At 34.3% G+C, this 232,651-nt stretch overlaps 26 protein-coding genes, 1 long non-coding RNA gene and 3 pseudogenes across 36 annotated transcripts; 14 read left to right on the forward strand and 16 right to left on the reverse strand.

Moving 5' to 3' along the window:
* Positions 1-893: 893 nt before the first annotated feature.
* LOC18602642 (adenosylhomocysteinase) lies at positions 894-3,348 on the reverse strand. The gene is made up of 2 exons (XM_018119875.2): positions 2,527-3,348; positions 894-1,964 (listed from the first exon to the last, which is right to left on the reverse strand). Exons 1-2 carry the CDS (start codon positions 3,235-3,237, stop codon positions 1,218-1,220), a joined length of 1,458 nt encoding a protein of 485 aa, XP_017975364.1. The 5' UTR covers positions 3,238-3,348; the 3' UTR covers positions 894-1,217.
* A 6,099-nt stretch (positions 3,349-9,447) lies between these two features.
* SHM4 (serine hydroxymethyltransferase 4) lies at positions 9,448-12,553 on the forward strand. The gene is made up of 4 exons (XM_007034156.3): positions 9,448-10,210; positions 11,059-11,449; positions 11,535-11,636; positions 11,984-12,553. The coding sequence occupies exons 1-4, from the start codon at positions 9,533-9,535 to the stop codon at positions 12,226-12,228; spliced, it is 1,416 nt and encodes a 471-aa protein (XP_007034218.2). The 5' UTR covers positions 9,448-9,532; the 3' UTR covers positions 12,229-12,553.
* Positions 12,554-12,979: 426 nt separating this feature from the next.
* Positions 12,980-34,706, reverse strand: RAD50 (DNA repair-recombination protein (RAD50)). 2 transcript variants are annotated; one of them, XM_007034158.3, is made up of 27 exons: positions 34,309-34,704; positions 34,094-34,180; positions 33,568-33,735; positions 32,509-32,684; positions 31,050-31,164; positions 28,067-28,295; positions 27,738-27,916; positions 27,469-27,639; positions 27,154-27,258; positions 26,970-27,077; positions 26,661-26,872; positions 26,465-26,557; positions 24,919-25,046; positions 23,975-24,089; positions 23,760-23,889; positions 23,348-23,557; positions 22,131-22,339; positions 21,716-21,917; positions 20,257-20,426; positions 19,858-20,182; positions 15,503-15,628; positions 15,369-15,421; positions 14,097-14,247; positions 13,937-13,999; positions 13,687-13,820; positions 13,470-13,598; positions 12,980-13,374 (listed from the first exon to the last, which is right to left on the reverse strand). In XM_007034158.3, exons 1-27 carry the CDS (start codon positions 34,429-34,431, stop codon positions 13,335-13,337), a joined length of 3,951 nt encoding a protein of 1,316 aa, XP_007034220.2. In that variant the 5' UTR covers positions 34,432-34,704; the 3' UTR covers positions 12,980-13,334. The 2 variants fall into 2 exon arrangements, with proteins under 2 accessions (XP_007034220.2, XP_017974947.1); XM_018119458.2 differs by lacking the exons at positions 12,980-13,374; positions 13,470-13,598; positions 13,687-13,820; ... (2 more) ...; positions 15,369-15,421; positions 15,503-15,628 and adding an exon at positions 16,276-16,406 and having other exon boundaries at positions 34,309-34,706.
* A 1,071-nt stretch (positions 34,707-35,777) lies between these two features.
* Positions 35,778-37,336, reverse strand: LOC18602646 (ribosomal protein L6 family protein). Its single transcript, XM_007034161.3, has 2 exons — positions 37,209-37,336; positions 35,778-36,378 (listed from the first exon to the last, which is right to left on the reverse strand). The coding sequence occupies exon 2, from the start codon at positions 36,358-36,360 to the stop codon at positions 36,052-36,054; it is 309 nt and encodes a 102-aa protein (XP_007034223.1). The 5' UTR covers positions 36,361-36,378; positions 37,209-37,336; the 3' UTR covers positions 35,778-36,051.
* Positions 37,337-37,494: 158 nt separating this feature from the next.
* Positions 37,495-41,083, forward strand: WRNEXO (Werner syndrome-like exonuclease). The gene is made up of 6 exons (XM_007034162.3): positions 37,495-37,735; positions 37,840-38,019; positions 39,323-39,453; positions 39,566-39,727; positions 40,425-40,535; positions 40,730-41,083. Exons 1-6 carry the CDS (start codon positions 37,495-37,497, stop codon positions 40,799-40,801), a joined length of 897 nt encoding a protein of 298 aa, XP_007034224.2. The 3' UTR covers positions 40,802-41,083.
* A 14,835-nt stretch (positions 41,084-55,918) lies between these two features.
* Positions 55,919-57,936, forward strand: GAE6 (UDP-D-glucuronate 4-epimerase 6). The gene has a single exon (XM_007034163.3). It carries the CDS (start codon positions 56,159-56,161, stop codon positions 57,518-57,520), a length of 1,362 nt encoding a protein of 453 aa, XP_007034225.1. The 5' UTR covers positions 55,919-56,158; the 3' UTR covers positions 57,521-57,936.
* A 6,194-nt stretch (positions 57,937-64,130) lies between these two features.
* LOC18602649 (methylenetetrahydrofolate reductase (NADH) 2-like) lies at positions 64,131-71,377 on the reverse strand. Its single transcript, XM_007034164.3, has 12 exons — positions 71,236-71,377; positions 70,041-70,482; positions 69,893-69,953; positions 69,712-69,794; positions 69,428-69,601; positions 68,680-68,853; positions 67,886-67,986; positions 67,661-67,772; positions 66,371-66,451; positions 66,099-66,276; positions 64,506-64,852; positions 64,131-64,416 (listed from the first exon to the last, which is right to left on the reverse strand). Exons 2-12 carry the CDS (start codon positions 70,443-70,445, stop codon positions 64,333-64,335), a joined length of 1,800 nt encoding a protein of 599 aa, XP_007034226.1. The 5' UTR covers positions 70,446-70,482; positions 71,236-71,377; the 3' UTR covers positions 64,131-64,332.
* A 1,955-nt stretch (positions 71,378-73,332) lies between these two features.
* Positions 73,333-75,433, reverse strand: GRP4 (glycine-rich RNA-binding protein 4). The gene is made up of 5 exons (XM_007034168.3): positions 75,291-75,433; positions 74,487-74,616; positions 74,334-74,402; positions 73,677-73,783; positions 73,333-73,595 (listed from the first exon to the last, which is right to left on the reverse strand). The coding sequence occupies exons 2-5, from the start codon at positions 74,602-74,604 to the stop codon at positions 73,470-73,472; spliced, it is 420 nt and encodes a 139-aa protein (XP_007034230.1). The 5' UTR covers positions 74,605-74,616; positions 75,291-75,433; the 3' UTR covers positions 73,333-73,469.
* Positions 75,434-79,267: 3,834 nt separating this feature from the next.
* On the forward strand, positions 79,268-88,818 carry LOC18602652 (myb-like protein X). Its single transcript, XM_007034172.3, has 4 exons — positions 79,268-79,649; positions 79,963-80,894; positions 86,570-87,623; positions 87,844-88,818. The coding sequence occupies exons 2-4, from the start codon at positions 80,817-80,819 to the stop codon at positions 88,329-88,331; spliced, it is 1,620 nt and encodes a 539-aa protein (XP_007034234.2). The 5' UTR covers positions 79,268-79,649; positions 79,963-80,816; the 3' UTR covers positions 88,332-88,818.
* Positions 88,819-92,656: 3,838 nt separating this feature from the next.
* Positions 92,657-95,238, forward strand: LOC18602653 (HXXXD-type acyl-transferase family protein). Its single transcript, XM_007034174.3, has 2 exons — positions 92,657-93,162; positions 94,087-95,238. The coding sequence occupies exons 1-2, from the start codon at positions 92,734-92,736 to the stop codon at positions 94,978-94,980; spliced, it is 1,323 nt and encodes a 440-aa protein (XP_007034236.2). The 5' UTR covers positions 92,657-92,733; the 3' UTR covers positions 94,981-95,238.
* A 3,742-nt stretch (positions 95,239-98,980) lies between these two features.
* Positions 98,981-101,366, reverse strand: LOC18602656 (chaperone protein dnaJ 20, chloroplastic-like). The gene is made up of 2 exons (XM_007034177.3): positions 100,805-101,366; positions 98,981-99,396 (listed from the first exon to the last, which is right to left on the reverse strand). Exons 1-2 carry the CDS (start codon positions 101,222-101,224, stop codon positions 99,247-99,249), a joined length of 570 nt encoding a protein of 189 aa, XP_007034239.1. The 5' UTR covers positions 101,225-101,366; the 3' UTR covers positions 98,981-99,246.
* Positions 101,367-102,604: 1,238 nt separating this feature from the next.
* On the reverse strand, positions 102,605-104,745 carry LOC148763339 (uncharacterized; annotated as a pseudogene). The gene is made up of 7 exons (XR_016025942.1): positions 104,728-104,745; positions 104,470-104,671; positions 103,952-104,037; positions 103,584-103,710; positions 103,248-103,318; positions 103,068-103,094; positions 102,605-103,037 (listed from the first exon to the last, which is right to left on the reverse strand). The product of XR_016025942.1 is annotated as an uncharacterized LOC148763339 (transcript).
* Positions 104,575-109,408, reverse strand: LOC18602657 (RNA recognition motif (RRM)-containing protein). 3 transcript variants are annotated; one of them, XM_018119794.2, is made up of 7 exons: positions 109,313-109,408; positions 108,394-108,938; positions 107,617-108,057; positions 106,976-107,489; positions 105,310-106,487; positions 104,998-105,192; positions 104,575-104,906 (listed from the first exon to the last, which is right to left on the reverse strand). In XM_018119794.2, the coding sequence occupies exons 2-7, from the start codon at positions 108,923-108,925 to the stop codon at positions 104,869-104,871; spliced, it is 2,898 nt and encodes a 965-aa protein (XP_017975283.1). In that variant the 5' UTR covers positions 108,926-108,938; positions 109,313-109,408; the 3' UTR covers positions 104,575-104,868. The 3 variants fall into 3 exon arrangements, with proteins under 3 accessions (XP_017975283.1, XP_088661555.1, XP_088661554.1); XM_088805429.1 differs by having other exon boundaries at positions 104,998-106,487; XM_088805428.1 differs by lacking the exon at positions 109,313-109,408 and adding an exon at positions 109,084-109,238 and having other exon boundaries at positions 104,998-106,487.
* A 1,140-nt stretch (positions 109,409-110,548) lies between these two features.
* LOC18602658 (ARM repeat superfamily protein) lies at positions 110,549-130,462 on the forward strand. The gene is made up of 31 exons (XM_007034186.3): positions 110,549-110,799; positions 110,905-111,027; positions 111,398-111,555; positions 112,166-112,210; positions 113,397-113,475; positions 113,608-113,681; positions 114,292-114,398; positions 115,168-115,350; positions 115,852-116,055; positions 116,164-116,374; positions 116,460-116,534; positions 116,626-116,975; positions 117,160-117,352; positions 117,636-117,888; positions 117,975-118,314; positions 118,488-118,668; positions 118,778-118,918; positions 119,055-119,316; positions 119,470-119,931; positions 120,247-120,710; positions 121,815-121,951; positions 122,032-122,213; positions 122,304-122,696; positions 123,142-123,267; positions 123,579-123,644; positions 123,733-125,543; positions 125,634-125,913; positions 126,800-127,033; positions 128,907-129,491; positions 129,645-129,777; positions 129,895-130,462. Exons 1-31 carry the CDS (start codon positions 110,731-110,733, stop codon positions 130,149-130,151), a joined length of 8,178 nt encoding a protein of 2,725 aa, XP_007034248.2. The 5' UTR covers positions 110,549-110,730; the 3' UTR covers positions 130,152-130,462.
* Positions 130,463-130,657: 195 nt separating this feature from the next.
* LOC18602659 (magnesium transporter NIPA (DUF803)) lies at positions 130,658-134,314 on the forward strand. 3 transcript variants are annotated; one of them, XM_018119753.2, is made up of 9 exons: positions 130,658-131,025; positions 131,217-131,429; positions 131,548-131,604; positions 132,360-132,450; positions 132,654-132,814; positions 132,976-133,103; positions 133,202-133,339; positions 133,439-133,531; positions 133,723-134,312. In XM_018119753.2, exons 2-9 carry the CDS (start codon positions 131,303-131,305, stop codon positions 133,891-133,893), a joined length of 966 nt encoding a protein of 321 aa, XP_017975242.1. In that variant the 5' UTR covers positions 130,658-131,025; positions 131,217-131,302; the 3' UTR covers positions 133,894-134,312. The 3 variants fall into 3 exon arrangements, with proteins under 3 accessions (XP_017975242.1, XP_088662090.1, XP_088662091.1); XM_088805964.1 differs by having other exon boundaries at positions 130,658-130,989; XM_088805965.1 differs by lacking the exon at positions 133,439-133,531 and having other exon boundaries at positions 133,723-134,314.
* Positions 134,315-134,988: 674 nt separating this feature from the next.
* Positions 134,989-137,033, forward strand: LOC148763340 (uncharacterized). The gene is made up of 2 exons (XM_088805963.1): positions 134,989-135,240; positions 135,330-137,033. The coding sequence occupies exon 2, from the start codon at positions 135,411-135,413 to the stop codon at positions 136,758-136,760; it is 1,350 nt and encodes a 449-aa protein (XP_088662089.1). The 5' UTR covers positions 134,989-135,240; positions 135,330-135,410; the 3' UTR covers positions 136,761-137,033.
* A 4,271-nt stretch (positions 137,034-141,304) lies between these two features.
* Positions 141,305-146,322, forward strand: FRS10 (FAR1-related sequence 10). The gene is made up of 5 exons (XM_007034191.3): positions 141,305-141,473; positions 141,570-141,675; positions 143,626-144,714; positions 144,790-145,233; positions 145,323-146,322. The coding sequence occupies exons 3-5, from the start codon at positions 143,686-143,688 to the stop codon at positions 145,926-145,928; spliced, it is 2,079 nt and encodes a 692-aa protein (XP_007034253.1). The 5' UTR covers positions 141,305-141,473; positions 141,570-141,675; positions 143,626-143,685; the 3' UTR covers positions 145,929-146,322.
* Positions 146,323-149,022: 2,700 nt separating this feature from the next.
* On the forward strand, positions 149,023-151,177 carry LOC148763341 (receptor-like protein 7; annotated as a pseudogene).
* Positions 151,178-151,483: 306 nt separating this feature from the next.
* On the forward strand, positions 151,484-152,403 carry LOC18602663 (receptor-like protein 33 pseudogene; annotated as a pseudogene).
* A 1,202-nt stretch (positions 152,404-153,605) lies between these two features.
* Positions 153,606-154,976, forward strand: LOC148763342 (uncharacterized). The gene is made up of 5 exons (XR_016025741.1): positions 153,606-153,732; positions 153,928-153,994; positions 154,115-154,196; positions 154,308-154,460; positions 154,669-154,976. It is a non-coding gene; the product is annotated as an uncharacterized LOC148763342 (long non-coding RNA).
* A 1,041-nt stretch (positions 154,977-156,017) lies between these two features.
* Positions 156,018-158,591, reverse strand: LOC18602666 (Zinc finger (CCCH-type/C3HC4-type RING finger) family protein). The gene is made up of 4 exons (XM_018118672.2): positions 158,394-158,591; positions 157,644-157,809; positions 156,730-157,559; positions 156,018-156,404 (listed from the first exon to the last, which is right to left on the reverse strand). The coding sequence occupies exons 2-4, from the start codon at positions 157,720-157,722 to the stop codon at positions 156,297-156,299; spliced, it is 1,017 nt and encodes a 338-aa protein (XP_017974161.1). The 5' UTR covers positions 157,723-157,809; positions 158,394-158,591; the 3' UTR covers positions 156,018-156,296.
* A 3,787-nt stretch (positions 158,592-162,378) lies between these two features.
* LOC18602668 (phenylalanyl-tRNA synthetase class IIc family protein) lies at positions 162,379-168,525 on the reverse strand. 2 transcript variants are annotated; one of them, XM_018120192.2, is made up of 10 exons: positions 168,136-168,513; positions 167,390-167,580; positions 166,237-166,443; positions 165,845-165,962; positions 165,338-165,414; positions 164,764-164,943; positions 164,617-164,661; positions 164,405-164,509; positions 162,791-162,904; positions 162,379-162,671 (listed from the first exon to the last, which is right to left on the reverse strand). In XM_018120192.2, the coding sequence occupies exons 1-10, from the start codon at positions 168,332-168,334 to the stop codon at positions 162,621-162,623; spliced, it is 1,287 nt and encodes a 428-aa protein (XP_017975681.1). In that variant the 5' UTR covers positions 168,335-168,513; the 3' UTR covers positions 162,379-162,620. The 2 variants fall into 2 exon arrangements, with proteins under 2 accessions (XP_017975681.1, XP_088662022.1); XM_088805896.1 differs by lacking the exons at positions 162,379-162,671; positions 162,791-162,904 and adding an exon at positions 163,720-164,052 and having other exon boundaries at positions 168,136-168,525.
* A 1,575-nt stretch (positions 168,526-170,100) lies between these two features.
* LOC148763343 (F-box protein CPR1-like) lies at positions 170,101-171,620 on the reverse strand. Its single transcript, XM_088805250.1, has one exon. The coding sequence runs from the start codon at positions 171,586-171,588 to the stop codon at positions 170,458-170,460; it is 1,131 nt and encodes a 376-aa protein (XP_088661376.1). The 5' UTR covers positions 171,589-171,620; the 3' UTR covers positions 170,101-170,457.
* A 782-nt stretch (positions 171,621-172,402) lies between these two features.
* On the reverse strand, positions 172,403-173,715 carry LOC18507219 (F-box protein CPR1-like). Its single transcript, XM_007099604.3, has one exon. It carries the CDS (start codon positions 173,656-173,658, stop codon positions 172,540-172,542), a length of 1,119 nt encoding a protein of 372 aa, XP_007099666.3. The 5' UTR covers positions 173,659-173,715; the 3' UTR covers positions 172,403-172,539.
* Positions 173,716-185,949: 12,234 nt separating this feature from the next.
* Positions 185,950-187,469, reverse strand: LOC108661627 (F-box protein CPR1-like). Its single transcript, XM_018119093.2, has one exon. The coding sequence runs from the start codon at positions 187,435-187,437 to the stop codon at positions 186,307-186,309; it is 1,131 nt and encodes a 376-aa protein (XP_017974582.1). The 5' UTR covers positions 187,438-187,469; the 3' UTR covers positions 185,950-186,306.
* A 718-nt stretch (positions 187,470-188,187) lies between these two features.
* On the reverse strand, positions 188,188-189,564 carry LOC148763344 (F-box protein CPR1-like). The gene has a single exon (XM_088805162.1). It carries the CDS (start codon positions 189,505-189,507, stop codon positions 188,389-188,391), a length of 1,119 nt encoding a protein of 372 aa, XP_088661288.1. The 5' UTR covers positions 189,508-189,564; the 3' UTR covers positions 188,188-188,388.
* A 12,236-nt stretch (positions 189,565-201,800) lies between these two features.
* Positions 201,801-203,320, reverse strand: LOC108661628 (F-box protein CPR1-like). The gene has a single exon (XM_018119094.2). It carries the CDS (start codon positions 203,286-203,288, stop codon positions 202,158-202,160), a length of 1,131 nt encoding a protein of 376 aa, XP_017974583.1. The 5' UTR covers positions 203,289-203,320; the 3' UTR covers positions 201,801-202,157.
* Positions 203,321-204,038: 718 nt separating this feature from the next.
* On the reverse strand, positions 204,039-205,417 carry LOC108661505 (F-box protein CPR1-like). Its single transcript, XM_018118627.2, has one exon. It carries the CDS (start codon positions 205,356-205,358, stop codon positions 204,240-204,242), a length of 1,119 nt encoding a protein of 372 aa, XP_017974116.1. The 5' UTR covers positions 205,359-205,417; the 3' UTR covers positions 204,039-204,239.
* A 12,848-nt stretch (positions 205,418-218,265) lies between these two features.
* LOC18602672 (putative inorganic phosphate transporter 1-5) lies at positions 218,266-220,731 on the forward strand. 3 transcript variants are annotated; one of them, XM_018118799.2, is made up of 2 exons: positions 218,266-218,456; positions 218,929-220,731. In XM_018118799.2, exon 2 carries the CDS (start codon positions 218,981-218,983, stop codon positions 220,580-220,582), a length of 1,602 nt encoding a protein of 533 aa, XP_017974288.1. In that variant the 5' UTR covers positions 218,266-218,456; positions 218,929-218,980; the 3' UTR covers positions 220,583-220,731. The 3 variants fall into 3 exon arrangements, with proteins under 3 accessions (XP_017974288.1, XP_088661528.1, XP_017974286.1); XM_088805402.1 differs by having other exon boundaries at positions 218,933-220,731; XM_018118797.2 differs by having other exon boundaries at positions 218,266-218,429.
* A 1,589-nt stretch (positions 220,732-222,320) lies between these two features.
* Positions 222,321-222,848, forward strand: LOC18602673 (uncharacterized). The gene has a single exon (XM_007034202.3). The coding sequence runs from the start codon at positions 222,415-222,417 to the stop codon at positions 222,766-222,768; it is 354 nt and encodes a 117-aa protein (XP_007034264.2). The 5' UTR covers positions 222,321-222,414; the 3' UTR covers positions 222,769-222,848.
* Positions 222,849-232,651: the final 9,803 nt, after the last annotated feature.

A 232,651-nucleotide genomic window follows, 5' to 3' on the forward strand; every position in this document is an offset into this window, starting at 1 on the left:
CATTTATAATTTGCAGTCTGTGTGAGAAAGATTAGTTGGCTTTTTACTTTGGACATAGTATATAATTGCATTATTTGATGCATGTGACGGCGATGTTGGGTGTCAATGACAAGAAATAGAAAGTCAGCGGCGAGAGGATGCCCTGGACTAGCGGGAATTGGAGGGATATTGCGTGATGATAAAGGACAACCGATGATTCTCTTTGCAAAATTCATTGGCATTGCGGATTCAAATTTGGCAGAGGTTAGAGCAGTGAAGGAAGGAATGATGATATCCGCGGTTTCAAAGTGGAATGATAGTCACAAATTTGTTATTGAAAGTGATTCGAGTAACGTGGTCACATGGATTCGGTCACCGGAAGAAGCACCTTGGAGGATGATGCGTAAATGGTTGATACAGACTGAGAGAATAAAAGAGAAACTAGGAGATTAGGAGATTCATCACATCAAACATGCTGCCGGTTTTCAATTAAGTGTGCTGTTTGTTTCCCTTGCGGCACTTTGGTCAGAAATATCTGGATCTTCCTCTGGGTCCTTGTGAAATGTAGGACAATATGATGCTGTTAGTTTTGTTCTAAGGAATGGGATGCTCTGCATAGAGAGAAATGCTTTGCTTTTTGGATGTAACGTTTTTCGTTTGGGGTCAGTTTTTGTAAATAGGTAGGAATCACAGTTTCTTTTGGTCTTCTTTTCGTTTCTGTTCAGGATGAAATCCAAGGGCGAGATATTGGGAAGGTATACTGATCTGGATGTGAGTATACCAACCTATATTCGGTGTCATTGTTGATAAGGATGATTTTTGTCTTTGGGTAGAGGGAAATCATCTTCTTCCCACCGCGTTTTTAATGAAATCCCTTTTTAACTTTAATAAAAAAAATGACAAGAAATAGAAAGTGAAAGTGAAAGCAAATTGCTTCTCCTTTTCTCATTTTGATAATTAATTTGATAACCACATGCAGCAAAACTGCACTGCATCAGTGGTAATATTATCTCCCACACAGCCCTCAACACCTTATTCAAACCCGTCTGGTCTTCTTCATCGAGAGACCAATCCATTTCTTTTCCGCCAATAACTTTCCAACCACCCACACAAAACTCCTACAAAAATCAAAACCTAACAATCTAACCACAAATCATCAATAAAATTATAGTAAAAGAAACAATTTCAAACCATCCGGATGTATTTTTTTTATCGTCAAACTCTCTCCAACTCTCTCCTCAGTACCTGTAGTGAGCAGGCTTGTAGGGACCCTCAACGGGCACGCTAATGTAATCAGCTTGTTCCTTGCTGAGCTTGGTGAGCTTAGCTCCAAGCTTGGCAAGGTGAAGAGCAGCAACCTTCTCATCAAGGTGCTTGGGCAAAACATACACCTTTTTCTCATACTTGCCGGTTGCCTTCTCATTCCACAGCTCAAGCTGGGCAATCACCTGGTTTGTGAATGAGCAGGACATAACAAAACTGGGATGGCCAGTGGCACAGCCCAAGTTCATGAGACGCCCCTCAGCCAATACGATGATACCTGAGTTGGTATCAGGGAAGACCCACCTATCAGTTTGAGGCTTGATGGTGATGCGCTTGACACCAGGATAGTTCTCAAGACCACACATATCGATTTCATTGTCAAAGTGACCAATGTTGCAAACAATGGCATTGTTCTTCATCTTCCTCATGTGATCAACCATGATGATGTCTTTGTTACCAGTGGTGGTGACAAAGATATCAGCCTCGCAGACAACATCCTCAAGAGTCAGAACCTGAAGTCCTTCCATAAGAGCCTGAAGTGCACAGATGGGATCAATCTCAGTGACAATGACGCGAGCACCAGCTTGTTTCAAGGCTGCAGCGCAGCCCTTGCCAACATCACCATAACCACAGACAACAGCAACCTTGCCAGCAATCATGACATCAGTTGCTCTCATCAAACCATCAGGAAGAGAGTGACGGCACCCATACAAGTTATCAAACTGTTCCAAAAGATCAAATCATAGCAACAATTAAATTGAATCCAGAAATGATAATTAAAACCGCAAATTCAATTAATGAACAAGAGGCTGTTAGCATTTTGCAATTGAAATCTATTTAACAACTACCTAAGAAATCATAGAAAAAAAAAAAACAAAGATCAGGAAACTGAAGCAAAGTTAAAATATCCCTTATTTACATTTACCTACGTGAATACTAATGAAAGTTAATTTTGAAAAAACGACTTATAATTTAAATGAATGCGCATCAAATACAAACTCACTTGAACTGACTACTTCGCTTTTCCGGATAAACAAAATAAATTTTTGTATCAATGATTAAAATGAAGATCCAAGAACATGTTTACAAAAACCCAAGTTGCAAATCAGAACAGAACACTACTGACAGTAAAAACAGGGCCAGCAAACAACAGATCTGAAGCAATTTAAGAAAGATGACTGTCATTTCGAAATCATTTCATCAGATCTACATCAAAATAATCAGATCCATTATGTAAGATGCTGGAAACTAAAGCAGCAATAATAAATGAAAACATATATATACCTTGCTCTTGGTGACAGAGTCATTGACATTAATAGCGGGAAACAACAAGGATCCATTGGCCTGCATCTGATAAAGCCTCTTAACTCCAGTTGTAGTTTCCTCAGAAACACCAACTAATCTATTCTTCATCCTGGTATACTTCTTGCGATCTGTCTTCAACCCATCTCTGATTATCGTCAAAACAATTTGGAACTCAGCGTTATCTGTAGAAGCCGGATCCGGGAGCTGCCCAGTTTTCTCATAAACCTCCTCGGCTTTAACTCCTTCGTGGATCAACAAAGTAGCATCCCCACCATCATCCACGATTAGATCGGGTCCACCAGTGGGACCCCAGTCGAGGGCTCTCTCGGTACACCACCAGTACTCCTGGAGGGTCTCCCCTTTCCAGGCAAATACAGCAGCGGAGTCACGAGCGATGGCGGAGGCGGCGTGGTCTTGGGTTGAGAAAATGTTGCATGAGCACCAACGGACTTCGGCTCCGAGGGCGGTGAGCGTTTCGATGAGAACAGCGGTTTGGATGGTCATGTGGAGGGAACCGGTGATTTTAGCTCCTTTGAAAGGTTGGGAAGGGCCGAATTCGGTTCTGCAAGCCATGAGACCGGGCATTTCGACCTCGGCCAACTCAATCTCGAGACGACCGAAGTCGGCCTGAGACATGTCCTTGACCTTGTACTCACGGCCGCTTGAGGTTTTCTCGACCAAAAGAGACATGGCTACAAGAGAAAGAGTAAAGAGTAAGAGGAAGAAGGCACTCTCCCTTGGAAGAGGAAGGAAGTGTTGATAAAATGGAGAGAGTGGGAAGTGGCGAGGGATGCTCGGGGGAGTAGGGATGTTATAAATAGGTTAGAGAGGTGAAATGAACGGCCAAGATTGGGTGGGGGGTTTGGTGGATCTTGGTAAAAACCTAAATTATTTGGGTGTATATTGGTTAGGCGTAGGGAACGCAGCATGAAGCGGGGCCCCTTGGATGTCTTGCTTTTACAGAGTCGTCTTACATTTCTACTAACTCAGTTGCTTGATCCGTTTTATCACTTCAGCTAGTCCTTATCTCTTCCTGCTTTTCCTTCATTCACCACTAGCAGCATTGCCTAGTAAAACTTCCCTCGTTTCTTCCCCTCTCTCACCTACAACTCTCAAGTAAAATTGATTTGCTTTTGTTTTCATTTTTTGCACAATTAGTGAAACTATTAAACTCTATCTATCTCCAAGTAAAAAGATTTGAGTGAAACAAGTAATTTTTACCATTTGTATCCTGATTTAACAATTACAACATTCTGTATGTTCTGAATTTTGCAACTTCAATTGAAAGGTCCCCAAGATTTGATTGCAATTTCAAAGAGTTAAAAGATATATCTTCTTTTTCATTTGTCTCTAAAATTCAATAAACTTTCCAAAGTTAATGCCAGTTTCCACTTGGGCATGTTTGTGGTGATACTAAAATATAATGCAAAAGTATAGAGTAAGAGACTCAAAATAATACATGTATAATTATAAATATGTGCTATGTTTTTTATACGTAGGTCTTAACTTTGTTGGTTCATCCACCTCTTAATGGTGGGCACTCCTATAGGGCTCTAATTCTAATCTCAACTCCAGCAGGAATATATACATATATATAAAAGAAAGAGAGAGAGAATTATCTCTGATTTTTTCTATTAGGTCCCTCACTTGCTTTTTTATTTTTTATTTTTTATTTTTATTTTTATTTTTGTAATAAAAATAAGTTAATTATTGAACCCATTCTAATAAAAAATCGGTTGCAAGTTAGATGAAATGAAATGATTGATTAATTATGGAAAAAGAAAAAGAAAAATGAAATGATTATTTGTAATGTTTAATAATATTGATTACCATAAAGGATTATGATCTTGCCATGTATAATTGTGGTAGTAAATTCCTAATGAACAGATAGCAAGAATGCTCCATTTTCTGTTGTGGTACAAAAATGATATTGCTTTACATTTGAGCTTTTTTTCTTTTTGAAAGACGTATATATTCACCTTTTTATATGATGAATCCAAAGTTCATTTATTTATAAATTAACAGAAAATCATAATAATTTTTTGAAGGAACTAATATATATTTTTTATTTAGTGGTTAAGTTAGATAATCTCCTCCTTATTTATATATAACCATTTATATTTTCATCTTTATCCCACCACCCCACTATCTTTACCAAAATTTTATTACTATTAATTATTAAAAACAAAACTCACTTCTAGTTGTTTAAAACATACTTACATTCTTAAATTTTAATCATAATTTTACGTAAATTTATTAATTTTAAAATGAATATTTTGACAATAACATAAGTGAACAACTATAAGATATCTAAAATACTTTTATTCTTTTTCCACCTTTTTAAAAAACAAATCTCGTTACTTTAATTCGAGTGGCCAGCCACCCAATGTTCGGATTTGGTTGGGAAGTGCCAGATTCAACCATATCATGCTCTCTTGGTGCTCCTCAAGGGAAAAGAAGCATGGAGGCATGGGGTGGCCGATGACGAGGTGATCGAGTTGAGACTTAGAGAGTTTTTTTTTTTTTTGAAAAGAGAGAAAAAAATTTTAAAAATAAAAAATATAGTTCATATGATAATAATTTTTAAAATTAAGAAAAGGTAAAATTATATTAAAAAATTAACATATCGTCAAATTAAGAGAAACATCATAATTAACTAACAGTATGACTTATGTATTTAGTTAAAATATTTTTTTAAAAAAAAGATGATACATTTTAAAAATTAATAGATATTTGCAGAATTATGATAAAAAATTGATAACCTCAATATATTTTACCCAAAAACTATTCATTAACACAACCCAAACTTGTAATTAATTATTTATATTTCTTTAAATAGATCAAAATTTCAAATTGGAATCTTCCAATTCTTTCTAACTTTTTCTTATGTTCAAAGGAAAAAAATTTCTCATAATCAGGGTTTGAACTTTTAATATTAAACAATAACTTTAATAATCTGTTTATAGAAAATCAATACCTCTAAAAATCTTAGATAAGACAACATGATGTCCCGTGTTTCTAAAGAAAAGACGGCTAACATTTTATTGAGTGTTCATGTTACTTCTTCTATTTTCAAACATCAAAGAATTAAAAAAAAAAAGTCTAATTCTTAAAAATTCTAAATTATTGTTAATTTTATTTTTCTCTTTCCGGATTTTTTTTTTTAAAAATGGGAAAATTTTGGATCTAATTAGAGTACTGTAAGGTACTACTCCTACAGCAAATACCATTGAATCAAGCTAAGATCTTTGAGAATAGGATGATTTCGTGGGACCCTTTTAAACAAAACAGCATAGATCCTCCTTTAGTATAGAAAGGGAAAAGGCGAAGCTTGCGTCGGTGGCCGTTTGGTAAGGATAAAAAAATTGAAAATATCTAAGTAAGTAATAATGTTAAAAGCAGTGGACAAAATTTAGTTTTGTGGGGGCAGACGGTGGGCATGGGAAAATTTAGTTTTCCCACCAAAGACAGTAGCAGCAGGGGAATATTGCCATGTGCTTGTGGGTTTGCACCGTTGTGGATCTCACGTTTGCTGTAAAGACGAGACTTCTTACCATGAGGCCAGTTGTGTTGTTCAAAGCATGCGCTCATTTTCACGACAGTACGTTTACGTTCACAACTTTAGATTCACCTATTTTAAAAAATGAATTAAACTTAATCAATAAGATAACTTCTTGATTTTTTTTATTTTTACTTTTAAGAAAATCGGGAGACATGTAAATTTCTTCTGACTTTTAAATCAAAATAAATATATTAAAAATTATCTTCTTTATTAAATGATAATACATCAAAATAAAAAATTTATAAAACTCAGAATTTAATACCACTTGCATTGAAATGAATTATTTAAATAATTGAGCTAACTTCTCACTGTCTGCATCCCATACCAACAAATTATGTGACTTCAATTAAAAAAATCAAAGATGAAATTATTTGATTAATTTCATATATAACATGTAATTTTCTTTGTAGATCCGAATATTTGGTGAAGCCACCTAATTTTTTTTAATTAATCAAAGAAGGTGTACATAAATTGCTTGTCCTTTCTTTTCTTAATCTTTCTTCTACCTATATAATATTAAAAGTTAACCCAAACTACCCAACAAAACATAGCATACGTATAATTTTATTTTGCGTTTAAGAAATGTAGAGTGAGGGTTGGCCGCAGATCTAGATCACAGTTTGAGCCCCGAGAGGAGGAAACTGGACGAAACATAGATTCTATTTCCATATCTTTGTAGTAGGTGGAGTATGGATGACGACTTTTGCTTGTTTAAGTGTCTGACATTTTCATAAAGTCGACAGATGTTGAACCATTAATAATTTAGTATATGGGCCAATTAGAATCAAGGAAAATAAGGATATAAATATTTCATAATTATACATTCAAATATTTAGTTTATTAATTGTGTATAATTTTTCTACCTAAAAAGTAAAATTTGAATCTTATTTTTCTCAAATTAAAAAAAAACTTCTATAGATGTAATTTTTTTTCTTTCTATTTAAGAGCACATATTCATTCATGATCTTTAATCTTTCAAATTATTATTGGTTTAAATAAAATATTCTTACAATTCATCACTCATCTTAATTTTTGAGTTCTAAATATTTTTACAAGCTTAAAATATTTCAATGATTAAACTTAGATTATAATAATTTAAGAATTTTGATTTTAAATCTTAAAATAGAAGAAATAAAGATTATGAATACGACTTTTCATTCTGCATTAAGACAATCATTGAAAGAAAAAAAAAAAAGAGGAAGCTTTAATTTTGAAAATGGAAAACCGACATTTGTCAAGACAAATTGACAAGCTTTGGCAACTCCTCATTCCTGAAGCTAAAAGCAGTAAATTCTTGTATGATATCTTATTTTAATAACCAATACAGCGACAATCAAGCTTCAAAAGGAGGCATACTAGTCCAGACTGCAATATTCTATCTCTCTCCAAGGAATAAAAAAAAAAAAAACAAAACAAAAGGTACAACAACACATGGATTAAATAATGAGCCTTGATGACCAAAAATTCTAAAGTTAAATGCGCACGTAAAAAGGACTGGTCATCTTTTTGTGCGTTGTAATTAGCAGAAAATATGAATTTAATTTATTTTTACTACTACTTTGACAACAACATTGACAAACTAATTTATGTTTGAAGTCTAACTGGCAGCAACCAGCTGAATTCTCCAAAGAAAATGGACAATTTTCTACTTCTTCCCATCACATTCATGTAAAGTTGATATGAGTAATTTATACATTAGAATTTAAATAAAACGAAGCAGAGTTGGCACGGTTTTCTGCCTCCACTGGACTCGAACTCTAGTTGGGTTGGTGAGGGTTGGTAAGGCTTTGCTTGTCATCTTATTTCACATTAATAATAATAAACAAAACCCATTATTATTCTTGGCACATTTAAAATCTTGCTGTTATCTCTGATTATTTTTGTCATTATTAATCGGTTTACATTTAAAATCAAATGGGAACCGGTGAACTTTTGGGTGGGTTTGGAAACCAGGCCACAAAAATGGTTGAAATTAACCAGAAAGGTCCACCATGGTCACCAACCCCAGAAGGTCTGCTGACTGCTACGGCAGGGAAAAGGGACGAAGTGGAGGAAAGGAAAAGGGTCGATTTTCAGGCGGGGGTTGGTGGCGTTGAAATGACAGAGTTGCCACTCAACAACCCCATTAGCGACCAACCGACTTGAGACTGGGGAGTAATTTGAATGAAACTTGTCTTCATGGGGATTGCACTTGTTCCTAACATTTACCAACCCCTGGATGGCGACATCGAACGTCCATCATCCCCTCCTCATCCTGGTCAGCAGAAATGTGGAGCGATTCAGTCCATGACTTGCATGTCATGTTAGGTGTATGATTATGGTCACTTAACTAAGTGTTGCTTGATTGATTTGATCCTGTTATATCGAATCAAGTTTTTGACCTTGCTTGATTAGAAGCCTGATTAAGCGTTTTCAACCCCCTTTTTTAGGGCAGGTTTTTAGCTTCATTCTGGGAGCAAGTAGTTAAAATCAAAGCCTAACAAAGTACATATGGTATTGATAGCTCTTCTTAAGCCTATCTTTTAATTCACAAAATTGATCAATAATACGGTGAAATCAAGATGTGCATTAAATTATGGTTTCTATAGAGTTACATTCATAAGTTGCAATTACTTTATAATCAAACGGTTTTCAACCAGTATATTTTATTTAAATTATGGTTAGGAAAATGACGTGGGAACCCAATTCAATAGCCCTTTGCTTTGACGGGAAAAGAGTTGTGGTTGCAGCTTGTTATGCTTGTTCATCTTTCATAGTCATCAGTAGGTATGTTGCAAAGTACACCATACGAGGAGGATTCTTTTGCTCATAACCTACGGTTTATTGTACTGTTGTCCAAGTAACGCACCCAAATAAGCTACATCTATTTATATTACTAATAATTATTACTAAATCTACTATGACACTTAGTAGAATTTAATTTGGACTACTGTAATATGCTAATAATATCAATTGGTACATCTCAATGCATATGTTCATTCATATTTCAAAAAATCAACAAAATTTGTCAATAAGCATATTAAGAAGTTTTAGTTATAAATTTTCATTTTCTTTTAATATTACATGATAAGATTATGTAACATTAATTTAAATATTTGAAAAAATTAATTTAGGGTTTAAACTCAAGTTTGATCAAAATTTAATTGAATAAAAAAGTAAAATATGAAAAGATGAAAAATGCTTGGTTCTGGTAAGCAAGCAAAGGCCACCTACAGCAACCTAAAATGCATCCATTAAATTAAGGTAAATTAGTAAACAAAAAAAATAAAAAGACAAAAAAAGGGGGCCATAAAAGTACTTTCACCAACCTCATCAAAGTCTTCTATAAATTCCCAAAAACTTCCTCCTCCCCCCACCTGTCCTCACCATTTCCCCCATTTCCAACCTCCTCCTGCTCTCTCTTCTCTCCCTCTCTCGCTAAACATGGATCCAGTGAACGCTTGGGGCAACTCCTCCCTGGAATCCGTCGACCCTGAGATCCACGACCTCATCGAGAAAGAGAAGCGTCGTCAATGCCGCGGCATCGAGCTGATCGCTTCCGAGAACTTTACTTCCTTCGCTGTTATTGAAGCTCTCGGCAGTGCCCTCACCAACAAGTACTCCGAGGGCATGCCAGGGAACCGATACTACGGAGGCAACGAATTCATCGACGAGATCGAGAACCTCTGCAGAGCTCGCGCTCTGCAGGCTTTCCATCTCGACCCCACCAAGTGGGGTGTCAATGTACAGCCTTACTCGGGTTCACCGGCAAACTTTGCCGCTTACACGGCTATTCTCCAGCCCCATGATAGGATCATGGGTCTGGATTTACCCTCCGGTGGTCACTTGACTCACGGGTATTATACCTCCGGAGGAAAGAAGATTTCTGCAACCTCCATTTACTTTGAGAGTTTGCCTTACAAGGTGAACTCGAGTACTGGATACATTGACTACGATAAGTTGGAAGAGAAGGGCCTGGATTTCAGGCCCAAGCTTATTATTTGCGGTGGGAGTGCGTATCCTAGGGACTGGGATTACGCCAGGTTCAGGGCCGTCGCAGACAAGTGTGGTGCTCTGTTGTTGTGTGATATGGCTCACATTAGTGGACTCGTTGCCGCTCAGGTATTGTTTTAATAAGATCTTATTTTGTTCTTCCTTGGTCTTGCATGTTATTGGATGGTGGTGTTAGATCTGAGTTTTACTTGGGATTTCAATTGTTTGTATGATATTATAATTTTTATGGATTGGATCTGGGGTTTGTGGGATTTAGCATGACTTTTTCCTATTCTTGATTTGGGTTTTAAAGTTTTTTCTTATTAGATCATTTTGATGTGACATTGTATTGTTGCTAGCTTTGTTTTAATTTTTTGTGGGTCATTTGCATTATAGTCATAGTCTGTAAAATGATTTCTAGGTGCAAAATATGCACTCATTTTCTGTCTTTTAATGCATATACAGTACCATTTTTAGGTCTGAAATGGAGAAAATGAGTTCAACTTAATACTCTTCTCTTGTATTTGGCCGACACTTTTATGTTGTCTTGGAGATCAAATGTTGGAATGGATTTTATGAATGAAATGTGTTTTCATTAAATATGAATCAGATTTGGGGAGTCTAAGTGTAGCTAGGTCTCTATTGAATCTTTTGGCTAAAATAATGGGGATGGGGAATGAAAATGTGAGTGGATCTAAAGATGACTTCCCGATAGTTTATTTTATTAGGTACTTTTCCAAAGTTTTCTTTTAAAATGTAAAATATGTCTCTCAATCTTTGTTTCAATATGAAGTTGGTTAGATATGCAGAATTACAAAATTTCATGTTTAAAGTTTGTCCGATTGTATATTTCATTATTATTAAATTCCTTGATGTAGTAGCTCTGGAATGTAGGACTGTCTTTTTTCTTTTCTTCTCAAGGATTATTGAATTAAAATTTCATATCTTAATTCTTACTGGTTTTATTGTTGGAGTAGGAGGCAGCAAACCCCTTTGAGTTCTGTGACATAGTCACAACCACCACCCACAAGAGCTTGAGGGGTCCTAGGGCTGGTATGATCTTCTACCGCAAGGGACCAAAACCACCAAAGAAGGGCCAGCCAGAAGATGCCGTGTATGACTTTGAAGACAAGATCAACTTTGCAGTTTTCCCATCCCTTCAGGGTGGTCCCCACAATCACCAAATTGGTGCTCTTGCTGTTGCCCTAAAACAAGCCATGGCACCTGGGTTTAAGGCTTATGCTAAACAAGTTAAGGCCAATGCAGTTGCCCTTGGAAACTACCTGATGAGCAAGGGATACAAGCTTGTAACTGGGGGAACTGAGAACCACCTTGTTCTTTGGGATCTGCGACCTCTTGGATTGACTGGTAAGTCAGTGGAATTACTTGGTCTGAAGTTATGGATTGATATGTCTTTGATTTAATTCTGATCTTTTTGTCATTCTTCTTGCAGGCAACAAGGTTGAGAAGCTTTGTGACCTGTGCAACATCACTGTCAACAAGAATGCTGTATTTGGTGACAGCAGTGCCTTGGCCCCTGGAGGAGTGCGAATTGGTAAGAGCTGCTGCATAACTTTGGATCATATCTTCTAGAGGTTTATTTAAGTGAAATCAAGGCTGCCACAATGTTTGTTTGTTAAAAATGACTTTTACCAGAAAAATGGCTTGGAATTACTGACACCTAATTTATCTTGTCCATCAGTATTATTTAGAAACAGTTTATATTAGAAGTTGTTTTCTTTGGATTTTCTCTTGTATGTCTATTGGTTTTTGTGTATATCTGCACTGTAATCCTTTGGTAGTGAGAGATGACATAACTCTTACAAGTTTGGTCAAACTTTTATTAGAAATGGCCCTAGTTTTTTTGGTGCCAACAGTTGAATGCAAGTTGGTGTTTGACAGGTACCCCTGCCATGACTTCAAGAGGTTTGCTTGAGAAGGACTTTGAACAAATAGGAGAGTTCCTCCACCAAGCTGTGACCATCACCTTGAACATCCAAAAGCAGTATGGAAAGCTCTTGAAGGACTTCAACAAAGGTTTGGTGAACAACAAGGAGATTGAAGAGCTCAAGGCTGATGTTGAGAAGTTTGCATCCTCCTTTGACATGCCTGGCTTCAAGATGTCCGAAATGAAGTACAAGGATTAGGTCTGAATAGTAATCATTGGTATTGCTGTTATAATCAGCATCTGTCTTTGGGAAGGTGCCTCTGTTGATGTCTAATGAGTGGAAAAAAGAAGGAAAAAGACAAGGGAAAAGAAAATGAAGCCAAATGCTTCCATCCATGGTTTTCCTTGTCTGAGAGGTTAGTGGTCATTTTCATATGCTTTTTAAGTTTTCACCTAAACCCTATCTTATAAGGGTTTGCATAAAGTTATGTACCAATTTTATTATATTCTTTTTTGTTGCCGGAGTGTTTGGGGTTTTATTTACCAATAAACGTGAAATGCGAGTTTATAATTGGTAAACGAAATTCGTGGTCGTCGATTCTTGAAAAAAACAAAGAAAAGAAAAAGCTATATGGAATTTGCGGTTGCCTTTTCAGAGGTTGACAACATTCTATTCCTAGCATTAATAGAGTAAGATATTTCTTAAGTATAATGGTCTGGATATCTCAGCTTAATCCGACTGCACATTTCTTCATATCAGTAGTTTGAGTTTGGGTTATATAACATTCAGACTTCCCATATTGAGATTTTAGACATCTTGGTACAGCAGGTACCAACTGAAATTCAAGTCACCGTCTTCAAGGGTCTCTATCAAATTCAGAAACTAATGATGAAGAAAAAGGCTTCTTTCAACTTTTCTGTTGCGAGCGATACCGACTTCACAAAAATTAGATTTAAAGGCCTTACGTATCCCTAGAAAATGTTACATATAGCTATATAGACTCCTAATATTAAAGCATTCAATTTCATTTGTTGATTAATAATAACATATTATGAAAATAGCACAGCAACATTTTTACATCTTCACAATATCCCGTTGATAGCTCACAATTTTGTTACAATTCCCTCTCCTTTTGATCCTGCATTGTGCTACTGCTACTAAGTTCAAAGCATGCTTTTTTTTAAATCCATGGTGAGAACCAAAATTACAACCTATATGACCAGAAGGACAACAGATCACTGTTTTTATTTGCTGTACAAGCTTACATATAACAAACCAACCTCTAGCTTATATTTTAAGAGCAGCATTGGTCACATATATTGCTTCATCTCGATGAAAGGCACTTGAGTACGAAGTTCCAAAATTCAATCAAATATCTCCTGGGCTTCAATTATACTATGCTGACTGAGAAAAGAGGGCCAGAAAAGACTGTATAAATCAGACAAACTACATAAAAAAAAAAGAGTGGAAAACTTCAGAGAGAAAAAGATAAGCCTTACTGATCATCTTTTGTGACCCGATAATATCTCTCTGCATGTTGCCGTTGACCAATCAGTTGAGCAAATCGTTCATCATGAGTAATTACAATCAGCTGAAAATTCTCCTGGCCCTTTCTGTCCTCCATAATTCTGGACAAAGGGGGAGGGAATGATCAGTAACTATTAAAGCCACTATGTAACCGAAAAATATGAGAAGGAAAGATGAAGGTGCTCATACCTAAGGAGAGCTGCTGCGAGACTCTCAGCATTTGGGCCATCCAAATTTGTGGTTGGTTCATCTAGTGCCAAGATACCACAGTTTAGGCAAAATGTCTCAGCTAAAGCCAACCGTATGATAAGGGAAGCAAGGACCTGAAACAAACAATAACTACCATGTTGTTTCATTTCCTCAATGACGGTAGATAAGGTAGTAGTTCATGCATTACCACTTCCTCCAACTTATTTTCTCTCATCCAATGATCACTCACCTTCTGACCAGCACTACATCGTCCTCTCATTTCAAGCTCAGCATCACCAGTTTGCATGACAACCTATTTTGGATGCAAGGGGAAAAAGATAATGACATATTGCAGTTCAAAAAAGAAAATAAAAAAGCAAAAAGCAATAAATAATTAAAAGGTCCTCTACCTTGTAGCTATAAGAGCGAGTTCCAGCACCTTCAGAATCTGAATGAATACTAATATAATCTATATCCTGTCCTCTGTATGTTTGCTGCCACAACTCTCTTATAATTTTGTTTATTTCCTCCATTTTCATCGAATGGAAGCGCATGAGTGCTCTATAAACAAGAAAAAGAAAACACAATTAATTTATTGGTATCAATAACCAAGTTAATAGGCAACTGACTCCTATGTAGTAATCTTTTAAAAAAATCACTTAACTCTTAGAGAGAGGGAAAGATTCATGGTGATTCAAAATATAGTCGCTAAATCGACAATTCCAATGCAGTGCAAAATCATTAAATACAATGAAATATTAGTGACAGGTTTGACTTCCAATGTAGCCATGGGTGACTACCACCAACTTGCTATTTCTGATTGAAAGGGGATTAAAAAAATGATTTTGGTTGCCACAAGAGCTGAAGGACACGTCCCAGTAGGTTTAATTATATCAAAAGAAAGCCTTAAATATTTTGAGGGGGAAAATGAATAAGAAAGTATGAAACATAAACAAAAAAGGGACAAATATGAGGTGCCAAAACCCCCGGCAGATAACTCAGTAAATGCTGTTCAACTAAATACAATACCATGTATGTATGAGAGTGTGTGTGTGTGTTTTTCAAGTGATACCAATTTGAAGCAGTGGTCCATTAACTTTATTGCAAAAAGATCCAATTAGAAACATGCAATCATTCATACTAAAATCTGGTTAATGAAATTAGATAGAAAGAAGCCGAAAAGTAGATAAACTTGAAAGACACTAATACAAATATAATAGGAAATAACAACCAGTCTCAAGTGAAAGCAACAATTAATTAGAATATTCAGTAAAACAGACAATAAAACTCTTCACACCTAACATAAAACATTAGATTGTGGCTCACTCTTTAATACTGACTTTTTTTCATTATTTTATTTTATTTATTTTTAAGTTCGGACTTACCTCCTTGCATATGCTTTCTCAACTCGCTCTCCTCTTTTCTTCCTTTTTCCTTTTTTCTTTAAGTTTTTAGGGAAGTTATTACTTAGAGTAAAGTGTCTGTCTAAACAAACTCATGAAATTTACCTAAAATTTCACTCTTCTAATCAGAACAGCTTTTATAATCTACACTTATCAAATTATTACCAGCTAGCATATAAAGGAACCATTCTTGAACATATTGGGAAAGAATTCAAAATTTAAATTTTAACTTGGCCATGTAATTATAAAGACAACTTGAAAATTATGCAAATAGCATACTTGTCAAGTGCATTGTAATATCTGTCCAGGTCCTTGTTTGCCATCTCAGTTGTCTGTAACAAATCATTCAAGTTAACAACATAATATAACAAGTGATAAAGGTTAAATCTGCATTATATTAAAATAATTGCCACCTTAAGCTGGATTAGCTGATCAAAGTACCGCTTGTCAATGTCCTTGTATTGTGCTTGTTTAAGTTCAGCTTTATTCTTTGAAATATTACTCTGGTAAACAGACATTGTTCCTCGGCACCTGTTGATCTGTGGTGAAAGAGAAGCATCTGAAAACTCCCAGACAGATAAAGACGAACGCCTTTAAACAAAGGCTTAATGTGAAAAGGGCAAAGAATTGGAGAAGCTGAACATGTACAGTCAAAGTTTCTAAATTTAAAGAAGTGATGATTAAGCTTTTTAAAGTGTAAATTCTCCCATCTTGTTTACCAAGGAAAACTCCCCCCACAGCACTAGTACTCTTGCATTGCCAGAGGCAAAAAGGGTTCCAAAAGCACTCAACCAAGTGAAGTATGCATGTTTGCCAATGTGTATGGATGCACATACTACTAACAATTTTAGTTAACAAACTTTTAGAAGATGTGTTTAAGTTTTTATCCAATAAACTTAAAGATATATAATTTTGATTCATAAATTTAAAAGGTTCACTCCATGAGTCCATTCCATTGTCTAATTTATTTCATAGCTCAAGCCTTATCATAGAAAAGTTACAAATAGGCAACAGTAACCCTTTCTTAATTCTTTTAGAGACACATGGTTATTGTCTCTTTTCATCAAGTCAAGATACAACTCAAAAGAAAAAAAAGAAATTGCAATTGCAGAAAACAAAGAAACATTGAGTTAGGTACACCTCTTAGGTGCCTCTTACCATCAATAAAGATGCCTCACCAAATGGGGAGTGAGGTACTTTTACCATTTAGTGCCGTGGTGCTAATCTTGACCATACTAGGGCAAACATGTTTATACATCCCAATTATTGAACTTCATCTGTTCTTGATGGAAGTAGTAGACATTATTTAAGTCACGGCTGTAGAAGTAGAAAAGAAAACTAAAATGTCATCTCAATAATTAATTATTTATGGGATGAGATCATATCTAATTTCTCAATTGGACATCCTCTTTTGTTTCATTTATTTGTAGGTATGATATCTGAGTATGACCCTAGCAAGTGAGATAGGAAGCTCATAACTAGTATTTTTGAGGGCTACAAAGGTATTATTCTCCATAATAATCAACCTAGAACAACAGGGGTTTTAGGCTTCCCAAGGTTATGTTGGTGTATTTTTAACCTCAAAAGTTATGTCACATAATGAAAAACTACCTTAACTCAAAAGTTATGTCACATGAAGAAACATAGTATGACTATTGGATTATAGGTAGGTTTTTCATGTGAATTGTTATGTCTTTTAGTAAAATGACATCCAAAGGTTATCAGACAAATTGAAAAAACACCACAGCTAAAAAGTTTAATATGAAAAGTTATCATTCAAATTATAGCTCAAAGATTATGTTTTATACAATGAATGATTGCCTTTTCATAAGGTGATTATTGAAACAAGATCTTTATCCAAAAGTTATGTCTTGCAAAATGTAAATATGTCTTTTATACAAAGTGGTGCCTTAATTAAAGGGTTGTGTCCTTGAAAAAGGGATACTTGCAAGCCTTTGTAAAGGACTTGTTGCCAACTATTTTGACACATCAAAAACAAATACAAAATAAGAGTAAAAATCAAGAGCAAGAGAAGTGTAGTGTTTTGAAAATTAATATAAACACTTAAGTTCCATCAACTACAAAAACGTCCAAATTCCTTATAATTTACTTGCTGTAGAAAGTAAGCTCTAAAATCGAATAACTTGGCAAACACTCGGATGTATCTAGCGGTCTACTCTCATAAAGTGCAAGATGAAGTTAGACGTTGATTTCATTGTATCCCTAAGGCTATTCGCATTATTTCCTCTTGCATACCGAATGGCGGAGATGAAATAAGTCTTAAAGATAGCGTCTATTAAAAAAGCTCGTCTTGAAGTCAATTTTGCCAGTTCCTTGAATTCCATATAAACTCCATTTACACCAACAGGTTGTACTTTCAAAGGTTACTGGGAATGGGCAAAAAATTAGAAGGAAAAATTAGGAATTTAACCAATGATTTGGGTGCTATCTAGGTTCTCTGAACCGAACCCATGAACTGCGTTCAAAAATTTTGGGTTGACATTTGCAGGTGAACATATGTAGGTAGGATTGCAGTTTATTAAAGTAAGCAATTAGATGTTTTATTGCAATAGAATGAAATAACTTGAGTAATCTATAGTAGTATGAACTCTTAAAATTGCAAAAAGCAGAATAAAGAAGATGAATAAGGAAGGAGTATTGGCTCTTTTACAATATGCTTTTCAACTTGAGAGGTCCAATTTATGGATTGATGAACATGCCACATCATCAGACATAAGAGAACGAATATTTTCACACTGTTAAATGCTTTTCTTCCCCTGTTTCAAGCATCTTTGTTTTTTCTCTTTCTATTCTCTTTTTGTATTTGATGAAGCCAAATCCCTAACTTTGCAGATCAAGCTCTCAACCCCTCTCTTTTAATAGTTAAAGTTGTGGTCATGTAATTTTTAAAATCAAAGCAAGGGTTGATCACAACTCATAAGGTACAGCACCAAAGAAATTTGTAGATGGGATCTTGACTCATCAGCACCTATTGATCTCCGCCACAACTTTATGAACAACTACAAGCAAAATTTTTGGCTTGAACTTGAAAGCAGAAGCTGACAGTCACCTTCAAAGTTTGGTTGTGAAAGAGTGAGGGGAGACTGAGTCAAGGAGAGATAAGAAAATTGTGCTTACAGCATTTTTATTTCAATTTGCAGATGGGTAGAGACAATGAAAACTAAAACTACTGTTTCTAGATTTGTCCGTTTTTTGATTCATTTAATTTCATTTTTAGTTTTTGGCATAGTTAAAACATTAAGCAACACCTAAGCATGAATGGAGATTTCATAACAATTAAAAAAAAAACGAATTAATGAAAAGGCAGAAGTGAAAGAAAAAAAATGGAGAATAAGAAATTCCTATTAACTAATAGGAATGACTAAAGTTAAATTGCAAATGTAGTTTGACAATGTGGTATGTATGGAGCCATAAATCTCAACTTTAATAAAGGGGCACCTCATCAGTCCATAAACTTGACCTCCCCAGTTGAAAAACAAATTCGAGAGGAGTAGGATCCTAAGGAAAGTCCTTAGATTCACACCTAAGCTTCCATATCAGTCAAACCTAAGGTTGATTTGTTTTGCAAGAGGACAACTTGTTGCAATCCAACAATAGGTCTCTATTAACTAAAACAAGTTGCATGCTTATTTATAGAACTGTAGCAAAATCCTATTGCTGCAAGAACTGAGATCCGATGTAGGAAAGTGCCAAAATCAGCTCAAAGCAACTTGTAACTCATAAATATAAAGATGATAACATAAGGATAACTTAAAAACTGTTAGACCCGACATATGAAATTTTATGCAAATCTAGACATTATCAGAATATCCTTGATGCATAAAATTGAGAGCAAAAAAATAATAACAGTCTTAAAGAAACAAAATAATATGACCAATAATTTTTATTACAGCTAAAATATGATATTAAACCAGTCTAACATCAAATAAAGATCACAGGTCCAAATTTATTGGAATTTAATGCTAATTTTCCTTGACATCTTTGTTGTATGCACCAATCATCATAAGAATTTAGTTGGGGAATGTTTGGCAGGATGTCACTGTCCTTGCATGGACGTGAATCCCATATCGTCGAGATAATACTCCCAACTGGTAGAGCCACGGTCATTTATTCGAGAGAAACTTCCAGCGAGGAGTAAGCGAGGATGTCATGGTCCTAGAGAAGGGAGCCATGAACCCCACATCTGCTATGTACTAGAGTGATACTGGGGCATATAAGGATTTACACTTGTGAGGGACCTTTTGTGGGACAAAACCGTGAAGCCAATCGGCCAAAACGGATAATACCTCACAATGGTTGGTATGGACCGTGACACGGGCTAGAACAGCTCCACAATCACTTTCTCAACTATTGTACTCTCAGAATCTTCCAAGTTAGTTAAGCATAGTATGTCATAGTCTTTACAGTCAAACTTGGAAACATTATTTTCCTCATTATGCTACAAACTTATGATGGATTGACAGGTCAGAAAGCAAAAAGGAAAGCTATCAAAAAATCAAGTTGAAATAAAATTTAAAGTTATAAGAAGTTAAGAATGACAAGAAAAGACATGATAAATGAAACCCAGAATAGTAAATCCACTACCACTCTCCCACACTTATTGAATGAATACAATAAAGAACTGGAGGTACCTATCAATTCAACAAGACAAAATTGATGGCATGCTATCCTAAGATGAAAAGCTATCTCAGAATGCACTTAATTGAAAAGGTTAACACAGAAGAATGCTAGTAAGAATCATACATACCTCTGAAAGAAGTCTCTCCCTTTCTTCTGAGATTTTTCGCAATTCACCTTCAAATTTGGAAATACCACCAATCTCCAATGCTCTCTCTTGCAGTAAATCAATTTCACGGGTAAGTTTATCTACTTCAGCTTTTGTTTTCCTGTAATTCAAGTTATCCTCAATATTACGTCTTAATTGGTCTTGATTCCGCATCAAGTCTTTACTTTTGTTTAGCTCAGCTGAAATTTCCTGTTTTCTAGCATCACAGCTAAGAAGTTGAGATTCCATCACAGACTGCTGTTCTAGCAGTTCCTTTAACTTCTCCCCTTTATTTAAATTATAATACCTGGTGGAAGAAAACTCGATTCAAATTCAATGGCATGTAGGAGCAAGCTTTAAGTCCATGGTTAAGAAACATACCCTTTAATCTTATTATTAATTTGAGATAGTGCCTCAGCTTCGTGTTGGTATGCACTTCTACTTTTATCCTGCTGCTCATATTCCTGAGTGAGTTTTACTTTCAAACATTCATAGTCTTTCAGTAATCTTTCTTTCTCCTTGAATAAAGAGCTGAGAGCCTCTGCTAAATGCTGAAATTTCCAAGAAACATATGAGAGTTTAAAAGAAAATAGAAAGTTTGAACATAAATGCCATTAGCAACTTAATAGCACAAAGTCTTTGTTATCAAATACAGTTTTCCAAAGAAAAATACAGGTAAATTTTTAGGTCAAATTATTTCCAGAATCAATCCAGAGAAACATTTACTTGACAGAATTCATTGAAATGGAAAATAAAACTATAATGATGATTTACTAGAGAAACAAAATTTGCTGCCAGCCCACCCACTGCCAAGGAGAGAGAAGTCCCAAAAGTTCAAGGTAGTAACAGATGGATCAAACTACACATATTTTGCCATCACTGCTACCATATTTTTAAGTTCAGAATTGATACTTTACAGGACCAGTTATCACAGCAAGAAGTATTATAGCTACTAATTTGAGAGACAAAGCTTGAATCCACTCTATTTCTTACTCACCTACCTACCTTGTATTCATGCAGAATAACCAATACTTCACCTAAATGTAAGGCCAGAATGAAGCAAATGAAGATTAGCAAGTGGGATATAGAGAAGAAAGCTTGAAACTAAATAGAATTGCAATTTTTTATAAAATAATATTCACAAATTTCCTGTCCATGATGAAAATCTACTTTCAAGTAGTCAGAGACAAAACATGAGCACCCTTACTGAATCCAACCCTAAAGATTACCTACAGAAATAAGCTCACACAGCTCTCAAATACCTACATTAGCATGGCATCAGTGAAGATATAATCCGTTGGAACCTGATTGCAGAGGCTATGTGCACACACAGCAATATCAGCTTCTAAACCCCACAGAATGGTTTGATCTGAAGTTCCTAGACCTTCTGTTATGATGGCCAAGAGCTTCAACCAAAATCTCTACACTAATGGAATTTAAATGAAACTGATTCCAAATACAGTTGTCTTTATTTCCATCGATGGTATAATTTGAAACTGTCAGCATATTAAAAATTTGGAGGTTCTAACTGAAACTATAGATTCAAATATGTTCACTGGTAGAACAGGCGATTTAACATACTCAAGCTACATTATAACAGTAAGAAGAAATCCTAAGCACAATACACATAGGATTTTGAGTTTTGTAGGAAAAATGATCTCATCCAAGCTCAAAATAGTAAAATAGTAATCAGAGAGAAAGATTGATATACCTATGTGCCCTAATATATTATTGCAACACTAAGCAAATATCGACAGCAAGAAAAAACATATATATACTAGCACAAGATACTAATTCCAAGTTAAGTAACATCAGCTAAATGTCTTGAGAGATTATCAACCTTCTCCTCAAGATCAAGTTGACTTTTCTCCTCAGCCAAGTGCTCTAACTCTTCTTCCGCCTTTTTGAAATCACGCAATGTGTTAGCCACCTCAACCTTTTTCTCCCTTATATCATGCCACCGCAGTTGAATGCTTGACAAATCCTTTTCCATGAATATCTGCTCATCCCTTAACTTCTCCACTTCATTATGTAAAACATCCCTGGTTGCAAAAGAGAAGGATAAGACAAGAAAAAAGGGAAATGGAAGTGGGAAAAAGAATATAAACTGAAATAATCAGAATAAAAGAATGAGCTGATAAATGAGAATTGCTAAATACCGATAAGAAGTCAATAAAAATATATTGCCTATAGAATAAACTTTGAAACTAAAATACTTATCACAAGGTTAGGTTAGAAAAGACAATGGTTGTTACCTGGTGCTTTGCAAACCGTTTAGCTCCAATTGGATCTCTTCCATAGTTCTGGTGCCTTGCCCTCTAAAATCAAACTTATATTCCAAACCTTCAACTTGTGCTTGCAAACTTTGAATTTCTTGGAAGATCCTGTCAGCAGTTTCAATAGGCTCTACCAAGGTCTCAATTGAATCCTTATCGGTCTTTACTTGGGCTAAAACACCAAACACCTAATAGCAGCAATAACAAAAATAATGCATTGTCAAAACTAAATAATCATCATGAAACATTCTTTTCTCACTCTTTTTTTGTTAAAAATGTTATACTATAATACCTTATCAGAAATTATTTTTAAATGCAGAGTTAAGAAATCAAAATTCATTAATTGCTTCTTTGGCACTTTGTATTGACAAGTTATACACATAGACTGAAACTTAGGAAAGATAGAAAGGAAAAAACAGTGCCAAAGATGAAACAAGAATATTCTTCTATATTGAAAGGTCAATTTTCAAAGCCTCATCTGAACTACTTTTGGCAGGGATGAAATAAATATCTTCCCTTCTAGAGGCAATTGTGCCAACTTTTATTGTGTTGACTTACATCATCTCATCCCATCTTGTTCCCCTTAGGTTGTCGGTAAGTGAATTAGCAACTTCCAATAACAACAAAGACTAACATAAAATGATGTATAGTCTTCATTCCAAGATGGCAAGTTATTTTTAATAATTGAAAATAGATTTTCCAATCCTAAAAGAATAATTTTCCATTAATTTATTTTTCATGATGCACAAATACAGGAAAGTGAGGAAAATAGTCTCATGTAAGCCATTTTCTTGAATACATACAGACCTCAAAAAGACTTGAAGTTAAAGGCACTAGTATGACCACTGATCATATGCTCAAAGTAAGCATTTACTAATTAGTTTGCCACAACCATTTAAAATGGGCAATTAGTTACTAAGGAGTTTTTCTGTTTTCTGTTTCCTGCTTGAAACATGTTTTTGCATGCAACATGTAAGCAACAAAAAGAAAGTGGAAAACCCATAAGCCACATCAGCATTAATCACATACATAGGACTACTTCACCCTTCCATAAAATGCTGGCTAAACAGAGAATGTGATATAGAACCATGAGAGAAGTGATGCCACAAAATGTGATTTTCCTTTTTTTTATCTTTAACAATAAATCATAGCATTACTCACATAACTAAAGTCATATCTAGTGAACAGATACATACATCATAATGGGCCTGAGACTTTTGATCCAGCTCTTCAGTAAGCTTGTGCAAAGTTTTCTCAGCAAGAGGAATTGTCTCCTTTCCAATTTTAACATATTCCTCATAAACCATGCGAAGGTTGTCCAACTGCTGAAAATGAGACTCAGCATTTGACGATTCCATTGCCAACACTTTCATATGTTCAGCCGAACTTGCTGCCTTGACTCTTTGCTGTGATTTAGAAGAAAATACAACACAATTTAGAAAAAGTTAAAGGAACTTTATGCTGACTAATCTATAGACACCAAAGTTAAATATAAATATCAGGGAAAATCACATAAAGCATGCAGACAATTTTAAGTGGATCAATAAATATATTAAAGAAAAGATTAATGATAAGCTTTTGGGAAACCTATACAAAAAATATCACAACCTTCTTAACAAATTCATCTTCCTCTTCAGCAGAAAAAGGGCGCTCACAGCACGGGCAAATATGATGAGCACGGGCAACTCTTTCAAATGGATCAAACATTTGCCTCATGCCATCCGCAATGTTGAATTTGCTGCAGGCAATGATCCAGATAATTACTAGCATGTCACAAATTTGACAAATGACAAAATATTGTTTCCAAAGTCAAGAGCAAGAACCTTTTATGGATATCTTTTTTCTCCTTAGCAGTCTCCAAGAAGTTGGGATAGGAATCAATGGTAAAAGATTGTTGATCTAAAGAATTTAGTCTGGCTTCAAGAAATCTCTTCCTTGCTGAATTTAAATGACATAAAAGAACACACAAAAAAATGTAGTATGAGTAGACAACCTTGCGATCTCACATTGATAGGTAGTTATATAAATTGTGTGCTCTTTCAAAGTCAAAGGCTAAGGTCATGGACACTTCATCCGTAAAGAAGTCCTTCCGGTCTGGGGAAGGTGTCTTTGGTAGTTAGTAAGTCACTGGTATAGTATTTATCAAGATAATTAAATTTTATGTGTTCAAAGGTACTCTTTAATTTCTGTGTTGCAGGAATGGACCTCAGTCATTATCCCTTGGGTTTTATCGTGTTTGGTGAAGTTATTTGCCCTTTTGTATGGCCTTTAGCTTAACGAATTTAGGTGTTGTTCCTATGTATAAAGATTTTAAACATCCAAGTCCAAGTAGGACAAATTTGGTTTTGCTTATTATATTTCTTTCTATTGCCAAACTCAGTAGACTTGATTTTTTGCTAAGGATCTTAATTATTTGAGTATCATTGCAAACTTGTTATTGAGTGATTGAAATGTTTCCTCCTTCATTCTCCTCTCTAAACTGCTATAGCACATTATATGCTGATCATAGCATAGGAATGATACTCGTAAACTTGTTACATTGTATTTTGATGCTAACCAGCAATCGTTTCCCCTCAATTCCAGCTTTCTTTTGAAATCAAATCTCAATTTCTTGAAACTCTAAATTACGAATCAGATTTAACATGCTTTTACATGAATGCTAAATCTGCGCCGTAGTAACAACCTTACAGAACAAAATTAGAACAAGAAAATTGATATCATTAAACACTAGATAACTATGTAAATAAAAGCCATGAGTGCTACTTACAGTCCATATCCTTGTGATGTTTGGATAAGTTATTATTAATTTCTTCTATTTTCATCTGTAACATATTTACTTCCTTCTCAGCTTCACTGGATTTTGTGCTCAATTCATCAAACTCCATTTGAAGAGACCTGAAATAAGAATAGCTCAAATTGAATCACCTACAAATATATGAAAGTATGAAAAAGCAAAATTTACAGACACCCATGAATATGATGCGGAAGGATAAATCATATAAGGAGAACTTGAAGAATTAAAAACAGTTAGTGTCAAAAACAAACCAAAAGGAAAGAAACTAAATTAGAACGATTGCAGAACATATGGATGCCAAATTTCCCAAGGAACATCAACAATCACAAATATCACCACATATGTTTGCAAATTGTCACTATATGATGAATTAAATGTCTGGTATTCTACAGAAAATTAAATGTTAAAACAGATTTTGATTGGTATTTTTCCCTTTCTAAAGAGATGACGCAAATGAATTTTATGTTTAATCAGAGTTGAAAAGAAGAAGGCATAGAAGAAATTCTTCTAATTAAAACATAAGGGTAATGTAATCAAACAATTACAATTGTGAAACAATTTTGACCAAATATATAAGGTTGCTGGATATTTCAGCAGTTTTATTATGAAACCAAAATTGAAAAATGTTATATCATAGAATTTTTAATTGGTATTTTAATAATAAAAAATATTTAATACATTTTTAAACAACTTACACCATACTTCAAGTGTGCAATCACACTTCCAAGTTGTGATATAAATAATTAAATTTTCAAGGACAGAGTTACATCGAAGAAGCATTTAGTATCTATCACCCTCTATGATGGAGGATTATTCTTGATGTACAGTGATCTTACATCATCAATATAAGATCACTGGTGACTTTGTAGAACCTCATTTCGAACAAAATTTTAATATTAGAATATTACGGTAAAAAGAGTGCTTCACTTCTTTAATAACATAATCACCTATAATGTAAAGGATATCATGTGTGCATATATCTGTATATAACCTAGGAGCATATAATTATATATTTACATCAATACAAGTATTTCTATATTCAATATCCATGTTGACTTTGCATGAAATTTTAGAAAATTTTTTTACCCTAAGGTATTTTATACTAAATTAAGAATTTTTCATAATCCAATGTTCAATTGCTTTTAATGTCAAAATTTTACCCTATTCATTTATTTATAATAAAATATACAATATGTATATATATTAATATATCAGGGAAATTTGTCTAAAATTCACCATCAAATGGGCAATCCAACATCATTGAAATAATGGAAGTGGATGGAATCATCCCATTGAATGATGACACAACTGAGCTCGGTGATGTAAAATCACTACCATGTAGAGTTACCAAGGTGACACTAACTGATCCCATCACGAAAAGATCAATCATCATTACACTTATCACTCTCGATCATCACCCTTATCACTCTCAATCATCACCAATACCAACACCCTCAAAGATTTTCCTTCACGATAGTTTGGTACAGAATGAATTAAGAAGTGCTTTTGTTCAACCAACCTTAAAGCTTTGGTAATTTCCCTTTTCAAATCTTTGTCAGTAGGAACCCTCCCTTTTAGCACTCCTCTTATCCTGTCCTTGTACTCATCAATTCTGGAAAAAGTAAACAAAAATAAAGCCATTAGTTTCAACATGACAAAGGAATAGACCAAAAATCAACTTAGAATGAGGCTTATGAAAGGTAAAGCAGATTTACATCTTTTTGTGTTGTTTCTTCTTATTCTCCAATTCACTCTTCTTTATAGATAGTAGTGTTCTGTCCTCAGCATCGCCAGCAATGATGTCTCTCTCACGATTAAGAACCTTAATCTTTTGATCTATGTCATATACCTCATGCTGCTTTTGACGTATGTTTGCATCAAAGTTCCGTTCATCAAGTTGTTTTTTCTTTCTGTCAATCTCAATTTGCTGCCAACAGCAAAATTAAGAGAATCGTTACTTTTCATATGGCTGATAAATATTCACTACGATGAGGTTTTTGAATCCAAAGCAAGGCCATACTCACCATGTTCTTTTCTCTTTCATCAATGCGAGAAAGATTGACATCAGAAATTTGAAGTTCAAGTGAATCACGATCAATTTTCTTCTCTTCCAAACGTTTCAAAATAGAACTCTGAAGCTTATCACATGTTAAATATGAGAACCAGGGAAGTTGGAAAGTTACATAGCATGCATTCTCAGAGACAGACCTTGATTTCTAATTTAGCCTTCTTCTGAGCCTCAGTACTGTTCCAACGGTCATTTGCACCCATGTAGCAATCCCATGCACTCTTTAGTTTCATTTCATTTGATTTCTGAAATTACAGTAAGTAATACTTAGAAGTAAGACCATTTGAAATGAAGCCATTTTGGTATTGGTGAAAATAATCTCAATTTCCGAAGTACATCAATGAAAATTATATCATGTTATACATAATTTGATCTCCAGTAATTGGGTAACAATAACAACTGCACACATCTAGGCAGAGGGAAGATGCATTACTTCATAACAACACAAAAACTACCTTTTTCTCATCCAAATCTTTATCAAGCTCCATTAACCTCACTTCTATTTGATTTGTGAGATTCAAAGCAACTTCATCACTGAAGGGGCTATTTGGAATAGACCCTAAATTGAGCTTTACATATAATCCTCGAATCGCGGAATCCCTTTCGTCTTTCAACACCACAAGATTCTGAAAGAAAAAGTAAAAAAGTTAACCATAATCAAATTCACACAATGAACAGCTTATGATTATAATCTTTAAAAGATGTGCTGTTCCTTTTGCATCACCTCAGCATCCCTCTGAAGCTTGCCAATCTCCCCAATATATGTCTCTAATTTCCTCCGGTAAGCAGAACTCTCATTGTTCAAATCCTGCTGGTTGCTCTCCATTTTCTGAATTTTATTTTCCAATAACATGATCCTTTCATCAAACTTGGTTTTCCATTCCATCAATTCTTCATCAGTATCTAACAATACAACACAGGAAAATATCTGCTGCTTAAACATATAAATTTACAAGAGTGATTCCATAAATGCGGAATTTACATAACTCCCACACAGAAAAAAAAAAAAAAAGAAAAGTAAAGAATCCTGCTTCTGTTATTGAATTGACAAACCTTCATTTTCCTCAGCAAGAGCTGCATATTGTTTCTGCTGCTCCTTGAACAAAGTGCTCCTTTCAGCAGTCTTAGTTGATTTCTGGTCCTCTAGCTTTCGTAGATCTTTCAATGTTGCTTCAGCATTATGAATCTTAGCATCCAGGTTATCAATGTTTTTTTCCAAGTCCTGTATTTGGCTTTTCAAAGATTCTGTTTTTTCTTGATCTTGAGCAATGCTTTCTCGAAGCTGTATAACAAACCATATCAAGAAAAATCCTTTAAGTTAAGGTTCATAAGATGTTCAATGTTAGGGTAATTATAAACCCAAACCCTACTGTAAACAGATGGGTTAGATCCTTGTAAACATATCAAATATCAGATTAGCTTTCGCAGATCTTTCAATGTTGCTTCAGCATTATGAATCTTAGCATCGAGGTTATCAATTTTTTTTCCAAGTCCTGTATTTGGCTTTTCAAAGATTCAGTTTTTTCTTGATCTTGAGCAATGCTTTCTCAAAGCTGTATAAAGAACCATATCAAGAAAAATCCTTTAAGTTAAGGTTCATAAGATGTTCAATATTAGGGTAATTATAAACCCAAACCCTACTGTAAACAGATGGGTTAGATCCCTGTAAACATATCAAATATCAGATTAGCGCCATATTTCCAGTATCTACTTTTCCCCTTGACTTTGCTAACCTTACCAACTTCAGAAACACTCACCCACTTCCACGCATATTCTTTTTTTTTTTCACATTTACGGCACATTAAGAAGGAAAATCTAGGCCTTAGAAATACAATGGGAAAGTGTAATATGAATGTATGTTTCTGTGTCTCACAAGGACAGAAGTTTAGCTTCACCACATCTAAAACAAAGACAAAGAAACTAGAATGCTAAAACAATGAGCAAACATGCATGAAGTTCCAATGTCATCAAATTATCAAATAAGAAATCAACATGATTAAGGCAAAAACCAAGAAATTAAACCATCAGTTCATACACAGTAAAGCCAATGAAATGACTTCTTACTTTTGATTCATTATAGCCTTCAAGAGAATGGACACAATGCATGCATATCAACACCCACAGGACAAAGCAGCGGGGGACTCAGTTACAGAAACAGCAGAAAATAAGGCATCAATAGCAATATAAGTTGCCAAGAACTTCATGAGGTTAGCCTACAATATTTGCTAAGATATCAACACATAAAGCTCAAAGTCTGGAGTATCGGTACAGCCTATGGCTCTAATAAAGTACAAAAATAAAGCAAATATCATGCATCTCCTCCATATGGTTTATTTCAAGACAAAAATAAAAAGGACAGATTAGTCGAGTATATGTGAATAATATAGGCAAAGAGGCTTACATACAGATGAGATAAAAAAAAGGTCTCGAGAAATTATAACTGACAGATTGCCTAAAAGTTTTGTAACTATTAAAGTTATTCAACTGAAGATATAGATTGTATCCAAATGACCACCTGCAAATGTTCTAGAAAATATAACTGATGGCAAAGGATATTTTGGATTAGGGATGCTAAGTAGACTCATACTTTGCTTTTCTCAGTCATCCACAATATCCCAAAAAATATCGCAAAGACACTCACAGGATAATCTTCACAATACCTCATCAAATGGTACTTCCTTCTACAATAACATACCAAAATTGATTAGCAATGATTTTCTCATCACTCATGTTACCATCAGTCATGATAGCTAGAAGTCTCTCCACCCAAGGATAGAGCTAGTTATTCTGAACTCCAAAGGAACTGACAGTTTCCAGGATCAAACTTGCTCTCATACAAATTGATGTAACTACTGGAATAAGGTCAGATTATTAAAGGATGTAAACAAAAATTGGGAATAAGAATAAAGAAGCAAAGAAACAGAAATCTAAAAGAAGAAAATGGTAAAAACTTCAAACACTTCAACTAGAATTAAATGAAACAGGGAGAAACATGATTTAAACAGAGGAAATGATGCTTGAATGATTTGATACATTTAAAGTTTGTTTGATTTGATACATTTAAAGTTTGTTGTCCCTGCTACATCCCTAATTTAAAACCTTGTTTGGATTTATAAGTTATAACTTATAACAACAAATGCTCCAAAAAAAAAAAATACCCAATCAAGGTCAAATCCTTTATATAGGATTAGATGAAACCAGCAGAACGTGAGGATAAACAGACAAAATTACTCTTCAATGATTTTAATTCATTCAAAATGCTGCTTTGAAATCACTCTATCATCAAATCCCATGCTAGAATTAAAACGAACATAAAATTGCAAATATTACCTTTTAAAACAGATCTAAACCTTCAAAAAAATTTGAAACAAATTTCTAATGAAATGATACAAAGTGAATATCAGATATAATTTTCATATATACAAACATCAATCTTCTAGTTTCTAGAAGGGAAAAGAGTGAAGGAGAAGGAGAAGGAGAAGGAGAAAGATAACAGCTATGGAGAAAATCCTCTTTCAATTTCAATCAATCCAAAATCTGAATAATACCATGCAAACTAAAGTATTCATAAACTCAACCAATAAAACCCTAATCTAAACATGAAAAGGAGAGAACCTTAATTTTAAATCAAAGTCTAATAATGCACTGATAATTTCCTTATAATTTTTCATAAAAGATGATTTGTCATGGTGTGAATATGTAGATTATATCACTTAAGGACAAAGATCCTCTGTGTTTTTCACTAAAATAAAAACGAGTTCTTCCAACCCATACACTTTTGGTTAATAAAATTGACCAGCGTCATTAGACACTTGCAAAACACAATCAGTCGTTTGATCAATGATAGAAAACAGTATGAGTATGTTATATGGCTTACGCCATGATGTAGGCCTTGAGAACATATAATTTGCTATTTAAAATGAGAAATGAACTACACCGCCTGAACAGAAATTATAAACACATATGGGATGGAAGGAAGAAGAAGAAACTGAGTTAAAAATAATGTGAAAAAAAAAGAAACAAAAACTATATCCACCTTATATGCAGCATCTTTCAAGGTCTGCAAGTGCTCCAGTTTTAGCTTGTAAGCCTTTACCTCTTGAGCCTGATCCTTGTGAAGTTTTTTGATGACCTCCAAGGCTTTTGTATATCTGTTTCCAGGCAGCCATTAGAAGAAGTGTTAAAGAATATCCTAAAACAATCAAGACAAATCTATATTTTGTGGATAAGTAAGCAAATTAGAAATTGTTGTGAGGAACTGTAAATGTACTTCAGATAAATAAACAAAAACCATTCAAGGAAATCCACTATGCTTTATTAACTCAAGCAGGTGTAACAGACATTAAATGATATCCAGATTTCTAATATATAAACACTCTATCCTACAACACAAAAAATACCTAAATATCAAAATTCTGATTCAATCCTACCAAGACTGGTATTAAATGCCTCATCATGTTTGATGAAAATTCTGAACTTGCAAGAAAGAACTCAAGGAGAAAATTACTGTTTGTCACCATCTTAGTAAACATTTTTGCTCCTGGAACACTGTCACTCTTGCATTGCAAGATTTTCTCTGAACCATTCTGGAGATTGACTATATCATAAAATGAGCCCAATATCCATATAATTCAAGTCTAACCTTTCTTTGGTATGGCGAACATTATTTATAGATACTGTAACTTTCAACAAAATAAAATGAGAAGACTTATGAAATAAGTATATAACCAAAATAGAGACCATGCACAGAAGGATTTATCCGGAAAAAAAGAAGGTTCTGAAAATTTAAATGTGCCAAATAGCCAACAAATGTACTGCTGGTTGCACAACAAGTAGAATCTAAACAATACGATGAAATCTCAGAAATAATCTAATGTTCATGCTTTTCAAAAAGGAACTCCTGCTAAGAAGCACAAACAACTCCTACCTAGCCCAACCCTGCCCCCTCATCCCAGAAAAATAAAATAAAAGCACAAAAATCAAAGAATTTTGGCCCAAAATCGGTGCCTTCGTCATCAAAATGCTTCAAATCAAATAGAATGTTTTCAAAGATCTAGAATTGAAGTCTTAAATGGCAAGTTTCAGCAGAAAGCCAAACATAAAAGAAATGATTTTATGCAAACAAAGAACCCATATTGCTGCCAACTCAGCAATACAAACAAATCATAAAGCAGCAAAACACATGGTGACGAACATTATAAAGAGATGTGCATTACTCATAAAACTTTTACTTTCTAGGGGGCACAAGTATATTAAGAGAATTCAAGAGATGAGAGAAGCAAATCTTTGAATCCTGGCTTGTGACTTGGGATAAGAATTTGTCAATACAAGTACATAGGGACAGAAGGGTGTTTCTGTACAATAGACATGCTAAAAAATCCAAAAACAGTGATAAAAAGCATAGTTGCACAAACAACAGGTAGCAGGTAGTACACAACTGATCTCAATATTAAGGAGGAAATGCATTTTAAGGGAAAAAAAAAAAAACAGCATACCTGGTAGCAGAGAAGATATCATCAAACTTCTTTTTTAAAGTCGAAGGATCTTGTAAAGGCCAATTGGCCTCATCTTGGTGTACAAATATCACATTTTCCAGAATAGCTTTTGAGACACCCATTAAAGCTGGTATTTCTCGGTCCATGTCGGCACATCTATAGCTGAGGCAAACTTTCTGCAGTCCACAAACAAACAAGAAAGATTAAAAAGTGCAACCAGTGTTAGATTCATACAAAATCATGCAAGCTCCACATAAAGATTGATACTAATGTAGCAAATACAACCACACTACAATTCTTGCGGAGTGTATCTAAGCAACATGAATTCGCTCAAGACTCTGAATAAAGGCTAACTCACTCAAAAGAAAAACTTCATGCAGTAACCACCAAAATATTCCTTTGATGTTCCGACTAACCCAACCATGAAGATCTCCAGCTCAGAGCCAAAGTTATTTATTTTTCACTCAACCACATAACTCACTCAAGGTTAATGGAACCATGCACTCGCGAGTCCTTCATGATACACAACAATAATGTCCAAATAATGACAGAACTTTGCATTAAAAAAGGATGTATATATTAATGCGTTTTACCATTATTCATAATTATCAGGAGCCCATTTAAACTCATCCCAGATATTGATAATTAATCAAACAGGTTATTCTTTTGATCATGCATATTCTAATGACAAAAGAAATGTGCTTCTCATATAGCAATAAAAAATAAAATCTCCTCATTTAAAAATTAAAAAAAAATTAGGCTGGAACTCACATGTCAATTTCCCAAAGACAGAATAGTAATCTATAACAAAGAGCTCAAAGAGTCCATGTTCCAAAGCTCTTGTAGAACACATGAAGTTTCACTAGGATTACGATGATATTCATGACATTATGTTATTATGAGTCTGCAACAGTGCTCCTTATATTACATCAAAAACATAAGGGCATTTAGTTGTAAGAACTTAATATATATTAGAAATCTTTACTATAATAAGATAAGACAATAAAAATGAATTTATTTAAAACAAGTAAGATCACTCAAAAGAATGTTCTCTTTCACCTCTCCAGTGTGAGGATTTATTGTTTGAAGCACGCTCTCTATTGCTTTATACTCCATCTTAGACGCCTTCTGCGTCAATTGGAATGACCTTATACACACCACATCTTTTCCCGCTGCTGTCTTGAACCGCAGCTTAATTTGCCCCTTTGTCTCCGTCTCCCCTGCAACCTACGTAAAAGTAAATATGCCCTACTATAATCCCTTCAACTCTGGAAATTATAAAACAAAAACGAGTCTACCACATAGTTTACTTATACTTGGTTTGACTGTTACTTCTGCTACTCGCTTATTCACTTTTTACATTTTACTTCCTCAAAAGTTTCAAAAAAGCAAAATAATACTTAATTGAAGATGAGTAAATGGCTAGAGTTTAACACATAATGAAACACATTTGTTCCTATGGAAATTCAAATCATGCATTTTGCAATCATCAAAAGTTAAAAATTTTAATTCTTCAAAAATATTATTTGCTTTTATATCGAAATGACCCTTTGAAAAGAAAAAAAAAAAAAGTGGAGATGGGTACCTTGGGATCATGAATGAAACTATGACCAGACCTTGCATTTGGAGGCAACTCCCCAGTACAAGAAAGCTTCAAGCACTCGATAATTGTCTGCAAACCACCACCACCACACAAACCCCCCCCCCCCCCCCCCCCCCCCGCCAAGAAAAAAAAGGGAAAACCATTAAAAGAAAGCTATATAAAGAAGCAATAGATTAAAAAAGGGAGTGGGGAATTACGGTTTTGCCAGCGCCATTGGAGCCGACGATTAGGGTTAAGGGTTTAAAGAAGGTAATGACGTTTTTGTTCTCCGGGTCGAAACTCCGGATTCCTTTTATCAACATTTTATCCACCGTGCTCATCTTTTGTTTTTCCTTTTTGCTGTTTCTTCTTTAGTAAATTCTGGGCTGTGTGCTACTGAAGATGAAGCAAAACCATGAAAAATGACAAAAAAAAAAAAAAGGGGTTTCATACAGAATTGGTTTCTGATTCTAGTGGAGAGGTTTAAGCAGAAGAAGAGAGTGGAAATAGAGCTGGGTTGAAGAGGAAAGGAATTAGAGGGAAAAAAATGGGCATTTTGACTCTCTTCTTTGGAAGCTAGTCCAAAGAGCAGGCAGGCTATTTTTGGGTATCCACCATCAATTTTTTTTTACCTCATATTTTATACACTTATTTTTTCTCATTAGTTTATAAATAAGCTAAAAATTATGTTACATTATTATTTTTTTTTTGTCAATAAGCTATTTTGATTTTTTTATTGTATTCTTTTAACTATTTATTTGTTATCCAAAGTATTTGTTATAGTACAATGATATTATAGACATTTTCCATGTTAAGTGGAATAAATGGTATAAAAAGCTAATAATACTTAAGACTTTTAATGTTGCATAAGTTGTTGGGATACATTGTAATGTTAAATGATTAATAGTAAACTTACAAAGATTATTTATTCCCCTTGTTTGACAATGGGATTACTTATTACTGGGTAACTAATTCATGTAAATTACTATGTGTCAAATTTCAAAATTTTAAATAGTAAAGGCCAATCAAAATCATAACATTGTCAAACTTTATTCAAAAATATTTGTAATGTTATATATGCCAATTATAGTGAAGGTTTCTCCATATATTTGTGGAATATAAATTAATATTAGTGACATTCAATTTCTACACTTGCTAGTCAATGTTCTCTCATTTGTATTACCACCATTTAGTTGAATTTAAAAGGAGAATCAACACTATGTGTAATGAACTCAGGATGCACCATTTGATAATGATCCTATCAGTTCTATACCCAAAAAATAATCATTATATAGCATTCTAAAGAACTTTGTGATCTCTATTAAAATACACCATCAAAATCTTAGGCTCTATGATTTTGTTGATAGATATGTCATTATGATTACTATTATTTTAAGTCCTTAATATGTGTACTTAAATATTAGAATCAATGTCATACAAGGCTGGAATTGGGTTAAAAACCCATAATTCGTTAGATCCAATAAGCATTGTTTGTTTAAGCTTCTTCCGAAGCCTGGTTAAGGCTAGAGTAAATTGCTTTCAACTCTGCCTGGAAAAAACCAACCCCTATATTTGTGAAAAATCAGGATGGCCAAAGATCATTTGGATCTTTAATCATGCATCCTTCCACCAGCATCACCTAGTCCCAAGCTAACAATTGTGCAACTACAAGGCCGGAAAAATAAAGTTGATTAACACCAGCTTTAACATCACCGCATCCAATTGTGATTCTGAAGTTATTGATCCAACACATCAGAATAAAGTGTTCTATTGAAATTGAACAGCTGTTAAGAATCCCAAATTGCCTAATTGTTCGGGAAAAAAACAAAAGAGAAAGAAAAATCTCTACTGAAAATTTTGTTTAGAGATTCATCTCAGTTATATAAAACAAGACATTGCAATTCCAACCGCATAAGCTTGCCAACAAATTTTTGCAAAATAAGTACCATGCACCTCCGCCATTATTTTGATTTTTTCCCTTGTTTCTTCTTGATAACTTCATCAATGTACATTATACCCTTGCCTTTGTAAACTTCTGGAGGCTTGCAACTTCTAACAGTAGCAGCAAATTGGTGCACCCTTTGCTTGTCAAGTCCAGTGCAGCAAACTACATTGTTTTTGAAGCAGAATACACGAACAGCAGGAGGAACAGTTAGCTCAACCTCATGGCTGTATCCCAATTTGAGAAATAAGAGCCGTCCCTCAGCTTCAGCTCTGGCTTTGTATCCAACTCCCACAATTTTAAGAAAGCGGAAGAATTTAGCCTCCATGATGATTGAAACAACAACCTAATAAGTAATAGTCATTTCAAAATCCATGGAAGAAAGAAACAAATATGCATAGAAAGAAAATAAAAAGCCATGAAACTCCGATAAAAATCACTTAATATTTGCATTTTGGTGTCTCAAAGCTTGGTTGTGATCAATTATAAAATTAAAAAATCTCTGAAACACCAATGATTTACTTTGAACTCCAAGTGAGATAGTAATAAGTTAATAAGTGAAAACACATGCCACATCAGTTGCATTGCAATTCGCATTCATGGATAACAGAGAGCAGAAACCTTCTTCCTTCTAAACATTCTAAGTCTGCCATGACTAGTCTAAGGAGGAAAAACACTACAGCTCAATTTTGTTTTTGTTTTTGCTACTTTCTTTTTACTTCTTAAAAAGTTGTTATAATGTAAAAGCAAAATCACAATCCATTGAAAATGAACAGTGATTAGAATGCAACATTAAGTACAATACAAATTGCTGTAAAAAGAAGTACACTATCCATTTTAGCATTTCCAACAATTAGTTCTTCAAAGCCCAAAGCAAAGCCAAGTAAGCAACAATTAGCACATAACTAACAAGCAAAAATCAATAAATAATTTACATTCTCTAAACATTGATACAACAATGGTAACTCAGGTGAAACCTGGAAGCTTTCTAAACGAAGCTATTAATCCGTTAACAACCCATAAACAAGAGTTCCAGGAAAATCAAGCTTTAAATTAAGAGAGCTCATGGCCCAACAAATCATAGTATTGTTTATCAGTCTATCCTAATGGAGCTTTTATGAAAAAAAGAAAAAGAAAGAAAGAAAAAGCAAAGAAAGCGTAAGAAGTAAGGCTAACCTGGTTACGGGGAGGCTATCGTCGTTTTCCTCGCCTCGAATCAGAAAAGGAGAAAGGAAATGCTGGATTTCGACGAGGACAAAGGGTTAAGATCGGGTAACTTTCGACTTTCCAAGGGAAGATTTTGTTCTTAAGAAAAAGACGACAACCTTATATCACCTGGGCTAAGGTTAAGGTTGTAACTTGAAATAGATTTCGAGCATATTGGCCCATTCAAAGCCCAAACTGGTTCAACCCGTCCGAGTTCGCAGTTCCCTCCAACCTCATTTCCATTTCGAAGCTGGAAATGGAGTGTGAGGAGACCAACGGTACTGATTGGGACCAGAATTTCACTGAAGAAGTCATCCAAGCAATGGACGCAGTTGAAGCCACTCTTCATCCTTCCTCTTCTTCATCTCCATGTTCTCTCGTCAAGAAATGCAATTCCATCGGCCATCAAGAAAAGAACCCCGAAACCCGCCGCCAATTACCTCATTCCATTGTCTCCCCACCACCTTCTTTTCCATTTTCTTTATCACGTCGTCAAGGTATTACTATCCCTTATCTGACCCTTCTTTTTTTGTCTATAAATAGTTTTAACTTAAATAAAGAAATTAGTAAAGCCCCTTTTTTTAATGTTCGGATTTGGCAGCTTATTCAAAGAGTAGATATCCGGCATTGAGATTTGGAGGTCAAATTTTGTATAGCAGGACAAGATCTGAGGTGGAAAAAGCTGCAATGGAGCTCTTGAAAACTCTTAAAATCAAGAAAAAAGAGACGGGTCAAGTTACTGTAGGGTTTGATATTGAGTGGAAACCCTCTTTCCAAAGAGGTTTGCTTCCCTTACCCTCCTTGTCATGCTACACTCATTTTATAGTATCCTCTTGTTTTTTATGTCCTTGAAAAATGAATTTTGTGAAAGCCAATGAAACTGAAAATTTGTTATGTTACTGTGAGACCTCTCTAAGGTATCCTTTGGTTATTACTTTTTCTATTTTCTTTTTCCTTTTGGAAGTAAAAAGCAAGAAGTGTGTCTAGATACAAAAAACAAACAGCAATACTTTTGAAGAATTTAGAATAAAATATGTAACCTTTTTGGCGCAAAATGCATGTTCTTATTTATAGATGGAATGATCATGTACTTATGTTAGAATTGGATTGCATTTTAGTAATTTTTTAGTTTTTAATTTATGCTTTTTAGACGTTTGGGTATGCTGCTATGCTTTTTCAAACTAAATGTTTATCTGTTGTTGTCCTGTGACGTCCTTGCCTTTTAGGACGACCTTTCAGTTCATCCATCCAGCAGCATTGCTATAATTCATTTTGATCCAGAAGCTAAGGCTCTTTATCCCCTGTTTCATGAGTCAGTGTGGTCATTATCAATCATTTCCTCTTAATTAATAGTTGATAATTGTGAGAACCTAAATGGTTGTGTGCATGTTTATACTATGTTCTTGATTCTTTATTCTTCTTGTCTACCTTCTGGTGGAAGTGGCCTATTCGTATCATCATCAGATTGTGTTTAGGGGATAGCTTTGGAATATGAACACTTTGAATTGGCTTTACAGCCCAGGATTAATGGTCAAGTATCCGTTGGTTTTTGTGTCTAATGACTGATTTGGTTGACCACCTCCTAATTCATCCCTGATCACTTGTTTAGCTTGTTCCTGTTTTGGGCCCTTGACCTTTCATCAAGAGGGTATTTTTTTGGTACTATAGACATTGGGTCGATCCATTTTAGTGGTCAAGGGGGATGCAGATAGCATTATGGCACTTTGCAGAGTATGGGATTTGATAACAGGGGAAATAATTACTTGCTAATTTTTCAATTTAAATATATAAAGACACCTTTAGAACTTCTTCCTGAGTCTCATTGGATAGAGGGATTTTGGTTCCAATGCTGCCTAGTGGTTTTTTCTTTTTCTGCTCAATTGCTGTAGTGGCTTATGAACCAAAATTGTGGTTGCATCCTTGCATCCAATTCAATTATATATAAGAGTTTCATATTTTGAGTAAGAATCTTTATTCACATTTTTTAAGCTTTTGCAAAGGGGTTGTGGGAGTTTGTTAAGCCAAAATTGCATTAAATTATACTGTAAGGATAATCATTTATAATTGGAATTTTGACTCTGCAGGTATTTTGCCTGGTAGGGCTGCAGTCATGCAGATATGTTGTGACACTAGCTATTGTTATGTAATGCATATTATTCATTCTGGAATACCTCCAAGTCTGCGTTTTCTTCTTGAGGATTCCACAGTTATAAAAGTAATGTCTTTACTTCAATTTTCCTTTTGTTGGCTACCTAAATGCCTGAATTTCTGTATCTAGATTGTATGTTTAGTTTTTAGTATTTTGAATAATGCTGACAAATGAACAGGTTGGAGTTGCAATTGGTGGCGATGCTGTCAAGGTGTTCAATGATTATAATGTATCTGTTAAAGCTGTGGAAGATCTTTCATATGTAGCGAATCAAAAGCTCAATAGAGATTGCCAAAGTTGGGGTCTTGCATCTCTCACTGAGACGCTTGTTTGCAAAGAGGTATCTATCTAATTTAGCTATTTGAAAGCTTGGAGTTCATTAAAGCAGTCTTTCATCTCTTACTATTTTCTATGAGAATAGTTGTGCTTATTATCTAATTTTCCTACTTGTTTTTGGATGTTCATAGAGGCATTCTCAGAAAATAACTAAGTAATTGGTTTATCTGTTGTGTTTATCTGCTTTGTTAACTTTAATAGTTCCTGCCTTTCTGATGTGATAACCATGAGTAACAGCTTAGTTCCTACACGTTGGATTCAGTGATATCAGAAAATTACTAAGTAGTTGCTTTTTCTGTTGTGTTTATTTGCACTTTTAACTTCAACAGTTTATGGATTAAGAACCATGTTCAAAAGCTTTACCTCCTACTTGCCAGACTCTTTGCTCAGTAGGATTAGAACTCCATAGTCCATACCGCATTCCTCCATAGATGTTATTTCCTGTTTGCTATCTTCATCCTTTATACCTGGTTATCGTTGCTTATAAACATTAACAGACTGTTGCTTCCTAGTTGAAAAAAATATATGGTGATTAATGCACTAAATCATCTTATACACACCAAATATGATATCAATTCTCAACTGGAAAACAGTACTAACATTCAGGCCTTCCACCGAGTTATTTTATTTGGTTTCAACTTGCCTTGGGCAGTAAGGCTGAACATTTTGTTGGGAAATCTTACTAAAGTTGAGTATTGCAGCTTCCAAAGCCCAGGACAATTAGGCTGGGAAACTGGGAGTTATATCCTTTATCCAAGGAGCAACTACAGTATGCGGCAACAGATGCTTTTGCTTCATGGCACCTATACCAGGTAACATTACAATTACAATTTCATCTTCTATCATAGATGTAGAGAAGCTTGGATATTGTTGTTGCCTTCATTGTGAGTTTCTATTGTTATTATCACCGTTATTATTCTTTTCACTTGCAGCACTATCTTTTGCTTTGTTTTTTCTTCTTTTTGTTGTTCTTTTACTAATAAGTAGTTTGTTCATTGCATTGCAGGTATTAAAAATCCTTCCAGATGCAGTAAAGGATCCCCTAGATAAACGAAGTGAAGGCGTTCCAACATTGTAATATTTGTAGCTTAGTTAGACAGCATTTTTGTGCATGACGTCCTTATTAAGTAGAGGATTTGGGCGGGCTTTGCCACCATTCTATTCTTCATCAAGGCATAGTTCTCTTAGTATCTTAGAGGCCAAGAAACAAAGAGATTCAGTGTTTTGCCTATTGAGGAAATCCTTGATTTATTTAGGTGCAGCTGTTGTATATTGATTTAATTTATACAGCTTGAACTCGTGCTACGTTCCATGGATGATGAGCATCGTTCAGAATCTAAAATCTGCATATTCAGTGCAATCTAATTTATGTTTATTTAAAGTTTTTCATTGTTGTAAAATTTGTTTGTCCAATCCTTCCAGCCTGGTGCTTGTCATGAACAATAATTCTGCTGAATGAGGTTATCATGGGATTTAATCTAGTCAATGGATATTAGCCTTTGTAGTGTTCATGAGTTGGGGGTTTTAGCCTTGTCTTAACATTACCTACAGTTGTCCTCTTCAGATCTGATTTCATATTGATCACATGTTAAATTTTGGTCAAAAAAGAGCTGCTGTGTGTCCAGCTAAACGAATAACGTACACAATCTATACAGACACGCTAAATAATTAGAACAATCTTTTGAAAGTCCCATTATTTCAATTGTCGGTAGTCTTTTTTATTGCAAATAAAGAGAACACTCTCACCTGGAGCTTTCATCTTAACTGTTGTGCATTGCTTTGATCACCTATTCACCACAATCAATTACTTGCTTTGATCTTTACCTACCATGGGGAAGATCATTTCGGGAGGGTGGACCACCAGTGGCATTTGGGGGAAATATGCAGGCAAAACTCACTACAAAATTCAGCAAAGAAGAAGAGAAAATGAAAGATGGGGCAGGTGGAGGGTGACAATTTGCAAAGGAGAGAAATACAAGCGTCCGATCACTATGGGACAATCCCATTATTCATAAATAAATAAATAAATAAACAAAGTGCATGAATTTGAGTATAGGGACAAAATAGCATTCTCTGCCATAAAATGAATGTCTTGGTCAGGGGGCATGGGACAAGAGTAAATGTGTTTGATGGTGGTCAGACGATGACACCCCAAAACCAAAAGAGTCCAAAATTTGTGAAGATTGAAGAATAAAATCTTTGATCAAAGCTGAAATGTGAGAGTCGGGTGGTCCAAATGGACCTCCGTTTTCCCCGGTTGTAATTAACTCAAAATCCAACAAGCCACATGCCTAAGCACATGGCTAAGTGACAACCACATTGACCCACAAACCATAAAAAGAAAAGCCCCCTTTGTGTCGATTTCTCTTTGTTGGCTCCATGCAATAAAGCAGGGCAGGGCAGTTGTGACCGAAGGGTTCATTTTATGACCGTTTAAGCCGCAAAGGTGGTGTTGTCCCTTTTCCATTCCCATTCCAGCTTATGCTGTTGAGCCACTTGTTTTAGACCTCCCACTGTGGAGTGATCATTAGTCATATGGCATCCCCTTTTTTCTTGATTTCATTGTACTTTCTCTCTCTCTTGCCCCATTTCTATGGCCATCCTATCATATGTTAAAATTTTGGACACCAACTCCTTTTTTTTTTAAATTTAATGTTGGGTGTGGCCAAAATATCATTGGATTTTAGTTGCAGTGGTATACATTGAGCTTTGTCATTTTAATTAATGGTTTCAATTTTCATTTGATAAAATTCTTAACTAAGCACTGCATAAATCTCACTCCATTAATTAATAAATTTATCATGTTATAGTAATTACTTTTTCTTCCACTCTTCTACCTCATTTCTAACTATATCCACCCCATTTTTCTTTTAAAAAAAGTTCATTAATTTGTTAATTTAAATTGAAAACTTTCGTTTTATACCAAACCAAGGCCCGTAAGTTAATGGGCTTTGCGCCTTTGTCCAATCCTTAAAATAGCCTCATTTCTTTTATTAATTATGATTTTTGTTTTTCCATCTTATAAATTTCACTTCATCTTATTTCAAGATTCGAATAAAAACTCTCCAAAATAAAAATTTTAAATTTTAACCGTTGAGGTGTTCTGTCAATCAAGATCTTACCTCATACAAAAAAATGAATATTAAATTTTTTTTATGTACAAAAAAAAAGGTTTAAATTTATATCAGAAACAATGTCCCAAGACTGGTATACATACAGTGAATAGTGCAGGAGGAGCAGGACCACTTGAATCAGATTCAATGCTTTATGCGTAAGCGAAGGGGCTTGGGGATTTTCCTGCAAGCAGAGATGGCCTGAAAGAAATTGAAGCTGCAGATCTAAATAGATTACCTTCCTTCCTAGAAAACATCAAGGCATGTCCATCCTCTTCATGATATACTTGTTAAATTTATTAGTTTTAAACCCATGGGAGCAAAAACATTAATTGTTACTTACACTACTCAAGAGTATAAAACCAAAGCTTTTTTCTAATAAAATTCATGTTTAATTACTCTTTTCTGGAATTGCAACTCAACGATTCCTGGGTTCAAAGAAAGTGTCATCCCATCTGTTAAAGCTAAGGCTACCATATCTGCAACTAATTCCGAATTTTTTCCAATTATCCTCCACCCTTCTTAATTAAATGATAAATCATTATTAATTTTGGATACCAGTTTGTGTTATTAGGTATATGATGAAAACTTTTCACATTTTACAAACAAAAAGTCCAAATTTGTTATAGTGGGTCTTCGTATATCTACCAAATTACCCAAAATGTTGGGAGAAAAACCGAAATACAGAAGAAATGAAAGAGATTGAGTTTTATATGTACCAAAGTTGTCTTAATGAGAAACATTTACTTTTGGCTTTATGACAAGGACGAAAGTGTAGCATGAAGCTTAGACGTATACATGGGAGACCCATTGTTGAGGTGTTTTTGCCACATTTGGGTATAAACGTGAAGATGTAATTGGTGAGCACAACTACGCATGTGCGTGGGCCTTCCTTCATGGTAACGTCTCTTTCAATCTCCATCTCTGTGTCGTCCCTCTTAGTTGTCACCTATGTCCATGTGAAAACAGAGTGAGATCCCATTCTTCGACCAACACCCCCTAACCTTGAATCCATTATAAGTGCCCAACAGGCAAACCGAAACCTATATATTATAAATTCCATTATCTGACAGGTTAATTTACCCCCGCCCATGCTAACACTACTTTTAGTCTAAGTGAATTAATTCAACTTTGTGTTGAGATTTTGCGAGGGCAAACTTAGGTCAAAAATCAGAATTGTTTGCATTGCATGCATGGTAATTAGATTCAAGCACGTTGATACTGACTTGAATGGGAATTACAAATTTTTTGTTACCTCTAAAACCATATTTCAATAATTAGAAATAAACTTGCACATATTTCAATTGATCACCGATATTAGATATATATACGATTCTACTTTAATATACTCTTTCAGTGTTTCATACAATGAGGAAAAGCATAAGTTATGGGATGCATGTGATGGACTAGGATATGAATTAAAGTAGTGAAGAGAAAGAGATTGAGCAATATATCTTGATGAGGTTGTGGGCACAAATTTGTTACTCCAAAAACATGCCAGGAGGACAAACTTCTTTCACCCAACTGCACGTTTGGCACGTTTGTGTCTGATTTTTACCCGGTTGTATATGTTTGACTGCTTTTGTTACAACCCATTGTAAAGTAGTGGGCTCCTTCCAGCTTTTGCATGGTCCAGATGTACTCCCTCGCTAGCTTTGAAAAACGAAAACCCATCCCAAGAACAAGCCGACACTATTCCATTTTTGAAACACTAAATTAAAGGGTTTTTAACACAAACAATCAAACCAAAAAACAGCAATAACCTTAAAACTCTTTGGGTAAATTAATTAGACCTGTCACACGTCAAGAAGAAAGCTGAAGAGAACATTTCAACAAACATGCCAAGTTTTCCAAACTTTCGAGCAAAAAGACAGCCCATGCCACAGTGTTTGCAATCCTCCATACATTAGGAACCGACATCAAATCACAGCAAACTTTCCTTGACAATGCACCAATCATCTGACTATTGCTGCCTCCTGCTGCAGGCCCCACAGTCACTCCATTGATTGGTCCTTGGACTCAATAAAATCTAAGGAGCGACTCTTATGAAATCCGTATCAAGATTCCGTATGCATTAACCTTAGCTTTCATCTCCGTTTAAAATAATACATGTACAGTGACCCTTAATTTTCTTATAAAGTGATTTCTTTGATACTGACCTCTACTTCCAAGATAAATATAAAAAGACAGAAATATCCAAACTTTGTATTATTCAAATGATACGTCCATATTTGAGTTAATGATATGATCTATAAACAAAAGTTTGGTCCATGTTACACGTTATAAGGGTTGGAATCAATTTCTGTAACTTACTAGATATGTAATACATAGTCAGTCTGTTGTCAATACATGATTTAATTGGTAGTCTGCATATTAATTTCTCTGAGAAATTTGGTTGGAAGTTCAAACACTACTTAATTTCCCAAACTATTACGTGAAAAAGATGATTGTGGAGGTCCATGCCATCTCCATCTCTATTGCCTTGTTTGCATATAATTAATATCACCACCATTCCGTTTCCTCATAGACATTAACACTATACCAATTATGCAAAATTCCACAACCTACAATAAAAAAATTAATTTGTAATTGTCTGCAAAATTTTTGTGAGCAAACTTGCCAGGATTTTTGCCTTGTCTCAATTACTTCTCGGTTCATTATTTTGAATATTAATATGTATAGTTTACAAAAAAGAAATCCCTCAACAATTCATATAAATGTGACTCAATAATTTGATATTAACCCTACACATATGCGAACCATAATAATGAATGCATTCAAAAGAAATATTGAAAAAGTAATGGAGATACCTCAATGCTTGCATATTCTTGTAGAATCTCACCTAAAACCATGTATAACTTAATCAATGGGTTATTTATGTAAATATATACCAGATTTTTAGGTTTGGAGAAGGAAGTAATCAATCCAAGTATGGTTCTATATATGATCTCTCATTGACTTGGATCCACACAGGCAAATCAAATCTTAAAACAATTATACACATATAATATAAAAATTGAAACATGTGATATTTGGCGTGAGATGTGGAAGTCAATTGTCTAACATCCAATGGAGCAGTACCTAGCATGCATGTTGCTTCCTTTGTCTCAATAGTCAAATAAAAATGCGACCATACAAATATAAAACAATAGGAATTGTATAGCTTAATAAATCATTTGACTTCTAGAGGTTTGAAAACATGGCATCTTCCTAAAAAAAGAAATGAAAAATGCTTATTTGCTGATTTCTTTCCCCTCTTGGGAATGTGTGTTTTGCATTTGTTTTTTCTTTTAGTCGTTTTCTAACTTGTCTTGCAATTTTTATTTTAGCAATAAATTTGTTTTCGAATTGTGTAAAAGTAAAAAAAATGTACAAAGTACCTCATAATAGAATGTTAGAGCTTGAAATTAATTAATAGCTTTGTTCTAAATTAGTATATACATGATTTTCACTTACACAGGCATTTTATTTTTAATTGAAGAAAGTGAGAAATTCAATTTTATCTTTTCAAATAAAGAATATATATATACTTACTATTATGTTATATGATCGAATGTTACGTCTGTTTAATTATATATATAAAAAAAAGTAGTACTAAATTATTAAGTAATACTTTTTAAACACATATAAAATATAAATTAATTCATTTATAAGTTTTTAAGTTTTGCAATGGGTGTATTCGTAATCGCGTCATTACAATGCTCAATTTCAGAGAAACGTGGGCTACTTGGAATAAAATGAAGTTGAGATTAATGTCAAAGGAAACCGACATTCTAGTTCTTAGATGGCTAGACCAAGCCAAAGATCCCATAACAGCTTTTCCAATAAGGCCAGATAAGATAACATACAGATTCCATAAATAAATTAAAAAAAAAAGAATTAAAATGGGACAAAATTAAAAAAAAAAAAAAGAACAAGACAACAGCTAATGAAGAAGTTATTAACGAAATCACAAGTGGTTTCATGAATGTGTATTATGTGAAAATATAATATTTAATTTAATTAAGCTCTACCGTTTGGTTTGTATAATCGCGCCCGTGATGTATAAGTGTGCAACCTACTACCATTGTTCTTTCACCCTCAATTTTGGTCCTTATTTGACTTTTTAAGGTCAAAGCACTTCATTCATGATCTTCATGTCTCTTTATTTTTCTGCTATTTTATTGATTTTAAAAATTAATATATATATATATATATATATATATATATATATATTCAAATTATGAACTCAAAATAAATAATCTGAAGGAATAAAGACCAAAGGTGCACTTAAAAGTCAAGATAAGAATTGCTGCTGTGTTCACTTGAGAATAAAGAGTTTCTTTATAAAATTCATGCATCCTATTTTCCTCTTCCTCCTCTAATGATGATAAGAAACTCTCTCGCAAGTATTGTATTCCAAGGATCTGATAAGATGCACCAAGTCCAATTTGCCTTTGTACTCTACTTAAAAAAGAAACCAAATTCAAAACGAGTAAGTTTCAATCCCATCTCAAATTAATTCCTTTATTACAATAAATCATTTGTCAAATTATATATACTAGGTGTAACCAAATTACGATTGATTTATGTGCTTAAAATGTATAAATGTGTCAAATGAATACATAATGTGTGAATGTTTATTCTCTAACATGACTTCTTGTTATTGGACATGCAACTAAAGGCAGTGAGAGGAAATCTATAATAGTAATTAATATAATATATCCTACCTAACTCTAAAATATCTATACATAGTTCTATAAACATTAAAATAAAAACTTGATTTACGTGCTTAATACACCTCCAACTTGTTTCCCTGTTTCGCTCTTATCCCTACTTGAGTTGAGAATGCAAGATAAGCAAAGGTTCTGGATTACGATCTGCCGACAATTTGTATGGAGGGAGAGAGAGAGAGAGAGACGTCTCCTTCCGCTTTCCACAGTTTACTTAATTAGTCACTTTACCAATGGAAAAAGACTTCTCCCAAGTGTGGGATCACAATTTATTATGCTAAGAAATTTTGGTTGTCGGCCTAATGTTGGAAAATATCAATATATATATATATATGGAGGACTACAAGTTTACATATGATAATAATTCATCTTAATTTGTTAATTTAAAGATCATATATGGTGATATTGAGAAGACATTGAAAATATATTAGTGAGAGAGACTTACTATATGGATAAGGATAGTGGTTAGATTTATGTTCTTTCATTAAAGAAATAAAGAAGGAAATTTCTTGTTTTAGGATATAGATAAGAGAGTGGGCGAGCCCACTAAACACCACAGCCTCTAAAACTAATGTTTCTTTTCAAGACAGTGACTTGTTTTTACTACTAAAAGAAGTGTGACATGAACCATGTCCCTTTCTTCTTTTCAAAAATCCTTTTATGTAATTGAATTTGAGGCAAAGGTATCATGATTGGTTGGTAATAAACCGCTTTCCTCACATGTTCTCTTTTTTTTTTTTTATGTTTATTATTTTGATTAAAAGGAAAAATATCTTAAATATTTCTAGTGTTCCATACTAGGCCAGAGGGATCGATCAAGACCTGATCAAGATAGTGAAGTATAATACAGACAAGGATTATGCATGGGATGGTACCCAACTACCCATCCCATGCATGGCATTGGTTTTTAGAATTATTAACTTGTCAAAATTTAAATGAAAGTGATATATCTACTAATAACCTTTCCTCTTCCAGTATACTTTGCATAACTAAGACAGCTTATCCTCATTTTTCAATTTAAAACATCCTGCCTTATTTAGGTGGGATTGGGGTATAGGACCCGACAAGATGGGTTTCGATTTGATAGCCCTAGCTTTTAATTAGTTACCTAAGTCAATATAGATGCCTTGTTAAAGTTTGTTAGACTTGGCAACCCTGGCCTTCACATTCTATGTCACCTAATGCTAATGGTCATGGTTTCTTTTTTTTTTTTTAACTTATTTTAGCATTAATATAGAGAAATATTAGATATAAAGAGGAATGTGATGTGAATCTATCTTAATATTGATGATTGATATACATAGGCATGTTCTTACTTATAAAACAAAAATGGGAATTAGGTAGGTGATCTTGTCAATAGGAAAGAAAGGACAATATTAGTGTTTTGGTTTTTTTTTTTTTTTTATCATGGACTGATCCAAATGGAAATCAAGTAACTTTTTCTGGTTAATCAATCAACTCCTTCCATACTAAATCTGCCTCAAACTCCCACTTGAGTTCTTTAACTTTAAAAATATTATTATATTTGTATTTGTTTATTGTCAAAAGGACACTCTGGCAGTTAGATTTGATCAATATCACTTTCTCTTTCAATCATAAAAAGAAAGGGTTGGAAATTATGAATAAAAGAGATTTTATCTCTTTTTGCGTAAGGACAAGATCAATAGTCTCTATATGTACTCAAAAAATTGCTTGAAATTCTTTCGAGGTTGAACTTAATAGTGTGCAAGCAATACTCATTTCTGTTACATTTAACCTTCAAATATGAACAAAGCCCAATAATGAGATAAAAAATATATATTTCTTTCTTGATATATATTTAACGTAAAATAAAATAAAATAAAAACAGAATGTATTTTAGTCTATAGTTAACTACTCGTAAGGTTAATTTCATGCATTCACCACATAGAACTAGTGAAACCCATGAAAGCTAGCTCCTTATATAACGAAACTTTTTTGAGCGTGACACATGTAGCAGTTTTCTCAAAAAGAAAAAGGTATAAATGGGGAAAAGCATGACAGCAAGCTACCCAATTGCAAGTAGGAATTGGAATCACTTAATTTGAGGAGTCCCACCAGTTACTTTCATGCTACAGCAGATATGGCAAACTTGGTCAAAATGGTGAGGCTCCACCTATCATCCTCTTTATTTGCTTTTCTCAAAAGCATTATAAAATCATTAATGCGTCTATTCTCCAAATCTACCGTTACATAACGTACAATATATATATATATCCCATCTCTAATGAAACAAATAGCCCACACAGCAGTCTTATTGCATCACTTCTTTTTGGTATGCATGCGGTGTGTCTTTCTTTTGGAGAAGGACTACTCAACCCTCCAAGAACATAAATAAGTGCACTACTTAAGAGGAATTAAACAAAATTGATGTTGGGCAACCTAGCTACTAAAAATCTTAACAACATTACAAGTACTTGGTTTAGAATATTGTGAGTAAAAAATAGTATAGCTAGACAATGTATATCCACCTACCCTCCCTCCCTCCACAAATGATAAACAAGTACTTCCTAGTTTGTTTGTTCCGATTTCATTTCTTTTTTTTTTCTTTTTAAATGAATCTGTTTTTACCATTTTTTCAAAAAAAAATCCAATGTTAATTTAAAAATTAAAAAAATTGAAAGTTAAAGTCTAAAAATTGGACTAGTTTGGTAAAAAACAAAAATCAAACAAAATAATTAATGTATTGAGGCAAAGTGAGTATAATCGTAGTACTCACAAACAAACACTATATGCCAACAAGGGTTTAGCACTGATAACTCATACACCTCAACAGTCAATGCTCTTCGATTGGAGTCTTGTACTTGTATGAGATAGAATACACCATGCTCTGATTAGAGTCTAGAGTGATTGAACAACTTTTTTTATTTGTTTTAAAAAAGTAAAAAATAAAAAAATATGTAAATATTTGATTAATTGATTAATACATATTTTTTTATCTAAAACACAAAATTTGAATCTCCTTTTTAATTTAAAAAATAAAAAAATAAATTAATTTTCAAAATTTCAAAATCCAACCACTTTTAATGAACAATTAGAGCTATTCTTTTTTTTTTTTTTTCGAAGTTGGTACCATATATGATTTGTATAGTATCATCTCAATAGTTTCCATCCAATCAAGTAATGAAAAAATGACGTGGTTGCCACATATGCTACACATTAAATATAATCCATGTCATTTTTTTCCCGATTTCCTTCATTCCGTCTTCTTAATTTTTCCCATTTTTCTTTCTTGACATGGAGGTATAATGAATTGGATTTACAGATGAGTAAGGCCCTTAAATTCTAATGTTTTTTTATTTCGATTGATTTGACAAGAATGTAATACATTAGTAACTTAATTATACGATATTGCCGTCATATTTTCCATCACTTGGTTTTATGAAATCCATTATAACATGTTTGATTCACAAAATATATAGGATTGAAATAAAATAGATATTATATGGTAATATAATATAATAATTATTATGTAATTTGATATGATGAATAGAATAAGATAAAAATTATTATTATTATTATAATTTATTGCAGTGTTTGGTTGATAATAATAATTTTGAAATAAAAAAATAGAAAATAAAAAGACAAAAATACCTTTTATTATATATATGATTATTTTATTTTTTAAAATATTAATATTTTATTTATAATCTAATCATTAACATTATAAAAAACTAATAGTTTGTTTATAATTTAAATGTTATTATGATTATTTTATTTTTAAATATAAATATTTATAATTTATTTAAAATATTAAAAATTAATAGGTTAAATATTAATATTTTATTTATAATTTAATCATTAATATTAAAAATAATGATATTTGATTTATAATTTAAATGTTATTATGATTATTTATTTCTATTTTATTTTATTTTTAAATATTAATCATTCATATTTTATTTATAATATTAATAATTTATCTTTTAAATACTAATATTTTATTTATAATTTAAATTTTATTACTATTATTTATTTTTATTTATTTTTATCTTTTAAATATTAATAATTTATATTTTTATTTAAAATATTAATAATTGATCATTTAAATATTAATATGTTATTTATAATTTAATCATTAATATTATAAAATACTAATGTTTTATTTATAATTTAAATGTTATTATTACTATTTATTTTTATTTTATTTTATTTTTAAATGTTAATAATTTATAATTGGTTTAAAATATTAATAATTGGTAATTTAAATATTAATATTTTATTTATAATTTAATCATAAAAATTTTAAAATGTTAATATTTTATTTATAATTTAAATAATATTTTATAATATATAATTAAAAACTTAAACTTTTTATTATGATAAGATTTATTTTTCTCTATTTGCATTTTTTATTTTTTAATTTATATTTTCACTTAATAATTTAGAAATTAATAATTTATTTATAATTTAAATATATTATAATTAAAATATCAAAATATTAATCATTTTTAAATTTTTAATTTAAAATATTAATTTTATAAAGTTAAGTTTGTAATTTTTAAAAGTAAATAAGGATCTTTTAATTTAAAATATTTGGACTTTATTCCTATGAGTGTAGAATAGCTAATACTATGGAAGAAGATGATATTATCTATTCTAAACTTTTGCAAAGTTTTGAAGAATAGTCATTTTAAAGGTAAAGGAATGACTATTCCTTCTTCCAAAAACAAACAAAATGAAGGGAGAAAATTTTTTAGGAAATAAAAGAGAAACGGTTTAGGCATTTCTCCAATCAAACATAGCGTTAAAGTAATCAGATTTGATATAGTCGGTGAACTTCAATGATTTAGTTTGGATCAATTAAAATTGAATGTTCAAAATAAAAAATTTGTAAACATTTAGTGACCATGTATATAATTTACTCTATAATTTTAGTCAAAAGAAAAAAGAAAAGGTGAAACAAAGCGAGTTCAGCGGACAAATTCAATGATAACCCGATTTGGATATGATGTAACATGCTTATCCACTGAAGAGATCATTCCGAGTGCCAGACCCACACCGTCTGCATTCACTAATTTTTCAATGAGAATATCTTGTAGCTTGCTTAATGCCAATTTCAACTGTCATACTTGATTCAACCCTGTTTATAAAAGCCTATGCAGTGCCAACCAGCCGAAAACGCGTAGTAATTCCAATATTCTATGATCATATATATTTTGCATTCCAATTTCAACTACTACTAATTTTCATATGTTAGTACCACGAAAACGAAACTCATATTTTATATATATATATATATATATTGCTGACCTTAAATCCATTTCCCTCATTATCATCACTCAAAGTAGAGACAAAATGTGAATGCCTATTCAAAGTCAAATTAAGTACCGCATTGAAGTAGAAATTTTAGATGTACGTCTTACTCTATTTTATTGTAAGAATTGTGGGTTAATTTGGCATAATCCTATAGCTCAATATTCGTATCAAAAATATCTAATTACATTATATTATTTGATTACCTTCCTATCTTCCCATGTGATAAAGAGACCGACGTCTCACACGGAATGATCGGGAAGGCCCCGCCCCACCCACACCAAAACCCCGCCCCTCTCACACGGAATGATCGGGAAGGCCCCCCCACCCACACCGAAACCCCGCCGCCACCATACCACACCCCCCCACCCCCCAAAAAAAAAAAGAAAAAAGGGTGCCCTTTGGGGAGTTTGGAACCTTCCCATGCATTTCCCACCGGTAGGAAAAGGACACATTTGGGCCCCACTTGTAGGACCCATTTCCTACATCAGACCCGACCCTTGTGGGTTTTTACATTCAATACATCTTATTAAAGAATAAAACAATTTGATTTCTCCAAAACCTTGTTTATTTATTTTTCTCACTCGAAACAAAGGTAGGTAGATCTCTTCGGCCTTGGGAGAGGGTTGCCCCAACCCAAGGGAAAGATCTCTGGTTTTGTGCGGTGAAAAAAGTTTGCAATGACAACGACCTTTATGGAAACTGCCCTTGTGTTTTCTCTGGAATTACGATGACAACCTTATGAAAAGAAAATGAAAATTCAGGTGTTCTGTGGTTATTGAAAAAGAGATGCTAAAATCTCCATCAACACCACTATTAATAAGATACACTAAATGTCTATAAACTTATTACCTCAAAGTAATTTGTGAATAATGTAATATTTAGATAATCAAAATTACGAACCAAATCACTAATTATTATAAGAGATTAATTAAAGAAAGGGGATTTATTATCCATGATCATGTAAGCCTAGCCAACCCCAATATCATTTAAAATGAAAACAGAAAGAGAGATAGAGGGGCCTAGTGAGATCAGATTGTTATATCATTGTAAATTCTAAAGCAAATCTATATTGAGATAGCATTATCTGAAAATTTTCTAGGCAAGGAATATTTTTTTTTCTCTCACTTTGTATGAGTATATTTTCATTTATATTCCCCAAAAAGGGAACACTTAATTATTAAAGAGAACCCTGTGAATAATTTATTCAGTCTTAGATCTACAACATTCATTAATTGTTGCTGTCGATTTTATGCTAAGACTCTTTATTCAAATCAAAATCCAATTAATTTACTAAAATTACATTGAATCTAGGTCATGCATGATTCACGAAAAAAACAAATTCCAATGTCGCATTCCTTCTAGTTAATAGGAACATTTTTTTTCCCAAAAAATCATTTTCACAATGAATCCAGGAGGGGATTTCAATTTACAATACCTTAGTTTTCAAGTCGTTTTAAGTTATAAATGAAATAAACTAATATTAATGGGGCTCCAAATTAGCTTTCAAACAGAATGAAAATTTTCAAAAAAAATGCATTAAAAAATGACACTGCCAAACACGTTTTCACAGTCATTATAATTTGGTTCAGCTTTTTTCCACTTTCAAATAAAAAAGAAAAAGAAAAATAAGACTTTTAAAACCGAAAAAGAATAAATGGACGGAGCTCCAATTCCCAGCTCAGCAATAGGAGAAAAAAAAAAAGTCATGATTTAGACCACCGACGCGGCAAGCTTGTGTCTTGCAGCAACAAAATCTTTTTTCTATATTAGCTTAAACTAATTAATTAACTGTTCCTTAGATACGGTAAAAATAAGCGTAATTTTTTTTGAATTTGTTGCAAGAAAAGAACAAATACAGAAAATGAATCAAAAACTTAAACTCTTTGTCGGTAACAAGCAGTTTCACATTTAAAAAATAAAAACAACTACAAAAAGCACACAGGTTTATAAGTTTTTATTAGTCAGCGGTTGACCTCAGTAAAGAAGATATAATTCATGCCCATATGATTTTGCTCTAGTTTTTTTTTTTTTAATTTTAGTTTTAGCCTAACCTCCCCAGAAAATGCCTCCAAAAACATTGATTACCGTTCAAATCTGTGCTAGTTTAATTTTCAGTTCCTGTGTGAAATACGTGGACTGCCCACAAATTCACAAACGGTCGGTCCCTTTTATTTTTTTCCCTTAACGGGTAATAAAAATAATGTAAGAGGGCTACAAGCAGTTCACAATTCTCTGCTTAAGGTAGAACATAGAAAAGTAACAATAGGAGATCGAATAGATTTAGTGAAGTGAACGACACAATTGGGTTCAATAGGCTTAGTCTAAAATCAAATGATTTTATGACCCCAATCAAGATTATTCGACATGAGTGATGCTACCTGATCTAATTTTTTTTGTCCCACTTTCTAGTGCTATTACTTTGGCTTTTGGCATTTTGGCATCAAGATTATTACTTTGACATTTGGGCACATATGTATGAGCTATGGAGAAGCATTGAATGCTTAAGACGTGTTAAAACCGAGAGATCCAAAAGGCCCTTTTCTTTTTTAATTGTATATACCTACCATTTAGACTAACACGTTAAATGATAAAAAGGAATGTATTAATTTGTTCAAACCTGAAAGCGAAAATGAAAATGTATTGCAAACAATACAAAATTTTAAATTGGACAGTCTTTAATATTTTGGGTGGTGAAATTTAACCTGTTTACGATTTGATAGTTGTGTGTAGAGTAATTAAGGAGGAAGTAAGCAAACGAGATTGACATTAGCAATGCCATTGGCACGGGAAATGGGTTAACAGTTAAGGGACTTGGGGAGTCGTAGTCATCACATACCAACACGTGTGGAGCACATGGGGGAACGGGTTTTCTATACAGGAGAAAGATAGCTGGCAACTCCCATCTCCCATTGGCATAGCAATGCATTGATCAGACATTGTAATTACAGCGAAAACGAGGGGCATTATGTCATGCCATTTATTGCCCACTTTCCATCTGTAATGTAGTGAAGCTAGTTAAAGAACCAAAACAAAGAAAGTGGTCTCCAACCAACACCAACACCAACGCCAAGGCCTGCCCCCCCCCTCCCCCCCCCTTCTCTCTCTCTCTCTCTTTTTTTCATTCTTACACCGAATCAATCTCACTCTCACTCTCTCTCTCTCTCTTTATAATCTTCCATCTACACTCTTCACAACTTCAGGGCTCAATCTCAAAAATCAAGCTCTCTTCTTTATCGCATTGAGCCCGTTTTCTCTCCTCGCCTATTTCCTTCCTCTCGCTCGAAAGGAAAGAACACACCAAACGCGGAATACAATAGAAAACAAAACCAGAACATGCCTACACCTCCAGACACTAGCAAAACCGTGAAACTAGAGAGATACAACAGCTATCTCCGAAAACTACACAGCACAAAACTCCTAAATGCTTCTTCTAAACTTCTCTTCCGTGTAACCCTGCTCATAGCTTTAGTCTTAATCCTCTTCTTCACCATCAACTACCCTCCTCTTTCCGACAATCCCCACCATGTCCCTCCTCACCAGCACCACCACAGCTTCCTCTCCACCTCCCTTTTCTCCATCTCCCCCGGCGGCGCCGCCTGGGAGAAACAAGTCCGCCACTCTTCCACCCCACGTAGACCCAACGGGTTCTCTGTTTTAGTCACGGGCGCCGCCGGGTTCATAGGCTCCCACTGTTCCCTCGCTTTGAAAAAGCGAGGCGACGGGGTTCTTGGTTTAGACAACTTCAATAACTACTACGATCCTTCTTTGAAAAGAGCCAGGCAAAACCTTTTAAGCAAGCACCAAATTTTCATCGTCGAAGGTGACTTGAACGATGGACCCTTGTTAACCAAGCTCTTCGATGTTGTGCCTTTCACTCATGTACTTCACTTAGCAGCTCAGGCCGGAGTACGGTACGCCATGCAAAATCCACAATCTTACGTGAGCTCGAACATTGCAGGATTCGTTAACCTACTTGAGGTAGCCAAATCAGCCAACCCTCAGCCATCCATTGTTTGGGCCTCGTCAAGCTCCGTTTATGGCCTCAACACCGAAAACCCTTTCTCCGAAAGAGACAGGACGGACCAGCCAGCTAGTCTCTACGCTGCTACCAAGAAAGCTGGAGAAGAAATTGCCCACACTTACAACCATATTTACGGTCTTGCCCTTACTGGGCTAAGATTTTTCACGGTTTACGGTCCTTGGGGAAGACCCGACATGGCTTATTTCTTCTTTACTAAAGATATCCTACAAGGCAAATCCATTGACATTTACCAGACGCAGGATCAAAAAGAGGTGGCGCGTGACTTCACTTACATTGACGACGTCGTGAAAGGGTGTTTAGGGGCATTGGACACAGCTGGAAAGAGCACCGGAAGCGGCGGCAAGAAGAAAGGGCCGGCGCAATTGAGAGTTTACAATTTGGGGAATACATCTCCAGTTCCTGTGGGCAGATTGGTCTCAATCCTGGAAGGGTTGCTGAACACCAAGGCCAAAAAGCATGTGATTACGATGCCAAGAAATGGGGATGTGCCCTTCACACATGCCAATGTGACCTTAGCCTACAAGGATTTTGGGTACAAGCCCACCACAGATTTGGCCACGGGATTGAGGAAATTCGTCAAATGGTATGTTAGTTATTTTGGCATTCAACGGAGGGTTAAAAAGGAAACTCAACATGCCGATGAATCTGGCTGAGGGGATTGAGCTTCATCATCACGCACATGGTTGCCCCCTCTTTTTTTTTTTTTTTTCTTCCACCCCTTCAATTTCTTCTTATTTTTCTTTTTCTTTTTGTTCATTGAATTCTGTTCTTTCTCTTTTCTTCTTTAGAGTTATGGTTGTGGTCCTCAGATGTAAAAAGGATCAAATTGTTGCAGCTGTTGTTCATGTAGCATATAGATATAGATTTGATGATATAGAAAGTGATAAATGTGAAAAAAAAAATTGGAGAGAAAATTAAGAAAGGGAAAGGAGGGAGAAAGGTGTAGATCTGTGGAGGTGAGATGTAATAATGTGGTAGGGTCTGCTAGAAAGGATGCAGATCTTGGCCGTTCAAATTTCATATAAAATGAAAAAAAAAAATTGTGATTGAGCAACAATGATGACAACAAGATTCTTCTTCTATATGCATTTATTTTTATTTTACAAAGGTTTTGTTATTATAAATTGTTATTATTGGTATTTGCTTTGGTCATAATTAGTTTTGCTTTTAAGGAATGCAAGAGATGAGGTGTAAAATTTCATTTTTTGTATTTGTGAAGCTTTGATATGAATGAAGAATGGGGTAGGGATTGTCTGAAATAGTTTTACGGAAACCCAACTCCTCCAAACCTTTCTAGTCAAACTGGGTCCCGGTGAACGGAGAGAAAATGGTAATTCTTCCATTACTTCCTTAATAAGTGTATATATAGATATATACATATATATATATTTTTTTATTTATGAAACTTTATGTTATTTATAATTTCTGTAAAAAAATAAATTCTCCTCATAAACTCACCCAAACGACACCGTTAAGAAACAATAAGAAGCTAAAGCTTTTGACTCATCTCATCCGACAAGTGAGCCAAAAAGGGTGAAAAAGGGCAGAGGAGAATTTGTTAAAGTCGCCGCTTTAAGAAATGCCACCGTTTGATGCTCTTTTTTGTTCTTCTTAAATTATTGGATTACGCAATCAGTCAAACTTTTTAACTAAACCTTATCCCAACCAAGAAAAAGAAATGTTGATTTCTTTTCTTTTTTCTCTTTCTTTTTACATTTCTAATTTGGAATACTCATTTCGTTTCATTATATATAATTTGATCTTGATTTTGTATTAAATTTAAACAATTTTTAACTTTTTTATTTAATTTTTTTTACAAAAACACCCTTGACTTGAAAAGAAAATGAAACTGATCGTTATAGTGAAGGGTAATTAGGGAAAGAATTTTTTTTAACTTTTCTAAAAGAAATATTAATTTGAAATAACTAAAAATATGTAAAAAAGATAGTATTTGTGAGGAAGAAGAGGAAGCAAACTTATTGGATTATTGTGCCTAAAAACCTATCTTTCGTTAGACAAGATCTTATTTCAATGGTCGGTAGAGGAAGTCCTAGTCTCATTTAGGTCTCAAATTGACTTTTGAGTCCAATTATACGTTAATTGATTTAATTTTATACTAATTTATTAATCAATTTTTTATATTTAACTTAAAATTAATATTATATTTATTGAGAATTATTTGATTTTGATGTGATTTCAAGTTATGAACCTAAAAATCTAACCCAAGAGATAAAAAAAAAAAAAAAAGGTAAGGTCAAAGTTCAAACACCAATTGAGCTTTGGCTCGGTGACGTGAGAGGAGAGGCAAGGCAAGTAAAGGTTCTTAGAAGACATGATTACGATCCGATCATCTTCGTAATTAACCAAATAATCCGAATTACTCTGAATGTTGATATTCCTCCCATTGAATTGTTGTTCGTGCTATTTTATATCCTTATCTTGTACCAAATTTTCTTAAAAAATAATATTTAGAGTGGGGTGGGCAGCCTAGAGTCCTAGGACTAAATCCCTATAGGTCAACAATATTCTTATATATGGAGCAAGGATATGGTTGAAAAATCAATAAAATTCTTTTAAATAAGTCTATACTTTCTTATAGACAAACTAGTTAGCTCTCGACCACTTGGATATGTGCCCCTTTACTTTGTAAAAAATCATAATCAGTTAAACTTCCTGCTAAAGACGGGAAAATCTTACCCATAGGAAAACCTCATAGAAACTATATCTTTAACTATTAAACATATCTCGACCAGTCCTAGAAAAGCAGCATGCATAAGCACGGAGAGTGTGAACATAATGAATATGCCTACTATATAATTATGGCTAAGTAATAAGTATATGTAAGATTTAAAGATGCCTACCAATGACTAGTACGTATATTGCTGTAAAACCTAAAAACCAAAGAAGAAAAAAAAGTTTATTTTATTAAACATATAAAATAATATAAGAATAAAAATGAAAATAATTTGTAGTCAATGAAAGTTTTTCAATAAATAAGACCAAATTTACATCATTGGTTTTGATTTCAATTGATTTTTCCCATCATTTTAAGCTGAATTTTTCCAGTGTCTATGTGTGGCTCTTGTTCCCTACCAAGTTTCTTAGAAATCACGTTTTCTAAGATAATCAATGTGCTTTTGAAAATTAGCTTGATGCATTTTGTTTGGTTTCCATCAATAATGAATTTTTCTTTTATTTTTACTTTTAATTTTTTAAAAAAATTACATTTGTTTGTCTTTGATATAGTAATATTTTTACTTTGAAGGACTTGTTGGTAAAAAAGAAAAAGAAAATCACTTTCTAACTATAATTTCTAAGAGGCAAAGATATAAGACATTATCATTTGTTATTAATTTGCCTCTTAAAGTATTAAAAAGGAAAGACAAAAATAAATGGGAGTCATAATTATGATCTAACTTCAAAAACAACGAGTGGATTAATTCAATATTGAAGTTATTGAATTTTAAAATATTTCATTTATCACTAATTCATTAGATAGGGAGCTAACAAAAGAGTGGATTGCAACGTACTAGTAAGTGTCAAAATTAATGCCCAAGCACTTTTAATAGTACTATATATACATCAACTCGAAATTAAAGTCGTTAATTGAAAACCTTAATTATCTTCCTCAATCTCCTCTTATCTTTCCTAATAATTGTTGTTTAGGGTTGATGAACTATAGTGAATTATGGGCATTAGTAGAGCATTACGTAGGGTATATATATATATGTATATATAAATGTCCTTGCTACAGATTAAATTAAGTCACAGCTATAAGCCAAACAATTAATTAATTCAACCTAAGGTTAGCGGTTGTAACCTTTCCTCTACATTTACATTAAAGCTACCCGAGCATGTGGTAAATCTTCAAATAGCTAGCAATAAATCAAAGGTCTGACATGCCTTATATCTCAGGGCAATAACAGTAGTCCTCTTACCTTGAAATTTACTTGGATGAATCAAGAGTCTTTAATGCCGCCCGAACTAGCACGATTCGATTTGTTGGATTAAGTGCATGCAACCTATTGTCTATACACGAGGGTTAATTGAAGCTCAATTTTTTCAAACTCTTCATTAATGTCCAAAAAGAAAAAAACAAAAAATAGTTATTTTCCTTCATAATATTTCAAAGAATAATAACATTTAGTTCAGGAAAACGATGCTTTGTGCAAGTCAAAAAAACAGGGGAAAAAAAAAAGCAAGAATTCTGGAAAGAAAAGTTGACTGTTTGTTTGTATATGGCGTAGAGGCAGGGAATGTGTGGGCGTCAACACAAACAGGAGAACTTTCTGGGCATTGAACTTTAGTTATTCCCTGAGTTTTAGAAGAATCTATTTATCATACTTCAAGGAAATTTGAAGAACCCGTCTATACACGGGGGTTGATTGAAGCTCATTTTTTTTCAAACTCTTCATTAATGTCCAAAAAGAAAAAAAACAAAACATGAAAATAGTTATTTTCCTTCATAATATTTCAAAGAATAATAACATATAGTTCAGGAAAACGATGCTTTGTGCAAGTCAAAAAAACAGGGGAAGAAAAAAAAAGCAAGAATTCTGGAAAGAAAAGTTGACATTTGTTTGTAGATGGCGTAGAGGCAGGGAATGTGTGGGCGTCAACACAAACAGGAGAACTTTCTGGGCGTTGAACTTTAGTTATTCGCTGAGTTTTGGAAGAATCTATTTATCATACTTCAAGGAAATTTGAAGTACCCGTCTACATTTTGGGGTAAATTTAAAAAAATTTTAAAGTAGTGTTATAATTAAATTTATTTTAATTTAGAGTCCTTGATGCTAATTTCTATAAAATTACAGAAAAATTAATAGATTTATTAGTACCATTAATTATATAATCAAAAATTTTTTTTGACACTTCAGTGATATGATTTGTCACCACTCTGCTCTACGTCCTCCCCTGGCTACACTACGGTAAGAGATGCAGCTCCAGTTGTTCAAAAACAAAGTAACTAATTGACTGAACCATGCAAGTTTGGTCCAATCGTAAGAGGGTTCGAGTAAGATTAGAATGAAGTGCAGAGTCAGAGCCCTCACGTATCAAGATCTCAAAAGATGAATATGATTATAACGATGATGTATATATATATATATGTATGTACACGTTATTGAGAGACATACACTCCCATATTGCAAAAAGGCCGTTTTCTCCTATTATTTGTTTTAAAGGTTGTTGATAAACATGTCCGTCCATGCCAATAAAGAGTTTTTTTTTTATAATATTCGAAAGCATATGTTTAATAATTATGTGTTTAGCGTAACGCAGAAAAGCACGAATTAGGTGGTGTCCAAGCTTTCACATTATTGTAACAAAGCCTAGAAATTGCATTGCTTCCTCTACCTTATAGTTGTTATTAGCTAGGGTGGCTACTCTCCAGCTGCTCAATCCAGGACACTGTTTCTCGATCGGCAGATATTCATGGTTAAGCCGTTTTCTTTCTTCTTTACAAAAAGATATTTTGCAGTTTGACCTTCGTGTAAAGGAGAATAAAAAGAGGATCGAGGAAGGATTGAGGATTATGCTTGATTATTTCTGAAAGCCAATCGCAATTTTCGATAATTTAATTATTTGGTGTGTTTTTTTTTATTTATTTATTTTGTCCAAGGGTCTATATGATTTAGTTTACTACATATAGGATGAAAATTGTCGTTGCCATTTTTTTAACCCATCATCTCTTATCGAATTAAGTAGGATTATATATATTCCTGGATAGGGGCCAGACATGCCTAAGCAAATGTTAATTAATTTTTTTCTTTGCTTTAATTTAAACAAAAAGATTAAAGTATTGTTCAGTTGTTTTGAATATAGAATTGAACGTAAGTCCTCTCTTTCGAGAACAACAGCCTGATGGTTGGTTGATTGATGATTGTATAATTTCTTTTTTAAAAAGTTAGAACATGATTCCATACATTAAGCTGGCAACGATCATCCATGACATATTTTTTCATGTATATACAAGGATACGAGTCCCCAATCTACTAGTACAAATTCTTCCATGCTATCAATGTTATTATCTATTTTTATGGATTATATATCATCATTGTGATTGTTGATGGAATCAAAATCCCATTATTCATTACTTATGCAGCTAAAATTTGCAGGAGCTCACAAATACACATGTCAATAGACTGAAATTGTAAAGTATTGCAAAAAAATGGAATGCATGTGGGTGCAAATTAAATTATATAACCTCTAGTCTAATGGAAAATAGGTCACATTCTTGTCCACAACGCAACCAATCAAGGAACCCTGAAATTGAAAATGTCGAAGAAAGGACATGGAAGCAGGAAATAGGGCAAAGGAATGGAAACACACAAGTTAATGATGAAAGCAAAGAAGAAAAGTGAAGCATCGACCCTGCCTGGCTGGGGGGAGAAAAAGGAAATGAAGGGACTATGATAAAAGTGGAGCTTGAAGAATAAAATAGGGAAAAGGAATTAACGCCTCTAATGATCTAAGCAAAGAAGGAATTAAAGCGAGGAAGGATGATAATTAAAGTGTTTGAGTATATTTTTATTAATTGATTGGAAGCAAAAATAATAATCGGATGAAGTTTGGAGGAAGGAGACTTGGCAACCACGCATTTCATTGGCATTTAATTTTCTCTCCACGACTACATAAATAGGCAAAGACCCCACTTTCCTCTTTCTGCTTTGGCTTTTTATTCATTTGCACAAATTCTGGATGCTCACCGACAGACACTCCCTATTTCCCATTTCCTCAAATTTATTCATCTTTTTGTCTTTTATTTTGATTTTTGTAGAGTAAGATGATTTTGGATGCAATATTTCAGTAGCATTAACAGCCAACAACGGTTGATGGTAGAGAAGGAAAACCATGTGAAGCACATGTAAACAATGCCAGAATGAATGAATGAATCAATGAATTCAAGGCAAACATCATGTCACATTTCCGCTTTAAGAGACAATAATTAAACTTGAAGCAACCTTTTGTGGACCTCTCTCACACATGACTTGTTTGCAAGCCGACAAAGGCAAGGTGACATCCTTTAAATAACGTCAAAAAAGGATAAATTGTAATCAAGCCCTTTGAGATCATTTGATGGAAAGGATTACTTCCTACGAGAAAATACTAGTGACACAATCAGTAAATTAGATAACTCCAAAGCAAACCATTGATGAACGAATATCGAATATAGGGGTTGATTTGAGATCATTTCAGCGGCGATGGGCTTCTGGGACTAAGACAGGGAAAACTACGTTGCTAATTTGCATCACAAAGGGGAGGTGTCAAAATTCCAATTGAGTTATTATTGCAATTTTTTTTTTTTAATAAAGTCATTATGACAAATAAGATTATAATTCAATACACCACAAGGCAAAGGAAAACAACTGCAAATTATATATGGAGAATAGACAGCCTTAAATAGGGCTTGTGAGAGAGAGATTTAATCAGTTGAGCGCATGATAGAAGCAGGCAGCATCCCATCTTAAATATCTTCAAAAACAGCAAAAATGTTACCGCTGATGTAATCGTTGTCTACCAAGCTGACCAAATAGTACTTGCTCTGCACCTGCAAAATTGAAAGGAAACCAACCCATTATTGAGCTTAATCCTGATCAACTTGAAAATGCAAAAGTGAGCATCAAAGTGACCAATTACCTCTTCAAGCAGTTTTTTGGATTGAACACCCTCAGGGTCGGTGTCGGAGTACCAGGAGGCCCATGTTCTTGACCAAATTTCAAATGCTTCATCCTTCCACACCATGAAGCTGGCAGGATCCACCACAGTTGGCTGGATTGTTTCTTTAGCTGGGAACGCTCCCCACGTTACCGCATTAACATCTGCCACGCCTATGTTTGATATCAAATCCCCATTTTTGTTGACGGCCAAGTAGGTGATAAATGACAAGGCCTTGCACTTGGCAATAAGTGCATCTAATTTTTCCTTTGAGCAGAAAAACTCAAGATAAGCCTTCTGGTAAACATACCCTCCAGGGCCACCCCAACCTGCATGCAGTCATGTCAGATCAAGTTACAGCATACTTAACACCAGTTCTTACTACCACAAGTGCAAACTAAGGGAAGGGAGAGCACCAGGAGTTGTCCTGCCCAAAGCCCATTAAGCTTTGTGTGTTCCCTCCTATCCTCAAAACAACCGCAAACTCAGGCAAACTACCACCGTGAATATATATACATATATAAATCAACACTCGGTATAAATAAAAAAATACAGTTCAGAAATCAAAAGCCCTTAAAAGCACATTTGTTTCACAAAATGAAATATAAGAATAGAATATCTATTCAGTGAAAATAGAATCAGAAAAGAATAATTATTATGTAGTTTGGTTCATGAAATGAAATTGTTATTCTGACCTTATTTTAATATTTGGTCGACAAAAATTAACTTTAGAATAATGAAGGAATAGGTGAAAAAAATACCTTTTAATATAATTTATGATTTTTAATTTGAAATATTAATTTTTTTATAATTTATTTAAAATATTGATAATTTATAATTAAAATTTTAATAGGATTTTTATTTTGATTTCTCCTCTATTTTCTTTTTGTCTTCTCTTTTACTATTGTTCTTTCGTCTTTTGTCGCCTGACTACTGGAGATATGGCTGGCACTATGGAGCAACAGATCTGGCCACCAAAGCACCAAATCCAATGCATCCCACGGCAGATATAGCCGCTGAAGGCACCGGTTGGGCAATGCTAGAATGAGGAAGAGAGAGAAAGAAAACGAGGAAAAATGTTTCCATATGCTAGAATTAGGCTTTATGATATATAAGATAGTAATTTCATAAAATGATTAAGGACATCTTTATCCAAAAATTTTTTAGCCCATTCCGATCCATGCAGAATAGCTAGCACTAATAGGAGGATCGGCAATAACTATTCAGACTTCTCCTGGAGTGGCCATCCCTTGAAATAGCCATTCCATAACCAAGCAATAAAATAGAAGCGGAAAGAAGAATAGAATATCCATTCCCCCAACCAAACATGCTGTTAATTCTTAAACTCAACACAGCTGCCTATTTCTTCATATTATCTGCAGATTTTATGCTTAATTAATTCATAAATTAGTTCCTTTTGACTGCAAAACCCCCATTATCTAAATAAACCTATATCTAGTACAATTAACTCAAATATTAAGACAACCAGATACCAGTATTCAGGTGCAAAAAATCATTTGTTCAACCATTTTAGAGATACATAAAAGAAAACATACATCAGATACTTGTACTTACCAACAGATGTGGAATCAGATCGTTCCCCATTGACAGCTGGTTGACTATTGATGGTAAGGAAACCCTTCAAATTGATCTTTCCCAGCTGTTCATGTATGATCTTTGTTTCTGGCTGAAGCCCATCCAATTCTGACCAAGGACTACTTTTCAACTTGCCCAAACAATAACTCTTGAATTTCTGATAACACCAGTTCCAAACAAACCATATCATTATTGCAGATTTGACTTTAAAAAGAGAAAATACTACATAAATGCTAAACTACAAATTCTACCTCTTGAATATCATCAATGCTTTTCAATGGGGTAGCCCATTCTTCATGAAGTTTCTTGCCACGAGCACGGGGCCTCATGAACTGTTAAGAATTTAAATATCTTTGGTCATACACAGGTTATTAATCCAAAAACAGAAGTAACGAGGATTTTCCTCAACCAATTGACAGTTTCTAACATTTTGCCACTTAAGTATAAAGTGATATCATAAAATATAAAAAAGGTACTTAAATTAAAACAAATGGTCATGAATAGCAAGAATAAATAAATAGGAAAATCAAAAATTAACTATCTATTAACTTCATATGGATAATTGCCATTTACTATTCAAATGGAGGTTCCATTACAGTCTAGAGGTTCTCATTCCAAGTCCAGACAAAAAAGGAAAAACAAATTCCCACCATGAACTTGTTAATAGGTTTTCTTTAGTTGGCCAGATTCCCAAACATACTTGTTAACATGATAACCCATTTAGTTTCAAGTCATAATTGTATCAACCAACACAACCGGCTAATGTGTTACAAAGATCAAGCACTATGAAAATAAACTAAAAGTCATCATTCACCAAGCACCACCTCATATTTCCTTCCTTACATTTTCAAGAAAAAGCTGTGCATATGCTATATGACTTTTTTTTATTTTTGGTTCTTCATTATGGTGAGACTTGTAATACATCCTGTAATAGTAACATGTGAGATCCATAGGAGCCTACATGCCAGCCCATTCAGAATCCCAATCCAAAAAACAGTCTCTGAATTCCATTCAATGTTAATCTTTTCCATAGCCAGCCCATTAAACTCACCCCGAAATCTTACTTTTCTAAAGTGTTTATTGCTGAAAGAAGCTCCCATAAAATATCCATTAACTTATAATAAGATTTGGCATTTAGGTATAAGTCCACTATTATCATTTAAGCTTAAAGGAAAACCTTAATGCCAGAGTTCATTCCCATACAATCAACCATCAAATGAACGTGTCAATTATATGCACCCATAACAAATGAAATATTCAAAAAGGATGGAATGAGCAGGAAAACCACCTTAACAATAACATAATGATACAACACATGCAATCAGACACATCTAAACCAATATAAATACACTGTAATACATTTGTCAAAGATGCTGCTTTCTTTTCAATAAACAGGTACGTAACATCTAGGAGTTATTGCGCATGCCAAAATTGAATAAAAAGCAAATTGCAGCTATATTTCCTCCAAGAGATATTGAAAGCATTGAAGATATTGAATATCAGTAATACAAAACAACAAAAAGTTCAACCATCATCTTTACCTGATAGTCAGTTAGCGCACCATATGATGGGTTTTGAGAATCACCCCATCGCCCATGTGGGTACTGGTCCCAACCAATAGTCCTGGATATGTAACTCTTTGGACGGTTAGCCCTGTCATCATTTGTAAGAAAGATCAGATATCCAGGAATATTCAATCATTATAAGAAAATGCAATAAACTCCAGACATCTAGCCAAGAAGTGAAGTTCAATGTTTATCACATACCAAAATATTGGACGAACATCTTCTTTAACACGAAAAACATTTGCAGGGCGTCTCCAAGGTAAAAACCTGGAAATTTTGGACTCTTCTATCAATCCAAGATTCTGCCAACATAAGCCTATGATTAGTACGGGGCAATGAAGTAATAATTATACACTAGAGAATAGAGATGAATATAGCTTGACTCATAACTACTGCCAAAGTCATTTTCTCTTTTACTTTCAATTGAGTAGAAAAAGAGTTCCTAACAAATTATCTTAAATGATTGAACAACAATAAGTCACTTAAATGAAATATGCGGGTAATAAATCAATAAGGATTGGGATACAGTGAATTCTGTACTTGCATCTCTTTTCTTTCCTTCATTATTTCCACTGATCTTAATTTAATTATTTAAAAGTATTCTATGAGAAAGTATGATATTGAACCTACTAGATAATTCAAAGTTTTTTCTAGGACTCCATTTGGTTGGTGCTTTACTATTTGCCTTTTGTGTTCTATTCATTTTTTAACTTTTGTTTTTACTTCTATTTTTTTTTTTGCAGAAAAAAAAAGAAAAACAAAAAGGAAAAAGAAAAAAGAAAAAGAGTCAACCAAATGGAGCCTATATAATTGAAGAACAAAAACTTATCGTTCAAGGGCTTTGATTGACCCTGTAAATGCTCAATTCTTGAACTACATATTAATTTGAAGATTTTTCTCTTCAAATTTCAAAGTTTAGAAGTCAAAAGATATTCAGAAATAACATCTTCTAGATGCCAAAATAATAAATGAAATATAGGATAATAAGAACCAACCATTAGTATAGCTAGTGCAGATTTCTCCATGTTTAACGTATAAAGGTGCAATGTCTTAATTCCATGAGCTAAAATCTTGCGGCACATTTCTGTTCCAAGATGAATCCCATAGGATTTGACGGCTTCGTCATTGTCCTTGATAGGCTCTAAGGCATTAGTAATGTCAGCTGGGATCTACAAAGAGCCATTTGAAAAATATTAATGGCAATAACAACCAAAATAGCCTTTTATATCCATTCTTCTAAGCAATCATAACGAACACATTAAATCAATAGTTAAGGAAAAGCAGCCCCAACAGTGCACTGTTGTGATAATATGAAATACCCATTCAAATAACGGGCCTCCAAAATTTTAGAAGTTTTAGCCTTTGAGAAGAGTGACACTGCATTCTGTTCCTTTATGCAAGCAAGCACCATGAAATGCTTGCATTATTCTTCTATAAGCATGGGTTTACCTCAATGACATTTAGCCACTTTGATTCCTCTGCTTATGGAATTATTTGAAAAACTATCTAGTACATGCACCTTTTCCATAAAACAATTCTAGAAAGGAAAATATCCAACTAGTACATACACCTTTACAATAAAATTTTATCATTTGATACCTGTTGAAATGCTCAAAAATACCTCACCATAATTTTCTCAGACTAAGAGGAAAAGAGGGACAAATATATTTTCATTACATGTGTGATAAGAAATGCAATGCAATGTTTGTTACGAAAAAGTGAAATGGGCTATATACCACATACCTTGGTTTTGCAAAAGCCAGTCATACGCAAGAAACCCTTGTAATTATTAATGGGCATAATACCCGGCACGATAGGACATGTAATTCCAATTTGCCGACAGTCATTGACAAATTTGAGAAAGATATCAGTATCATAAAACAATTGAGTGACAATCAGATCAGCTCCCGCATCAACCTATTAAGTAAAGAGGCTTTAGCACAAAAAATAACTAATACATTGCAATGGAACTACAAACATTAAAAGATTAGAACACAATCAGCCAATTAATGAGTTCAGAGTAAAACCTTTCTCTTCAAGTATTCAAGATCATTCTGATAAGCTTCAGGTGTAGCTACACCGTCACTTCCTATGGCATCAGGATGTGCCTCTGAGCAACAAAGCAAACTGTTAACAATCACAAGCCACAACAACAGGCCCCTTATCAGTAGACAATCATTAATCAAAATATAAGACAATGAAAAGCACCTGGATAACCAGCAACCGTGATGCCAAAGTAGTCACCATACTTGCTTCTAATATGTTTCACCTAGAATTTAGAAAGAAAGGTTAGTAACATATTAATATAGAAAAAATGGGAAAGATTTAAAAAGGAAACAAAATGAGCAATCCTTACCAGATCAAGGGCACAGGCAAAGCCACCTTCGACCTGGACAAACTTGTCCTGGCCATGAGGAGGGTCACCTCGGAGGGCAAGAACATTCTGAATGCCATTGGACTTAATGGTCTGAAGGGCATGGTCGATCTTCTCCACAGGCATGTTGGTGCAAGTGAGGTGCATCATGGTCTCCACACAGATGATATTCTGCATCTTGTTAGCAATGTCCAGGGTGAGATCTGCGGTGGACCCACCTGCACCCCATGTAATGTCACAGAATGATGGATTATGAGCAACCATGCGATCCATCCTCTCAAACAGGTTGTCAACTCCATCCTCAGTCTTTGGGGGGAAGAACTCAAACGAAAACACAACTTTCCCTTGCTCCTCTTGCAAAGTCCGAATCTTCTCTATCACCTTCATTTTTAATTAGATCTGGGACTGTCAGTGCCACCAACAGCTGCAAGTGGAATCAAGAATTGAATACGAAACTCAGACTTTTGAAGAAATAAATAAAGAGGAACGACAGGCAGAGGCAACCAAAAAGGCAAGAGACCTGACTGCAAGGGAATGATAAGCTAATATTTAAAATAATACTTTCTTAGAATTTAACACACTAAATTGTCTCATGGACTAACCATTCTGGACTAAAACATGATTGCAGGCATTCATCATCATGATTAAGCTAAGTACCGAAAATGGAATCTAAAAGAAACATGGTACTCTGAAAGATCAACAATCAAACCATATTTTCGGAAAGTCATTTTCACAGCAATTAAAAACAGGACTCCCACACATGCACCGACACGACAGTATCACGCACACATACAAAATTTCTCAGCCTCAGAGCATTGAAGAATTTGTTAAAAAAACCATGATTACCCAGATCAATGAACCCAAACCAAATCTGAAACAAAAACTGATAATTCATAGCGAATACCCAATTTGAACTTTGAAGAAGAACACAAATGAAAATAAAAATGAACAATTTAAGTCAATCCTTTAGAAGCAAATCAGATCAGCTAAAACATAACGATACAGTACAAGTTATACATTGTCAAGAATCTAAATAGACACCAAATATCGACAGAGTACTCCAAATCTAATATCCGAGGCTTGTTCTAGTACATTGTTCCCTAATTCATATAACAAAACTACAAATTACATGTCGGAACAAAGCTCCCGGAAAACGTGAAAAAGAAAGGAAACTCACAAATGGGTTATCGATGAAAAGATAGAGGGAGGGGCGAGAATGGGTTGGGAACGCAGAAAGAGTATATGAGAGAGCGGGTGGGGGTTGGTGCGATTGAAATGACAAAGTTGCCACTCAACAACCCAATAGCCAGTACACTGCCACCAACCTGAGAGTGAAACTTTTCTACATACGATAGCCCTCTACTGCTATCATTTACCAACCATAAACAGCGACACGTTGGATGTGCATGATCATCGTCCATCCACTCATTCTAGTCAGCTTCACAGATTTGGTTTGCTTACCAAAACCAAAGATTAGTTGTCTCTTACATAAAATACTTAACAAGTTACTTTCGCTTGCTTTGATCCTGTTATACCGAATCAGGCTTTGACCTTGTTTGCATTTTTCACGGCTGTTTTTGGTACGGGTTAATAATTACAAGTTTTAATAATAACATTATTGATATTAGATAAAGATTTTTTTCTCATTTTGTTTTAATTATCATAAAAATAATAGTTATAAAGGAATGAAATGGATTTCATTAGTCTATTACTGTTTTTCATGGTCTCTTGTAGGCCAGGATGAAAGAAAACTAAGTCCCTCGAGGAGGATGGGAATATATCCCCACTATAACTTATAAAATATATGTATTAGAAATGGATTAATGGCTTTGATTTTGCTCTCATTTATGCCTTTTATTTTATAATATTTTTTATAGTCTTGGATTTGTTTTTTGTGTGTTGAAACTTTTGATAATACTTTGTTGTTATGTGAATTTTTATTTGAAATTATCTAAAAATTTAAAAAATTTATATTATTGAATTTAGCTTAAACTACTTATTTAATTATATTAATTAAACATGATATATTAACATATAATTTGGCATTTTAATTTCTTTTGTAAATAAAAGTAGCTACGCAAAATTCGTTGTCTAGCCAAAATTGCATATCCATTAAACTTTTAAGTTAATTTTTTTTTTCATTTAATAAACATGTCCTTTTGATTGACAAGTAATATTAAAACCTATTAAATTTTTCACTAATGTGAAATCTCACAAGAGATCAAAATCAAAATAATCTTAGATCATGATGCATTCTTCTTTTTTTATGAATTGCAAAATCCGTACAACTGGAACATAGCACAATTAAATAGAGTTGAATGTCACATATCTCATATCCTGAATATTTTTCTCTATCTAATAAACATATCTTTTAAATTAAAAATGTAAATCTGTAACAAATTCACGTCTGTAGCCTCCTACATGAAATTGATATCGTACCACTCTTGGACTGGGCTTGAATCTAAGATAGTAATCGGCAGACCCCAGTTTTTGGGTTGCTCAATATCAAATTCAAGGCCCACTTTGCCCCCTTGCTTCCCTCAAAGGTCTTCGACTACAATATCTATTAGGTAAATTACAATTTCCCAGAGATACTTAGTAAGTCAGAATCTTAAACTCCACCAAGTTTATACTTTTTTTGAAAAAATAATAATACAAAAAGACTAAAGTGTTAAGAACAAATGATTTAATATCAAAAGGTTATGGTAGACTAAGGGAAAAGGAAAGAAATGTGTAAATTACCACTGCCAGAAGGAACTACAAATCCATTAACTTAAAGAATGTGAAATACTTGGTAAAACAAGAAGTGCACATTTGCCTCCTTGGAAACAACTGACAAAAAATTGCGCTCCAAGAATTTGGAAAGCAAAGCTTTCTCTATTATTTCCATTCTCCTTGAATTATAAATAATTCTCTCGAGGAAAAGTATCCCACCTTTCGCTGCTTCTACTTTCCCCCACCCACTCAATTCCAACCCAGTGTAAAACTCAGCAAATGAGACAAATCTAAAAATACTTGTCTATAAAATGCATATTGAATCTCATGGAATATTACAATCATCGTATTGCACCCTCAAACTGGGCTGTAACCCTACCTGTAATTAAGTTGGCATAACCATATTGCAGGCAGATACCACGAAATTCCCCTGCAATAAACAAAGAGCCAAGATACTTTAACCACAATCCAAAACACATGCAATGACGAGTACAAGCAATGTCAAAACCTTACCTTGCCAATATAAATAATTAAATATTAGATAATAAAATGCAACAACTAACAAAAATTGACCCAATCGCATAAAGTAGTTGCATAAGTTCAGCACATCTAGAAAATATCTAAATACATCCTCAAATCTAAACAAGTAAACTACTAGCTACAGACAGGCCCATGGATAGAATTTGATGCAAGAGCTTAGTAACCAGAATCCCCTCCAAAACCTCTATCCCCGCGGAAACCACCGTTGTTGCCTCCAAAAGATCGAGGGCCACTAGGTCTTTCATTGGCATAACTTACTCGAATGTTTCTCCCATTGAGTTCCTGAAATTTCAGTGCAAAACAGTCAAATACATAATTATGCAGAAACATGTTCCACATATCAATAAATGTTTCTTTCCTCACCTGCCCATCCATGGCTGACAAGGCATTGCTGGCAGATTGATCATCAGCAAAGTTAACAAAACCGAAGCCCCTAGACCTCCCAGTGTCTCTATCAATGATAATCCTTGCTGATCAACATAAACACAGAGAATGAGAACATAAAACAGAATCAAGCACTATAATAAATACCTTCGATGTTTAACAACAATGCCATTAACAATTGTTCTTACATGTAAAAACACAAAGTTCACTGGCCCAAATCACCAATCAGGCAAACAAGGCGAACTTATTATGATTTCAATTATAACACCATGCAAAACACTCACTTGCACTCATCATTATTCAACTTCTTACAGGAGAAAGCTACAAGAAAGATAGAGACATAGAGCATAGATCCCAGACAAGCTTAAGCCTAACTCTGTGTTTTGTGTCCAAGATACCCAATAAACAAAGTACAGCAAACACCTAGCAAACACATTAACAATGCTAATCACTCTACAGAACAAAGACTACACATTTCTACTTGGTACTACTTAATGAGCTAGAATACAAAGGACAAGTAGTTTGTCTGCTTGACAAGAAATGCAAGCTACTATTTCATATACTTGACTAAAACATTCAACCTAATGACAATGTCAAAAACTTAACAGTATCATGAGCATCACCAACACAGCTCACCTTCAGTGACATCCCCAAATCCGGAAAATGCTTCCTTAAGAGTCTGATCATCAGTTCCGTACGAAAGACCTAAAAACCATAGATTCAAGTCAAATACAAAATAAATGATATCCACATCAAATCTTCGAACAACAATCCAATATGTATCAATACCTCCAATAAAAAGCTTTTTGGTTGATGTTGACATGCAGCGGATAGAATTAAGCATGGATGTAATTGGCATTTGCCCATTTTGCCTCAGAAGGCTTCCAAGTTTGCTAGAAAATGCCATTATAACGCTTAACTGTACCATTTTTTTCACAACAGCACCACCAAGCCACATAGACAAAAACAAAACAGCAAGTTAGTTCAAATCTTTAACCCAGTTAATAACCAAACCAAACCACAAAAAAAGTTCATATACAATATGAAACCATTTGCAAATCCCAGAAACCAATCAATTCAATTGTAGCTGAAAGGGTTTAAGATCTCATTAAAAATTTGACCTTTCATGTATATTACTATAAAAAATTGGTTTTCCCAGTTGTCTGCAATCATTTCTCCCCCTCTCCCTAACACTAAAGGACCATACTAAAACATGTTTCATATACCCCCTGAACAGGAGAAATTATTACAAAAGTGTAAGCCCATTCACAACAACATTACAATTTTTTATGGCATGTCGTTACATAATTTGCTGGATCTATTATAACTGTCGAGAGAGATATGATATATGTTAAATTTTTCCATGTCCAAAGAGACATGCAACATCAACATTAAAAAGAAACAGAAAAAAAAAACATAAATAAAATCAAATAATCAAGACAAATCATCTCAAAAAACTAACAGAACAGAAAATAGCAAAACCATAACCCCAAAAGAAAATATCATCATCATAACTTTAAAAACAAATAGTGAAAAATCAAATAAATGGATTCAAAGAAACAAACCCATACAAACAAAATCAATAATCTTTACCTTTAAGAAGAGAAAATCAAAGAAATTTGCGAGAGACAGAAATAAAAGCGGCTAGGGTTTAAGAGCTCCGGAAGAAGAGAAAATATCTGCTGCCTTTAATAGCGAAGAGGTTTAAGGGGTTTTGTTCAGCTGTGTTATAGGTGTACTGTAATCTTTGTTCAAGTTTTCTCTTCAATTGACGAACCGTAAAGAAAGATACCGTACATGAAGGAAGCCATCTGACGTGATTATCATTCAGCTGTAGATAATTAAAGTTGGGCGGGGTCCAGGTCAGCAAAAATACCTTTGGATTGGGTTGGGTTAACGGCTAACCAAGTTTCAAGAAAAATTAAATGGTTTATGTTGGGCCTTGGGTTTGAGGCTTTTTTGGGCTTAACTTAAATAAATTTTTTATTATAATTGATTGAACGAAAGGTAATGTCACGTGTCAAAATTTAAACTTAAACTTAATTTCGTGTAATTTTAAGCTTTTAAAATATAACTTAAATAACTCTCTTTGACTCTTTATCTGTAGAAAGAGTCGAGTTGTACTGGCTCTTTATCTGTAGAGGAGAGAGACTCTTATATTAATTTTGATCTATTTCGATCTTTGTATCTCTTATGAGGATTCCACATCGTTGAATATCTAAATTTACTTTGATACTAGTCTGAATCTACCTCAATCTTTATATTTTCATGAGAGTCCCACATCGATGAAAATCAAGAATTACTTTGATACCAAATCTAAAAATAAATTATCCACATTGATAAATATTTGAATTTACTCTTATATCAAATGTCATAAGTTGAAATTTAAACATAATCTTATGCAGCTTTAAACTTTAAAAATAAAAGGTTTTGCATTGATGAAGATATAGATTTACTCTAATATCAAATATCACAGGTTAGAATTTAAATACAATCTTATGTGACTTTAAACTCTGAAAATAAAGTTTAAATAAAACTATAAATCATGAACCTACATTCTTAACTAAAAAAACATACTTAATAGTTAGTGAAAAACTAATATTTATATATTTAATAAACATATTTGATAGCTAGTGGAAAACCAGAATTTATATATCTAAAACTTACCTTATTTTTTACTGATATGGGATTTGTGACTACTATCCCAAATATAAATTTTTTTTTAATTCCTATAGTCAAATGCTGAAAACCACTTAAAGGCATTTCTTAATTGTACTATTAACTATTGATATAATTATTTTTATAAAAAATTTCACAAATTTACTTTTAAAGAAACTTACTTGAATGATTAATGAAATTTTGTCTTCAAAGGCAAGAAAGAGATCTTAAAATCTTAAAGTCCTAAGTTTAAATCTGATAACTTCAATATATATTTTACTGAACTTGCCTAATTATATATTGATATATTTGTTAAGTTTGATTCGTTGGATTCTTATATAGAATTAATATTTGATTATTATTATAATTTATATATATTTTATTTTAATTTCATAAAAAAACATTACTTGAATTTATTATCATTAAATTAATTTTTATATGTGATTTACTTTGACGAAGATACATATATATGTATATATATAAGTAAATGAGGATATATATATTTGATGACGTGTAAAAGTGATCGAGACTTGAAAAAGGATTGACGATGAGTGACAATTAAAACGATAAGCATTCATTTTTACAATGACTTGTCAACAAACCATTTCATTTGACTCCATGCTTCCTTTTGGATATAGATTTACTCTACCTATTTAACAAGGCTTCTATGAGATTCATGCACTTTTTTTTTTTTTTTTTTACAATCCTTCATTGCTTGTTCAATCCAGCCTCCTTCAAATATTTCCCAATATAGTGCAAGTACTTAAAAGGAATAATGATAAATATTAGTAATAATAAAAAAGAAAACAATGCATTAAAGTAATGTGCCTAATGCAACTAAATCAAACAAAGATTGTCTGCTATTTGCCTTGAATAGCAGATGAAAATAGTAATAACTTCCCTGAAAAAAAAAATTATTAGAGTTTCGGATATACAATCTAAAAAAATATGAATCGTAACGTTTTGTATTTCAAGGTTCAAATCTGAAATATTTTAAAGTAAAAAATTAAATTTTAATTGTTAAAGTGCTATTTTTAGAAGATGTACGAAACCAAATTCCAAAAGAATCAGGTTTCAAATCTGGAAGAAGACCACATTATTGGTGTACAAGGCAATGTTTGGGTCATTGGAGGGGCAATTATTGTAGGGTTCATAAGAAAATGGGGATTTTTGGACTTCGCCCATCTTGGCTAAACATGGCAACAGTGTCGTCGGCGTGTGCTTCTGGAGAGACCCACCCTAGCGAACCTATGCAAAGGCCAAGACAAACAAAGAGAGAAGAGCCCCCCCCTTGTCCTCCCTCTTTGGGCCGTTGGGAGGCAATCTGAGGAATGCCTAAAGCCGCTTCACATGGGTAGCGTATTGAGTCAATCATGGTCGTCTTTTAAGGGACACGTGATGGGATTACACGTGTATGGACAGATAGATATCGATTGGCTGGGGTGGTGCCACGTGGTGATTCTTCACTAGCAGAGAAATTAGCCAACAGGCAAAAGGGATCCTACCCACATGTGCTTCCACAAATGGCTTCCTATTGTAACTTAGACTTCTTTCTCTGGAGCAGCTTCTTCTCTCACGCGCATCACTAGCGCGTGCATCTTCCTCTTCTGCTTCTTCTCCGGCATGCAACCCTTATCAACTTACATCAAAACACTTTAAACAAAACTACATGCTAGTACTTAAGTAAGTTTTGCATTCCTAAAGCAGCATCCATTGAAATACAAATTTTGGCTTTCCCTGTTGCTCATCCCATCCTTTAGGCTTAAGCAAAATAAATAGATAAAGAGAAAGATAGAGAGAGAGAGCACTCTAAAACCCTCTTGGAAAGGTGGAGTCTAATTTTAGTAATTAAGTTAAGTGCATTATTTAAAAATCAGATTTGAAATTTAAAATCTGAAGATCATATCTACTTAATCAAATTGGTGAGAGAGATGTGGAATTTGGTTAAAAATTAATCCTATCTGTACAACAAATTATTATTATTAGAAATAAAAAAAAAATTCAATTCACTTTAAGAATTTCACATTGATTGGTTTCAAATAAAATGTTTTTTTTTTACAAAAAACAATTACGATGTACGGTTGCTCCCTCTCGGCCAGCTTATATTATTATTTATTTTTTTATATCTTTATATGTATGTATTTAGAAATTAAATTTAAATATTTATGTTAAATTTTTTAAAAAAATTGAAATTTATTGTGGTTAGGATTTATTTTTTAAATCTTTTGAAAATTATAGTAAGTCTGGTGTACCAAATTTATATTAGATAGTTTACATAAATCAACATGTAGGATTAACACAAAAAAAAGTTTGTAGCTATCAATAATAAGATGAGAGTACATTAACTACATGATTTCTTTTGTTAACGATTTAATTAAAATAATATTTATAAAATATGATAATATTTGGTTCATTATTTAGTATATATTCTTATTCTTTAAAGAATATGAATTCAAATCTCATTTTTCTAAAAAAAACATTTATAAAAAAAATATAATTCTTAAAACGAAACATGACAATTATAGACATTAGAAAAAAATTCGTGGAGATAGAGATGAGGGTAGAAGAGGTAATCCTCGCCCTCGCCATCCTCCCTTGACCATTGTCATCCCTAATTATTATTATCAACGAAGAGTTTTAATTTTACAATTTAATTTTATAAAAGTTATTATGAAATGTTTATATGATTAAATCATAATCATAAATCTCAATCAATATTTTAATAAAATAAATGTGACTTTTACTTAATAAATCTGATTTTTATCGATATATGAATTCATACACGGTATGTTAGTAAGAAAAATCTATGTACTCGAGCTTAAGGCGCAGACGAAAATACACAACTCTCACACTGTCTTCCGCTTACTTGCTTGTCTATCTAATATCTAAAATGTTTATGCGTCGCACAATTGATTTGGGCCTTCTTCGGGCTCTCTCTCTTTTCTCCCTTTTTCTTTCTTTCTTTTTTTTTGTTAATGTTTTCCTCTCATTCTCGCGTGTGACTTCCGAACAAAAAAATAAGCCTTCTTCTAACAAAGAAGCGCTCTCTCCTTCTCTCTCTCAAATACCCAGACCCCTACAAAACAAAACCAAAAAAAGAAAATCTTACGGAAAAAACATAACTGAAAAAAGAAACTGAGATTGAAGTTTGCCGACTACTTCTTCTTCTTCTTCTACTTATCTCTTTAATTTTCATTTTATATCTAATTTTTTATTAATCTGAGAGCAAAAATAGAAAAAAGAAAGAAAGAAAGATCTTGTCCTTCCTACAATGCCCACTTTGTAGCGGGCAAGGTAATAATCTAACCCTCCCATCACCTTCGAAATTCATTTTTATTAAAAGCTGATTTTTATTTTTATTTTTATTTTTTTAACATTCACGCTTTGAATCAAAGCTTTCTTTTTGGCTTTTGATCGATACCCATTTACTCTTAGGTACTCAGAAAAGTGTTTCTTTAAAACTTTTCCTTTTTTTGGTCTATTTTTAGTTTTTTGATTTAATTGTTCTTAGATGAAATTTGGGCCTTCTTTATTTCATCTTTTTATTTAATGGGTACTTAATATTTGCTTAGTGAAAGTTTTTTGTTTGATGGTTTTTTTTTTCTAGGGTTTTCCATCTGGATCAACAAATTGGGGGAAACTTCCCAAATTGGGAACTGATTAGGGTTTTGATCAGAGTATAAATGGGCTCCAGCTCTCATTTTTGGAGCATCGGATTGAAGAGTTATTTGTCTCTAGCTTTAATCTTTAAAGAGATTGCTTAAGAAATGGTGATTTCAAAGCTTTTGGGCATGGAGGAGGATTGCTTTCATATTGAATTGTGTAGATACTGATAAAAAAGGTTCGAAGATTTAGTTGTTTTAGAGAAAAAGGGTATTTGGGTTTTAAGTGATTTTTTATGTGTTTGATCTCAATTGGGGGATGGTTTTGGTATTGGGTTATTATTGGAAGGAGGAGGTGATGATTCTTTATTGTCCCAGCAGGCAACGTAGACGGTCAGATTCTACTGGACCATTTTTGTTTCTTAGAAAACCGTTTGGTTTAACATAGTTTTCAGGTTAGAATTCTTCATCAAAAGAGCATTTCTTTAAGTTATCTTTCTTTGTGGGGCATTGCTGAAGTAGCTTAGTGTAAGATTACAGTAGGTTTAGTAAGTGATTTCAGACTTGCGGTGGTGATTTTTGCATCTGAAGTGAATTGTTTAAGTGAAAGATAGTTGACCTGGGTGACGGTTGTGGTTAGGGAGATTCAAGGGCTTGGTGGGTTTAGGAGTTTTGTGTGCTATTAAGTGACAGGAGTTCATGGAGGAACATTGAAGCTGGAAATGTATGTAGGGTTATGGTGCATGGACAGGAGCATAGTAACTTGTTGTTCCCTTCCCAGAACATCGCTACTGGAAGATAATTCAAGTGATTTGGCTTTTGGAAGGCATTCGTGTTTCGTGTTCTGAAATTCTGTGAAATGTCGCGTTGCTTTCCTTTCCCACCACCAGGATATGAAAAGAAGGCTAGAACCGATGACGTGGACATAATAAAAAAGGTTAACCCCATATTCTTATATTCTGTAACATTTAATGATAACCATTCATTTGTTAGTTTCATGAGATCTAGTTCCATAATAGTTGCATCGGATTTGAGTTATTGCTTATCAGTTTTTATTCTATGAAACATTAAATGCCTTATAAAGTTTATGCTGTCTTGTCTTAAAATGTATTTTATGTGATACATAATATTCTGTGAATGCTTTTACCGACGATTGAAAAATGCTATGTCTTGCTGAATGAAGCACATTTGTAAAAGTTCATTTATTAGGTTGATAGGCTGTATATTCTAAATAGATAAGATCTTAATTATATATGCATATGGTTGAACTGGAAGCTTAGTTGGAATGGTAGAGCAGTATTTTGGGTGCCTAATATATATACGTACATTAGGCACTATTGGTGACTGATGATTTATGGCTGAATGAATCTTTATTAAAGTTTTTTTTTTTTGGTTATTACTATGGTGTTAGAATCTGCATTGTTATTTTGGAGTTTATCTGTTATTATACAAGTGGTTTTGATAATCTTATATGCAAATATATCTCATGTTTTTCTATTAATCTATTCTCTAATGATACTTTTAGTTCATAGAAATAATGGATTGAGGAGCTTATAACTTGTAAAGATATCCGGCAAAAAAGCAGTGCCCACATTCTGTTGAATGAAAGATTAAGTCAGGTTAAATCCAGCTAGCTTCAATTTGTTATTTACAGATTAAAGTTCACTTTGGAACACTTCATTTGTCCCCTCTCATCAAAGAAAAGCTTCTACTAAATGATGTTGGACTTGGTCTAGGAATCACATGTGGAAGAGGATTCATGTTTTCCCCACAAGATTTATTGGATTTGTTAATTTTTTAATCAGTCTATTTTGTTAATTTGTTCCTTTTACCCTTCTGTTATCACAGAGGGTGATATTATGGTTTCCAGCCGGTGACAAGTGATGCAGTTTCGGGTTAACACTGGCTTGTCCTGTTGGTTGGAGTTTGAACATATTAATTAGTTAAGAATAGAAGCATCACCTTGGGTGTCTGCTTTTCCGATATCTTCGAGAATCAGTTTCTTTCCAAGTTTTTACGTGTTTAATATGTGTTAGAATAGTGGAATTAATCATGTAGACTTGTGTGTGAACTAAAATTTATTATTTTGCAAAAGAAGCTATGAGAACTGAATGAGGGTACTTTAAAGGAATTGGCAACGTTTTGGACTGTTCAGATCAAGTGATTTGACCTGGCAGAAATGGTTAGCTTTTGCAGTTTTGCCAGCCAGATTGAGAGTGAACTTAGAGGCTCTTTGAGGAGATGAGATGGGAGAAAATTCTTTAAATAGGTTAGAAGAAACAAGTTTGTGGTCGAAATTGATATTTAATTTAGTTTCGACACTTTGAAACATGATAAAGCTAGTTAGGCATTCTATCTAAGACACTCAGATGTTTGAAAGTCAATGACTTTGTAGTTTCAACAATTAACCTAAAATCTTTTCTGATTGGGTGTTGATATGCTATTTAAAGTTACAGCTTTATACTGAGTTTGACTAAATTCGAAAGTTAAAAGCAAGGAGGAATCGAAGGCTCTGAGTTTCTTTTAATTACAATCAGCGAGTCAGTTACAAATTTTTTTGTATCATTTATGCACGCTAGTTGGTGTCATGTTGGCATTAGCAATACTTGAAGGTAATTGTTTGAGAAAGTAGTAATGTTAATTGGTGTATGCATGATCCATGACTCGTTTTCCCTCTCCCATATTCTTTCAATGTTTATTATGAAGTTGTGGTTATTGCTCGGATAAGAATTTTAATTTAATAACCACATTCACAAGGAAAAAGTTTATTTTTGATTGATGAATGTAGGGTTGTCGATTTTTACGAGTAACTCAAGTAGTTTCCCCCCTAGTTTTAGCTGCATTTGGTAATTTTGCTATGAGAATCCTTATCTTCTGCTTTTCACCGTGATGCAATTTGAGGAATATATCCACTTGAGAGAGAGAGATAAGTAACTTTTTACATATCCGTATTTTCGTAAGAATTTTATTCTTCTGCAGTGTCCTGAATTTGAATTCCCTCACGTTTTTGTTTCAACCGCTTCCCTTGTGTTTTCTCATATCTGTTGGTAGGATATGTCAGAATGAATTTTTAGTGCAACTGTATTAGTAGTATTGCAGATCCAGAAGGAATAATCCAAATTAATCACGTGTATTAAATCATTTGTCTTTGCATGTCTCTTAGTGTAAATGAATATAAAAGTAGAGTGATAGCTTCATGATCTGGCCTGCGTAATTTTCTTGCTTTAAATAATTGAAGCTTCAAAAGCAAACATCCTATCATTTTGGCAATTCCTACTGCTGCTGCTAGACGGGCGCTCTCAATCTTGTGTGATTTCTTATCATCTTATCTGGCTTTGCATTCTGTTACACCCTGCCACCTTGTGTTTCTCTCTTTTGTATTGTTTTGTTTATGTTATTGTTTTCTTTTTTTATTTAAAAAAACTCAATATGCATTCAAAAGTTATTGTTGTTTATTAACTTTTAAAAGTGGTCAGTGTGTTTGGAATGGCTGAAACAGGATGTGACTTGAGTCTATGCTATGAGGGAATGCTGAGTGGTCTATATACTGGTAGTGCATCCTGGTTCTGATTAATATTAGAGATTGAATGGCTGTATGATCTCTCTGTCTCTGTCTCTTTATTTTGTTTGGATTCTTGAACCCCTTTCACGCTCATGTCACTAGGAGTTTATTCTGTATTCTTGGAGATTTCTTATTACCGCATTCCCATGCTCCCCTGCATGTTTGCATCCTCCTGCAGTTCCTTGAAATATTTATTACCCTCTTTTTTTTGTTTGCTGATCTTGGTGGCCTTATTTCTTCACCAGAAAGGTATTTTATAATGTTTTCTCCATTGAGGAGTAATTTGGGTGAGGGGGTTGGCTTGGGAAGCACGTTTGCATCTTCCTGCAGTTTTTTTCTTGATTTCCTTGTACCCTTTTTGGTGTTGGCAGCTTATCTTGGAGACCTTATTTCTTCACCATGAAGCTGTTTTATACAGTTTTCTTCATCAAGGAGTGTTTTCTTGTCGACTTTCCATGTCTTCCTGTTCCCAATCATATGTATTTTGACTTATAGTACTAATTCTTCTGGTGACATTTCGGCACCTAAGCTTAAATTTTCATATTAGTTTGTGACTCAGAGTAATATATTTGAAATTTATTCACTTAAAAGCATGTGGCAAACCTTCCATTAGTATTAGTTCTAGATGTAAAGTTGCTGGTTCGATGTATTCATTTTTAATTAATTGGTTAGTTGATATGTTGATTTGGGGAGATCAAGTAACTTGTGGATGGCTTTTGTGGGATGAGAGCATCATGAATAAGTTTCTCTTAATGGAAATCTGCTATTATGCTGCCATTAAGTTGATTACTAGAATAGAAAAGCTTTTGTATTGTTTGTTATAGAGAGATCATGAGGTTGATATGAAGAAATAGTTTGGGCTTTGCTGAAGGAATGGGCCAAACATTCATTACCATGGATGGAGGATATTTTTGGTGGGGTATGGTTTATCTTGCGAGTTACCAGGGATAGAATATGAGTTTTCATCATGATTTCTTGATGTTGGGATTGGTGCCTTGTCGTTTTTTTTGTTGCCCATGAAGTGAATTGTCTGTCATGGCATAAACTGAATATATGGTTTGAACTGGTTAATTTTCAACCGAGTATGACTGTCATCTTGGCCAAGATTTCCTCCAACTTGTGTTTGCTCTAATTGACTGTGTCACACCTTTAAAAATTCTATAAGTCAACTTGAAATCACTTTTGGCCATGAGTCGTGGTGCTTTGGGTAGGAAGACTACGAGGAACACAGATACTTTTATGATTGTAGCTCTTCAGAGAATTTGGCTGCCACACATGATGCTAGTATCTTCTTTCCAAATTCTTTATTCGAATGTGTACTAAAAATCCCAATTCAGTTTCGTAAGTATGTGATTTTAGAGAAACTGAGTGCTAAACTGGCATAGTGACCATTCTGGTTACCACGTGAAAGATTCCCTTCCTCCTTTCTTTCACAAAATGGCACCAAATTCTCTAAAGAAGATAAAGAGAGGAAGCGAGAAGGTGCCCAAATTACAGCATTGAGACTGAAACTTTTTGGTGAAGTGATTATTTAAGCAATGTTCATCGGGGTATTCAATAGTTCTTGTTCATTGGGATATTCAAAATTTCACAGGTCACTCTTTGCATGTCTAAAATGAGTGTTTGATACTTTACTGCATTATATTTGGTAGGAAAAGAGTGTTTTCACCTTTGGCACTAAGTACACCCATGAAAGGTATCTAGAAGTGCAAGTGAAATTGCAATAATGAAAATGAAGTTTGGTGTTGCTGGCGTTTATAATTTTTTCTCTTATTGATCTAGCTTGGGTTATTGTGAGTTGTTGTTGAGAGAATGGAGTTGATAGACTATATTTCCTTACACAATGGAGAATACGGAATGCATCAAGAAGCCTTTTCTGTAAGAACTTAAGGAAATTCTGTTCCTTTAAGCCTTCCTTATTCAAATACAATGCGATATGTATATCAGCTTTGTCAATGATGAGTGCATTGTGCCTCAAGAATTTCTTGTTTAAAGGATGAGATTTCATGTTAATAGATTTCTTTCCACTACTTTACTACCTTAATCTCAAATTTCTCGAAAGTCTCCAGGGATGGCGAAACAAATCTGTGTCTTCTTGTTCTCCACCACTTTGTTAGTAGGATGTTTTTCATGTCATTTAAATTCACCTTGCTTTGATCGGTAGTGGACCTTCTGGTGGCCTGCTTATCTCCTTTCTGTCATCTGCTTGCTGATGATGACATTAAGGTATGCCTAATTTAAGGTTGAGAAGTGCCTCATCTCCTATGCAGCTAAAATATAGAATAGATTTTCAGAACAATTTGGTGTAAAGGCTGTATTTGATGGATTTGAGTACCATTTTCTCTTTAATAGTAGAATTTGCTTGAGTTTTCCTGGTTCTTTTTGCATGGGTAAGGTCTTTAGCAAATATAATTGGAGATTTTGCTCATTAATTTGGTATGTAGCATGTTATCTCAAAATTTTTTTTGTCTGAGGTTTAAGGCTTGGTATTTTATGATTGCTATTGCAACAACATTTTATGGTAGAGATGTGTGGAATTCTGTTTTAGCTATCCAGGCATATTGCTATCTGTTTGCTGGGTGGTTATATTGGTGAATGATGGTGGTTCAGCCTTGTCTGCCATTTACTAGTTGTCGTTCTTTTTGTGTTTCGTGTTTGTGGTGTGTGTTGTTATTGTTGTGTTTTCTTTGATTCTCCCTTTTGCTTGGCTAATAAATGTTTATCAGATTTCCTTTAATTCCCTCTCTCATAACCTTTTCAAGACAGGATACAAAGGGAATTATTAGATTTATCTTCTGTCAAAACCTTAAGTAATCATTTGGAAATTTTCTTGATGGATGATTGGTGTGTAATTTGTTGACAGAGGTATTTACTTGGTTCATATGCTTAATATCTGCATTAATTGTAACTTTATGCAGAATGGATCTTTTAGCGTAACTTTCACATTTGAGGGTTAGTGAAGGTTTGTTTGATTGTTTCCTAGTTATTAGATATTCTTTTGCATTCGACTCATGAATCCGTGTTTTTCTAAGATCATTCTCAATTTTCAGGAGAAGCAAAAAGAGAAGAAGCATAAGAAGGATAAGAAGGAAAAGGAGAAGAGAGAAAATAAAGAAAAAAAGGAGAAAGATAGGAGTGATGGAAAGCATAAGGATAAGAAAGACAAAAAGGAAAAACACAAAGACAAAAAGAAGGAAAAGGATAGAGATAAAGAAAAAGATAGAAGTAATAACTCAGAAGAGAAGAAATTTCCTGGTCATCCTGAGGGTCAAAATGGGGAGAGAATCTCAGATGAGAAGAAGCTTCAAGGAAAGTTTGAAGGTCACAGTGGAGAGAAGTTTATTCAGAAAGAGAAGGGTAGGGATAAAGACCGAAGCAGTTTCTCAGGTGAGAAGAAACTTGCTGGGCAATTTTCAGGTTATAATGGGGAGAAGATCACCCAGAATAGCCATCTGGCTGAAGATTTCAGGGATTCTAAATTTGTGCAGGAGTTGGGAAGGAGGGTTAGAGATGAAGGTGCAGGAACTGGAAACCAATTGGCGGATAAGTTTATGGGTACCGACCAAAAAAGAGACGAGGGAATGGTCAGATTGGTGGCTAAGACCGCCAACATATTGGAAGAGAAGGAAAAGAGCAAGAGAAGTGATGATAGGAAGTTGGATGTGCAAGGAATCAGGGAAGAGACAAGATCTAGTGGAAATGCTATGGTTCAGAACCTTCCTGGAGCAGCTAAAGCTAGAGTTGAAGGGATTCCCAGACAAGTGGAGAAGGATACTGAGAGGCGGGTGGAGGGGAAAGAAAAAACCAAAGAAAAGCAAAGTGATGATAAAATCAGGGATAAACGCAAGGATAAAGACAGGGAGAAAAAAAGTCATGGGAAAGATAAGGACAGGGACAAAGAGAAGAAGAAGGAGGAGAAGGCTAAGGCAAAAAGTGAACGTAGGAATATCGAGCAGGATAACGTAAAAGGAAGCAACAAAGATGACCCTGTGGGTACCATTAATCTGAAAACATCACATCCTTCCAAGGAGGGCAACAAGGATGCTGTTGCTGAGGGAAATCTCCGCAAGCGGAAGGACTTGGAAAAAAATGGATTTTTTCATGGTGAGTTTATAACCATGATTGTGTGTATAAATCCTGCTGATCACTTGAAAATTAGGTTCCTTTTATTTGTTAGGAAACCTGCTGGTAAACCCATGCATAAAATCATGCAATTGCTTTCATGGCAATAAATTTATCCATTTTTCTTAGCAGGGGTTAAAGTTCTAAAGCTCTATAACCATCTTGGTAACGGGTTCTGCTTTCTTTTTGATTTTTGTTACAGTTAATGACAATAAACCCAATAAGTTTCCAAGAACTACTTCTTCCTCTCATCCATTGACTGACAATGGAAGGACGTTGGAATCTTGCCAAGCTCCCATACCACTTACTTCGGATAGCCAAGGGGCAGGAACCAGTCTTAAAGTGGATAATAAAGATTGCAAGGTGAATGGTATCATTGAAGCCCAGCTGTTATCTGTCTCCCCAACAAAGCCTTTAGCAGCAAATGCACAAGCTATTCAAATTGATGAAGTGTCTATGAAACCACCCCATCCAGATTCCAAGTATTTGAGCCAGGTACTTTCGGTGCCCAAAATGGAAGAATGGTCTGATTTTGATGACCAAGACTGGCTATTTCACAGCAATGAATCTCAATCAAAGAAGCCCAAGGTGGGATTTTCTGAGATTGATGAGGCACCACAAGTGTGGGCAGAGGCGCTGCAGATAGAGTCAGCTGATATTTGTGCTCTTCCATATGTTATTCCATACTGATTTGGTCTTTTATTAGTGGGCACACGGTCAACCCTCCTACAATGCAGCAGGATTTGGCCTTTTGGGCGGATTGTTTGATTTCTGTTGAGGATTCTTTTGTTGTCAAACACCGGTGTTGCAGTGAATGTTTTTGCATGACCGGCTGCCAAACTTTGTTGAAAGGAAGTGATCTGTCGCATCGACGAGCACATGCTCTATCATGTCTGGAGGGTGGGTATTTGCCCCTTGGTTCGAACCAACTAATTCATTCAAAACACACGAGGCCACAAAGGCAACCGAATGACGGTGCCTTGAAAGGGAGATGTGTAAGCTTGTGCAATTCTTATTTTAATTGCTTAAAGCTGAGAAGCTCTTTCTAATTGAGAATGTAAGAGAAACTAGCTGTGGTCTTTGCAACTCCACTGCAATTTTGATTTGTAACATAGAACTCTTATTTACAAGAAATGTAAGATAGAGGGAAAAGAAAGTAGTCGCATTCATTTATTCACCTCTCTTTGTAACTGTTGTTTATATTACCGTTTTGCTCCGTGTATAGACTTATCATCTCTGTTTTCCATTCTCAGTCGAGTCCCCATGTTCTTCTGTCCTTTGCTCCCCTGTTTCTCCTGTAAAGCTGTGTGCCTTGAAATTAACCACCTCCATCCTGCTGCCTCAAACCTTTCATTGATTTTAGAGATCGAGCTCTTGGCAAATTTGCTAGTAAAAAGAAAAGCGATGAGAGTTGTGCCTTACTATTGAAAATTCGCTAGTAAAGATTTTTTAAAAGTTTTGAAAGCTTGTTCAACATGAGATTGAAATATCTTATTTATTTTTTTAAAGTGTTTAATGTGATTTATTGTCTTATTTAATCTCACAACACTCTCGTCGTTATTAATCACGTTACCTGAGATTGAATTTGTTTTGAAATTATTTTTTTTTCATGGAACCATTATTAGCTTCTTTGGAAAACTATCTTGTTTAATTTGAGATTGAAACACTTTATCTAATTATTCTAAGGTGTTTGATGTGATATTAGTATTTACAGATGATATTACAACATTAATACATTATTGAAATCTGGGTAATCTTATATCTAAGAGTGTTATTGCAGCAGACATCATTTATTCGAAGACAGCAAGTCCCCAATCATTGTATATTGCTCCGTGAAAACACAGTAAGCGATCAAGAAAACTGAGATTGGTGTAGGAAAGAAGCTGATTACAAAAAGCTAAGCTAAGCCAATCTACCAAAGGAACAATCATATCCTCGATCTAGCCAAATGTTCTTCTAATGAAGGATTTTTAACTTGAAAATTCAATATACAACGTTAGGGTCAAAGAAGATTAATTTTTTTTTTATAATTAGAGAAGAGAAATTCGAATATTATTTTTAAGTAAAAATATCATGTACAAATCAGTAAACCAAATGCTCGGATACTGATAAAAGAAAATTAAGTTTTATTTTATAATTATTAAAAAAAAAGAAATAATTGGATAAAAATATCCGTAATGAGCAACATGTTTAATATTATTATTCCTTGGCATTTATGACAAAAAAAAGACTATAAGTAGTCAGTGAGTTGGGACTTTAGGAGTCACGTTTGCTCATTTATAACATATTGCAAACAATGATAACGATTATAAATACCGTTCGTAAAAAGGTTGAGTCTACATTATATGATAGCCATAATGTTAAGGGGATTAATTGTGCCGTCAAATGCATTTTACCTCAATTCACAACCTATTCAAGGTACACATTGCTAGTACAAGACATGACGTTTTTTAATATATACGATATGATATATAATTATATAAAAAAATTAAAATTAAAATTTTAATAAACTGCATATTATTCTAATTATTTATCTCATACCCTTTCTCTCTTTTCTTTTTAATTTTATATAAAATTAATTTTTCTGTTTAACAAATTTTCACAAACACAATATATTTACAAATTACAGCTGCAAAAGGGGAGGTGGCAATTTGAAGCCCCCTCCCAATTGTCCCGGACCCCTTTGAATTTAAGCTGAGTGAGCTGGCTAGATAAGCTTAGGTAAGTTAGATTGTCGCTTGTCACTGCCCTTATTACCCAATAATGGGACCATTATGTATTGTCTCATTTAGTTCAGTAATTCTCTCTCCCTTCTTCCCATTATTGGAGAAACACCTTTCTACGTGGAGAACTCATAGCTAGCATTTGCCGTCTCCCAACTCATTCAAATACAATGAAATTCCTTTTTACTATGGGGATCAAGAACTCAAACTTTAGTTGGCTGCAATTATTTTCGGTGTCAATGGAAAGATTAATCAGGCCATTCTACAAAACCTGCGATTGCTATCGTTCACTGATCTTTCTTCGTCCCATCTATGGTATACACCTTTCCAGGTCGACCAAGAAATGGAATGGATCCCACATAAGCCGAACGTATTGGAAATTAACCAGGAGAGTTTCATTGCCACAATTTCCAACTAAGTTTCGGCCTAACATGAGGGCCCGAAGTATTAATGGTAAGTCATTTAAGGCCCCAGATGATTAAAGCAGAGACAGCTAGGTATTTTCAATTGCGTTAATTAATTTAATATATACAATTAATATCTTTTATTAAAAATTTCAGCCCCTTAATTACCATTTCTTTTTATTTAAAGACTTTATGGAATGACTAAGTTAACCTTATGAAATGAAACTAGGTATCTTGAAGGTAACAATCAATTGCTATAAATGAGTTCTTAAACCATCTCCAACATGGTATCATTTCTGGGTCAAACCTTATCCTCCATCTTGTTCCCTCTTTAATGCTTTGAGAGTCGTTGTAAATACTTTTCAGAAATATATATAAAATTTTTGGGTACGAGAGAAGACTTTATATGAAGAATTTTATGGTAAAATTCAAAACTTTCCAAAACACCATACTCGAGTTGAGAGCAAAGACAGGAAAGCAAGGACAAAGCAAAAGTAGGGTGGCGCTAGTAGGAGGGGACCGTGTTCTCAATTCTTTAATTTTATTTAAAATTTCAATTTTTTTTAATTTTTTTATATTATTATCCTATACAGAAATTTATTTTGATAACAAAATTTTTAAACTTCACAAATAAATTTCCAACGATTGACATGTACTCAATCAAGTAATGTGAATGTAATTAATCATAAACCGTACTTTGTTTTTTTTGTTGAAAACGATGGAAAATTAATCATAATAATTGTAACAAAATAATTATACCAATGTGTTTTTGATTGATATAAAAAAGATAAATTAATATTTTAATCAGCTAAAATTTGAGTTCAATAATGTCTTAATTGAAAGATAAAGCTAATATATAATTGAATGTTAAGACTAATAATAAATCTTTGAAGAGGACATTATTAATTTATGTCCCTTTTATTTTTGTTGAGTTTCAATTATATTCCTTGGGCAATAGAAAATACATCACTCAAAAAATAAATTATAAAAATGGCATATATATATATACATACATGAAAAGCAACCCATGATGGAGCATTGGGTTGACAAAGGTAAAAATGTTTGATGAGGATAAGTGGACTGCGGAGATGCGTAATGGTTGATGTAAAAATGCATGTCTAATGTGTATGTATCATCCTCTTTGATGCGTAGCTATATATAGGTTCAATGTTTGATTCCTTTTATATTTATATATATACATACTTAATTTTAATTAAGATGAATATGTAATAATGACATTAATTACATATTGGACAGGGACCTTCATCAAATGCACGGGCTGACTAATTGTCCTTCAGATGAATTTTTATTTTGGTTTTTAACATTAAATTTAAATAATTTTTTTTAAGAATAAATATTTATTACCTAATTAATCGAGAGAAACAAATTCTGATTACATTATTTAGAAGTAAACTTCTAACTTTACAAGGAGACAAGTTAAGATTAGGGAATTTTCATTGATAGAGAACCACTTGTTAGTCGAAATTGTGAATGCTATGAATTAAATCTGAATTTGAGTAAAGGTGATTTAACTAAGAAGTTACCGTAGCAACTACTAATTTACTATCCGCCTGAACATCAATCTTCCTGAACTTTTGTTCTCATGCATATTTGTTCCTATGGATTATTTTAAGAGTTTTTTTTTTAATTATTTTGCAAAAAATGCACCTTATTTTGAGTAAGCATATATAATCATCCCAGTTTAAAATCTCTGGTTAGAAGGTGCTTCTCATCCATTTCAAACTAAGCGGTGAACTTTAAATGCAAAGCCAAAGTGGCCAACTGCTCCACGCCTAACGAACCAATGAATAGGAACCAAATAAATGTTTCCCATTAAATCCCCCACCGCTCTTGATTTGAGAACCCAATTTATAAGACCCCAAAGCCACGTTGGCCAGCGCGTCAGGCCTTCCACGCACTTTTACCTATTTCTCTCTCCACTCCACTTACTTCCCAATCAGCAGCATGGTTCCTCCAGAACAAGACCGCCTTGTCTATAACATTAGGCTCTCATCCGTCGGCCCAGGCCGCGTGACCGGTACGGATGTGGTTCATGAGCTTAGCGGCCTTGACTTAGCCATGAAGCTTCACTACCTCAAAGGGGTCTACTTCTTTAGCAGCCAGGTAGTGGAAGGGCTAACCATCGCACGCATGAAGGAAATCATGTTTTTTTCGCTCAACGACTATTATATCACCTCCGGCCGGATCAAGAGAAGCGAGTCAGGCCGACCCTATATAAAGTGTAACGATTGTGGGGTGAGGTTCGTGGAAGGATTATGTGATAAGACAATCGATGAATGGCTAGAGATGGGAGATGATTCCCTTCACAACCTGCTCGTTTACCATCGAGCCATCGGCCCAGAATTATCATTTTCTCCTTCAGTTTACTTACAGGTGATATATTCATTAATATTTTTAGCAACCTTTCCGGCTAAGGTAGTTTCTAGTAATACTTCTCCCTGATATAGTAACGTGCTAGTATCATATTACCTTATATAGTAATTGTTCATAACTTATAAACAGAAAGGCTCTTTTTAAGTCAACCTTTGACTTTACTTAATCATTTCCGCAGAGTCGTACTGCCTTTCTTCGGTCAACGAGATAGTAAAACCCAACAAAACTTTTATTAGGTTAACTTTCTTCAAAGGTTTAGCTTCAAGTTTTTAGGTTAAAACATTAAAAATAGAGAAGAATTTTTTTTTTCTTTCGCCCTTTGTTCACGTTATACTTTTCTTTTTGCACAACTTTTCTTCCCAACTGTACCAATCACCAATTAATGCGAAGGCCAATGCTCTCAGTATCACTATGGTTGTCATGGCACACCAATCATGAAATGCTACCAACGAACCTTTGCATGAGTTATGTTTCTTTCTTTTTTGATACATGTGAATGTGTTTTTGATGGTTTCTTGTAATCCCAACTAGGTATATGTAGAATTTTCACACAAGATAAAAATTTCGAATCATGAATAGTTTTATTTATTTATGCTAATCTAAAAAAAGTAACAAATGAGCATAGATCAAGTTAAGTTTATTATATTGCAATGACTTGATAAGCTTTTAAAAGAGGATGTAGATGGTGATAGCAACGAGTCAATAGTTAGACAGAGGTAGGAATGAGGAATATTACTCTTTCAACATGAAAATTAATAGTTCTAGTAGCCCATAGAAGAAAGAGAGGACAAGTATAGGGAGTGACTAACCATGTCTATGCAAGAATTGCCCTATCCCCTAGGTATGTAAGGACCTCGCTGGGTCTTGAACTCTAGTGGCTTCATTACTTTCCTTCCCTGATCTTTTACTGAGCTTTGCTGTGCAGGTTACTTGGTTCAAATGCGGAGGAATTTCAGTGGGGATGAGCTGGGCCCATATCCTTGGAGATGCATTTTCAGCCTCTGATTTCATCAATAGTTGGGGCCAATACATGGCTGGGCTTAAGCTCAATGGGCCACTCACCCTCTCAGAGTCAGTTGCCAAGATTGAAAAACCTGATGACCCAACCCAACTTGCCAAGGAACCACTTTCTGCAAAGCAGGTCAACCCTGTTGGAGACCTTTGGGTAACTGCCAATAACTGCAAAATGGAAACTTTTTCTTTCTTCTTGAGCAAACTACAGCTATTAACCTTACATGTAAAGATATGTGGTGAAGATGGAGGTAAAAAAATTTCGCCTTTCGAGTCCGTTTGCGCTGTTATTTGGCAATGCATAGCCAGAGTTAAAGAAGCATATGAACCACAAATTGTGACAGTTTGTAGAAAAGATCCCTACCATGACACTAATGTTCCTAGCAACAGTCAAATCATAAGTGCAGTCAAGGCAAATTTCTCTGTCACGGAAGCAGATTTGAACAAGTTAGCAATGTTGCTAGCTGAAGATCAGGGCCTGGATGAAAGAAACAAGATTGAGGCTGCTGTAGAGAAAGAGAATGGGGTGACAGATTACATCATGTATGGGACAAATTTAACATTTGTGAACCTGGAAGATGTCGGTTTATATGAATTGGAGTTAAAAGGACATAAACCAATGTTTGCATATTATTCTATCCAAGGTGTGGGAGACGAAGGAGCAGTTTTGTTTCTTCCAGGGCCCCCAAGTACTGAGAGTGATGGCAAAGAAAGATTGGTCACGATAACTTTGCCAGAGGATCAATTACTGAAGCTAAAGTCTGAGCTAAAAAGGAGTGGTTTACTTCTTGCAACTGAACTTGAATGATTGCAGCACTTTGCAATCGGCATGTGTTCTTGCCTGCGCGTGGGAGTTTTTTTTTGTGTGGAACTACCTTGGCTATTAGTAATTATTAGTACTTTTATTGTACTGATAAGAAACTGCATATGTTGCTGCACTATTTCAGGCTTTCAGCCTGGTTGATAACCAGCAGCAGTAGTTGGTTACATAATCATTGACGTAGTAATGTACTGAAGATAACATGAAATTGTAAAATAGAAAAATATATTCAACTCTTGATGAATAGTTGAACTCTAAATGCTACAAGCTTTTGGGAAATTTTATCACAGACATTGAATATTATAATTTGAAGTTAAAATGTGTGAATGGAAGAAGTTAATTCTCGATAGGGATATGCAACCAGCAGCAGTAGGCAGTAGCAGAGATCAGCCAGACTTGCATTAGTAGGCTTTGAGGGGCCAAGCTAAGATTGAAAGGAAAATAGAATTAAGTGATTGGAACGTCAATTTCTACAATAAACCATACCAAGATTCGAGCTAAAGAGTAGTTACACAATTGAATTGTTCATCTTTTTTTGTTTTCTTGGCAGTAAAAAGCTATGTATTTGACATTAATCCATCTCTTTCATCCATTCCAGAAGTTGAAAAACTATGGGGAAGGCTTTGGCAGATCGATTCCAGGGCAGTCTATATTGGTGTGCATGTCACGGGGGTTTTCTCTTGACCCGTGGACCTAGCCTTTGCCTCACTCAAGGTCGCTTAGAAAAGCTAGCAGCTTTCTCAAGTTAGTAAGTTAAGATCGATTTTGACAAGAACAAGAGAATTGAGAGAACAAAGAGAGATCTTTTATTGATAATAATTCTAATATAAGAGTCATTAGTCTTAAATGAGGGGGCTCAAGGGGTTTATATAGCCTAGGATCCCTTGGAGCCGTTATAAGACAGTTCCCAACGGCTAGGGGCTGTTTTGAACTCTTCTAAGCCCTCCTGACGTGCCCCTGGTCCTGTTGCCCACGGCAGACAACGGCTGCCCCGCAGGTCTCGGGTTGGCTAGTGTTTCTCGTGCACCAGGCAGACTGCCTGGGCAGTTCGCGCCCCCCAGCTGCACGCCAGTCTGCCTGCTCTGCTGCGCTCCATTTCCCTGCGCGCCTGCGAGCCCCGTCTGTGTGCTGGCCCGTGCGCTCATCCGCTCGCGGGTGCCGATACCTCCAAGTCCCTCGGCACCAAATTGGGGTTTCAGCCCTCGTTAATCGCCCATCCTCAAGCTGGCTCGCCTACTCTCGAGCCCCAAGCCCTTGCCATCGGACTGTCCCGGCCTTCTCCACAAAAGGGGCGTGACACGTATGCATAGTCATGGTATTCAACCGCAGATTTGACTGGCATCATTGCCCCAGAAAAGAACGAAGCTATCATGGCAATGAAAATATTCAGTGCTGCCATGATATTAATATCCTTTGATACCAATAGTCTCTCTACTCTTCCCTTCCTTAAATTTGGGTTGAAGAGAGATTTTTCCGCATCGTTCTCAATGTAATTGAACGCTTTACTTATAACATTAGACATTTTATCAAAACGTATGTGCAGTTTATGAAGTAATGGCTGGTTCAGTTACATTGATCCCTTTCATTATTTACGTTGTCTAAAGTAGATCTTTTTATTAAAGTCTTAGATTTCTAATTGCAAAACCTCCAAGACATGTGCAAATATGTTTGAGCAACGCAAAGGGTGCCAAATTAAGTTAGTTGGCAATGGCATTGAAGGTCGCTTAGGCTCAACGGATATGGCCATTTGGAATAAGGCTTGTGTACGCAAACAACTTTGGACTGTTTACTGTAAGTCTGGATCTACTTGGGTAACCTGGGTTCATGAATATGTAATTAGAGGCAGGAACTTTTGGCATGTACCTATCCCTCAACATTGTACCAGGTGTTGGAAGAAGATTTTAAGACTAAGCATGAAATTGGTGACGGGAGGAATACTTTCTTTTGGCTTGACAACTGGCACCCTCATGGCCCTCTCTTGAACCATTTCTCTGGACTCCATAAACAAGTCAAGGTTGCTGTTGTTGTTGAAGGTAATGGGTGGAATTGGTTTAAGACTAGATCAAGGGCCATATCGGTTATTATTGCAGCTGTTGATAGTATTATTACTCCTAATCCTCTGCAGGCAGACACTATTCTTTGGCTTCCTACAGGCTCTAGCAAGCCACGTGGCTGACACATGGGAGTTTCTTAGGCACAAACAATCTAAGGTGGGATGGCACAAGTTACTTTGGTTTCCTTTATATATCCCCAAGGATACTGGCTAGGTTGCATTGGACAAACTCCCCACTCTGTCAAGATTGAAGCATTGGGGAATTCCTTTGCAAAATATAAACTGTTTTCTCTGTGGAAGTGATGAAGATTGTAGGAATCATATCTTCTTTACTTGTAAGGAAATATGGAGTGCTATTTAATTGCAGAAATCACAAGTCTATAGAGCAGCCAGTGATTGGGACTTTGACTTCAATGGGCAATTTCAACACTCAAGGGGCAAGTCATTCGCAGTTCAGATTTTAAAAGTGTATTGATTTGCTCATATTTTTACTGTTTAGAAGGAACCCAATAGCAGAAAATACGGAGGATTAGTTCTGTCACTTGGCTGGTATCTCAACTTTCTGAAGTGATCAAGCAAAGATTATGTATGCAGCCAGATTAGACCTTGTTTCTTTTTCAGCAAATTCTTCTTTATGTCTTGAGTGGGGAATTAATTGGTTTCCTTTATGTAATGATTATGTTCATTTTCTTTTATCTTAGTTGTTGTTAAACAGCAAGATTATACCTTTATTATAACAGGATGTTCCTATTCTGAAAGAAGCAAATATTTGTAGATCAGTGCACAGATTTTGTGACTTTCTGCTGTGGATGTAGATGAAGTTCACAATGTGGGCACAAAGGCAAAGGAAGCAGCAAGTCAGCAACTAAAAACCACAGTGTTAGAGGACCAAAAATCCCCGAGGTTATAAAATTTTAATGGATTGGACCCTGGTCAGGATTGTCTTCCCTTCAAAATCAGCCTGAGCCGCCACCCCACCAAGCATCAACTTCCTGAAATTAACTCAAACATTCTTCCAACCCAACACATATTCAACATTTGTTTTTAGAACTCAAAAAGATTCTTTATACACATATACTTATAGAACATTCTTTATTTGTTTTAAATCTTGATTATGCAGCTGTACCTAATCAAACAACTAATCTTTGGCTTTGTAATGTTATTGACATGATATTTTATGTTCGAAAGGTCTTTTCTGCAGAACGATAGTTTGCTTTCTAAGCAACTTTTATTTAAAGAATTATTAGTGTCAAATCATCCTGGAGTCCAAAAGCAAGCAACAACACCAGATACAAAGTCAACAATTTAGTGCAATTCACAGCCAATGTCACAAAAAAACACCCACAAATGCAACCACCATCTTTTTAGCGAACCAATATCTCATGATTAACAGAGTTGGGAGTAGGAAAAGGAGTTTTTGGTGCATAATCAAACTATAGATTTGGACAAACTCCCCAACATATTGTCAGAAACTTGGTATCAAATGTCTGCCAAGTTAGAGTTCACATGAAATAATAGAGTGCTATAAAAGAACCAACTAGCATGAGTAAGAGGTTCTCAAATTGAACCAAGCAACCACAAACACACTTTGAGTGTTTCTTTTTTTAACACTTTTAAAGGCTGACATAAGGTTTCTCTGTTTTTCTACTTTTTGAGTGAATTTATGTCCTTGGCATGCACAACCTAGGACTCCTTTTCAGGCCCCCCTGCCCTACGGTGGGCTATATGCTCATTGAGCTCATGGTTGACAAAAAGGCTTTAACTGATACAAATTAAAATGTTAAACTCTTGATACAATCACAAGTCTAGGCACAAAATTGATATCCTTTTCCATCATATATAGCTTGCCGCCTAGAATGGAGCTTTTGAGATAAGGTTTACCCAAGTAACAACCCAACATAAAATGAAAATTGCAAACAAGCTTCAAGACCAGAATACATGAAAACAAAGCAAATAACTTGAGCAAGATAAATTCTACATAAAATTTATGTACAATCGTGTGTTAGTAACTTAGTATGATTAATATGGCTGAAAGACAGTTGGGCATTTGATTTTCGATAAAATGCTAAATTAGCATTGAAAGTACTCTCTTTTGAGCAATGCTAAACCAGTCGCCATCTATAATATAGACAAAGATAAAACCAAAAACCTAACCAAAAGGCTATTCATATTTGTATGCGTGGAGGAAATAGGGAAGTTATTTATTGTTCTCTGGAAGATTCATCCCTTTGCCTGCGCATTCGAGCTCCCCATGACATGTTTCCTCTGGCATCCCTATTCATGCTTCTTCTCTTCAGCTCTGATAGCTGAGATTGCCAACGATTTTTCCACTCACTCCGCTCTTCCAGTTCCTGGTAGCAAATGGAATGTATGAATTTTAGGTAAACCAAACTGTTTCTCTCAACACATCAGTAAATATTAACAAAAGCATGAATGTGTAAACAAAATATTCCTATTTGACAGCCCCAAAACAAACAATCATCCTCTTAGGTCAAACCTTTAGAGGCAAAAAACTAAAGCGACATGCAACTTTCATGAAAAAAAAAAGAAAACAGCCCAAAAGTAGAAGAAATATCATAATAAAAACTAAAATTGCTCCAACTCTAAAGATCAGTCAAATATTAGGGTGCAAAACAATTAAGGGATCGGACAAAATCGAATGATTTCGTTATTATCATTACTAAAAAAAAACCAGCCAAATCCTTTTTGCAAAGGAAAGCAATAAACAAGTTCTTTTTTTACCCTAATAAACAACCATAGGCAATTTGATGGATACGAGAGGTGACCAGGTTTGAGCCCAACAATTAAAGCCTACAAGGGTTGGTTACCATGGACTGCTAAGAAGTTGTATCGAAGTGAATGACATGTTTGAACATGATGAATCGAGAAACAATGAAGAAAATAACATACCAAAACTAAGAAGGATGACTAGTTAGACACTGTCATCCTTGCAAAAGAAAGAAGCATATCAAGAGCCAGTTTCACCGAATTAAATGGCATATGAAAATTCCAGATTAAAAGTTTTACCTATCAATGTAAAAAAGCTAAAGGAGAAGAGTTAATTGCTTATTCCCTATAAGCCTGGACACCATACAAAATATTAATCAATATGTATCCAACTCTAACCGACAGCATAGCTACTCCTACTTGTCTTAGATTCCAAGATGTAACATGAAAAGACTAAAGACCATAACAAATCACGGAAGATGAAATACTCTGTCTAGCCTTTCATATCCTTGAAGCTTAGCATATAGTACGGTTCTTTTTTTCTTCTTCTTTTATTATTATTTTAATAAGAACAACCTTTCCCTCATGTAAACCAAACCGCTAGCGATGGAAGCCAAGGAAGTTTATCTACTTCAATGAACTTAACCAACACAAAAAGGATGAGAACAGGAATAGATTTGACCTTCCGTATCAGTTTTTGACCCTAGCTTCTTCATCAATCAAAACAAACTAAACTTCCACCAAATCCCAACTGGTACAAAACTTAGAGAACTTTCCCAACACCAAAATCATCAATCCAAAAGGTTAACTTACCTCCTCTACGTAATCAAAGACTTACTGAATTTCCATATGTACAAAAAATTTCCCCGAGAACAAAAAATTCAAGCCCGCAACAATCAATAAGCTAATTTAATAACTTAAATAAAAGTAACCCAGATACCCAGTACTCCCAAAAACACCAACCAAACTTTCCCAAAAAAGGAAGCTAAAATCAATCGAAAGAATTAAACATTAAAAAGAAAGGCAGAATACCTCATCGTATTGGTAACGTCGTCTAGCAGAGAAAGCAAGATGAATCCCCAAAGCCAAGTCGCGATCATACGACGCCCTCCTCCTCGGATCCGACAAAGTCTCATAAGCCTCCTGGACTCGTATAAACCGCTGGGTGTACTCCTCCACCCGATCCGGCGGCGACACGTCCGGGTGGTACTTCCTCGCCAGCTGCTTATACGCCTGCTTTATCTCCGGTAAAGTACCCGTCTCGGGTATCCCCAGCAACTCATAGAAACTCACCTCCTTCCTCGCTTCATTGATCCTCGCCTTGATTTTCAACGACCCGAATTGGACCCGGGTGGGGTCGACAGGTCTCCGTAACCGGATGAAGGACGTGTCGGGGACAAAGAAGCGGGCGTCGGTTCCCGGAATCGCCGCTAATCCGCAACCGCAACGCATCTTAATAATTCTGAAAACGCTCTTTTCCGTTAATTACGACTAATTTTTATTCATCCCTTTTTTTGTACATAGTATATTGTTTTTGCTTGAGAAATGTTTGCAAAATGAAACAGCAACTTATAAGCAACACGGCGAGGGATCTTTGTTCTGTGGAGAGGGGAGGAAAGAAGGCTGGGATGGGAAAGATATTTGTGGAAGGGGAGAGGGGAAAACCATAGGACAAAGGTTTGGTGGGATTGAGGATAAGTGTCCATTCCAACTTTACTTTAGAAGGTTGTTTTGGGTTTTTTACTCATGGATTCGTATTTTGCCTTTTCTGTTTTTTTTTTTTTAAATGGAATGCACTACTTTAATAACCAGAAAAAAATGTTGAAAAATAGAAAACACTGGTAATAATTATGATTGCTAAATTTAGTATTGTTCTCATCATTTTTATTTTTCCTCGTCTTGTTCCAAAAAACGTATATACACATTTTGGGTGATAATTTATTATTTTTTGAAATATTTTTATCTTAATTATTTCTCTCACTTGATGTAATACTAATTTTTCGTAATTTATTGCATATTAAGTAAAGTAAGATGTACCATCAGAGTCAAATTCTCTCCATCATTTAAAAAAGAAAATATAAATCAGACTCAAAAAGTTGCACTTATAGTTGACAAACTTGTGGCCCGTGGGGTGTGGGATGAGCACCCAGATTTGCGGCCATGAATGCGCCTCTTCCACGAGAAAAACATAACAGGGACCGTATCATTCATAAATTTAACATAAAAGATAGAGATTATTCAAGTACATTTGTTGGGATACCCAGAATTATTTCCGAATCATGACAAAGAATCCAACGTATATTTTAACAAGTCCAGTACACGGTTTCGCTTCTGCATCGTTTTCAACACTGTTTAGTTTCTGACAACAGCTGGCTGAGCCCAGATGACAGCAGATATAATCTGGACTCTAGCCTAATCACGTTGTTTGCACTCTGCACGGTCTATCACGAGTTGTTGATTAATTTAAGTTTCGTACAATGTAGATCCTACCTAATACAGTGACTCAAATGCTTGACAATCATGGTTCATGCTCCTTCCGTGCAAAATGTAGACAAAAAGGGGTTGGATAGAGAGGACAGCCACCATCTCAATTTTTCAATTTAGTTAACAACAAAGTTATTGATTGATTTTGTCCTCATTTCATGATGATTTTAACAATTTCTTACCATTACCATCCTAAAAATGTGACAATTATATTTTATGAATATACTACGTGGTTGAAAGTAACTTCAATGGAGACACAATGACAAAGTCGATAATAAAAATAAAAATAAAATAAAATAAAATCCTCCTTTGATTTGTTTATAGTAAAATAAAAAATAAATAGGGTCATAGGCAGAGACTGAGGGTGATGTATTTCAAAAAAAAAAAATCGTGACTCGTGGTTCTATTTTGAATTAGATGGCGACAGGCAATATTTAGAACTACAGTTTGACATCAAAATGTAATCAATCAGCTCATCGCATATTTCCCTAACCAGTCAATCCTTGCTTGCACCCACCATCGTAAGATGACGCCCAAGATGGAGCAAAAAATAAGAGAAAAACAGAACAACTACAGATATGGGGGAAGCGAGTGAGAGATCGATGGGGTGGGATTGGTGTTGGTAGGGGATTTTAGTAAGTTCTGTAAAATGCAAGAACATTTTTACATCTGCTTCACGCCACTCAACATTTCCAGAGAGTTTGAGACCAGGGCTGAGCTCTTATACCACCATATCCATGCCTCGTCCTAAAAAGAAACTGAAAGAAAGAGAAAAAAAAAAAGGGGGAGGGGGGAGGGGGGAGGGGGGGGGGGGGGGGGGGCAGAAGTATTCAAAGACCTGGAAAAAGACGGGGAGAAGAAACAGAGGATGGGAGAGGGGGAAAAAAAGCGAGTGAGTTCTAGACGCCAACATCACAGTTCTACTTGAGTGCAAAAGCATATGCAAACAACAAGCAGCAACAAGTGCATCCACTGTTTAAACTATACATACTATGAACTGCCTATGAGGCTATGATTAATACAACAATTCACTCTCGACTCCAAGGCTCCAACTTTGCCCCTCTGAAAATAAAAAATAATGTTTCATCTTAATTCTAAAATAGGATACCGAAAAAATGGTTAGATGATGTTTTCCATGATCGAAACATGCAACAAACCAGAATGTAAAGGTTTCCAGTTGCTTCTATCAATCAACAGAATTTTTGGCAATCAAGCAGAATTAGAGTTAACACAGCCAAAGGATTAATATCTAGGACACAAATTCAAGCAAATCTAACTTGACTTACTATCATAAAGAACTCAGCCAATCAGTGTCATGGAAAATTACCTGTGAAAAACCATGAAACTAAGGTAAGTGATCAACCAATCTGCTATGAGGCTCAAATTGAGACGCTATTCATCCCAGCAGGATCTGATTACGCTGGACCTTAAAGTAGCTTTGGCCAACAACTTTCCTTGGAAAGGAGGAAAAACAAGCAGGAAAAAAAAAAAGAAAAAAAAATATGGGGCAGGTGAAAAAGATGGGATATGAGTAAAGAACAGGTTTGTAATAGAATGGAAAAAGATAAAAATATTGCAGACAGCAGCAGAGAAATGCATTCACTCCTTACTTTTATTAATCAACACTAAGGAAATTTCAAAAATGTTAATAGAAATTTTATAGCATAAGCTCTCTGTCACAAAGTGACTGCATACCTTCACATAGATCAAGTAAAAATCAACCCTGCAAACTGATCACTGACAGCTCCAACAGGAACACCATGTATATAACCTGCATGAGTTTGGGATATAACAGGCTGTCCAGACCATTAACGGCAAATAAAAATGGAACCTATGATCAAGCACATCAATCCAAGGCCAAGGGTTGTAGGCATCAAGATTGCTCGAAGACAAAGGTGACTGTGGAAGAAAAAAAAGGCCAGTAACAAAAATAGCAGATCACAGACCAACTCAGTAAAAGGTGCATTGGGAAACAGGCCAACAGTAAGTCCTAACTTCTCAATATTGAGCATTTTTATTTTCTAAATCAACTGTTTGCAGGACCTAAGACGTCACATAGATGCAAGCTTGCTAGTACATACACAAGCATAACTAATTTTATACAGAGGGAAAGAGAATAAAACTAAACAAGGATGCAAACTTTCAAATAAACACTTAATAAATTCACAATTCAGCAATAGAGATAATGGTCCAACATACATATATAGCAGTAAATGAAGCTTGCTACAAACATTGCATGGTTGATTGCAGATGAAAGCAGAACACTGCTTGAAATACTTTATCCATTGTAAATGTCAGCTCAGAGACTTCAATTCCAATTTGTTCCACATGCCTGCAAAAGATAAAAGAGCACAAAGGGCATACATTTATGAAGAACCAACAAATGGCTGAAAAATCCAAGCACCAAAAGAAACACTAAGCAATCTCCTAAGTGAACTGCCGATCCTTTAGGAGCCAAAAGCTCATTAAACTCTATATAAATTGTTCATATCTGAACAAGCTTGAATTGAACCAAGCCTAAATTGGAGAGTCAGAAGTCAGACAGCTTGAAGTAACTTTGACTGCAGAAATCACAGGCCCCAAGGTCCAGCTCCACAACTAAAGCCCACAGCTCAGTTCTGCTGAGGAGAAATGGAATGATTTTCAGATCCTGCAAAGGACAACATAAACAAGTTACTATTAGTCACCAACACTACAACTCCATTAGTGTTATTTCATTTTTGGTGAGTTCGTGACATTACCATTACTGTTGAGCTGATGCTTACTACTTGATCCTTCAAGTTTGCTTAGTTCATCTGCATCCAATCTGTTATTTGGTGAGAGTCCTTCATCACAGCTAAACTGTAGTAAATATTTGCCCTTCAATTCCTGATCATCATTCACTGAAACTTTAGAGTCATAATCCTCCTCCTTTGAAGCCAATATTCCATCATTCCCTGTAATTTTTAAATCATTCACAGTGGAAGTAAGCAGCCCATTATCATATCCAGTCTTGCCTAATTTTTTGCCAAAATGAGGTGAATTTTTATTCCCATCATCCAAATAATACCTACCTTCTACTGACTTTGACCTAGAGCGCCTTCTGCGTCTTGAATCATTGTCTTCAGAACTTCTCGGAGAAGATCTACTTCCTCTAGGATGCCTACATTCGGCAGATGATAAATGCTTTCTATCATGACGTTTTGATCTTTCATCTATTTTATCACTGGAACGATGCTTGACTTCAGTAGACTTTGATCTGGAGAGCCTTCGATGTTTTATTTTATTTCCACCCGAATTTCTGGGGAACAGCCTGCTTTCTCTGTGATGCTTGCCCTCAGCAGATCTTGACCTGGATCGCCTTCTATCCCTATGCTTAGACTTCTTATCTCTGCTTCTATCACTCCTCTCCTTGGTGTAATGCCTACCTTCAGCCGACCCTGACCGGGAACGCCTTCTATCACTATGTCTCGATTCATCTTTCTTCATTTCATCAATTTTACTGTTGGAGCGAACCTTGCGTTCAACAGAAACTGACCTGGACCGCCTTCTGTGTTTTAATTTGTTTTCATCTGAACTTGCAGAAGACCTGCTTCTTCCTCGATGCTCACCTTCTGAAGATAATGACCTGGAACGCCTTCTGCTGCGGTGCTTTGATTTTTCACCCTGGATTTGATCCCTTTTCTTATCAGAATCAACAGATTTTGACCTAGAGCGTTTTCTGTATTTCAATTTTCTTTCATCATCATTCTTTGGGGATGACCTACTTCTCCTATGATGCCTTGGTGACCTTGAATCAGGATGAGATGACTTCCTCGCCCTTGGTGAACTTTCTCTGCTATTTTTTGGGGAGTCTGAATCAACAGGAGGTGATTTTCTTGTTTGAGGACTAATACTCCTACTCCTATTTCTCCTTGAAACAGATGAACGACGATCACGTGATCTATCCAGATCTCGTCTCCTACTCCTGTCAATGTCATCCCTATCTCTATATGACCGCCGTTCACTATCATACCTTGAACGATGATGAGATCTCACAGGTGATTTGGACCTACGGTCTCGTTGGAAACGAAGAGAAGGTGAATAAGAGCGAGACCTCCTTCTTCGTCTATAACTGATCGGTGATCTTGACTTGGACCTTGACCTTCGCCGATAATTAATTGGTGATCTAGACTTTGATCTTGATCTTCTCTGATAACTAAGGGGTGATTTTGACTTGGACCTTGACCTTGCACGAGAAGTGGATGGTGACCTGTCAGCAGGAGTAATGAATTAGCAGAACTCTCGATTTTTTTATAAGGAAATTTGAAGTCTATGATACATAACGGAAAACTTTGATCTCCTTTGGTTCTCAATACGTAAAAATATCATCTGGAAAGACAAAATCATGATTTGACCACACGGGAGAACCATTACAAATACATACCAGATACAATGTTCAGCTCATAATTAAAGCGCACGTCATAAACATTATTCATTTAAAAGAAATGCTGCAGTCTATCCTATCCCCATAAACCTAAAAGACAAAACATAGATGTTCTGCATATCATACCAAATAGTGAAACTCTGCTTGCAAACCATATGTAGCTTAATAATAGCAGCTGTTAGGAGAAAATAGAGGAGAACACAAGTAACTCTTTTCATTAACAAGACAGAAGCAGAAGCCTCAATAAAAAATAAAGCCTTAAGAAACAATACACATATGAAAGAAAATAAACTTGTCCTGATGAGGAGACATACCTAGATTTACTTTTAGTTTCCTTCTCTTCAGTAACAAGTCCATCAGCTTTTAGCTTCTTACTTATCTCTGCAGCTCTTGCTGCGGCTAGCTCTGTTGCAGACTTCATGCTTGCAGCTCGGTTAGCTGCCTGCTGAGCAGTCAATGTCTGTTGCATAAGCAAAGCCTGTTGGAATTGCATCTGTTGCATGGCAACAGCTTGCTGCATCATCATAGGCAAAGATGATGAAGCCAATGATGAAACAGCTGGTTTCTGGGGAAGCGATTTAGCCATCTCCACATTTAATGGTCGACCTCCAATATCCATATTGTTCAATGCCAAAGCAGCTGTTGCTTCCTCAGGTTTTGAGTACTCTATGTAAGCAAAATGCTTTGAATCAGTGATTGTACACTCAACAACTGTACCACAGAAGCTAAAAAGCTGCTTCAATTGCTCTGCTGTGAGAAGTGGGCTAAGATTGCTAACTTGTAGGGTTTTTTTCAACGCATCAGCCTTCCCAGCTTTGTCAGGAGAATCTGACAGGAAGCAGACAACTATTAGCTTGTGCCCTTGACTAAAAAGGAAATTAAAACAAGATAAATAGAACTTTGAAAATAAATTAAAGAAAAAAAGACAAGGAAAACAAGATAGTTTAAAAAGTACCAGATGAATCTTTGGTTGACTGAGCTTGTGCTTGCACCTGAGCTGCATGAGCTTGAAGGGCCTGAGCAGCAACAATAGCCTGAGCTGCAGCCATTGCAGCTGCAGAAGGTGCCATAGGAACCTGACTGAGAGTTCCCATGCTGGTTGTTGCAGCCAAGGCAGTCATCAGCAAATTGTGGGGAGGGTGGTTCAATTTGCAATCAGTTTTAGCACAACGACCATTGAGGTATTCTCGACAAACTTCCCCAAGAGATGCCCCCATTCCCGGCAAAATAGCACCACCTGAAGCACCAGAAACAATGCCTGGGATCATTCCCAATAAGCCAGGGAAAGCTCCAGAAACAGAACCTGTGTAGTTTGGCATGTTGGGCATGGTTTGGTTGACTAGATTTGGATATGTGGATGCAGGAGCCACCCCTAGTAGTCCTCCAGTAGAAGTACCTGCATGACAAAAAATTCAATATCTATACCACAAGCCCTACAGCCTACAGCCAAGAACCATGCCTAAAAGTGAAGCCAAATGTACAAACAATAAGCAAGAACAGAAATTGAACAGCAATTTAGATTGGCAGTGAAGCAAAACTATGAAAAGGTCAATTACATTGAGAACTCTTATTCCAAATAACGAGCCTTCTTCACATTGCACACTCAATTTGAACATTAAAAAGTTCACATTTTATCCACAACAATCAATTAGGGTCACCAAAGGTACAAAATTTTGCATGACAAGAAAATATGCAGTTAAAACTTGAATAGACACATCTTTAACAATGTTACCTGCACTGAAGAACACCGGGAAAGGGCTACCCATGATGGGTTTTCCATTGCACTCAATATTCACCATATAGTTCCCTCTCTTAGGCACCACATAAGTCACAGTGTAAGTCCCATCTCCCATATCCTTCACAATCCCTTCTTGTTCTGAACCCCCAACGCCCACACCAGGCGAAACCTTCACCTTAATCTGAGCACCCCCACTCTGTACTTTCCTCCCATCAGCATCCTTCGTTACCACCATAAACGTGGAGGCTGCACAGGCAGTGCCACCCGCTATTCCAGGCCCCGCTGCCATGCACTTGGCAGGATCCACAGGACCAATTGGCTTGTTCACCAAGTCACTGGTGTCCTCAGACTCACTATCGGATGAAGCTGCCGCCACATCCTTGTTACGGTTCTTATCAACATCCTTGAATGTGGCTTCGAAAGCTGCTTTAGCAGCAGCAGCTTTTTCGGCCTCACTTTTCAGCTTGGCCTCCTCGGCTTGCTTCATCCATATAGGCTTTGAGGCAGTCGAGTTTCGATCCGCCATCTATTAAATACACCTAAATTTCTAGAAAAATTAGCAATAATCCAAATGCCAAAAATCAATAGAACAAAAATCTAAATTAATTTCAATTATTGAAAAACAATCCAATAAACCCTAGCTAAAATTCCAAAACTAAAAACTGTTTGAAGAAAAAAACTTACAGAATTAATTAAGGAAAACCTCAAATTCGAAGCTAAGGGAAAATGAAAAGAAGGCTAGGCATTAAAATTTTGAGATTTTACTTTTCATAATTAGATAAATTTTTTGGGTCCGTTTGGACATTGGTTGGTTACCGAGAAAATGAAGGAACAGAAAAGAATTTTTTTTTTTGTTTTGGTTTAAATATTTTATGTAATTACTACGTCGAAAAAGAAAGGGAAAGAGCGTTACCTGTTAATTGGTATCCGACGGCGAAGATGGGTGCATAGGGTAAGAAGACTTGGGAGAGGACGTATTTGAGGCGGGGTGGGGGTAAAACCGGGATTTGTGCACAAAATTTTAAATAAACAAAAAATTTTAATGTATAGAGGAAATTTCAAAATAAAAAAAAATTGAAACTATATCTTTTTTCTAATATAAATTTGAAGACCTCGAAATATATTTTTTAAATAAGAGAGACCTCAAAATATCAGTAGTTAAAATTTGAAGGTTTTGCTTTGTAAAATGAATAATACGAAAAATATATAAAATTGTTGGAGAAAAAGAAATAAAAAATATGATATTTATTTTTTAAAAAATTAATAAAATATTTTTTATTTTTATTATATTTAATTAAATTTTTATATTTTTATTTTAAATCAAATAAATTTTTATGATTAATTTTTTTAATTAATATATTTCTTTAGTTAAAAAGTTTATTTTTTTTATATTACGTAATATTAATATGTTATATTGAATGTTAATATAATATGATAATGTGTTATAATAATATGATTAAATGACATTTTTAACTCTTATATTAGTGCTGGATAAAAATTTTATAAGTATAAAATGATATGTGTCATTTTAATTAATAATATTTAATCAGTCGTTAATTATAAGTGTTTATTTGATTAAAAATAAAAATATAAAATTTAATTAAATATAATAAAAAATAAAAATTTATTTAAAATTTTTTAAATAGTGGATATATTTTTAAAATATTATGTCAAATAAAAACCATTTATACCCATATTTAAATAACATTAAAATTCTTATAACATCGTATTCTTATTGTTATTATGATCATCTTATTCTTATTCTTTATTTAAAAACATTTACATTGAAATTTTATGAAGGTCAATTTCACTTTAAATTAAATATATTAATAATTTAGTATTTGATGATTCATATGATAATTTTAATGTATTCAGAGAAAAAAATTAGATAATTTTAACAAATGTCTTAAAGCACTTGTTAATAATATATATATTTTTAAGGTTTAACTAGAAGTTATGTATAAAAAATTAAGATAAAGCTAATATAAAAAACATTTTTTGGATTTTTTTTAATTAAATACTATAAATCTATAGGCAGATTGGGCTTAACTGTCCAACATTTAACCCGATAGAAGCCCGGCTTGTGCTACCGCGGCCCAAGCCCATTGTAACTTTTTAGTCGGCAAGACGCCAGCGCTTGTTTATGCCAGGTTTTCTCAGCCTCGAAGAAGCGGCTGCCTCTAAGTTCCAAGAAAGAAGAAAAAAGGAAAGAGAAACAGAGGTCCAGTTTGCTAAAACCCTTGTAAAACCCTGGAAAATTCTGGCTATCGAAAAAGCCTCATATTTGTGAACTAGAAAAGGAACGAATACTCTTTTCTCTCTATCTCTGCAATGGCAACACCGTCCCATGCTCAAGCTGTCAAGTCTCTCAATAAATCTCCTGGCCGCAGGCGCTTTGTTGTATGCTCTTTTCTGTCTCCTTTTTTTCCTTTTTCTTTTTAGTTTTTTCTTTTTATCATTTTAATTTGGCACTCTTAGTTTGTTTCCTTCTTTGGGTAATTGCAGTTCAAGACTTTCTCTCAGAGAATAGAGGATATTGATATAAATGTATTTCGAAGCCTTGATAAAATCAAGTCAGAGCCCTCTGAAGGTTCATCTTTCCTTCGGGATTGCCTTATCGAGTGGAGGGTATGCGTTAATTTTCATCAAAAAGTTTTGTTTCTTTCTTTGACCATGTTGGAACCCACTATTTTTTGGTTTTTTTTTTATTACATTTTTAGAATTGATTGCTTTTAGTTAGTTTATTGTTTTGCTGGAATCCTTCACGGTTATGTGAGAACATAATTCATTTACAAATGAATGATCTTATTTGAAATAAATAGTTTATGCTTTCGAAACAAAGTCCATTAATTGGATTTAATGCAGTTCGCTAGGGAAGCATATCTAATATGATAAAACGTACCAGTTCTGGTCCATTAAAATGTTATTTTAGATGGTATTTACTTTACTTTCCTTTCATTGCTGTTAATTTTTTTTATGTTTTTTATTGTTAATGCAGGAACTGAATACTGCAGAGGATTTCATTTCATTTTATGCGGAAGCATTGCCTTTTGTACAGACTCTACCCTTGGTACTCTTGCACAAGGAATTGATATTTACTAAACTTATATCGAGATTGCAAATGAAAGCTAGATTATCTCTTGAGCCTATACTCAGGTGTGTAAGTTTATGCTTGATCAAGCTCTATCCATTGTCTTGGTATAAGTTTGGTTTCGTTTTTGTTAATTGTTCTTCAAACAAAATGGCAGACTGGAGGCTCATTAAATTGACTCTCTAGATTTTGTTTAGCACAACAGCATATTGATCTAGAGAAACAAAGGACTGTCTGAGTAGCAAGTTTACCAATAGCATATTATATCCAGTCTAACACCAATGGATGAAATTAGCCAGCAGTGCTGCAACAGTTTATTGCAGCTGCTTGATGGTTTGATCATTAGTATCCATCTTGGGAAATTAGTTTATTGCAGCTGCTTGATGGTTTGATCATTAGTATCCATCTTGGGAAATTAGTTTATTGCAGCTGCTTGATGGTTTGATCATTAGTATCCATTTTGGGAAATTATCTTGGGCTATAATGTTACAGCATACTCTGTTATAATATTAGTATCCATGTTGGTTTTTTTTTTTTTTTATGGTTGAAGGAAAGCTTATATGAATTTGTGTTATTGATGCTGCATATTCAACTTCCTGTTTCTCGTGCTCCATTTTGTGCTCCCTTCTGTTTGTACTGGTTTGAGATAACAAAAGTTTTCTAACTTTTGTGCAGGTTGTTGGCAGCCTTCTCTAGAGACCTTCTTGAAGATTTTCTTCCGTGAGTCCCTTCTTCCTGTGATCAAATCCGTTTTTTTCTCCCTTTCTGGTGTATAACAATTATGCAGTGCTGCATGTTATTGATACTTGAAGTGCATATGCATGTATTAACTGATGCTATGTATAGGTTATTTTACGGCTATGCTACAAGTAATGCATGGAGTACATATCATCTATATGGGTGGGCATGAAACAGTTTTGATGCATTGCCTTGAAATATTGTGTTTTATGTATTGATAGTTCTGGTTTATTACATAGTTTAGTAAAACTGAGTGGAACAATAAATAAAAGAAGAAAAAACAGCTTCAAAACATATTTTGTTATGGAAACATCTGATTTATATTGGAGAGACAAGGTTTTTTCTCCCCAAGGAGCTTCCTGCTGGAGAGGAAGGGTGGCCACTGTATTAACTGCTGGTATTCACAGCATCATGCAATAGTGGTGCAGTTGTCAAAGAAACAGGGGAGATGAATAACTCTTGTAACTCAAGGGCCGTCAATAACTGCAAGATTTTTTCTTTAATCAATAGATAGCCGCATGTACTCATATGGCTAGGGTTTGACTTAGATCAATTATCAGGTTTAAGCAATACTTTCACCAATTGTGGTTTTCAACTACTTGTTTATTTTTGACATTTATGCCACTTCATGTTTCTTCTATCAGAAGTGGGGGTTTGGTTCTTAATTTGTAATTCAAGTACTACATGCTGATACAAGTGTTTTTTCTTTCCATTGAAACATTTTTTTAAACATGAAGGTACTTCTGTCTTTCTAATAAAATATTTTGACATTGTAACCATTCTTATCGAGTGAAGAAACCTCAAGAGGTGTAAGTGCCAAAACCAGTGCCATTGCATCGTTTTCATGATTTGTAGGAAGTGCAAGGGATGAAATTGTAAGAGCAGTTTATCCTTGTTATTCGTGGTTGACTTCTAGAAAGGTTAGCATTAGGAGCAATGATGCTAACCTGTGATTATGAGGGCTAGTTTTGTTTTCAATTTTCACAGTTTGAAATCCTTTTGTTTTCCTTCTTGGTCACTTTTGTTTTGTTTCCATTTAGTTCAGCAATGGTTTGTTTTTTCTTTTTTTTTCTATTTCATTATTGGCAATGTTGTTTATTTTAGATTTCTTTATGTTTTTTTTTCTTTTATTATTATATTTGACTCATTTGCATAACTTTTTGGCCAGCTTCCTGCCTAGGATGGCTGATTCATTAGTCTCTCTCCTCAAAAGTGGTGCAGATAGGGAGCCAGAGATCATTGAGCAGGTCTGGGCTCTATGCTCTTTTCTCTTACCTGAGTAGTTCTTTATGTGTTAATATTGTTTTACTTGTTTAATGTTGGCCTAAATTTTGGTAATTATTGACGTGGACTCTTAACTTGGCCACCTTTGCATGCAGATTTTTACTTCATGGTCATGCATCATGATGCATTTGCAGAAGTATTTCATACGGGACATCATAAATGTTCTCAAGTGAGTATTTCTTGAGTCTTGTTTTTGCAAAGTAAGTATGAGAAATAGGTAGCTTATTTAGTTGGATAGTCCTCTTGATTTTTAATTTATCTTGGAAGCACATATCCTTTCTCCTTATAATGTTACTGGGTGAAGAGATAAGAATTTTATATTAAGGAATTTTCTACTATTGAAAAGTTCAGAAAGAAAGATGGTTTTTTCCTTAATGGGAAAAAGAAAGTAACTCTGGTTAATTATAGGGGATAAAGATGGTTGAGGAGAATATTTTTAGGGCTTCATTTGGAGTTCCTACAGATATCGAGGGGAGTGTTGAATTCTATAAAGATATATATGTATTTTCACTTTGATGTTTCCAGTTTTGCTGAACCATATCTTTTGAGTTTCACTATATATTCTTAAGGTTTTATATATGTTTTTGATGTTGTCAGGTCTCCGATAGATGCGTATAATGTCTTGACAACTACCTATTAGTTGTACAACTTTTTGATGAGTTTGACAAAAGAATAAGATAGGAGTTTTTTTTTTTTTTGGGACTGAAGTGGATTATGAAAGAATGACAAATTTGACACAATTTATGTCGCTTATGTTCTTTTTTCCCTTTGTTCTAAAGGGTTACAGTACAATTGAGATATTACGCGAAGGATTATGTCCAAGAGTTTATGGCAGAAGCTACATCATTCTTGCTGCGGAATGCACCTGTTGAGCAACTTATAAAAGGTATCAGCTTGCAATGATGGAAACTTGTTTCAAATTTCCTATTCTTATGATGCCTAGAATTAGGATCTAGATTTTTTTTTCTCAGCTTGCAGAAGTTAAGTCTCTTAGTGATAATATTTTAATAGGATGTTTTTCCAGTTGAGCATTGTATGTTCATTCTGCATTTTCTTTCGGACTGCATGCCCTCGAATAGTTTTTAACAATGCTAGTGAAACAATTAATAGTTGTAAATGAGCTTTTGATGTTTTAAGTTGTTGGAGAATATTTCACTGCAAAAGTTCTATAATTATCAGGGAGAGCGCCATGTTTGCGAGTAAGAGTATTTTGGAACCCTTACAATTTTTGTTTATGTGAAAAAAAATGTTAAAGCTGACACCAGGGTTCCTTTTTGATGTCTCTGATGTTGATTATTGCATTTTGTGTTGAATTTTGAAGGTATTACATTAAGTAGGTTATGTTTTGAATTTATAATTTAATTGTTGCGTATGGTAGACATTTGCTTGATGTGATTTTCTCGCTAGATTTTTTGTGGTTTTTCCCCTTCCCAGTTAATTTGTTTTGTTTTTGTTTTTTTTTTTTTTTTTTTTTTTTGCAGTTTGTATTTCTATTGTACAAAATTAAAGTAATGAATCTCTTGAATCAAGAGAATTGTTGCGAGTTACATGCATTTGTGGTCTTATGATGTATATTGTGTTGCTTTGTGTTGGATCTGAATTTGAGTTTTTGTTAAATTCTGTGGCTTATGTTTTCTGAATTTTGATTGAAACAGGTATTAGAAAGATCATGTTTGAAGTTACGAAGAATCCATTACCTATACGGAAGTCTGGAGTTAGTGCTTTGTTATGTTATGTTATGTTAGGAACCTCATCGAGGTTCCATTCAGGAGCTGAGAGAGTTTTGCGATTATTGGTGGACAATTCAATATTTGCTATTGGTGAGAAGTGTCCTGAAGGTATGTTATTTCTTGCTGATAATGCCCTTCTAGAGACCATTAATGCTGTGCTTTATGTACATGGCTTAGGCACTTCAATACTTTGTTGGAAGAAGAATGCCTGAGGTTTCTCACTAGAGTCATTAGTATTGATGATCTATTCACTCTGTTAGTGCGCCCATCTATCCAAGCAACACATATTTAGTGAATAACTATGGTATATACTTAGATCTTTCTTTGCAGGATGTTGGAAATATTTGAAAGTGTTTAATGTTTATAGTTAAGTTTCTTTGAGGACTTGCTAACTACGTGATTTATTTACTGGTATATCTTCTTTAGTTTACACATTTTTCACTTGCTGATAGCTTGTATTGGCTCTTCTTGGTCATTCTTAAGCCCTGCAATGTATTTTGTCTCTGACTTAGTACTAGCATGGTTTATCTTGTTTTTTGTTGGTTAGTGGCTGGTATTCTTCTTTACCTAGTTTTATTTGGTCCTGAGGGTTTCTATGTCCTCTTGCAGGTTCAGATGCTATTCTTGAAGTGGTGATTATTGCCTTTCAAAAATTATCGGAGGAGCTAGAACCCAAAGAGTTAACTCTCATGTGGGAGTGCTTGTATCAGGAAATAAATGACTCTGAAACTAATGGATCCTTCTTACATCTAAGTCGCCTTTTATCGCTACTTACATCTGCTGTTCAGGTTAATAACGGGCGTGGTGTTTCTAGTGAGTTGACAATGGTCTTGATACTATGGTTTCCTTCTTTTTCTGTTAAACATTATTTTGACTTTCTTTTACCTTACTGCCTATTCTAATTAATGTACTGCCATGCAGATTATCAACAAATGCTTAAAGTTGTAGGGTCCTTGGTGCGGAAAATTGTACTGCCTTCTAACAAAGGAAATGGTAGTTTGCTGGAAGTTGTGGATAAGGTTCTGTCGCTAATGCTACACATTCTTGATGGACTCTATGGTTTTAATAACTTGTCATCCATCTCTGGCTGTTTGTTACAGTGGACTCCTGTATTTGAGTTAGGGAACTCAAGGTATTATCTGTTTTAGAATCGGTCTCAAATGCCATGTCTTTTAGCTGCATTTTTTTCTCATGACATGCTGTTGCTTGGGTTTCAGTTTGTTGACTTTTCTTAGAGAACTACTGCTGAAGGACCCTTCTGTAATATATATTTTCAGAGATCATATTTTAAGGTAATATTGACATCTAAGTTGCATCTTGGATCTTCCTTTACTCTTTCTGCTTTGGCTGCAGTTTTCTGAAATTTTATGATTGAATTTTCAGTGCTATGAATGATTTGGTAGAATCTTCATCAGAAGAAGTTATTTGCTTGTTACTGTCCTTCTTTGAGAGACTGCAAATGCACCCTCAAAGCTCTAACTTCTTAGATGGAATTTCTGAAGGGAGACTTGCAAAGATATGCTATTATATGCAAGGGGTTATTAGTAACTGGATCAGGCTTATAAATGATATTGTACTTGGGAATTCATTACCTGCTGAAATTGATGATGCCAAGTTGGCTGTATTATGGGGAGTTATAAGCTGCTATCCACATATGTTTGATGTCCAAGCAAATGGATCTGTGCTGATGGATTTGATAGATGCACTTCATCAGCTTCTTATGATTGAAGATGGTAAGTAATTCTGCCTTTCATCTTTGTTTTCCAGTATGTACTCTGAAACACTGCTGTCTTTTGTTGCCTGCAATTCATAGCTTTGAGTTGTTAAGAATGGCCACGTCTGCATTTTTAGCTTTCTTAAATCTGGTTGTAGTATCTCCTTATCATGTTTTCTCTTGGTTTTCTCCTATTCTTTCAGAATATATTGCAGGTGTTTCCAAACACACTTGGGAAAGCCTAGTTGGTTCTGCTTTAGGTTCCCATAACAAATGGTATTCTGCAAAAAAGCCTGGGTATGGAGAAATGAGCAAAGTATTACATCTTGCCAAGGCCTGCAAATCATCCTCGCAAGTATTGTTGGCTGCTGCTGATTACTTAGATATTGTGAATGGGTATGTTGACATTTATGTATGCAAATTTTCTGAAATAACCCAGGCTCGGCCTAGTGGTCCTTGCGCTTCAATGGAGGGTCAAGGTCCACTGGTCGGTTCCCCTTCCCCCCTGGCCTTGCCCAAATTTACCAAATACAGACACAAACACATACATGCACATGTCTTGTTCATTTTACTCACAAAGCACACAGACACATATACTCTTTCTGGTTATCTTTGTTTTATCAACATGTTGTGCTTGTTGATCACTGGTTATGTTTGGAAATTATCATAAAAATGGTAGGCCTGCATTGCAAGCAGACAGCAGCAAGAAAATATATCATCCTGTGCTTGAAGGAGAGAATACTGTGGATGCAGTTGGCATTTTTGCCGATAATTTGTGTCACCCAGATAAGGGGATTCGTCTTCCAACTCTAAGAATTTTGTGCCATTATGAGCCTCTCAGTTGTGAAATTTCTGATAAGGATCAGCCAGCTGAGAAGAAATTAAAAACAGAGGGTTCTCAGGCTTGTATTGTAGCCACTGATGATAGCAATGTATGTACAACTATCTTCTGCTGCTTTTATTCTTTAACACCAGCATTTATTAGATAATTAATACTAATATATTTCCTTTAAAGCAGGTTCTGCGTCTCTTGCTATCTATTGAGGCCACTTCTCTTTCAATTTTTACCAGCAGGAAAGTCACCTTATTGATATCTAGAATACAGATGGGGCTCTCTCCTGGAAGGATATCTGAAACATATGTACCACTTGTCTTGAATGGGATAATTGGCATCTTCCATAATCGTTTTAGCTATATATGGGATGCAGCTTCTGAGTGCCTTTCAGTTCTGATTAGCAAGCACACTGGACTTGTCTGGGATAGATTTATTTCTTATTTTGAGCAATGTCAATCCCTGGTTCAGGCATCTGATATTCTACTTGACGGAGTAAATGCCAATTTATCTAACACATCTAGTGGTATGTGAAGATATGTATTTTGCTATTAAATTGGCATTCATTTGTTTCCTTTTGATATTATATCTTGTCAGTGGATTTTATGATTGAAACTTGGTCTAGGGTATGTAATATGATCGTTGTTTTTCATGATATAAATACTGATTTCTAATTTCCTCCCTTGTTTCAATGTTCAGATCTTGTAAGGAAATTCAATTTGTTTCTTAAGCCTGCATCTGATAACACACCAGGCACATCAGTCTTGTCCTTGTTGCTCCAATCTCTACAAAAGATTCCTTCTGTTGCTGAATCTCAGTCCCGTCAAATTATACCTCTATTTTTAAGGTTTTTGGGTTATGATAGCGATAATCTTGTGAGGTAGTCATCTTCTTTATCTTGTACCATTGATTTGTTTTTCTTATGATATGAAGCATTGAAGTAAATCATCTTATTAGAACTTTGTTTATTTTCTCATTTGGTATTGCAGCTTGGGATTGTTCAATTCAGACATTTATGACGGGAAGGAGTGGAAGGGAATCCTTAAAGAATGGCTGAGCTTGTTGAAACTGATGCGGAACCCTAGATCATTCTATCGAAATCAATTTCTAAAAGATGTTCTGCAAAATAGGTTGGTGCAGTGTGGTTGGTGCTTTATAGTGTCTCATTTGTCGCTTGCTTTAAATTGTGTTAGTTGTCACAAAATCTAAACTCAAATTTAACAATCTTTTAGGATGGGTCATGTATTTTATTTCTGTCTTTATCAGGCTTCTAGATGAGACTGATGCTGAAATACAGGCAAGGGTTCTTGATTGCCTTTTATTGTGGAAAGATGACTTCTTACTCCCATATGACCAGCATCTGAAAAATCTAATCAATTCAAAATATCTGAGAGAAGAACTAACAACATGGAGTTTATCTAAAGAATCTGGTCTAATTGAAGAAGCTCATAGGGTGACTCTGGTGCCTTTAGTTGTTCGTCTTCTGATCCCAAAAATTAGAAAGTTGAAAACACTTGCTTCTCGGAAGGTATATCCAAGTCCAACTGAATATGATTTAAATATTCTTTACCCCTAACCTTTCAGCCTATGGGGTTTTCCAATTCTATCCATATGTATTTATTTTCACTATCATGTCATTCTTATCACTTTGAATGTTGATGCTATGACCTTATTTTGACAGCATGCAAGTGTACATCTTCGAAAGGCAGTTCTTGGTTTCATAGCTCAACTCGACGCTCATGAGCTCCCTCTTTTCTTTGCTTTGTTATTAAAGCCCTTGCAAATTATATCAAATGAAGATGATTGTGCTTCTAACTTGTATTGGAACTTACCAAATAGTTCTATTGATGAATTTCACGCACCAAATTATCTGAAATATTTCACAGTGGAAAATATAACAGCCCTTTCCTGGAAGAAAAGATATGGTTTTCTGTATGTAATTGAAGATGTTATTGGTGTTTTTGATGAATTTCATGTCAGACCTTTTCTTGATCTATTGATGGGATGTGTTGTTCGGGTATTAGCAAGCTGCAGTTCGAGCATTGACATTGCCAGGGTTGCTGAATCGTCTCTGGTAAAAGATCATCCTGGTGTTGAGCTGAGCTCTGATGACAAAGACAGTGCAGTGGTAAATGATGTGCAGGTAATATTTCCAGCTGTGCTGTGACTGTCTTTTTTCCTTGTTCTTCAATTGGATTGATAGCTGCTCCTTTTCTCAAATACTTTGTCTCTTTTAAATTCAAATAGGGTAACGAACTATTTGTAGTATTCAATAGGATTTCTGTTTGATGTTATATTCTATCAATGATGGAACAGCATCTTGTATGCTTTTCTTTTCACCATCTTTTCCTTCTAATTGGCCTTTTACAAATAACCATATTCTTTATTGAAGGAAACTAAGTTTAGGTTGCATTTAAAAGACACAGCTTGTTAATGATACTTTTTTCTTCTTTTGCAGACTGGCATTGCCATCAAGCAGTTCAAAGATTTGAGGTCTCTATGTCTGAAAATTGTTTCTCTTGTTCTCAATAAATACGAGGACCACGATTTTGGTTGTGAATTCTGGGACCTATTTTTTACATCTACGAAACCCTTAATTCATGGTTTCAAACAGGAGGGTTCTAGTAGCGAAAAACCAAGTTCCCTGTTCTCTTGCTTTCTGGCTATGAGTCGAAGCCACCGACTTGTGTCCCTATTGTGTAGGGAAAGGAATCTTGTTCCTGATATTTTTTCAATTCTAGCTGTCCCAACTGCTTCAGAAGCTATTTTATCTTGTGTTCTGAAGTTTATTTCAAACCTGCTTGATCTTGATTGTGAGTTGGATGATGAAAACAGTCCTATCCAAAGTGTGATATATCCAAACCTAGAAGCACTTGTCTGCAGCTTGTATCATCATTTTCAGAGTGATAGTGCATCTAAGAGGTATGAGTGATTCATCTTACCTGTAATTCTCATGCAAAGGTATGCTAGTATGTGTAGAAGTATTGAAGAATCAACTGCTTCAAACTATTATGAAATAAATAGTTACTTTGGAAGAAGAAAAGAACTGTTTTTCGTTTGCTATTCCTCCTGGCTCACATAATGGATCATCCATTTTCTTACTGCTTCACTAATCTGGCATCACTGTAGAAATAAGAACTTTTTCTCATAATCATCGTTGAAATCTTCCAAGAAGCATGTCAGTGATATGACCATATAAATTTTCAGTTCTTGGTTGTGCACTTTGAGTAAGGTGCTGTTCACTTGGAGTACATTAAGTTTGAGAGAAATTGTTTTTTTTCTTTTCTATTTCCCTTTTTCAAACAGAACGTAAAATTTAGTAGTAATATATTTGGAGGGTAGAATTTTTTTTTTAAGAAAATAGAATGATTGATAATGAGAGAGAAAGGGGGGGGGGGGGGGGGGGGGGAGGGGAAGAGAAATAGATAGAGAATGTTTTAAGTATGGTAATGTGTAGTAGTTTCATTTAAGGCCTTCTGTCACAGGACCAATGAGAAACATTGGATACCTTTCCGATCCTTGGTCCAAAAACAAAAAACTAATTCTAAGTTTCTACTCTCAGGATATTTTGAAAATTTTTATGGTAGATTTTTCCCCCCAAATTAAAGGGTTGTCTAGATATTATGTTTGATAGAAAATGCCAGTGAACATGTAAGTTGAGACACCTATCTTTTCTGTGTCTTTTTTCTCCAAGACCCTTTATGGCCCCATTGGTAATGGAAACGTCTTTTTATTATGACTAATAATGTGTTCTTTTGAAGTTTAATATTCTGGTCTGTATTGAATTTTTTTTTTTTTTGAAAGGCTGGTCTGTATTGAATGTTAATGAATACTTTTTACTCTCTTTTTCTTTTCTCAACATGTGGAACTCTGTTCTGTCCCTACTTCATTCTTAATTCCCCTTTTATGGTTTCTGCATTAACGACTCATATATATTTGAGTTGTTTGCTTTTGAGTTAAAAGTTATTAGGGGATGGAAAAGCTCATCTCTGAATTTTTCCTTCATCTATTCTTTTGCTGTTACAGAAAATTGGTCAGATGTCCTGGGGAAACAGAAATTAGAATTTTTAAATTGTTATCGAAGTACATAAGGGATCCATTGCTGGCAAAGAAATTTGTTGATATCTTGCTCCCATTCTTATCAAAGAGAGTCCAAGGTTCTGGTAAGAATAATTTAGAATAAGTATTGATACAAAATTATTCTCTTTCTTTGTTGTATTAATGTATTTTATTGGTGTTGCAGGTATCTGTCTTGAAGCCATACAAGTTATTCGAGATATCATACCTGTACTAGGGAGTGAGAGGACCACTGAGATGATAAATGCAGTTGCGCCACTTCTTATTTCTGTTAAACTGGATATTCGGGTGTTTATTTGTGATCTTCTTGAAGCACTTGCTAGAACTGATGCTTCTGTACATGTGGTGGTAATATTTGCCTTGTTTTTAAATTTTTATTTTGGGAGTTTCTTTTATCTATGAATATCATAAGTTTTAATTCTGATGGTTGGAGTGCAGGCTAGACATGTCAGGCAATTGAATGCAACCTCAGCTTTTGAATTGGATGAGCTTGATTATGACACTATAGGCAAGGCATATGAAGAGATTGGAATGGGATTCTTTTGTGCTGTGCCAGTGGAGCATACATTACTCATTTTGTCACAATGTGTATATGATATGTCATCAGAAGAATTAATCTTAAGGCATCATGCTTATAGGTTGTTACTTATATTTCTTGAATTCTCTGCCAAAATTCTTGGCCAAGAGGTTACAGATCACCATGAAACTGCTGAAGAGATGATGATAGATGATGGAGGCCGTTGGACAAGAGCATGCATGAGGCGTATTATAAACAAATTTCTTTTAAAAAATATGGGGGATGCAATTAGCAGGGGAATTTCTGTGAGAAAGGTATCAAACGATTTAGACCTATTTTAGTCCTCTTGTAGAAATAGGTGATATGTTAGCTAACCACCCCATCTGATACAGCATGCTCCAAACTATGTACACATGTACTGCTGTGCATAAGGACCCTTGTTGATGGTAACAATTTTGTTTGGGAAAGCAATTTTTCAATTATTATACCAACTAATGTGATATAGATGTGCACCACATTATGTACACATGCTTATGTGCATAAGGACACTCATTGATGCGTATCGTTGTTCTTCGTACACATATTTTGCCGTTATTATAGTCAGTTTCTTTGTATCCTTTTAGGGTTACAAAGATGTAGTATGTGGAGAAAAATCCATGATATTTGCAATATCAGTTGCAGTAACTTGAAAAAAAAAAAAATCTGTGTCTTCAATCCTTAATATTCAGGAGGTTTTTTAATGGATGGGAATGGTTTCAGGAATGGATTGATTTGCTGCGAGAGATGGTGATAAAGCTTCCACAATTGGCAAATCTTAATTTGTTCAGAGCTTTATGCTCTGAAGATGCTGATCAAGATTTTTTCAACAATATCATCCATCTACAGGTTATTTCCTTGCTTTCTATGCTCTTTTGGCCACTGATGTTCTGACATAAATCATTTGTGTGATTGACAATGGTCTCTGAATGCATGTGATGAAAGACTGCTGTTTATTTGTTCTGTTCGTTCTGATAATTTGTTCTTGTAAGTTCAGCAAATATTTCTATTCTGAAGTGGAGTTTGTAACTTTTCTTCAGCCTTTGTGTATTTCTTCTGTTTTTGCTAGTGCTAACAAAAGCTAATTTGCTTTAGCTGTTAATGATTGTTCCAACAAAGGAGACTGAAGATTTTTCTCAATTGCCTCTTTATTTGTGCAGAAACATAAGAGAGCAAAGGCTTTGTCTCGCTTTGCAGATGTTATCAGTAAGAGCAATATGTCTAAGGTAACTTCATTGTTAACACGTTGGTATTTAACTAGGGGAAGTTTTCTTATAAGCACTAAAAACTTGCTATGCTGCTTTCGGCTTGCAGGATATCATAAATAAAGTGTTTATTCCACTCTTTTTCAACATGTTGTTCGATTTACAACATGGAAAGGATGAACATGTTAGAGCTGCATGCATGCAAGCACTTGCTTCAGTTTCTGCTAGGATGGAATGGAAATCATACTACACATTACTGCTTCGCTGCTTTAGGGAGATTAGGATGAAGCCAGACAAGCAGAAGGTTCTCTTACGATTAATTTGCTGTATCTTGGACCAATTTAGTTATTCACAGCTTTGTTCCAATCAAGGATCCAAAGATTCCTTGGACAACATTTTAGATTCTGAAACCAGTAGTACTGTTTCTTCAGCATTGCAGAATGGTGGTAATTCTGTTATGGTTGCTGAGATACAGACCTGCCTTCAAAAAACAGTGCTGCCAAAGATACGAAATTTATTGAGTTCTGATTCTGATAATGTCAATGTTAATATCAGTCTTGCAGCACTGAAACTTCTAAAGCTTCTTCCAGGAGATATAATGGACTCCCAGCTGTCTAGCATCATTTACCGCATTTCGAATTTTCTAAAGAATCGTCTAGAAAGTATTCGTGATGAAGCTAGGTCTGTGTTGGCTGAATGTCTGAAGGAGCTTGGACTTGAATATATGCAGTTTATAGTTCAGGTTTTGCGAGCAACATTGAAACGGGGATTTGAGCTGCATGTTCTAGGATACACACTTAATTTTGTTTTGTCAAAGACTCTTTCAAAGTCTACTTATGGGAGCTTGGATTATTGTTTAGAAGATCTCCTCTGTGTGGTGGAAAATGATATTCTTGGAGATGTTGCTGAGGAGAAAGAGGTGGAAAAGATTGCTTCTAAAATGAAAGAAACTAGAAAGTGCAAGTCTTTTGAAACCCTGAAATTGATTGCCCAAAGCATAACTTTCAAAATCCATGCGGTAAAGCTTCTTTCTCCCATTACAGCTCACTTGCAAAAGCATCTGACACCGAAAGTGAAAGCAAAATTGGAGAATATGTTAAAGCACATAGCAGACGGAATTGGGTGCAATCCAACTGTAAATCAGACTGATCTATTCATCTTTGTATATGGCCTTATAGCAGATGCAACTAATAAAGAAAATGGGTTGGGTGTGAATTCTTCTGGTACAGAGGCAAATAAGCATGGTAATGAGAAAACTGTTTTCTCTGGCCAGGCTTTTGGAACTAAATCTGCATGTTCACATCTTATTACTGTATTTGCTTTAGGGGTTTTGCAAAATAGAATAAAAAGCATAAAATTGGACAAAAATGATGAACAACTGTTATCAATGTTGGATCCTTTTATCAAGTTGCTTGGCAACTGCTTGAGTTCCAAATATGAAGATGTTTTATCTGCATCCCTTAGATGTCTTACTCCATTGGTAAGGCTGCCTCTGCCATCCCTTGAATCTCAGTCTGATAAATTGAAGGTGACACTGTTGAGTATCGCACAAGGATCAGTAAATCCTGGAAATCCTCTTATGCAGTCATGTCTAAAATTTTTAACTGTGCTTTTGAGGAGTACAAAAATTACATTATCCTCGGATCAGTTACATCTGTTAGTCCAGTTTCCAATGTTTGTGGACCTTGAAAGGAATCCCTCTTTTGTTGCCTTGTCACTTCTAAAGGCAATTGTTAAACGCAAGTTAGTTGTTCATGAGATATATGATATAGTAGTTCAAGTTGCAGAATTGATGGTAACTAGTCAGGTGGAACCAATTCGCAAGAAATGCAGTCAGATTTTGTTGCAATTCTTACTTGATTATCATCTTTCAAACAAACGCTTGCAGCAACATTTAGATTTTCTGCTTGCAAATCTAAGGCACGTGTCAAAGTATTTGAAGATATGTTTTTTTTTTTTTTTTGTTTATTTTGTTTTGGAGTTGTCTTAAACCAGTCTGCTTTCTTGCAGGTATGAGCATCCCACTGGGAGAGAATCTGTGCTTGAAATGCTCCATGCAATTATGATCAAATTTCCGAAAAGCATTGTTGATGAGCAGTCACAGACCATATTTGTACACCTGGTGGTGTGCTTGGCTAATGATCAGGATAATAAAGTCCGGTCTATGACTGGGGCAATTATAAAGCTCCTTATTGGTCGTGTAAGCCAACATTCAGTGAAGTCCATTCTTGAGTACAGTCTGTCCTGGTATATGGGTGAGAAGCAGCAACTATGGAGTGCAGGTGCACAGGTACAGTTCTCTAAAGGGGTTTATTAGATTAATGTTTGAGAATGATGTTGGCTACGTGCTTGGAGTTTCAGAATAGAAATGCAGTAAATTTTTGGAAATGGGGGCAAAATTTCTGAACCACATGTATGACCTTCTAAACTGTGAATGCTGTTTATTTGTGTTATGACATGTTTACCATATTTATTGCTTGAGAAAATTTGGTGACATATATACCTAATGAAAGTGTACCTTACTAATACTATATAGGGTGAATGTTCCAAAGTGCTCTTGTCTAAGATAAGGAACAGTGGCTCTTGTTGTAATACCCTCCCACACTCAAGTTATTGCTGGTGTAGAGACCTTATGGTGGACTAGTGGGGCGTTTTGTTGTATTATTTATATTTTGGTGATGAGCTGGGCTGCGAACTGTTGACTATATACTTTAATTTGAACAAGTTCTGTCAGCTTTATGTGTTTGGTTTGTTCTATGAGTAGTAAGCCGTGAGCTTGGATATCAGTTGAGTCTGAGCTATTCATGAGTATCTAGACTCTGCTTTAATTCTTTAGAGTTCTAGATTCAACTTAATTAGGACAGTTCTTCCAACACTTGGAATTGTTGAAATGATAGTTTTTCTATAAATTGAGCAGCTGAATTAACTTTTCTATTTTGTTTGTTAAAAAAATTTTGAAATTATTCTTTGTTGTTGGGGATGTGGGGGTAGGGGACTCCAATTCATTCTTCCTTGCTGATGTGAGCCTGGAAGTTAATGGATATATTGTTTTGTTAAGTCAAATTCTGAAACATGGCCGGACTTGAATCTAATCAAGTTCTCTGTAAATATATTTTCTTTAGGTTCCACAATTCTCATGTGTTCCTTTTATGATGGTCACGTATGTCTTTCTGCAGGTATTGGGATTAGTGATTGAGGTCATGAAAAAAAGTTTTCAAAAGCATATAAGTAGCATATTGCCAGTGACTAAAAGCATTTTGCACTCTACTATTGATGCTCTTACCAACACAGAGATGGATCTTTCTGATGAATCTACTATTCCTTTTTGGAAAGAGGCATACTATTCACTGGTTATGTTGGAGAAGATGCTCCTTCAGTTTCATGATTTAAGCTTTGAACGGGATCTTGAGGTATGTCCTGGCTGTTTCTTGTTCCAGAGTAAAAATGTTATTAGATAAGACTTTCCTTTTTCCACCCTAGTTGTCTTATTGACCACCATTCTCCGTAAAAGTACGGCCAATCTGTTAATGATAGCTAGGTATATCCCTCTTTATATGTCTAGAGGCAGGTAACTGAGCATTGCTGATTTGTCATCAATATAATAGAATATTATCATTATTGTGGCACATTATATTGTTTCATTCAATCCTTCATTCTTTATCTCTCTCTTTTTAAAAGATAAACTATAAAAAAGACATTAGACCCTTTCCAGATGTGATATAGTGTTGTAAAATCATGGCACATTGATTATATCTTTTTTATTATTATTATTTTCTTTTAAAGATAGAGTTTAGAAAAGCCATTAATTTTGCATGTGCAGTTAAGTTATTATCCTTTATTTGATTTAATCAAGCCATCGAACTTTAATTTCAATGTAATTAAGTCCAATTGAAACAAAATATTTGCAACAAGAACTGATTAAATCTTTTAAAGTGTAGAATAGTCTGTAGTTGTTTTGCCTTGATTGCACTTAAATAGTAGTCCCATCGTTTACTTGAATCAATAGAAGTACAATGGCTTGAGTGTGCATTTACACAAAGTTTGAGGGTCTTTTTATCTTTTATCCTTTTCCTCTTTTTGTTGTTAGGGAGCATCTATGTTAAGTTTCTTATAATTTGCTTATTTCATTATAATGGTTTTGCATGCTTGTTTTGGGTTTAATTTGTTACATCTCACAAATAAGCATAGGTACAAACAATTATGCACCTACAAATTCATATGTGTAAGCATGAGTGGAGCCAAAATTTGAAAGTTGAATTTTATTTTTGGGGGGCGGGGCCTGTTGACAATATATTTCAGGAAATATCCTTGGAAGACATCAGAGAAAATTTGACAAAGTTTTGGGGGCTATACCCCTGTAACAGTCAATAAGCTTTATCCCTTTGTCTGTTACATTGTCATGTGCATCTTCCATGATATGAGCTAGATCATTACACCCGTTGGCTGGCTCTGGAAATATTAGTCTTGCATTGCATGAATAGATATAACTTTTAAGGAGAAACAGCATTGCTCAGATTTTTTGTTGGTCCTTGTGGGTGGCAAATAGCATAGATAATTTAGTTAAAATTTTCTCAACATTAGGGCTTTATTTTGTTCAGCTTGATGAGCAGAAGAGCTTAGAATGCTTTGTAGTCTTATGTTGGTGCATTTTAGATAATGAGTACTGATCCAATTACAATAAATGTTTCTGCCAACATAATGTTAGGGTTTTAGTTAAATCTAGCGTTACCACTTGCATATGATTTGAACACCTAACATGTTTCAACATACTAGGTTCTTAGAATCTTTTGTGCATCCAATTTTAGTTTGTTTTAATTCAAAGACTATGTGTTGTATTCCCTCTCTATGCCACATAGTTATCAGCCATCTAGTACAGACACATGTATATATGTAAATTTATTTATTTATTTTTAAAAACCTATGTGATCCTTTTGTAAAAAATAATGACAAGTTTCCAAACATTACAGTAACTATCCTCTGGCACAGGTCAGAAATTAGCTCCGTACTCATGTTTTTCATGAGGTGATAACCTACCTGACTTTTTAGACAGATGCTAACAGAAGCAAAGACAGTTCTAGAAATTGTACATAAAACAATAATGAGTTGCAAATAGGAAGTACCCTCATTTTTAAGTGGTGTACAGCATGTTGTACTCAAACAAGTCTCTTCAATCAGCCAACTCAAGAACAGACATATCCTGCCCATATTTATTATTAATGATAGGAAATTAGCAATCTGATTATGTAATTGAATTCATATTAATACTACTCTACTCATTATCAGGACATTTGGGAAATGATATGTGAGTTGCTGTTGCATCCGCATGCATGGTTGCGCAATGTATCAAATCGCCTCATTGCCTTGTATTTTACTAGCATGAACGAGGCTAGAAGAGGTAGTTCTGAGAAGTCATATGGAGCTTTATTCCTTATGACGCCAAGTAGACTTTTTATGATAGCTGTTTCCCTTTGCTGCCAACTGAAAGCACCTATCAGTGATGATGAGGCTGCTACAAAGGATCTAAGGCTTGGTGCTAAGAAGGAGAAGGAAAAGAACCATCATCACCGGAGCAGCCTGATTACAAAAAATCTTGTGTTTGCAATTGGTGGTCTGAACTCCTTGATGAAAGAGTGGGCTGGTGTGAACCATACAAAGTTCTGGTCTACCCTTGAACAGCATGAGCAGGAGCAGTTTGTTAAAGGTTTCCAGTTGCTCAATCCAAGAAAAGCAACAGGAATGCTTTTGTCTATCACTGGTGCTACACATGACCAAAATGATACAGACCATTCTAAGGGCCTTCAATATCTACTTGTCTTTAATTTGCTTAAAGAGCTGGGCAAGCTTGCCCTTCAAATGGAGGCTATTCAGGTTGGTCAGACTGTTGGTGTTTATTTGATTTCTGGAAATGCATTGGACTGAAATTCCTTTCCTGACCCGACTGGTTAACTTGTTGGTTTTGAATTGCATTTTTGTTTTTATTGAATATATGTTGTGCTGATAAATTTAAAATGCCGTGTGCAGTTGAGGATTGTCTTCAATAGTTTCCAGAAAATTTTACCTGAAATCAGTAAGGATGATTGCCGACATTATGCATCTTATATGATGCTGCCCTTGTATAAAGTTTGCGAAGGGTTTGCTGGAAAAATAATCCCTGGTGAGTTATGACCTTCCCATACTAGATTTATTCCGTATAACTTTAGACCTTCCTGGTTTTGATTGAAATCCTTATGCTGTTGCAAACTTGACCATTTTTATCCGCATTGTCTTACAGATGATCTAAAGCAATTAGCACAAGAAGTTTTGGAAAGTATACGGAACACTTTAGGCACTGAAGATTTTGGACATGTTTACAGTGAGATTAAGAAGAAACTAAAATCAAAGAGGGATAAGAGGAAGCGAGAGGAGAAGCGCATGGCTGTTATCAACCCTGAGCGCAATGCCAAGAGGAAGTTGAGGATTGCAGCCAAGCATCGTGCCAACAAGAAAAGGAAGATAATGGCGATGAAAATGGAAAGATGGATGCGTTGAGAATTGATTTTATGAATAGTCCCTTGAATATACAGCTCTCCGAACAGGGACGATGATACCCTGCTTTTCTTTTCCATGACTAAGGCATCAGGAAATGATATTTACTTACCTTGTATAGTAACCAATAGACACAACCATGGATATCATCAAAATTTGGATGTCCTCTTCCCATTGCTTTTGCCTGGGAGGAAATTTTGAGAAATTCACCTGTTTCCCTCGGTTTTGATTGGTGAGGGATCTCCTTTACTTGTAATACCAGAATATTTATAACTCAATTTTTACTCCAGATAGAAAAGTAAGTTAATCTTTAATATGTTGAGGTTAGTGATAGTAAATTTGTGAATTCTTTTAATAATTTTGAGGATCCTATTGTCCTAAGATTTAAACATGTGATTCTAACCTGTAGAAAAAATCTTAAAATTCCGACCACATGCCATCTTCCTATTAATTACCATATCTTGAAAATCCCTAATTACGTTTTTTTTTAATGTAATTATTCTAAAGCATGATCGTCAAAAGTTTATTAATATCACCATTATTATGGGGTCGGGAAAGTCCCATAACCTATGCTTTAATGCTTCAAAACAGAGGAAAAAAAAAAAAGTAAGACAAAGAAAGGAGGCATTTTGGGGAATATGATGAAAATGGAGGGCCAAAAGTTGAAAGAATCGAGGATAACGCGGGATTCAGAGGCAATCTTAAATTGTAGTTGTTTCTCTAACGTTTGTGTAACGAACTTACCATTCACGTCTCTCTCTCTCTCTCTCTCTCTCTCTGCCTTTCTGTCTTTCTCTTTCATTTTGCGAAGAAAAGGATTAATTTTCTCTCCCCATCAAAGGTCAAACCTCTCTTTTTCTTCATCAGAATTATGGACGTAGGTTTCTAGCTTTGTCCCATTAATCCCTTTTGCAGTGTGCCAAGAAAGTAAAAAAAAAAAAAAAAAAAGCAAGTCTAATATATATATATATAAGAAGAAAAAGTATGTTGTATCATGCAAATTACATCAAGGTTTCTCTTTTAAATTGTTTAATGATGTTTTTTTGGATTTGATATGGACATACACAGGGGAATCTGGATTGGAAGTCTTGGCCCTGCAAAAATTATTAAGAGACCAGCTTTCCATCATCCATTATTGTTTGTTTATATGATCGATGGGGATGTCAATCGACAATGTTCGTGGACTTGTTATGGCTGTCTCTTCAAGCATTTTTATTGGATCTAGCTTTATTATCAAGAAGAAGGGTCTTAAAAAGGCTGGAGCAACTGGAACCCGAGCTGGTTTGGTTTTTTTCTTCTTTCTTTCTTTTCTTCAACCTTTTGGTAGCAGCTTTGGCTAATTAATCTTTTTGTTAATGGATGATTCAAGATTGAACTGTTGTATCTTTAATGTGATCAGGCCAAGGAGGGCACTCTTATTTGTATGAACCTTGGTGGTGGGCAGGGATGATAACTAGTAAGTTTTAACAACTACTTCTAATTTGTTTTTCTTTCTGTTCTCAATCCTGCCTGTTATCAAAACTCTTCTTGTATTGTGAAGGAAAAATAAATGTCTTGTCAATTTCAAGCTGTTGAGAATTAATAGAGTTGCCATGAGGTTCAAGGAAATCCTTCGTTATTGATCTAAGAGCCAAGCACCAAGGCAATTCTATAGGATAAATTGTGTTAATGTTTTGTACGAGACTTGTGCTTTATTCATTATTGCCCTCGTTGGACTGTCTGCGGATCCAAAATGACCTGAAAATATAGGAAAAGAGATAGATGTCTGTTTGCAAGCAAAAAGTCCAGGCATTTCTTCTACAATCTTTCAAGTTTTTCTAGGTAATGATTTTGGACTAACCGATTAATCAAAAGACGAAAAGAAACAGTTAACAAATCTACAAACAAACAAAAGAAAGGAAAACAGAAGAAAAAGAGAAGCAGGACATATGGAAAAATAAGAACAATCTTTGTTCAATTTCAAGGAATCATACGAACTCCGAGCAAAGTTGTTTATATGCAATGCCGTCTAGTAGCAAACCATCCATCATACGAACTCCGAGCAAAGTTGTTTATATGCAATGCCATCTAGTAGCAAACCATCCATCTTTGTGCCACAAGTTTACCATACTGTACATTTTTTCTTACTGCTTTTTGTTTTACTACGACTTCGTGTTCAGAAAGTCCTGATATTACTGCTTGATTTATGTTAATGTGCTTTTAATTTTGTAGTGATAGTTGGGGAGATAGCTAATTTCGCTGCTTATGCGTATGCTCCTGCAGTTCTCGTAACACCATTGGGAGCTTTAAGTATTATTTTCAGGTATGGGATCATGTTCCCATTTTGTCAGTAGAAATATGAGAATCTTTTGACTAGCTAGGTTCATCCACATTCATACAAGGAAGTTGTGTAGAAGCTTACATATCTCATGCATGTGGGCATGTGGAGACACATGTTGGCCATTGTTGGATGGATTGTTGGTTTGTGGATTTGAGTAACGTTATGAAGAAAACATTATTATGCAGTGCAGTGCTAGCCCATTTCATCCTGGAGGAGAGATTACACATCTTTGGTGTGCTTGGATGTGCTCTGTGTGTGGTGGGCTCTACGACTATTGTTTTACATGCTCCACAGGAAAGAAATATTGAATCTGTCAAAGAAGTATGGCAGCTTGCAACAGAGCCAGGTATGTGAGAAATTCCTATCTAGTTACTTCATTATGTCTAGCTAAGCCTGTCAAACAACCGTGCTGATCGGATAGACACTCTTGATTGCAATACACTAACATCCAATGGCATGGATCATTAGTGTTTGTCAGACTAATACATGAATTTTTTATGTCCACAGGTTTCCTTGCATACACTCTACTAATTTTGATTCTGGTAGCTGTTCTTATTTTTCGATATGTTCCACGCTACGGCCAAACCCATTTGATAGTATATGTTGGAATCTGCTCCCTCATGGGCTCTCTCACGGTCTGCTGATAACTTGCAAAGTTTTGTTTTGTTTTTTTTTTTGTTTTAATTATGGCTTAAACAGTTCTTTGTTGTAAACCATCTATCATCTTCTACAGGTAATGGGTGTAAAAGCAGTGGGAATCGCATTGAAGCTGTCGTTTTCAGGAATGAATCAATTTAAATACTACGAAACATGGGTTTTCACATTTGTTGTGACCTTTTGCTGTCTTCTGCAGGTGAACTACTTGAACAAGGTAAATATTGAAAAAGATTTACATCCCACTGCATATATGATACTCTTAGCTTTTAAAAGTGATGTAAGTTTCCTCCATATATGAATACATTTTTTGCAGGCTCTAGACACCTTTAATACTGCTGTCATATCTCCTGTTTACTATGTCATGTTCACAACATTCACCATTATTGCCAGCATGATCATGTTTAAGGTAAGTTCTAGACATTTCTTTTATATATATTATCCCTTTTCATAATTAATTCTGCATTCTATGTAACTTAAAGTTCTCCACATCAATTAGATTTAAACCTGTGCCATGCATGACTAATGGTTTTATCTTACAATCATCTTCAAATTCAAGAATGAAAACAACAATCTCTCTTCTTGTGGTTTACAATGCAGGAGTGGGATTCGCAAGCTGCAGCAGATATTGCAACAGAGTTATGTGGGTTTGTGACAATTCTAGCAGGGACCTTCCTCCTACACAAAACAAAAGATATGGGAAAAAGTCCAAGCGTGAGAAGCCCTGTCTTTACCAGCCCTGATTTAAATCCAACTCCAGACTCCAAATAGTTAAAAGCAGATGTTTTTTTTAGTTTTTTACCCTCAACAAAAACTGCTACGTTTTCCCTACTTCCAAACAGAAAAGGAAGAGAGTTAGGAGACAGGACCTCTCTTTGTTGAGAAAGGATTGTTAACTGAAGGAAAAGTCATATGCAAATCATGTGACATCACTGACATGGTGGATGTGAAAGGATGCTGCTGCTGCAAAACTTCCTCTTCATTTATTCTTTTGACAGAATATTAATTACACTGTGAGTATGAAACATACAGATCTTTACTAAGAGTGTTATTAGGAAAGGATACAAGAAATTTGTTCATGATCTTCGATCTTAATAGTATCTGTTTTGTGTTTCATAGTGTGGACTGTTCAATTTTTAGTATATACTTATGAAACATAATCTTCATGACTCTTACCTAAGCATCCACAATAATACTATATAGTCATTGGATACCAACTTAGGGAATTTATTTTAATCTAAAAAGTGAGTTGAAGTTTTATCAAATTCCTTGATCCACTACTTATTTATTTTCCATTTATTTTTTCCTTTATTATACTTGACAAATCCATGTAACTCAAATTTGGTTTGGATGAGAAACATTACCCCCTGAATTTCTATTAAGTTTCATGCATTTGGACTCAAAAGTTATTAGATTCTTCAAAACTTTTGGTTTGCCAACTTACATGCAATCAGTGAAATAGTACAGTTATTATTGAGAAAACATAGTAGGAAGGATAAAAAAAAAAAAGTAAAGGGTGAAATGGTTAATAATTACATTTTTGATTCAATGTATTATTTCATTTATCTTTAATATTAAATGAAAGGAATGAGAAGTTATACATGAGAGGACATAAATTAATGAATTTTCCATAAAAAGGGAATTTTAAAAATAAAATTATGGCTCAAGGATAAAAAATGAAAAAAAAAACTTTTTTTTCATGAGAATAAAAAAAAAAAAGAGATTTTAATACAAGCAACACGTGTCACGAATGCAAAGTGGTAGCAAACCGCAAACAGAAAAATCCTCAACCAACCAAAAACAACCCACTAGATTACAAAACACAAAGACATAAATTTTACCATCCCGAACTTACCGCTCCCTTGCAATAACAAGAACCCGAAAAAAAAAAAGGGCCCTGTTTCTTCTTTTTGTACTCAACAATTTTCTCGCTTTTGAGTTCTAACTCAGTCACTCCTGAAAGCACTTACTTTCTCACAGATTTCTTCACTTTCTCTCCCAAATTTTCCCCAGAAGATTTCCCCATCTTTACTTTAAGTCTAAATTAATCCCTACCTCAAAGAAGGAAAACCCAAACAGTCAAAGCAGTTTCTTTTCTTCAAATCCCTCCAGCTTAAGGTAAGCTCTCTGCCAGCTCTCCCTTTTTTCGGGTGTTTCTTTTGATCTGGGTTGTTTTGATTTTGGGTCCTTTCTTCGATGCCATACAGTTGTGTACTTGATGAATTTGAAGTTACCCTGATAGAGAAAGTTAGGTTTTTTTATTGGTTTATCTGTATATATTGTACCAAATGATGATACCGAAAAGAAAGAAATGGACTGAGGCTGAAGAAAAAACCCTAATTGATAAATATGGTGAGATGGTAGCTGATGGAACTCTCGCCAAAATGAAAACCCGCGAAAAGAAGTATAAGCCTATTGCTTGTTATGTGAATTCTGTGCATCATGCACGTGATTCTATTGCATATCCGTGGCAATGGTCATGGAAGGATGTGTCTACTAAGGTGCAAAATATGAGGCACCAATATTTGCTAGTTAAGCAAAAGATTAAGAAACCCGATGGGGTAGTTGATAATCCGGTGGGTGGGGAGTGCAATGGGGATGATGAGTTTGATTGGTTCGAAGGGCTTACACATTGGTCCAATTTTTTGCGGTACAAAGAGGTATTTGGGGATGTTGCAGTTTCATATAATAGTAATAATAACAATAATAATAGTAATAATAGTAGTGATATGATGGTGGTTGCGAATGAGGATAGGGAAAATGGAGGCGGATTTGTTGGAGGTAGGGGAATGGAGATTGTGGAGTTTGGGCAAATAGGTCAATCTGGGGATGGAGATTTTGCAGGAATTGATGGGGGAGAGTATGGGGTGTTAGGTTTGGGCTTTGAGTATGATGGTGAAGAAGGAGAGGGGAATTATAATGGGAATGATCATGTAAGGGAGGAGGCAGATGATGGTTTGTTGTATGAAGAAGTGGAGCCAAATGGGTCTACGTTGAAGAAGAAAAGGAAAGTGTTGAAGGGGTTGGAGAAGAAGGCATTTGGGTTTCTTGTGAACCAATTGGGGCAATTAAGGGAATTAGAGGCTCGGTTTGAGCAACGTGAGGCAGAGAGAGAGCGTGAGAGGCAGAAGAAGGAGAATGTGCGACTGGAGCTTGAGAAAAAATGGGAAAGAAAGTTGGAAGAAAGAGCAAACGGAAGGGAAGAAAGAGAGAAGGCTAGCGAGAAATTGAGAAGGCAGAGAATTCTTGAGTGGGAAGCTATGGAAAAGGAAAGTGAAGAGAGAGAAAGAAGAAGAAAAGAAGAGGAGTTGATACAAGAGAGGGAGTGGGAGGAGAGGATGCATAGAAGGAGGTTAGAATGGAAGAAGAGGATGGATGAAATGTTAAATCAGCACAGAGCAGAAATGGGCCAGATGCAGACTCGTATTCTTCATGAGCAACAAAACCTTACTAGCCAGTTGCTTGGGATTGTTTCTCAATGGACTGGTCATCCAGCAGGGCTTTCAGACCATACTGGTGCCAGCAACCATTATCTTTCACAAATGATGCAAAATTTGCACCATGTGAATGGTATGGTTCATGGAGATGGGAGGGTTGACGGTGATAATCAAGATGACCAATTTATTGTTGATGGATGATATCTTATCTGCAACACCATCAACTCCATGGACAGGTGAAATAAATGGAGGCTGTGCAAGAATGTTTGCTACAATGAGAAGTGTAAAGGTCAGGAATTGTTAATTGCATATTGCCGAGTACTTTCAGCTATATTTGCTTGCATACTGAGCTATTTAGTTCAAAACGTAGTTAATAAGGGATATAAGATTCTCTGTTTTGGCTTTTCCTTATCCTTGCCCTTTTGTAACTATATGTGTTAAATATTAATGAAATTCTATTCTGAATTTGCCTTCTTTCTTCTATGCTTTTATTGTTTGTTGTTTTCTTTTATTTTCTTTCATTAGTTTGTTCTCTGGAACCAAATGGATTAAAAGAGAATTTATGTGGCCTACCACAACTATTACCGCTCAAAGCTCCATCAAGTGAGATGAACCAGATTTTGCCTTGTTATTGTAGCTAAAAGAGATTTGAAAAAGCAGTAATAATTGAAGCATGGAAAGCCAGTAATAGACAAAGCAGAAATAGGGTAAAGACCTTTTGAATTCAGCTAATGTTATCTATTTCTTGGATGTAAGTGGTGTGGACTATGGAGCACTTATTGTGACCAGAGAGGAGCTGTTATTTCAAGAAACGCTAGAAATATAACTAGGAATGTATTTCATGCCTCTCACTGTGTTAATCACCTAGCTGGGATGGCTTTCACAGTTAGACTTAGATTTACTATTGTCTGAATTTCTAAAATTGATTGTCTTGACATTAGTCTATAGACATATCACTGGCAGACTGAAAATGAGGCAAAGACAATTGGATGTTAATGCATTCTTCGAACATAAAGTTATTTTGATTACTCCTGCTTTCTGTTGATTTCAAATCATAGAAGAAAATGGAATGGCGTTGGTATTCTTGGTTGAGTGAGAGCTTGAAGGTCATCATTTTTTAAGTAATGAAGAATGAATTACAGATATTGATAGCTTAAATAATTATATTTCCTAGGAAAAGCTCAGAATAGGAAGAGACAATAATACACCATAACCTGAGAATGAAAGATAACTGGCAGTCTGTTTTCTCTCTTTTATACTTTTTTCAACCAGTTGAACATCATTAAACCCTGTATTTATAGAAAAAAAAATTAATCTATCTTCCCTGGAGGATTTGGAATGATGCTGTGTGCTAAGTCGGTGTGTGTGTAAATATGCCTTCACATGTGAGTTTGTCTTTATTTTTCTGCTTTTCTGCTTAAGATATATGTAATGCTTAAAGCATATAACTCTGAGCATGCGAAAATTGGATTATTTGATAAACAATATTTTTTGGACTTTAAAATCATTAAAGTGGTATGGGAAACTCAAAATTATCAGTAGTTAAAATTTTATATTCATTCTGTTGATTTAATTTGATTGACATATTTGATTGGAGTATCTATGCTCTGTCATTAAGGGAGTTTTTTATCAGCTCTTTTGACTTATAGAAGGAAAAATGATGACTTATAGCTAGAGTTGCATGTGAAATATATACATATAAGTGTATATATATGTTTTGGAGTTAAACAAACTTATGGAGGGAAACTGGTTGTATTGATTGAATGAGAGAGTAGTCCGATTTTCACCTGAAATTTTAATTTTATGGACAATTGAAAATGGCTAAAAATATGCTTTATTTGTTCTAACTACCAAAGACAAATGGTTTTATTCACTCAAGTCTAATATGCTGGAATTTGTAGAATAAGAACACAAGACGTTTCTCCTAGTTTGAATTTCGGTTGCTTTCTTTATGATTTATCATTTGCACTTCCAATGCTCTCTAATGAGGCCAGTAAATTATGTTTTTAATGCATTAAACAAATTTGCTCCTTAGGATAGTTTGTAGCAGTGGAACGAAGCAAATCACTGGATTGGTTCTGTACCAAAACCACAGGACAGCTATAGTTGTAACATTTTTTGTGTTTCCTTTTCTTCACTTTACCCTTAATCCAATAGTGGTGGCTGTCTTGCTGATCAAAAGTTTCTACTTTTTACAAAAAATTATGTTTGTTTGGAACTGAGTGCATGCAACCATTTTAGCTGATACTTACTAGAATCTGCAGAACAGCCTCTATTGTCTCTGTTCCGTTGAATTGTATTCAGAGGATGCTACAACACTTAAACAACACATGCAATGGCTTGTGCAAACAAGCACGAAGAGGAGGTTTGCAAGAAATTTAGAATTCTACCAACACTCTGATCTTCAACTACATGCATTGCAATGTGTGGCCAAATCATGTTTATATTAAAATATGCCAGCCATTTTCCCCATTAGTATAGCTTGATTGCAAACCTATCTCTTGTACTATTTGGTATTTTTGCCGTTTGTGTCACTTATCAGATGATCTCTTTTGTTCAATCATTAGAAATGGTGCCATCACTAGGCATTTAATGGTGACTGAGCAATAAGTGAAGATTTATTTATGCAAAGTCTGAAAAACAACTGCACTAGCAAATATGTATGTTCTCATTTTCTCTCTCGAATAAAGTTTGTCATGAAGCAAATGGTGCAAAAGCATTGGGGAATTAAGAATTTCAAAGAATGAATTCGTTTTAATCATGCTCTAACTATGCTGATATCTTGATACAAGTAAAGTCAAGCTTAGGAGAAATAATAGAAGCCTGATTCAGGTATAACTGGCATAGAATTGGACCAAATTGATTGCTTATGCTCTAGAAGGCTAATTGTAAGGCACTTGAATAGAAAAGCTGGAGAAAGATGGCTCCAGACTCCAGCATTGAAATTGTCTTTTATCTGTTTTGTTTTATTTGTGAGACACTGTAGATCACAAAATCCACCCATATTCATCGAAGGTATTATTGCATTAATAGAACATCTCCAAAGTATTTTTATTAGAAGGGGGGGAAAAAACTATATATGAAAATTTCATGCACTAATTATGCAGTAAACTAACTAGTAGAAGAAAATAAAATTACTGGGCCAGAAACTGTAAACAGGAAATAGAAAAAGATGTTGCTTCAACATTTAAAAGACAGACTGAAAAGCAAAAGGTGATACCATGCTCAGTTGGATTTTAAAGATTTCCAAATTAGCTATGCCAACTCCACCTTGTCAAGAACAAGGAAGAATCCAAATAAAAATTACTGTTACTTGCCCGTATACTATAAACCAATTAGTGACCTAAAGCATATTTAGTTAGCCATTACTGAAATATTCTGCTTCCTTAATCTATAAGAAGCATCCCCTCCCTTGGTGGTTCTTTCTCATGCCCTTTTCTTCCTCTCTCCCCCCTGCATTTATCAACTGCTTCGGCATCCGACTGCAACCTAGTGAAACTGTAGTCTCCACATGGGAAAATGCATACGATGGGGCACTTGACATAACTTCGGAAACTGTCCATAATCTACCTTGTTAAAACTTTTATATCTGCGTTTATATAGTTATAAACATCCATCAATTAGAACCAAAGCTTCTTCGCTCCCTGGAATATACAAAGGTCTGAATGTCTTGAAAGGAATCCTGACACTAATTCTTTTCCAGGACTCCATATTTATTCATTCTGCAAATATCACGAATCGACCTATATTCGAATAGATGCAACATGTAAAGACATCCTCCACCATTTAACAATATAAGTTTCTCTCTATCACGATGATCACCAGCAAAATTGGTGTTGGGTTACCATGGAATTACTCCTTTGTAAAATAAAAAATCTTAAGGAGGAGCATTGTAGGATACTTGGAGCAGTATGAATGCACGACAAGCCATCACAAAGAACCCCAGAGCTCCGTCTCTCGAGCACACCGGAAAATAGCAGCCCCTTTTTCTTGATTACCCTGTCTAGGGTCAAACTCTGACGGCTGCGCTGCTGGTTGACAACGAAGGACTGCTGAACATATCTCCATGTGTTGGCCTCCATAAACTGGTTCAGTTGCAATTTCACGAACTCTGAATCTGACATTAGGTTGCACCAAGATTTGCTTACGCACTTAAAACCGGCGAACAGACTTGACAAGCAATCTCGAAATATCCCCTAAAACATCACGAGGGGTTTCTTTAGGACTTTTCCATGGCCTCTTCACTCTCTTCCTGTGCTTTACTTTCCTCCTTTTTGTATCCATGTTTCCTGTCATTCAAGGCACAAGCCAGCAATTAAAATATATAGCAATATTGACTATTGAGAATAAGATACAAGAAAAATATAAATAGTTACTTAAAAAATAATTCTTACATGATTGCTTAATATAACTGTTTAAGAAAAATAATTGTCATGTCAATTATCAACAAATTACAGAAAAAATTTTTACAATAAAAGAAAAAAATCAACAATAAAATAAGAATTTAGGACTGAGATAAAATTTGTGTTTAAAAATTAGACATATATATATATATATATATATAATATAAGACGAATCTAAAATTAATATTTACCATACAAAGTGTAAATTAATTACCCGAATTGGTATTGATAGGCCAATTGGGTCCAAAGAGTCGGTTTTCCTCACATGGGCTTGGGCCCATTAAAACCCAAGTCGGGCCTTTCCATTGACTTTTTGCACTAAAACACAATTCCGCCATTCCCAATTGGCAATTTTTAAGAATGATAAACAGATGAAGAAAGATACTCAAAGCAAATAATAACCGAGAAAAGCAAGAAACGAACAGAAAAGAAAAGAAATGTTGTCAACAGGGGTTCTAAATTAGGGGAGTTACATTAAAATTTAATTTTCCCCTCCTTTTTTCTTTTCCTGGTAAGCAATTTCTTAATTTTCGATACTGAAAGATTCCATTTTTTTAAAGAGTAAAATTTGGGTATTTTTAATTGATTTTATCTCCTGTTTTTACAGTGCCGCTGTGACTGGCAATTGCAGCTAATTCTTGGAAACCCCACATTGGCAACGGCGGGGTAAATTTACATTTTTCTCAGGGTTTTATTTGCGGTTTTCTTATCAGGTGCCTGCCTTTTCTTTCTCTTTCTTTTTAGCAGTTCTTTTTTTGTGTCTTAAATTGTATTTGATTTTGTTTTTTTATTTCTTCTGCAATGGTTTTTGGCAGACTTTCATTGTGTAGAAGGATTCTATTTTTAGCTAAACTGAGTTTTTTTTTTCTCTTAAATTTGTGTTTTTCAAGATTGATTGCATGTTGGGTCTGTTTTGTTTCAACTCATATTTCATCTGTTTTCTTGATTTGAATTTAACTACTATGTGAAAAGGAATATTAAGTAATTATTTATCTAGGAATTTATGTGCCACGAAGAATCTTTTCTCACTATTACTTTACATGATTGTCATTCAGTGGGTAGCTGTTAAATTTGCTGCTAAGGATAGTTTTTGCAGTTTTATATCACTTGTTATTGTAGGGAAGAAGGGGGAGGAGGTAGAAAACGGAAAGAAAAGAAACTGGAATTAGTTGGGTGGAAAATTCTTTCTTCTATTAAGTGCTAACTTGTAATCATCATTTATTTAATTGTATTTGCATTTTCCACCAATTTAATGGAGTGAGTTCTTCTTGTTTCCGTTTCGTTGTTTTCAAGTATCTGGTCTAGATAAGGTTGGTGTTTTGTATTTTCTGAAATAAATTGGGCTTCATTTGATTGGTACTTTTGCCTTTTTTTTTTTTTGCAAAAAAATAAATAGAAAAGAAAAAGAAAAAAATAAAGGTTAAATAGCAAAAGTATCAATCAAATGGAGCCTTAATATATGAAATAAGGGTCCTTCTTGCAACTCGAGACTTGAATGGTTACAAGAAAAGTTGGTTATAATCTGCCTTGTGTTTTGCCTGTCCTTGTTCACCTCCAAGGTCTCTCTTTTTTGTTGGCTTGCTTATGGTGGAGTTTGATCTCCTGCTCTCCCATTTTTCATTGCCCCCATTCTTCCTCCCCTTAATCTCTAGCCTCTGAAATTGTGTTTCAGAGTCTGGGTAGTTGTAGTCCATCACAAGAATAATTTTACTTTATGTGTTTAAGCAGTTGAACTTTTCTACTTTCAAGCATTAAAGTTTCTGTTTCAGTGGACTAGAAGAGAAAGAAGAAATAAATGTATGGAGAAACAAAATTTTGATTTCTTGTGTAATATTTGTTGAAGCCAGGTGTTTTCCCCCCCTTTTTTAGGGAGAGATAGAGATAACACACATATAGGAAAATATTATGGATGTTTGTGTACATAAAAATTGTTTAAAAAAATGCTATATGATATTGCATACTAAGTTTCAATAGAAAACCATGTAATTGTGAAAGAAAATGTAAATTTCAAGAGCTGTGCATATTTAAATCATTATTAAAAAAATTTAAAAATTAATCTGAATAAAAATTATAGCATAACTAAATGAGCAGAAACAGAAAGAACTGAAAAAGAGAACAACTGAGAACAAACAATTACTTATGCACCATTGATGCATTAGTCAACCTTGTGAGTTTCTTGGCTGTTTTGACTTATTTATAGTTTCTTTTGTTCTCTCAATTGTTTCTTTTAAACAAGTGGAAGACATATTTAAACTGTAACCTTTTAGTGGAGTCAAAAGTTGGTGTGTATGAAGTACTACATTTAAAAGTGGCCATTGCAAACAAATTGATGGTATGCTGATTAAAATTTTGTTACAAATTTCCTTGGGTGAAAGATTTTCAAGTTGCAGAATTGTTTTCCACTTAGTATAGGACTTCTATGCAGAATGGCAGCCATTAACTCAACTCTTGCAAGGGCCAAAATTTAATAAATGTGAGAAAAACTATGCCGATAAAGACTTATTGAAATCGGAGGGGGGGCAGGACCTTTGCTAAGCCTGCTTGACTTCTGTATTGGGAAAGTTTTTTTTTATTTTTTCATTCTGGTGGATGGTCTTGGTTTTCTTTTGTCCCAAGTAATAAATCTAAGATCATGAAATTCGTAATCCTTTCTCTTGCTTCAGGCACTAACAAGAGCATCAAAATTGGGAATTTAAGAAACCTTTCACTTCTTTTCCTAGGAAATGACCATGAAACCGTCAAATAACATTTGGATTCGATGCCAGCAGTGCCCTTGTGGCGATTGGAAGTGTTATGTTAAGTATGAAGGAGATGATCAGACATCAGTAAGCTCTCAGCTAATAAAGAATGAGACAACTTCAGCATCTGCATCATCAGAAGCTGTCTTTACGCCGTATGTTGGTCAAATTTTCAAAAGTGATGATGATGCTTTTGAGTATTATAGCAATTTTGCACGGAAGAATGGGTTTTCAATAAGAAAAGCACGCTCCACAGAAAGCCAAAATTTAGGGATCTATCGGCGAGATTTTGTCTGTTATCGATCTGGGTTTAATCAACCCAGAAAAAAGGCCAATGTGGAGCATCCAAGAGACCGGAAATCAGTGCGATGTGGATGTGATGCAAAACTTTATTTGACAAAAGAAATTGTTGAAGGCGTTACTCAATGGTATGTTTCACAATTTAGTAATGTCCATAACCATGAATTATTGGAAGATGACCAAGTGCGTTTGCTTCCTGCATATCGGAAAATACAGGAAGCAGATCAGGAAAGAATTCTTTTACTCTCCAAAGCTGGGTTTCCTGTCAATCGCATTGTGAAGGTGTTGGAATTAGAAAAGGGAGTCCAGCCTGGACAGTTGCCCTTCATCGAGAAGGATGTTAGGAATTTTGTACGGACTTGTAAAAAGACTGTTCAAGAAAATGATGCTTTGCTTACTGAGAAAAGAGAAAATGACACATTGGAACTTCTTGAGGCCTGCAAGGCTATGTCAGTGAGGGATGCCAATTTTGTTTATGATTATACTACAGATGAAAATAATAAGGTTGAAAATATTGCATGGTCATATGGCGATTCTGTTCATGCATATACAGTATTTGGTGATGTGATTACCTTTGACACCACATATCGTTCTATCACCTATGGATTGCTTCTTGGAGTATGGTTTGGTATAGACAATCATGGAAAGCCAATTTTCTTTGGTTGTGTATTACTGCAAGATGAAAGTTCTAATTCTTTCACATGGGCTTTACAGGTTTGTGGACACAATTTTTTGTGATCAATCTGCAATTGTCTTCTTGTCTATTTATGATTTTCTTCTTTTGAACAGACTTTTCTTCATTTTATGAGAGGTAGACATCCACAAACAATTCTAACAGATTTAGACTCAAGCCTAAGAGATGCTATTGCAAGGGAATTACCTAATACAAAACATGTTATATGTTTATGGCATGTTCTTTCCAAACTATCGAGTTGGTTCTCTCTGCCGCTTGGATCACAGTATGTAGAGTTCAAAGCTGAGTTTGATACATTGTGTCACTCAGTGGGCATAGAGGAGTTTGAACATCAGTGGAATCTGTTGGTTGCTCGTTTTGGTCTTGCCTCTGATAAGCACATAGCTTTGTTATTTTCGTATAGAACATCTTGGCTTCTGTCTTACATCAGAGGTTACTTCCTTGCTCGTTCAATGACAGCAGACTTTTCTCAGTCTTTGGATGCATTTTTGAAAAGAATTTTGAGTGGACAGACATGTTTACAGTCATTCTTTGAGCAGGTTTGTTAATTAGGATTGTAAAGAACTTTTTGCCCCATTTGTTGAAGCTCTTATGTCTGAACCACATTTTAAACATTTGCTTTGGGCAGGTTGGTGTCGCTGCTGATTTAAGAAATCAAAGCAGGGAAGGGATGCAATACATGCATATCAAGACATGCTTGCCTATTGAAGAAAATGCAAGAAGCATTCTTACACCTTATGCCTTCAATGCATTACAACATGAAATTGTGCTGTCCATGCAATATGCAACAACAGAAATGGGAAATGGATCATATCTTGTGCAACACTATAAGAAAATGGATGGTGAATATCTTGTGATTTGGATACCACAAGAGGAGCAAATTCATTGTTCGTGTAAGGAGTTTGAACATTCTGGAATATTGTGCCGGCATTGTCTTCGAGTGCTTATAGTGAAGAACTATTTTGAAATCCCAGAAAAATATGTTCTGTTCCGATGGCGATTGGAGAGTTCCTTGGTCCCTGTGGAAGATCAAAATGCCCAATGGAGCAGTGATGAGTGTGTTCAAGCCTTTCATTCCCTTGCTGCAACTCTGTTGACAGAGTCGCTGTTTACAAAGGAACGTTTTAATCATGTTCATAGAGAACTTACCAGACTCCTTGATTATGTTAAGGATATGCCAGTATGTAATGAGTTTGCTTTGAATATGGCAGCTAACAACATCAGTGAATCCTAGGTTTGGTGATACAAATGGTGGCTAATAAATGCAGTTGAAGCCTGCTTGTCTAAAGATTTCTGGATATTTAGAGGATTAAACACAGAGGTGATCAAGGCTTTGGATAGATAAGGAATTACTGATGTTAATAATCTTGGACATTGAACACTGTCAAACAACATAGAGGTGGAAATATACTGACTTTTTTTTCTTCACAGCCCATTCCAGGTTTCTGGGTTGTTTTCATTTTTTTTTCTTCAGGCTACTATATTTTTTGAAAGATATCGTTGAAAGCTTTATCAGCATCTGATGTAAAAATAATAAGTGCATTTTGATGTGGATAATTTAATTTTAGGAGGATGAGAGAAGGAATGAATTGAGAAGATAGTGTTTCGTCTTTGAAATTTTACCATGATATGAAGGTTGTTCTAGTCAGAGTTTCTTCATTATGATGCTTGATAATTCATTCTTGCAGAGTTAACATTGCCCAAAATAATTCATTCTTCCCCTTCATCTATTTAATCCACAGTTTGTTTCAGGAAATAAAAGCATATACCTTATTGACTGCAAAACTTTTCATTGACCATGACTGCAATTTTATGAGCCAAAAAAATTAGTAGGTGAAATTGCATTTCACATTGGCTCTGACTTGGTTATTATGTGTTGGATCATATGGCAAAAAGAGTGCAACCAGTTGGCAAAGCTGTGATTGCTTCGACTGTTACATCTAGGTATCAATACTCTTGCTTTGATTGTGAATGATGACAACTCCATGTCAGTCAGCTGGACCTCTAAGATATAGTGTTATAGTTGCATCGACTTCATCTAATGCAAGAATACCTGATATGAGATAATTATTTTGTTCCATGGTGAATTGTTTTAAGGGAATTTACATTTCCAATGGTAATAATTGCATTGTTTTATTGTGCTTCATCTGTGTATATAGGAAAAAGGATCATGTAGCTTAACTTAAATTAAATCCTAAAAAGAAATTACTAGTTTAAGAAAAACTTAAATTTAAAAAGACTTTTTTTATTTTACTGAAAATTTTGAAAAAAAAAATAATACAAGATTTTCTCCATCGTCTTAATTGGTTCAATGACCTTGAAAAAAAAAATTAATTTTTCAAATTTCAAATCCCAAAATTTTCTTTCATTATATTATTTTCAAAGAATTGGGAAGTCATTTATAATAACTTTGTCAATAAGTTATTCAATCACTCTCTATCAACATCTACGTAGACTACATTTGTAATTATAATTTTTCATTGATTCTCAAGTCTTATAAATAAAAACTCTATAAAGTAATATGTACCCTTTGTAGATAAGGGCAGCTCAAAGTGAAGATAATCAGTTGCTAATTATTCAAGATGATTACCTATTACATTCTTGGGATTTAATTATCCTAGTAATATTTCAACATATTTTTATTTTGTTTGTTTACCATTTCCTCAAGTAAGATATTTAAGAATTTGTGAGAAAACCCTTTAATCTCAGTGGTTTCTGTTTTTTTTTTTTTTAAATTGTTAAAGTTTGTTCAGTTTTAAAACGATATATAAATAAAAGGCATTCAACATGGTAGACATTCAATATTATGTATAAAATTTTTAATGGGTTTTTATGTATCAATTTATTCTTTAATCTCATTGCATTTCAATTTGAATAAAATATAATTTTAAATTAAAAAGTTTTTTAAAAAATTATAAAACATGACATCTTGATTGATCCATTAGTATATTTTTATCTTAATCGTTTTGATTTTATTAGTTACATTGATTTCATTTAAGGTAAAATACCACATATGAGTTGGTTATTTGTTCCATGATGAATTGTTTAGGGGAATTTACAGGTTTATTGCATTTTTATTAATTTTGATTAATTAGGGGCAAAGACTTGGGGTTTAGAGAAAGTGACTCACACTTGGGCATGAGGGTTTGGCTGTGTGAATGAGAATACTGGTTTTCCGAGAGGGACCCTCACAAAGGGTCCCACTCTGCACTTTCCTCTCCCTTATTGTATTCTTGTCAAGTTTTATCCTTGTGGGTTCGCTGTTCTTTGAGGTAGAAAATTGCACGAGCAAAGAGCCTTCTCCCATTACATCATCACCATCTCTCCCATCTCCCATTGGCCTGGTGTTTGTATTTGCGTGTGAGTGCAAAGATGGTAATGCAAATGTTTTCGTTTGATTGGTGTGAAGGGTAGTAGTTGATTTCTTCCCCCTTTCGTAGTATGCTGCCAGCATGGGGTTATCTGATGGTGTTTTTCCTTGTGATTGTGGTGCCTTTATGGTGCTTATTTTTTATGGTGTTTTTCCTATTATCATTACTTGCAAATCCAATGCATAAAGTAGATTGGAAGTGCTAACTCATCTTGTGGATATAAAACTATGAAATCAAATTCAATTTTAAAGAGTTGAGGAAAATGGAGGAGTTGCCATTCATATTCCAACCGCAAACAGTACTGATAAGGCAGCTAATAATTAAGATATATATATTCATGTTTATTCTGAGCGTGTTTACTCCTCTCAGTGATTTTGAGTAAGTCAAGTCGTCTTTGATTTCATGCGTGTGGAGCAATCTGGGAATATTGAGACGTAAAGCAAAGCAGGGAAAACGTGTAGTAAGGCAAAGACTAGAATCAATTATCTGATGCAATTAGAGAGTTGCTATATATCTACCATATCTTATGCAAAATTCCAACATAAGTAAATAATAAACAAAAAAAACGCAAAATGGTTTGCTTTGTTTCTTTTACTGCCTAGTGGTGGTGCAACCACTAATGAAGAAGATCACTTTCATGGCGTAAGAATGGGGCAAAAAGACTGAAACATTTTACATGATGGGAAGACTAATTATAAAGCAAAGACCAAGACTATAAGCTCAAGATAATCTCATATAATTTTCCTTTTGGGTCCACAAAAAATAGTTTCTGAATTAGAAAAGTTTTGAGGAGAGAAAATGAAAGTATCAGCCATTCTTTCTTTTTCTTTTTGTGTTAAATCAACTTGTTGAGATAGAAGGTAGCTAGAATGATAGTGTAGTTCGAAGTTGTCTATAAATATCCTGTATGGGACATCTGAAGCTCCAAAATCTTCAGTTTGTAGTAAGCAAATGAACATGGAGAACCTTCATGTCCTTTCACTCTTTTTGCCTACCTTCTTTCTCTTGTCATGTTCCATTCCTGTTGTGAGCCAATGCCTTGATGACCAAAGATCTGCTCTGCTCTGCTGCAACTGCAGCAAGGTCTTTACCATTCTCATAATTTCACTTTATCTTCCAAATCAGAGCTTTGGGATGTCAACACTGATTGTTGCTCTTGGAAAGGAGTTACATGTGATGCTCTTGGTCATGTGATTGGGCTTGATCTTAGTTACAGAGACCCCTCAAGCAACTTTTAATCTGTTTTTAATCTCCATCATATTCGACGGTTTAATTTTACTAGAAACAACTTTAATTCTACTATGTTTTCGTCTCAATTTGACGAGCTTACAAATTTGACTCATTTCAACCTTTCAGAATCTTGTTTCTATGATGAAATCTCAAAAAAGATCTCATACTTAACAAGGTTAATCTCTCTTGATTTATCTAATCAAGATTACTGTTATAAGAGAAACAAACAAAGTTTAGATTTATACAATAGTTATTTTCCTACTCTAAAATTAGAGAAACCAAATTTCAAGACATTAATCAAGAATATGAAGTCTCTTACGGAGCTCTATTTGGATTCAGTGAATATTTCAACTCAAAGTACAGAATGGTGTCAAACCGCGTCGCTAACACTTCCTAACCTACGTGTGTTAAGCTTGTCAGATTGTGGTTTAACAGGTTCACTTTGTTCATCTCTCTCAAAACTTCATTTTCTTTCCAAACTTAACCTCAACCCTAACCCAATCTCTTATTTGCCTCCCAATTTCTTGAAAATTTCCTCTAGACTGGTTTCTCTCAATCTATCCTGTTGCAATTTAAGTGGGCATTTTCCAACAGAAGTTTTTCTATCGCTCAAAATGCAAAGCATTGACATTTCACAAAATCACAATCTTGAGGGTCAGTTGCCAACATTTCCATTGAATAGTACCTTAAAGGTCCTATCACTTTGTGGAACAAACTTCAGTGGTAAACTACCCGAATCCCTTGGTAATGTGAAGTTCTTGACAAAGTTAGAGCTCTCTCTTTGCAATTTCTCTAGACAGATTCCATCAACAATCACAAATCTCAGAAACCTTGTGCACCTGAATCTAGAATTTAATAATTTCAGTGGTTTAATCCCTTCATTCCATAGATCTGGAGTTCCAAATCTTGCATACCTCAATTTGCAGAGGAACCGACTTTCTGGGCCTGTACATTCTTCTATATTTACTCTCCCATCACTGCATACCTTGCTTCTTGGAGGAAATCAATTGGTTGGGGAAATTGATGAGTTCCCCAATGCATCTTGTTCGTTGATGCAATATTTGGATTTAAACCATAATTATTTAAGTGGATCAATCCCAAAGTCAATCGTTCAACTCCCCAGGCTTGAATTGCTTTCTATTGGCTACAATAGCTTTGGTTCCATGAAGCTTGATATGTTGTCTCAACTCAAGAACTTAAGAGCTCGTGACCTTTCCAATGTGAGCTTGTCAATTGGAAACGACAACAAAAACCTTACTTTTCCCCAATTAGGGGAGCGGAGCTAAGTCTAGAGTCGTGCAACCTTACTGGAATTCCAGAATTCATCAAAACACAAGAAAAGTTGGTTTCTGTAGATCTTTCTAACAACCGAATCCAGGGTCTTGTCCCTAATTGGTTGTGGAAGAGCACTCTTCTACGTCTGAACCTTTCTTTCAATGAGATTGATTTGCCATGTGGTGATGCCAACTCCTCCATTCCAATGCTGCGGTCGTTGCATATACAATCCTGCAATAAAAGTACATATCCATAGATTTCGAAAGGTCAAGAGAATTTAGAATTTCTAACCTTTCAAATAACAAAATAAGTGGTGCGGTACCAAACTGGGTGTGGAGAAGAAGTTTGGATCCTGTGTCTCTTTCTAGCTATCATCTCTCATATTTGGACCAATTTTTACCCAAGGAGTCTCTAACTTCTTCTCAAGGGTCTCTACGAAGATCTATTTGCAATTTGACTCAACTGAAGTATTTCAGTGTATCTAATAACAAATTGAGCGGCTCAATTCCAAATTGCTTGGGCAATATCAGTAATCTCTCTTTGTTGCAACTAGGAGGAAATAACTTCACCGGAATGTTACGAAGATCATTAGCCAAATGCACTTAGCTCAAAGTTTTGGATGTGGGAAACAACAAGATGCATGACACATTCCCTTTCTGGTTAAAGAAATTGCCTACATTAAAGGTTCTCATATTACGAAAAAATAGATTTTTTGGTCAAATTAAATGTTTCGAACAAAACAATCTTTTCCCAGCTTTGGATGTACTGGATATTGCTTCTAACGAATTTTCCGGTGAAGTATCCCTTGATTTCCTTCAAGCGACTCAACTAAGGTCACTAAAAAATTGGTGAGAATAAATTGGAAGGAAAGCTGCCAAGGTTATTAGCCAATTGCACAAAGCTTGAAGTACTGGACATTGGAAAAAATATGATACATGACACGTTTCCTTTTTGGTTGGGAAAATTGCCTTCTCTGAAAGTTCTCATTCTACGATCGAATAGATTTTATGGTACAATTCAATTTTCTGAAGCTGAAAAAGCTTTTTCAATGCTACACATATTGGACCTTGCTTCCAACAAATTTTCAGGTGACTTATCTGCCCAATTTTTGCAATGTTTGAAGGCAATGATGCTGACGATTACCGACAACAAAGCAAAGCCAAAGTATATTGGAGATGGGTACTATCACGACTCAGTGACAATTGTCAATAAAGGAAATGCCATTTTCTATGAGAAAATTTTAAACGTGTTTACTTGTCTTGATCTTTCCAACAATAGTTTCCATGGGAGAATACCAGAAGAAATACGGGATCTTATATCACTCAAAGTGCTAAACTTATCCCAAAATAGCTTCTGTGGCCAAATTCCTTTTGGACTTGAGAACTTAAAAGAGCTTGAGTCTTTGGACTTCTCACTGAACAAACTCTCAGGGAAGATTCCTCCGCAGCTTACAAGTCTAACTTTCCTTGAAGCACTAAACCTATCTTACAACCAACTTGAAGGGATCATACCACAAAGTAACCAATTCTTTACATTTTTAAATGATTCTTATCAAGGGAACCGAATATTATGTGGGCCGCCTTTGACTAGGAATTGCGATGAAGTTGGTGTTCCACTGTCACCTCCAGAGGAAGATGCAGATTCATTGATAGAAGGTATATCCGATTGGAAAATCGTGTTGATCGGGTATGGATGTGGTTTAGTGATTGGGTTATGTATTGGATATACAGTGCTGAATGAGATGGGAAACAAATGTCTTGATAGTTTTGAAGGGAATGGTAAAAGGAAACGGAAAACAGCTAGGTGACTCCATCAGAATTCATATTTCAAAGTCAGCAGGTAAGAATTTCCTTTTGAAACTTGGCAATCTTTTAAAAATTGAAAAGATGGTTGCCGCAAACTAGAATATTCTTTGAGTTTCCTAAACTCATTTTATTTTTCCTTACAAGGTTCACTATCATATCATAAATTTGTTCTCATAACATGGACATTCATTATCAATAATTCTGTTACAATTTTACAGTGCAGGAATCAGAAACATGACATGGCGGATAGAACAGCGACTGTGCCTACCTCTTCAGTGGCATGACAAGAACAAACATCTACTAACAACCGAATAATCTTTAACAGACCAAGCTCAAGCAAAGATCCTCTGTTGCTGTATTAGCTCAGGCTGTATCAATGCACCGAAAAGATGAAAGCAGAAGAACAAAGCTTCCAATTCCTAGTATCAAGCTCCACATCTCCAAACTGACTTTGATTACGTTTTCTTGCCCCTAAGAGGGCTATGGATTTGAGTATGGCCCTGAAGGATTGGAATATTATTGAGAATTCAGTGCAGAACCATGAACAAGAGAAGAAAGTAAAAAGGATATTGACTTGGCTGGAAATGTCACAGGAGATTCATAGTCATTGGCAAAGTGGATAAGTAAAAGAGAGAATGAGATCTGTGATGAAAATGACAATGCTTTGTTGAGGCTGAGTCCGAGATCATGATGAAGTGAGATAAGATTGTTCTACTGTACGTGTCATTCTTTGAAGCCAAACCTTTTTGGTCACTGCCCTCGTAGGGAATGGCATATTTCGTATCAGAGATCCAGGTATGCATCTCCATTACTCAAACGATAGGTTTTCCCTAAACCTTATATAGCTAATTTCAATGTAATTTTCTCTTTCATAAGATTCTACATCCCTTTCTTACAATATTCATTTCTTTGATCTCTCCTTATTCTGCCCAAATTAAGTTTATGCATATTAAAGACTTGATTGTTTCTAGTAAAAGTAACTTCATCCTTGTAAGATTCTACAGTTTGTTGCATATTGCACAGAAAAGCAAGAGCAGATGGTCGCAATACAGTTCAGAAAAGGATATGGATTATAAGTACAGACTTATTCCACCCATCTTACCTAAAGAAATTGTTGCTTCAGCTGCATCTTATGTCCAGTCACAAGCAAAAGGCCTTATTCCCCCAGCTTCAATTCATTGCACGAGAGTGGTGGTAATGATTCGCATTTGAAAGTGAAAACTACCCCAAAGCAGGACAGCAAATGCGTATCAGGTATCAGAGGTGACCGATCACCATGAAGCATCAATAAAAGACTACTTTGAACAGAGGAATGCAAGAGGCGCCAAAGGACCGTACTTGTTTGTGATGATGACGTGTATATACTCCACTTCTTTACTAAATCCTTTCAATAATTTATTCTCTATCTGTCAAATATGCACATTGATCTGTCAAGCATTGTTCTGATATAGCAACTAATCCATAATTAGAATTCAAATAACACAATCTTGATATCTATGTTAAATTCTTCCCATTTTCCTCCAGAATCTAATTACTACATTTTTAGTTGCAGCCTTGCAGTGACCAAACTCGTGGCATCTTGACAGTCAATCCTCTTCTTTGAATGAAATACATTTGAGGTAAGCATCAATCTGGAGTCTGAATATTCTGAATGGAAACGCCACAAAGTGAACTTCTTAAGACAAACTTTCAGACGATAGGAAGCTACTATCATTCGGAATGTGCTGGTGTTCTTGTAGGGAATAGAAGTGCTTGCAAAGAGTATATAAGAACAATTCATGGAAGCAACTATGGACCCTTTGAAGGGGCAGCCTTTCTCTGGTAATCAACTTGATGCTATAAACTAGGATGGTGGTCAAGCCTTCTGCAACGTGCAATTTATAACCTGTTTTTAGTTTTAGCTCAGCTTTTATGTTTGGAAGTTTCATGCAGGTGAAAGATATTTGAGGACTTGGGGTTGACGAAAGCCACATTGGACAGAGTGATTAGGCCATATAAAGACTTTGCCACTAGAGGCTTCTCCTACAACTACCTTCTCACGTAGCCTTAGTTCTTGCTCTTTTCAACCCGTCTCTAATTCCAAATGTAAGTATCAACTGGAAAAGTACTTTATTCTCGTGATTTTGGTAATTAGAAAATTTTAGAGAGTAAAAAGAAAAGAAAAGGTCATACTAAGAGAATGATGTATAAATAAAACTGCTTTAAGGGACAAAAATGACTAGAACCCATTTCTTGAGTTTAAGTTTAGGTTTGACAGCTGATTTCACTAACTCTTTTTTGGTCTTAAATGCAGAAACTATTGTTTGTTCCGCTAAGAATATCGTTCATTGTCCTGCTCCCTCCCTCCATGGAATGCTTTCTATGCGGTTGGACAGCACCCACCCAACTGAAACTATCTGGAATCTTACAGATGGAAACTCTGTGAACTATCATCCTAAAAGATCATGACTCTATAAGTAGGTGTATGGAGACATGGACTCTGATCTGACCGAGCCGAATTCTTGGCCAAAGCACTGCTAATTCTCGCAAGGTTGATAATGCACTGCTAGCTGCAGGTTGAAATACAGGGTTCGTTGGCATCTCAGGAATGCCATGAATATTCTTGAGTTCTAAGAAAAGAATAAAATTTTCTACCATTCAACAACTTGTAGTAAAATTTTGTATATACACTACAATTTTCAGTTGATTCTCAATTACATATCATTGTCTATTCATTTATGCTTATTCATCTATCTGCTTTAATTTTTAGTTGTAGTTTCTTGTTTAATTGTTTAAATCGGACAACTTAAGGAACTTCACATAAAAAGCCTACCTAATTACTACTCTATTTACAAAGCGGGTAAGATTTTTGCAAGTATAAGAGGTGACAAGGATTTAGTTATTAACCAGAGATGTGAGATGAAGAATGAGATCAAAATTACAAAGAAAAAAGTTAATTTATTATTACGTAGATAAAAAAAGATTAAAGTATACAATTAAATGACAAAGACAATTCAATTTGAAAATACAATTACTTATGTATACAGAGAATCCAAAATCTAACCTATCATGTATGGTTAACCACATTCAGGAGTCCGCTAAAATACATTTGATACTAAAGAAACAACCAAACAAATCTGTTTTAACGGGCATACATATGTAGGTAAATGTTTAGTCTAGGTCAAAACCTATTCAAAAGTAAAAAAATGAGAAGTAATTAAGAACATCGAGGGAAAAAGGATAATTAGATAATGAAAGGGCACAAAACAGACCCTCCATGCATATAGAAATGTTATTAATTAGGATTCATCAAATCTATTGAAATTTCTCAATGGGAAAAACAATAAAATTCTTGACCAGATCAACCAATGTATGATGCCAACAAACCGCATGAGGTCTGAACTCTTGCACTAGCTTGGTTTCAATACGGAAAGGGGAAAAATAAAAGAAAAATGCTATTGTGATGATAACAATACAATCATTTATTCCAAATAACTTGAATTAGGCGAACTACCAAAAAAATAAAAAATGGAAGAAGAAAAGAGTTTTGGGGGACCATAACTTTATTCTAAAAGTCACTGTACTGAGTTAAATGAACTACCGTTACCAGATGAACATTGTCAAAGGAACAACATAACAATTGCAAACACTATGGAATAAATATACGAAGACAGGATGATTTTTTTTCCCACACTTTATAAGAACAATAAGTTGGTAGCTGCATGAAAGAGAAGAATGCTCACCTAAATTCTAATGCAAACGCTCGCAGCAACAATGATTTTAAAAAACTCATCACCACATAATCTAAAATTTTGCCCAAGCTCTAGCAGTGAAAGCATTCCTTTAAAAAGATATAAAGAGTACTGAATCTTCTATTACAACAATAAACAAAGAAATAAACATGTTTGTGCCTGCAGAAGTTGTAGCAAAACATAAATGAACTTATCGTTTACCCTCTTCGGCCATCTTTCTACGTATCTCATGAGCAGTATTAAAAATACCAAGGGTAGGTTGGTTGCAGACAAAGCACTTCTTATTCTTTGCATGATGCTGAAAAAATAAAAGATAAAATAGTTGGTTAGTTTACATTCAAGCAAGAATAAAAATGAAAACCATGGTAATGACATAATACAGATGTGAGCCACCAAAAGTTGACAAATGTAAAGTGAAAATATGTCCTATTCCTATAACTGCAAACAAGTTTGACCATATAAAAAAATTTTTTTACGTTAATAACCAAAAAAGTTTTTCACTCTAATGCATGAACAATAATATAACAAAAATTAACAGATATTGAATCGAGCAAACACAACATGCATACACACACATGCACACACAAAAATTAAATTTACATGAAAGGACATGATGAGGTAACCTTTAAAGCACAATGCTCGCAGAAGTAGTGCTTGCACTTAGTAACAACAGGATCCACAAAAGGCTGCCGGCAAATAAAACATGCAAAGGGTAACGAATCATCATCATCATCATCACTCTGGTTTAACCCCGCCCCATCATCATCATCGCCACCCAAAGCCAGATTTCTCTTCCTTGCTTTCTCTGCTTCTTCCCACTCCTTCTCTAACTGCCACCCAGACTTGTAATCTCCGCGATCATGCATAAACTTACATGAATCTCCGTAACCACAGTAACCAGTTTCTTTGTAGTCTTTACAGATATCTGGCTGATAATCAAATCTTGCTGACACCCTGATGTGGGCAGAAGCCCTAAGAGGTCCATGTGACCCACCAGCTTTCTCACTGGCAATTGTTTGCTCTCTTCGAAACCCCGCCTTATGATCCACATAACCATGCATTCCTTTATACAACTTCTCTCCACCAGAGCTTGTGCTTTTCCCCTTCAAAACCTCCTCTGATTGTTTAAGAACTTTCTCACGTATAGCTCGAGCATCTTTTGTAACCTCAGTCTCAGTTTCTAAGGTTGCTGTTGCTCTGCTATCATTGTGAACTTGAATTTCCTTTGAAGACTCAAATTGGAAAATTGGTTTGTCAGATTCTATCTTTGATTCAGTGGCAGCAGCACTCTTGGAGGGTCCAGTTGAAAAGTATAACTTATTATCAGGCTTCAGAGTCTTTTTATGGTTCTGCAACAGAGATGTTTCATTTCTGGAGTCTTCATCTTCGTCTTCGTTTATTGTCCTTTTCCTTATGTTTTTGCCCTTTGTTGGCTTCCTAAAGAAATTGCAGACTGAAAAATAAAAAAGTTAGCTATACCTATACAGGAAAAATAACCATATATACCTTTAAAAATAATTAAAGGAACAAATTTTACCTTGTTCAGACTGCTGAGGTTCTGTTTCAGATTGCTGTGGTTCTTTTCCTGGATACTGGGACTCATTTGAATCTGTCATCTTAATGGAAACAAAAGCAAAGGTTTATAGATTCCTTGTGTCAAGCAAGATGAACTTCAATTTGCTCACAATTGTTGCTACAATCACCTGAAAGAAGGTTTTAGAATAACATCAGTTAAAATCTTTACTATTAAGTAAACCGACTATTGATCCATGATCAAAATACTAATCATAGTCATAACATAATTTGTATAGATAGGATCACACTTTCTGTCATGAGAATGAAATTAAAACTCATGATTTGTAGTGGTTCCTGATAGAAGATACTCAAAAGGATCATATGTCATCACGTTCTACAGTTCTAATCATCATTATAGCCACAATTACATTGATAATTGCACATGTTAATTTCATCAAGAACACAAAAGCTAAAACAAAGAGACAAAATAAAAAAGACATCATTAACAACTTCACCGTGAAAAATTACATGGAAGTTCATAATTTTATAACCCAAAATTCGAATAAAACTATACTAGATTCACTATAGTTTTCATGAATTTAGCAAAAAAAGTTTTTTTTTTTACCTCAAAAGTCTAAAATCTCTAAAACCACAAAAGAAAAGAAAAACAAACCCTAGATCGAAAACAAAAGAATCACTTGACTCAGAATCATAAAATTTAAAAATCTACAGACAAGGATTAAAAATTTTAAAATTCTCAAGTCCTAGTTACCTTTATAATGGAGAAAGATAAAGAAACCAGTGGACTGACTTGCAGCGGCTGACGAACACTGTAGAGGGAAGGAAAGGGATTGTTGTCGGAGGTAGGTTGCGTTACCCGAGAACTTTGGAGCGAGCGGTGGTGGCAATGGTGGGGTTCACCGTTTGTGGTGGTAGACGACGAAAAGAAAGAGAAGAGCAGGATGGGAATTTTACGATTGGGCTGGATATTCCCAAATTTAAGGCCCGATGGTTTAATGAATTGTGCCCGAATCCAAATGGGATTCGGATTCCAGGAAGTTGCCTTCTGTCTGACCCGTATTTGACCCGTATCCACTCTTTTGGTTATTGATTTATGTCCCTTTTTTTGGCCAAAAGTGGATTATGTTCTTTAATTAACTTACACAATAAGTATTTTAAACCTTAATTAATACGTATTTGTAAAAAGCAAAACAAAAGTAGTTCACAACTTTAGTTCACTCCTAAATAAGATTAATTGTAAAAAAATAGTTTTGATTTTGGCTTTTGCTTTTTTTATATGTACATTCATTAATCCTTGAATTATTTTTATTTCTTAATCATTTGTTCAATCAGACAAAAAATAAAATCCTAGACTTTCATTTCTCCATATAAACAATGACCAATTAATATTTTTCTTATTCATTTAGGCGTTTCAACTATATATATATATATATATATATATACACGCATGGCTTACTTAGGTAGACTTGTTATGAAATTGGAGTAGTTATTAGTTAAAAACGATTAAATAGAATTGCAAAAAGTTGAAAAAAATTGATAATTAAAACTCAATAAAAAAATTAATAAAAGCTAAAAGTTTATTAAAAATTGTACTTTATATACAAATTTAGTCATTAGTTATTGAAGGGACAAAACTAATTGTGATGATTCCTCTAAAAAATATATCAAAAGTGTGCTAAAACTCTAATACCTGTGATAATTCATTTTATAAAATTTTGTGATGGCTTCATCTTTTCAATCAAAGAAAGAGTGCTGAGAGAAAGGGAAAAAAAATATTAATACTATTGGAGTGCAAATTCAGAAGACTAAACTAAGCGAAGCAGTGTTGCATGACTTTACAACATGGATGAAAAGTCTAGTCTCTTCTGTTTTATCTCCCCTCAATCAAACAGATTGCTTCCTTTAAACCAATCCTTCTCCATTATCTGCTCCTCACTTCATTAGCCATGGCTCTGCTGAGAGTCATTACTTTTCTGCAATAACATACCAATAGGAAAACTTGGCACCCTTTTGACTCAAAGGTATGAAGACATACTTCCAAACACAATACTTTTACTATATTGTTGGATGCTACCTGTAAACAAGGAATGATGGAGAAAGCTCAAGATGTACTAGAACTGATAGATCAGAAAATGTAAGATTATTAGCATACAATGATTAAGGATCTTTATTTTGATGGCAACAAAACAAAGGGTTTTCAAAATATATTTTATTAATAAAATTGAGGAATATATTTTTTTTATTTAAACTTTGTTCCTTACTAATATATATATTTTTAAATAAGATAAGTATTTTTTATGTTAATTTATTTATTAAAATTTAAAAACATATAACATATCAAAAGAGGAATCTGATTTTTTAGTATCTTTTTGTTCAAAATTTAAATATTAAAACTTATAAAAAATAATTTATTATATTTCAATAAAAAATAAATAATTTTTTAATAATTAGATAGAATAGAATTAAAAATAATATACATATCATATTATATCATACACGTATCATATAATACTTGTTTGATAATTGACCAATCGATAAAATATATAAATTTGTGTCAATTTTTAATAATATCTTTTCCTATTAGCAATAGTCCCATCATATGGCAATCCTCTGCAACTTCTCCTTGCTCCGTCAGATTTCCTATTAAAATAGAAATCAACTGAATTTAGCTGAGAAAGTCTTAGCATTTCGTTTAATTGATCACCATAAATGCCCCCACCAAGGTAATGTACATATCTTCATGCTTCTCACAGAAATTTGGATAAGGCAATCATGGAAGTGATGCTCCAAAAGATTCAAAAATATGATGCTCAAAAAATGGAAAGTTAATGGAAAATATGAGAATTCACCCATTATTGCACTGCTTTCCAGGATTAGAGAGATTTGGAGAGTAACAAAACAAGGTGATGCAATTCGACATGATTTTACATTTAAACAAGTACAAACAGCCATGGCAGATGCCGCGAGACTTGGAAACAATACAAAAATTGAAGCACAGAGCGAAAATGAACTAGCCTCACCGCATAATTCTTCAATCTTGCACATGATTTTCTCTGTTGGAGACATCATCGAGATTGGGTGAAACTAGACTTTCAAAATATATAATGGAGTGAAACCAATCCCAATTATTGCGAATTGCGAACCTTTGCTCTTGTGGATCGTACACGACTAATCTCCATCCATCATAATCGATTACAAGTTTACCAGTTTTTGTGTAGCATAATCCAATCTGCCAATGTTTGAATCCAGGCAAAGGGTCAACTGGGGAGCTGAATAATCTAGTCCACGAGGACTTGACACCATGTTCCTTCATGAACCATCCTTCATAAAGATTTTCACCGCACTCAATGAAAAGGGACAGGCAATCTCCCCAAACCCCCAACCCCATAGTTGCTACATAATGATTCTCGTCCATACGAGCTGGTTGTGGCACCACTTCTTGAAACTTCTCTTCTGCTAAATCAAATGAAATGATTTTAGTACGACTACTTACTCTTCTCGCTAGCCAATGCAGTGATCCTTTCAGGAAAATCCCACTTCCACCTAATTCCACGTCAGTTTTGAGATCGGGAATTATTCTCCAAACATTGGTTTTCATTGAAAAGACTTCAACTGTAGTTCTGTCAGAAACAATAGCAGGAGACCAGGGTCCGCGAGCAACACTTAATAATTTGTAATCATCAGTTGAGAAATCGTAGCCAAGACCATAAGGAACCATCACGAAGATGATGCTTTGGTTCAGGCAACGGCCTTGATTCCCTTGTAGATGGATTCCATAAAATGAAATCCTTATAGTCCACAACTAAGCACACCAAGCCATTACAAGACCCAGCAAAGTCAATTTCATATTCGGGATCCTTCTTGATTGCTGCTGGATAATCAAGCTCCAATATTATTGCATTGCTGCCATCTTCAGTACCATGGTAAGCTTCCAAGTCTATCGACAGAAGAGGATTGGTGGAGAGTAAGTATTCGGTGGGGGTCGATATTGCTGTCTTTCTGTGACTGTGCAAGGTGTAGTTTGGCAAACTGAGGATCAGAGATCAAAGATCGCCATGGCTTGCATACACACTTGGATCGAAGGAGACATTTGACTGGTAACCTTGACAGTATATTGGCTATAATGTCATGAGGGAGTTGAGAGACTGTTTCCATGGATCTTATAGATTTTGATATCTGCTTAATTCCTTCCCTTCTTGTGTGGCCTAATAAAGGTTGCAGCAACTTGACTTTTCCCTTCTGAAGCTTATAATGTAAGCCACAGCAACTAGCACATTAATTTGTGAAAGAGACATTAGAACGTAATGCTTTTTAAGTCAAACTTTGTGTAAGGATGATGCTTCCTCGTCTCTTCACTAGTGACTTTGCATGAGACTGTCCTGGCCTAGGACCTGAGGGACAAGTCAAAGCTTTTAAATATTCTTTGATACTGTTCCAAGTAGTGATATGGCTTGTCGCAGAACAAAAACCACATCCCCCCAATTCTGCCTCTGATTGGAGATCTTGAATTCTTTGCCAAATATTATTTGCTTTTTCCCTCCCTGAACTTTTTCTTAATGTTATGTTACTAGATCCTATAATCCAGCCAATTTTTGTTCCTATATGCATCTAGGACTTTTGCTCAACGCAATTTCTTCAACACTGTTCTTTAATTTCCTAAAGGTGAAAAGAAAAAAAGGTTGGATGCAAGCAGCAAATTAGAATGAATGAAAAATGATACTCATCACAGAGCAAAATAACAATGTATATATGACAATATTATTAGAAGAAGGATGAAAAAAAATGCTTTATCGTCAAGGAACAGTCAACGGAATACAATTGTAGAATTCTTGTGTATATTCCATGACTTAACCAGCCTAAAACCTTACAACAGCAATAAATAACTGAAAACTGTGCAGTATGATCATTTTCAAGATGCAATACCTATAACTCAAATAGAGAAAAATATGTTTGCACTTTGTGTAGGTATCGATAACGATCATCTTAGGACAACATTTAACTTGCTCTGCACCTGTTCTCTCACGTTCCACTGCATTCACAATTATAAACATATTTTAGACTACATTGTCTTACCTTGAAAGAACACTTTAAGATTATAGTAATAGTAATATCAATAATAGTAAGCACAGAACGAAAGCACAGCAATACCTGCAGGTCATTAATCTCCTCATCTGTGAGTGAACGCTCCATGGACCGATATGTAATCCGGTAACAATGACTTGTCATCCCTTTCTTGTTGGGAAAGTTATCTATCAAACTCACCTGGTAGTAACAAAAATAAATATTATTATTGAACATACCTACCACAAAAGACCCTCAAATGCTTCATATTACGATTGTTGAAAGATTTATGTGACAACCTAGGTTTAATTAAAGCCAAACATGTACAAAACTTTCCATCATGTACAACATTGACCTGTTGATAGTAGTGCTTTAAGGCCTTTCCATGTAGAATTTAAAATATGCTTTGTACATCAATAAGATATCCTAGCAGACGAATCAGTCATCCACACCAGTCTTGAATATGTATATATTTTTTTTTTGAAAATTTAAGATATATTCAACACAGAGGGAAGCAATCATTTGCCTCTGTAGCAACATACAAGCAGATTCAACTCTGTTATTCCCTGGATTAGAGAATAACATCCTTGAATCATCCTAAGGATACCTGAACTCAAAAAACTATACAAAAGGAATGGGTTCCCTGGCCTTCCCCTTATCTGCCAGTTCCCCTCAACATCATCAAAAACAATCAAGAACCTCAGCACCCTACAAAAGGAAAAAACAAAATACAAAATCCCCATTCCCCTAGGCTGAACAAACATCAATCGGTTCAACATAGTTACTCCCTGTAATCTGTACATTCTGGCCTTCAATATGTAAGGGAGTATAAATAATTACAATTGTTATGACAGAATCAGAGAAAGATATTTTACCATGAAATCACAATCTCATATGTATAAAGCTATAATGCAAAACCACCAGTATCCAAAGCTTTGAATCCTCATCATTTTTCTTTAAAAAAAATTATTGAACAAAAATTTCTTTGTAACTGTCATTTGAGACACAACATTGGCTGATGGATAATTTCTATTTTTTATAGAACACCTCATTCACTCCAGCATACATAACCATTTCCACTGGATACTCCCAATTGTTTTATATAGCCCAGCTGTGGGTTAAAAATAAGTCATATTAAAAGAAAAACTAGAAATCTAAAATTGGGACATCTATTTTAAATCCACAGTGTCATTTATTATTTTCTTTAAAACTTCAACGATAAAGTCTTCGCCTAACAACAACTTGAGAAGCAACAAATTGTTTTGTACATCATTTACACTTTCCCAACACCACCACCGCTTTAGTTTGGTCCTTTGTTGACATGACTTCCTCCACAGAAACCTAGCAACCTTATTTTCAGAAAAACAGATAAGAACCTTTCCCATCCCAGGCCAAAGAAAGTGAAAGCAATCAATAGAGTCCATTCAGAGCCACTGAACAGACATACATATGAGATATTACTTATTTCAACTCCATTGAATCAATTCTTTCTGTTTTTCTGTTAATAATGGATGAGATAAAGCAAGTCAGTCAAACACACTCATCTCTGTCAATACCTTTTCCATCATTCAGATAATTTATAATATTTATAAACTGATAATACGTACTCTATATAACATTCAGTTGGGCAAATTTACCATATAGATGAACATGTTTATGTCTTCAGAAGATATTTCTAGCCAACAGATGTAAATTGCATACCTCTTCAACAAGATCCCCAGCTATTCCTCTTATAACTTCACATAAATTGTTCTCAGTAAATGATTCATTGATCCAAAAGCTGATGTCTTTATAACAGGGAGGATACTGCAAAAACAATTGATGTGTCAAGTCATTCTTCCATAATAAGTACTAAACTATTAAAAGAATATACTGTGGAAAGGGTTAAAATAAACCATTTTCTTAATTTATACCTTTGAAAAGGGTTTAAACTTCACTCCCATTTGGCCTTGGGAAAACTGCATTCAAGTAGCTTAATCAAATCCAGCTTAGATGAAGATACTAAATTGGAAATTTAAGAACTTCAACTTTCAAATCGTGGAGCTACATTCAGGAGCTACCTGTGAGGTAAATCGTTCATCAGTTGACCAAAAAAGCCGAATATCCGGTATGTCAAATAAAACCATTGCAAGCCGCTCCAATCCAAGTCCAAAGGCCCAAGCAACACTGTTTAATCTACCATTACTTTTCAATATTTCTTGCTCCATCACTCCACAACCCAAAACCTCCATCCATTTTTCCTGACAATTGTTGTAGGTGGCTGGTAAGTCATACTCAGTGCTAAAGTTACCACATGAAATAGTCATTGATTTAAGAAGATTCAGATTGAACAGTCAATTAATAAAAGTAATAATGAGGGCTAGTAACACAGAGTACATACATGTAGTTAAGGAGGTATTAGAACATTCAAATCTTGATTTAGCTTAGTACAATTTATGATTACAACAATAAGCATACTGTTCACCCTCTAAATCTTTTGCTGTCAAACAATCATAGTAGAATTTTTTGACAAAAGGACCATGAGCATTGCAATAAAGTAAGCAATGGAGAAGGCAAACAAAATTCTTCAGACTGAATAAGTCATGCTTAAAGAAAACACTAACACTATTCTATAAAAGAGGATTAAGAGAATACCTTAAAATAGATTTCAAGTTCATAAGAAGGATTTGTAAATGGAAAATAGGCATCGATCCAACGCATCTCAACGGCACCTGGAATGTTAACAGATTGAGGCTAATTGACTTTAACATGTAGCAGTCCTTACCAAGTACATGATCAACCCCAGACACAAGCACTTTGATGACTAACTACATAAAATTTTGCAAGTGATCTGAGTTTTATAGCAGCTAGTTAGACACTTCTCTCAATAAAAAAATTTATTATTGCACATAAGTCCAGATATCTTGCACATTGGTACATATATCTCCATGGTATCTCCAAAAAAAATGCAAATCTGCGATGAATTCTTGTCACAAAAATTGCCACTCCTTGCCAATTCCAATAGTGCATTCATGATGTAAATAAAGATCTTACTTCAATAAGGAATATGATTTCTGAATCCCTATATCTCATTGTGGCAGATACGCATCATCATTTGCAAAAATTGTAATCCCTCAAAAAAGCTTCGACTCTAAGAATTACCAAATAAGTGACGAGCAAGGCCCTCTAGACTTTTCTTTAAGTCCTCAGCTGCATATGATGTGGGATCCAGACCTGATGCCTCCCAATTATCAGGAGTAAAAACACGAACCCCTTCCATCTGTATGGTAAAAGGCCAGATGTTTTAGGGGCAAAAAACAAGAAGGGACCTTGATTTATGAACATGGCCATCTTATAACATATGTTACATGTCAAATCACAGCTGTTCATCATGTGGACCCATGCAGGAGCCCATTGTAGGGCCCATCATATGGATGGCTGTGCTGGGCATGTAGCAAGGAATGCAAAATTACCATGTACTTGGAACAATTTCCCAAGAGAAGAGAATTTTGTAAAGCTAGTCAACATTAAAGAAATTTTCAACAAAATCAAACCTGATGAAACACAGGGTAATGGGTAGAATCAATAGAGTCTCTACGGTACACATCACCAGTTACAAGGAAATGAGTGTGTCCCCTTCTCAACAGCTCTGCTTGATGAGCACTTGTATGACACCTCAGCACAGTTTGAGAGTCAACATAGTATGTATCATTATAGCTCCTGCTTACATGATCAGCAGGCACCAGGACATCATCAAAATTCTGCAAGAAGATTTACTGTCATAAATAAATAACTATATAAATATATGTTCTCACAAACATTTTGCAAGATATAACATAACTGAGAAATGATATTAATTCATCAAATAGATGACAAAAGGTTTCTTCATTTCAGAGGAGCACAAATAAAAAATGAGGCATAACTTTGCATACTGAAAATCCAATTCTGAGCAAATAAAATTGGACAACAATAGAGGTCCAGAATTTGTCAAGTACAATTTTGAACAATTCTGATGAGTATTATATGAGCTTAGATAGGAATGAAAAATTTCCTTATATACTTTAAACTTCAATTTGAGGAAGTTAAAGTTGCATATAAGTATGCAAATTAGTACATTCACCATTCCAACACTTCAGAATTGAACGACTCTAAAATCAAAACCTAAGGGTAGAAGAATATTCTTACTGGCTAGTCATACTGCTTGCAGAGCCCAAAAATAGCTATGCGGATATGTAAAAGCCTTTTGGATTGGAGAGATTGAATTATATTCAAATCACATGGTCAATTCAAGAAGTTGACTAGAGAGACCACGTATTGTGGAACAAAACATGCTTTAATGGGCCACATTGTAAGGAGAGAAAACTGTCTATAACCTCAATATTTGACCCAAAACTATTCTCTCCCTCTCACTCACTAACCCACACACACATACATACATAGAGGTTCAAGCCTACATGGTAAATTACATAATTCATAAGTTAATACACAAGCTTCGTTTATCTCTGAAGTCCATACAGATACAAATTCAGATGAAATTTTTTTAACTTTTCAAAGATCTTAGACCAATTATTCTAAAACAGAGCATAAGATTGATTTATAGAAAATCTAGACTCAAAAGCTGATCCTTTGCCATCCAATAATATTTGCTAATTCAGAGGAACATAAAAGAGGGCAAGGTAATACAGGGAATAGTGGACCACATTATACCTGTTTTACTGAAACAATTGGGCAGAGATCATCAAACTTATCAAACATGTTTGGGTAATTAGTATCAAAATACTCATATATTCCATTCTTCAAAATCCCAAGAGGGTGGTTATTCCTTCTGTGGAGCTGCATTCCCAGTTTTGAAAACATCGTGTCTGGAACATTGTTCGTTGGGTCATCCCTCACCACATCTACAAATCGCACCATCCAAACAACACTAAACCAATCATAAAACTATGCATAAAAAAGTGGTCATGAATCAAAATTTCACCAATAACAAGAAATCAAAGCACATACCATGCACATATTCAAACTAAAAACTCAAGCAATAGATTTTAGTTGCTGAAAATTTTCAATTATTTCACAACATCCATGAAGGGGTAATCCACCTACACTTACCATCTTATAGATATCTTCCGTTCCAAAATATAACAAATCACACCATAATTTTAACTTTCTTATCATATACAACTTAAAGACACACAAAGGGCATATTCTGAAAGCTCCAACACACAAATGCGATTAGGTCCATTACAAAATAAATTAAACCTTTACCAACTCGGAGTGAAACACGGGATAAAATACCCAAAACAATTTACTAGTACTAGAGAAAGAAAATGCAAGAATCGGATAGACCCATCTAGTTAAAATGCAATAACAGGAAATATTCAAATGACCCAATTCAAGAACAGTAAAAAATAAGCATAACAGAAAAAACCAAGTCCATAGAAAGTGGCATTTTTTACCATCTTTAGCAATTTTGTTTCCACCAAGCTCTAGCACTGAAGAAGCCACTGGTTGTCTCCACTTCTTCTTAGCAGAAAGAGAAACAGCAGCAGAAGTAGAAAAGGGTAAGCAAAAAGTGAAGCGTTTGAAACCATTAATGTGGTGAAAAAGCGAGGTTTTGGAGAAGATAGTTGAATGAGCACTTGAAACTACTGCCATAAAGCCTTGGGCTATAGAGAATTGGTTTTCTGTTTCAAAAATGCTGGATTTTGCACAGAGAAGAAAGGAGGATAAGTCAGAGGTTGGGTTTGATTCGTTTGAAAGAGAAGAAGGGCACTTCGGTACACACAAAAAAGAAAAATGAAAACTTCATTGTTACAGGCCGCACGATGTTGAGCCTATCAGGCCGACCCTTCTACGGACCAAGTGAAATGGAGATCAGACCCTTACAAACCAATAGTAGGGATTAAAAATGGGTTTATGCTAGAATATAATGGACACCCCAGTTGATAGTTCAAATTCTAACTCAAGAAAAAGAATTAATATATTTAACTATATGTTAAAAATAAAAATTAAACAATTAATCAATTCTATCAAACACTAATCCACTAACCAAATAAATTGCAATGTGATTAAGATCTTATAACTAAAATAACCTTAAGCAAAAATATATTATTAAATAAATATTTCAACTCGTTTATCAGTTGTTTAAAATCTGATGCAATTCCAGATAAATTAGATTATTGAGTTGAATAATTTCGAATATAAGAATTTTGATGCAAATAAGAAAAAGAGAGATCTTTATTTTAGTGACTTTTTATTCATAAATTTTCCTTATTAAACTAACAAAACCAACATTAATTAAGATTTATAATGTTTTAAGCCATTCGAAACACATGTCAAAACTAACAAAATGACTCAACTAGTGAACCATGTAATTGCCACTTCAAAAATATACTCTCTATGGCTAGGTATTTATGGTCAAACTTGATTGATATCTTAAAATTTAAGTATAGATTCAGTCATCCATTTTAATTAAATTTATTATTAAAATATTAAAATATATTATTATATTAATTTTTTATTTATATTTGTAAATGTATTTCTAATTTAATTTTATTAATATGATCATGTTTTCACATTGAGACAGAATTGAGTTTGGACTTAAACATTCATATCCAAGATTTAATCCAAGGCGAAAGCTAAGCCCACGGACACGATACACAGTTTGGTTTAAACATAAATCATAATTGGATTCGGATATCAGGTACCCAAAAAGTAGTACTCGAACTCGATATAAATAGTGAAATTACTACTCGAATCCGATTACAGAGTATTTTAATTTTATGTAACCGGTTCGAATACTTAAGAGTATCTTGTAATAATTAGAATATCCATTAGCGTTTTTAGGGAGATTGATTGAACTGTACGTCAGAGCTATTGAATAAATGCAATAATACCATAACGAAGAATCATCCGCTTTCAAGTGGTAGGAAAATGGAGATTTTTACGGGAGTAAAAATACTATATTTGTCCAACATGAGGTAATTCACAAGACCATGGTGTTTTTTTGTTTTTTAAAAAAGATTTTCTAGCTGCTGTAAATAAAAAATTAGATTAACTTAGTACTACCATTTCTCCGTTTGCCACCGATATCGAAGTACATGAAATTAATGTCTTCAAATAAAAGAAAATGCACTGATTTCCTAATTTTGACCACCCATATAAATCAAGCTTATTTGGCCAAAACAATACAACCCACCAGCAACAAAGCAAGGCATTAAGGCACCCCCACACGGCCCCCAAAAGGAATTTTGTTGTTAACTTGGAGTTTATCAATGGACTGCATGGGGTGATCTATATATTAACTTCAAAATGTCCATTATACCAACTTAATTCATAATTTTTGTTCCTTGGCATTGGTCAACAGATACAATTTGAATTTTTCAACAAATTATAATAAGAAGCTAAAGGAGAATCAGGAATCTAAATAATTAACAACCACTTCAATTTTAATGTTACACAGTCCCACATCAAACAAGGAAATTCTCTGCAAAATCTCCTTTCCTAGCCAAATTTATTACCTGAACAACACATCTACTGACTTTAGACGACCAAATCTTCAACTTCTTAGCATATAGCAAAACAGAAAATATATATGCACTATAAAGCCAAGGCCTTTATGCAGAAATTATAAAAGAAAAAAAAAGGTTCCAGTTAACAACGGTTGCTGTTGCATCAACAATAAGTGTAAGAATAAAGGAGGGTAGCTTGCCTCGCCTCATAATTTGTTCGCCCCTTTGAACGTTTCCTCATTAACTAAGTGTTATGCATAGTTGTGTCTATACATTGGTTGCACCATAACAATTTGGCGAAACCAGGCTTTCAATATAGATAGCTGGTTGAAACCAATCCCAGTGATTGCCTGGAGTAAAAGTTTTTGATGTCTTTTCTTTAGGATCATACCAGACTAATTCCCTTCCATCATAATCTATTAAAACTTTACCAGTTTTTGTATAGCATAATGCATTCTCCCAGTATTTATATCCATGCAAGATGTCTCTGTGGACACTGAACAATCTACTCCATGACGACTTGATGCCATATTCCTTCAACAGCCATGCCTCAAAAACATTTTCACAATCGTATCCATAGAACAGGCATAGGCAATCTCCTGAAATCCCCAAAACCAGTGTGTTATCTTTGCTCTCTTCAACATGATCTGGTACCGGCACCAGTTCATAGAATTTCTCTTCTACCATGTGAAATGCAACAATTACATAAATTTTTTTGAGGCCAGTTTCTCTTGCTGCTAACCAATGCAATGTTCCATGGAAGAAAAGCCCAGGTCCTTCAATTTCTGTGCCAGATTGGAGGCCTTGAACCCTTCGCCAATTGTTACTTTTCAACGCCAAAACTTCGACTTCAGTTTCGTTTGAAGCATTAGCGGTAGAAGGACGAGCAGCTCTAACTACTTTGTAATCATCGGTTAAGAAATCATAGCCAAGACCGTAAGAGAAGGAAGCCTTTGGATCAAAAGCGTTGAGGTTTGCCAATTCCTTGGCTTCTCTAATAGTTGGATTCCATAAGAAGATGCGCTCATGCTCAAAGACTGCACATATCAAGCCATTACAAGAACCTCCTAAATCAAGCCAACCGTCCACCAAATCATCAGAGTCAGGAGTCTTCTTCATAGCCGACGGATACTCAAGTTCCAATATCAGTTTGCTTTCATCATCGAGATCTTCTGCCGAAGCTTCACAGGCTATTGATTCAAGAGGTTCAGTGATGAGAAGGACTCTATACCTGCTAAAGTTGCTGTTCTTCTGTGTTTGTTTGAGGTGTAGTTTGGCAAACTGGGGATCAGAGATCAAAGACCTCCATGGCTTGCATACACACTTTAGTTGTATCAGGAATTTGACTGGTAGCCTCGACAGTATATTGGCAATAATGTCTTGAGGGAGTGTTTCCATGGCTTCCTTTCAGATTAATTTTGTTCTGCCCTTGCTCCTTGGATAACCCTTAAGTTAAATAGCTAAATCACGTATTCTTATTTACCTTGAAGCTTACATTGTACGCTATCAAATATCAATGTTATGGGATTTAATTTGTCATTGGTGGAAAGGTTCAACAGCTCTTGAACCAAAGCATTTTAGAAAAAAATTCCCTGTCAAAATAAGAATGGCTACTATATTTTTTTAATTCAATGATCAGCAGCTCCCCTTTGAAGTAGTAATTGCACGTGGGAGACGAATTGAACGAGTCATAAAGCTATTAACTAATATAATTCTACGGTAAAGACAACAGAATCGTCCACTTTCAATTGATTATTATTAACCAGATGTGAGAGGCAAATAGAGATGTGTATAGGGGAAGCCATGTATAAAGTCCACTGTTTCTGGTCCTTCACAAGACCATGCTTTTTTTTTTTACTATTGGGTTAATTTTCAAGCGAATATTTAAAGCACAGGAAGTTAATTTGTTCAAATAAGAGAAGATGGCACTAATTTTCAAACTTTGACTATGTTGAGGACCTGTCGAGCAGTTTACCCAACATTAATCAAGCTTTTGTCCAAGAGGCTGAATTAGGGATTAATGATCTTCCAGACTAGGAGCACATTTTTTTTCTATTGAATTTTTCTTTTTCTGTAATTGCAGATTAGGATTTTACTATTCCATATTCTCTTCGGAAAACCGGTGCAACCCATCCTTTCCTAGCCAAATTTCTTACCTGAACAATAAATCAATTGAATTTGGCTAAAACAGATCTTCTACTTCTTAGCATACTTACAAAGAAAAGACGCACCCCTTTTTTATGTAGCTGTTGCATATTTAACCACAATAACATAATAGAAATGGGAGAAGAAGCAACTTGTCTCACCTTACAATTGACTTGCCTCTTTGAAGGCTTCTTAAATAAAATTTTAGGCATCATAACAATTCGGTGAAATCAGGCTTTCGTTATAGATAGCTGGATCAAACCAACCCCAATTACTGCGCGAAGTATAAGTTTTTGATGTCTTTTCTTTTGGATCATACCAGACTAAGCACCGCCCACCATAATCTATTACAACTTTACCAGATTTTGTGTAACATAATGCCTTTTCCCAGTATCTATGTCTTGGAACAAGGTCCCTCTGGACACCGAACAATCTAGTCCACGATGACTTGTTGCTATCTTTCAAGAGCCATGCCTCAAAATAACGTTCACCGCATCCATTAAACAGGCACAGGCAATCTCCAGAAACCCCCAAAACTCTCGAATCATTGCTCTCTTCAATCTGATCTGGTAGTGGCATCAGCTGGAATTTCTCTTCTGCTAATTGAAATGAGACGATGACATTTACTATTTCTAGACCGTCACTTTCTTTTTCCCCTAGCCAATGCAACGCTCCATGGAGAAAAATCCCCGGTCCTTCTATTTCGATACCAGACTTAAAGCCTTCAATCCTTCGCCAAATGTTACTCTTCAATTCCAGAATTTCTACTTCAGTCTCACTAGAAGCATCATCCTCACTAGAAGGGCGAGCAGCTCTAACAACTTTGTAATCATTAGTTGAGAAATCAAAGCCAAAACCATAAGAGAACGTACCCATTCGATCAAAAGCATTAAGCTTTGCCAATTCCTTGGTTTCTCTAATTGTTGGATTCAATAAGAAGACGCGATCATTCTCAAAGACTAAGCATACCAAGCCATTGCAAGACCCTCCCAAGTCGACCTGGCCATCCATCAATTCATCAGAGTCAGGAGTCCGCTTCATTGCCGTCGGATACTCAAGTTTCAAAATTAATTTGCTGTCATCATCATCACCAGAAGCTTCACAGGCTGCTGATTCTGGAGGCTCAGTAATGAGAAGAACTCTCTGGCTGCTAAAGTTACCGTTCCTCTGTGATTGGGTGAGCTGTAGTTTAGCAAAATGAGGATCGGAGATCAAAGACCGCCATGGCTTGCTCACACACTTGAATTGTAGCAGAGATTTGACTGGTAGCCTCGACAGTATATTGACAATAATGTCTTGTGGGAGTTGAGGGAGGGTTTCCATAGCTCCTTCAGATCAATTTGGTCCCAGCTACCAAACCCTTGAAGCTTTGTTTGTAGACCATCAATATATGATTTGGAATTTTAGGCTTTCATAAGAATTTGGTGAAAACGTAGTCGTTTAGGGCGGTATTTACTGATTACATCTTTGAACCAAAAGAGTGAGTGGAGAAATTCTCCTGTCCAATACAGTATTGGCTGCTATTTTTAATTCTATGGTCAACTTAAGTAGTCAAAGCTATTGAATAACATAACAATATATAAAATCTACTTTTGGCCAAAGTTTGTACTTTATAGAATCATCCCCCTTGAACCAAAGTTAGGTAGGAGTCAGCCATGTATATAGTCCATTCTCTTCTAATTCAGATTAGGTTCAATATCTTACCATCAAATAACTTTCAGACAAGAAAACTGATTCTAAATAGCTTGCAATATATATTTATGGATCATATTTTCTCTCTTCATAAAATAAGAAAAGCAAACCCGAAAATAAAGAAAAACATAACCGAAACAAAAGGCAAACTGATAATTAAATAGAGTACATACAATAGTATTTAGTCATTCAGACTTCAACTTCAAAGACACTTAAGAAACGAAAATATATGCGGAAATCACCACAGGACCAAAGCATTCGGAAATGGAAAAGACAATCCACTTATTATTCAACATAACATTTTGCTAACTTCAGTCAGACGTCACAACAGATTTGCCCTTGATGTCTCTTATCTTAATGCCAGCCAAAGGATTTGAGCTATGCCCTTCTCTCTTGATTGGTCCAAAGCCATCTTCCTTCTCCACCGTCTCCCAAAAGTTATGTATAATTAATTTGAGGATAAATAAAAAAGAAACAATCGACTAAACCAAATGAAAATGTAATTTATTTTATATAATTGAAAAAAAAGAGAATTCGAATATTACTCTTTAAATAAGAGATCATGCCTCAATCAATGAGTCAAATGTTCGGATAAAAATGTATGTAAAATAGACATTTACAATTTAAAAACGATTGAAATAAACTAAATTGTACATATCTAAAACTTTAGAATTCTTAAGATAAATTGGAAATTGAGTTGAATATATAGTAGGATTGAATATAATTATTGGAATTTTTTTCTTCTGTGAGTTTCAATTATACCAAAAGGATCTTAATTTATTATATAAATTTAAAACTAATATTTATTAGAAATTATTCTATTTATGCTTGGATTTAAATTTGATCAAATTTCAATTTTAAAAATATAATATACACACATATACGTACACGTAAGATATCATTATTAAGGTAATACAAAGCGAGAAAATAGTTTTGGAAGGGAAATAGCATTACAGAAATATCCCTAATTTTATCAACACTTGATGAGGTAGGGCAGTGGAAAAAAGAAAATAAAACAAATCAAAATTAGATTTTAATCTCTTCAATTTGGTTTCAGTTCAATAACAATAAAATACACCCACTTCGATCAATTTTTGACTTTTCTAATACATTTCTAATTAATATTTACGAGATCTATTTTTCATTAACATTAGTAAAAAAATTTAACCCGCGTGTAAAAGTTAATAAAACTAAGAAGTAGGTAAATAAAAGCCAGAAGAAAAGAAAAGAAGAAGTTGAAACTTACATCAGCATAGATGGAAACCTTGGCCCGTTTGGCATACCTCACGTATCGCATCAGATCTTCGTAAGTGTAGAAACGTTGATCAGTTGGTGGACAAAGGTAGCACTGCCATTATCACAACTTAATTAGTTAAATAAAAGTCGTATTAATATTTAATAATATTCTATGTTCCGTCGTAATTATAATCTTCTTTGGTATTTATATAAATATCATGTACAATATTATTAGAAATTTAAATATCTGACACACGTATTTTATTTTTTTAATTTAATTAATAATGATAAAAAATTTAATTTGTATAACTTCATAAATACTGTAAAGTATTGTTAATACATGCATGTAAAACACGTGTAAATTTATATTTAGTTAATGTCAACGATCGATCTATCTATATACTTTTTGATAGTATATAATGATTGTTAACAAGATTAACGAACTTAACGAATTTCTTTATCGTGTATCAAATAATAAATAAAGATATAAAAATATTAGTAACGTAAAGATCGTATCTGATTCACTTTCTAAGTGGGATCAAAGTATATAATAGACAAATTATTGAAGGTTTGATATTTATAGGATCTAGGCAACCAGATTCAGTATTAAGTGCAATCAAATGATAAGGAAAAAAGAGCCCTTCTAGTAAAGGCAAAATCAGATACGCACGAAGTGATTATACCTACATGCAAGTACTCATCTTTAAATCAGTTGAACCATTTTGAATTGTTAATTTGATCAAAGTTATCAAATGAAACATAAACAAAATACGCTTAGTAATTGATTAAGCAATACCTGGACTTCGGTACCATCATCTTGCACCATGGTATCCAGAACCCAGCCTTCGGGAATCGAATCAGAGGGAAGCTTGATGTCCTTTTGGTCTTCCTGAGCAGCCATTTCCTGCAAAAGTGAAAACCCCAAAAGCACTCTCTCAGTTCTATATGGTCTAAATTTCACCAAGACACTGCTGCATGAAAACGAATCAACCAAAGGGATTTAATATAGGGCAGTCTGGAAATGAAAAAGATGCCTTTGAACCACGTGTTCTGAGTTCCTTCGTCAGGAAACCAAAACGTGGATTGAAGGAATGGAGTAAAATGTGATGCTTGCCTGCTTCTGGAATTTCAGTTTCAGTTCTTTGCTAGGCTGGTTTTGGTTTTTTCTTGACTACTTTCACGCGAGAATAGACAAACCAAAATGAATGGACCTTGAGTTTGTTGAGAAAGCTGACAAGATTTTTCATGAAAAACAGCCGTTTCATGATTTGTATTAAGTTTGGTTACCTTTTTAAGTAATTACCTCAGATTTGTGAGTTGGCAATTTAATTGATTCATGAATCAATTTCAACTAAGGAAAGTTGATTCATATTCGGATATTGCTATATTATGATTGTCGTAACGTGCGGGTCCGGGAACCCGTCCGCTGGACGCGAGCGAAAATAAATGTTTAGGAGTCGCCACCAATCTTTTTTATTTAAGTGTGATTGGTCACCTATTAACTCGATTCTAATTGAAAAAGTTCAAAATTAATTTTAAATCTGTTGACAGAACGAGAACTAGTCCACACTTTTCAAAGATAGGTTCGGGAATGTAGTTACTCACGGAGAAGGGTTAGTACCTCCATGACGCCTGTTCCTCAAACGGTACCATTTAATCTTAAGTTATCCTATTGTAACCTACCTTGACTCTATTCCTATGTTCCCTTAATCCTTCTTATTAATTAATTCTTTATTATGTTATTTGATTGAATTTTTTATTTGGTTTCACGGTGCACATGATGCAATTGCAAATGATGTTATGATTTATTCAATTTTAAATGATGGGATCGATAATCTTTTATTGAAAAATCATTCGAAAACTATCCCAACGCTTTGGTGAAGTCTTGAAATTTTCCTTACCTAGGAGTATCCTCTGAAGAATTCGTCTCTACAAGCTCTTCGAGGAAATCTCATCATCGAAATTTTTGCCCCATTAATAAGATAAACGTTGCATGCTATGACAGGATAAAAATGATGATATCTACATGAACGCGTTTATTGATTTAGTTAGCTCGTTATTCATGCGATAAACGTGTTTAATAATTTAAAATGATTTATTACCTTGTTCATATATTTATTGTTATGTATATATTTTTTTTGATGTATGTTATTTTTTTACACTGATTATTTGAGTTAATGAGTATTACAGTATAGAATTCGGATTCATCTCAATGCTTCGGTGAGAATCCATCTCGAACTTTATTTATTTTTAAAATATATATTATTTTTTTTAACAATGATTATTTGAGTTAATAGGTACTAGAGTATAGAATTCGGATTTATCCCGACACTTCGGTGAGAATCCGTCTCGAACATTATATAAATTTATTTTTTTTTATTTTTTTATAATAATTATATTTTCATCACGTATATATATATTTGAGTATCTAAATATATTTATACTATAAATATTTTCTTCTATTTAAACATCTCTTTTTTTTTTTAATATTTATACTATACTTTAAAATATTATCTAAAATAAACCTTAGGACACTATACTAAGTAATTTAGCTTAATTTATGCCATCTAATTACATATTTAACCTAATGAATTGGACCAAACCCAAGCAACATAATTCATAATGCATTCATAAAGAAATGGGGTTAGATTTTTACCTTATTTGGGTTTTAATAATAACCCAAACAATTTGTGTATAGCTCACCAAGTCCTTCAATCAATTGGGCTGTTGAAGGCCCAAAAGGAAAAGTCTTTCCCTTTTTTAAGGGACCCAATGCCGTTTGAACCTTTCTTCCTCTTTTTTTTTCATTCTTTTTTTTTTCTTATCTTTCTCTTTCTTCTTTCTTAGCCCGACCCCCCCTTTTTCTCTCTTCTTCTTCTATTTTTCTTCTTTTTTCTCTTTTCTCTCTTGGTTTCTTTTCCTTCCTTCTTTTTCTTTCTTTTTCTCCTTAGCCGCCGGCCTCCTTCTCTCTCTTCTTCCTCATTCTTTAATCGGTGCCGATTCGACCCTCTTTCTCCCAACCGATGCCCCTCACTTACTCTCTTTCTCCCACCCTCCAAAATCAACTCTCTCCTTCACACCCAAATCCGCCCCTCACCAGATCTAATCTCTTTTTTTTTTTTGTGTTGTGTTTATTTTGATTTTTGATCTTTTGTTATTGTGGCCAAGGAAATCTGCTGGTAGAACACTAGGGTATTTTGGATTTGCAGGTCTCGGTTGTTTGAAGAAAATAAGATTTTTTTTAAACATTTTCTTTCTGTTTTTTTTTTCTATCTTTTTGTTTTGCTCCTCTTCCCCCCTTTTAAGAACTAGATTGTCCAAAAAATTGGACAATCAAGAGGTGAAATCATGCTCTTCTGAGCATGATTTCACATGTCTCTGGCACAAAGGGGAGTTGGTAGCCAGAGGTGACCATTTTTCCCTAAATCCGGCTACCTTTCAGGGGCATTAATGCCTTGTAATGATGGACTGGAGAAGGGACTGAGCACACTCAAACCTTTCCTGTTCTTCTTCTTTTTTAAAAAAAATTTATTTCTTGTTTTTTTATTTTTTTATTATATTTCATTATTATTTATTTTTTTGATTTTTTTGAAATAGGTGTCTACAATGATCTTGCCTACTAAGAATGATGTACATTGGGAAAAACAAAATTATTTGATTCAATAGCAAGTCTATGTATTTCATACTCTATTAATTGGATTTAAATTTCCCTTCCTCTAAAATAAAAAATATATAGAAAAATATTGTAATCAGTATTACTACACTTTTATCCCTTTGAGTTTCAACTATACTTATTTTAATAGTATTTTTTTTATTTTTTAATTTTTATATTGTGAAAACTTAAAAATTCTTACTTTATAGTTAGATTTTTTTACCCCACTTTTTTTCATATTACGTGTCCAATCTTTGTTATCATATGCAAACAAATCAATTATCGACTAATCATATATATGAAGGCCACCAATAACCAAAACAGACCAAAGCATTGTGTAGGTCATACGCACTAGTGCTGCTAGGAGCCAAAAACACTAGTGTGGAATCACACTCAATGAACGAGAAGAGTGCTCAAATTAACAAGAGGTGTAAAGGGGTTTTAAGTGGCGAAATTTTACATTGGTTGGAAGGTTTGGTGGTAGGGAAAACCAAAGAAGAAAGTGAGGTTGCGATATTAATTGACAAGCTAAGGATGGAGAGGCATATTTGAGTGTCAGTAAAGGGTATTTCTCCAAGGCATTTCTTGCTGACTTTCACTGATAAAGAAGAATTGAATATGTTGGAGAAAGATGAATGGAGGTGGCTTAAATGGTGATTCACTAAGTTGGAGAGGTGGACAGAAAAATATAGCACACAGTTGTAAAAAAGTGGTCGTCAGTCAATGGTATACTGATCCATGCATGTAGACCTGACAATTTTGAACACAACACGTTAACAAGACACGAGAATATACGGGTTAAACAAGTTTTGAATTTAGTCTTAACGTGTTTCGTATCTAATTGTGTTTGACACGTTAAGACACGAAACGACAAACACGTTTAAATACATTTACTTAATCGTGTTATCGTGTTTAATCGTGTTATCGTGTTTAAACGTGTATACGTGACACATTTATTAACTTATTAAAAATTAATAGTTAAAAACTATTTTAACCTTATATAAATAATTTTAAATAATTATTTTAATAAGTTTTTTTAATTTTATAAAGGGTATAATGTAATTATACATGCTCAACTATAATTTCTAACTTTTGGTGATTATTTGATGTTATTATTATTTTTGTTTTATTATAATTATTTTTATAATTATAGATTTTAAATTTAAATAATAAAATTATATTTAATTATAAATATTTTTATTTAACGTGTTAAACGTGTTAATCGTGTTAAACGTGTTATTAATTGTGTCGTGTCATATATTGACACGTTTAATAAACGTATTAATCGTGTCGTGTCGTGTTACACGTGCATTAAACGTGTATGTGTACATGTTTTAAATTTGAGACATAAATATTAAATGTGTCATGTTCGTGTTTAGCCTTAACGTGTTTTGTGTTTAATCGTGTCTGACACGTTTACGACATGATAACATGAATTGTCAAGTTTACATGCATGGACTTATGAGACATTTGTGAATGTGGTGACGTGTTGGGGGGAGTTGTTGGCGGTGGAGGCAAAACAATGAATGGTGATAACTATTTTTGTGGCTCTATCCCTATAGTGACAGAGATAAAGGACAAAATAGAGGAGGTGATCAAAATGGAAACTGGAAAGAAGGTCTTCTACAGTCAAGTGCAGGAAATTACGGCAGGAGGAGTCTACCGACACATAGTTGGACTAGGAGGAAAAATAAGGTGCACTAGGATGCAGAAGAGAAATGGGGCTCGGTTTTCATGTAGAATATGGAATATGTAGTGGAATTGGGAAATAAGAAGGTTGAAATCTGTTTAACACGTGGAGAAGTTAGGTACAAAGAAACAATAAGTAGAATAAATAGTAGTGACACATTTAGAATTTTAGATATGAACCAATTAAAAGATAATTATAAAAATAATTATAATTTATATATAAATATATATATATATATCAAATTTTATACATATAATTATAAATAAAATTAAAAATCAAGAGGTGGTGGCCACCACCTCTTGGTTTTATCAATAGGCACAAGCGACACTAGGACAGAGCATGTTGAGTTCAGGATTCAAACGTGGAATCATAGCATGAAGAGTTCAAAATTCAAGCGTGCGGTTGACTTTGGTGAACTGAAATCTGACGCTTTCACAGAAGCAAAAGGAGAATGAAAGGGGAATGAACAAACTATGTCCTAACTAATGAGGATACTATTGGGGCAACGAGAAAGGTGGAAAAAGAAAGGTTACAAAATATTAAAGAGGAAAAAGGATCTGTAGTGAAATCAGGGAGAAAGAGATATATGAAGGAGTGGTTTGGGTTGAAAATCTAAAGGCCCAAGAAGTGATAATGGGTTTCAAGAACCTAATAAAAGGAGGATAATATCGAGCCCCAAGAGAGTTAAGAATTAAAGCCGAATAGATGGAATAGTGGGGAATAAAGGGGGAGGAAAAAATCGATCCAATGGAAGCCCAATTCGAGTCTTACCTTCCACAACAGAGTTGAAGGAATTGGATGAAGATATTTCACAATCAAATCTACCTTTCTTAAGCAAACAAAAAAATAGAAAGTTGAGTTTGTTAAGTGAAGTGGTGAAAAGGATTATGGTAAGAAAAATGGAGCAACAAAGGAGAAAAGCAAGACGAGAAAATAGAGAAGCCTTTGTGGGGATGAGAGTGAGTAGGAAAGTTGGCTAATAAATCCCTGTCAAATAGGGATGTGATAAATCATAATAAAATGAATGGACCCTGAGTTTGGTGAGAAAGTTGATGAGATTTTTTTATAGTTGTGCTGGAGAAAAACAGTCGTTTCATTATTTGAATTAAAATTGGTTAACTTTTTAAAGTAATTACCACAAGTTTCTAAGTTGGCAATCTTAATTGATTCAATTTCAACTAGGGAAAGTTTCATTTTAGGAGGGCAGCTATGGTGTTTGTCAACAATATTCCAAAACAAATGCATTAGTGTTTGTTGGGCAATTTCTTTAAAAGTATGAAAATGTTGTTAATGTGTTTATTGCAAAGATGAGGAGTATGCTAGGGAAGAAGAATGGTTTTGTCAGCTTTGAAAGTTTACATCAAGCAAAAAGAGTTTGTACTATGCTTAATGGGATGTGGTTTTTAAATTAGAAACTAAATATGAATATGGCAAGATTTTGGGACAAGACAACACATTAAAGGAGAAGAAAGTCAGTTTAGCAAAGGGCACAGGGGTGGATTAAAAGACAAGTAGAATTGGTTGGTTTTTAGTTTGTTTCGATTGGATGGGTACTTTTAATTAGTCCAATTTGCCAATTCTCCTTGAATAGATAAGCTTTAAACCATTTTCTTATTATGCTGAGTTCTAATGAATAGAATTGGGGTCCAAAACCCTTTAAGGTATTTGGGTTGTTGATACAAAATAGGTTTTTGCGGAAGTAGTGCAGGAAAATTGGAGATCATACGCAGTTATCAGTAGACCAAGGTTTTGTATAAAAGTAAAGTTGCGTAAGTTAGTCATTTTTGAAGTAATGGACTTGGGACTGTTTAGGATGGCTAATGAAAAAAATTAAAGCCTTAGATATTGAAATTGAGGAGATTGAAGTGAGAGGGGGATAAGAGGGAGTTAAGTGAGGTCGAATTAAAGAAAAAAAAAAGCTGATTAAGGAAGCCCAAGAAGTGATAATGGGCTTAAGGAATCTAGTGAAAGGAAGACATTAGTGAGCCCCAAGAGTGATGAGAATGAAGGCCGAATAGATGGGCTAGTGAGGGAAAAGGAATAGACAAAAAAATGAAGCCTTATTCAAAGTCCTATCTTCAGCAACGTAGCTGAAGGAATTGGATCAATATATTCTACCATCAGATTTGTCTCTCTTAAGCGAACTAAAATATAAAAAGTTGAGGTTGTTTAGAAAAATCAAGCAACAAAAGGTAGGAAGAGCAAACAGAGAAGTTTTGTGGGGATGTGAGTGAGCAAGAAAAGGTGGCCAATGAATCCCTATCAGATTGGGATGTGATAAATCATAATAAAAATGAATGGACCTAGCTTGAGTTTGGTGAAAAAGCTGATGAGATTTTTTTATAGTTGTGCTTGAGAAAAACAACCGTTTCATGATTTGAATTATGGTTGACTAACTTTTTAAGGTAAATACCTCAAGTTTCTGAGTTGGAAATCTTAATTTATTCAATTTCAACTAAGGAAAGTTACATAATTATAGAAGGGAGGTTTCGGTGTCTGTTAACAATATTCTAGACCAAATTCATAAGCGTTGGTTGGGCAATATCTTTGAAAAGTACGAAAATGTTGTTGATTTGTTTATTGTGGCGAAGAGGAGTAAGTTGGGGAAGAAGAATAGTTGTGTGAGGTTTGAAACTTTACACAAAGTAAGATGAGTTTGCACTATGCTTAATAGAGTGTGGTTTCTAAACCAGAAACTCAATATGAATATAGCAAGATTTTGGGATAGGATAACATTTTAAAGAAGAAGAAAGTCAATCCATGAAGGGACACATGCAGGGGTAGAGTAAAAAATAAGTAGAATTGATTAGTTTTTAGTCTTTTCAAATTGGATGGACACCTTCAGTCCATTATGCCAAATCTCCTTGAATAGATCAGCTTCATACCGTTGCCCTTATCATGTTGAGTTTTAATGGATACAATTGGGGTAAAAAACCCTTGTAGGTATTAGATTGTTGATTCTCGAATAAGGCTTTGTGGAAGTAGTGTAACAAAATTAGAGATCATACACAGGTACCAATAGACTAGGGTTCTATGTGAAAGTAAAGTTAATTAAGTTGAAGTCTTTTTCAAATAAATGGAATAAGAAAGAGTTTAGGATGGGTGATGAAAAATGTTAAAGTAGGATGAAATTGAGGATATTGAAGTGATAGGGGATAAGAGGGAGTTGAGTGAGGTCAAATTGAAGAAGAAAAAGGAGTTGACTAAAGAATTATGGATAGCGCACTACAATAAAGAGTCAAATTAGAGATAAAAATATTGAGTTAAATGGATTAAGAGCGGAGATAGAAACGCAAAGGTTGTCACTGTAAGGCCAAGTTTCAAACATAATGTAATATGATCTTTAGGTTGAATGTAAAAAAGAAGTGAATAGAACACCCGAAGATTGTCTGAAATGAGGTTTATGAGTACTTTAAAAGACAGTTCTCTTCTACACTATAAGTGAGTCCGAATAGAATTGAATATAGTTGTTTGAATTTTTTTTATGAGAATCAATTATACCAAAAGTATCTTAATTCACCATGTAAATTTAGAAATAATATATATTAGAACTTCTGTTTATGCTGAGATTTGAATTTGAAAACGTCATTTTCAAAAATATATATGAACACATGCATATATGTGAGATATCACTACTAAGGTAATGCAAAATTTGAGCATCTAGTTGGAATGAAAATAATATTACAAAATCCCTACTTTCATCGATACTTGACGAGGTAGCATAGTGCAAAAAAGAGAAATTTAAAAAAAAATTAAAATTAAGTTTTATTTTCTTTATTTCGGTTTGAGTTCAATAACAATAAAATACACCCACTTTGTTTAATTTTTGGCCTTTTCAATAGCATTTCTCATTAATATTTTTGAGATATATTTTATATTGATATTAATAAAAATATATAAAGGCACAAAGAAAAGATTGAAACTTGAATCTAAGGTAGGCCCTTTGGTAAGGCCATTCAAGCAAGAAGTTTAAAGCAAATAAATTGCAATGTGATTAAGATCTTACAACTAAATTAACCTTAAGCAAAAATATATTATTAAATAAATATTTCAACTCGTTTATCAATTGTTTAAAATCTGATACAATTCCAGATAAATTTAATTATTGAGTCGAATAATATCGAATATAAGAATTTTGATGCAAATAAGAAAACGAGAGATCTTTATTTTAGTGACTCTTTATTAATAAATTTTCCTAATTAAAGCTAACAAAACCAACATTAATTAAGATTTATAATGTTTTAAGCCACTTGAAACACATCTCAAAACTAACAAAATGACTCAACTAGTGAACTATGTAATTGCCACTTCAAAAATATACTCTCTATGGCTAGGTATTTATGGTCAAACTTGGTTGATATCTTAAAATTTAAGTATAGATTCAGTCCATTCATTTAAATTAAATTTATTATTAATATATTTAAAATATTATTATATTAATTTTTTATTTATATTTGTAAATGTATTTATAATTTAATTTTATTAATATGATCATGTTTTCGAATTGAGCCAGAATTGAGTTTGGACTTAAACATTCATCTCCAAGGTTTAATCCAAGGCGAGAGCTAAGCCTATGGACACGATACACAGTTTGGTTTAAACATAAATCATAATTGGATTCGGATATTGAGTACCTAAAGAATGGTACTCGAACTTGATATAAATAGTGAAATTACTATTCGAATCCGATTACAGAGTATCTTAACTTTATATAACCGGTTCGAATACCTGCGAGTATCTTATAACAATTAAAATATCCATTAATGTTTCTAAGGAGATTGATTGAACTGTCAGAGCTATTGAATAAATGCAATAATACCATAACGAAGAATCATCCGCTTTCAAGTGGTAGGAAAATGGAGATTTTTACGGGAGTAAAAATACTATATTTGTCCAACATGAGGTAATTCACAAGACCATGGTGTTTTTTTGTTTTTTAAAAAAGATTTTCTAGCTGCTGTAAATAAAAAATTAGATTAACTTAGTACTACCATTTCTCCGTTTGCCACCGATATCGAAGTACATGAAATTAATGTCTTCAAATAAAAGAAAATGCACTGATTTCCTAATTTTGACCACCCATATAAATCAAGCTTATTTGGCCAAAACAATACAACCCACCAGCAACAAAGCAAGGCATTAAGGCACCCCCACACGGCCCCCAAAAGGAATTTTGTTGTTAACTTGGAGTTTATCAATGGACTGCATGGGGTGATCTATATATTAACTTCAAAATGTCCATTATACCAACTTAATTCATAATTTTTGTTCCTTGGCATTGGTCAACAGATACAATTTGAATTTTTCAACAAATTATAATAAGAAGCTAAAGGAGAATCAGGAATCTAAATAATTAACAACCACTTCAATTTTAATGTTACACAGTCCCACATCAAACAAGGAAATTCTCTGCAAAATCTCCTTTCCTAGCCAAATTTATTACCTGAACAACACATCTACTGACTTTAGACGACCAAATCTTCAACTTCTTAGCATATAGCAAAACAGAAAATATATATGCACTATAAAGCCAAGGCCTTTATGCAGAAATTATAAAAGAAAAAAAAAGGTTCCAGTTAACAACGGTTGCTGTTGCATCAACAATAAGTGTAAGAATAAAGGAGGGTAGCTTGCCTCGCCTCATAATTTGTTCGCCCCTTTGAACGTTTCCTCATTAACTAAGTGTTATGCATAGTTGTGTCTATACATTGGTTGCACCATAACAATTTGGCGAAACCAGGCTTTCAATATAGATAGCTGGTTGAAACCAATCCCAGTGATTGCCTGGAGTAAAAGTTTTTGATGTCTTTTCTTTAGGATCATACCAGACTAATTCCCTTCCATCATAATCTATTAAAACTTTACCAGTTTTTGTATAGCATAATGCATTCTCCCAGTATTTATATCCATGCAAGATGTCTCTGTGGACACTGAACAATCTACTCCATGACGACTTGATGCCATATTCCTTCAACAGCCATGCCTCAAAAACATTTTCACAATCGTATCCATAGAACAGGCATAGGCAATCTCCTGAAATCCCCAAAACCAGTGTGTTATCTTTGCTCTCTTCAACATGATCTGGTACCGGCACCAGTTCATAGAATTTCTCTTCTACCATGTGAAATGCAACAATTACATAAATTTTTTTGAGGCCAGTTTCTCTTGCTGCTAACCAATGCAATGTTCCATGGAAGAAAAGCCCAGGTCCTTCAATTTCTGTGCCAGATTGGAGGCCTTGAACCCTTCGCCAATTGTTACTTTTCAACGCCAAAACTTCGACTTCAGTTTCGTTTGAAGCATTAGCGGTAGAAGGACGAGCAGCTCTAACTACTTTGTAATCATCGGTTAAGAAATCATAGCCAAGACCGTAAGAGAAGGAAGCCTTTGGATCAAAAGCGTTGAGGTTTGCCAATTCCTTGGCTTCTCTAATAGTTGGATTCCATAAGAAGATGCGCTCATGCTCAAAGACTGCACATATCAAGCCATTACAAGAACCTCCTAAATCAAGCCAACCGTCCACCAAATCATCAGAGTCAGGAGTCTTCTTCATAGCCGACGGATACTCAAGTTCCAATATCAGTTTGCTTTCATCATCGAGATCTTCTGCCGAAGCTTCACAGGCTATTGATTCAAGAGGTTCAGTGATGAGAAGGACTCTATACCTGCTAAAGTTGCTGTTCTTCTGTGTTTGTTTGAGGTGTAGTTTGGCAAACTGGGGATCAGAGATCAAAGACCTCCATGGCTTGCATACACACTTTAGTTGTATCAGGAATTTGACTGGTAGCCTCGACAGTATATTGGCAATAATGTCTTGAGGGAGTGTTTCCATGGCTTCCTTTCAGATTAATTTTGTTCTGCCCTTGCTCCTTGGATAACCCTTAAGTTAAATAGCTAAATCACGTATTCTTATTTACCTTGAAGCTTACATTGTACGCTATCAAATATCAATGTTATGGGATTTAATTTGTCATTGGTGGAAAGGTTCAACAGCTCTTGAACCAAAGCATTTTAGAAAAAAATTCCCTGTCAAAATAAGAATGGCTACTATATTTTTTTAATTCAATGATCAGCAGCTCCCCTTTGAAGTAGTAATTGCACGTGGGAGACGAATTGAACGAGTCATAAAGCTATTAACTAATATAATTCTACGGTAAAGACAACAGAATCGTCCACTTTCAATTGATTATTATTAACCAGATGTGAGAGGCAAATAGAGATGTGTATAGGGGAAGCCATGTATAAAGTCCACTGTTTCTGGTCCTTCACAAGACCATGCTTTTTTTTTTTACTATTGGGTTAATTTTCAAGCGAATATTTAAAGCACAGGAAGTTAATTTGTTCAAATAAGAGAAGATGGCACTAATTTTCAAACTTTGACTATGTTGAGGACCTGTCGAGCAGTTTACCCAACATTAATCAAGCTTTTGTCCAAGAGGCTGAATTAGGGATTAATGATCTTCCAGACTAGGAGCACATTTTTTTTCTATTGAATTTTTCTTTTTCTGTAATTGCAGATTAGGATTTTACTATTCCATATTCTCTTCGGAAAACCGGTGCAACCCATCCTTTCCTAGCCAAATTTCTTACCTGAACAATAAATCAATTGAATTTGGCTAAAACAGATCTTCTACTTCTTAGCATACTTACAAAGAAAAGACGCACCCCTTTTTTATGTAGCTGTTGCATATTTAACCACAATAACATAATAGAAATGGGAGAAGAAGCAACTTGTCTCACCTTACAATTGACTTGCCTCTTTGAAGGCTTCTTAAATAAAATTTTAGGCATCATAACAATTCGGTGAAATCAGGCTTTCGTTATAGATAGCTGGATCAAACCAACCCCAATTACTGCGCGAAGTATAAGTTTTTGATGTCTTTTCTTTTGGATCATACCAGACTAAGCACCGCCCACCATAATCTATTACAACTTTACCAGATTTTGTGTAACATAATGCCTTTTCCCAGTATCTATGTCTTGGAACAAGGTCCCTCTGGACACCGAACAATCTAGTCCACGATGACTTGTTGCTATCTTTCAAGAGCCATGCCTCAAAATAACGTTCACCGCATCCATTAAACAGGCACAGGCAATCTCCAGAAACCCCCAAAACTCTCGAATCATTGCTCTCTTCAATCTGATCTGGTAGTGGCATCAGCTGGAATTTCTCTTCTGCTAATTGAAATGAGACGATGACATTTACTATTTCTAGACCGTCACTTTCTTTTTCCCCTAGCCAATGCAACGCTCCATGGAGAAAAATCCCCGGTCCTTCTATTTCGATACCAGACTTAAAGCCTTCAATCCTTCGCCAAATGTTACTCTTCAATTCCAGAATTTCTACTTCAGTCTCACTAGAAGCATCATCCTCACTAGAAGGGCGAGCAGCTCTAACAACTTTGTAATCATTAGTTGAGAAATCAAAGCCAAAACCATAAGAGAACGTACCCATTCGATCAAAAGCATTAAGCTTTGCCAATTCCTTGGTTTCTCTAATTGTTGGATTCAATAAGAAGACGCGATCATTCTCAAAGACTAAGCATACCAAGCCATTGCAAGACCCTCCCAAGTCGACCTGGCCATCCATCAATTCATCAGAGTCAGGAGTCCGCTTCATTGCCGTCGGATACTCAAGTTTCAAAATTAATTTGCTGTCATCATCATCACCAGAAGCTTCACAGGCTGCTGATTCTGGAGGCTCAGTAATGAGAAGAACTCTCTGGCTGCTAAAGTTACCGTTCCTCTGTGATTGGGTGAGCTGTAGTTTAGCAAAATGAGGATCGGAGATCAAAGACCGCCATGGCTTGCTCACACACTTGAATTGTAGCAGAGATTTGACTGGTAGCCTCGACAGTATATTGACAATAATGTCTTGTGGGAGTTGAGGGAGGGTTTCCATAGCTCCTTCAGATCAATTTGGTCCCAGCTACCAAACCCTTGAAGCTTTGTTTGTAGACCATCAATATATGATTTGGAATTTTAGGCTTTCATAAGAATTTGGTGAAAACGTAGTCGTTTAGGGCGGTATTTACTGATTACATCTTTGAACCAAAAGAGTGAGTGGAGAAATTCTCCTGTCCAATACAGTATTGGCTGCTATTTTTAATTCTATGGTCAACTTAAGTAGTCAAAGCTATTGAATAACATAACAATATATAAAATCTACTTTTGGCCAAAGTTTGTACTTTATAGAATCATCCCCCTTGAACCAAAGTTAGGTAGGAGTCAGCCATGTATATAGTCCATTCTCTTCTAATTCAGATTAGGTTCAATATCTTACCATCAAATAACTTTCAGACAAGAAAACTGATTCTAAATAGCTTGCAATATATATTTATGGATCATATTTTCTCTCTTCATAAAATAAGAAAAGCAAACCCGAAAATAAAGAAAAACATAACCGAAACAAAAGGCAAACTGATAATTAAATAGAGTACATACAATAGTATTTAGTCATTCAGACTTCAACTTCAAAGACACTTAAGAAACGAAAATATATGCGGAAATCACCACAGGACCAAAGCATTCGGAAATGGAAAAGACAATCCACTTATTATTCAACATAACATTTTGCTAACTTCAGTCAGACGTCACAACAGATTTGCCCTTGATGTCTCTTATCTTAATGCCAGCCAAAGGATTTGAGCTATGCCCTTCTCTCTTGATTGGTCCAAAGCCATCTTCCTTCTCCACCGTCTCCCAAAAGTTATGTATAATTAATTTGAGGATAAATAAAAAAGAAACAATCGACTAAACCAAATGAAAATGTAATTTATTTTATATAATTGAAAAAAAAGAGAATTCGAATATTACTCTTTAAATAAGAGATCATGCCTCAATCAATGAGTCAAATGTTCGGATAAAAATGTATGTAAAATAGACATTTACAATTTAAAAACGATTGAAATAAACTAAATTGTACATATCTAAAACTTTAGAATTCTTAAGATAAATTGGAAATTGAGTTGAATATATAGTAGGATTGAATATAATTATTGGAATTTTTTTCTTCTGTGAGTTTCAATTATACCAAAAGGATCTTAATTTATTATATAAATTTAAAACTAATATTTATTAGAAATTATTCTATTTATGCTTGGATTTAAATTTGATCAAATTTCAATTTTAAAAATATAATATACACACATATACGTACACGTAAGATATCATTATTAAGGTAATACAAAGCGAGAAAATAGTTTTGGAAGGGAAATAGCATTACAGAAATATCCCTAATTTTATCAACACTTGATGAGGTAGGGCAGTGGAAAAAAGAAAATAAAACAAATCAAAATTAGATTTTAATCTCTTCAATTTGGTTTCAGTTCAATAACAATAAAATACACCCACTTCGATCAATTTTTGACTTTTCTAATACATTTCTAATTAATATTTACGAGATCTATTTTTCATTAACATTAGTAAAAAAATTTAACCCGCGTGTAAAAGTTAATAAAACTAAGAAGTAGGTAAATAAAAGCCAGAAGAAAAGAAAAGAAGAAGTTGAAACTTACATCAGCATAGATGGAAACCTTGGCCCGTTTGGCATACCTCACGTATCGCATCAGATCTTCGTAAGTGTAGAAACGTTGATCAGTTGGTGGACAAAGGTAGCACTGCCATTATCACAACTTAATTAGTTAAATAAAAGTCGTATTAATATTTAATAATATTCTATGTTCCGTCGTAATTATAATCTTCTTTGGTATTTATATAAATATCATGTACAATATTATTAGAAATTTAAATATCTGACACACGTATTTTATTTTTTTAATTTAATTAATAATGATAAAAAATTTAATTTGTATAACTTCATAAATACTGTAAAGTATTGTTAATACATGCATGTAAAACACGTGTAAATTTATATTTAGTTAATGTCAACGATCGATCTATCTATATACTTTTTGATAGTATATAATGATTGTTAACAAGATTAACGAACTTAACGAATTTCTTTATCGTGTATCAAATAATAAATAAAGATATAAAAATATTAGTAACGTAAAGATCGTATCTGATTCACTTTCTAAGTGGGATCAAAGTATATAATAGACAAATTATTGAAGGTTTGATATTTATAGGATCTAGGCAACCAGATTCAGTATTAAGTGCAATCAAATGATAAGGAAAAAAGAGCCCTTCTAGTAAAGGCAAAATCAGATACGCACGAAGTGATTATACCTACATGCAAGTACTCATCTTTAAATCAGTTGAACCATTTTGAATTGTTAATTTGATCAAAGTTATCAAATGAAACATAAACAAAATACGCTTAGTAATTGATTAAGCAATACCTGGACTTCGGTACCATCATCTTGCACCATGGTATCCAGAACCCAGCCTTCGGGAATCGAATCAGAGGGAAGCTTGATGTCCTTTTGGTCTTCCTGAGCAGCCATTTCCTGCAAAAGTGAAAACCCCAAAAGCACTCTCTCAGTTCTATATGGTCTAAATTTCACCAAGACACTGCTGCATGAAAACGAATCAACCAAAGGGATTTAATATAGGGCAGTCTGGAAATGAAAAAGATGCCTTTGAACCACGTGTTCTGAGTTCCTTCGTCAGGAAACCAAAACGTGGATTGAAGGAATGGAGTAAAATGTGATGCTTGCCTGCTTCTGGAATTTCAGTTTCAGTTCTTTGCTAGGCTGGTTTTGGTTTTTTCTTGACTACTTTCACGCGAGAATAGACAAACCAAAATGAATGGACCTTGAGTTTGTTGAGAAAGCTGACAAGATTTTTCATGAAAAACAGCCGTTTCATGATTTGTATTAAGTTTGGTTACCTTTTTAAGTAATTACCTCAGATTTGTGAGTTGGCAATTTAATTGATTCATGAATCAATTTCAACTAAGGAAAGTTGATTCATATTCGGATATTGCTATATTATGATTGTCGTAACGTGCGGGTCCGGGAACCCGTCCGCTGGACGCGAGCGAAAATAAATGTTTAGGAGTCGCCACCAATCTTTTTTATTTAAGTGTGATTGGTCACCTATTAACTCGATTCTAATTGAAAAAGTTCAAAATTAATTTTAAATCTGTTGACAGAACGAGAACTAGTCCACACTTTTCAAAGATAGGTTCGGGAATGTAGTTACTCACGGAGAAGGGTTAGTACCTCCATGACGCCTGTTCCTCAAACGGTACCATTTAATCTTAAGTTATCCTATTGTAACCTACCTTGACTCTATTCCTATGTTCCCTTAATCCTTCTTATTAATTAATTCTTTATTATGTTATTTGATTGAATTTTTTATTTGGTTTCACGGTGCACATGATGCAATTGCAAATGATGTTATGATTTATTCAATTTTAAATGATGGGATCTATAATCTTTTATTGAAAAATCATTCGAAAACTATCCCAACGCTTTGGTGAAGTCTTGAAATTTTCCTTACCTAGGAGTATCCTCTGAAGAATTCGTCTCTACAAGCTCTTCGAGGAAATCTCATCATCGAAATTTTTGCCCCATTAATAAGATAAACGTTGCATGCTATGACAGGATAAAAATGATGATATCTACATGAACGCGTTTATTGATTTAGTTAGCTCGTTATTCATGCGATAAACGTGTTTAATAATTTAAAATGATTTATTACCTTGTTCATATATTTATTGTTATGTATATATTTTTTTTGATGTATGTTATTTTTTTACACTGATTATTTGAGTTAATGAGTATTACAGTATAGAATTCGGATTCATCTCAATGCTTCGGTGAGAATCCATCTCGAACTTTATTTATTTTTAAAATATATATTATTTTTTTTAACAATGATTATTTGAGTTAATAGGTACTAGAGTATAGAATTCGGATTTATCCCGACACTTCGGTGAGAATCCGTCTCGAACATTATATAAATTTATTTTTTTTTATTTTTTTATAATAATTATATTTTCATCACGTATATATATATTTGAGTATCTAAATATATTTATACTATAAATATTTTCTTCTATTTAAACATCTCTTTTTTTTTTTAATATTTATACTATACTTTAAAATATTATCTAAAATAAACCTTAGGACACTATACTAAGTAATTTAGCTTAATTTATGCCATCTAATTACATATTTAACCTAATGAATTGGACCAAACCCAAGCAACATAATTCATAATGCATTCATAAAGAAATGGGGTTAGATTTTTACCTTATTTGGGTTTTAATAATAACCCAAACAATTTGTGTATAGCTCACCAAGTCCTTCAATCAATTGGGCTGTTGAAGGCCCAAAAGGAAAAGTCTTTCCCTTTTTTAAGGGACCCAATGCCGTTTGAACCTTTCTTCCTCTTTTTTTTTCATTCTTTTTTTTTTCTTATCTTTCTCTTTCTTCTTTCTTAGCCCGACCCCCCCTTTTTCTCTCTTCTTCTTCTATTTTTCTTCTTTTTTCTCTTTTCTCTCTTGGTTTCTTTTCCTTCCTTCTTTTTCTTTCTTTTTCTCCTTAGCCGCCGGCCTCCTTCTCTCTCTTCTTCCTCATTCTTTAATCGGTGCCGATTCGACCCTCTTTCTCCCAACCGATGCCCCTCACTTACTCTCTTTCTCCCACCCTCCAAAATCAACTCTCTCCTTCACACCCAAATCCGCCCCTCACCAGATCTAATCTCTTTTTTTTTTTTGTGTTGTGTTTATTTTGATTTTTGATCTTTTGTTATTGTGGCCAAGGAAATCTGCTGGTAGAACACTAGGGTATTTTGGATTTGCAGGTCTCGGTTGTTTGAAGAAAATAAGATTTTTTTTAAACATTTTCTTTCTGTTTTTTTTTTCTATCTTTTTGTTTTGCTCCTCTTCCCCCCTTTTAAGAACTAGATTGTCCAAAAAATTGGACAATCAAGAGGTGAAATCATGCTCTTCTGAGCATGATTTCACATGTCTCTGGCACAAAGGGGAGTTGGTAGCCAGAGGTGACCATTTTTCCCTAAATCCGGCTACCTTTCAGGGGCATTAATGCCTTGTAATGATGGACTGGAGAAGGGACTGAGCACACTCAAACCTTTCCTGTTCTTCTTCTTTTTTAAAAAAAATTTATTTCTTGTTTTTTTATTTTTTTATTATATTTCATTATTATTTATTTTTTTGATTTTTTTGAAATAGGTGTCTACAATGATCTTGCCTACTAAGAATGATGTACATTGGGAAAAACAAAATTATTTGATTCAATAGCAAGTCTATGTATTTCATACTCTATTAATTGGATTTAAATTTCCCTTCCTCTAAAATAAAAAATATATAGAAAAATATTGTAATCAGTATTACTACACTTTTATCCCTTTGAGTTTCAACTATACTTATTTTAATAGTATTTTTTTAATTTTTTAATTTTTATATTGTGAAAACTTAAAAATTCTTACTTTATAGTTAGATTTTTTTACCCCACTTTTTTTCATATTACGTGTCCAATCTTTGTTATCATATGCAAACAAATCAATTATCGACTAATCATATATATGAAGGCCACCAATAACCAAAACAGACCAAAGCATTGTGTAGGTCATACGCACTAGTGCTGCTAGGAGCCAAAAACACTAGTGTGGAATCACACTCAATGAACGAGAAGAGTGCTCAAATTAACAAGAGGTGTAAAGGGGTTTTAAGTGGCGAAATTTTACATTGGTTGGAAGGTTTGGTGGTAGGGAAAACCAAAGAAGAAAGTGAGGTTGCGATATTAATTGACAAGCTAAGGATGGAGAGGCATATTTGAGTGTCAGTAAAGGGTATTTCTCCAAGGCATTTCTTGCTGACTTTCACTGATAAAGAAGAATTGAATATGTTGGAGAAAGATGAATGGAGGTGGCTTAAATGGTGATTCACTAAGTTGGAGAGGTGGACAGAAAAATATAGCACACAGTTGTAAAAAAGTGGTCGTCAGTCAATGGTATACTGATCCATGCATGTAGACCTGACAATTTTGAACACAACACGTTAACAAGACACGAGAATATACGGGTTAAACAAGTTTTGAATTTAGTCTTAACGTGTTTCGTATCTAATTGTGTTTGACACGTTAAGACACGAAACGACAAACACGTTTAAATACATTTACTTAATCGTGTTATCGTGTTTAATCGTGTTATCGTGTTTAAACGTGTATACGTGACACATTTATTAACTTATTAAAAATTAATAGTTAAAAACTATTTTAACCTTATATAAATAATTTTAAATAATTATTTTAATAAGTTTTTTTAATTTTATAAAGGGTATAATGTAATTATACATGCTCAACTATAATTTCTAACTTTTGGTGATTATTTGATGTTATTATTATTTTTGTTTTATTATAATTATTTTTATAATTATAGATTTTAAATTTAAATAATAAAATTATATTTAATTATAAATATTTTTATTTAACGTGTTAAACGTGTTAATCGTGTTAAACGTGTTATTAATCGTGTCGTGTCATATATTGACACGTTTAATAAACGTATTAATCGTGTCGTGTCGTGTTACACGTGCATTAAACGTGTATGTGTACATGTTTTAAATTTGAGACATAAATATTAAATGTGTCATGTTCGTGTTTAGCCTTAACGTGTTTTGTGTTTAATCGTGTCTGACACGTTTACGACATGATAACATGAATTGTCAAGTTTACATGCATGGACTTATGAGACATTTGTGAATGTGGTGACGTGTTGGGGGGAGTTGTTGGCGGTGGAGGCAAAACAATGAATGGTGATAACTATTTTTGTGGCTCTATCCCTATAGTGACAGAGATAAAGGACAAAATAGAGGAGGTGATCAAAATGGAAACTGGAAAGAAGGTCTTCTACAGTCAAGTGCAGGAAATTACGGCAGGAGGAGTCTACCGACACATAGTTGGACTAGGAGGAAAAATAAGGTGCACTAGGATGCAGAAGAGAAATGGGGCTCGGTTTTCATGTAGAATATGGAATATGTAGTGGAATTGGGAAATAAGAAGGTTGAAATCTATTTAACACGTGGAGAAGTTAGGTACAAAGAAACAATAAGTAGAATAAATAGTAGTGACACATTTAGAATTTTAGATATGAACCAATTAAAAGATAATTATAAAAATAATTATAATTTATATATAAATATATATATATATATATCAAATTTTATACATATAATTATAAATAAAATTAAAAATCAAGAGGTGGTGGCCACCACCTCTTGGTTTTATCAATAGGCACAAGCGACACTAGGACAGAGCATGTTGAGTTCAGGATTCAAACGTGGAATCATAGCATGAAGAGTTCAAAATTCAAGCGTGCGGTTGACTTTGGTGAACTGAAATCTGACGCTTTCACAGAAGCAAAAGGAGAATGAAAGGGGAATGAACAAACTATGTCCTAACTAATGAGGATACTATTGGGGCAACGAGAAAGGTGGAAAAAGAAAGGTTACAAAATATTAAAGAGGAAAAAGGATCTGTAGTGAAATCAGGGAGAAAGAGATATATGAAGGAGTGGTTTGGGTTGAAAATCTAAAGGCCCAAGAAGTGATAATGGGTTTCAAGAACCTAATAAAAGGAGGATAATATCGAGCCCCAAGAGAGTTAAGAATTAAAGCCGAATAGATGGAATAGTGGGGAATAAAGGGGGAGGAAAAAATCGATCCAATGGAAGCCCAATTCGAGTCTTACCTTCCACAACAGAGTTGAAGGAATTGGATGAAGATATTTCACAATCAAATCTACCTTTCTTAAGCAAACAAAAAAATAGAAAGTTGAGTTTGTTAAGTGAAGTGGTGAAAAGGATTATGGTAAGAAAAATGGAGCAACAAAGGAGAAAAGCAAGACGAGAAAATAGAGAAGCCTTTGTGGGGATGAGAGTGAGTAGGAAAGTTGGCTAATAAATCCCTGTCAAATAGGGATGTGATAAATCATAATAAAATGAATGGACCCTGAGTTTGGTGAGAAAGTTGATGAGATTTTTTTATAGTTGTGCTGGAGAAAAACAGTCGTTTCATTATTTGAATTAAAATTGGTTAACTTTTTAAAGTAATTACCACAAGTTTCTAAGTTGGCAATCTTAATTGATTCAATTTCAACTAGGGAAAGTTTCATTTTAGGAGGGCAGCTATGGTGTTTGTCAACAATATTCCAAAACAAATGCATTAGTGTTTGTTGGGCAATTTCTTTAAAAGTATGAAAATGTTGTTAATGTGTTTATTGCAAAGATGAGGAGTATGCTAGGGAAGAAGAATGGTTTTGTCAGCTTTGAAAGTTTACATCAAGCAAAAAGAGTTTGTACTATGCTTAATGGGATGTGGTTTTTAAATTAGAAACTAAATATGAATATGGCAAGATTTTGGGACAAGACAACACATTAAAGGAGAAGAAAGTCAGTTTAGCAAAGGGCACAGGGGTGGATTAAAAGACAAGTAGAATTGGTTGGTTTTTAGTTTGTTTCGATTGGATGGGTACTTTTAATTAGTCCAATTTGCCAATTCTCCTTGAATAGATAAGCTTTAAACCATTTTCTTATTATGCTGAGTTCTAATGAATAGAATTGGGGTCCAAAACCCTTTAAGGTATTTGGGTTGTTGATACAAAATAGGTTTTTGCGGAAGTAGTGCAGGAAAATTGGAGATCATACGCAGTTATCAGTAGACCAAGGTTTTGTATAAAAGTAAAGTTGCGTAAGTTAGTCATTTTTGAAGTAATGGACTTGGGACTGTTTAGGATGGCTAATGAAAAAAATTAAAGCCTTAGATATTGAAATTGAGGAGATTGAAGTGAGAGGGGGATAAGAGGGAGTTAAGTGAGGTCGAATTAAAGAAAAAAAAAAGCTGATTAAGGAAGCCCAAGAAGTGATAATGGGCTTAAGGAATCTAGTGAAAGGAAGACATTAGTGAGCCCCAAGAGTGATGAGAATGAAGGCCGAATAGATGGGCTAGTGAGGGAAAAGGAATAGACAAAAAAATGAAGCCTTATTCAAAGTCCTATCTTCAGCAACGTAGCTGAAGGAATTGGATCAATATATTCTACCATCAGATTTGTCTCTCTTAAGCGAACTAAAATATAAAAAGTTGAGGTTGTTTAGAAAAATCAAGCAACAAAAGGTAGGAAGAGCAAACAGAGAAGTTTTGTGGGGATGTGAGTGAGCAAGAAAAGGTGGCCAATGAATCCCTATCAGATTGGGATGTGATAAATCATAATAAAAATGAATGGACCTAGCTTGAGTTTGGTGAAAAAGCTGATGAGATTTTTTTATAGTTGTGCTTGAGAAAAACAACCGTTTCATGATTTGAATTATGGTTGACTAACTTTTTAAGGTAAATACCTCAAGTTTCTGAGTTGGAAATCTTAATTTATTCAATTTCAACTAAGGAAAGTTACATAATTATAGAAGGGAGGTTTCGGTGTCTGTTAACAATATTCTAGACCAAATTCATAAGCGTTGGTTGGGCAATATCTTTGAAAAGTACGAAAATGTTGTTGATTTGTTTATTGTGGCGAAGAGGAGTAAGTTGGGGAAGAAGAATAGTTGTGTGAGGTTTGAAACTTTACACAAAGTAAGATGAGTTTGCACTATGCTTAATAGAGTGTGGTTTCTAAACCAGAAACTCAATATGAATATAGCAAGATTTTGGGATAGGATAACATTTTAAAGAAGAAGAAAGTCAATCCATGAAGGGACACATGCAGGGGTAGAGTAAAAAATAAGTAGAATTGATTAGTTTTTAGTCTTTTCAAATTGGATGGACACCTTCAGTCCATTATGCCAAATCTCCTTGAATAGATCAGCTTCATACCGTTGCCCTTATCATGTTGAGTTTTAATGGATACAATTGGGGTAAAAAACCCTTGTAGGTATTAGATTGTTGATTCTCGAATAAGGCTTTGTGGAAGTAGTGTAACAAAATTAGAGATCATACACAGGTACCAATAGACTAGGGTTCTATGTGAAAGTAAAGTTAATTAAGTTGAAGTCTTTTTCAAATAAATGGAATAAGAAAGAGTTTAGGATGGGTGATGAAAAATGTTAAAGTAGGATGAAATTGAGGATATTGAAGTGATAGGGGATAAGAGGGAGTTGAGTGAGGTCAAATTGAAGAAGAAAAAGGAGTTGACTAAAGAATTATGGATAGCGCACTACAATAAAGAGTCAAATTAGAGATAAAAATATTGAGTTAAATGGATTAAGAGCGGAGATAGAAACGCAAAGGTTGTCACTGTAAGGCCAAGTTTCAAACATAATGTAATATGATCTTTAGGTTGAATGTAAAAAAGAAGTGAATAGAACACCCGAAGATTGTCTGAAATGAGGTTTATGAGTACTTTAAAAGACAGTTCTCTTCTACACTATAAGTGAGTCCGAATAGAATTGAATATAGTTGTTTGAATTTTTTTTATGAGAATCAATTATACCAAAAGTATCTTAATTCACCATGTAAATTTAGAAATAATATATATTAGAACTTCTGTTTATGCTGAGATTTGAATTTGAAAACGTCATTTTCAAAAATATATATGAACACATGCATATATGTGAGATATCACTACTAAGGTAATGCAAAATTTGAGCATCTAGTTGGAATGAAAATAATATTACAAAATCCCTACTTTCATCGATACTTGACGAGGTAGCATAGTGCAAAAAAGAGAAATTTAAAAAAAAATTAAAATTAAGTTTTATTTTCTTTATTTCGGTTTGAGTTCAATAACAATAAAATACACCCACTTTGTTTAATTTTTGGCCTTTTCAATAGCATTTCTCATTAATATTTTTGAGATATATTTTATATTGATATTAATAAAAATATATAAAGGCACAAAGAAAAGATTGAAACTTGAATCTAAGGTAGGCCCTTTGGTAAGGCCATTCAAGCAAGAAGTTTAAAGCAAATAAATTGCAATGTGATTAAGATCTTACAACTAAATTAACCTTAAGCAAAAATATATTATTAAATAAATATTTCAACTCGTTTATCAATTGTTTAAAATCTGATACAATTCCAGATAAATTTAATTATTGAGTCGAATAATATCGAATATAAGAATTTTGATGCAAATAAGAAAACGAGAGATCTTTATTTTAGTGACTCTTTATTAATAAATTTTCCTAATTAAAGCTAACAAAACCAACATTAATTAAGATTTATAATGTTTTAAGCCACTTGAAACACATCTCAAAACTAACAAAATGACTCAACTAGTGAACTATGTAATTGCCACTTCAAAAATATACTCTCTATGGCTAGGTATTTATGGTCAAACTTGGTTGATATCTTAAAATTTAAGTATAGATTCAGTCCATTCATTTAAATTAAATTTATTATTAATATATTTAAAATATTATTATATTAATTTTTTATTTATATTTGTAAATGTATTTATAATTTAATTTTATTAATATGATCATGTTTTCGAATTGAGCCAGAATTGAGTTTGGACTTAAACATTCATCTCCAAGGTTTAATCCAAGGCGAGAGCTAAGCCTATGGACACGATACACAGTTTGGTTTAAACATAAATCATAATTGGATTCGGATATTGAGTACCTAAAGAATGGTACTCGAACTTGATATAAATAGTGAAATTACTATTCGAATCCGATTACAGAGTATCTTAACTTTATATAACCGGTTCGAATACCTGCGAGTATCTTATAACAATTAAAATATCCATTAATGTTTCTAAGGAGATTGATTGAACTGTCAGAGCTATTGAATAAATGCAATAATACCATAACGAAGAATCATCCGCTTTCAAGTGGTAGGAAAATGGAGATTTTTACGGGAGTAAAAATACTATATTTGTCCAACATGAGGTAATTCACAAGACCATGGTGTTTTTTTGTTTTTTAAAAAAGATTTTCTAGCTGCTGTAAATAAAAAATTAGATTAACTTAGTACTACCATTTCTCCGTTTGCCACCGATATCGAAGTACATGAAATTAATGTCTTCAAATAAAAGAAAATGCACTGATTTCCTAATTTTGACCACCCATATAAATCAAGCTTATTTGGCCAAAACAATACAACCCACCAGCAACAAAGCAAGGCATTAAGGCACCCCCACACGGCCCCCAAAAGGAATTTTGTTGTTAACTTGGAGTTTATCAATGGACTGCATGGGGTGATCTATATATTAACTTCAAAATGTCCATTATACCAACTTAATTCATAATTTTTGTTCCTTGGCATTGGTCAACAGATACAATTTGAATTTTTCAACAAATTATAATAAGAAGCTAAAGGAGAATCAGGAATCTAAATAATTAACAACCACTTCAATTTTAATGTTACACAGTCCCACATCAAACAAGGAAATTCTCTGCAAAATCTCCTTTCCTAGCCAAATTTATTACCTGAACAACACATCTACTGACTTTAGACGACCAAATCTTCAACTTCTTAGCATATAGCAAAACAGAAAATATATATGCACTATAAAGCCAAGGCCTTTATGCAGAAATTATAAAAGAAAAAAAAAGGTTCCAGTTAACAACGGTTGCTGTTGCATCAACAATAAGTGTAAGAATAAAGGAGGGTAGCTTGCCTCGCCTCATAATTTGTTCGCCCCTTTGAACGTTTCCTCATTAACTAAGTGTTATGCATAGTTGTGTCTATACATTGGTTGCACCATAACAATTTGGCGAAACCAGGCTTTCAATATAGATAGCTGGTTGAAACCAATCCCAGTGATTGCCTGGAGTAAAAGTTTTTGATGTCTTTTCTTTAGGATCATACCAGACTAATTCCCTTCCATCATAATCTATTAAAACTTTACCAGTTTTTGTATAGCATAATGCATTCTCCCAGTATTTATATCCATGCAAGATGTCTCTGTGGACACTGAACAATCTACTCCATGACGACTTGATGCCATATTCCTTCAACAGCCATGCCTCAAAAACATTTTCACAATCGTATCCATAGAACAGGCATAGGCAATCTCCTGAAATCCCCAAAACCAGTGTGTTATCTTTGCTCTCTTCAACATGATCTGGTACCGGCACCAGTTCATAGAATTTCTCTTCTACCATGTGAAATGCAACAATTACATAAATTTTTTTGAGGCCAGTTTCTCTTGCTGCTAACCAATGCAATGTTCCATGGAAGAAAAGCCCAGGTCCTTCAATTTCTGTGCCAGATTGGAGGCCTTGAACCCTTCGCCAATTGTTACTTTTCAACGCCAAAACTTCGACTTCAGTTTCGTTTGAAGCATTAGCGGTAGAAGGACGAGCAGCTCTAACTACTTTGTAATCATCGGTTAAGAAATCATAGCCAAGACCGTAAGAGAAGGAAGCCTTTGGATCAAAAGCGTTGAGGTTTGCCAATTCCTTGGCTTCTCTAATAGTTGGATTCCATAAGAAGATGCGCTCATGCTCAAAGACTGCACATATCAAGCCATTACAAGAACCTCCTAAATCAAGCCAACCGTCCACCAAATCATCAGAGTCAGGAGTCTTCTTCATAGCCGACGGATACTCAAGTTCCAATATCAGTTTGCTTTCATCATCGAGATCTTCTGCCGAAGCTTCACAGGCTATTGATTCAAGAGGTTCAGTGATGAGAAGGACTCTATACCTGCTAAAGTTGCTGTTCTTCTGTGTTTGTTTGAGGTGTAGTTTGGCAAACTGGGGATCAGAGATCAAAGACCTCCATGGCTTGCATACACACTTTAGTTGTATCAGGAATTTGACTGGTAGCCTCGACAGTATATTGGCAATAATGTCTTGAGGGAGTGTTTCCATGGCTTCCTTTCAGATTAATTTTGTTCTGCCCTTGCTCCTTGGATAACCCTTAAGTTAAATAGCTAAATCACGTATTCTTATTTACCTTGAAGCTTACATTGTACGCTATCAAATATCAATGTTATGGGATTTAATTTGTCATTGGTGGAAAGGTTCAACAGCTCTTGAACCAAAGCATTTTAGAAAAAAATTCCCTGTCAAAATAAGAATGGCTACTATATTTTTTTAATTCAATGATCAGCAGCTCCCCTTTGAAGTAGTAATTGCACGTGGGAGACGAATTGAACGAGTCATAAAGCTATTAACTAATATAATTCTACGGTAAAGACAACAGAATCGTCCACTTTCAATTGATTATTATTAACCAGATGTGAGAGGCAAATAGAGATGTGTATAGGGGAAGCCATGTATAAAGTCCACTGTTTCTGGTCCTTCACAAGACCATGCTTTTTTTTTTTACTATTGGGTTAATTTTCAAGCGAATATTTAAAGCACAGGAAGTTAATTTGTTCAAATAAGAGAAGATGGCACTAATTTTCAAACTTTGACTATGTTGAGGACCTGTCGAGCAGTTTACCCAACATTAATCAAGCTTTTGTCCAAGAGGCTGAATTAGGGATTAATGATCTTCCAGACTAGGAGCACATTTTTTTTCTATTGAATTTTTCTTTTTCTGTAATTGCAGATTAGGATTTTACTATTCCATATTCTCTTCGGAAAACCGGTGCAACCCATCCTTTCCTAGCCAAATTTCTTACCTGAACAATAAATCAATTGAATTTGGCTAAAACAGATCTTCTACTTCTTAGCATACTTACAAAGAAAAGACGCACCCCTTTTTTATGTAGCTGTTGCATATTTAACCACAATAACATAATAGAAATGGGAGAAGAAGCAACTTGTCTCACCTTACAATTGACTTGCCTCTTTGAAGGCTTCTTAAATAAAATTTTAGGCATCATAACAATTCGGTGAAATCAGGCTTTCGTTATAGATAGCTGGATCAAACCAACCCCAATTACTGCGCGAAGTATAAGTTTTTGATGTCTTTTCTTTTGGATCATACCAGACTAAGCACCGCCCACCATAATCTATTACAACTTTACCAGATTTTGTGTAACATAATGCCTTTTCCCAGTATCTATGTCTTGGAACAAGGTCCCTCTGGACACCGAACAATCTAGTCCACGATGACTTGTTGCTATCTTTCAAGAGCCATGCCTCAAAATAACGTTCACCGCATCCATTAAACAGGCACAGGCAATCTCCAGAAACCCCCAAAACTCTCGAATCATTGCTCTCTTCAATCTGATCTGGTAGTGGCATCAGCTGGAATTTCTCTTCTGCTAATTGAAATGAGACGATGACATTTACTATTTCTAGACCGTCACTTTCTTTTTCCCCTAGCCAATACAACGCTCCATGGAGAAAAATCCCCGGTCCTTCTATTTCGATACCAGACTTAAAGCCTTCAATCCTTCGCCAAATGTTACTCTTCAATTCCAGAATTTCTACTTCAGTCTCACTAGAAGCATCATCCTCACTAGAAGGGCGAGCAGCTCTAACAACTTTGTAATCATTAGTTGAGAAATCAAAGCCAAAACCATAAGAGAACGTACCCATTCGATCAAAAGCATTAAGCTTTGCCAATTCCTTGGTTTCTCTAATTGTTGGATTCAATAAGAAGACGCGATCATTCTCAAAGACTAAGCATACCAAGCCATTGCAAGACCCTCCCAAGTCGACCTGGCCATCCATCAATTCATCAGAGTCAGGAGTCCGCTTCATTGCCGTCGGATACTCAAGTTTCAAAATTAATTTGCTGTCATCATCATCACCAGAAGCTTCACAGGCTGCTGATTCTGGAGGCTCAGTAATGAGAAGAACTCTCTGGCTGCTAAAGTTACCGTTCCTCTGTGATTGGGTGAGCTGTAGTTTAGCAAAATGAGGATCGGAGATCAAAGACCGCCATGGCTTGCTCACACACTTGAATTGTAGCAGAGATTTGACTGGTAGCCTCGACAGTATATTGACAATAATGTCTTGTGGGAGTTGAGGGAGGGTTTCCATAGCTCCTTCAGATCAATTTGGTCCCAGCTACCAAACCCTTGAAGCTTTGTTTGTAGACCATCAATATATGATTTGGAATTTTAGGCTTTCATAAGAATTTGGTGAAAACGTAGTCGTTTAGGGCGGTATTTACTGATTACATCTTTGAACCAAAAGAGTGAGTGGAGAAATTCTCCTGTCCAATACAGTATTGGCTGCTATTTTTAATTCTATGGTCAACTTAAGTAGTCAAAGCTATTGAATAACATAACAATATATAAAATCTACTTTTGGCCAAAGTTTGTACTTTATAGAATCATCCCCCTTGAACCAAAGTTAGGTAGGAGTCAGCCATGTATATAGTCCATTCTCTTCTAATTCAGATTAGGTTCAATATCTTACCATCAAATAACTTTCAGACAAGAAAACTGATTCTAAATAGCTTGCAATATATATTTATGGATCATATTTTCTCTCTTCATAAAATAAGAAAAGCAAACCCGAAAATGAGGAAAAACATAACCGAAACAAAAGGCAAACTGATAATTAAACAGAGTACATACAATAGTACTTTGTCATTCAAACTTCAACTTCAAAGACACTTAAGAAACGAAAACATATGCGGAAATCACCACAGGACCAAAGCATTCGGAAATGGAAAAGACAATCCACTTATTATTCAACATAACATTTTGCTAACTTCAGTCAGACGTCACAACAGATTTGCCCTTGATGTCTCTTATCTTAATGCCAGCCAGAGGATTTGAGCTATGCCCTCCTCTCTTGATCGGTCCAAAGCCATCTTCCTTCTCCACCGTCTCCCAAAAGTTCTGTATGATTAATTTGAGGATAAATAGAAAAAAAACAAATGATTAAACCAAATGAAAATATAATTTATTTTATATAATTGAAAAAAAAGAGAATTCGAATCTTACTCTTTAGATAAGAGATCATATACCAATCAATAAGTCAAATACTCGGATACAAACGAAATAAAAATGTATGCAAAATAGACATTTACAATTTAAATATGATTGAAATAAACTAAATTGAACATATCTAAAACTTTAGATATTCTTGAGATAAATTGGAGATTGAGTTGAATATATACTAGGATTGAATATAGTTATTGAAATTTTTTTCTTTTGTGAGTTTCAATTATACCAAAAGGATCTTAATTTATTATGTAAATTTAAAACTAATATTTATTAGAAATTATTCTATTTATGCTTGGATTTACATTTGATCAAATTTTAATTTTAAAAATACAATATACACACATGTACGTACACGTAAGATATCATTATTAAGGCAATACAAAATGAGAGAAAATAGTTTTGGAAGGGAAATAGCATTACAAAAATATCCCTAATTTTATCAATACTTGATGAGGTAGGGCGGTGGAAAAAAGAAAATAAAACAAATCAAAATTAGGTTTTAATCTCTTCAATTTGGTTTCAGTTCAATAACAATAAAATACACCCACTTCGATCAATTTTTGACCTTTTCTAATGCATTTCTAATTAATATTTATGAGATCTATTTTTCATGAACATGAGTAAAAAAATTTAACCCGCATGTAAAAGTTAACAAAACTAAGAAGTAGGTAAATAAAAGCCAAAAGAAAAGAAAAGAAGAAGTTGAAACTTACATCAGCATAGATGGAAACCTTGGCCTGTTTGGCATACCTCACATATCGCATTAGATCTTCGTAAGTGTAGAAACGCTGATCAGTTGGTGGACAAAGGTAGCACTGCCATTATCACAACTTAATTAGTTAAATAAAAGTCGTATTAATATTTAATAATATTCTATGTTCAGTCGTAATTATAATCTTCTTTTGTATTTATATAAACATCATGTATAATATTATGAGAAATTTAAATATCTGACACACGTATCTTATTTTTTTAATTTAATTAATAATGATAAAAAATTTAATTTGTATAACTTCATAAATACTGTAAAGTATTGTTAATACATGCATGTAAAACAAGTGTAAATTTATATTTAGTTAATGTCAACGATCGATCTATCTATATACATTTTGATAGTATATAATGATTGTTAACAAGATTAACGAACTTAACGAATTTTTTTATCGTGTACCAAATAATAAATAAGGATATAAAAATATTAGTAACGTAAAGATCGTATTTAATTCACTTTCTAAGTGGGATCAAACTATATAATAGACAAATTATTGAAGGTTTGATACTTGTAGGATCTAGGGAACCAGATTCACTATTTAGTGCAGTCAAATGACAAGAAAAAAAGAGCTCTTCTAGTGAAGGCCAAATCAGATACGCACGAAGTGATTATACCTACATGCAAGTACTCATCTTTAAATCAGTTGAACCATTTTGAATTGTTAATTTGATCAAAGTTATCAAATGAAACATAAACAAAATACGCTTAGTAATTGAGTAAGCAATACCTGGACTTCGGTACCATCATCTTGCACCATGGTATCCAGAACCCAGCCTTCGGGAATCGAATCAGAGGGAAGCTTGATGTCCTTTTGGTCTTCCTGAGCAGCCATTTCCTGCAAAAGTGAAAACCCCAAAAGCACTCTCTCAGTTCTATATGGTCTAAATTTCACCAAGACACTGCTGCATGAAAACGAATCAACCAAAGGGATTTAATATAGGGCAGTCTGGAAATGAAAAAGATGCCTTTGAACCACGTGTTCTGAGTTCCTTCGTCAGGAAACCAAAACGTGGATTGAAGGAATGGAGTAAAATGTGATGCTTGCCTGCTTCTGGAATTTCAGTTTCAGTTCTTTGCTAGGCTGGTTTTGGTTTTTTCTTGACTACTTTCACGCGAGAATAGACAAACCAAAATGAATGGACCTTGAGTTTGTTGAGAAAGCTGACAAGATTTTTCATGAAAAGCAGCCGTTTCATCATTTGTATTAAGTTTGGTTACCTTTTTAAGTAATTACCTCAGATTTCTGAGTTGGCAATTTAATTGATTCATGAATCAATTTCAACTAAGGAAAGTTGATTTATATTTGGATATTGCTATATTATGATCTTGCCTATTAAGAATGATGTAAATTGGGAAAAACAAAATTATTTGATTCAATAGTAAGTCCATGTATTTCATACTCTATTAATTGGATTTAAATCTCCTTTCCTCTAAAATAATATATATATATATATATATATAGAAAAATATTGTAATCAGTATTATACTACACTTCTATCCATTTGAGTTTCAACTATACTTGTTTTAATAGTATATTTTTTATTTTTATATTTTTATATTGTGAAAACTTAAAAATTCTTACTTTACATTTAGATTTTTTTTACCCCACTTTTTTTCATATTACGTGTCTAGTCTTTGTTATCATATGCAAACAAATCAATTATCGATATGAAAGCCACCAAGAACCAAAACAGACCAAAGCATTGTGTAGGTCATACGCACTAGTGTTGCTAGAAGCCAAAAACACTAGTGTGGAATCACGCTTTTAAGTGAAGAAAATTTACATTGGTTGGAAGGTTTGGTTGTAGGGAAAACCAAAGAAGAAAGTGAGGTTGCGATATTAATTGACAAGCTAAGGATGGAGAGGCATATTGGAGTGTCACTAAGGGTATTTCTCCAAGGCATTTCTTGCTGACTTTCACTGATAAAGAAGTATTGAATATGTTGGAGAAAGATGAATGGAGGTGGCTTAAATGGTGGTTCACTAAGTTGGAGAGGTGGACAGAAAAATATAGCACACAGTTGTAAAAAGATGGTCGTCAGTCCATGGTATACTGATCCATGCATGGACTTATGAGACATTTGTGAATGTGGTGACGTGTTGGGGGGAGTTGTTGGCGGTGGAGGGCAAAACCATGAATGGTGATAACTTTTTTTGTGGCTCTATCCCTATAGTGATGGAGATAAAGGATAGAATAGAGGAGGTGATCAAAATGGAAGCTGGAAAGGTCTTCTACAGTCAAGTGCAGGAAATTGCGACAAGAGGAGTCTACCGACATACAGTTGGACTCGGAGGAAAAATAACGTGCACTAGGAGGCAGAAGAGAAATGGGGCTCGGTTTTCACATAGAATATGGAATATGTAGTGGACTTGGGAGATGAGGAGGTTGAAATCTGGTTAACACCGGTGGTGGAGAAGTTACAGTAGGTGGTATAAGTAGTAGTAACACATTTAGAATTTTAGATATAAGACTGTTAAAAGATAATTATAAAAGTAATTATAATTTATATATATATATATATCAAAATTTATACATATAATTATAAAAAAAAATAAAAATCAAGAAGTGGTGGTCAGTATCCCTTGGCTCTGTCAATAAGCACAAGCGACACAAGGACAGAGCATGGTGAGTTAAGGATTCAAACGTGGAATTAGAGCATGAAGAGTTCAAAATTCAAATGTGGGGTTGACTTTGGCGAACTGAAATCTGACGCTTTCACAAAAGCAACAGGAAGAATGAAAGGGGAATGGACAAACTTTGTCCTAGGTAATAAGGTTACTATGGGGCCGACGAGAAAGGTGGAAAAAGAAAGGTTACAAAATATCAAAGAGGAAAAAGGACCTGTAGCGAAATCAGGGAGAAAGAGATATACGGAGGAGTTGTTTGGGTTGAAAAAAATAAGGCCCAAGATGAAGTAGGCCCCAGAAGTGATAATGGGTGTGAAGAACCTAGTGAAAGGAGGACAGTAGCGAGCCCCAAGAGTGATGAGAATTAAGGCCAAGTAGATGGAATAGTGAGGAATAAAGGGAGAGGAAAAAATCGGTCCAATGGAAGCCCAATTCAAGTCCTACTTCATCAACATAGTTGAAGGAATTGGATGAAGATGTTTCACCGTCAAATCTACCTCTCTCAAGCAAACTAAAAAATAGAAAGTTGGGTTTGTTAAGTGAAGTGGTGAAAAGGATTAAGGTAAGAAAAATCAAGCAACAAAGGAGAAAAGCAAGACGAGAAAATAGAGAAGCCTTCGTGGGGATGAGAGTGAGCATGACAGTTGGCTAATAAATCCCTGTCAAATGGGGATGTGATAAATCATAATAAAATGAATGGACCTTGAGTTTGGCAAGAAAGTTGATGAGGTTTTTTTATAGTTTTGCTTGAGAAAAACAGTCGTTTTATGATTTGAATTAAAATTGGCTAACTTTTTAAAGTAATTACCACAAGTTTCTAAGTTGGCAATCTTAATTGATTCAATTTCAACTAGGGAAAGTTGCATTTTAAGAGGGCAGCTACAGTATTTGTCAACAATATTCCAAAACAAATGCATTAGTGTTTGTTGGGCAATTTCTTTAAGAGTATGAAAATGTTGTTAATGTGTTTATTGCAAAGAAGAGGAGTAAGCTGGGGTAGAAGAATGGTTGTGAGTTTTGAAACTTTACATGAAGCAAGAAGAGTTTGTACTATGCTTAATGGGATATGGTTTCTAAATTAGAAACTAAATATGAATATGGCAAGATTTTGGGACGGGACAACACATTAAAGGAGACGAAAGTTTAGGAAAGGGCACAGGGGTGGATTAAAAAACAAGTAGAATTGATTGGTTTTTAGTCTGTTTCAATTGGATGGGTACTTTTAGTCCAATTTGCCAAATCTCCTCGAATAGATCAGCTTTAAACCATTTCCTTATTATGTTGAGTTCTAAAGAATAGAGTTGGTGTCCAAAACCCTTTCGGGTATTGGGTTGTTGATGCAAACTAGGTTTTTGGGAAAGTAGTGCAAGAAAATTGGAGATCACACACAGTTACCAGTAGACCAAGGTTTTGTATGAAAGTAAAGCTACGTAAGTTAAAGTCTTTTTGAAGTAATGGACTAGGGAGTGTAAGGGATGGCTAACGAAAAAATTAAAGCCTTGGAGGATGAAATTGAGGAGATTGAAGTGAGAAGGGATAAGAGGGAGTTGAAGTAAGGTCGAATTAAAGAAGAAAAAAGAGTTGATTAAGGTAGCACAAGAAGTGATAATGGGCTTAAGGAATCTAGTGAAAGGAAGACATTAGTGAGCCCCAAGAGTGATGAGAATGAAGGCCGAATAGATGGGCTAGTGAGTAAAAAAGGAATAAAGATAAAAATGGAACCCGTATTCAAGTCCTATTTTTAGCAACATAGTCGAAGGAATTGGATAAAGATATTCTACCATCAGATTTGTCCCTTTTAAGCGAACTAAAATATAGAAAGTTGAGGTTGTTTAGAAAAATCAAGCAACAAAGGGGAATGGTAGGAAGAGCAAACAGAGAAGTTTTTTGTAGGGATGTGAGTGAGCAAGAAAAGGTGGCCAATCAATCCCTATCAAAATGGGATGTGATAAATCATAACAAAAATGAATGGGCCTTGAGTTTCGTGAGAAAGTTGACGAGATTTTTTTATAGTTGTGCTTGAAAAAAACAACCGTTTCATGATTTGAATTATGGTTGGCTAACTTTTTAAGGTATTTACCATAAATTTCTGAGTTGAAAATCTTAATTGATTCGATTTCAACAAAGGAAAGTTACATCATAGAAAGGTGGTTTTGGTGGTTGTTAACAATATTCTAGAACAAATTCATTAGCGTTGGTTGGGCAATATCTTTCAAAAGTACGAAAATGTTGTTGATTTGTTTATTGTGGCGAAGAGGAGTAAGTTGGGGAAGAAGAGTGGTTGTGTGAGGTTTGAAACTTTACATGAAGTAAGAAGAGTTTGTACTGTGCTTAATAGAGTGTGGTTTCCAAACCAGAAACTCAATATGAATATAGCAAGATTTTGAGATAGGATAACATTTTAAAGAAGAAAAAGGTCTATCAAGGAGGGGACACAGGGGTAGAGTAAAAAATAAGTAGAATTGATTGGTTTTTAGTCTTTTCAAATTGGATGGATACGTTTAGTCCATTATGCCAAATCTCCTTGAATAGATCAGCTTCAGACCATTGCCCTTATTATGCTGAGTTTTAGTGGATACAATTGGGGTACAAAACCTTTTTAGGTATAAGATTGTTGATTCTTGAAAAAGGGTTTTGTGGAAGTAGTGCAACAAAATTAGAGATCATACATAGGTACATGTAGACTAGGGTTCTGTACGAAAGTAAAGTTAATTAAGTTGAAGTCTTTTTCAAAAAAATGGAATAAGAAAGTGTTTGGGATGGTTGATGAAAATAGTTAAGTCTTGGAGGATGAAATTGAGGATACTGAAGTGAGAGGGGATAAGAGGGAGTTGAGTGAGGTCCAATTGAAGAAAAAAAAGGAGTTGACTAAAGAACTATGGACAGCGCACTACAATAAAGAGCCAAATTGCAAATAAAAATATCGAGTTAAATGGATTAAGAATGGAGATAGAAACGCAAAGGTTGTCACTGTAAGGCCAAGTTCAAACACAGTGTAATATGATCTTTAGGTTGAATGTAAAAAGGAAGTGAATAGAACACCCGAAGATTGTTTGAAATGAGATTTATGAGTACTTTAAGAGACAGTTCTCTTCTACACCATAAGTGAGTCCGAGATAGGATTGAATATAATTGTTTGAATTTTTTTTTATATCAATTATAACAAAAGTATCTTAATTTACTATGTAAATTTAGAAATAATATATATTAGAACTTCTATTTATGCTGAGATTTGAATTTGAAAACTTCATTTTCAAATATATATATATATATATATATATATGAACATATGCGTACATGTGAGATATCACTACTAAGGTAATGCAAATTTTGAGCATATAGTTGGAATGAAAATAATATTACAAAATCCCTACTTTCATCGATACTTGATGAGGTAGCATGGTGGAAAAAAGAGAAATTTAAAAAAAAATTAAAATTAAGTTTTATTCTCTTTATTTCGGTTTGAGTTCAATAACAATAAAATACACCCACTTTGTTTAATTTTTGGCCTTTTCTATAGTATTTCTCATTAATATTTTTTAGATATATTTTTCACTAATATTAATAAAAATATATAAAGGCACTTATAAAAGTGTCTATGTACCATACTAAAAAAAACTAAGAAGAAGATAAATCAAAGCAAAGCAAAGAAAAGGTTGAAACTTACATATAAGGTAGGCCCTTGGGTAAGGCCATCCAAGCAAGAAGTTTTAAGTCTCAAATTTGGAGAGGTTTTATTTATTATTATAATAATAATTTAATTAATTATATTAAAAATATATAAAAATTAAAATAATTAATAAAATATTTACTTTTTTTTCCTGTCTAGTAAATATTTATTTTCTCTCACTTTCATATCCTTATTAATTTTAAATTAATTATCTTATTTTTTATTAAAAATATATAAAAAATAAAAAAATTAATAATTAATAAAATAACATATTTTTTTACTTTCTTAATTAAGTACTTAATAAATCTCATTTTTTTTTAATTTTTAAAATATTATTAATTCTTATCTATTTGTCCTTTTTCTCCCATCAGGAGAAATCCTCGCAGGAAGGCTCTTCTTGCTTCCTTTTGTACTGTGCAGGTTTGGTCATTTGTGGTTACTTTTTGCCTGGTTTGGTTTGCGGATAGCCACTTCCTGTTAAGTTTTTTGGGGCGTTGATTTCTCGGGCCGACGGGTGGCAGGTGTTTTGACATTGATTCTCTTGAATGCTGTTTCCTATCTTTTTGGTCCTTTGGTGCGAGGTGGGCAAGGAAAGCGGATGAGAGGAAGCTGGGACTTTTGATGATTCTGCTGGGCACTGAGGCGGGGCTTCTCTCTGAGGGTTGGCTCTGTGTTGAAAGGTTTTTGTGGTGCAGGATTGCTTTGGTTGTTTCATGATCCCATGCATGTGGATTCCGGTCGGAGGGCAGAGGATGGCTTTCTCTGGTCTGCTGAAAAGATATGGTTGGCTCGGTTGGCGTCTTGGCGTTTGATGCTGTCTTCTTTGTGCGATTGTGATGTGCTGGGTGTATACTTCCCGCTCCTTTCTGTGTTTGGGAGCCTTGGCTAAGGGTTGCTGATCAAGGCTGATCAGCTTGGGGTCGGATGCTGACTGCGCCTCTGGGCTCTCCTTCTTTCGCTCAATTTTGCGCTCCATTTGCAAATATTAGGACATTAGTTCATGTTTTGTCTTCTAGTCGCCCATTGCTTTTCTATTGAGGGGGGCGTGTTCTCTTACTGCCTTCAATGGCAAAGGCTTGCTGCAGTTCCTTTTGTTTCGCACAAGGGCAAATCCCTCTCTTAAGCTTGTTGTCTATGTCATGAAGAGTCTTCCAAACAGTTAGGTGCTAAACTTGAAATGGCATTCAAGCTTTTGGTTGAATAAAATCTCCCTTTCAAAAAAAAAAAAATGAGGGTAGCATGTATTTAATGATCTTTAATAATTATTTTTTTTATTTTTAATCAACTAATAATAAGATATATTTAATAATTTTTAACCGTTATTTTATTTCTTATATATAAAATTATTATTTTTATTTATAATATCCACTTTCAATTTTTTTCTCCCTCATTTACTTTTTCTTTTTTTAACTTCAAATTTCTTTTAAAGAATATACAAGAAGTTCGTTATGTTATTAACTTTATAAAGTCGTAAACCTCATTTACGATTTGCAATAAGTATTCAATAATTAGATACTATTGTTCTAATCTTAACAGATTTTTTTATTTTAATTTAGAGTTTATATTATATTATTATATTGTCTTTATATTATGTGATAGTTAATTTATTGAAATTAAAAATTTTGATTGTTGATTTTATTTTAATTTTTTAAAAATATAAAATAATTATAACAATTAAATATTTTTAAACTTCATAATAAATGTGTAAATATGTCAAATCAAAAATATAAATTTGATTATTCAAAATTAATTTTTTTAATTTTAAAAAAATCTTATTTAAATATATATTTTTTTAAGCTTTTGAAGTTGCTAAGCCGTCCCTGCTTATATCAAAGTAAATGAAAGTCTTGTCCCTTTTGGCATACCTCACATATCGCATAAAATCATCATAAGTTTAGAATCGTTGATCAGGTGGTGGACAAAAGTAGCACTGCAATTATCACAACTTAATTAATACAATGAAAATATTGACATAATTACATATTTTGCTTTTGAAATTGTTATTCAGTTTTAGTTGAGTAATCTAGTTGTAAATTTCATAATGTAAAAGGTTTATATGTCAAACTTCTTTAGGGTATACGGATCTTAAGCAAGACCTTGACTTCAGTACCATCATCTTTCAGCTTCGTATCCAGAGTCCAGCCTTCAGGAATTGGACCAGGGGAAGGGTTGATGTCCTTTTGGCCTTCATAGTCAGCCATTTCCTGCAAGGTGGATTGGAAGAATCGAGTAAAAATATTATGCCTGCCTGCTTCTGGAATTTCAGTTTCAGTTTTTTGCTTGGCTAGTTTTTGTTTTTTTTTTGTTTTTAGTTCTTACATGCAAGAAAAGATAAAAATCAAAATGCAATGGACCTCGGGCTTGGTGAGAAAGCTCACGAGATTTTTCCACAGCTGTGCTTGAGGAAAAATGGCCGTTTCATGATTTGATTTAAGATAATTACCACAGGTTTCTGAGTAAGTAATCTTAATAATTCAATTTCAACTTAGGAAAGTTACATTAATTCGAATCTAAATATTGTTATACTGTGAATTTGTTTATCAAGAATGTTTCAAATCAAAAAGAACATTATATTAATCACAGTATTTAGTTTTACGGTAAATACATGTATTTCCTTTTTTATTAATCAAATTTGAATCTCCTACTTTATTAATTGATTTTGGATCTCGTTTTCTCATTTATATATATATATATATATATATAGTCCTTTGAATTGGATAAAATCTAACATTCAAATTCTCTACTTCCTCCTTATAGCTAGCCTTGCTCTTATGTATAAAAAGAGAGATGACCCGTCAAAACAATGAGACTCCTTACAACAGATACAAAATCCAGGACACGAAACAAAGCCAGAAATCCAACAGGGCTACAAAGGTGTAGCAGCGAGAAAGATAGGAAGAAAATCAAGGCAAACCCAAAACAACCAAGAAAAAACAGAAACAGGACAAACAAGATCAAGAGCAACAAAGCAACCGGAAGGACAAATCAAGCACCAAGGGAGGAATTATTTATAGAGACCAATTTATCTAAAATAAAAATATAAAAAATAAAAATTTATTTAAATTTTCATAAATAATTTAATTTTTTTTTAAATATTATCCCCTATTAATTTTGTCAGCTTTACGCAAATTAATCAGTTCTCATCCTTTATCATACAAAATCAACAATTTGTAAACTGTGGGATGTTGTTCCAGCTACCACATCATTATAATCATTTAGATATCATACATGTCTACAGTTTAGGTCAGTCGTCGGGCGAATTTTTTGATCTGGATGGGCTGATTTGGTTTATTCGATTGGCTGTCCTAACAAGTTTCTACTCATGCTGTCTACAGTTTCCATTCGACAAGTTAATCACCGAATTAGCCCATCGCTGGTGGTTTGCTGAGCAATTAGCTTACATATTCAACCCTTTCATACACGTTATAAATATATCACTGTCTTAACTTAGAGAAGATAGCAACTTTTACATCCTTTCTACCCACGCCAATGGTAGAATTATTATTAATAATAATTGTTGACCTTCCATTACAAGATACCGGAACCCTATGTTATTGGTTAAGTATTCGTAGATACCCGAATAACAGTTAACCATTTATATTCTTAATTATTATATTTATTTTTTTAGTTTTTTAATTAAATACAGTCTGCTAAAACATGTAATAAATCTTTTAATATTGTTTGGGAATTTAAATGTAGTGTCTAGATAATTTTCTTTTGATTAATAGTTATTGTCATTTGCATTGCATGTAAATAATTATTTTTATTTAATTTTAAATGATAATTATATATAAAATATAAATATTTTTAATTTTGTAAAATTAGTTTATCCATAAATGGAAGACAATTATAGATAAAAGACAATTAATATTTGTAATATTGACCTATAAATTATTCAATATTATTAGAAATAAAAAAATATATTTTAACGAAACTTTTTTTAATACAATTAGAATTCTGCTTTCCATATTGAATTAATCTTATTAATATTTATAATAAAATATTTTTATAATGAAAGTTAATCGATACAATTAAAATTTTTAAATATTTATAAATTAGATAAATCTTATTAATATTAATAATAAAAAATATTTAAAATAATATTTTAAAAATATAATAAACAAATATGAATCAAAAAGTTTTCCTACATCTATATACTTTATTATCTGTAATTAATATAGACTAAAGACATGCAAGCTTTCTTTTTCTTAATTTTTTCAGATTATTCACCTCAAAATAATGAGCTGCCCCTTTTGAAAATAAGGAAAACCATGCCTGCCGATGCAAGAGACAAAGCTGGGATGGTAATATTGCTATACATCTTGAATGTTAGCTTTGGGGGGCTTCCTACTGCATGAAAGAACTTGCTTGCCAACTTCCATAAAAGTTAAACACAGGACTTAAGCCGGCCGATCAACATCATGAAGTTTAATTATGATGGATTCTGTAATTTCTCTCTTGTTTCCCTGGGAAAAGACTGGTACTTGATACACACAAAATATTACAAAAGAATGCATTTATTGAGGATTCAAACAATCATTTGTTTAATGCTGGCCTTCGAACTATTTTTTAATTTCTATTTGGTTCCAATGGCTTTCACTAGTCTATAACTGTATCTATGTATAGAATGAGTTGTCTCATCAGTCATCATTCATTATTCATACCTATAAAAAAAAATCCAAAGCTTTTCTTCTCTTCTTCTTGTTCTTAATAGATTTTAATTATACACTCATACATTGACATAAGGATAATTAAATCAATAGTCGTTAGAACAAAAGGAAAAACATCCACCTGTCCTTTTGTCTGCAACTTTATTTAAGATTGGTGCCGTGTTGGGTAGAACACGTTAATGTAATGTAATAATAAACATATTGTATTGATGTATAGGCAGAAGAAGCAACCATCAGTGTTGGTGTCAAACCATTGACTTTTAAGGCATATACTCTTTGATGCCGGAATCCCATTCTGGGGGACTTGAAGAGATCAGATCCACTTAAATACCTTGACTGATGATCACTCTTGACCAACTCAGCCCTCTTTTTCATTTTGCCTGAGCCAAGGAGCAGCTGTTTGTCTCCGGAAGGTCAGGCAGTTCTGAATCTCTAAGCAAGTGAGCTAAATTACTAGGAATTCTGCATGTCAAGATGATTATTCAGTTTTCCATAGTTTTGATGAAGAGATGAAAAGTATTTTATATCTTTGGAACAATCAATCATTCAATTGATCTTAATTTGGGGCTTTACCCATTCTCCTTTAAAGTTATATACATCTCTTATCTGGGATATGTATATGTATTCTTTATTTGTATATGTATTCTTTATCGTTTTCAAAATGAGCATGCATGTTTAGTTCCTTGAATTCTGTAGTCCTCATATCTCAGGGCAGATTATATTTGTTTTGATGACTGATCGGGTGGTGACTCTCTAGGAATTATATATGGCGGAGGAATCGAAAAATTCCTTAAATGTCTAACTTGTATTAATTCTTAATTTTGCAGTCTTCTACATTTACATACAGGAATAGTATAGTAAAGAGCAGTGGGATCAATTGAATTTATGTTCTTGTTTTCCCATCTTGTGCAGGTAGAATCGATATTTTGAGGGAGGCTAGTCAATAATCAAGATCTAGCTAGGCATGGCTCGAAACCAACTTGGAGTTCTTAATGCTCTGGATGCAGCAAAGACACAATGGTACCATTTCACTGCAATTATAATTGCAGGAATGGGTTTCTTTACTGATGCTTATGACCTTTTTAGCATCTCTCTTATCACAAAATTGCTTGGCCGTATATACTACCACGTTGAAGGAGCTCAAAAACCTGGAACATTGCCTCCTAATGTAGCAGCTGCTGTTAATGGTGTGGCCTTTTGCGGCACTTTAGCTGGTCAGCTTTTCTTTGGCTGGCTTGGTGATAAATTAGGGCGGAAACGAGTTTATGGACTTACCCTGATGCTTATGGTGGTCTGCTCCATTGCCTCCGGGCTTTCTTTTGGAGATTCTCCAAAGGGTGTCGTGGCAACACTCTGTTTCTTCAGGTTTTGGCTTGGTTTTGGAATTGGAGGTGACTATCCCCTCTCAGCCACAATTATGTCTGAATATGCCAACAAGAAGACTCGTGGAGCATTCATCTCTGCAGTTTTTGCAATGCAAGGATTTGGAATTTTGGCAGGTGGGATTGTTGCTCTTATCGTGTCAGCTGCATTTGATCATGCGTACAAGGCCCCTCCATATTCTGTTGACGCAGACGGGTCAACTGTCCCTGAAGCTGACTATATTTGGCGCATCATTCTGATGTTTGGAGCAGTTCCTGCTCTCCTCACTTACTACTGGCGAATGAAGATGCCAGAAACAGCCCGTTATACTGCCCTCATTGCCAGAAACGCAAAACAGGCCGCTGCAGACATGTCCAAGGTCTTGCAAGTGGAGCTGGAAGCTGAAGAGGAGAAGGTAGAGAAGATGAGAGTGGCAGAATCCAATTCTTTTGGTCTATTCAGTAAGGAATTTGCACGGCGCCACGGAGTACACTTGCTTGGAACAACTACTACTTGGTTCTTATTGGACATTGCCTATTACAGTTCCAATCTGTTTCAAAAGGACATCTTCAGTGCGATTGGCTGGCTTCCAAAACCTGAAACTATGAGTGCAACTCATGAGGTTTATCGGGTTGCAAAGGCGCAAACACTTATTGCACTTTGCGGCACTGTTCCTGGATACTGGTTTACAGTGGCTTTCATCGATTATTTAGGCAGGTTCACAATTCAGTTGATGGGTTTCTTCTTCATGACTGTGTTCATGTTTGCTCTTGCCATCCCTTATCATCACTGGAAATCTCACAACGCTGGATTCCTTATTATGTACTCATTGACCTTTTTCTTTGCAAACTTTGGACCCAATGCCACCACATTTGTTGTGCCCGCTGAGATTTTTCCAGCAAGGCTGAGGTCAACATGCCATGGGATATCTGCAGCAGCTGGAAAAGCTGGGGCCATTGTTGGTGCATTTGGCTTCTTGTATGCTTCACAAAGTACGAACCCAGCAAACACTGATGCAGGTTACCCACCTGGTATTGGAATGAAAAATTCACTGATTGTGCTTGGTGCGATCAACTGCCTTGGGATGGCGTTTACTCTTCTGGTGCCCGAGTCCAAAGGAAAATCATTGGAAGAGCTAACAGGTGAGAATGAAGAGGACGGTGATGAGATCCAGAAGACATCTGCTCAGACCGTTCCAGTCTGAACTAGCAAAGTTTAACTAGGATGTTCCGATCAATATATAATTTAGATATTCAGAAATGGAATGCCAAAATTAGGACAATGAAAGGAGCTGGAATTGTAACACTACAATAATGTCAGTGATGATAATCGCAACGTTATGTTTTTAAATAATGATGTGTTATTATCTGTACAGGTATTCAGGCTTGGCCTATTAATTGCTATCTTTCCTTAGAAGGGTTATGTCCAGGGTCTGGATCTCCCCTGCACCTTAAACTTCCTCGTATTTGCCAAATGGTAAAACATCAAATTAATGCTTTGCTTGTTTTGATAAAAGAATATTCTAAGCATACTAATTAAGTGACAGAGTAACGTATTCAAGCTTTAATCGGTGGCTATAAAATGAAACAAACCACCCCCACCCCCTGTTGGTGTATGTCTAATGTTATAGTATGTGTTAAGAGTCCTAATTTGCAGCTAGATCAAAGAAAAGCATTAGCGGTTGTTGGGATGCTTGATTGTTGTGAGTGGGCGAGCTGGCTAAGATCAATGCTTAAGAGGGGTCAGTATCATAAGTTATTAGTACTGTTAATTAGGGAGAGGATTGCTGCTGAAACTGTATAGATCAGGAGTTTGAGTCATGGACCATGCTTATATGTGTGAATTTATTAATGCTTTGGACTAACCTTTCTTCTTCTCTCTGTGTTTCTCTCAAAGACGAGCAATGTTGTCCCATCAACTGCAGACACATACAGGCTCAGTTAAACAACTCTGTACACCACAAATATACAATTTAAAGCACATAAACTCATACTCGTGAACTGAGCCAAAGCATGGATACCGCTCTAACAAAGGTCATTCACTCAGTTGCAAGGGTCTCACTCTAATCAACAAAGGTTAATGCAAAAAAAAAAAAAAAAAAACAATGGTTAATGCCACTTTAGCCAAAATGTTAAGCTGCATGAATTCACCATGACAAGGTTTCCATAACTGATACGTCCATCGTTTCCAGTACTTCAAATGCTGAGTATTCTATAGACTGTGGCATTCATGTACTATAATAAGATAATGAGGTTTTTAATATTTCAGATAATTCAAAGAAAAAGGAAGTTGCTCAAACCATTAGGTTAAAATGTAAATCTTGAGAATTATCTTCCTCGATAACATTAAAATAGAGAATACTCAGTAAGATTAAAATTTAACATTATTTATATCGAGATAAACAATCTTCCTAATTAAATCAACTTTATCGATAGTGTATATAACAATATAATACATTATTATACAATAATACATAAAGATACCTATATAGATAAAACATGTCAAATATTGGATAAATACAACATATGTATGTTGAAACTACTTGTGTAATTTTGAAAATTTTGATGCCTACAAATGTTTAAGCATACATATTTTTGTATAATTTTGAAAATTAGGATGTCTACCTATATTGTTAGAATGACTTTGGATTAATAAATAGTACAAAATTTATAGTAATATAGTAGTAAATATTGCTTAAGTTTAAGTTCATATAAACGTGACATTTAATTTACTTGGGGAAAAAAAGTAAAAAATAATAATAATAAAGTGTGTTTTTGAGACATGGGCCACCCTGGCCTTAAATGGTATGGGCCACAGGAACTTTTATAATTTCATGGGCCGAATATGGACCGGAAGCATTAGCGAGTCTGAAAGGATAAAAAAGAAAGGTGGCCCAATCAAATTGGGCCGCCTAAGGCCTAATTTATTTCAGTAAAAGAAAAAGGAGTCTCTGTAAAATTCAGAAATCATCAACCAGAGAGAAATAAAAAGGGGCTAACCAGGAGAAGAAGAAGAAGAGCAGTGCCAAACCAAACCATGTCGTCGGATCCCTACGAGAGAGCGAAAGGAGGAAGACTGACCTTCAAAGGAGGAAGCTTAGCCACTCGCAAATCCATCGACAAAGGCAAGAAGAAGCACAAGAAGAAAAAGAACGCCGACGACGAATCTCAGCCTTCCCACGACGACGTCGCAGCCGCTTCCGCCGTTGAAGGCGCCGAACCGGGAGGAGATGTGTACACGATCGACGCGGCTAAAAAGATGAAGTACGAGGAGCTGTTCCCCGTGGAGGCTAAGAAGTTCTGTTACGATCCCAAAAATCCTCAAGCCAAGTCGGTGGAACAAGCCCTCGATGATCGAGTCAAGAAAAAGGCTGATCGTTACTGTAAATGAGCTTCAATTGTTGCTTAAAATTAAAGCTTTCTGTGTTATTAGTGAACAATTTAGAAATTAATTGCAATGCTTCTGTTTAAGGGTTTCGGCTCAAATTCCTCATTCCCACTTGCATTACTCTCCCAATTTTCTGAATGTTTGTGGTTTGTGTCGAGGTTAGAGTTTCAGGGTTCTAAACAAATCAAATTATGAAAAATTTTACTCTGATTAGTATTCCATAAGCCATTGCAACTTTGACACTGACCAAACTCATAACATCACAGCAATTGTTACACCCTTGCTGAAGTAGAAACAATTGACACACTTGTAAAATATCATTCTATCATCTTGACTCAACTGCATTAGGTGCTGACTCAGATTTCAGTTTCTAACTCACGGGTTTGCTCTCTGCTCTTTATATAAACTTGTGTGTGCTGGATTCTGGCTAAGCATCTTTGTTCATACCCTTTCTTCTTTTTATAAATTCTATAATTTGAATTTAGAATTTCTACTCAAAATCCATCTTATCTTTATTACTTAAATCAAAATTTAATTTGGTGTTGCGACTATAATTGGGGATTGCAATATTATTAATTTTACGATTGAGAATTAATTCATTATTATTGAAATTGTAAATTTTTTCATCAAACGTATGATTAAAATTAAAAATACAGACCAATGGTAATACTAATCGAACTCTAAAACACCAGATACAGTATTATGAGAAAACAAAGTTGATTCAAACATAAACTATTATGAATTGTAAATATCAGTTTTATTTTATCAATGGTAAAAAGATGTATGTAAGAAAACTAAAAATGAATTGGTAAGGGTGATGACAAATGCAAGTATATCAGGAGTATTGATGGTGAAGCAAAATCCATAAGCATCTTGTCATATTTCATCCTGCAACTGTTGAAGCATTCATCTACTGCGCAACCTCCTCCATAGCCGAGTACATCACAATTGCCAATAGCATTTGCCACCATTGACTTATTTCCTGTGCGAAATAATTCAAAGTTTTTGTCTTTTTGAAAATTAAGAACTTCATAGATCAGCAGGACTAAAAGGTTCCCTGGAACTTTACAAAAGCAGGCCTCTGATTTTGAGACTTGAACACAAGCTTATCAACCCAAAATCAGGGACATCAACCTCGATAGCTGCAGCATGAGCAACTTGGTATCAGTATCTAAAAAATTCCTGGCTGCCAACTATTTACAGAGCTATCCAGAGAACTAGCTCATACACTGACACTGCATGCATAAAACATCCCAAACCCAACTTCACATATACAATTGGCACATTCATTAGATAATTACCATTCTCCCCAATAATCGCAACAGAACCCTTTTCCACATGAAAGGCAATAATTGATCTAACTCAGCTCTGCACATCACGATCTCAGCAAATCTCTTTCGCAGAAGCCTCATATGTTTCAATAAGAGCAAGTATGAGTAATAACAGCAGCACAACTACTATACCTGTCTTGTTCTTCCCTTTTGTTTTCCTTACCAGAAGAGAGGTAAAAAAAAAAAATGCAGCAAACCACTCCTCCGAGAAAGTTCATAGTTCAAACTCCAAATAATTGAAACTTTATGGTTCAACCTCCAAAGATGTTGATATATATATACATACAAATCAAACTTACAATCACAATCAAATTCTCGATTTACATGACATAACTTCTACATTTAACAAACGAATTAATTAATAAATAATCAAAGTTACTCGTTTATCATCATCGATCTTCATTACATCTAACGGCTAAGATAAAATCAATATTTCCTTACAAATATTTACCAATTATATTAATATGCAACTTTCCCCTTTTACTCTCTATTCCTTTCCTTCCTGTCGCTTCCCTTTATCACCCAACGTCAGTATTAATTTTCCCTCCGTTTGCGCTTCATATCTTCCTGGTTAATATAAATGCAACGTACGCAAACAGTGAGGTAGCCATACTATGGATTGATGATGGTAACTTTAAAGAAACCGCCCCTTATTTTCTTGTTTGAACTTGTAGAAGAATTGAACCGTAACTGTCATTAATTGTGAAGTTGGAGTGACAGTGGGAATCAAATCCAAATTGGATATTAAAAAAATAAAATCCAAGTTAACTATATTACTATTCATGAAAATAATAAAAAATATTTGATTTAGTCTCTATCAAGTTTTGTTCTTCTTTTATTGTGATTAGATAGAAGAGACATTCCAACATGAAAAACAACCTTGAAAGCCTTTAGCCGCAATCGAATCATTCTTGTCTGGACTAAAGGTGTCACTTTCTTGTAATATTTTCTAATCGTACCACCATCATGTTCGGGTGGTATATGTATGCATTTAGCTGCAAGAAAAAGGTCTTCTGCTCATCAAGGTTAAGGACTTCACTCAAACCATTTCAGTTAATCAATATCAATTTGCCTTTCATAAAAAAAAAATTAATTAATAACCCCTCACCATTTAGAAAGAGATAAATAACAAAATAAGAAACAAATTAATCTAGAATTACAAATTAATCTAGATATAATGATCCTTCTCTTTTATTTTATAGATCAAAGGGTTATTTTAGAGCCATATAATTTGCATATTGCACATAAAAATTTAATTCTAGAATTACAATTTGCTTGATAGGATGAATATTAACAAATTTATGATTGGTTTTTTGCAGTGACATAGCCAGAAAACTCCTAGTTCATATAATTAATCATACTTTTCAAAAAGAATCATACATAACAAAAGAAACACTAAGTTATTATATCATTTGAACAATATATGCATAGAATTCAAATTTAAAATAAAAATTAAATATGTTATCCATTATTTTAGAAAAAAATATGAAATTAAATATGTTATCATTTGAAGACAACTTCTTCAAAGAAAGTCAAAAAAAAAAATGAAAGTGATCTGAGATTTTTGTAATTCTCGTTGGTGTGTTGCACTTATAGTTATAGGTTGGATCAATCACCCACTTAACTTATAATCTTTTATTTTTTTTTAACTTTAACTTGGAAAGCAAGTTAATTAAGCCTTAGTTTTGACTGGTTTCTTATGTTAATTAAATACCACCTCACCATATGGCTGGGATCTATTGATTTGTGCCTTACTAGCTAACACCTGCACACTACTCATGACATCCAACTTCCTAATTCTTACATCTATAAATGACTAACAATTTAGTTTAAGGAAAATTGTAATAATCCTTTTCCTTTTTTTATTAGTCAAATGGTTATTTTAGAGCCATATAATTTACATATTGCAGACAAAACTTTAATTCTGGAATCACAATTTGCTTGATAGGATGAATATTAACAAAATCATTATTGTTTTTTTGCAGTGCAATTAGGCTTTCTTGACTTATAGTTGCTAAATGATTAAATTAGACATGACTGGGGAGATAGGTTTGAATTTTGTTATCAAAGGTATGAATCGTAATTGCACCGTCAAGCCCAATTGTGTTGCATCATGGGATAAACTTACAGAAATTTGTCTTAATCACTGACACTAAATAATGTTTAAACTCTACATAAACGGATTTAAACATTTGTCCCTTTCAACAAAAAAATTTGTCAAAATTAGACCATACCCAATCATCATGAGGTAAAGAGTTAAACAAGATATATTGGATTGTTGTGGTCTTACCGCAATGTCCTTCATTGAAATTGTCTTTAAAGATTTTGCCTTTTAAATTTCATTTAATTTTATTGAAATTAAGAAAATACTAATGACTTCGTTACAGAGAATAATAAAGCATTTACGGATCATCACGTAGAGACAAAGAATGTAGAAATTAACAAAAGAAAGTTTGAATTAATTTGAACAGTAAATCATAATTATGAAAGTAGTTTTTATTCTTTTTTCTATTTATCGTAGACAACACTATAATTTGAATTTAACATTTCTATTCAAGATGAATTTTATCTTTATTACTTGAACCAAATTTCAATTTGATGTTGCCACTATAATTGGAGATTGCAATAAAAAACTATGATTGAAAGTAATTGTGATCGAAGGTATTTGTTATTTTTACCATCAAGAACTAATTTATTATAATTGAAACTGTATTTTTTTAACATTACGTTTGCGATTGACATTAATGATTATAATCAAATACAGAACAATCATAATACTAATCGAACTCTAAACAACAAGTATAGTATTATAACAAACAACGTTGATTCAAATATAAATTATTTTAGATTATACGCATCAATTTATTTATGGATAGTAAAAAGATGCATATAATAAAACTAGAAATAAATTAACAAGGATGACGACACATGCAAGTATCATTAGGAGTTTTGATGGCGTAGCAAAATCCATGAGCATCTTGCCCATATTTCATCCTGCAACTGTTGAAGCATTCGTCTATTGCGCAGCCTCCTCCATGGCCAAGTACATCACAACTGCCAATAGCATTGGCCATCATTGACTCATTGCCTGTGCCAAATAATTTATATATAAATGGATCAAAGCCTCACATGGTGAAATTTATATATAAATTTACAGTTTTCAAAAACCTATTTTTCATTATTGAGAGAAGATACTGTCTAGAAAAGATACAATTATACTTTAAATATTCATGGAAAAAAACATAAATAAAGAATCAGGTTAAGCATATTATAGGGTTGTGCTTCAAGTTAAACCTAAGTGTGTTTTTCTCTAAATATCTGAGTTCAAACATATACAGGATAAAAAAGAACAAAATAATAATAAGCTTTTAATATAAGAATTACCTGCAGTAATGAAGAGAACAAGAAGGAAAATGGCAGAAAATGGAAGGCTTTTCATGACTTAATTCTATACTATGTGCTAGGAATATTAAGAGAGAGTGTGAGGAATGAGGATGATATGGTATGCTTGAGTGGGAATATTTATAGGCAATATCTTGAGAGAAGGAATTTCTATGTAACCTTCTTTGCTATATAGTCTGTGGTGTGTGAAGGTTGAATTTTTCTACCTAATGTTTTAATTATAGTGAAAGAATTTCCTCGAGATTTTCTAGACCAATGCGAAATCTGCTCAAATTAATGCTAAGTTGCTAACCATATTTATAGTCAAACTGTCTGAAATTTTCCTGGAATATTCAGTTGGGTCAATTAAAGTAATTAATTATAAGCTGATCAACTGGAATTTGGTCTAATTAATATCACGAGGAAATTTCTCTCAGTTTTTTTATTATATTAAATTCCCATCTTCTTAAATTTTTCATTTGTTTGTCAGTCTTGATTCACGTTTAGTTGACACGTCAATTCAATAGATGGAAAGATGTATATCATTGAAATTGTGGAAAGTGAAAAGGTATAAAAACAAATAAAAAAAATTAATTACACCAAGTAAATATTCTTATTAATTATACCGCCGTAACACAAGGTTTAAGTTATTTGTCGTGAATGATGAAACCGACAAAGAAAGGAAAAAATTTTAATTTTCGTTTGATACTTTATTGAGTCTTTGTCCACTTTTAGTTGAAATGTCAACTTCAATAGACGGAAAGAAATATATCACACATTAAGTCCCCAAGCCATTGTGGCTGTGGCAAGTGAAAAGAATACTTAAAAAAGAAAAAGAAATAATATAAAGCAAATATATAGTCTTATTAATATATGTCCCCGTAAGACAAGGTTTAAGTTGTTTGTTATGAAAGATGAAAAAAGTTTTAATTTAATTTAATTTATATTAAATTTTGTTCGATATTTTCTTGACATTACTTTATAATATATTTTAATCCTTATTCATGTATATAGAATTTCGATAAATATATGAAAAGTAAGATATTTGAAAAGTAATGGGAACGAACCAAATCCGTTAACCACTAGTAGACAGACGACTTAGTATAAATTAAAAGCAATTGCTAGAGTTAATGCTTTCAAAATATTTCTGGCCCTTGACAATGCTTTACCTAAACTTTTCACATCATTGCAATGGATATTTAGTTCTCAAAACTTGTTATCAACGTAATATCTTAAATGTGAATATAAGAATTTATCGACCGATTGAAACTTAAATGTGAATATAAAAATTTTTCGATAGATCGAAATGTATGATCTGTAATTAACATTTCAAATATAAATATAAAAACTTTTCAAGTCTCATTTTTTATACATCTTTTTGTGAAAATTAAATATCATAATCAAATCACTAAACGCTCTAAATGATAGATTTATTCATGAAAATCACACTAATAGAAATGTTATAATAATAGAAACATAACTCACATTTCTCCATAGATGTTGCCAAGATGTATCTCGCACAAGGGTCCAATCCCGGTGATATCTCTACCAATGATTTCCCTTCTCATCCTATGCAATTGGAATCCTAAAGGCTATATTTCACCATTCAAAACAATTTCTTTGGGAGCTGAACAAGTTAGAAGGGAAAGAACCTACGACCACAAGAACATCTTCTTGACATCCAAGTTGAGTAAAATAAATCAAGCATGAGCCTCTGCGTAAAAGACCATAGATTAAGTAACTAGTTCAACTTTTACTCTTGATTTCTTCTCTATCATTTAACAGAAATGGATAGTGGAAAATCTTTGTCAGGGTACCTCTCAAAGCATAAAATCATCAATGCTGATGGAGCACTAACACTGATAACAAAATCTTACCTCACACTTGCAAAGTAAGCTCAATGAAATTCCCCTTAAATGATGATCTGAGCTCGTGATATATAAGTTGCGTTTGGTATATTGTTGAGATTGTGATTGTTAATAATGTGATTGTTAAATATATGATTGCTGTGAATGTAATTGTTGAGAATATAACTTTTTAACGTTTAATATAATAAGAGAAAGTAATAATTGAAGGGAATGTGATTGTTGAGAGAATTATATTGTAATATTTAATTTGTAAGCATTTTACTAAAAATATAATGTAAATTGATAAAATTATCCTTATATATAAAAAAACATATAAATTGAATAAATTTTTAATTTTTAATATAAAATTTGATATTTCAACTTTAAGCAATTAAGATAATAAATAATAACATTAAAAAATAACATAATATTTTTATATTAATTATTTAAATATTCAAACATGTAAAATTACTAAATATTTATTTTCACCTCAAACTTATAAAAATTAAAAATAAAAAACATTATCAAAGACAAATCTATGATAGATAACAATTTCAATGGAGATTTTGATAGCAACCAACCTTGAGACAGCTTCATGAATGCATCAATTCTCCCGACCTAGTGAGATCAGAGATTAAAAATTTTATATGACAAAAGCAATGAAGTGCAAAACTGATAAGACTTTTTGAACCTCTCACTTTGATTTATTTGTACTCTTCACTATAAATCGTCTCAAACTATTTAAGATAATCACTTTTCCCACAAACCACTCCAATAAAGACTACCTGCAACAATTCAACAGATGCTGCCCCCTTAATAAGGCAACTCAAATCATAGCCTAACATTTTCAAATGGGACAATAAAATATTCAAGACAGAATTACATGGTTGGTGTACTTTTACACAAATGTGTATACAACAATTTATTGCAAACAGGACAGCAAAACTTGGCCAGAACTAGATATCAGCAGCATTACTTTTAGCACAGAAACAACAAGAATAATTAAAGTTTATGAGTAGTGGTGACTGCCGGGGAAAACAGGATCTAATTTGAAAGGCAAGAAGATGAGCGGTTAAAGGTTGGAATGAGCTAAGAGAAGGTCAAGCAGGCTGCTGTTCCAGGTTTAAAACTCTTCCTGTCATTAAAAACTGACTCAGTGTGAAATTAAGAAGAATATTGGTTGCTAATAGATAATAAAAATCATGTGATGGGACCATAATTTGATAATAACCCTCTAATTCATGGGTGAATAAGTGGATATGAGTGGGTTGTAACGTTGTCTTCAGGGCAGATAACAGCAAGGTTGAGACGAAAGTGTATAGCCCATTAAAGGACTTATGCTTTTCCAAGAAATCACACTACACATGCACATTTGTGCAAAAATAAACATATGATAAATTGTGATTCAACCTTGTAGTGAGAACAACCAAAAAACAGTATGGTTCTTCTTATGCAAGTAAGTATCCAATGCCTGTTTAAATTGAGCCAAAAAAAATTGACATTGAAATAATGGAGAATCAACAAACCATATCACCCATAGAAAGAAATATATTTTTGTAATTTTAGTGAAAATTTTTATTTTTTTTCCCTTTTTTTGAGTTTGATTGCATCAAATGGTAAGGAAACTGAACGAGATGACAGAACAACAAACGATTTCAATTGATTTATTTTAGTAACTTTCGTTAAAGTTTTGATTTTTTTCCTTTTTTGTAGTTTGATTGCATCAAATGGGAAGGAAACTGAATATTTTCACATTCTTAAAAACACCTTTTTTTTTGTTTTCTTTTAGGTTGATTTCATATTGTTTATTCAATGAGATTAACAGAACAACAGATGATTTTATATTTTCACATAAAACAATTATTCATGCCTCAACATTCTTAATCTCCATGGTACCATCCATAATCTTAACTAGCAATTCATGATTCATTTGAGGTGGCTCAGAAATATCATCAATTGTTTTTTGGCACAACAAACCCTCTTAACTTTCGTGTTGTAATTATAATTGGTGTTTGTGATAAAAAATTACGATTAAAAATAATTATAATGGAAAGTATCTCTTGTTTTTACGAGTGAGAATCTATTCATTATAATCAAAATTACATTTTTTTAACATTGTGCTTACGACTAAAAGTAATGATTACGATCAAATACACACAAATTATAATACTAATCAAACCGTAAACACACAATAACAAACGGTGTTGATTCAAACATTAATCATTTTGGATTGTAAACATCCGTTTATTTATAGGTAGCAAAAAGATGCATATAATAAACTAAAAATGAATTAACAAGGGTGACGACAAATGCAAGTATCATTGGGTGCATTGATGGTGTAGCAAAATCCATGAGCATCTTGCCCATATTTCATCCTGCAACTGTTGAAGCATTCATCTATTGCGCAACCTCCTCCATGGCCAAGTACATCACAACTGCCGATAGCATTTGCCATCCTTGACTCATTGCCTGTGGAAAATAATGTATATATAAATGGATCAAAGCCTCACAGGGTGAAAATATTTATATATAAATTTAAAGTTTTAAAAAACCTACTTTTCATTATTGAGAGAAGATATTGTCTAGAAAAGATACAATTACACTTCAAATATTCATGGAAAAAAACATAAATAAAGAATCAGGTTAAGCATATTATAGGGCTTTGCTTCAAGTTAAACCTAAGTGGGTTTGTCTCTAAATATCTTAGTTCAAACATATATAGGATAAAAAAGAACAAAATAATAATAAGCTTTTAATATAAGAATTACCAGCAGAAAGCAAGAGAACAAGAAGGACAATGGCAGAAAATGAAAGGCTTTTCATGACTTAATTCTGTTTAGAATATGCTAGGAATATTAAGAGAGAGTGTCTGAGGAATGAGGTTGGTATGATAGTATGCATAAGTGGGAGTATTTATAGACAATATCTTGAGAGAGAATTTCTATGTAACCTTCCTTGGTATAGTCGATGGTGTGTGAAGGTTGGATTGTTTTACCTCATTTTAATTATAGTGAAAGTATTATGAAAAGGGATGGAAATTGAGGAAAGAATTGACTCGCAGATTTTCTTGACCAATGTGAAATCTGCCCAAATCATTGCTAAGTTGCTAACCATAAATATAATATACAGCCAAACATTCTAGAACTTTCCTCGAATGTTTTACCCCTGGTTAAAGCTTCAATCGTTTACGCGTTAATTAAAATAATTATAAGCTTAAACAACTCGAATTTGATCCAAATCACAAGGAAATTTCTCTCAATTTGTTTTCTTATATTAAATCCCCATTTTCTTTAAATTTTTTTCCTTCATTCACTTTTTGTTGAGATG

This window comes from Theobroma cacao, chromosome 4, assembly GCF_053813885.1.
Source record: "Theobroma cacao isolate CCN51 chromosome 4, ASM5381388v1, whole genome shotgun sequence".
Taxonomy (NCBI): domain Eukaryota; kingdom Viridiplantae; phylum Streptophyta; class Magnoliopsida; order Malvales; family Malvaceae; genus Theobroma; species Theobroma cacao.

Bases quoted from the DNA above. Each gene is read 5' to 3' on its own strand.
- GAE6 (XM_007034163.3), top strand. From the start codon at position 56,159: ATGCCTACACCTCCAGACACTAGCAAAACCGTGAAACTAGAGAGATAC.
- LOC108661505 (XM_018118627.2), bottom strand. From the start codon at position 205,358: ATGGAAACCCTCCCTCAACTCCCACAAGACATTATTGTCAATATACTG.
- LOC18602652 (XM_007034172.3), top strand. From the start codon at position 80,817: ATGTCGCGTTGCTTTCCTTTCCCACCACCAGGATATGAAAAGAAGGCT. The intron at 80,895-86,569 runs GTTAACCCCATA...CTCAATTTTCAG, and splicing joins ACGTGGACATAATAAAAAAG to GAGAAGCAAAAAGAGAAGAA. The intron at 87,624-87,843 runs GTGAGTTTATAA...TTTTTGTTACAG, and splicing joins AAAAAATGGATTTTTTCATG to TTAATGACAATAAACCCAAT.
- LOC18602642 (XM_018119875.2), bottom strand. From the start codon at position 3,237: ATGTCTCTTTTGGTCGAGAAAACCTCAAGCGGCCGTGAGTACAAGGTC. The intron at 1,965-2,526 runs GTATATATATGT...CTTTTGGAACAG, and splicing joins ACTCTGTCACCAAGAGCAAG to TTTGATAACTTGTATGGGTG.
- WRNEXO (XM_007034162.3), top strand. From the start codon at position 37,495: ATGGAGTGTGAGGAGACCAACGGTACTGATTGGGACCAGAATTTCACT. The intron at 37,736-37,839 runs GTATTACTATCC...CGGATTTGGCAG, and splicing joins TTCTTTATCACGTCGTCAAG to CTTATTCAAAGAGTAGATAT. The intron at 38,020-39,322 runs GTTTGCTTCCCT...TTGACTCTGCAG, and splicing joins GAAACCCTCTTTCCAAAGAG to GTATTTTGCCTGGTAGGGCT.
- LOC148763340 (XM_088805963.1), top strand. From the start codon at position 135,411: ATGATGATACCGAAAAGAAAGAAATGGACTGAGGCTGAAGAAAAAACC.
- LOC18602657 (XM_088805429.1), bottom strand. From the start codon at position 108,925: ATGGCGGATCGAAACTCGACTGCCTCAAAGCCTATATGGATGAAGCAA. The intron at 107,490-107,616 runs GTACTTTTTAAA...GCTTCCTGTCAG, and splicing joins GTCAACCAAAGATTCATCTG to ATTCTCCTGACAAAGCTGGG. The intron at 104,907-104,997 runs GTAATGTCACGA...TGTCCTTTGCAG, and splicing joins GCATCAGCTCAACAGTAATG to GATCTGAAAATCATTCCATT.
- LOC108661628 (XM_018119094.2), bottom strand. From the start codon at position 203,288: ATGGAAACACTCCCTCAAGACATTATTGCCAATATACTGTCGAGGCTA.
- LOC18602666 (XM_018118672.2), bottom strand. From the start codon at position 157,722: ATGACAGATTCAAATGAGTCCCAGTATCCAGGAAAAGAACCACAGCAA. The intron at 157,560-157,643 runs GTAAAATTTGTT...TTTATTTTTCAG, and splicing joins ACCTCAGCAGTCTGAACAAG to TCTGCAATTTCTTTAGGAAG. The intron at 156,405-156,729 runs GTTACCTCATCA...TTATTTTTTCAG, and splicing joins GCGAGCATTGTGCTTTAAAG to CATCATGCAAAGAATAAGAA.
- LOC148763343 (XM_088805250.1), bottom strand. From the start codon at position 171,588: ATGGAAACACTCCCTCAAGACATTATTGCCAATATACTGTCGAGGCTA.
- RAD50 (XM_007034158.3), bottom strand. From the start codon at position 34,431: ATGAGCACGGTGGATAAAATGTTGATAAAAGGAATCCGGAGTTTCGAC. The intron at 31,165-32,508 runs GTATGCTGTTTT...GCCTGGAAACAG, and splicing joins GATATCTTCTCTGCTACCAG to ATATACAAAAGCCTTGGAGG. The intron at 22,340-23,347 runs GTATGTATCTGT...TGCTGCTATTAG, and splicing joins AGTCTCAGGCCCATTATGAT to GTGTTTGGTGTTTTAGCCCA.
- LOC18602658 (XM_007034186.3), top strand. From the start codon at position 110,731: ATGGCAACACCGTCCCATGCTCAAGCTGTCAAGTCTCTCAATAAATCT. The intron at 111,556-112,165 runs GTGTGTAAGTTT...ACTTTTGTGCAG, and splicing joins TCTCTTGAGCCTATACTCAG to GTTGTTGGCAGCCTTCTCTA. The intron at 113,476-113,607 runs GTCTGGGCTCTA...CTTTGCATGCAG, and splicing joins AGCCAGAGATCATTGAGCAG to ATTTTTACTTCATGGTCATG.
- LOC18602656 (XM_007034177.3), bottom strand. From the start codon at position 101,224: ATGCGTTGCGGTTGCGGATTAGCGGCGATTCCGGGAACCGACGCCCGC. The intron at 99,397-100,804 runs GTATTCTGCCTT...ATTTGCTACCAG, and splicing joins GACGTTACCAATACGATGAG to GAACTGGAAGAGCGGAGTGA.
- SHM4 (XM_007034156.3), top strand. From the start codon at position 9,533: ATGGATCCAGTGAACGCTTGGGGCAACTCCTCCCTGGAATCCGTCGAC. The intron at 10,211-11,058 runs GTATTGTTTTAA...TTGTTGGAGTAG, and splicing joins GTGGACTCGTTGCCGCTCAG to GAGGCAGCAAACCCCTTTGA. The intron at 11,450-11,534 runs GTAAGTCAGTGG...TTCTTCTTGCAG, and splicing joins GCGACCTCTTGGATTGACTG to GCAACAAGGTTGAGAAGCTT.
- LOC18602673 (XM_007034202.3), top strand. From the start codon at position 222,415: ATGTCGTCGGATCCCTACGAGAGAGCGAAAGGAGGAAGACTGACCTTC.
- FRS10 (XM_007034191.3), top strand. From the start codon at position 143,686: ATGACCATGAAACCGTCAAATAACATTTGGATTCGATGCCAGCAGTGC. The intron at 144,715-144,789 runs GTTTGTGGACAC...TCTTTTGAACAG, and splicing joins CTTTCACATGGGCTTTACAG to ACTTTTCTTCATTTTATGAG. The intron at 145,234-145,322 runs GTTTGTTAATTA...TGCTTTGGGCAG, and splicing joins TACAGTCATTCTTTGAGCAG to GTTGGTGTCGCTGCTGATTT.
- LOC148763344 (XM_088805162.1), bottom strand. From the start codon at position 189,507: ATGGAAACCCTCCCTCAACTCCCACAAGACATTATTGTCAATATACTG.
- LOC18602659 (XM_018119753.2), top strand. From the start codon at position 131,303: ATGGGGATGTCAATCGACAATGTTCGTGGACTTGTTATGGCTGTCTCT. The intron at 132,451-132,653 runs GTATGGGATCAT...ATTATTATGCAG, and splicing joins GCTTTAAGTATTATTTTCAG to TGCAGTGCTAGCCCATTTCA. The intron at 133,340-133,438 runs GTAAATATTGAA...CATTTTTTGCAG, and splicing joins AGGTGAACTACTTGAACAAG to GCTCTAGACACCTTTAATAC.
- LOC108661627 (XM_018119093.2), bottom strand. From the start codon at position 187,437: ATGGAAACACTCCCTCAAGACATTATTGCCAATATACTGTCGAGGCTA.
- LOC18507219 (XM_007099604.3), bottom strand. From the start codon at position 173,658: ATGGAAACCCTCCCTCAACTCCCACAAGACATTATTGTCAATATACTG.
- LOC18602672 (XM_018118799.2), top strand. From the start codon at position 218,981: ATGGCTCGAAACCAACTTGGAGTTCTTAATGCTCTGGATGCAGCAAAG.
- GRP4 (XM_007034168.3), bottom strand. From the start codon at position 74,604: ATGGCATTTTCTAGCAAACTTGGAAGCCTTCTGAGGCAAAATGGGCAA. The intron at 74,403-74,486 runs GTATTGATACAT...TATGGTTTTTAG, and splicing joins CAAAAAGCTTTTTATTGGAG to GTCTTTCGTACGGAACTGAT. The intron at 73,784-74,333 runs GTGAGCTGTGTT...TATGTTGATCAG, and splicing joins ATTTGGGGATGTCACTGAAG to CAAGGATTATCATTGATAGA.
- LOC18602668 (XM_088805896.1), bottom strand. From the start codon at position 168,334: ATGGCAGTAGTTTCAAGTGCTCATTCAACTATCTTCTCCAAAACCTCG. The intron at 166,444-167,389 runs GTATAATGTGGT...ATCTTCTTGCAG, and splicing joins CAATTGTTTCAGTAAAACAG to AATTTTGATGATGTCCTGGT. The intron at 164,510-164,616 runs GTATAAATTAAG...TTGTTTTTGCAG, and splicing joins AGTTTAAACCCTTTTCAAAG to TATCCTCCCTGTTATAAAGA.
- LOC18602649 (XM_007034164.3), bottom strand. From the start codon at position 70,445: ATGAAGGTGATAGAGAAGATTCGGACTTTGCAAGAGGAGCAAGGGAAA. The intron at 66,452-67,660 runs GTAAAGATGATG...AATTCTTAACAG, and splicing joins GTGCGCTAACTGACTATCAG to TTCATGAGGCCCCGTGCTCG. The intron at 64,853-66,098 runs GTAAGTACAAGT...GACTGCATGCAG, and splicing joins ATCTGATTCCACATCTGTTG to GTTGGGGTGGCCCTGGAGGG.
- LOC18602646 (XM_007034161.3), bottom strand. From the start codon at position 36,360: ATGGAGGCTAAATTCTTCCGCTTTCTTAAAATTGTGGGAGTTGGATAC.
- LOC18602653 (XM_007034174.3), top strand. From the start codon at position 92,734: ATGGTTCCTCCAGAACAAGACCGCCTTGTCTATAACATTAGGCTCTCA. The intron at 93,163-94,086 runs GTGATATATTCA...TTTGCTGTGCAG, and splicing joins CTCCTTCAGTTTACTTACAG to GTTACTTGGTTCAAATGCGG.